The 284,964-nt window shown below is 41.6% G+C and overlaps 7 protein-coding genes and 2 non-coding genes across 12 annotated transcripts in view; 5 read left to right on the top strand and 4 right to left on the bottom strand.

The window, feature by feature from the left end:
- Positions 1 to 24,516: 24,516 nt before the first annotated feature.
- LOC139387287 (rhodopsin kinase grk7a-like) lies at positions 24,517 to 35,875 on the top strand. Its single transcript, XM_071133400.1, has 4 exons — positions 24,517 to 25,270; positions 25,794 to 26,237; positions 33,814 to 34,094; positions 34,493 to 35,875. Exons 1-4 carry the CDS (start codon positions 24,674 to 24,676, stop codon positions 34,830 to 34,832), a joined length of 1,662 nt encoding a protein of 553 aa, XP_070989501.1. The 5' UTR covers positions 24,517 to 24,673; the 3' UTR covers positions 34,833 to 35,875.
- A 1,785-nt stretch (positions 35,876 to 37,660) lies between these two features.
- Positions 37,661 to 46,493, bottom strand: LOC139387420 (sodium/potassium-transporting ATPase subunit beta-3-like). Its single transcript, XM_071133573.1, has 7 exons — positions 46,280 to 46,493; positions 44,044 to 44,172; positions 43,226 to 43,324; positions 42,007 to 42,200; positions 41,368 to 41,418; positions 39,886 to 39,972; positions 37,661 to 39,578 (listed from the first exon to the last, which is right to left on the bottom strand). The coding sequence occupies exons 1-7, from the start codon at positions 46,395 to 46,397 to the stop codon at positions 39,411 to 39,413; spliced, it is 846 nt and encodes a 281-aa protein (XP_070989674.1). The 5' UTR covers positions 46,398 to 46,493; the 3' UTR covers positions 37,661 to 39,410.
- A 28,716-nt stretch (positions 46,494 to 75,209) lies between these two features.
- Positions 75,210 to 121,744, bottom strand: LOC139386923 (ATP-dependent zinc metalloprotease YME1L1-like). Its single transcript, XM_071132810.1, has 18 exons — positions 121,540 to 121,744; positions 104,165 to 104,296; positions 103,722 to 103,902; positions 96,172 to 96,270; positions 93,762 to 93,868; positions 93,417 to 93,567; positions 92,909 to 92,992; positions 91,969 to 92,139; positions 87,499 to 87,651; positions 87,137 to 87,284; positions 86,731 to 86,759; positions 85,963 to 86,088; positions 85,176 to 85,331; positions 81,745 to 81,896; positions 81,331 to 81,457; positions 79,529 to 79,602; positions 77,913 to 77,999; positions 75,210 to 75,483 (listed from the first exon to the last, which is right to left on the bottom strand). The coding sequence occupies exons 1-18, from the start codon at positions 121,570 to 121,572 to the stop codon at positions 75,340 to 75,342; spliced, it is 2,154 nt and encodes a 717-aa protein (XP_070988911.1). The 5' UTR covers positions 121,573 to 121,744; the 3' UTR covers positions 75,210 to 75,339.
- LOC139386981 (neurofilament heavy polypeptide-like) lies at positions 106,257 to 111,165 on the top strand. Its single transcript, XM_071132901.1, has 2 exons — positions 106,257 to 106,385; positions 107,319 to 111,165. The coding sequence occupies exon 2, from the start codon at positions 107,376 to 107,378 to the stop codon at positions 108,216 to 108,218; it is 843 nt and encodes a 280-aa protein (XP_070989002.1). The 5' UTR covers positions 106,257 to 106,385; positions 107,319 to 107,375; the 3' UTR covers positions 108,219 to 111,165.
- Positions 121,745 to 138,384: 16,640 nt separating the features above from the next.
- Positions 138,385 to 190,297, top strand: LOC139386971 (abl interactor 1-like). 4 transcript variants are annotated; one of them, XM_071132885.1, is made up of 11 exons: positions 138,385 to 138,680; positions 154,811 to 154,978; positions 159,857 to 160,033; positions 163,007 to 163,021; positions 163,385 to 163,500; positions 163,685 to 163,825; positions 174,954 to 175,054; positions 175,999 to 176,208; positions 182,513 to 182,599; positions 187,349 to 187,537; positions 187,952 to 190,297. In XM_071132885.1, the coding sequence occupies exons 1-11, from the start codon at positions 138,564 to 138,566 to the stop codon at positions 188,125 to 188,127; spliced, it is 1,497 nt and encodes a 498-aa protein (XP_070988986.1). In that variant the 5' UTR covers positions 138,385 to 138,563; the 3' UTR covers positions 188,128 to 190,297. The 4 variants fall into 4 exon arrangements, with proteins under 4 accessions (XP_070988986.1, XP_070988987.1, XP_070988988.1 ...); XM_071132886.1 differs by lacking the exon at positions 163,007 to 163,021; XM_071132887.1 differs by lacking the exon at positions 182,513 to 182,599.
- A 21,332-nt stretch (positions 190,298 to 211,629) lies between these two features.
- Positions 211,630 to 247,988, bottom strand: LOC139387275 (amyloid beta A4 precursor protein-binding family B member 1-interacting protein-like). The gene is made up of 13 exons (XM_071133390.1): positions 247,845 to 247,988; positions 245,371 to 245,430; positions 239,970 to 240,057; positions 237,334 to 237,578; positions 236,271 to 236,348; positions 235,853 to 236,012; positions 234,495 to 234,616; positions 234,048 to 234,122; positions 233,741 to 233,884; positions 231,127 to 231,237; positions 217,483 to 217,581; positions 215,913 to 216,033; positions 211,630 to 212,675 (listed from the first exon to the last, which is right to left on the bottom strand). Exons 2-13 carry the CDS (start codon positions 245,428 to 245,430, stop codon positions 212,587 to 212,589), a joined length of 1,392 nt encoding a protein of 463 aa, XP_070989491.1. The 5' UTR covers positions 247,845 to 247,988; the 3' UTR covers positions 211,630 to 212,586.
- On the top strand, positions 236,840 to 236,894 carry LOC139387640 (U7 small nuclear RNA). Its single transcript, XR_011629218.1, has one exon. It is a non-coding gene; the product is annotated as a U7 small nuclear RNA (small nuclear RNA).
- On the top strand, positions 240,790 to 240,843 carry LOC139387620 (U7 small nuclear RNA). Its single transcript, XR_011629198.1, has one exon. It is a non-coding gene; the product is annotated as a U7 small nuclear RNA (small nuclear RNA).
- A 6,080-nt stretch (positions 247,989 to 254,068) lies between the features above and the next one.
- Positions 254,069 to 284,964, bottom strand: part of LOC139387445 (metabotropic glycine receptor-like) — a 114,366-nt gene continuing 83,470 nt past the window's right edge. Inside the window, exons 6-11 of the mRNA XM_071133627.1 lie at positions 277,800 to 277,909; positions 276,286 to 276,524; positions 271,367 to 271,505; positions 262,837 to 262,942; positions 262,376 to 262,522; positions 254,069 to 257,672 (exon numbers count right to left, since the gene is read on the bottom strand). Of these exons, the coding sequence (XP_070989728.1) occupies positions 255,855 to 257,672; positions 262,376 to 262,522; positions 262,837 to 262,942; positions 271,367 to 271,505; positions 276,286 to 276,524; positions 277,800 to 277,909 (2,559 nt within the window). The 3' untranslated portion in view covers positions 254,069 to 255,854. The remainder of the gene's footprint in view (positions 257,673 to 262,375; positions 262,523 to 262,836; positions 262,943 to 271,366; positions 271,506 to 276,285; positions 276,525 to 277,799; positions 277,910 to 284,964) is intronic.

Genomic DNA, 284,964 nt, shown 5'->3' with positions numbered 1-284,964 from the left:
AAGCGCCGTCAACAGGGTATGGCATGGCATTGCAAAATGGAGTGATAGCCTAACTTCTTCAAAATACCTTTTACCCTGTACAAATCTCCCACGTTACCACCACCAATGCACACCCAGACCATCACATTGCCTCCGCCATGCTTGACAGATTGGCGTCAAGCACTCTTCCAGCATCTTCATTTTTTCTGCATCTTACGTTCTTCTTTGTGATCCGAACACCTCAAACTTAGATTTGTCTGTCCGTAACACTTTTTTTCCCAATCTTCCTCTGTCCAGTGTCTGTGATCTTTTGCCCATCTTAATCTTTTATTTTTATTGGCCAGGCTGAGATGGCTTTTTCTTTACAACTCTGCCTAGAAGGCGAGCATCCCGGAGTCGCCTCGTCACTGTTGACATTGTGACTGGTGTTTTGCGGGTACTATTTAATGAAGCTGCTAGGCGAGGACTTGTGAGGCGCCTGTTTCTCAAACTAGACTCGAATGTACTTGTCCTCTTGTTCAGTTGTGCACCGGGGCCTCCTACTCCTTTCTATTCTGGTTAGAGACAGTTTGCTCTGTTCTGTGAAGGGAGTAGTACACAGCGAGGTACGAGCTCTTCTTCAGTTTCTTGGAAATTTCTCTTATGGAATAGCCTTCATTTCTCAGAACAAGTTTCAGAAGAAAGTTATTTGTTTTTGGCCATTTTGAGCCTGTAATCGAACCCGCAAATGGTAATGCTCCAGATACACAACTAGTCTGAAGTAGGCCAATTTTATTGCTTCTTTAATTAGAACAACAGTTTTCAGCTCTACTAACATAATTGCAAAAAGGGTTTTCTAATGATCAATTAGCCTTTTAAAATGATAACCTTGGATTAGCTAACATAACGTGCCATTGGAACACAGGAGTGATGGTTGCTGATAATGGGCCTCTGTAGGACTATGTAGATATTCCATAAAAGACCAGCCATTTCCGGCTACAATAGTCATTGACAACATTAACAATGTCTACACTGTATTTCTGATCAATTTGATGTTCTTTTAATGGACCAAAAATATGCTTTTCTTTCAATAACAAGGACATTCCCCAAACATTTCAACGGTAGTGTACATAATGATTACTAGACAGGAATGTTCTTGCAATATTCCAATGAAACGTGTCTAGAACACAAATATTGAATATTCTGAAAATATGGTAACCACTTCTGTGTGACATTTAAGGAATGTGTTTGTTCTTAACTGACTTGCCTAGTTAAATAAAGGTAAAAGAAAAGTGACTCTTCCCTGTAACCAAAATAATAATTTTTAAAAGTGCATAGCAGAGAACATGTCTACTTCTGATTCAGGGGGGTTGGGTTAAATGCAGAAGACACATTTCAGATGAATGCATTCATTCATGAATGCATTCAGTACAACTGACTAGGTTATTCCTGTTTCCCATTTACCCTCACTTCTTGGCCTTAGATATGCAGTTTACAATGAAACGCAGGAATTTTGCTGGCACACGGATGCAGTGGACAAGAGTAGGGATGGAAAGATCTCCTTAATAGTAAAATAATTGTATGAATATATCATCACATTTGCAGGTCTGAGAAAAACTAGCCTTTTTATAAAAATGTCATGCAATTCTTTGTAATTTTTCATATTAACAGAATATTTTTTAATACCACACAAATGACAAATGACAAGCTACTGTTCCTCTTATATCTGCCATGCCAAATCAATGTGCAAACTTTCCCAGTTTGCAAATAATTAAATCTAAGACATCATAAGGAATCGGAGTATGGCGTCAGGCCCACCTTTCCACCCCAGACAGGGTAGGCCTACCCCTAAAAATGTATGCTTTAATTGCTGGCTACTCGTCCTCCATGTCTTAACCCAAAGAGAGAAGATCACAAGTTGTTCCCTTAAAGCTGTCTGGGTTTTAAAATATTCAATTGTACAGAAAGTGAATAGCTTAATCAATTGATTGTGACAGAATTCGATTACTTCCCAAGCAAATTTAATGTTTTCTCTCCTTGGCTAAAGAAGGTTGTAGCTCAGCCTCAATGTCAAAGAAACAAAATAATGATATCCCCATATGCATCGAAGTCACGTCTTTCCCAAGTATTTTCCAACTTCTGTCTAGCATAAAGCATCACGGACCAAAGCGTTGTTATAGATACGTTTATATAATGGAATCTGTTGAATTTTCTTCAAAATCTTATGTTAACATGGGGTAGACCTGTGCTTTTAACAATGTCATGTTTTATAAAAGGTAGGCTTATGGCGTACCCTCTCATACTCCCTCAAATAACTTAACAGCCTGTCACTGACATGGAGGTAGGCTATTTCAAGAGCCGAATTTCATCTGTCATACAGGTAGGCCTACCTCGTCTTAAATAGGAAGAAATTGGCTCCAACACAAAGCCCTCTTGTTAGTTAAGTGTAATGAAAATGAAGACGGTTGAAATGTTGATTTTCCTACTCAAATTTAGTAGGTGCATTTTTCTTTGCCTCTCCTCCTGAACTGCCACTGTAGACATACACACCACAGCCATTGGTACAGCAGCACGTTTTTGATCAGCAAGAGCAGAGCCGGCTGTGGCTCAAGGTTGGAATATCCATTGCAGTGTGTAATGCAGCCTAGTTGTAGTTACACCATCCCAGCAGCTATCTTAGAAATATAACTTTGCTCTGTGATTATCCAAGCATGCTCTTCATAGCCTAGATGCTATAGATTATTTCATTGAGATCCCACTAAATAGAATCAGAGATGAGGGGCTACATTAACCACATTTTGTTACGTTACAGTGATATTACAAAACAGATTAAATCGTTTTTCCCCCTTATCAATCTACACACAATACCCCATAATGAAAAAGCAAAAACAAGTTTTTATTTTTTTTAAATAAAATACTAACAAAAAACAACTGAAATATAACATTTACGTAAGTATTCAGACACTTTACTCAGTACTTTCTTGAAGCACCTTTTAGCAGTGATTACAGCCTCGTGTCTTCTTGGGTATGACGCTACAAGCTTGGCACACCTGTATTTGGGGAGTTTCTGCCATTCTTCTCTGTTTATCCTCTCAAGCGCTGTATTGTTGGATGCCGAGCATTGCTGCACAGCAATTTTCAGGTCTCTCCAGAGATGTTTGTTTGGGTTCAAGTCCGGGATCTGTCTGGGCCACCCAAGGACATTCAGAGACTTGACCCGAAGCCACTCCTGCGTTGTCTTGGTTGTGTGCTTAGGGTCATTGTCCTGTTGGAAGGTGAACCTTCACAACATTCTGAGGTCCTGAGCATTCTCGAGCAAGTTTTCATGAAGGATCTCTCTGTACATTGCTCGGTTCATCTTTCCCTCGATCCTGACTAGTCTCCCAGTCCCTGCCACTGAAAAACATCCCTAAAACATGATGCTGCTATCACCATGCTTCACCGTAAGGATGGTGCCAGGTTTCCTCCAAAGAGTTCATTCTTGGTTTAATCAGACCACGGAATCTTGTTTCTCGTGGTCTGAGGGGATTTTTAGGTGCCTTTTGGCAAATCCTAAGCGGGCTGTCATTGTGCCTTTTACTGAGTGGCTTCCATCTGGCCACTCTACCATAAAGGCCTGATTGGTGGAGTGCTGCAGAGATGGTTGTCCTTCTGAAAGGTTTCCCCATCTCCACAGAAGAACTCTGGAGTTCTGTCAGAATGACAATCGGATTCTTGGTCACCTCCCTGACCAAGGCCCTTCTCCCCTGATGCTTAGGTTGGCCGGGCGACCAGCTTGGTTGTTCCAAACTAATTCATTTAAGAATGATGGAGGCCAATGTGTTCTTGGGGACCTTCAATGCTGCAGACATTTTTTTGGTACCCTTCCCCAGATCTGTGCCTCAACACAATCTTGTCATGGAGCTCTACGGACAATTCCTCCGACCTCGTGGGTTGGTTTTTGCTCTGACATGCACTGTCAACTGTGGGACCTTATATAGACAGGAGTGTGCCTTTCCAAATCATGTCCAATCAATTGAATTTACCACAGGTGGACTCCAATCAAGTTGGATAAACATCTAAGGCTGTTCAAAGGAAACAGGATGTATCTGAAATCAATTTCAAATCTCATAGCAAAGGGTCTGAGTCCAGTTTATTTAATACATTTGCAAAATAATCTAAAAACCTGTTTTCGCTTTGTCATTATGGGGTATTGTGTGTAGATTGAGATTATTTGTTTTTTAAATCCATTTTAGAATAAGGCTGTAACGTAACAAAATGTGAAAAAGGGAAGGGGTCTGAAAACTTTCCAATTTTACTGTATAGTCCAATAAGCAACTAATTATGAAAACACTGAGAAATATTGACTTTTCATCAATTACAAATTACATGACCCTCCCCTGGAATAGGGATGGAAATGTTCTCTAAGGTGTGGGAATGTTTGTTTTTAGCTGGGTCACTGCCCCCCCTGCTCACTACTAGCTAGGCAGATAGTAGTGAAATAAGCCTATGCCCTCGAGTAAAGCGAATTACCATGCTAAAAATAACTGCATTGATTGTAACCCAATCAACCCCTGATTAAATTACTCTATTACGGTCGGCTAAGTCAGGCAGCGCCTGCTTGGTCGGCTAAGTCAGGCAGCGCCTGCTTGGTCGGCTAAGTCAGGCAGCGCCTGCTTGGTCGGCTAAGTCAGGCAGCGCCTGCTTGGTCGGCTAAGTCAGGCAGTGCCGCAGCCATCAGAGAGTTCAGGAAGGAGACGTGTTCTGTCTCCTAGAGATGAATGTACTTTGGTGCGAAAAGTGCAAATCAATCCCAAAACAACAGCAAAGGACCTTGTGAAGATGCTGGAGGAAACGGGTCCATAAGTATCAATATCCACAGTAAAACGAGTCCTATATCGACATAACCTGAAAGGCCGCTCAGCAAGGAAGAAGCCTGCTCCAAAACGGCCATAAAAAAGCCAGACTACGGTTTGCAACTGCCCATGGGGACAAAGATCGTACTTTTTGGAGAAATGTCCTCTGGTCTGATGAAACAAAAATGGAACTGCTTGGCCATAATGACCATTGTTTTGTTTGGAGAGAAAAGGGGGAGGCGTGCAAGCTGAAGAACACCATCCCAACCGTGAAGCACAGGGGTGGCAGCATCATATTGTGTGGGTGCTTTGCTGCAGGAGGGACTGGGGCACTTCACAAAATAGGTGACATCATGAGGCAGGAAGATTGTGGCTATATTGAAGCAACATCTCAAGACATCATTCAGGAAGTTTAAGCTTGATCACAAGTGGGTCTTCCAAATGGACAATGACCCCAAGCATACTTCCAATTAGGCAATTAAGGTCACAGTTATGAAAACGTAGGACACCTTAGTGGCCTTTTTACTGACTCTGAAAAACACCAAAAGAAATATGCCCAGGGTCTTTGCTCATCTGCGTGAACGTGCCTTCGGCATGCTGCAAGGAGGCATGAGGACTGCAGATGTGGCCAGGGAAATAAATTGCATTGTCTGTACTGTGAGACGCCTAAGACAGTGCTACAGGGAGACAGGACGGACAGCTGTCGTTCTCACAGTGGCAGGCCACGTGTAACAACACCTGCACAGGATCGGTACATCCGAACAACACCTGCGGGACAGGTACAGGAGTTACACCAGGAACGCACAATCTCTCCATCAGTGCTCAGACTGTCCGCAATAGGCTGAGAGGCTGGACTGAGGGCTTGTAGGCCTGGTGTAAGGCAGGTCCTCACCAGACATCACCAGCAACAATGTCGCCTATGGGCACAAACCCACCGTCTCTGGACCAGACAAGACTGCCAAAAAGTGCTCTTTACTGACGAGTCGCGGTTTTGTCTCACCAGGGGTGATGGTCGGATTCGCGTTTATCGTCTAAGGAATTGGAGTTACTCTGAGGCCTGTACTCAGGAGCGGGATCGATTTGGAGGTGGAGGGTCCGTCATGGTCTGGGGGGGCGTGTCACAGCATCATCAGACTGAGCTTGTTGTCATTGCAAGCAATCTCAATGCTACGCGTTACAGGGAAGACATCCTCCTCCGTCATGTGGTAGCCTTCCTGCAGGCTCATCCTGACATGACCCTCCAGTATGACAATGCCACCAGCCAAATGTGCGGGAACTTGTAGGTGCCTTGGTGGAAGAGTGCTGTATCATTCCACCAGATACTGACTGTTACACCCCCCCCCCCTCCCCCCCTGTTCAGGGACACATTATTCAATTTCTGTTAGTCACATGTCTGTGGAACTCGTTCAGTCTATGTCTCAGTTGTTGAATCTTGTTATGTTCATACAAATATTTACATGTTAGATTTGCTGAAAATTAAACGCAGTTGACAGTGAGTTTAGCTAGTTAGGATAACCCTTTACTAGTTAGACATTTTACGATTCAGGGTGTGTTCTTAAATCCAATCTGGAGTGCCAGAGTGTGCTTGTAAATTCAGAGCATTGTCAGTGTCCTTTTGTAAATTCAGAGCATTTCCCTCTCATAGCGCACACTGGATGCTCGAGCCGAGGTGTGGTTGATTTGAGCATTCTGACCTTACTTCGGCAGTCAAGCACCCAAGCTAACGTTGCTCGCTACTTCCAGACACAAATGGGAGTGACCATTTTACTCGCCCTATCAGAGTTGGTTAGGCAGTTTTCATGTAATCCCGACCTGTTGCTGGCATCAATTTAACGCTTTTTTTGCCTACGTTAACTGACACCAGACATATTCAACCGGTGTTGAGCGCTCATAAATTCATTATTCTGCGCTCTGGTAGCTCAGACAAGAGTGCTCTGAAATCGGAGTAGATAGCCAGAGCGAATTTACCCGAATGTCCATTGAGAATGTACAACGACTATACCATTTAAGCTAAGATTTACGGGAATTGTCAAGTCAATAAATGTTGGGTAGTTAGTTTATAGTCAATATACTGCCAAGTTTGATGTGTAAGTAGACAACTAACGTTAGCTAGCTAACATACCTGTACATACTGCTGTAATGATATGCTTTGTGATTCATAAGGACAGCTTAGCTAACAAATTGTCAGCCAACATAGCATGTAAGGTTACTTATTTGAAAAGTAATTACTTTATTACATTGCTCAACATTTTGTTAGTTAAAGCAATTCATTTTTATCCGCTATCGTTGGATTTAGGCTGCATATTTTCTTCAAATCTGCAAATGATGTGAAGCCACGCCCATTTTCTGTAGAATTGCATTATGGACCCTAAAGTACGGAAATGGTGTTCTCTGCGTTTATACTTCATTTTTTGGGCGGTTAGAGTGAGTAGTACTACCTGGAGCGTCTGTCAGATTTTGCTTGTGTGGTTTAAACCCCTGATGATTATTTAACTGAATGATTGACCGCAAACCCTTGTCTCTGTCCCTAACCACTGTTCTTTGTGTGTCTGTCAGCTATGTGGTTTGGAGGTGTTCTGGGTGCAAGTGGTGCGGGGCCACTTTGGCTCTGTGTTGGCCAAGCTGCGGACACTGATCAGCCGCAGGAGGCAGAGGAGCCAGCAACAGCAACTCTGTACAGACCCAGAGAGCTACGATGTATAACACCGTGGTGGAGCGCAGAGAGCCCCGCTGCTGATATAGAGTCAGGTTCCGAGCAACGCTGAGGCGGAGCAGTTCTGTAAAGACATGCGGCGCTGTGTGGTGACTGGGTCAGAGTGTGTCACAGGGGGACTCAGGTTATGGAAGAGGGGACTGGAGCTCTGATTCGGGGACCTCATTGAAATTATTTTTTTTGTTTGATATTTTCACTCTATATAGATTCCTTGAGGTTTCCATGCAAAAAGGACTAGAGGTTGGGATTAGTCTCGGATGGAGACTGTACAAGTCATTTTTGACAAATATGATGACTGCTGAATGTTTGATAAATGAATGTTATGTTAACAAACTAGGCTGCTGCTTTTGGATGGAAATTTGATGCTGCTACCCAGCATCCATGTTTGTTTGTGTTTCATCTTTCAATCAGTACAGTGGCTGTGTTGGAAGAGGGTCAGTTGTCTTGCAGCAAAGGATGTTGTGGCAATGATTGGAGATGTTAACATGCATTTTTAGCTGCTGTTGCTATGTTGCACATGTGCGACAGTCTTATGTCCTATACATTATTGCACGAGCAGTACTACCATTTGGTGGAATGATTCAGGGAGTGCATGTTTCTGAAAATAAAAGGATAAAACCCTGTACCTCTCAGCTGTGTCCATAACAACTTTATTCCTCATTTATTTTGTAAATGTATATTTGAAATGTACATGCATGTTTACAATATCACAATATTTTAAACATTCTCATGACCTAGGCCTATATTCCATTGAATATCCTTATCTAGGCTAAACAACTTGAGGACCAAGAGGTCCAATAATTGTAACATCCTCAATATTTATTTATTAATGAACATGTACATGATAGTAGCTAACAATAGGGAAAGTGATTCAGCCTGACTTCCATTCCACTTATGGATATTCACTGTCACTAACCCTCCTGATGCAGGTCGGGTGTCCTCTCTCTCACATACACATAGCACAGGCCTACTTGCTTGACCTACTGTTAAATATGGTAATGTTGCTATGCTGAGAGGCAGGTGTTGACTGAACAATTTGTTCCACAAAGCCAATCGATTTGTAGGCAGTTGATAAAGAATTTATAAATGAATGAAGAGGGTGACACGTGACATAAAAGGTGGAAGAATGATGGAGAAGATAACAGTTACCTGAAGCAAAGGGCTAGCAACCACGGCTCCCATAGATAGACAGCCATAGTTGTTGGCAGTGGCACCATTGCCTGGGTTTGGTGAATTCCCAATTTGTTTTTCACCGCTGTGACCTGACAATCAGACACAAAGCGATGTCCAATGACTCCAACTATGATGTGGATCTGACAGCTGCCTGACTTGCTGGGTCCTCTTTGACTTCCAGGTGTTTCTGGGCCATGGCGTGGGCATCACCCTCATGACCCTCAACATCTACCTGTCCATCCTGCGGCTACTCCACTACCCATCGCTTGTACTTCACATTAAGGCTGACGGCCTAAACCGGCATAAACCCGGACGACAGTGGGCCAATTGTGCGCCGCCCTATGGGACTTCCAATCACAGCCGGTTGTGATACAGTCTGGTTGCATTGACTGAAAAGATGTAGTCGAAACCCGCTGCATGCCTCAAAAATGGATTTATTGCCATTTTTTCTGTGGTCTTTATATTTTTGGAGAGTAGTCACAGTGCAAATTATAGAACGTGTTACCAATTCAATACATTTTTATAATCAATGATTTCCTAATTTTTATGCAATTAAAGGCCCAGTACAAGGTCAAAAAGTTATCTAAATCTGAAATGTCATAGACTACAAATTGCAAGAATAGATCACTCTGGGGTCAGGTGTTAAAATAATGTGTAATTTAGCCTATTAAACACAACTATGCTTCAAGTGATAATTAGGCAGGTCTGGTGCTGAAAAAGAAAGGAAAAGATTGCCGATTTCCCCCATATTTTCTTCTCTTTTTGTAGTTCCAGTAGTTAGCTACACTGCTACATGGCAAAAAGTTCTTAACTACTGAAAACACTAACAAGATTTCAATTTAGTTCAACTACCACCAAGCTACTGCAAAATGTAGTTTAATTACTGGTTAAACTACATGTAGTTCACTTCTCCCCAACACTGATCATTTGCAGATTTGCATATTCATCATGAGTTGAGTCGCCAACAGCTGCAGGTAACACTCAATACACTTGCCTTACAATTTGACAGACTGTCTAACTATAAATCTCAGGCCTTGAGTTTTAAAGATGACCCAATATGACCTGTTTGATGTTCGTGAATATCCCAAAAGCTCTGGATCCAGTTTCAACTAATTTAACTAGCATGTCCCAGATTCTTGGGCTGGACTTTCCAAAGACCCCCAGCCCAAAGCATGTTATTAACGTTCTTCGTCATTAATCTTGTTCTGGATGCAGCTCTGAAGAGTGGTCGCTAGCTGGCACAGCCACAAAGTCATAAAATCTGATTTTAAACCTAACCTTAACCACACTGCTAACACTAATGCCTAACCTTAACCTTTAAATTAAGACCAAAAATAACATTTTTGTTGTCATGAATTTTTACAATATAGACCATTTTTACTTTGCAGCTGGCCTATCTAAGGGAACATTGCTCAGTTCTGCCTCTAGGACAAGACTCATGACAATAAACATCAACCTGCCAGCGCAAACCTCCTTATCCACTCCAATGACCCTCTCCACCCTGGACATCACTATGCATCTTCCACTGTTTGTGTGGGCCAGGTGTCCTGGCTGGACTGACCAGGTGGCCCACTCTGCCATTTTCTTCCAATCTCCATCAGGGAATAACACGATATGTTATGTATAAATAGAGACTGTTACATCTCACATACAGTATCTACTAAAGGTTGTGAGTGGGTGTGTGTCACACATTAAATGAACTACATTACATTTAAACTTGGAAAAGTGTAAAGTAGGCCATAGGAGGCTGTCGAGTAAATATATTAATAACTTTCACAGCAAATTCACATCGACATTTAAGTCAGAAAGTGTTAATAACACTTCACAGAGCACATATGAGAACCACTAATCCAGTTAACACTTTTTCAACACTGTTGAAAAAAATGTCTTTGCAGTGTTCGTGTGAATGGGCCTCATTTCTGGCTTGCATTATTCTCTTGAAGTGATCTTATAGTACCTGTCACGCCCTGATCTGTTTCACCTGTTCCTGTGATTGCCTCCACCCTGTCCAGGTGTCACTTATTTTGCCCGGTGTATTTATCCCTGTTTTCCTGTCTCTCTGTGCCAGTTCGTCTTGTATGTTCTCCTGCTTTTTGCATTTCCTTTTTCCAGTCCTCCTGGTTTTGACCCTTGCCTGTTTCTGGACTTCGTACCTGCCTTCCTTGACCATGAGCCTGTCTGCCACTCTGTACCTACCGGACTCTGATCTGGTTTTGACCTTTTTGCCTGTCCATGACCATTCTCTTGCCTACCCCTTTGGATTAATAAACATTGTAAGACTCCAACCATCTACCATCTGCCTGCATGTGGGTCTCGCCTTGTGCCATGATAGTACCATAAACCTCTGCCAGCTAGCCCAGCCATAAAACAGGTGTCCATCAGATTATCTCCTCACTATTTGATTGTCCTGGATCTGTTTATAAACCTGGTCTTTAATACACCGTATTTCTTGAATTTCCTTTCAGCATTAGATCATCTCTCACTTGTGACATAGGATTATGATTGGTGCTTCAGCTAACTGGACTGCAAATAGGCCACTAGAGGGCATACACTTTCAGCCAAAGACTGGGATCTATTGGATCTATAGCCATGGTTAGTGTACCATGGGGTCAGAATGTATTAGAGCCATAATGGGAGGCACAATACAGTATACTGTAGTAGCATGCTCTGGCAGGAACTGTCGTACACGAGCTGGGTTAGTTGTTAGAGCATTATGAGAGCTGTCTGTCAACACACATATGTCAGATAAAGCAGCGTTGTGATGGTGATGAGGTACTGTTCATAGATTATAAAGTGACTGTGCAGGTGTGTGTGTGTGTGTTCATTTGCTGAAGTGTGTGACCAAATACGTGTGGATCTACTAGTGTTTGAAATAGTGAGAGTGGATTTGTGTGTGTGTGCAAAGTGAGAGACCAGTGTTGTGCTCTTTCAAAACCTTACAGTTCTAAAACTCTGCTGGACTGGAGGCTGCAAACTCACCCTGATGTTTTGGGAGGGGTTGCTGGAGGGCACTCCAGACCATGAAGCAGATGGGGAATTGGTGGTCTGATTCTTAACTCTCCTACCCCCAATGAATTCCCCCCATTCGGCTAACACTGTTAGTCAGCTGAGATGACAGGTTTGCACTAAGCATTTAGTTACAAGTTAGAGGGAGAGCATGAAACGACCAAAGTGAATATCTCTTAGCACGTGTGCATGCTTACAATGTGTTAGTGAGTGTACAGTCGTGGCCAAAAGTTTTGAGAATGACAAAAATATTAATTTTCACAGTCTGCTGCCTCAGTTTGTATGATGGCAATTTGTATATACTCCAGAATGTTATGAAGAGTGATCAGATGAATTGCAATTAATTGCAATGTCCCTCTTTGCCATGCAAATTAACTGAATCCCCCAAAAACATTTCCACTGCATTCCAGCCCTGCCACAAAAGGACCAGCTGACATCATGTCAGTGATTCTCTCGTTAACACAGGTGTGAGTGTTGCCGAGGACAAGGCTGGAGATCACTCTGTCATGCTGATTGAGTTTGAAAAACAGACTGGAAGCTTCTAAAGGAGAGTGGTGCTTGGAATCATTGTTCTTCCTCTGTCAACCATGGTTACCTGGAAGGAAACACGTGCTGTCATCATTGCGAACTTCAAGGAGAGCGGTTCAATTGTTGTGAAGAAGGCTTCAGGGCACCCAAGAAAGTCCAGCAAGCGCCAGGACCATCTCCTAAAGTTGATTCAGCTGCGGGATCGGGGCTCCACCAGTACAGAGCTTGCTCAGGAATGGCAGCAGGCAGGTATGAGTGCATCTGCATGCACAGTGAGGCGAAGACTTTTGGAGGAGGGCCTGGTGTCAAGAAGGGCAGCAAAAAAGCCACTTCTCTCCAGGAAGAACATCAGGGACAGACTGATATTCTGCAAAAGTTACAGGGATTGGACTGCTGAGGACTGGGGTAAAGTCATTTTCTCTGATGAATCCCCTTTCCGATTGTTTGGGGCATCCAGAAAAAAGTTTGTCCGGAGAAGACAAGGTGAGCGCTACCATCAGTCCTGTGTCATACTAACAGTAAAGCATCCCGAGACCATTCATGTGGGGGGTTGCTTCTCAGCCAAGGGAGTGGGCTCACTCACAATTTTACCTAAGAACACAGCCATGAATAAAGAATGGTACCAACACATTCTCCGAGAGCAACTTCTCCCAACCATCCAGGAACAGTTTGGTGATGAACAATGCCTTTTCCAGCATGATGGAGCACCTTGCCATAAGGCAAAAGTGATAACTAAGTGGCTCGAGGAACAAAACATTGATATTTTGGGTCCATGGCCAGGAAACTCCCCAGACCTTAATCCCATTGAGAACTTGTGGTCAATTCTCAAGAGGCAGGTGGAAAAACAAAACCCCACAAATTCTGACAAACTCCAAGCATTGATTATGCAAGAATGGGCTGCCATCAGCCAGGATGTGGCCCAGAAGTTAATTGACAGCATGCCAGGGCGGATTGCAGAGGTCTTGAAAAAGAAGGGTCAACACTGCAAATATTGACTCTTTGCATCAACTTCATGTAAGTGTCAATAAAAGCCTTTGACACTTATGAAATGCTTGTAATTATACTTCAGTATTCCAGAGTAACATCTGACAAAAATATCTAAAGACACTGAAGCAGCAAACTTTGTGGAAATTAATATTTGTGTCATTCTCAAAACTTTTGGCCACGATTGTATGTGCAAGCACTGAAATATGTGCTAATTATAGTTCATTTGTCATGGTTGATATTAATTATACAGTGCCTTCACAAAGTATTCAAACCCACATTCTACATTTTGTTGTGTTACAGCCTGAATTCAAAATGGATTAAACAGATTTCTCTACACACAATATCCCATAATGACAAAGTAAAAACATGTTTTTTAGAAATGTTTGCAAATGTAATACTGAAATATCTAGTTTACATAAGCATTCACACCCCTGAGTCAATAATGTTAGAATCACCTTTGGCAGCGATTTATAGCTGTGAGTCTTTCTGGGTAATTCTCTAAGAGCTTTGCACACCTCGATTGTACAGTATTTGCACATTAATCTTATAAAATTATTCAAGCTCTGTCAAGTTCGTTGTTAATCATTGCTAGACAGCCATTTGTAAGTCTTGGCGTGGATTTTCAAGACGATTTTAGGTCAAACTGTAACTAAGCCACTCACGTGTCTATTTTGCCTTGTGTTTTAGGTTATTGTCCTGCTGAAATGTGAATTCATCTCCCAGTGTCTGGCAGAAAGCAGACTGAACCAGGTTTTCCTCTAGTATTTTGCCTGTGCTTAGCTGCATTAAGTCATTTTTTTTATCCTGAAAACTACCTAGTCTTTGCCGATGACAAGCATATCCGTAACATAATGCAGCCACTGCCATGCTTGAAAATATGAAGAGCTGTACTCAGTGATGTGTTGGATTTGCCCCAAACATAACGCTTTGTATTCAGGCCACATTTTTTCAGTTTTATTTTAGAGCCTTATGCAAACAGGATGCATGATATGGAATATTTTAATTCTGTACAGTCTTCCTTCTTTTCACTCTGTCATGTAAGTTAGTATTGTGGAGTAACTACAATGTTGTTGATTCATCCTCCGTTTTCTCCTTTCACAGCCATTAAACCCTGTAACTGTTTTAAAGTCACCATTGGCCTCATGGTGAGATCCATGAGCGGTTTCCTTCCTCTCCGGCAACTGAGTTAGGAAGGACGGTTGTATCTTTGTAGTGACTGGGTGTATTGATGCACCATCCAAACTGTAATTAATAATTTCATCATGCTCAAAGGGATATTCAATGTCTGCTTTTTAATTTTTTTTACCCATCTACCAATAGGTGCCATTCTTTGAGGCATTGGAAAACCTCCTTGTTCTTTGTGGTTGAATCTGTGTTTGAAATTCACTGCTCGACTGAGGGTCCTTACAGAAAATTGTATGTGTGGGGCACAGGGATGAGGTAGTCATTCATAAACACTATCATTGCACACAGAGTGAATCCATTCAAATGATTATGTGACTTGTTAAGGCCATGCACCACAGGCAAAATAGTTGATTTAGCTTCCATTTGTCCATTTTCAGATTTTGGGATATTTTGCCATACTTTCATAAAATATACAAATAAATCGTAAATAATGTATATACATACTTGATTTATATCATTTTAACCCAACTCCGTCAACTACATCTAGCGTAAATGTAGTTATTGTTAGCATGTTTCATCTAGAACTTCAACTGCAATTTTAAAACTCTGCATGTTGAATCATATATCATTCAAAAGCTTGTTTTCCAAGAGCATATCGTTAGCTAGTCCATACAGGGCTATATCCTTTGTAGATGTAGTGCTTAGTGCTGAAAGGTGAGTAATTTCCTGACATCCGATTGGTTACTGGTATTTAAAAGCCATTTCTGGCAGCACTCCCTTTTTTGTAAATACAGTGCCTTGCGAAAGTATTCGGCCCCCTTGAACTTTGCGACCTTTTGCCACATTTCAGGCTTCAAACATAAAGATATAAAACTGTATTTTTTTGTGAAGAATCAACAACAAGTGGGACACAATCATGAAGTGGAACGACATTTATTGGATATTTCAAACTTTTTTAACAAATCAAAAACTGATAAATTGGGCGTGCAAAATTATTCAGCCCCCTTAAGTTAATACTTTGTAGCGCCACCTTTTGCTGCGATTACAGCTGTAAGTCGCTTGGGGTATGTCTCTATCAGTTTTGCACATCGAGAGACTGACATTTTTTCCCATTCCTCCTTGCAAAACAGCTCGAGCTCAGTGAGGTTGGATGGAGAGCATTTGTGAACAGCAGTTTTCAGTTCTTTCCACAGATTCTCGATTGGATTCAGGTCTGGACTTTGACTTGGCCATTCTAACACCTGGATATGTTTATTTTTGAACCATTCCATTGTAGATTTTGCTTTATGTTTTGAATCATTGTCTTGTTGGAAGACAAATCTCCGTCCCAGTCTCAGGTCTTTTGCAGACTCCATCAGGTTTTCTTCCAGAATGGTCCTGTATTTGGCTCCATCCATCTTCCCATCAATTTTAACCATCTTCCCTGTCCCTGCTGAAGAAAAGCAGGCCCAAACCATGATGCTGCCACCACCATGTTTGACAGTGGGGATGGTGTGTTCAGCTGTGTTGCTTTTACGCCAAACATAACGTTTTGCATTGTTGCCAAAAAGTTCAATTTTGGTTTCATCTGACCAGACCACCTTCTTCCACATGTTTGGTGTGTCTCCCAGGTGGCTTGTGGCAAACTGTAAACTACACTTTTTATGGATATCTTTAAGAAATGGCTTTCTTGCCACTCTTCCATAAAGGCCAGATTTGTGCAATATACAACTGATTGTTGTCCTATGGACAGAGTCTCCCACCTCAGCTGTAGATCTCTGCAGTTCATCCAGAGTGATCATGGGCCTCTTGGCTGCATCTCTGATCAGTCTTCTCCTTGTATGAGCTGAAAGTCCATTTTGTAAATTCAGGCTGTAACAAAAGAAAATGTGGAAAAAGTCAAGAGGTGTGAATACTTTCTGAAGGCACTTTGTTTATTATTTATTATACAGTATTTAGAAAGTCTTCATGCACTTCACAAATGTATTAAAAGCAATGCATATAAGTGTGTTTGTTAATGCGAATGCATAACATTGTTGTCTAGATGTCCCTGTAAGATCATTTGCTTGTTATTAAGGTGTTTCTGTGGGCGAATATGTTTGTTGTCGAGGTGTTTCTGTGGGTGAATATGTTTGCTGTCGAGATGTCCCTGTAGGTAAATTTGTTAGTTGTTGAGGTGTCTGTGGGTTAGTAATATAATATTATAATATATGCCCTTTAGATGTTTTTATCAAAAACAACTTACAGTCTTGCATGCATACATTTTTCATATAGGCGACCACTGTGGGAATCGAACCCACAACATTGGTGTTGCAAGCACAATGCTCTACCAACAATCCATTTGTTGTGAAAGGATGTAAACTGTCCTCTTAGCACCTGTAGTTACATTCATGAGAGCAAAATGTTCAATTTCATTAATAACATACCAATAACATAACATCCATAATATTACATGATATACCACTAAGAAAATATCACAGATTTTCTGCAGAAATTTGTGTCTGTGTATTAAAACTTGAATGATAAATCAACATAAAAGGACATCTGCCCAAGTCTATGCAAACGTCAAAGTTAAAGGCATCCACTGTAGCTTTAATGTCTGTTACAACAGCGTAACCTTTGGCACTGACACAGGCTCTCCCCCACTGCCCCCACTTAAGTGCATCATGGGCAAGTGATTGGCTTGTGTACAACGTGACACTGGAGGGAACTGGGGCCGCAGCTCCTAGCTAAAGCGTACAAGCCATGGAAAAGACGTTTACTCCCTGGTCTTACGCACTGCACTGGGAGCTGGGGACACTTTGGGCGTGGATAAGCTCATATTAACTTAGGTTTATCGGACTGAATTAGCCTATATAGCTCCATAGCCTTAGGTTGAGGTTTCTGCCAACCAATGGGACCAGTAATGATGATGTAATTTGCCCCCGTCACCTGCCTCTGGTCACAGGGGTATACATTAAATCCCCCTGTAGGTGGCATCATTAATGACTAATCAATTGATTAAGTTTGAATTAGAGCATTGGAACATTGGCCCGTTATCCATTGTAACTATGGGGTTGCTGTAAGTCAGCTTTTGTGTGGCCACTGACGGATGTAGTTGCCCCTGTAAGAATACAGACAGAGAGTGAGAAAACAGAGAAACTGAGATGCTGAAAATGAGAGAAAGCTAGTGAATCTTCACACAAACACAACTTGGCCCTGGTGTATTAATTGGCAGTAATGGAGAGAGTGGCAGAGTGACGTTAGAAGTAGGCTGGCAGTGTAAGGTGGCCCCAGGGTAAGCGCATCAGTTTGGGGATTTGGGGCATGTCTGACAAAATAGCCAAATACACGAGGCAAGATGCCATATTCAGAACAGCATGCAAATAGTGCTTGAGTTTTGTTTATGAACTAAATGGCTTATGTGACATACTAAACACACGTATTTCCACTGAGCATTTACCCCAGTGTTTTACCCAAAAAGCTCAGACGTTTCTGTTTCCATCTTCGCCGGGCCGGCACGTGTCTCACTGGACCATGGCTCTGGCAGACCTGCATTGACTTGGCGCATTTTCATAACAATGGCTAACTTTTAACTTTTAACACCTTCTCACAAAGCAAGGGTCTTGAATGATGCAGAGGTTGTTGATTCTGCTTGCCACATGTCTTTAGTGTCACACTCCTGATGGAAACACTAGAGCTGACATTAACATTAAACACTGGTGACACCCTGGTGTGGGGGTAAGTCTATAGGTGGAAAAGCAGCATGAGATGTTTTTTTGGGGGGGGTTTAACACTTTAAAAATTCAAAGGCTGTTAAATGGGAATAACATGGAAACTGAGAGCTTTTGACATTGGACACTGGATGTGAAAAAACATGCCTATATAATTACTTTGCAGCACTAGTGTCAAATGCACTTTAGTTTGCAAGTCATGTAAAAACTGGCACAATGGCATTTTCCAGCCCTAAAGATTCAGTAATTCACCAGTCTTATATGGCCGGGGTGGAAATATTTGAGGTGTGTCCTTAAAAACATGATCCAAAGTGCTAATTTCATGCAGCGCTGATAGGGATATTTAAGACCAACTAAAAGCTGGTTTTAGCAGTAACGCAGTTGGTTATGCCATGAATTTTTACAGTGGAAACACAGCCTATCCAGCCTATCCATCAATATGTGCATGCAACAAGAGCAACCTAAAAATGTAGCTGGCTCAATTCGGTCTTATGTAGCAAAATGTGAAATGTGTTTTTTTTTTACATTGGATAAAAGTAGAGAAAATTGTATATCATACACTACAGTTGAGGGACAATGGAAAAGCAATTCTACTTTGAAAGTTTATAAACGTGTACCTCACTTCTGAGAAAATGGCCCTTAGATGTTTTAGTACACCTACTGGAGAGCTCTTCTTTGTTTACACCCATTCAGCATCGTTCACACCCTCTTAAGCCTTAGCCCCACCCATCTCTGAGGATTCACAAGTGAGGCCATGTACTAAATAACCAAAGACTTCAATACTAATGGCTGGTTTATACTATGGGTATGTTAGTAAATTCAATCTGGAGTGCCAGAGTGCACTCTGGGTGTTCGTAAACTCAGAGCGTTGTCAGATTGTCCGTTCGTAAATTTGGAGCTTTTCACTCAAGGCCAAGGAGTAGGATTGATCCGAGCGTTCTGACCTAACAACAGCAGTCAAGCACCCAGGCTAACTGGCTAATGTTGGCTCGCTTGCTAGCTACTTCCAGACACAAATGAACAGCTCATTCTGACCATTTTACTCGCCCTAGCAGAGCTGGGCTTTTTATGTTATCCAGAATGTTGGTGACTGCGTTTGTTCTGCGAGTAACAATTGAATTACAATTGTTTTCCAACATTCACTGACACCGGCCTTAAATTCGTCATTTATTCTGCACTCTGTCACACTCTGTCACGCCCTGACCTTAGTATTCTTTGCTTTCTTTGTTTTGGTTAGGTCAGGGTGTGACATGGGTGATGTATGTGTTTTTGTATGTCTATGGTTGCCTAGATTGGTTCTCAATTAGAGGCAGCTGTTTATTGTTGTCTCTAATTGGGAACCATATTTAGGCAGCCATCTTCTTTGGGTATTTCGTGGGTTATTGTCTATGTCTAGTTGCCTGTGTCTGCACTAGTATTATAGCTTCACGTTCGGTTTGTTGTTTTATATAGTTACGTGTTCTTCATCATTCATTAAAAAGTATGTATTCTAATCACACTGCGCTTTGGTCTCCTCCATTCAACAAACGTTACACCGATGAGAGTGCTCTGAAATCGGAGTAGATAGCCAGAGTGAATTTACCAGCTACGTCTATCGACAGTTGTCGCAGTGACATCATGAAAATTCTATTGAAATGGTTACTTGCATAGTGGAGTCTTTTGTTTAGACATCTAGCAATCTGAACAATGAACCATAATCCCAACTCATGGGATGCTTTAGTGAATTTCAGAATGTCTGGAATAGAAAAGGCAGAAATAAAACAATTCAATAAACATTCGCAGCCAGTCATCCAAAACATAGCCCTATGCAGTCGTTAAATTCCTATAGAAGGCCAGTCAGTTAACGTTAGCTAACAGTACGCTTTAACTTGAAATGAAAATTACTTTCTGACAAATTAGAAACGTGTAATATATGAAAATGTAGCTAGCTAGACTATCTTACCGTATACATGGATGGATGCTTCGTCCTCTGTCACAGATGCCATGGTTGCCCTTAGTTTGAAGATGTAATCTGGAGACAGGTGTTTTGTCCCACAGCCTTCTGTGTTCTCTTTTCGACTCTCTCTGCATATTTGCAATCAAACGGCAGAATTTTCTCCATCATCTTAGCTATCACTCTAATTCCACTGATTTCAAAACTCAGTCCTCCAGAAAGTGGAGAGTAACACTTTTGCAGTTCTACTAGGAAGAGTCTTGGTTGTTCCAAGCATCTACCATTTAAGAATGATGGAGGTCACTGTGTTCTTAGGGAACTTCAATGTTGCAGAAATATTTTGGTACCCTTCCCCAGATCTGTGCCCCGCCACAATCCTGTCTCGGCGCTGTACTGACCATTTCTTTGACTTCATGGCTTGGTTTTTGCTCTGATATGTTCTTCTTCTTCTTCTTCTATTGTATATTGGTGATCACACAATTTAATGTGCATCCCACCAACCTACTATGCGTGATGGAAACTGTACTCCCCCAAAAAACTGAACTACCAAAACTACAACAACAAAAAATAATATAAATCAAACAACTTTTCTGTCAGAAAAAAATAAATAAAACAGATCTGATCCCTACACAGGCTCAAGGGGAACCTGGGATGTAGGGTCTTCCGGTGCCAGTAACCCTTGCAAGTCTTTCGATGTCAAATCCTTGAATCCTAAAGACTTTTCTGCTGCAGCCACAATAATGTCTAGTTTCTTCAACTTCTTTGAGACTTGTGCTGTACGGTTTATAACTGTGGCAATGAACGCAACAAAATCCACCTTTTTAACACACAGGGTATATTTCGTCCAGCAGAAAACATTTACTACAGGCTGAGGTGTATCCTCTACCATCTCTTCACTTGCATCACTTGTTTTCTCAATTATTTTAATTGCCTCCACATAGGAGATTTGATTGACCACTCTAACTTTTGCCACCACAATTTCTTTCACCCTTACAGGGCACTCCAGGAACTCAGGATCATGATCACCACCACATTTGCAACACCGTCCTCCTTCTACATACCTTTCTTCAGTAGACTCCGTTCGTCTGCACACATTTGAAACATAGCCAAATCCTTTACAATTCTTACACTGCAGTGGTTTGGGGACGAAAGCTCCTATGGCTTATCTTCCATAACCAAGCTTCACATGCGTAGGTATTTGCTCTTTATCAAAAAACAACAGGACCGACAGACTTTCTTCTTTTTCTCCATTCACCAAGCGGGTCAGACGCCGGGAACGAAACAACACCAGAAATTCTCTTCAGGTATTCAACCTGAACATCAGTCGTCACCCCTTTGTGGGTGCTCTATTACGTAAGTTCAAAACACAAAACTTCTGTTGTCCGGATTCTTTTAAGTCCCACTGCAATCTTCCTCTGCTCTTCAGAAATACAATTAATCAAAATAAGACCACTCCTGGTCACTCAGACAGACTCCACTTTTCCAAGCGCATACTTCACAATTTTCGACACCTCAAACCAGCATCCCAACAAGAAGCGATTCATTATTATTTACACACGTATCCTGCACTCCAATTTTAGACTATTTCCTTTTGTTCCAGTTTTCAATATTAATGTTGTCCATTCAGAACATTCGTCTTCACAAAATGTACTTGACGCGCTGCTTAATTCAAACTCAGCATCCACTTCAGCCATCTTCCTGCCTCTGACATGCATGGTCAACTGTGGGACCTTCTATAGACAGGTGTGTGCCTTTTCAAATCATGTCCAATCCATTGAATTTACCACAGGGGGACTCCAATCAAGTTGTAGAAACATCTCAAGGATGATCAATGGAAACAGGATGCACCTGAGCTCAATTTCGAGTCTCATAGCAAAGGGTCTGAATACTTATGTAAATATGGAAAAAGTCAAGCAGTCTGAATACTTTCCCGAATGCACCCTATTTAGCAAAGATGGGATAGGTCTACATTTTGTTATTTTGTTTCTGTAAGCCAGTTAACAAGCTATAATGGACTAACATTGGAATTGGAATTGATTCCAAGGCAATACATAAACGACAATGAATACACAACCTGAAACGACCACATGTAACAGGAAGGAAATAACTTTTCTTGTAGGGTTTTTCTCAGACAAACAGAGCTGTGTCCCTGTTGCCCAAAACATTTAACCTCACCACAGTATTTAGGAGTAGTGGCACCTTTCCAAATAGTATAGGGTGAACATTTAAAAATAACTAACTGTATACAGCCCTTCAGATTATGTGGTTAATATCATGGAGCATCCACCTGCAATACACCTGCAATACACGTGCAGCTAGTAGCCTAACTTGAAGACAGCCAATGAAAACATAGCAATACAACCAAGCAGTCTTACAGCATTTATCTCATATCACAATAACAAACAAACAAAAATAAAGAATGACACACATTACTGTGTTGATGCAGTCTGTATGAGGGGACTAAATAATAGAAGTAGTCTGCAACATTGTCGCAGTAATATTCTTCTCCTTTGAATGGCTAATTAGGCCTAAATGTTCATTATTAACAATGTCCCTTGTCCTTGCACTACTATGTCAAACAACTAAAAAGTACACAACTCATTACACAACAATGTCCTCTTCTTTCAGGACATAAGCAGAAAGTCCAATTGACTTCCACAGGAATCTTTTATAACTGGATCACATCCGGAAGCAACGTCAGCACAAGAACTGCTCGTCAGGAGCTTCATGAAATGGGTTCCATGGCCAACCAGCCGTACACAAGCCTAAGACCACCATGGGCAATGCCATGCGGCTGGAGTGGTGTAAAGCTTGCCGACCATTGGACTCTGGAGCAGTGAAAACGCTTTCTCTGGAGTGATGAATCAGGCTTCAGCATCTGGTAGTCTGATGGACAAATCTGGGTTTGGTGGATGCCAGGAGAACTCTACCTGCCTCAATGCATAGTGTCAACTGTAAAGTTTGGTGGAAGAGGAATAATGGTCTGGGGATGTTTGTCATGGTTTGGGCTAGGCCCCTTAATTCCAGTGAAGGGAAATCTTAAAGCTACAGCATTCAATGACATTCTAGATGATTCTGTGCTTCCAACTTTGTGACAACCGTTTGGGGAAGGCCCTTTCCTATTTCAGCATGATAATTCCCCTGTGGCAAAAGCAAGGTCCATACCGAAATGGTTGGTTGGTGGAAAACTTGACTGGGCTGCACAGAGCCCAGACCTCAACCCCATTGAACACCTTTGGGATGAATTGGAACGCCGACTGTGAAACAGGCCTAATCGCTCAACATCAGTGCCTGACCTCACTAATGCTCTAGTGAATGAATTGAAGCAAGCCCCATCAGCAATGTTCCAGCATCTAGTGGAAAGCCTCCCCAGAAGAGTGGAGGCTGTTATGGCAGCATAGAGGGGACTCCATATCAATGCCCATGATTCTGGAATGAGAGGTTAAACGAGCAGGTGTCTACATTATTTTGGTCATGTAGTGTATTTGATATTTGGTTTGGCAAAATGCCTGTATGAGCAACATCAATATCATGCCCACGTGGTTCACTGTATTTAAGTGACATTGACACAGCAAACAGGAATCATTAGGAGATCAATCTGTACTGGCTCGACAGTAAAAATATCCAATCATTCCCAAACGATATGAATCGTTCTGATCTGTTGCCGATCTGATATCCCCCATTTAGCCTGTCACATGGCTGAGGCCAGAGGAGCCCTGGGAGGTAGAGTGCTCAAGGTTTAACATTTACTTTAACATTTTCAGAAGAGGATAAACTGTCATATTCATTGTAAGGGTATATGTGGGAAATTATAGCTATATTATGAGATAAATAGAACATTTAGAATGTTTTAAACTATGTGAGGACTTTTAAGAAAAAGATGCAAATGATTGTATGTTTCTGTATGTTAGCTCAAATGACGAACAAGTTATCCCCTGCAGTTAACAATGTGTCTCTGTGCTCTGAGTTCAGTGTGTGTCTGTGTGTGTGTGCGTGAGAGAGAGAGAGAGAGAGAGCGGTGGGGAGGAAGGAGAGGCAATCAGATTACGAGTAAGCTCTCTGAAGTGAACTGCTGATACTGGGAGACAGAGAGCGAAAAAGTCAAGAGAGCTACCTTTGTTGACCTGGTTCTTTGCAAGGCCATTGTTTACTCTACTCTACTTACAACTCTTGATCCCTCTCTTGTTTTCAATAAATGTTGGTTTGTTGAAAACAAAAGGGCATGTGGATGAGGGATGTTTGAGTGAGTATGTGTGTTGTTTGTGTGTATGAGTGTGTGCAGACAGATCTTCTTCCTTTCTTCACATCATCTCGCCCTTAGTTTTTAGTCAACAGAACTCAATGGGCCCCGCAAGTCACAGGTCGACAACGGGCCAAATATAGAGAGCCATAAAGCCTCTTAGGAGAGAACCTTCTTACGTTTCCCTTTCCGTGACCAGCATCTACGAATAGACCACACAAATATCCTTAAGTCAAAATCCCTCCCAGGTATTTAATTCTGAATGAGTAATTACTGGGTGTGTCAGTGTGTCTTAGGTCTGCAGGTACTTGTGGTGTAGTCGCTCATTCACACCCTGGCTTTGGAGTGAGTCGCACACTCACACAGACACGCACACTCACACAGACACGCACACTCAGAAACACACTGCACCGAGCAAGGGATCCTAAGGAACCGCTGAAGAACCCAGTCGCGTAGGTGGGACAGATCGACAAAGCCGCCAAGATGTGTGACATGGGGGGATTGGATAACCTTGTGGCCAACACGGCCTACCTGAAAGCCCAGGGTGGCGACGACAAGGAGATGAAAAAGCGTCGTCGAAGTCTGTCACTACCTAAGGCCGAGCTGTGTGTCGCCATCAGGGAAACTGTGGATAAGAACTTTGAGTCGCTCTGCGAGAGGCAGCCGATCGGCAAGAAGTTTTTCCGGCAGTTCCTGGCTGCTACCCCAGAGTACATCAATGCCGCTGAGTTCCTGGATGAGCTGAATGACTGGGATCTGGCGGAAGGCGCTGACAAGGACAAGCAGAGGACAAACATGATAAACAAGTTCTGCAAGGACGCCTCCAAGAACTTCCTGACCTACCTCACTGCGGAGGTAGCCGACAAGTGCAAGGCAGTGACGGACAATGACTTTGATGAAGTGATCAATGTTAAGGTGAAGGAAGCCACACGAGAGTTTCTGAAAGGCAAACCCTTCACGGATTACCAAACTAGCCCCTTCTTTGACAAATTTCTGCAGTGGAAGGAGTACGAGAAGCAGCCCATCAGTGATAAAACCTTCTACGAGTTCAGAACTCTGGGCAAGGGAGGTTTCGGAGAGGTAAGCATGTAGAAACCAATACAGTAGCAGCATGTCTTGGCAACATGTGCAAAATGTGTCAGTAATATGTATCTGCAATATTATCTATTTAATGAATATGTAAAACCTTTGTGACAACAGGAAAATGCACACAAGAACTATGCACAAAATAAATGATTAATCCTATGTAGTCTTTCCCATAGTTTCACTGATGCACAGTGTCTATTAGTACAAAATACACCTCAGTTAGCACCTCAGTTTGTCTTTGCAAAGAACTAATCTCTCTCTCTAAAAGTTGACCCACAGATCTTAATTTTTTTTATCCATTTCATCACACCTTACTCTTCTATGCATACTTTCAAGGTTGTATCATTATCGAGTTGTTCCGAAAGATGAGAATTGTCAATAGAAACCAAATGTCTCCTTGTTAGAGCATAGGGGCAGTATCAAAGCTCAGTGTCATGAGGCGCCATTTATACAACCGTTAGGGAGCTTTGCTGAGGTATTCAGGAGTCCTCTTAACCCATGGCCTCCCTCTGTCCAGGTATGTGCCGTACAGGTGAAAAACACAGGCCAGATGTACGCCTCCAAGAAGCTGTGCAAGAAACGCCTGAAGAAGAAACATGGTGAGAAGATGGCCCTGCTGGAGAAGCAGATCCTGGAAAAGGTCAACAGCCTGTTCCTTGTCAACCTGGCCTACGCCTACGACACCAAGACCCACCTGTGCCTTGTCATGACTCTGATGAACGGCGGTGACCTCAGGTACCACATCTATTACGTCAGTGAGAAGACCAAGGGTATCGAGATGCCACGTATCATCTACTACACAGCACAGATCTGCACAGGCATCCTTCATCTGCATGAAATGGATATCATATACCGTGACATGAAGCCGGAGAACGTGCTGCTGGACAGCTTTGGCCAGTGCCGACTCTCTGATCTGGGTTTGGCCGTGGAGCTGCCCGCCGGAAAGACCATCTCCCAGAAGGTAAGCCTATTGAAGTTGGATTTTTTAAAGAACTTGTAGTTGACTGTGACAATGGGAAACTATCAAAAGTCGGTAGCAGTAGGGATGGTGGAGAATGAAGAGATTATGAGAATGTCATGACAATGAAGGCAATAAGAAAGAGAATTGAAGACGTGAAAGGTTCCTTTATGATTGCGATCTGACAGCAAGCTTGCAGAAAAATGACCTTTTCAACATAGTGTGACAATTTCAATGGTTCACATGTCTGTAGCTTCTAATGTATTTGCAAGGGACTTCTGATGAATGTCAATGCCAGGTGCACCGGTTTGTGTCAAGAACTGCAACACTTCTGGGATTTTCACACTCAACAGTTTCCTGTGTGTATCAAGAATGGTCCACCACCCAAAGGACATCCAGCCAACTTGACACAACTGTGGGAAGCATTGGAGTCAACATGGGCCCGCATCCCTGTGGAACGCTTTCAACACCTTGTAGAATATGTGCCTCAGTAAATTGGAGCTGTTCTGAGGGGAAATGGGGGTGGGGGGGTGCAACTCAATATTAGGAAGATGTCCATAATGTTTTGTACACTCAGTGTATAGGTAGGGATAAAGTGACTAGGCAACAGGATAGATAATAGACAGTAGCAGCAGTGTACGTGAAAAGAGTGCAAGAGTGCAATAAAGGTCTATGCAGATAATCCAGGTAGCTACACTACATGACCAAAAGTATGTGGACACCTGCTCATCAAACATCTCATTCCAAAATCCTGGGCATTAATATGGAGTTGGTCCCCCCTTTGCTGCTATAACAGCCTTCACTCTTCTGGGAAGGCTTTCCGCTAGATGTTGGAACATTGCTGCGGGGACTTGATTCCATTTCAGCCACAAGCCACAAGAGCATTAGTGAGGTCAGGCACTGATGTTGGGTGATTAGGCCTGGCTCGCAGTCAGCGTTCCAATTCATCCCAAAGGTGTTTGATGCGGTTGAGGTCAGGGCTCTGTGAAGGCCTATCAAGTTCTTCCACACCGATCTTGAAAAAAAAATGGATTGTATGCTGTCCGAACCATGAAATGTTTCATCACTCCAGAGAATGCCTTTCCAGAATCCAATGGCGGTGAGCATTTACAGCCCTCCAGCCGACACTTGGCACTGCATATGGTAGTCCTTGACCTGTGTGTGGCTAGTCGGCCATGGAAACCCATTTCATGAAGCTCCCGACGAACAGTTCTTGTGCTGACGTTGCAGTTTGGAACTCGGTAATGAGTGTTGCAACCGAGGACAGACGTTTTTTATGCGCTAGATTCTTCAGCACTCAACGTTCCCGTTCTGTGAGCTTGTGGGGCCTACCACTTCGCGGCCGAGCCGTTGTTGCTCCTAGACATTTCCACTTTACAGTAACAGCACTTACAGTTAACCTTGGCAGAAATTTGACAAACTGACTTGCTGGAAAGGTGCTATCCTATGACGGTGCCATGTTGAAAGTCACTGGGCTCTTCAGTAAGGCCAATCTACTGACAATGTTTGTATATAGAGACTGCATAGCTGTGTGGTCGATTTTTATATACCTGTCAGCAACGGTGTGGATGCCAAATTCACACATTTGAAGGTGTGTCCACATACTTTTGTATATATAGTGTATTTGGTTAACTATTTAGCAGTCTTATGGCTTAGGGGTAGAAGCTGTTCAGGGTCCTTTTAGTTCCAGACTTGGTGCACCAGTACCGCTTGCCATGCAGTAGCAGAGAGAACAGTCTATGACTTGGATGGCTGGAGCTTTTGACAATTTGTATACCTGCCTAGGATGAGCTATTAGATGATGGGGCTAAATATGTTTTCCCTGGAAATGGGGTCCTGCCAGGGTTAGGGTTAGTGACTTTTGACCTAATTTATATTCTATCTGGACCCTCTCTCTGTCTCTAAAGCATTTGCTGTAAATCTGGAGAGGGCTTACTGGATCGTTAAGGATCTGTCCAAGAGGAGACTGCCTTCATTATATAATCCATTTGATCCCTAGTGGTTATTATAGCCCAGCCAATTATAGGATGAACATTTTTGGGGCTGAGTGACTGCGTTGAAAGTCAAGTTGGGGGTTTGGTTGGTTTGGGTAGGGAATATGTCAAGGGGTGTCCTCTTGCAACAAACACTGATCTTAACAGTGAAAAAGAGATTCTGGGATCATTTGTGCTATTTAAAGATAGGCTATACTTATGTAGCCTATTGAGAATGTAGAATGGTCTCTATGGAACATGTCTGTTTTTCCAACAAACCAGGATTCAAAAATCTGACCAATCAAAGACACAGTACAGGAGTTTGCAAGACAAAGAACAAAAAAACAGATTAGTTTAGAAGCATCTCCTCAAATCAAATCAAGTCAAATGTTATTGGTCACATACACGTGTTTAGCAGATGTTATTGAGGTGTAGCAAAATGCTTATTTTTCTAGCTCCTCTTAAATAACGCAGTAATATCTAACAAATAATATATAACAATTTCACAATAATACACACAATACACACAAATAAAGTAAAATAATGGAATTAAGAATATATAAATATTTGGATGAGCAATGTTGGAGCAGCATAGACAAAGATATAGTAGAATAGAATACAGTATATACATATGAGATGAGTAATGCAAAATATGTACACATTATTAAAGTGACTAGTGTTCCGTTATTTAAGTGGCCAGTGATTTCAAGTCTATATAGGGAAGCAGCCTCTAAGGTGCTACTGATGGCTATTTAACAGTCTGATGGCCTGAGAGTCTCTTAGTCCCAGCTTTGATGCACCTGTACTGACCTCACCCTCTGGATAACAGCGGGGTGAACAGGCAGTGGCTCGGGTGGTTGTTGTCCTTGATCATCTTTTTGGCCTTCCTGTGACATAGGGTGCTGTAGGTGTCCTGGAGGGCAGGTAGTTTGCCCCCAGTGATGCGTTGGGCAGACCGCACCACCCTCTGGAGAGCCCTGCGGATGCGGGCGGTGCAGTTGACATACCAGGCAATGATACAGCCCGACAGGTTGCTCTCAATTGTGCGTCTGTAAAAGTTTTTGAAGGTTTTAGGCACCTTCTTCACCACACTGTCTGTGTGGGTGGACCATTTCAGTTTGTCTGTGATGTGTACGCCAAGGAACTTGAAGCTTTCCACCTTCTCCACTGCGGTCCCATCGATGTGGATAGGGTGGTGCTCCCTCTGCTGTTTCATGAAGTCCACAATCAGCTCTTTTGTTTAATTGACATTGAGTGACAGATTATTTTCCTGGGACCACACTCCTAGGGCCCTCACCACCTCCCTGTAGGCTGTCTTGTCATTGTTGGTAATCAGGCCTACTACGGTTGTGTCGCAAACTTGATGATTGAGTTGAGGCGTTCATGGCCATGTAGTCATTGGTGAACAGGGAGTACAGGAGAGGGCACGCACCATTCCCTTGCGTTGAGGATCAGCGAAGTGGAGTTGTTGTTTCCTGCCTTCACCACCTGGGGGCGGCAAGTCAGGAAGTCCAGGGCCAAGTTGCACCGGGTGGGATTTCATCGTCTGTGGATCTATTGGGGCGGTAAGCAAATAGAAGTGGGTTTAGGGTGGCAGTTAAGGTAGAGGTGAATTGATGCTTGACTAGTCTCTCAAAGCACTTCATGATGACAGAAGTGAGTGCTATGGGGCAATAGTCATTTAGTTCAGTTACCTTTGCTTTCTTGGGTACAGGAACAATGGTGGACATCATGAAGCATGCGGGGGCAGCAGACTGGGATAGGGAGAGGTTGAATATGTTGGTAAACACTCCAGCCAGCTGGTCTGTGCATGCTCTGAGGACGCGACTAGGGATGTCAGCAGCCTTGCGAGGGTTAACATTCTTAAATGTCTTACTCACGTCATCCACGGAGAAGGAGAGCCCACAGTCCTTGATAGCGGGCTGCATCGGGGCACTGTGTTATCCTCAAAGCGAGCAAAGAAGGTGTTTAGCTTGTCCGGAAGCAAGACGTCGGTGTCCACGACATGGCTGGTATTCCCTTTGTAGTCCGTGATTGTCTGTAGACACTGCAACGTATGTCTCGTGTCTGAGCCATTGAATTGCGACTCCACTTTGTCTCTATACTGACATTTGCCTGTTTGATTGTCTTGCGGAAGGAATAACTACTCTGTTTGTATTCGGACATATTCCTAGTCACCTTGCCATAGTTAAATGTGGTGGTTTGCGCTTTCAGTTTTGTGCGAATGCTGCCATCTATCCATAGATGTTAGGGTAGGTTTTATTTCTTGTTAGGGTAGGTTTTAATAGTCACAGAGGGTACATCATATTCTATACACTTCCTGATAAACTCAGTCACCATATCAGTGTATTCGTTCATGTTATTCATAGAGGCTAACCGGAACAAATCCCAGTCCGTGTGATCAAAACAATCTTGAAGTTTGGATTCCGATTGGTCAGACCATTGTTGAATAGTCCTTAGCACGGGTACTTCCTGCTTGAGTTTCTGCCTATAGGAAGGGAGGAGCAAAATGTAGCTGTGATCAGATTTGCCAAATGCAGGGCGGGGGAGGGCCTTGCAGGTATCCCGTAAGTTGGAGTAGCAGTGGTCAAGTGTTTTAGCAGCGAGAGTACTACAGTCAATGTGTTGATAGAACTTCAGTAGCGTTTTCTTCAAATTGTCTTTGTTAAAATCTCCAGCTACAATAAACGTGGTCTCAGGATATGTGGTTTCCAGTTTGCATAAAGTCCAGTTAAGTTCTTTAAGGGTCATCGTGGTATCGGCTTGAAGGGGAATATACACAGCTGTGACTATAACCAAAGATTGGGAGGTAATACAGTTGGCATTTGATTGTGAGGTACTCTAGGTTGGGTCAACAAAAGGACTTAAGTTCCTGTATGTTATCACAATCACACCATGAGTAGTTAATCATGAAAAACTCACCCCTGCCCTTCTTCTTCCAGGAGAGATATTTATTCCTGTCTGCGTGATGAACTGAGAACCCAACTGGCTGTACGGACTCAGACAGTATATCCCTAGAGAGCCATGTTTCCATGAAACAGAGTATGTTTACAATCCCTGATGTCTCTCTGGAAGGAAATCCTCGCCCTGAGCTTGTCAAGTTTATTATCCAAAGACTGAAAATTAGTGAGTAATATACTCGGAAGTGGTGGGTGGTGTGTGTGCCTCCTTAGTCGGACTAGAAGTCCACTCCGAATACCTCTTCTCCGCCTGCAGTGTTTTGGATCAGCCTCTGGAATGTTTTAAGTTTTTTATTTTACCTTTATTTAACTAGGCAAGTCAGTTAAGAACAAATTCTTATTTTCAATGACGGGCAGTGAACAGTTGGTTAACTGCCTGGTTCAGGGGCAGAACGACAGATTTGACCTTGTCAGCTCGGGGATTCGATCTTTCAGTTACTAGTCCAACGCTCTAACCACTAGGCTACCTGCCTAATCAGATCAACGGCCCTGGACAAAGTATCCAATTCGGGAAAGTTGTATTCCTGGTCGTAATGTTGGTAATGCTGGTGAGTTACCGCCGCTCTGATATCCAAAAGTTATTCCCAGTTGTATGTAATAACACAAAAACATTCTGGGCTAATAATGTAAAGAATAACACTTAAAAACAAAATACTGCAAAGTTGTCTAGGTGATTCAGAGTAGACAAGGCTAATTGTGTTAATTGTTATAATTGTGTTTGTACCTGGGTGTTTAGCAGAGCCCTAGGACCATGCCCCAGGACTACCTGACATGATGACTCCTTGCTGTCCCCAGTCCACCTGACTGTGCTGCTGCTCCAGTTTCAACTGTTCTGCCTTATTATTATTCGACCATGCTGGTCATTTATGAACATTTGAACATCTTGGCCATGTTCTGTTATAATCTCCACCCGGCACAGCCAGAAGAGGACTGGCCACCCCACATAGCCTGGTTCCTCTCTAGGTTTCTTCCTAGGTTTTGGCCTTTCTAGGGAGTTTTTCCTAGCCACCGTGCTTCTACACCTGCATTGCTTGCTGTTTGGGGTTTTAGGCTGGGTTTCTGTACAGCACTTTGAGATATCAGCTGATGTACGAAGGGCTATATAAATACATTTGATTTGATTTGATTTGAAAAATAAATAAATTTGATTTGATACTTGATGAAAAGTGCATATGTGGAATACTTTTTCCTGTGCTAGTTCCTAAGATGATGTGTGTATGTGTATCAATCATGTGAACCAGACTACCATTAGCTGTCCTGTAAAAATGATTCATTAGAGAGTTTTACAGATTGGGGCATCTCTGCAGGTCAATAGTGGCAAAGAGTAAGTTGCAGGCTCTATAGAAGCCCAGTAAGCTCATTATCCAGTGATCTTCTCTGGTCCTCATTGGCAGACCAGGGAGCTGTGGCTAACCCCCCAAAGGCTTGGCTGGCTTTGGCCTTTTAAGCCTCTTACTTAGCAGGCATTACACAAATCTGTTCCCTGATCAGACTGGTCAAACCAGGTAAACCATACATTAAAGAATGTATGTGTAGTGTTGTTATTTCTTGACTATGTATTAGTGAGCCCAATGAAATAACTTTCCCTGTGGGGTTTCATGTAAAAGCATACATATCCACATTGTTGTGCAGTTTTAAAGTGATTTAGATTTACATTTTACTACAATAAAAGTTGAAAAGGTCATGCAGAATACCCAAGGTACTCAATGGAGTAAGCAAGGAGATCTCTCCCTCGTCCATTGCCCTTGGATCTACAAAAAAAGTCAAGGAATTAGAGGACAACATTTTCCCCAGCTATTTGGCCAATGTCCTCACTGAGTCAAGGCTGGACCAATCAGGTGTTTGGAGGTCTTTTGATTTGACCAATCACAGGGAGTATTCCATAGCTGATGAAATGAAAAATCCAATGCAATCCATGTTTTGGAGAGGTGCTTTCAACGTGCTTAGTGTTTAAGCCCCGGGTCAATAGTCAACTTAAGAATGGGAGTGGCAAGTCCATTCCTCTTAAATAAGTGTACAAGGAGAAACCTGGCAAGCAGGCCTGCTTAAACTCATGCAGGATAACATCTAATAGATATCTGATACCAGTCAGACAAGGGGAGAAGCCCTTGAAATCATGCTAAAGATCTAATTTATAGGGCAAATTTATTTCTAAGCAAAACTAAATAAATAATTTGTATTTTATTTTATGTTCATTGTTGGCCATAAAAGACTGTAAAAACATCAGGAAATTAGCTCCAAGTGATTTTAATTTTGGAAATCTGTTCCCAAGTATTCCCACGCATAATAGAGAGATACATGTGATCATATACAAAGCAAGGTTTGAAATTATTAAGATTTAGTCAAGAAAAAATTGCCCCGCGGCTGAATCTAGTTGATGATCCCTGCTCCACAGTACAAGACCACAGGTTTGATCATTCTCAACAGGATGTATTACTACTCACATGCGTAATGCTAATGATTGTATATGGTTATCCATATAGATGTGTGAGTGTGTGTCTGTCTGTCTGTGTGTATAGAAAATGTGCCAAACTAAAACGTATATTTCAAACATACTGTACAATGATGAGTTGTCCTCTTATTGTCTCCTTCATCTTTCTACCCTACTCCCTGAATCTCTCTCCTACCTCCCCTACCTCGTCCCAGGCTGGAACCGGAGCATACATGGCCCCTGAGATCCTACAGGATGTTCCCTATAGGACGTCCGTGGACTGGTGGGCCCTGGGCTGCAGCATCTACGAGATGGTGGCCGCCTACACCCCTTTCAAGGGTCCCGAATCCGGGAAGCAAAAGGTGGAGAAGGAGGAGGTGCAGCGTCGCATCATCAATGATGAACCCCCATGGGAGCACAAGAACTTTGACGCACCCACCAAGGCCATCATCCAGGAGTTCCTTAAGAAGAAGACTGATGAACGCCTGGGCTGCAAGTAAGAGCATCGGTCCGTCCAGGCTACGACTAATATTTGCAATAATAACAATTCTCTATTTTCTACTGATGTTGTCATTTATGAAGAAACAGCCCTTTCAAGTCAGGTAGCTCACCATTGCTGGGATAATAGCGTTTTGGCTGTCTGGCTAGCTTGATGGCAAGGGTTGGCCATTCCTTTTCAATTCCATTCAATTTCCAGTTCCAATGCTAGCATGCTGATACAACAGATTTTCAACTCGGTTATTAGTCATCTACCTACATTACAATTGATCAAGGCAGAATCAAGACTATCCAATGCACTCTGAAAACAACTAGTCAACTGTGTAGTAAACCTATTTTGCCTTGACCTGCCAGTATGATCCTAATGCGGAGGTGTCAAAATTCTGTCCTCTACAGGGGAGGAGGCGAGGATCCCCGAAAACACGAGTGGTTCAAGGCCATCAACTTCCCTCGTCTGGAGGCTGGTCTGATCGACCCCCCTTGGGTGCCCAAGCCCAACGTGGTGTACGCCAAGGACACTGGCGACATTGCTGAGTTCTCTGAGATCAAGGGCATTGTGTTCGATGCCAACGATGAGAAGTTCTTCAAGGAGATTGGCACGGGAGCCGTGGCCATTCCATGGCAACAGGAGATGATAGAAACGGGACTGTTTGACGAGCTCAATGACCCCAACAGGAAAGAGTCCGCTGGGGGGGGTGACGACGAGGGAAAGTCTGGCACGTGCACACTGCTGTGAGCAACCAAAGTTGGCACATATATATACACAAGTGTGTCACCAACACATCAACTGATTCGCTCATGTTCTGTAAAATTACAACAAAAAATTACACACACAAATTATTTTACAAGGGAGGAGAGCAGCAGGAGAGAGAGAGATGAGGTATCCTTCCCTGGAACGGGTTGGTTGCCATTGATTTTAGTAGCCAAATGTGGCTTTACCAAGATTGGTATTGTCTCTTCAGATTGCAGCTACTCCCAGATGTTTCACATGATGTAGTAGTGCCCCCCTGGTCAACATGGAGTAAGAGTAAAAGAGTAAAACACAACAAATTCATATTGTGGATACAAAAACATTGTATGATTAATGGATAAATACAGTCCTCTGGTTACATACAACCTGCATCCGAAAGATTAGCATATGCAGACAGCAGTGCTAGCCCTCAAACCTAGGCATTGGCCACAATGGAGCACGATATGCTGAATGAATTAGTTCAGGAATATGGTTGGGATCTCGTTCTTGATTGTGGTGCATTAATTTAATTTGATACGGCTACGTTTTTTTTCTCGCTCCCCCCACCCCCTACATTCCTTTTGCCTCTCTAAAGGCAGAGGTGATAACTTTTTTGGGACACTTCACCTTATTACACATTTCACCTGGAAGCAATCAAAAGCAAATAAATTATGATTTCTACCAACAGAAATTATTTCAAATGAAATGTGGTGGAGGTAACATTTATTTACCTACAGTGACTCTTCACCTTTAAACCCAGTGAAGTCAATCACTACATTTCCAAGCAGGTGGACTTCACAGTCCAGCATCTAGTTTTATTTTAAAACGGTGTTGTTTATGAATATAAATATGTATATTTATGCACTGAGAGGGGAGAAATCCACAGATTAGGTGCTTGTCAGAACTGGAAGAATGCTCAACTCTTGTGTTTGGAAAGGTTCTATGCCCTGGTTTGTCAGGAGAGAGGAATGTAGAGAAAAGACAGTTGGACTCTATATTCGAAAGTTGAACATTTAGAGCAGTTGTGTTCTAGTACCAGCCCCCCCCCCCCCCCCAAAATGTGAATTTTTAGGGCTTTCTTCCTCCCTGAGATATGTGTGCGCACCTTTAACTAGAAAATTGCTTCCATTGATGTGATTTGTCTGAAGTTCGAGATATATGTACAAATCTCAAGTTAGAATCTAGTTAGCTAGCTAGCCTTCAAAACCTTTAACAAAAAAAAAATCACATTTCCCTTTTGTCTTGTCTCAAGACTTATTTCATATAACTTTAAATTGACAAACTTTCCAGATCTTGACCAGTATTATGTTTTTACAGTAAATATGTTAATTATACTCTGAATATAAATATACTTGTAAATATAATATGAGAGAAAAACATTACATATGCTACTGTAGGAATGTCAGACATTTATCAGGGACTTGCTTGAATTTTGAATTATTTGAATAAAAAAAAGATATGTCTTTTACAGCTTGTGTTTTTTCTTACTACCTGCGGTGGTCAACCCTAACCCAGACGATGCTGGACAACTTGTGCACTGCCCTATGGTACTCCCAATCAACGCCGGTTGTGATAGAGCTTGGAATCGAACCAGGGTCTGTAGTGACACCTCTAGCACTGAGATGCAGCAGTGCATTAGACCGCTGCACCACTCGGGAGCCCCAAAATAGACGCATTACAAAATGGCATTTAGCTACTGAAAAGGATAGGTGGGGAAAATAGAGCTCAACCCTGGGATTTGTTTAGGCGACCAAATCAATAGACTACTGGAGGGGAGTAAGCACAGGGTGAAAGAGACATGGAAAAGGAACGAAAGAGTGGGAGAGGAAGCAGAGCAAGAGATGTATAAAGAGAAAACTGTGTTTTTTATTCGTTTTGAGTGAAACAGAATGGGTGGAGGGGACATCCCTGACATTTACCCCAGTGCGGCATTTCGCTCCCTTACTGCAGAGACAATATTCCAAGGGCTGGGCTTAAGGACCATTAAGTGAGTGACAAAGGTAGAAGAAGCTACTAGAGCTAAAAGCAGAGAGATTATCTTTTAAGGAGCGGGACTCAGGTATTGACAGCTATTGATGGTGAAGGACAGTGCCTCAAACTGTTGGATCCTAGAGTTCAACATTGTATCGCCATTGCCTGTCGCAGGGATTTTCCTGATTCATTAGAAATTCAAGCTTTTCTGATCATGACATTATCCTCCAAGATTGAAATATACTTATCCCCAAACCAATATCCTATTTTCCTGATGGTCTATGTTGTAGTCACATTCCTGCATCAGCCTTTGAACATAGGCCTACTATACAAGTAGTGTAATACCTTGGCTAAACATGTAGCCAATAAAGCTAGCAAGTGCTGGTTTATGTGTAAGGTTCTGAACATATTAGTTTGCTCCAATATCCTTACAAACAGTGTCACGATGACTGTAATCAATAGCAAGCAAGAAACATTATACTTCTCTCGGCAAGCAAGCCCCTTCAATTAATGTATTCCTCTATATCACAGTTTGTTTAAGGTAAATGACTTATGGTAATCAAAGTAATTATCTAATTGCCAACCAAGCTCATTTAATTGAAGCTGATGCATACGATCTACTACTCATGAAAATGGGTGATTAAACACAATTATTGCCTGAGAGCAAACCATTAGGTTACTACTATGCTAAATATCACCACTGGGCAGCACCATCGCAAGATTCCTTCCAGCAAGCAAGGAAGGAATCTTCAGTCGACCGATTTCTGTCTTAATGCTGCTGCCCTCTTGTGGTAAAAGTAGAATATCACATGTTACTTGCACCTGGACAATCAATAAATAACCACACTTAAGAGGACCACAGGTTTGATTTTTTCCCCCTCCCAAATCACCTTTTAATCCATAATTGTTGCACAGGTCTTAAGGCATCCTGCATATGAAGTTGTTCTTTCAAGATGTAGGTTCCATTTCAGACTGTATAAACATAGCTTTGAATATGATCATATCCTGTAAATATTTCTTTAAATTATTTCTTTACAGTGCTCAGACATTGTGTTCTGTGACAGAAAAAAATACAATGTGAATCCATTAAATATATACATTGAGAAAGACAGACACAGACGGTAGAGAGTAGGAGAGAGAATATATAGACAAACAGACAAGCATTCAGACCCAAAGATAGGTACATATACATACAAGGATATACAGTACATAGATACAATGGATTTCATTTACACAGCGCTTTCTCACAGGTCTCCAAGCGCTTTACATTGTGTGTTGGGGTGGTGTGTGCATGCGTAAGTGATTTGATGTGGTGTGTATGTGTGTGTGTACGTGTGGTAGGATAACTCCCCTCATCCTCCATCAATGTATAGCACCCACCTGGGCGTTGCACAGCAGCCATTTTGCATCCGAACGCTCACCAAACAATGGCTATTACAGTGGCGAGGTATAGGGGTAAAGTAAACAGACACATAGACATGCAGCCGAGACAGACAGACGGCACAAGACTGGGTTGTGTTCAGACCACACCACACATACTTATCTACAGTTCCCTAATTTCAAAATGTGGTCCCAAGAGGAAAAGGGTTCTCAAAGACATTTAATTGTTGAGGTCATCTCAGTTTGACAGTGTTTAACTGTCTTTGACCTTATGATTTAGTTGTCCCTATGTGATTTTGAGGAATAATTGTTGGTGAGAGGGTCAACTGTAAACATGATTGTATTGGCAGTGGATGAATGAAAGTCAAATACAGATTGAGGCTAACTCCTGACTGTTGATCCAACCCATGGCACTAAGCAAGGATCTAGGTTCAGTTTACCACATTTAATCTCCAATCTGAACCATTGGGAATAGAAAATAAGCTCCTAGATCAACACTAGAGCACTGGGTCAGACAACAAAAGCCGACTAATAGAAGGGAATGATGGCCGTTAGGTTGGTAAATCGTGAAAGACAATGAATACCTTTGCGTGAGATAATGAAGGATAGGAAAAAGATGATGCCATATTATAGTAAACATAGAAGCAAACAAGGGAACTAGATGTTCCATTGAATTTGGCAGGATTACCGTTTTTTCCAGGAGATACAGTAGTTAAAAATGGATGACATCACTGCCCTATCCTTCTTTGATCCAATCCCAAACCGATCTCTCACCCCCTACCACTAGGCACTATTCTAGGCCCGTTTTGGGTGTGATGTACTGTAGATCTAAAAGGAATGGTATCCTCTATTATATGATAATTGCTCCATCTAGCACTCTTTCTATGCTTACACATATCCAACACTATCAGAAATACAAGATCGCGTCAACAAGAACCTAAAAACAAGTTATTCAAATCCAGGATTCGGGGTTCACAGCACTGCTGTTTTTTAAGCTTTCCCTATCACACCTAACCAGAGACTGACCTGTAACACCAGATGAGTAGACTATCTGGCCAATCAATGAACTACCAAGGCAGTATGAATAATACCAGATTTGAATGTCCCTCGCCTAGGATATGGAGCAACGGTGGAGGGATTGGTTTGGAATTAGGCCCATTTTTATTCTAATAGGAATCGTCCGGGGAAGGTCAGAACCACATTTCTCCACACTATCCTCCTCCTCGCTACTCCCTACTCTTTGACTGTGATTCGGAAGGTGACACGGCCCAGGAACTTGTCTCGATCGTCGTTGTTGCGCAAGTCAGATCCTTCGATCCGGCATTCGATGGTCAGCTCTGTGTTGTAGTCGTCCTTGTTCAGCAACAGCTTAACCGCAACCAGGGGCTGCACATACCTCTCCTACAGACAGAGAATGGAGTGGGGGGGGGGGGGGGGGGGGGGGGGGAGAGAGAGATAAAGAGAGGTGGAAGGAAGGACCAAAAAGAGGGAGGGTGAGACACACAGTAAGAGTGCCACAGGGTGGTAAAGAAAAGAGGGGCAAAGGAGTGGAAGGGAAAAAAATGATAATTGACCAACAAAGACTGTTGTTGCTCATCCAACAGTCTTCCAAATTCTTGCATCGTTGTATAATAATGCTTTCCGATATAGCACCAACCAGTACGACAAGACAAAAATGGATGAACCTTGACCTTTCACCCAAACTTACATGAAGCTTATTGCCGTAGTAAGGGAAATACATTTTATCGAACCGCCCCTCACTAGGGAAGTACTGCATCTGTATGGGTGTGTCCCTCTGAAGAGGCAAAGGAGGAAGAGAAAGAATAATAGTCAACACAGAAAAATGATAGAAGAGCAAGAGTATGTATATCCTATCCCATGTCTACTGTTGGGACTTCATATAGATCTGAAAGGGTTGGATAGAACAGCTCAATCAACCATAGGTCCATCCAATGATCTTCCAAATTCTTGCATCAGTAGATAAAATGCAGAGGTGAAAGTAGATTTATTTATTCCCGGTATGGGACCTCCTATGTAGCGCACGCACACATTTTTTTAATGAGCCTAATAGTACAGACATGTCATTTAACTGTCAAAATGTATTTACCTTTAAATGGGGCGAGAAGACAACCAGTCATGATGTTTTCATCTGATTGTCAATTTTTATTTTTTTTTAAGTAGGCTACATGTTCGTCCACTTGCCTAAAAAAATCCAGCATCTATTAAAACACTGAAACGGGTAGGCTAATCACGTTCAACAATTGTCATTACATTAGGCACACTTGAAGCCAGAATTGATTGATGCGTCCAACTGCTGTCTGTGCGCATCTCGGTCCTGGCCAGTCATCTCTGCTTTCGCAAAATGTTAGTGTTCATGTCAAACCACAGGACATTTTGGAGTGTGGCTGACAAGTGGTAATGAGAAATTATTGTGTAATAACCTACAGTTTTCATGTCATCTTTGTATTCATTATTGTGATAGGCTCGTATTTAACCAGTACACCGTACCTGCACTATTTAATTTACCGGTACCGGTACTGTACCGGACCTGCTTACTTTCTCCTCCGGTTAATAGCCCTCTGTGTTGTGTGTCAATTTTGCCATATTGCGCACACCTATCAAATCTTTTTCAGATCTACACAAGTTCATATGAGTATGTAAGAATGTTGATATATTCCTAAAGCTGCGTTCACTGTAATGTAAAACCATTCACTTTTACATTAAGCAACGCCTACTCTTTCTGGGCTCCATGAGAGGTCATAGTCAATGGCCAGTTCGCATAATAACACTGGTAGGTTCTAAAAGGTTCCTATTATAATGTTGGTATGCTGCATCAAACAGGACCACAAGAAGCAAAAGCAACTCTAAAATCAAGCAGATAACACAATAGAGCACTTAAAAAGGGAGGAGACAACAAAACAACCCTGTAAGTTGCTAGTACAATGCAAGTTATTTCCACGAGGTAGTAACTTGCATACTGTATAAACATATACACTTCCACATCGCTAAGCTTACCCTAAACCTTCAACTGGAACAATGCAGAAAAACAAAATCAAACCAAATCAGGAAAAAAGAAGACACAAATCAACATAAACAATAAATAACAAAAATGATATAAAGGTAACCAGAGTATATGACTATCTTCAAACACAGACAAAAACACACATACTGAGATCATGATGACATTTACCTTTGCTGTGCAGTTGACATAGGGATCTCCACGCGGCTTCAGCCCAATGATCTGTGAATGGAACACCAATTAACCAATCAACGAATCAGAGAGCCGCAGTCACACAATCGGCTGATTTAAGTCATTACCATCAATGTGGTCGACTCTGAGCAATCCAATTGGATAGAAACATATATAAGGAGAGGGTGAAAAGGACAGCAAAACTTAATAATAGAGAATGGTAACAAAGAGAAGCAAATGGAAATAACTAGATTGAGGAGGAGAGAAATCCACTATTGGCTAATGTCGTCTACTGATACATGCAAGGCTCTTGTGAATGTGTATTTGAATTGGGACTGGTGAACTACACAGCACTGCCCTGGATTTAATTGGGTCTGCACTTATCCAATGTGCACTTCATCAGGAGCCGAGTGTATTCAAGTCAATGACATGCATCTGGTGAGTATTGGCTTCATCCCAATTATCTACCATTTTCCCAAAATGTGCACTTCCCTGTCATGGATTGAAAAGTGGTGGACGCCAATGCTTAAACCAATCCAATGTTTTTAGATGACGGGGAGTGTGCGAGTACACACTTTGGAAAGAAAGAGAATTGGGACACAAATATGTATCCAAAGAGAAGAGGGAAAGGAGGAGTACCCTATTCATTTTGAGGAGGACACAGGGTCTCCCCTCGGTGTAACCGAACGTGGAGTCGGACAGGCCGGAGCAGAGGCTCAGATCGCTCCTCTTGAACTGACAAACCTTCCTCTGCTCGCCCACCTCGCCCTCCTGCTCAAAGTAGCCCCCCGCCGCGCACGCCACATTCCTCTCCTGCTCCGTGTCATTGTAATCTGAGAAAAAAACGATATTGACAGACTTGTATGAATTTTTATTATTGGTCTATTAGTCTCGTGTTGCCATACCTCCAAAATCACATCAATGTCACACCTCCCTTGGAGGTCTGGTGAATTTTGAATGATTTTTATTGGATGTTACATTTCAATAACCTGAAAAAGGGATGTTTCTTTTTTGCTGAGTTTATGAACTCATTTACCGATTGGTGATGTCCACTCCGTTCCGCTAAAACAGTCATTTCAGGCAGTTTTTTCAAACAGATCTTACACAAAAAAAGGGCATTATAGCATCATCAATTTCACAGTATCATTCCAACCTTATAGTGTGGAAATATTCAGTAGCTTGTTGTGCGGGATGGGCAATTGAATGCAAGCGTAACAAAGCAAAGTTCATTGTGAAAACATTTAGAGCCTGTGTCTATCAATGGGCAACAGTAACCAGCTGCTTTTACACAACGGTTTGACTATTTGAATGACTTTTAAATATTTTAAAAGGTATAGTTTCACCATATTAAAATGTGAGGTCAGGTCACGTAACAGGGAAGACCGTAAAATGAGGGAAAGATTGTTGTTTTTGTCCTTGAAATTAATCCCTAATCACATTAAAGAAATAATAATCTTCAGAAATGACTTTGTCAAAGCAACAAAATAATTAAGGCTTTTACAATGATGGTGAAAAGTTGAAGAAATATTGGGGTTAAGTGGGTTAAAATCTTCCTAGAGGATGTCAAAATGCTCTTTATCGTCTTTATTCATATTATTGAGCTGATTAAGTTTATTAAGTTTTTAAAATGTGTGCACAAGTTCTACTTAAAATGTCAAAGGGGCTCAAAAGGCACTCATTTTTTGGAAAGACCCATAACGCAACATTGTATTTCATAGATATGCCAATAAAGCATGATTGAAAAGTACAAAGAGAGAAATAAAGAGAGAAGAGAGAGAGAGAGAGAAAAAAAGAAGGCAAGTTAGAGAGAGAGAAAAGGGCACAGATTTGGCAAGGAGACAACAAAAACCATACTCACGTTGCAGGAAAGACTCTAAGGTCTGGACATACTGGGCAAACTGGAGAGGTTGAGATCTGTTAAACAGCATGTCCAATTGCTTGGGCCGGATGACCAACCCTAAGAAACAGAGAGTAGAGTATGAGATCACGACTACCTTCATCAAAAATACCTGGTAAAACATAATTAAATCTACTGACAAATAAATCAGGGTCACCAATGTTATGTAGTAAACCCAGAAACAAACAGTAACCCTTCATTTAAAGGATACCTACATTAGGGCTTCATAACACATTCAAAACCCATACATGACACATTCATAACCCATACATAACACATTCAAAACCCATACATGACACATTCATAACCCATACATAACACATTCATAACCCATACATAACACATTCATAACCCATAAATAACACTTTCATAACCCATGCATAACACATTCATCCTTATATAGGTACCCTTTAAATAAAGTGTTGCCAAACAGACAGTATATAAAGAGTTTGGCCATTACTATTAATTAGTTCAAACCAGAAATCTCATCATTCAACAGTGGCTGTATAGTGCTGGGCAATATTGACCAATCGTAGTCCACAGGATTCTCAGGATTGAAAAATGCTAACTACCTGTCCTAACTGACAAAGCGTGTGCTCAAAATCAACAAAATACAACAATTCTTGGATATTTCAGTTCCGTTTTTCCTCAGAATGACCTTGTACGCAAATAAAATCCCAATAATAAATCATCTGCCGATCTGACCCAATTGACTGATTGGTTGATTTATTCGGTTGGTTGATTGATTGAATAAATCATCTCCCTGTGGTGCTACTCACCTGGGTGTGGCACCCGGTCGCGGTACTTTGGCACATAGTCGTCCAGTGTCAGCAGCATGACCCAAATGGTGAGGACGAACATCCCAGCCAGGAACGCATAGAACACCAGGTAGAACAGGAGAATGAGGCCTGTAGAGAGAAAGCGAGTGATCAATCGAGAGAGATTGATCGAGAGAGAGATTAGCACGATTCCAGACTATGTTAGCCCTCCGAGCTAAAAGCTAGGTCTACACACCTGATCAGACGAGGGTCGTTTGGTGAACTGCCTCTGCCATAGTAGCATATCAATGTGTATTTAGATCATTCATCCATCTAAATGTAGGCGTTTCAATAAGGACAGCTTTCCATGTAAATAACTGGATAAGTAGGAGAGTAAGGAGAGATGAGGACCAATTTCCAGCCTCAACTTTTTGTTGAGCAAAGGTATGCATTTTGTTTTCTTATGATGATAGGCAGAATGATCAAAGATGACAGAAGAGCCTAGCATTTTGACTGAGAGGTCCATGTCTGAAGCCTCATCAAATGACAGGGCTGCCCATGGGTGCTGGGCATTGGGCAACCCATAAGCTTTAGAAATATACACTGACTATACAAAACATCTTCCCATGACATAGATAGACCAGGTGAATCCAGGGGAAAACTATGATTCCTTATTGATGTCACCTGTTAAATCCACTTCAATCTGTGTAGATGAGGGGGAGGAGACAGGTTAAGGAAGGATTTTTAAGCCTTGAGACAATTGAGACATGGATTGTGTATTGTGTGCCATTCAGAGGGTGATGGGCAAGACAAAAGATGTCGTGCCTTTGAACAGGGTATAGTAGTCCTAATGTTTGGTATACTCAAGTGTATTTCGATCCAGCCCATCCCCAAGAATTGGTACATAATTCAAATCCTGCATAACTGCATGTTAATGCATATTAATGTCTATTGTAGAGACCATATAATGTTACAATGGATGTAAGCAATTCCTATGAGTCCATTGAACGACATGGGCTATAACATAAGAACTGGGACTACCATGCAAACAGACAATCAGGTTGTTCACCACACACTACAGGCCTACAGCCTACACCTCTCATATAGCCAGCAGAGAATGGAGGATTCCAAAATATTTGCCAGCCCTGTCCTACCTCCCCCTCCCTCCACTCTCCTCCAACACATTCCCATCATGCACCTGCATCTTGATCAAGGGGGAAACCCATTTGACCTTGACAAGCATGCTAATGTGGGAAGCCATGCAGCCACAGAGGGAGGAGATGTTGGGGCCGAGTGAGAGAGGAGAGGAGCATCCCACTGCGCAGCACCACACAGGGTCTTAATGCTAGCTGCTAGCTCGCATAGATTTAGCTGAGCTTGCTCACCATCTTCAAAGTAACCATAGATTACTTCCATAAATTGATGATATATATTCCATAAATGTGAATACTTTCATATTATCTGTGTGTGTCAGTGGTATATCTCACTAGTAACACCAGTGAAGGTTTTAACATCAAGGTCTTCACATAATCATGCTAGCTGGTTGTTAGCCATAAATTGGTCTGTTCCAGAGGATTCACATGCACATACACGTGCACACAAGCACACACTGCAGATTTTTTTTTGTTGCATACTACTGATGTAGTACGATACACTACAGGGCAGATATTGATGATTTCTGATCAAATTGTTGTGAAAAGGGCACATTCATTTAATGTATGATCTAATCTGAATGAATATAATTTGCATATAGTTTATAATTCCAATTTGGGGGGGTTACCGAAGAAGGTATATCAACAGCTATATCATAAACCGTGTATTTGAGTTGTAGACTATATGTCTATTTGTGGTCTCAATTGAAATACACTGATTTTGGTTTCTAATTATTATGCTTAAAGGTGGGCTAGTCTCATTCATCTGTCTTGAGCTAATCAGTGCTGAAATGTACAAAGTGTCACACACACGCACCATGCACACACGTATGCGCGCGCACACACACATCATGAGGCTGACAATATGATGCTTCAAAACCAACGAGACAGAAATAGATTCATTGGCACACTATCAGGCCACCACTGCCTCGCAATGATAGAGACTATGAATGAATGGGTGGATATAATATAATATTACTATCCGATATTAGGCTGTGACAATATGCACATCCAAATCGAATAGCCTGCAATTATATGAATACAAATAAAATAAAAATGGTTTTCGACAGTGGGCTATGCCCCAGCCCCGGTCCAGGTTTTCTTACCCCAGCTCTTCGCTGTGCGCCCACAAAACTCTCCGGTCCTTGGGTTGAAGATAGAATCTTTCCAGCTTCCAGCATTCTCATCCTCTTTCGCCGCCGGTTTGTCTTCATTACTTGCCATTGTGGAAATTTGGTGATGCCTTTTTCTTTACAAATACGAGGAACACCGGGCAATGGTATGAGGCGAAATCAGGGATGTAGGCGGTATGTGGTTGGGTCAATTGTTGGAATGGAATGGGCGGCACAGTGAAGCAATGATGCTCTTGTTGATTTTTTTTTGTTGAAAAATCTGTGACGTTTTCTGCCACTAGCGGAAGCCTCGCTCCGCTACTCAAAGCGCTGCGGCTACAGTAAAATAGTAATGATAAAAGAGCGGCTTGGACAGAGTAGCCTAGATAGCCAAGACACTAAACGAAAACGCTATAATAACGCTGGATTTATCCATTTATCATGACCTGAGAACATTTGAGAATATGGGGTACCTAACAAATAAGATGCGAACTGGAAATATCTAGAGATTATGGTGTTGACAATGATAGGCCTATGCTTTCCATTCAGTAATAGGCTATTCATGAATTCCGACTGTGGTAGCCTAGCACACCTAACATGGAGCCTATTCAGTCAGACTACATGGAAAAAATATGTGTGAGTTGTGTTGACAATGAGCATCAACCTGCTCTCTGGTGTGTGTGTGTGTGTCTGGCAACCATAAGGTGTTTGTTTTCTGTACCCCGATATCGCAGTGAGAGACAACACATTATTTCCAGTGTTATTTAATCAAAGTTACCCACTTATTTCAAATTCAGAAAGATTCATGCAATTTGCAATTAAAATAAAATAATACTGAAGTGTGTCACAACCAGTGTTGTTAGGAGGCCCCCCTCCCTCCCCCCGCGCGCGCGCACACACACACACACTGACTATTCATTCAACTTTATTGAATTTACTTGATTGAACTGACACACACACACACATTGAGTATTCATTCAACTTTATTTGCTTTGCGAACCTAGAGTTTTGTACTTACTTGAAAAAAATCATGACATTATTCATTATATTGTGTTGTTGTAGCCTAGGAAGGATACATTCATTGTCCCTAAAAAACGGAATCAATAGGGTAGGTAGCTTTTCGAGTAGTGTGCCCGGGGTCTGGGAGCGCAAACTCGGGAGCTCACAGTAGGCTACCTATGATTTCGTTAGACTATCTGATCACATTTGTTTCTTTCGCTGTGTAAATTGACTGGATATATTCACTGCGGTAATAATCCCAAAATTGAGTTTAGGAATTATAGGGTAATATGCGTACGCTTCTAACTATATCTTGAGTTTGTCCTCGTTGTTCTGTTGCACAATTATGCACCTGGCCTTTCTGCTGCCTCGGCTATTCCTAATCAATCTTGTGTAGTCCCAGGAAAAGCCAAACTACAAAAGCTTGTAGGACACTTATTTCAATTTATTTTCTTTACTAATAGCCTATTAGGTGAGACAGCACGATTGATTTTTTAAATTTAAATGTTACCTTTATTTAACCAGGCAAGTCAGTTAAGAACAAATTCTTATTATTTTTTATTTTCTTATTTTAGTGTCCTAAGTTTTCATAACTTGACCTCAGTCTGTGAGCAGTTGGTGTCTTAACGACTGTTCCACAGGTGCATGTTCATTCATTGTTTATAGTTCATTGAACAAGCATGGGAAACAGTGTTTAAACCCTTTACAATGAAGATCTGTGAAGTTATTTGGATTTTTATGAATGATCTTTGAAAGACAGGGTCCTGAAGAAGGGACATTTCTTTTTTTGCTGAGTTTATTTCGAGTCTTACTTCGGTCTCAACGTCAACAGTGAAGAGGCAACTCTGATCAATTTGATGTTATTTTAATGTACAAAAAATTTGCTTTTCTTTAAAAAACAAGGACATTTCTAAGTGACCCCAAACTTTTGAACGGTAGTGTAGATCTGGATGCCTTGTAAGGATCCGATGTCGAGTGGGTAATCTGCCTTTACCTTCGATACTATTAGCCAATGTACAATCACTGGGAAATAAAATAGATGAACTACGAGCACATATATCCCACCAACGGGACATTAAAAACTGTAATGTCTTATGTTTCACCGAGTCGTGGCTGAATGACGACATGAATAACATACAGCTGGCGGGTTTCATATTTTTTTGGCAGGATAGAACAGGGGCGACGGTCTATGTATATTTGTTAACAACAGCTGGTGCACGTAATCTAAGGAAGTCTCAAGGTTTTGCTTTCCTGAGGTAGAGTACCTCATGATAAGCGTTAGACCAAACTATTTACCAAGAGAGTTTTCATCTATATTCTTCGTAGCTGTCTATTTACCACCACAAACAGATCACACTCAATGAGCTGTTTACGGGCATAAGCAAACAGGAAGACATTCATCCAGAGACGGCGCTCCTAGTGGCCGGGGACTTTAATGCATGGAAACTTAAATCTGTTTTATCTAATTTCTACCAGCATGTTAAATGTGCAACCAGAGGGAAAAAAACTCTAGACCACCTTTACTCCACACACAGAGATGAGTACAAAGCTATTCCTCGCCCTCCATTTGGAAAATCTGACCATAATTCTATCCTGCTGATTCCTGCTTACAAGCAAAAACTAAAGCAGGACGCACCAGTGACTCGTCAATAAAAAAGTGGTCAGATGAAGCAGATGCTAAGCTAAAGGACTGTTTTGCTAGCACAGACTGGAATTAGTTCCGGGATTCTTCTGATGGCATTGAGTAGTACATCACATCAGTCACTGTCTTCATCAGTAAATGCATCTATGACATCATCCCCACAGTGACTGTACGTACATACCCCAACCAGAAGCCATGGATTACAGGCAACATCCGCACTGAGAGCTGCCGCTTTCAAGTAACAGGACTCTAACCTGGAAGCTTCTTAGAAATCCCGCTTTTCCCTCAGACGAACCATCAAACAGGCAAAGTGTCAATGCAGGTCTAAGATTGAATCGTACTACACTGTCTCCGATGCTCGTCGGATGTGGCAAGGCTTGCAAACTATTACAGACTACAAAGGGAAGCACAGCCATGAGCTGCCCAGTGACACGAGCCTACCACACGAGCTAAATTACTTCTAAGCTCGCTTCGAGGCAAGTAACACTGAAACATGAATGAGAACATCAGCTGTTCCAGGTGACTGTGTGATCACGCTTTCCATGGCCGATGTGAGTAAGACCTTTAAACAGGTCAACATTCACAAGGCCGCAGGGCCAGACAGATTACCAGGACGTGTACTCCGAGAATGCGCAGACCAACTGGCAAGTGTCTTCACTGACATTTTCAACCTGTCCCTGAATGAGTCTATAATACCAACATGTTTCAAGCATACCACCATAGTCTCTATGCCCAAGAACATTAGGGTAACCTGCCTAAATGACTACCGACCCGTAGCACTCACATCTGTAGCCATGAAGTGCTTCGAAAGTCTGGTCATGGCTCACATCAACACCATTATCCCAGAAACCCTTGACTCGCTCCAATTTGCATACCGTCCCAACAGATCCACAGATGATGCAATCTCTACTGCACTCCACACTGCCCTTTCCAATCTGGACAAAATTAACACCTATGTGAGAATGCTATTCATTGACTACAGCTCAGCATTCAACACCATAATGCCCTCAAAGCTCATCACTAAGCTAAGGACCCTGGGACTAAACACCTCCCTCTGCAACTGGATCCTGGACTTCCTGATGGGCCGCCCCCATGTGGTAACAACACATCTGCCACACTGATCCTCAACATGGGGGCCCCTCAGGGATGCGTGCTAAGTCCCATGCTGTACTCCCTGTTCATGACTGCATGGCCAGGCATGACTCCAACACCATCATTAAGTTTTACGATGACACAACAGTGGTAGGCCTGATCACCGACAACAATAAGGCAGCCTATAGGGAAGAGGTCAGAGACCTGGCTGTGTGGTGCCAGTACAACAACCTCTCACTCAACGTGATCAAGACAAAGGAGATGATTGTGGACTACATGAATAGGAGGACAGAGGACGCCCGCTTTCTCATCAATGGGGCTGTAGTGGAGCAGGTTGAGAGCTTCAAGTGTCCACATCACCAACAAACTATCATGGTCCAAACACCAAGACTATTGTGAAGAGGGCACGACAAAGCCTATTACCCCCCAGGAGACTGAAAAGATTTGGTTTGGTCCTCAGATCCTCAAAAAGTTCTACAGCTGCAACAACGAGAGCATCCTGACTGGTTGCATCACTGCCTGGTATGGCAACTGCTCGGCCTCCAACCGCAGGGCACAACAGAAGGTAATGCGTATGGCCCAGTACATCACTGGGGCCAAGCTTCCTGCCATCCAGGACGTCTATACCAGGCGGTGTCAGAGGAAGGCCCTAAAAATTGTCAAAAACTCTAGCCACCCTAGTCATAGACTGTTCTCTCTGCTACCGCACGGCAAACAGTACCGGAGCGCCAAGTCTAGGTCCAAAAGACCTCTTAACAGCTTCTACCCCCAAGCCATAAGACTCCTGAACAGCTAATCAAATGGCTACCTATACTATTTGCATTGCCCCCCCTCTTTTATGCTGCTGGTATTCTCTGTTTATTATCTATGCATAGTCACTTTAACTCTACCTACATGTACATATTACCTCAATTACCTTGACTAACTGGTGCCCCCACACATTGACTCTGTACCTGTAACCCCTGTATATAGCCTCGCTATTGTTATTTTACTGCTGCTCTTTAGTTATGTTACTGTTATTTTTTATTTATCTATTTTTTCCTTAACACTTATTTTTTCTTAAAACTGCATTGTTTAAATTGTAAATCAAGTTTATAAATTGCTTGGCTGGGCTGATGAGACAGTGGATTGCACAGTCAGATGGAACAGAGTAAATAGGTATTTTAACATAATATATTTAGGTCGGTGGTAACTTGTGGAATAGACACAGGCTGGAATGCGGATTTAACCAATCAGCATTCAGGATTAGACCCACCCATGATATAATTAGCTCAACAGATATTTGGGGCTTTTAACAATCGTGGTTGCCATGGAGGTACAGCATCACTGAAAGGCAATACCAGCAAACTGAGCAAGAGGGAGAGAAAGATGATAGAAAGAGAGAATACAGAATTTCCTCAAAACATAGGATTTGTGGACCCGAGGGAGAGTGAAGTAAAGCTATAGAAATAATCACCTAAAGCCCCACACACAACACCCACGCATGCATTGATGCACAATGACAGAGCACAGTTTGTGTATGTGTGTGTGTGAGAGAGAGAGAGAAAGAGAGAGAGAGAGAGTTATATAACATCCATTGATTTAGTGTTCTGTGGATAGATAGGACCGTGGGAGGGGCTGGAGAGGAGGTTGAAATCCATTCAGTTCCTGCTGTCAGAATGAATTTGATGCAGTTCCACCAGAACTTGTTCATACTATACAGCATATAGTACACTCTTTGGTGTTCTATGTAGAACATTTCAGTTCATTGGACAATAATGAAATAACCCTTTGCTAAAAAAGGTTCTATATACAGTATGTACCCAGTGAAGGCATAGAACCTTGAGGGTTCTATCCCTAACCCAGAGTGTAATGTAGATTTTAACAATAGCTAATAAAAACAAACCCAGTCACATCAAACTCTGAAATTACAGTTAACTCCGAGGTTGGAGTGGCAAACAGCAAGCTTCATACAAACTTGTGCTGTTGCAAGCTAAATGCTAGCTAGAAGCAAGAGGAAATAATGTGTTTATTAAAATCATACACTTTTAGATAACTTTTTGTATATATAAAACCTTTTGAGCCATTCAAAATTTAACTGCCATTCTGATTAAAAAACCAACTGCCATTCTGATTAAAAAAACAACTGCCATTCTGATTAAAAAAACAACTGCCATTCCAGCATGACGATGCAAGACGATGGTTGAACTTGCAAATAGTGTACCAATAAGCACATACTTTTGCTTACCTTCAATTTATTAAGGTAAGCAAAGTTGATTATTTAATTCAAATATATGAAGCCAATGTCTGATCAACTATAGCTAGGCTAGATAAGGTTTAATTAGAATTTGAGCACCGTTTGTGAGCTAGCTAGCCTACTTAATGAGACACTTTACAAGCTAGCTAGCTAACTCTTAGAAATAAATGTTGGTTTTTATTATGAAATATGCCAAATAGAGCTAAAGACCCATCGTGACATTGGCAATTAGCTAATTATTACTTTTATTTCAGTATCTCAGTATGTAGTCAGATTTATATAAATTTGTAAACATTTGTAAACAAGTCAAGCGGTTTGAATACTTTCCAAATGTGATGTGTCTGCAGGGCATTTTGTCTTCATTTTGGCAGATTAACTCATGCATACTTCTGGAGATCATCTTCTTCTCAGGAACAAGCCAGGCAACAACCCATACTCAGACAGACAGAATAGGTACAAAGATTGACGTGAGTCATCAAATCATAAGTTATTTGTCACATGAGCTGAATACAACAGGTGTAGACTTCATAAATGGCACCATACAGGGTTCTATATGGAACCAATTTTGGTTCAGTGAAGAATAAACCTTGGAGTTCTGATAGTCCAAGTCGGTATTAGATAGAAAGCTAGCTGCCTGTGGGAAAAACAACCTTTGGTTACCTAGGTTACCCCATAGTCAATTACAAAACTGCATTTAAGAAAAGTACAAAATGTCTAAAGATTACTTTTCAACATTGCCTGCTTCCGAGCGTTCTCACTACCTAGAAAAACGTCATACTCATGCCCCTTTTCATGACGGTACTAGCAACCACATGAGCGAGTGAGTGCTAGTACCGACCGGAACATTAAGCCAGCCAAGACAAACACAAACAAACAGACTATACAGTTACAAGTAGTGAGTGAAGTTACGACTTTACTAAACAAGTTATATGTCATACCTGTGATGAAATATTTTCCATACAGTAGCTATTTGGACACCAGGTCCCCTCATTTCCCACTCTCCCACACCGAATAGCCTGCCACAGGGCTCTACTCACAGGCTCTTTTTTCCTACGTGGGAGCATTGAGAACCATAGGGTTTTGGACTTGGTTACATGTACATTGAACAACACTGTAGCTTTTCAGGCATTGTTTTGTTATTTCTGTACAACTAAAAATCGACAACGAAGTTGGCTCTTTTACAATAGGTTCAATGGGAAAGAATGTTTATTTTCCCAAATTTGTGGTCATGGTCAAGGGTAATTCCTTCTTATGATGTGAATATTGACTGAGTTTTAAAGAACTCTATAAAAGGGTTCTATATATATACAGTGCCTTGCGAAAGTATTCGGCGTCCCTTGAACTTTGCGACCTTTTGCCACATTTCAGGCTTCAAACATAAAGATATAAAACTGTATTTTTTTGTGAAGAATCAACAACAAGTGGGACACAATCATGAAGTGGAACGACATTTATTGGATATTTCAAACTTTTTTAACAAATCAAAAACTGAAAAATTGGGCGTGCAAAATTATTCAGCCCCTTTACTTTCAGTGCAGCAAACTCTCTCCAGAAGTTCAGTGAGGATCTCTGAATGATCCAATGTTGACCTAAATGACTAATGATGATAAATACAATCCACCTGTGTGTAATCAAGTCTCCGTATAAATGCACCTGCACTGTGATAGTCTCAGAGGTCCGTTAAAAGCGCAGAGAGCATCATGAAGAACAAGGAACACACCAGGCAGGTCCGAGATACTGTTGTGAAGAAGTTTAAAGCTGGATTTGGATACAAAAAGATTTCCCAAGCTTTAAACATCCCAAGGAGCACTGTGCAAGCGATAATATTGAAATGGAAGGAGTATCAGACCACTGCAAATCTACCAAGACCTGGCCGTCCCTCTAAACTTTCAGCTCATACAAGGAGAAGACTGATCAGAGATGCAGCCAATAGGCCCATGATCACTATGGATGAACTGCAGAGATCTACAGCTGAGGTGGGAGACTCTGTCCATAGGACAACAATCAGTCGTATATTGCACAAATCTGGCCTTTATGGAAGAGTGGCAAGAAGAAAGCCATTTCTTAAAGATATCCATAAGTGTTGTTTAAAGTTTGCCACAAGCCACCTGGGAGACACACCAAACATGTGGAAGAAGGTGCTCTGGTCAGATGAAACCAAAATTGAACTTTTTGGCAACAATGCAAAACGTTATGTTTGGCGTAAAAGCAACACAGCTGAACACACCATCCCCACTGTCAAACATGGTGGTGGCAGCATCATGGTTTGAGCCTGCTTTTCTTCAGCAGGGACAGGGAAGATGGTTAAAATTGATGGGAAGATGGATGGAGCCAAATACAGGACCATTCTGGAAGAAAACCTGATGGAGTCTGCAAAAGACCTGAGACTGGGACGGAAATTTGTCTTCCAACAAGACAATGATCCAAAACATAAAGCAAAATCTACAATGGAATGGTTCAAAAATAAACATATCCAGGTGTTAGAATGGCCAAGTCAAAGTCCAGACCTGAATCCAATCGAGAATCTGTGGAAAGAACTGAAAACTGCTGTTCACAAATGCTCTCCATCCAACCTCACTGAGCTCGAGCTGTTTTGCAAGGAGGAATGGGAAAAAATTTCAGTCTCTCGATGTGCAAAACTGATAGAGACATACCCCAAGCGACTTACAGCTGTAATCGCAGCAAAAGGTGGCGCTACAAAGTATTAACTTAAGGGGGCTGAATAATTTTGCACGCCCTATTTTTCAGGTTTTGATTTGTTAAAAAAGTTTGAAATATCCAATGAATGTCGTTCCACTTCATGATTGTGTCCCACTTGTTGATTCTTCACAAAAAAATACAGTTTTATATCTTTATGTTTGAAGCCTGAAATGTGGCAAAAGGTCACAAAGTTCAAGGGGGCCGAACACTTTCGCAAGGCACTGTAACTTTTTGGGGTTCCATACATGAAGCAAGTGATATAGAACCCTTTTTGATTCTATAAGTAATGTTTTTTTTTCTAAGAGTCTGTACAATACAACACACATACCCACACAATCACAAACATACACACACATACACACCCACACATTTTTTCTATCAAAATGACAGACACACTAGGTCTGTTAGAAGTACACGCACTACACACCACACACTTAAGCAAATGCATTCTCCAGCACACACAATAAATATGTTTTGCCATAGTCTGATTGGTGTGAGCACAAAGTGTGTTGATTCATAGGCCAGGCCCGTCTCTATCTCATTCGAACATATTTCCCTTGTGAAATCAGCCCACTGCCAAGCCCACAGGCAAACAGGACCTCTCTCTCTCTCTCTTTCTCTCTCTCTCTCTGTGAGTGTGCATGTGTGTGAGAGAGAAAGGATAGAGGTAGAGAAATGAGAAACTGTGAATAAGTGTTAGAATAGGTGGTGTGTGTGTGTGTGTGTGTGTGTGTGTGTGTGTGCGTGTGTGAGAAAGACTGGGAGATGGCAAGTGGGTGCTTCTGTGTAGGGGGAGATTATGCAAGAAGATAGTGTGAGAACTGTGTGTATTGATGCAAGAAATTAGTACAGAGAGCAGTACAGTGTATGAGTATTCCACATCACACACAATCCTTTCGTAGTCTGCAGAGCCCTTCTCTTTGTGCCCAATTAGTTTCCCCTCTCTCTCATACCAGCAAAATGAGAGCAAGAATACAGTTCATTTGTTCACAATTCATCTGTCCATTGCAATGGCAATCCACGGGCTGCCAAAAGACCTACGGGAACGTGATGTGATTGAGATGCTTAATATCAAACATGTTTACAGTCACGCCACCCCCTTAGTGTACCCACATGACCTGTCACTATTAAAGGTGGTGTGGCATGACATACGATCCATTACTTCACTCAAACTCCAAGGAGGTGGTGGAACGAGATGAAAGCTTGGCGACCCGTTACTCTACTCAGAGAACCAAGGTTACATCCGCAACCCAATGTTCTCTTTCCTTTTCGTAAAGGGTCACCAAACGACCTATGGGAGAGGCTGTACCAAAGAGTCCAAAGAGTTGGATAACTCATCATTTAACTTAGTTCAGATGAGTCCCTGGGACATCTTTGTATCCACCACAGGATGCAACAGAATATAATTACCCAACAGTGTAACACAGAATTTCAACTGTGGTATACAACTGTATACACAAGCAAGCTGAAAGCTAGAATTTACAACATAAGGCTTCAATTAGGTGCAACAGCACCAAGAATGGAAGGCCTCTGTATAGAACATCCATCTCACTGATGGTTGATAAGTACAGTAAAAGTATTCATCCCCCTTGGTGTTTTTCCTATTTTGTTGCATTACAACCTGTAATTTAAATGGACTTTTATTTGGATTTCATGTAATGGACATACACAAAATAGTCCAAATTGGTGAAGTGAAATGAAAAAAATAACTTGTTAAAAAAAATAAAAAATCAAAAAAATCAAAACAGAAAAGTGCATATGTATTCACCCCCTTTGCTATGAAACCCCCAAATAAGATCTGGTGCAACCAATTCGCTTCAGTCACATAATTAGTTAGATTGCACACAGATTGACTTTATTTAAGTGTCACATGATCTGTCACATGATCTCAGTATATATACACCTATTCAGAAAGGCCCCAGAGTCTGCAACACGAATAAGCAAAGGGCACCACCAAGCAAGCGGCACCATGAAGACCAAGGAGCTCTCCAAACAGGTTAGGAACAAAGGTGTGGAAAAGTACAGATCAGGGTTGGGTTATAAAAAAATATCAGAAACTTCGAACATCCCACGGAGCACCATTAAATCCAATATAAAAAATAGAAAGAATATGGCACCACAACAAACCTGCCAAGAGAGGGCTGCCCACCAAAACTCACGGACCAGGCAAGGAGGGAATTAATCAGAGAGGCAACAAAGAGACCAAAGATAACCCTGAAGGAGCTGCAAAGCTCCACAGTGGAGATTGGAGTATCTGTCCATAGGACCACTTTAAGCCGTACACTCCACAGAGCTGGGCTTTATGGAAGAGTGTCCAGAAAAAAAGCCATTGCTTAAAGAAAAAAATAAGCAAACACGTTTGGTGTTCGCCGAAAGACATGTGGGAGACTCCCCAAACATATGGAAAAGGGTACTCTGGCCAGATGTGACTGAAATTGAGAGTTTTGGCCAGCAAGGAAAACACTATGTTAAACACTATGCAAACTCAACACCTCCCATCACCCCGAGAACACCATCCCCCCAGTGAAGCATGGTGGTGGCAGCATCATGTTGTGGGGATGTTTTTCATCGGCAGGGACTGGGACACTGGTCAGAATTGAAGGAATGATGGATGGAGCTAAATACAGGGACATTCTTGAGGAAAACCTGTTTCAGTCTTCTAGAGATTTGAGACTGGGATGGGGGTTCACCTTCCAGCAGGACAATGACCCTAAGCATACTGCTAAAGCAACACTTGAGTGGTTTAAGGGGAAACATTTAAATGTCTTGGAATGGCCTAGTCAAAGCCCAGACCTAAATCCAACTGTGAATCTGTGGTATGATTTAAAGATTGCTGTACACCAGTGGAACCCATCCAACTTGAAAGAGCTGGAGCAGTTTTGCCTTGAAGAATGGGGAAAAATCCCAGTGGCTAGATGTGCCAAGCTTATAGCGACATAACCCAAGAGACTTGCAACTGTAATCGCTGCAAAAGGTGGCTCTACAAAGTATTGACTTTTGGGGGTGGGGGGGGTGAATATTTATGCACGCTCAAGTTATCTTATTTTTTGTTTGTTTCACAATAAAACATATTTTGCATCTTCAAAGTGGTAGGTACGTTGTGTAGATCAAATGATACAAACGCCCCCCCCCAAAAAAAATCGATTTTAATTCCAGGTTGTAAGGCAACAAAATAGAAAAAATGACAAGGGAGTGAATACTTTTGAAACTGTACCACCTAATCCTCCCCAGCTTCCAATGGCTCATTCACCCCCATCCTCCTCTCCGTTGTAACTATTCCCAGGTTGCTGCTGTGTTCTCAGTCAACTTACCTGGTAAAATAAGGGTTAAAAAAAATATTTTAAAAATGCCTAAACTTAAACTGAAAGCTGACTGTTGTAGAGCCCCACAGTGGACACGTCATAACACCCATAAAACCCAAATAAATGGCATGGAATTGACGCAATCTAATAGCTAACTTTGATTTTGGGGTGAACTGACACTTTAAGGATTCTATCAACCAGTGATCAATGCAGAAAATATAAGTGTTCATTGAAACACATACTTTGCTTAACAACAACAGCTAAGATAATATCACAGTGTGTCTTTATCAGTTAAATATTTACCTTGAGTCCATAAACCAATGTCCAAATGCCCACGTTGTAACAAACATATCAATTGCTAGTATACTGCTTCCAAATATCACCTCCTATCCACATTCATCTTAAGTATCAGTCAGTTATTGCATGTTTATATTACCTGTGTGTATATATATATATAGTGGTCTCTCTAGCTCCCTACTCTATTACGATCCTATGTTATTTATTCTGCCGAAATGTTCACATGCTATATGAAAAAGCAATCATTTCTTGTATTTTTCTGTCCGCTTTTGCATATAATCTAGATCATACATTCGATTGTACTAGGTACTGATTTATAGATTTTCTGATGTATTTTCTTGCTTGACAAATCTAATTGTTCTTGAAATAGAAGCCAGGTGTGTGTGCTGACCATTTACACTGAGGATGGCCTGAGACCTTTGATTTATGCACTTTCTTGCACTATGATTTTTTGGGCCCCATGATGTCCAAATAAGCATCTTTATTTTGCATTCAAGCCTCAGTTATAGATGTATTCTTTTTTTTCCTCTCCATCTTCGCCTGTATATACAGTATAAACACGCAATAAATGGCTTATGCTTAGAATTAAGCAGTTTTACACCCAAAGGGTAATACACACACAAAGATATACACACAAAATAACCTGAAGCTCCACTGACCTAGCATGGCTGATTACACAGACAAAACAAAGCTACCTTAATCCCATAAAGATAACAGACTCATTCCAAGATGTGGAGATGATGATGTATTGATGAGATACTCACAACAGACATAATAGGGATCAATTCTCCAAAGATAGAGGGATCTGTCAAGCCAAAGTGGTGACTGGTGAAGCAGAAGGGTGAAGAGGAGATCATGAATAAATAGGTATTACATGACACTATAATAATAAACATCTAATAATTTAGCGCTGTAACTAGATATAAGGGAGAGGAGGGGAGAACAAATAGACCATATGTGATAGAATCCAAAAAGAAGAAGAAGAAGTTTCAAACTGCCATTGTGTGGCTTTTTCTACACTGATTTCTCACTTATGACTGACTGCATTCTTGACAGGGGCATCATGTGAGTCATGTGACCAGTATCATGTGACTCACCAGTGTTCAGTACTTTGGGGAGGATGGAGAAAGGCAGAAAGCAGAGGAATTCACTCCAGCACACACACAGTAAGTAAACAAACATTCATTGCTTCTCTATTAGAAAAAAATGTGAATTGTAATTTCAGTTTACTTCCTTGATTGACCTAATTGAAATGCAATGACCTTACCCTGATACACAGTAATTAAACTGGCATTAGAGTAGTCCATGGCATGGACTAAATCTGGAATTGTATAGAGAAGAGGTACAAATGTATTTGACAGGGACTCCAATGGTAGAGCATGGAGCTTGCTGCGCCAGGATAGTGGGTTTGATTCCCGGGACCACCCATACTTAATGTATGCATGCATGACTTTAAGTTGCTTTGGATAAAAACATCTGCTAAATTGCATATATTATATTTTACAGTATATTACTATATATTTTAACATACATGGCACCAGATGTTAACTAAAAAGGTTGTTTTCATCTGCAACATTGTCCAATAACGTTCTCTTTCATAATTTGCTCATATTCCCTCTTTACTGTTTTGCAGTGTGCCTGAGGAATTTCAGAAGAAACAATGATGAATCAATAGGATTGACAAAACTGTGTGTGTAGTAGACTAAGATTAAGCTAAACCTTGTGAAAATGAATAATTAACATGGTAACACACACTGACATGTTGACAATCTTAACACATAGCCGCACTATTGTTTTAAAGATACGGATTTGAGTGCTTGACAATAGCGAAATTGCTGGGATCTGGCTTCTGTTTGGTTAAGATTTAGACTTAAAAATAAATAAAAGACAGAAAATATGTGAATTTCCCTGGAGTGTGTGCCACCGTCCTGATCATAAATAAAGCTTAAAGATACACACACAATTCATACTTTACGAGATATACCGTGCCTTGTGTAAGTATTTAGAGCCCTTGCATTTCTTCTTTAATGTGTTACAAAGTAGGATTAAAATTGATTTAATTTCAATCTTAATTAAAATAGGCTTGCCACATGGAAGCACTTATTTCTGGACATGAAGTACAAACAACAAATACAAATCAATGTTTTAACGTAATGTTATTTGCTTTGGTAGTTACAACATTTTTTGGGGGCTTAGCACATTTCGTTTGGGATAGGAAAATCAAAGAAAGTCTATTTATTGTTATCATTACTAATAATCAAAGTCCAAAGATAGAGGCCACTCAACTGTATTATCATAATTAGAGCTAGGGTCTGCTAAACTACTGTATGACCCCAGTGACCCCAGACCGACCCATCATGGTGCAGTTGTTCCAGGACCTCATCAGTTCTGCTGCGCTCAGCTCCTGCCAGCTGATGAAGTTGTGAAAGGGAACTCCCCTTTTCGTGTGTGTGTGTGTGTGTGTGTGTGTGTGTGTGTGTGTGTGTGTGTGTGTGTGTGTGTGTGTGTGTGTGTGTGTGTGTGTGTGTGTGTGTAAGAGAGAGGTGTGGGGTGGGATATCAACAGGTACACGCATACTGTAATTATTCAGTCCTGGTGATCAACAAGGGCATGTGTGAGTGCAGGCTTTTTTTTCCAGCCAAGCAGTAGCACACTTGATTCTACTACTCAACTAACCGTAGTCTGGGTATTGCCTGTGCTGGAACACTACTAAATACTGCAATCATAAACCAGCCCTTGCAGGGTGAGACTGCCCCCACTGCTGTACAGTACATGCAAAGTGTACATCCACTGTACTCCCTACATTGTACATTATTCTCAGCCTACCTGTCCCATGTGGTGAAGGTGCATCTCTAGGTGCATCTCCACGACTGCGTGGCCATGCACACCTCCAGCTCAATCATCAAGTTTGCGGACGACACTACAGTGGTAGGCTTGATTACCAACAACAACGAGACGGCCTACAGGGAGGAGGTGAGGGCCCTCGGAGTGTGGTGTCAGGAAAATAACCTCACACTCAACGTCAACAAAACTAAGGAGATGATTGTGGACTTCAGGAAACAGCAGAGGGAGCACCCCTCTATCCACATCAATGGGACAGTAGTGGAGAGGGTAGTAAGTTAAGTTCCTCGGCGTACACCACAGACAAACTGAATAGGTCCACCCACACAGACCCACACAGCAGCGCCTCTTCAACCTCAGGAGGCTGAAGAAATTTGGCTTGTCACCAAAAGCACTCACAAACTTCTACAGATGCACAATTGAGAGCATCCTGTCGGGCTGTATCACCGCCTGGTACGGCAACTGCTCCGCCCACAACCGTAAGGCTCTCCAGAGGGTAGTAAGGTCTGCACAACGCATCACCGGGGGCAAACTACCTGCCCTCCAGGACACCTGCACCACCCGATGTCACAGGAAGGCCATAAAGATCATCAAGGACAAGAACCACCCGAGCCACTGCCTGTTGACCCCGCTATCATCCAGAAGGCGAGGTCCGTACAGGTGCATCAAAGCAGGGACCGAGAGACTGAAAAACAGCTTCTATCTCGAGGCCATCAGACTGTTAAACAGCCACCACTAACATTGAGTGGCTGCTGCCAACACACTGACACTGACTCAACTCCAGCCACTTTAATAATGGGAATTGATGGAAATTGATGGAAAATATATCTCTAGCCACTTTAAACAATGCTACCTAATATAATGTTTACATAGCCTACATTACTCATCTCATATGTATATGTATATACTGTACTCTATATCATCTACTGCATCTTTATGTAATACATGCATCACTAGCCACTTTAAACTATGCCACTTTGTTTACATACCCTACATTACTCATCTCATATGTATATACTTTACTCGATACCATCTACTGCATCTTGCCTATGCAGTTCTGTACCATCACGCATTCATATATCTTTACGTACATATTATTTATCCCTTTACACTTGTGTGTATGAGGTAGTAGTTGTGGAATTGTTAGGTTAGATTACTCGTTGGTTATTACTGCATTGTCGGAACTAGAAGCACAAGCATTTTGCTACACTCGCATTAACATCTGCTAACCATGTGTATGTGACAAATAAATTTGATTTGATTTGAAGGTGCATCTCTAGGTGGAGATGCACAGGGCCTCCATCTGACACATATGTAAACCTGAATCAACAACAACAACCAGGGAGAGACAGAGAGAGAGAACATACACATTATTTACATAAGTAAGTGTGCATTTGTTTGTTTATGGCAGAAGTGACACAGAGAAATAGGGATTCCCAGCCCAAAATCAACCCCTGGCCCACCAACCTCAACAAAAATCTGTACACCCTGCAACTCTCCAGAGCCCGAATTGGCTACCCTGCCCTAGCCCAACCTCCACAGACACACACACATAAACACCCCAAGGGTTTGGAAGCCACGGTCAACCACATTGCGGTGCCCCTGGAGCAATTTTAGGGGCCTAGCTCAAGGGTAAACATGAGTACAACGTCTAGAATCCCACCAGATTTTTTTCTGTCAGAATTGATGAACTGGTTTCTTTTATATCCAATGCAGTGACCCTGCCTATAGGCATACCTATCTGGTTCCTTGTCACCACCGAAAAGGGTATGGAACCTAGGGTTATTTTAGGACCAGGGCCAGGCCATAAATAGGATTAGGAAAATCGTCCCATCAGCAGTGCTTGACTTCACACCGGAACTGAGTTCCGAAACCTCACATTTTCTACTTCTTGAGTTCCTAAATATAAAACGGTACCAGCACCCAATATGAGAACTGGCACCTATTTCAGTCCACTGCCTATCAGCAGTGTGTGTGAGAGACTGAAACACTAACTGACATTTGTATGTCTAAATGGTCAGTATTGAAGAGAAAAGATTAGGCCTAGTTCTCTTTTACGGGCCCTTTATCACAGTTGCACAACTCTAATCCATGTTTCTTCCTCACTCTTATACCGGACTTACACTGTAAAGCCTACCCAAACCAAACTGTCCTGGCTCAGATGTTTTCTTTTTTACGTTGTTGTTTCTAGTACGGTTCCAGCAACTATGGTGGATCTGTAACCTGGCCAGCCCAGTAGAGCTCGACTTGTCTCCGTTTGGCCCAGTAGTGTAAAAAGGGTGTAGTTGATCATTTAATGTCAATGATTGGCTAGGGAGATCTCAAACACCTCTATAACTCAGTCTCTGATTCGCCTATTAGCCAAGAACAAAAAACAGAGACAGTGCAACCCTAGAGGACTGGAACTATATCAGTCAGTGCATTCAGAAAGTATTCAGACCCCTTGACTTTTTCCACATTTTGTTACATTACAGCCTTATTCTAAAATTTATTAAATTGGATTAATACCCACAATACCCCATATTTTGGTTGTCCTTCTGGAACGTTTTCCCATTCCCACAGAGGAACTCTGGAGCTCTGTCAGAGTGACTATCGGGTTCTTGGTCACCTCCCTGACCAAGGCCCTTCTCCCTCGATTGCTCAGTTTGGCCCGGGCGGCCAGCTCTAGGAAGAGTCTTTGTGGTTCAAAACTTCTTAAATTTAAGAATGATGGAGGCCACTGTGTTCTTGAGGACCTTCAATGCTGCAGACATTTTTTGGGAGCCTAGCTCATTAGTACACCCTTGTGGTTGAATATCTTATGATACAACAATTAATAATGTTGAACAAATACCATCAAGGGATATGTCACAATTTACAATAACGAACACCTTATGAAACATCTGTGAAAACCAATCCAGAAATATTTTTGATTTAAATACATACAAAATATATATTGTTGGTACATGTGTGTCCATTTACTTTCTGATTTTCTTGTACACTCACATGGCAATCAAAGACTGAAATACTGAATTCTGGTGTGTGGAATAGAGAGGAGGTTGGTGCTGTGCAGATGGGAGGTTGTCACTTGGGTGCTGCGCGGATGGGAGCCTGTCACTTGTTTTCAACATGTAGTCAGTCTTGGAAGGTGGACTCGAAGAGGGAAACTGCAAAGTCCAGGCGCTGCTGCCCTCTTTGTTCTGAGGGTTTACAGTGCTAGTGTTTTTAGCTAATCTGTGCAGCTCACATTATGTGGCCAGTATGATATTCGTCTTGCTCTTTCTTAGCCGATATTGACAACATGACAGTAACAGTAGCTGACGTAATGAAAAGTTGGAGGGTGGTTGGTAATGGAGGACATCAGGTGGATCCAGGTCTGGGTGTTAGGCAGAGCTCTTAGGTCCTGGAGAACAGGAGCAGAGTAAAGGGAACCGGATAGGAGACAGACGTAAACAAGCAAACACACAGGTTAAAGGATTATCAGGTATGTAAAAATACAGTTATTGAATGATTCAATTTAAATGTTTGATTAGACATGAAATCATGTTAATGGAAGACAGGAAAGAAAGGATACCCGTCAAATTGTTTATGTCAGTGGGGTTGGTGAGGGATGGTCCTTACCAATCCAGGGTGGTGTCATGACGACTGGAGTCCTACACCTTAACAGTACCTACCTGGAAGTGGCGGTTACTTAATGTGACCCAGTGGTTAGCCTTGAGATTGACTATTTGGAGAAACCACTGGGCCACTGTTGGTACTGCTGACAGCATGGTGATGCCACCCACCATGAGGCAGCAAATACAAATAGTAATCATCTGAGATTTTATATTCACCTTAACGGATGGTGACCCCAGCGAGGAGCAAAAGAGCATCAAGCTTTCCCAGGTATCGTCTTCCTTTCTTCCAAGCCAAGTAATTCGCCTGGATGTCAAAGCACTTGGTCCCCTTGATTCTCCTCGGGTGGCTCTCCTTTATCTCAAGAGTCTCACCTTGATTGATAAAAAAAAAGCAATTTTATTTCATGTTATTACAAATACATATCTTACATATCTCTTGGAAGGCCAGAAAATAAGTAAACAGCAGACAATAATTTTGACCTGGTCAAAAACCTCCACATCCTTCTCAGTCCGTGCCTGAAGGTAGTCCTCGAAGGCGTTCTGATCTGGTTCGACAACTTCCACCACACCAGGTGGAGTATCAGTGATCTCAAAGTACGTTATACAAAAATAGCAATGTAAAAACACTAAGTCAATCACACATTTTTTTATACTACAGTATAGGCAATCATTTTATATATAATTGCATTGTTGACCTCAGTAAACAGCTGCGGCTCCCGTCCGTACAGCAGGCGATAGAGTGAGTACTCTGGAGGCCTGGATGATGCTGTTGTGTACAAAGATAATTACCTTCAGGTTGTCCTCCCACCATTCCTATAACCCGTCAAGAGACTTGCCCTAGGCAGTCTTGAGGGTGTGGTTGGTCCTTTCATCCAAACCTGGAGGAGGGGGTAGGAAAGGGATATCTATTGACAATGGAACATATTGAAAAAAAAAAAAAACTCCAACAAACTATTGGTGACAGAATATAACCTATTACAGCCGTACCTTGTTCCAGAGTTCACAACCTCGGTCACTCAAGATGACCTCAGGAGGTGGCGGGCCGGGCGCAGTGCGCGCTAACCAAGGTTGCCAGGTGCACGGTGTTTCCTCCGACACATTGGTGCGGCTGGCTTCCGGGTTGGATGGCGCTGTGTTAAGAAGCAGTGTGGCTTGGTTGGGTTGTGTATCGGAGGACGCATGACATTCAGCCTTCGTCTCTCCCGAGCCCGTACGGGAGTTGTAGCGATGAGACAAGATAGTAGCTACTAAAACAATTGGATACCACGAAATTGGGGAGAAAAAGGGGTCAAATTCAAAAAATGTATACAAATAAAAAGATGACCTCAGGAGAACCATGGGTGTTGAAGATGTCCATCATCGCCTTGGAGGTAGCCTCGCCAGTCTGGTCAATGATGGGTATCATACAAAAGAAAATACATTTTTGGTTCCAAGCACCCTTTTCATATGGGTTACAGAAGGGAATTTAGAGTTAAGCACGTTATCTTCCTTTACAGACCTTAATGGGTATTGCCTCCACCCACTTGGTAAAGTAATCGGTCGCCATCAGGCTAGACAGGTATTCACCTTCAAGCACAATGTGACAAATTGAAACATTGCTTTCTCTCTGATATGACATTCATTGAAATCATAATCATTTCAGATATAATAGAATGTGATCGATAAACAAACTGTTATTTCACTTGCCCAGCTGTCCATATCCTTGACAATCCCATGCCAAAAGAAGTTTATGTTGATTTTGGCAATCATGTGCTTCACTCTGAAATGGCCAACATGCATCTCGGCATGGTCAGCATGGTCTCCTTCTCCTCAGTGAAAATCACCCTCCTGTGTGGCTGACAATCCTTCCCCCGTAGGTACATGTGATTGCCTGACAAGTTTGAAGACAAGAGTTGTTGAAATACTCAAGTCTAAGTAATTTTGCACTAATGACTTTCTATGTTTCTCTCCTCCATGTCTCTCGGTCTTTCACGCTTTTCCCACCTCTCTCTTTCACTCTCACCCTTTATTTCTCCCTCTTCCCCCCTCTCTCTTTGTCTGTGTGTCTGTCTAGCAAAGATACCTAGTTAAGGGCAGTTGGAATGACCATAATTGCTTAGACCTATCCATTTGATTGATCAGAGTTAACTTATAGCTAGATACCTCAAAATGACAGACATATAACTAAATGTATAACTAGCAACTTCTAGATGACCAACTACCTAGATGGAAAACTGTTGTTGAAAGATTGTCCATGCGGTGCCTTCATAGTACTTCACCTGGTTGGAAAGATAAGATAACATCTCCTCAAGGCATGCCATTGAAGTGCAGCTAACGTTACATACAAACTGAAAGCTAAAAAAACAATTAGCTAGCTAGCTAATGTTAGCTAAACAAAACTTTATGGTTTGTTAGCTGATTTAAGCAAACAAGTAACGTTAAGTAGCAATTTAAATCCCAAACCATCTTTGGATAGTATTCTTTGCAATGTTTCGGCAGTCCTGGGAACCCCCAAAAACTTTTTTAGCATGGGGACACTATTTGACATGACAGGCTCTTTGATTTTTCATTTGTTTTCCATGAGTGACGGCTGTAGTGTAAGAATGAGAGAAGGTGGCTGGCTGGCATGCAAAGCCCAGTATGATGACTGAATGACAATTTATTACATTGTCTGGATGGCAGACAATCTGTGGGCTATCACAAGGTTCCAACATACCATATCTGTGGCAATCTCTAAGAAGAGATGTTCTCATGGAAGTCCTTAAGTCACTGACGCCAGGGGAGGTGTGAAGACAGATGAAAACGTGAATAAACAAAAGGAATGTTACTGTGTGAATTAAATTGTCATATTTTAATTTTTCAAGAGTTCACAAAGAGCTATGAATTTGTATATATTTTATTGTGCTGTAAGTGCTATGGATTTATTGTTACACAGAATGTTATTTTGTTAATCGGGCAGCCGATAGTTCAAAGAGGGAGAGACACAAGGATGCGCTCCTATCATTTACAGTTGAAGTCGGAAGTTTACATACACTTAGGTTAGAGACATTAAAACTCCTTTTTCAACCACTCCACAAATTTCTTGTTAACAAACTATAGCTTTGGCAAGTCGGTTAGGACATCTACCTTGTGCATGACACAAGTCATGTTTCCAATAATTGTTTACAGACAGATTATTTCACTTATAATTCACTGTGGGTCCGAAGTTTACATACACTAAATTGACTGTACCTTTAAACAGCTTTGGCGACATGTGTAGACAATCAAAAGACACATTGTGATCTGAATGCATTAGATACAGTACCCATTAGACACAGTGCAGTAAGCATTAGATACAGTAACCATTAGACAGAGTGCAGTAAGCATTAGATACAGTAACCATTAGATACAGTACATTACACTTACATGCAGTCTGTGAGGAAATATTCCTCTCCTACCTGGGAATGTGATGCCAGTTCACAGATCAGCCCAACATGAAAGTGGCTCTCAAACATGTACTATTTAGATAACAGCTCCCATCGGGTGGTAGTTGGTCGGACACAGATTGTCTATCCTGTCAGACAGAGGACTGATTTTCCTTTACAAGACACTCAAGCCTATCCAAAAGCAAATATAATTGCATCTGTCAGTGTCATGACCAGGTTCAACAACGATGTATGGTTAATAATGAAGTACCACAATTACAACTGGTTAATAAGGGAGATCCCCTTGTGATCTGATTTAAGTAGTTTATATATCCTCATTGTTATTGTCTTGATAACTCCTAACTCCTCTGGGAAGTTATTGTAAGTCTAGCATGCACGTTCTGCATGTGTAGTCTACATTATACAAATACCTTGCATTAACTACAGTTGATGTCGGAAGTTTACATACACTTAGGTTAGAATCATTAAAACTCGTTTTTCAACCACTCCACAAATGTATTGTTAGCAAACTATAGTTTTGGCAAGTCAGTTAGGACATCTACTTTGTGCATGACACAAGTAATTTTTCCAACAATTGTTTACATACAGTTTATTTCACTTATAACTCACTGTATCACAATTCCAGTGGGTCAGAAGTTTACATACACTAAATTGACTGTGCCGTTAAACAGCTTGGAAAATTCCAGAAATGATGTCATGGCTTTAAAAGCTTCTGAAAGGCTAACTGACATAATTTGAGTCAATTGGAGGTGTACCTGTGGGTGTATTTCAAGGCCTATCTTCAAATTCAGTGCCTCTTTGCTTGACATCATGGGAAAATCAAAAGAAATCAGCCAAAACCTCAGAAAAACAATTGTAGACCTCCACAAGTCTAGTTCATCCTTGGGAGCAATTTCCAAATGCCTGAAGGTACCACGTTCATCTGTACAAACAATAGTACGCAAGTATAAACACCATGGGACCACGCAGCCGTCATACCGCTCAGGAAGGAGATGCGTTCTGTCTCCTAGAGATTAACGTACTTTGGTGAGAAAAGTGCAAATCAATCCCAGAACAACAGCAAAGGACCTTGTGAAGATGCAGGAGGAAACAGGTACAAAGGTATCTATATCCACAGTAGAACGAGTCATATATCGACATAACCTGAAAGGCCGCTCAGCAAGGAAGAAGCCACTATTCCAAAACCGCCAGAAAAAAGCCAGACTACAGTTTGCAACTGCACATGGGGACAAAGATTGTACTTTTTGGAGAAATGTCCTCTGGTCTGATGAAACAAAAACAGATCTGTTTGGCCATAATGATCATCGTTATGTTTGGAGGAAAAAGAGGGAGTCTTGCAAGCCGAAGAACACCATCCCAACCGTGAAGCACGGGGGTGGCAGCATCATGTTGTCGGGGTGCTTTGCTGCAGGAGGGACTGGTGCGGGACTGGTGCACTTTACAAAATAGATGGCATCATGAGGCAGGACATTTATGTGGATATATTGAAGCAACATCTCAAGACATCAGGCAGGAAGTTAAAGCTTGGTTGCAAATGAGTCTTCCAAATGAACAATGACCCCAAACATACTTCCAAAGTTGTGCCATAATGGCTTCAGGACCTCAAAGTCAAGCTATTGGAGTGGCCATCACAAACCCCTGACCTCAATCCTATAGAACATTTGTGGGCCGAAATGAAAAAGCATGTGCGAGCAAGGAGGCCTAAAAACCTGACTCATTTACACCAGCTCTGTCAGGAGGAATGGGCCAAAATTCACCTAACTTATTGTGGGAAGGTTGTGGAAGGCTACCCGAAACGTTTGACCCAAGTTAAACAATGTAAAGGCAATGCTCCCAAATACTAATTGAGTGTATGTACATTTCTGACCCAATGGGAATATGATGAAAGAAATAGCTGAAATAAATAAATACAGTGCCTTGCGAAAGTATTCGGCCCCCTTGAACTTTGCGACCTTTTGCCACATTTCAGGCTTCAAACATAAAGATATAAAACTGTATTTTTTTGTGAAGAATCAACAACAAGTGGGACACAATCATGAAGTGGAACGACATTTATTGGATATTTCAAACTTTTTTAACAAATCAAAAACTGAAAAATTGGGCGTGCAAAATTATTCAGTTTAATGTATTTGGCTAAGGTGTATGTAAAGTTCCGACTTCACATGTATATATCTCCAAAATAAGTTGGCGGTAGTAACTCCAACTAAGTGGAAAAATAACAAGATTCTCTTTAAAAAGTTTTTTGTTTAGGAAACAAACACCACTTAACTGCCATTTAAATATATCAACATTAAAAAGAGTAGAGGGGTATATTATTGTCCCCTAGGGGCAATTAATTTTGCAGCAATATATAAAAACATGAACACATGACAACAACAAAAAACAGTTTTTACAGCTATATGTAGACAGCACACATTGCTACTACAGGTTATTGACAGAGATGGTAGCATCTGTAGTGAAGGACAGTATAGACCTGTCCATTTTAAACTTGGGGGGTGTGTATCTGTGCTCTGAGGGAAGTATGATAAATTCAATAAACAAGGCTGCTGGGAGTCTCTCAGAATTGATTACACCTTGTGTATAAATCGTGTTGTTATTATCCAATATAAATTAAAGGTAAATAATGAACTGTGTCATTTGAGTCAAAGGTGATATTCTGTACTGTCACCTAATATAAAAAATGTGATTCCAAATCCATAATGCTGGAGTATACTGTAGAGCCAAATTAAATGTTTTTGCTTCACTATCCAAATAAACATTAAACAAAAAATAATGGGCATACTGTATTAAAAATACAGAGATTACGTTACCTAAAATTCTGATTCTATCAGTTTATTTACACCGGAGCAAATATTTGCACTGGCTGGTACATTGGGACATTTAGTTAAAGTTATGCTCATTTTCAGAATTTTTATTTTAATATAAAGTTTTTAAAAAAATCTAGTTTAGCTGATTTCCGACTTACCTTGGGTGCTGTCGTTTTTACTCAAACCGTTAGCTGGTTATGTATCAACGTTCAGAATCTCCTGGCAAGCATTTTTTGAGCATGTAGCAACTACACTGAAGTTGAACATGCATAATTCCAGTGTCAGGAAAGGTGTGTAAATCAAACAGATAACCAACCACAAACCACAGTTAATATTATAGTCGGGTTTTGTTTATTACATTTCTGTTCATTTATTTATTTGATCTGCACAAAAAAATCCTCCAACGTCTGTCATATCATTGAGAGCTCGAAATTTGTTACTTTGGCAAGAAAAACTAAAAATGTACGTATTGGCCTACACATAATGATACTGGTTATACACTTGGGAATGGGGTACACAGTAGGTACAGTGCCTTGCAAAAGTTAAGACCCCTCGGATTTCTTCACATTTTTTTGGGGGGGGGGGGGGTGTAAAATAAATTGGAATTTCTGCTCAACAATCTACTCTGTAATGTCAAAGTGGAAGATTTTATATATATATATATAAATAAATAATGTCTTTTTTTTTAAAGATAAATAAAAATTAGAACAAAAATATATTCATTGCATCAGTATTCAGCCCCTTTGTTTTGGCAAGCCTAAATTAGTTCTGGAGTAAGATGTGGCTTAACAAATCACATAATAAAGTTACATGGACTCACTGTGTGAAATAATAGGAGTTGACCAGATTTTTGGATGACTAACCCTTCCGCTGTACCCGATACATACAACATCTGTAAGGTCCCTAAGTCAAGTATTGAATTTCAAGCAACAGATTCAACTTCAAAGACCAGGGAGCTTTTTGAAAGCCTCATAAAGAAGGGCAGCGATTGGAAGATGGGTAACAATAACAAATCAGACATTGAATATCTCTGTCCTTTGCCTGCCTCCTGTGGTTTAATAAACTACTCTGTATTGTACCTTCCGTCTCCTTTGTCTGCATCTGGGTCATATCCTGAGCCGAGATAATTGGTGATTTTAAAACAGTTACAGAGTTCAATGGCTATGATGGGAGAAAACTGAGGATGGATCAGCAACATTGTAATGACGACATATTGACTTAAACGACAGAGTCAAAAGAAGAATACAAATATACAGAATAAAGTATGACTGAAAAGAAGAAAAAAAACAGCAAAGGAACACACTTTTTGGCCTAAATGCAAAGCCTTATGTTCGGGGCAAATCCAACACATCACTGAGTTAACTGCCTTCTTATTTTCCAGCATGGTGGTGACTGCATCATGGTATGGGTAAGCTTAACGTCGGCAAATCGTTTTTTCAGGATAAAAAGAAATGGGATGGTGCTAAGCACAGGTCAAATCCTAGAGGAAAACCTGCTTCAGTCTGCTTTACAGCGGTCACTGGGAGAAGAAGTCACCATTAAGCAGGAAAATAACCTACAACACAAATCTACACTGGAGTTCCCTACCAAGAAGACAGGGAATGTACCTGAGTGGCCAAGTTACAGTTTTGAATTAAATCTGATTGAAAATCTATGGCAAGACTAACATTTTTGTCTAGCCATGAATCCCAACATCTTGACAGAGCTTAAAGAATTATAAAAATAATAAATTGGCTAATATTGCACAATCCAGATGTGTAAAGCTCTTAGAACCTTACCCAAGAAGGCTCACAGCTGTAGTCACTGTCAAATGTGTTTCTAACATACACCGAGGGTCCAAATTATTAAGGACACCTTCCTAATATTTAGTTGTCCCACCCCCTGTACGAATTGAACAATGTCAATTCGTCGGGGCATGGACTCTACAAGGTGTCGAAAGCGTTCCACAGGGATGCTGGCCAATGTTGGCTCAAATGCTTCCAACAGTTGTGTCAAGTTAGCTGGATGTCCTTTGGGTGGTGGACCATTCTTGGTACGCACGGGAAACTGTTGAGTGTGAAAACCCAGCAGTGGTGCAGTTCTTGACACAAACCAGTGTACCTGGCACCTACTACCATACACCGTTCAACGGAAATTAAATATTTTGTCTTGACCATTCACCCTCTGAATAGCACACATGCTTAAAAATCCTTCTTTAACCGGTCTCCTCCACTTCATCTACACTGACTGAGGTGGATTTAACAACTGACATCAATAAGAATCATATCTTTCACCTGGATTCACCTGGTCAGGCTGTCATGGAAAGAGCCGGTGTCCTTAATGTTTTGTATACTCAATGTATATATTGACTGAATACATTTTCAATGAATATATTTTAGTTATTTCATTTCTATCAATCTTAAAAAATATATATATTCTTCCACTTGACATTTTACTATTTAGTGTAGATTGTTGACAAAAAAATGACAATTAAAAACATTTTAATCCCACTTTGTCACACAAAATGTGAAGAAAACCAAGGAGTATGAATACTTTTGCAAGACATTGTAATAAACTTTGCCTCTAAAATAACATTATTACGTCCTAAAAGGTATGGCTTTCAACCTCCATTGTATCACACTCTTAACGCTTCCAACTCAACATTATTTCAAAAGGAGTTCAATATTCTTGCCTAAAGCATTCTGTAAAAACGGTTAATTCTCACCAAAGATGGAGATAATCGCTTCAACAATGCAGTGAGTCGATTGTCTACAGATGCATTGGACCGTTTTCCTTCTAGGCCTACACGTCAGCAAATTAGTATGACGGTCCTTGCTTACACTGAGATTCTGAGCTACTGTGCTTAAAACCATTCAAAGTGAGGAAATGTAAAAAAACAGATTCACAGATCTACTCAAGTAATGCTAGAGAGACAGCTGTGATCAGATGTGAATAGAGAGTACACAACAGTAGTGGGGAGTGAACCAGGATATGAGGAGTTGTAGGGTCTCTTAGGTTTAACTGTTACAATTGTTTAGACCTAGAAACCAGATAACTTTAAGTTATTTCATAGTAAATAGATGGACTAATCTGATCCAAAAACAGAGGATCCAATGGCCTGTCGCAGCTTAATTTGCCAACGTTGAGTATGAAGTGAATAAAAGCATAATTTCAAAGCACAGCAGCACTCCCTTCCATCTATATATACACACACAGCATTGACATATTTGATAACATAAATACATAGAGTAAGTGTTCAGACTGACCAAAGTGCTAAGACACATTTGAATTGTGGCTCAAGTCCAAAAGAGTCCCTACTCCGGGTACATGTACATTCCCAAAAGGCCACCTTTGAAACGGCAACTAGCACACACGGCTCAGACAAACCTGGGAATATTGGTAAACCTGGGAAAAGTTGTTTGACTATTTAGGGGGAATCAGATTCCTTATTACAAATACATGATTGACAGTCTCAGGTAGAGACAATTCTGAGGAGCCAGGGCATGGACTCACTGGACTTGGACTTACTAGCCATAAAACATTCAACACATACACATGTGCACACACACACACACACACGACAGGGTACATTGAAAAAGAGGTCATATGACAATGGGATACATTCAAACTAAAAACTAAATGTGTAAATCTGGCAATTTTTAGGCTTTACAGTGTTTGTTTACATTTAGTTTGTTTACAAACATTGGCTTAATACAAGCTTATATTTTGGGTTCTGATGGGGTACGACAGTTGAACTAAACACGAGGCATTTATAAGTTATATTCTTCAAGAATCAAATAGGAACATATTATTAATTTATAAATCCAAAAATGGATGCAGCAACTGCTGACTGCCCCTACCAATTTGAAGGGAAATCCCACAATCCTCCTTTTTTAGCGACAATAAGGATCCTAACAACTATCCAGACATTAACAGGAAGATAAGACTGTGTGTAGTTTGTGTACATATTTGACATAAAAAAATGATCCTATCTTGAAACCTTGATTTTCATATATTTATGTTCCAACACCTTCCAAAAAGCCAGTCCCAACAGTTCCTACGCTTCCCTACCCTAAATCCACAGCCATATTTTGTCTCCACTCCCCACCCCATCCCGATCTCCCCAAATAAACAGAGTGACGCCTCCACCCTTGAGGTCTCATCTGATCTCTAGGGCCTTGCCCTCCAGTACCATCTTGATCTCTTTGGCATCCAGCGTCTCGTACTGCAGCAGGGCGGTGGCCAGGTTCTTGTGCTCCTTGGCGTGAGACTTGAGGAGCGCCCTGGCCCGCTCGTACGAATCCTGGAGGATCACACAAACCACCAGAAAAGTCAGGAAATTATTTTGACACAGCTAGGGGCATTGTCTCACACCAGCTGTCTGCACTGATCTGTCTGATAGTTCGCAAACACTCATGGGACAGCTAAAAATACATATGACCACAATATGCTGCCCTAACATTCGAAAATGTTACCAAGGTGACATCGTCCACTGAACCCCCTTTCATCCTCAAATGAGTCAGAGTAAAAATATATATATATAAACCTGTATCTAATATTTAAGCGCTAAGGCATAAGAGGCCGTGCTATGTGATTAATACAGTCACAGGTAAATGGCGCCCGACACGAAACGAAGAGCCAGTCAACCCATTTACCTGTGACTGTATTCATCTGTGACTGTATGCACGCGATCTTGCATGCCTTGTAGGTTTTATAAAACAGTTAACATATTAAACTAACAACGAATTACATATTTTAATTGATTTTGATTCTTCCACCAATATCATTCTACCACCAGTCTGGTCAAATATCGGTTTGTTGTTTTGGGCATGTTGCCACAGATGCAACCAGTCGTTAATTCTGTTGTTATGCAAAAGGTCTGTTCGTCCGTTCTAACAAAAATGTTTGCTATGCAGGCTGACTAACGTTCTTGTCACTTGCTAGCTAGCCAACTTCAGCTAACAGTCACGTCAAACATAGCACATGGAATAACAGTAAACTAGCCACATTTTAGTTTGCTTTCTATTGGCATTTACTTGGATATACAAATGATAATGACACTGATGAGTGATTTTGCCTGGCTCAGAAAGTGAATTTCTCATCTGGACACCGTCCATTCTATAGGGTACAGGAGAGATGGCATTCCAAAAGTAAAAAAAAAATGAATCTGATGTCAGACAGGCATATTAACCCCTGCTGTTAAAGCCAACCAGTCAGCAAGTTCTGTCAGGAGGAATGGGCCAAAATTCACCCAACTTATTGTGGGAAGCTTGTGGAAGGCTACCCAAAACGTGTGACCCAAGTTCAACAATTTAAAGGCAATGCTACCAAATACTAATCGAGTGCATGTAAACTTCTGACCCACTGGGAATGTGATGAAAGAAATAAAAGCTGAAATAAAATCACTCTACTATTATTCTGACATTTCACATTCTTAAAATAAAGTGGTGATCCTAAATGACCTAAGAAAGGGAATTTTTTTTAGGATTAAATGTCAGGAATTGTGAAAAACTGAGTTTAAATGTATTTGGCTAAGGTGTATGTAAACTTACGACTTCAAATGTATGTTATGTTAGCTGTGATTAGGGCGCCGAGTTCTTCAGCACAGCTGACTGCTCTAGCTGCAACGTTATTGCGCTGGCCAAATGTTACAAAGTACTAGCGAGGCACAGTGCCAGCTGTCATAGTCCAATACATACTGATTTATGAGAAAAGACCCATAACTTTATCAACAACCTGTCAAACTGGCTACCGTAAAGGCCATTCAAACAAGCTAGCACTAGGATGCTAGCTGGAGCACGTTTGCTCATCTGATCGAGCATGGTTTGCTGTAATAGCCAGTGCGTCATAGCTTCGGAGAGCAGAATGATTTTCAGAATTAGGAACTAGTGTTAAGCGGGTAAGCAACATCTCAATTTTTAGAGATGAGTTCCACTATAGATGGTTCATGGCAATTGCGTGTCCTGTTAGAATGATGCCATCTGACAGAAGATAATGGACAAGGGGTTGAATTAATTTCTGTAAATCAAATGTTATTTGTCACTTGCGCCAAATACAACAAGTGCAAATACAACAACCTTACCGTGAAATGATTACTTACAAGCCCTTTACCCTCAATGCAGTTTTAAGAAAAATATGAGTTAAGAAAATATTTGCTAAATAAACTACAGTAAAATAAAAAAAGAGTTACACTATAAAATAACTATAATGAGGCTATATACTTGGGGTACAAGTACCGTCAATATGCGGGGTACAGGTTAGTCGAGGTAATTGAGGTATGTACATGTAGGTAGGGGTAAAGTGACTATGCATAGATAATAAACAGAGAGTAGCAGCATCGTAAAAAGAGGGGGGGGGGGGGGGTTGCCAATGAAAATAGTCCGGGTAGCCATTTGATTAACTGTTCAGCAGTCTTATGGCTTGGTGATAGAAGCTGTTAAGGACCTAGACTTGACGCTCCAGTAGCACTTGCTGTGGGGTAGCAGAGAAAACAGTCTATGACTACAGTGGCTGGAGTCTGACAATTTTTAGGGCCTTCCTCTGACACCGCCTGGTATAGAGGTCCTGGACAGTAGGAAGCTTGGCCCCAGTGATGTACTGGGCCGTACGCACTACCCTCTGTAGCGCCTTGCGGTCAGATGCCGAGCAGTTGCCATACCAGGCGGTGATGCAACCACAAGCCAAAGAGCACCAAATCAGGGCCTTGGAAGGACGATGTATGTGGAAACTTACCTTTAAAAGTATCCTGACTTCATGTTCGATGGCAGCCTGTGTCTCCGGGCTCTGTTTCGTTTGGTCGGCATAGGTCATGACACCCAGCTACAACACAGGTGAGAGAGAGTGTGAGTGAGTGAGTGAGTGAGAAAGATATGCTGGCCTCCTGGGTGCTAGCTGTGCCACCAGAGACTCTGGGTTCGCGCCCAGGCTCTGTCGCAGCCGGCCGCGACTGGGAGGTCCGTGGGGCGACGCACATTTGGCCTAGCATCATCCGGGTTAGGGAGGGTTTGGCCGGTAGGGATATCCTTGTCTCATCGCACACCAGCGACTCCTGTGGCGGGCCGTGCGCAGTGCGCGCTAACCAAGGTAGCCAGGTGCACGGTGTTTCCTCCGACACATTGGTGTGGCTGGCTTCCGGATTGGAGGCGCTGTGTTAAGAAGCAGTGCGGCTTGGTTGGGTTGTGTTTCGGAGGACGCATGGCTTTCTCCCGAGCCCGTTCGGGAGTTGTAGCGATGAGACAAGATAGTAATTACTAACAATTGGATACCATGAAATTGGGGAGAAAAGGGGGTAAAAAAATAAATAAAAAAATTTAAAAAGAGAAAGATATACTGTCACAATATATACAGTGCATTCGGAAAGTATTCAGACCTTGACTTTTTCCACATTAATCAAATTGTCCCACCCCCCCTCCCCCATCAACCTACACCCCATAACGACAAAGCAAGAACAGGTTTAGACATTTTTGCAAATGTATACATTTAAAATGAAAAAACAGAAATATCACATACATAAGTATTCAGACCCTTTACTCAGTACTTTGTTGAAGCACCTTTTGCAGCGATTACAGCCTCAAATCTTCTTGGGTATGGTGCAACAAGCTTGGCACATCTGTATTGTCTCTCCCCCTATTGCTCAGTTTGGCCAGGAGGCCAGCTCTAGGAACCGTCTTGGTGGTTCTAAACGTATTCCATTTAAGAATGATGGAGGCCACTGTGTTCTTGGGCACCTTCAATGCTGCAGACATGTTTTATGTACCCTTCCCCAGATCTGTGCCTAGACACAATTCTGTCTCGGGAGCTACGGATAATTCCGTCGACCTCGTGGCTTGGTTTTTGATCTGACATGAACTGTCAACTGGGGGACCTTATACAGACTGGTGTGTGCCTTTCCAAATCATGTCCAATCAATTGAATTTACCACAGGTGGACTCCAATGAAGTTGTAAAAACATCTCAAGGATGATTAATGGAAACCGGATGCACCTGATCTCAATTTTGAGTCTCATAGCAAAGGGTCTGAATACTTATGTAAATAAGGTATTTTTAAATTTTTATTTTTTTCTAAAAACGTGTTTTCACTTTGTCATTATTGGTTATTGTGTGTAGATTGATAAGGACATTCCATAACATGTGGAAAAGGGGAAGGGGTCTGAATACTTTCCGAATGCACTGTATGTAGTGCTGCAACATAGGGTGGTTACCATTTATGCCAATGAAGCTCATTGAATTGAGAAACAGAGATAGATCTTTATGAAGGTTCCACACTAGGTAGTAAGTATTACCGGGCATACAACACAAACAGCAGACCTTTGCTCATGCAGTATAAGATATTAATTAATTTCCTCTTACCCTCTCACACATTCCAAATCTGGTCACCATCATTCTTGCAATTTTGGTGGCAGCATCAAAGTCACTTGATGCCCCTAAAAAAAAAACAAGATGAACATGTATTTCATATATTTTGTTTAGTCTTGGACTCTTGGAAGATTATTAACGGAATAAAAGATACCAACGGCTCAGTGAGTCAGAGCATGGTGCTGGCAACAGTAAGGACCTGGGTTCGATTCCTGCATGGGTCACATATACTGAAAACATATGTGTCACTGTCAATGTTCCACAATTCTGTAAGTCACTTTGGATAAAAGTGTAAAATAAATAACATTGGATATATAACATTGATGACCACATCATCAATCACTAAAACTTGAATGTTATTTATTTTACATTTGGATGCCAGGATTACCCCTACCCTACTGAGGTTACATTTGCAAAACCCTTGGATAACAGAGATTCTGGGAACATCCGTAGGTAATCCGAACAATTGAACATATGCGGTGGTACTTAATGAATATGATGTCAGTTCGGTTGTCATCTGAGACATTCTCATCAATGATAAGATGACAAACTCTACAGTGGAAATTCTACACATCAGAGTTCTGATTCACATGGAATTGTTGTTCAATTTAAATGTTTGAATATTACATTATTTGTGATGGGATGAAATGTGATTTTAGCTTCTAAAATGGGAGATGTGGGTTTTCATAAGATAGGGCTGCTCACTCAGTGGCCCACCCACGTGAAGAGACAGAGGTTGTAACTATGAAACACCCCTGTTCTCCCTTCCTATATAAAGCCTTGACGACAATAGAACTTCCTGTTCCGGGGATGTAGGACGGTCCTATGTCAGAATGGTTCAGATAATAACTACAGAACGAAGCCAACATCAGCGTGAGTTTTGGTTGCGAATGGTATGAACTTTGAACTCTTATTCACTACAGAAGTGATACCTCCTAGCCGTTGAGTTAGCAACCGCAGCTGCAAACACAGGTTAGAAAGGAACAGACAACGACGTTACTACAACGTATCCAATTGACAACCAGAGACATTCTTCAAAGGACTCGGCTTGGCAACACGGCTTTCCATCTACCACCAACCTACCGAAGCGCAGCTCAGAATAAATATTTATTGCATTTTCCTTTTCCAAATGGGCGGTAATTTAGAATGCATAAGATACTGTATTTACGATAGCACAGCTTCTTCCCTGTGTTCCTCAGTCTTCCCGCTCCTTCACTCAACCCAGCCCCTTTTCTTTTGTGTAACAAGCTGTCATATCTGTTCCGCCCGCTAGGGACGTTTTCCTTTATGACGTAATTTGTAATCAAGCTATGATTTAATTATGTGTATGTGTAATTCTGTGTGATTAGTTAGGTATTTAGTAAATAAATAATTAAACCCAATTTTGTATTGCTGATTCAAATTGTTAGCCAGGGTTTGTGCAGATAACTAAGAATTTACAACTTTCAGATGAGACTGAATTAAGGTGACAATTAATATTGACTGCTATTGATGTAAACTATTACTAGGTCTTTAAGAGTTTATACGGAAGATAACCTCTATAAATATTATTTTGTGGTGCCCGACTCTCTAGGTAATTACATTTACATGATTAGCTCAATCAGGTGATACTAATTACGGAGAAATTCTTTTATAGAATAGCATGTCATATCACTTAACCCGGCATATCACGACCCCGGAATGCACCATCCCGTTTTCTGGAAAATTCTTATTGTTCTACAGTACTGTGCTAGGTGTATACTGTAACTGTGTTCTCTAATTGCCCTCCTACTCCAACTCTACATCCCCCTGCATACCAGTGGTAATGAACTCATTGCCAAATATGATTTCCTCTGCCACGCGGCCTCCCATGCTGACATCCATCTGGGCCAGCAGCTGAGCACGCGTCTCGCTCCAGCGGTCATCCTCCGGGAGCATAGACACCTAGGATGGACAGTGGGGGAAGAGGAGTGAGGCCTGGCAGCGAACGGAACCAACCACTTCAATTTGACGATTCTAAAAACATAAAAAACAATGATTTCATTTGCAAGACATAAACCCAGGGGGAATTAAGCATTATTATATTGGCATGCCCAGCAGAACAGATTCCCGAAAAAAACGTGGTTTATTTTGGTGTAAGAAACCAGTAAAAAATGAGTCTAACCATGTTGTGTTCCCTACCCATCTTGTTTCCTATACATTTCAATTTCCCTATTTCCAGTCCTACTTACATGACCCAGGGAAGGACCTCTGGGCATGATGGTGGCCTTATTGATGGGCATGGCGTCCTTGGTGTAGTACGCCACGATAGCGTGGCCAGACTCATGGTACGCTGTGATCTCCTTGTTCTTCTTGTCAATTTCCACACTCCTCCTCTCTGGGCCTGTGGGAGGGAAGAGATGGATAGAGATAAATCACTTGATTTCCTGCTCGAAGCCATTCGGTCCCTGAATGCCAAATAAACCCATAGGAAGGTCCGAGAGGATTGTATAGGTGTATGTAGTCCCATCTCGTTCACTCAACTATTGGAAGTCTGGGCACAATTCAGGTTTGGATTTATATTTTGAATGGGAGTGGTCAGAGTCAGTGGCATCCAGCGCCCACATTTGATTGGCTCTAAGTAGAAACGCTGTTTCCAATTAGGAGCGGCATTTCCTTCTGTTTACTTGTAGTTTTTTTTCTTCTTTGGTCCGTGTCTCGCTTTTAATAGGCAATGCGGAATTCATTTTGTATCTTACATGGTTGTTTCTACATAGAAAAGTATTTGACGGGCCGCCTAAGTGTTTTTTCGGGGGCCTATGTCCAAACAGTAAAAAAATATAATAATAGTAACAATAAATGGGATGGAAAAAATGTTTTCAGTGTAAACTTAGGACGAATAAAAGAGATATAAAGTATGTCGATTTTGGACACATGGAGTGCATTCGGAAAGTATTCAGACCCCTTGACTTCTTCCACATTTTGTTACGTTGCAGCCGTATTCTAAAATACTAAGTACTTTGTTGAAGCACCTTTGGCAGCGGTAACAGCCGAGTCTTCTTGGGTATAATGCTACAAGCTCGGCACACCTGTACTTGGGGAGTTTCTACCATTCTTCTCTGCAGATCCTCACAAGGTTTGCCAGGTTGGATGGGTAGCGTCGCTGCACAGCTATTTTCAGGTCTCTCCAGAGATGTTTGATCAGGTTCAAGTCCGGGCCCTAGCTGGGCCACTCAAGGATATTCAGAGACTTGTCCCGAAGCCACTCCTGCGTCATCTTGGCTGTGTGCTTAGGTTCGTTGTCCTGTTGGAAGGTGAACCTTTGCCCCAGTCTGAGGTCCTGAGCGCTCTGATGCAGGTTTTCATCAAGGATCTCTCTGTATTTTGCTCCGTTCATCTTTCCCTTGATCCTGACATGTCTCCCAGTCCCTGCTGCTGAAAAACATCCCCACAGCATGATGCTGCCACACCCACGCTTTACCGTAGGAATGGTGCCAGGTTTCCTCCAGACGTGACGCTTGGCATTCAGGCCAAAGAGTTCAAGCTTGGTTTCATCAGACCATGTTTTTCATGGTTACTGAGGAGTGGCTTCCGTCTGGCCACTCCACCATAAAGGCATGATTGGTGGAGTGCTGCAGAGATTGTTGTCCTTCTGGAAGATTCTCCCTCCTCCACAGAGGAACTCTGGTGCTCTGTCAGAGTGACCATCGGGTTCTTGGTCACCTCCCTGACCAAGGCCCTTCTCCCTCAATTTCTCAGTTTGGCTGGGCGGCCAGCTTTAGGAAGAGTCTTGGTGGTTCCAAACTTCTTTCATTTAAGAATGATGGAGGCCACTGTGTTCTTGGATCTTCAATGCTGCAGACATGTTTTATGTACCCTTCCCCAGATCTGTGCCTCGACACAATTCTGTCTCGGGGGGGCTACGGATAATTCCTTCGATCTCATGGCTTGGTTTTTGTTCTGACATGCACTGTCAACTGTGGCACCTTATATAGACAGGTGTGTGCCTTTCCAAATCAAGTGGTAGAAACATCAAGGATGAGCAATGGAAACAGGATGCACCTGAGCTCAATTTCGAGTCTGATAGCAAAGGGTCTGAATACTTATGTAAATAAGATATTTCTGATGATGTGGCAAAATGGCTTAAGGACAACAAAGTCAAGGTATTGGAGTGGCCATCACAAAGCCCCAACCTCAATCCTATAGAAAATGTGTGGACAGAACTGAAAAAGTGTGTGCGAGCAAGGAGGCCTCAAACCTGACTCAGTTACACCAGCTCTGTTAGGAGGAATGGGACAAAATTCACCCAACTTATTGTGGAAGGCTACTCGAAACGTTTGACCCAAGTTAAAGAATTTAAAGGCAATGCTACCAAATACTAATTGAGTGCATGTAAACTTGTTACCCACTGGGAATGTGATGAAAGAAATAATAGCTGAAATAAATTATTCTGACATGTCACCTTCTTAAAATAAAGTGGTGATCCTAACTGACCTAAAAAAACAAGGACTTTTTACTTGGATTAAATGTCAGGAATTGTAAAAAACTGAATTTAAATGTATTTGGCTAAGGTGTATGTAAACTTCCAACTTCAACTGTATAGTCTTGTGACTGTGCATAGAGTCTGTGCAAGATAGGGTCAACGAAAATAGTCAGTGTAACCATTTAATTAACTATTTAGCAGTCTTATGGCTATTTAGCAGTCTTTTGGCATGGAGTTAGATGCCGCTTCAGAGCCTGCTGGTCCGAGAACCGATGATCCGGTACCATTTGCTGGACAGCAGTGAGTCTATGGCAAGGTGGTTGAAGACTTTTGAAAACAATTTCAGACCTTCCTCTGAGAAGCTTGGGTTTCCGAGGCCAACAGGCTGACTACACCGCTCGTGTCACGTGCGCAAGCTTTGCAAAATAAATGTAGAAATCTATGTTATTCAATTATTGCACCCACACTGCTCGAGTGCGCCAACGAGCGTCTGCGTTGCCAAGGGAAAAAATAGAAGTCAGTTCTATTTCTGACGCGGATCGCGCTACAAGTCCTGCCTCTCCCATCTCCTCATTGGTTATACCAAGGTGGGTGACTGAAAGACGAACGAGGTCGGTGGCGGAAATGCACCTCATTTATGAAATTTGCCAATCGCAATATAAAGTCAAGAGAAGAAAAAGCCTAGGAGGAGAGATGTCTAGAAATGATTTGGTTGACTGTTTTATGTGTGGATTAATTATCAGAGTAGAGGACCTTGTGCATTTAGGTAAAATAACAACTCAATGTTTATATCCCAGAACAAATTAGCAAGCAACAGCAAGCTAGCTAAAGAGGACAAATTAGCTAGCAAGTGCAAGGTAGCTAAATTGCCATAAGGTTTAATGCTTTTTGACCTGTCCCCAAATTAATGTAATTGGTTCAGAGTTTGTTTTGATATTTTAACCTGCGTGTCGTGATCGCGTTTGGTGTGGGTGGACAAAATACATTTATGCACGATGGCGCTTGCGCGCAGCCGGTTTTGGTTCCATGTAAGGTGTAGGCAATACGGTGCCAATTCCACTTGGCCTAAGACGGGCTACCACCATATAGATTACACTTATCTAATCCTCTCAGATCTAAACAAGTGCCTAGGGGTAAGGGCAGATTTGTGATTAAGGGGGTATATTTCTATTTTCTCCCTATTCCTACAGCAGTGCTCACCCATGAGGATCTTGTCCTTGGCAAACTCCAGCTCTCTGAGGGTCACCATGTTTTTGCCATCCACCGCCGCTTTCAGAGCTGCCTGGTTCACCAGGTTCTCCAGGTCGGCCCCAGAGAAGCCCACTGTGCCCCTGGCGATGATCCCAGCCTCGATGTCTGCATGAGGAAGCCAGGTCAACTACAGTGTGACTTACTAGCATGTTACCACTGCAGATTCTCATATAGCAATCTATTAGCATGTAGCCATAGTCTATTTAGCATGTTGCCAGTGCAGATTATTTTATAACCATTGTCTTTTAGTTGGTAGCCTTTAGCTTGTAGCCATATTCTATTAGCATGTATCCAAATGGCATGTCACCGTAGTCTATTTAAAAATGTAGCCATTTGCAAGTAGCCATAGTCTATTTTTAGTTTTTTAATTGAACCTTTATTTAACTAGGCAAGCCAGTTAAGAATAAATTCTTATTTACAATGACGACCTACCCTGGCCAAACCCTAACGACGCTGGGCCAATTGTGCGCCGCCCTATGGGACTCCCAATCACGGCCGGTTGTGATACAGCCTGGAATTAAACCTGGGTCTGTAGTGACGCCTCTAGCACTGAGATGCAGTGCCTTAGACCGCTGCGCCACTCGGGAGCACAAAACAACAATATAATCTATTAGCATGTTACCACTACAGATTCTCATATAGCCGGTGTAGGCCGTCATTGTAAATAAGAATTTGCCTACTTAAATAAAGGTTCAATAAATAAAAAATAAATAAAAAATGGATGTTGCTCACGTACCAGGGTCTACTTTGATCTTCCTTAAATACCAGTTGAGGATTTCTGTGCGTCCTTTCACGTCTGGTTTGGAGACAGTGACCTGCATGTCAAAACGTCCCGGCCTAATCAGAGCGCTTTGGTTTGAACCTGCGGGCGACAAACTTGACAAGGTTAAGGGAAGTCAGGTTTCTCCCCACAGAAAGTAACAGCGGTGCTACACCACGGTAGTGTTCAGTATGGCACAACAGTGCAATACATTTTGCAACAAATAATCTGTGTTCTTATTGGACAAATTCAGGTAGAAAATCTCTATTTCACTCAGTTTTAAAGATATACACACACAACATTTTGGGGTCCCTTATTAATTTCATTGTTTTTAAAAGAAAAGCTATTTTTTTGTCCATTAAAATAACATCAAATTGATCAGAAATACAGTGTAGACATTGACTATTGTAGCTGAAAACAGCAGATTTTTTATGGAATTTGTGGGTACTAGTTAATGAAGCTGCCAGGTGAGGACGTGTGAGGCGTCTGTTTCTCCAACTAGACCGTCTAATGTACTTGTCCTCTTGCTCAGTTGTGCACCGGGGCCTCCCACCCCTCTTTCTATTCTGGTTAGAGCCAGTTTGCGCTGTTCTGTAAAGGGAGTAGTACACAGCGTTGTACGAGATCTTCAGTTTCTTCGCAATTTCTCGCATGGAATAGCCTTCATTTCGCATAACAAGAATAGACTTACGAGTTACAGAAGAAAGGTCTTTGTTTCTGGCGATTTGTAGCCTGTAATCGAACCCACAAATAGTGACGCTCCAGATACTGAACTAGTGTAACGAAGGCGAGTGTTATTGCTTCTTTAAATCAGGACAAGGGTTTAAATGATCAATTAGTCTTTTAAAATGATAAACTTGGATTAGCTAACACAACGTGCCATTGGAACACAAGAGTGATGGTTGCTGATAATGGGCCTCTTCACGCATATGTAGATATTCCATAAAAATATATTTTTTTAAAAATCTGCCGTTTCCAGCTACAATAGTCAGTTACAACATTAACATGTCTACACTGTATTTCTGATCAATTTGATGTTATTTTAATGGACCAAAAAAAAGTGTTTTTCTTTCAAAAACAAGGACATTTCTAAGTGACCCCAAACTTTGAATGGTAGTGTATACTGTCATTGAACAGAACCCAGAAGAACACATTAAAAACATACCCGTCCATCTCAGCCAGTAGCTGGTTGATGGTCTGTCTGGAGTAAGGGTGCATGGGAGACTCGATTCTCTTCCCTCCGACGCTGTCCAACTCGTCAATGAAAATCACGCATGGGGCGTTGGCTTTAGCTTCCCCTGCAGACAAGTAATGTATAGAGAGATTGGGTTGTCTAGGGCAGGGTTTCAAACATATGGTTGATCAATTATGACACAATATCATCTAGCTTGTAAACATTTTCGCAACCAGGTTTGGGTAAAAAACTTTTTTTTAAACTGAGAAAAGTACATTATTAGGTTCAGGGTTGGAAGCCAGGAATAGGGTGAGACTTGAAGATGAGATGGGACTCACTGAAGAGGTTCCTGATGCGACTGGCTCCAACCCCCACAAACATCTCATCAAATTCCGAACCGGTGGCGTAATAGAAGGGGACGTCGGCCTCTCCAGCTACGGCTCTGGCCAACAGAGTCTTCCCAGTGCCAGGGGGGCCAACCAGCAAGATCCCTACAGAGAGAGAGTGCACAAGCTATAAACAACTATAAATTATTAATATTGTATTACTGTATAAAAGACTGAAATCCAATGTGGAAGTAAACAATAAGATATGTAACTAGCTGTGAGATAAAGTGACTAGCCATCAGAATGGATAAGAGTAAGAATAAATAACAGAGTAGCAGCAGCATATGATGAGAGTGTGTGTGTGTATGTATGTATGTATGTAAGTACAGTGGGGAGAACATATATTTGGTACACTGCCGATTTTGCAGGTTTTCCTACTTACAAAGCATGTAGAGGTCTGTCATTTTTATCATAGGTACACATCAACTGTGAAAGGCAGAATCTAAAACAAAATCCAGAAAATCACATTGTATGATTTCTAAGTAATTCATTTGCATGTTATTGCATGACATAAGTATTTGATACATCAGAAAAGCAGAACTTAATATTTGGTACAGAAACCTTTGTTTGCAATTACAGAGATCATACGTTTCCTGAAGTTCTTGACCAGGTTTGCACACACTGCAGCAGGGATTTTGGCCCACTCCTCCATACAGACCTTCTCCAGACCCTTCAGGTTTCGAGGCTGTCGCTGGGCAATACGGACTTTCAGCTCCCTCCAAAGATTTTCTATTGGGTTCAGGTCTGGAGACTGGCTAGGCCACTCCAGGACCTTGAGATGCTTCTTACGGAGCTACTCCTTAGTTGCCCTGGCTGTGTGTTTCGGGTCGTTGTCATGCTGGAAGACCCAGCCACGACCCATCTTCAATGCTCTTACTGAGGGAAGGAGGTTGTTGGCCAAGATATTGCGAAACTTGGCCCCATCCAACCTCCCCTCAATACGGTGCAGTCGTCCTGTCCCCTTTGCAGAAAAGCATCCCAAAGAATGATGTTTCAACCTGTTTCAAGCTCTATTTTTGTCTCATCAGACCACATGACCTTCTCCCATTCCTTCTCTGGATCATCCAGATGGTCATTGGCAAACTTCAGACGGGCCTGGACATGCGCTGGCTTGAGCAGGGGGACCTTGCGTGCGCTGCATGATTTTAATCCATGACGGCGTAGTGTGTTACTAATGGTGTTCTTTGAGACTGTGGTCCCAGCTCTCTTCAGGTCATTGACCAGGTCCTGCTGTGTAGTTCTGGGCTGATCCCTCACTTTCCTCATGATCATTGATGCCCCACGAGGTAAGATCTTGCATGGAGCCCCAGACCGAGGGTGATTGACTGTCATCTTGAACTTCTTCCATTTTCTAATAATTGCACCAACAGTTGTTGCCTTCTCACCAAGCTGCTTGCCTATTGTCCTGTAGCCCATCCCAGCCTTGTGCAGGTCTGCAATTTTATCCCTGATGTCCTTACACAGCTCTTTGGTCTTGGCCATTGTGGAGAGGTTGGAGTCTGTTCGATTGAGTGTGTGGACAGGTGTCTTTTATACAGGTAACGAGTTCAAACAGGTGCAGTTAATACAGGTAATGAGTGGAGAACAGGAAGGCTTCTTAAAGAAAGAAAAACTAACAGGTCTGTGAGAGCCGTAATTCTTACTGGTTGGTAGGTGATCAAATACTTATGTCATGCAATAAAATGCTAATTAATTACTTAAAAATCATACAATGTGATTTTCTGGATTTTTGTTTTAGATTCCGCCTCTCACAGTTGAAGTGTACCTATGATAAAAAATACAGAGCTATACATGCATTGTAAGTAGGAAAACCTGCAAAATCGTCAGTGTATGAAATACTTGTTCTCCCCACTGTATGTATGTATGTATGTATGTATGTATGTATGTATGTATGTATGTATGTACGTACGCACGCATGTATGTACAGTACCAGTCAAACGTTTGGACACAACTACTCATTCAAGAGTTGTTCTTTATTTTTACTATTTTCTACATTGTAGAATAATAGTGAAGACATCAGAGCTATGAAATAACACATATGCCATCATGTAGTAACCAAAAAGATCAAAATATATTTTAGATTCTTCAAAGTAGCCACCCTTGCCTTGATGACAGCTTTGCACACTCTTGGCATTCTCTCAACCAGCTTCACCTGGAATGCTTTTCCAACTATCTTGAAGGAGTTCCCACATATGCTCAGCACTTGTTGGCTGCTTTTCCTTCACTCTGCAGTCCAACTCATCCCAATTGGTTTGAGGTTGGGAGAATGACGGTCAGGTCATCTGATGCAGCACTCCATCACTCTCCTTCTTGGTCAAATAGCCCTTACACAGCCTGGAGGTGTGGTGGGTCATTGTCCTGTTTAAAAACAAATTATAGTCCCACTAAGCACAATCCAGATGGGATGGCGTATCGCTGGAGAATGTTGTGGTAGCCATGCTGGTTAAGTGTGACTTGAATTCTAAATAAATCATTGAGTGTCACCAGCAAAGCACCCACACACCATCACACCTCCTCCTCCATGCTTCATGGTGGGAACCACATATGCAGAGATCATCCGTTCACCTACTCTGCATCCCAAAGACACAGCGGTTGGAACCAAAAATCTCAAATTTGGACGGAGACCAAAGGACAAATTTCCACCATCTAACGTCCATTGCTCATGTTTCTTGGCCCAAGCAAGTCTCTTCTTATTGGTGTCCTTTAGTAGTGGTTTCTTTGCAGCAATTCAACCATGAAGGCCTGATTCAAGCAGTCTCCTCTGAACAGTTGATTAAATGTGTCTGTTACTTGAACTCTGTGAAGCATTTATTTGGGCTGGTAACTCTAACGAACTTATCCTCTGCAGCAGAGGTAAATCTGTGTCTTCCTTTCCTGTGGCGGTCCTCATGAGAGCCAGTTTCATCATAGCGCTTCATGGTTTTTGCGACTGCACTTAAAGAAACTTTAAAAGTTCTTGAAATTTTCCCGGATTGACTGGCCTTCATGTCTTAAACTAATGATGGACTGTCGTTTCTCTTTGCTTATTTGAGCTGTTCTTGCCACAATATGGACTTGGTCTTTTACCAAATAGGGCTATCTTCTGTATACCACCCCTACCTTGTCAAAACTAAACTGATTGGCTCAAATGGGGACTCACTGAAGGAAATTCCATAAATTAACTTTTAACAAGGCACACGTGTTAATTGACATTTATTCCAGGTGACTACCTGGTTAAACTGGTTGAGAATGCAAAGAGTGTGCAAAGTAGTCATCAAGGCAAAGGATGGCTACTTTGACGAATCTCACATATGAAATATATTTTGATTTGTTTAACAATGTCGTGGTTACTACATGATTCCATATGTGTTATTTCATAGTTTGATGGTCTAAATTCTGGGTGCTCATTCTCAGACAAGATCACTTTCTCAGGCTAGACAAGATGACGCCTTATCCCTAGCAAGAAATGTATGTGCTTCTGTCTAACTATTATTAATAATAGTTAAAATAGTTGACTTTAATCTAATATCTTGAAACATGTACACATTTAAGAGGAGGGGTTGAAAATGTGTAATGATAAACAAGAGAAGTGCATTGCGTTCTGTTGGCTACTCTTTAATGTCAGCACGGATGACAGAAATGATAAGGGGTCTTTTTGGTTTTCCAAAGTCCTTTTCACCTGTCCCCTATCACTGTGGTGTTTGCTACTGGCTGGCCTTTGTTCGCTCATTGGCTGGTTCAGATTTACCTACAACAAAAGAGGAGGTGAGTGTCCTATTCTGTAGTATGTCATCCGTGCCCTGTGAATCAGTCATATATAAATATATAGAAAATCTAACTCTGTATATAACTCAGCACGTTCAATGCTTTCAATGGGGATCCTCCATTAAACATGCTTTTTAGTCCAGGTTACTACATGATTCCATATGTGTTATTTCATAGTTTTGATGTCTTCACTATTATTCTACAATGTAGAAAATAGTCAAAAATAAAGAAAACCCATGAATGAGTAGGCGTGTCAAAGCTTTTGACTGGTACTGTATGTGTCGTATGCATGTGGTTTATGTGTTAGCCCCTGAAACCCTACCTCTTCATTTTCATCTTCCATCAGAGGAAGATAGTGTGCCTGGCTGCCTGCCTAAGCAACTTCTTGAATTCAGCATTGTTCAGTCAGTCTAAACCTGGGTCTTGTTCATTAGGACACAGAACAATTTTTTTTCGAAATGTTTTGCAACGGAAAACAAATGTGAGCCTTTCTTATTGAACAAATCCAGGTAGTCCTTTCTGTAAATGTTTTTCTTGTTTGGTGCCTAAAGAACACAATCCTGATCAACTAAAGACCATAACATGTATGCAAGGATGACTAACTAAGTTGCTTTCGATAAAAGAGTCTGCTAAATGGAATATATTCTTATTATAAAACAGCTCAGTGGTCTGCTGCACCTTTCGGCAGTCTCCCTCCGAGGACAGTGAACTTCTCTGGGCTCCGGAGGAACTCCACCACCTCCTGCAGCTCGTTCTTGGCCTCCTCTACCCCCTTGACGTGCTCAAATGTCACGTTCTTCATCTGGACAGGGTCCACCGAGTCCAGGCCTGATGTGGTTCGGAATCGCACTGTCCAGAATGGTTAGATTAAGGTTCGAAATCACACTGCTCGGATGCAAACACATTCTTAGCTATGGTTAGTTTGTTTTTTTTGCCAACAAAATCACTGTTTTTTAAGAAGCATTCAGTAAAGTAAATTGATGGAAACACTTAGCATCACATCAAGTTCTCGATTACTCATCATCCGAATTGACACACAAAAAGAATGCTCAGCAAATTTGAATGCATCAGCAAAAAGTTAAGGCTCAATCTGGGAGGTTGTTCAATTGCCATTTAAATACATTATATAGGCTGCCCATTTATTTATGAAGAATGGAACTTTAAACAGACAATATACTGCTTCATAAACCATCATGTCACTCTCATGGACTGCATATGAAGTTGACAGTGGTTACACTTCTCCAGGCCCATCCCTCTGCAGTGAGGAGTGCAGTTGGGCTGAAACGCAAACTCCAGATTGTGGCTTTAAAGTAAAATGCCACCCCAAAACCTTTGGTATTTGTTTCATTCATCCATTGTTGACATAGGCCCAAAATGTTTTGCTTGTCTGCAATCAAGTTTCAAGATATGTAACTTTAAAAATAAATCATCCCTGTATGATGCATTTTGCATAATTTGATGCATTTTGCATCATATGGGGTTATTTCTGTATACCAATAGTTTTTGGGTGGAGTTTTCCTTTAAAAAGTACACACCAAGCTGCATGCCAGAGTACACACCAAGCTGCATGCCAGAGTGAAGGTCTTTGAGCTTGATAAAATGAAAAAGGAGCCTTTACCCGATAGGAAGGGGGTCTTGGAGAGGCCGTAGAGTCCCACCAGCAGCAGGACCAGCAGTATAAACCTCGTCCTCCTCAGAGAATCTGCAGAGAAGGGGAGAGAATGTGTGTTTCAATCCGCTTTCAAGAAAAATGTAAGTTGACAACACTTATCTCTTGCTGCAGTGAGCGTTTAATTATCAATGCAGGCCTTCGAGGCCTGTGGGCTGAAATGTTGGTAATTTAATGCTCACTGCAAGGAGAGTAGACTTTCATTTTCTGAATCCGCTAACAGCCAACATTATGGGAGGCAACGCAGACCTAGTTCATATTTAGAAGGAAAGAAACAAGAGACAATGTTGTGAAACGAAGGAGATACTACCTGAGCTTGTCCACTGAGAACTGCGTTTTGGTATTCCATCTTAAAATGTTTAGCCATGTTGTGTCTCAGTGTGCATGGCATGGCCCTGGTCTTATTGTGTAGTGTGGTGTTCTGTAGCGTTGTGTGTGTGTGTGTGTATACACTTGCCTTGTTTGCGCTGTGTCAGCGCCTGGGATTTTAGGAATCCCTCGGCAAACCCTGTCTTAAAAGAATCTTGCTGCCCATCTGGAATGTTCTTGCTCTTCAGGAGCTTGTCCAAGGTTTCCACCTCCATCCCCTTATCACGCGTCAGGAGGCCCTCCATGAGACAACAGAGTCATAGATGTTTACAATGCATGGAAGGTACGATCCTTCCTTGTCTAATGAGGAAATGCTTGTTTTTGTTTTCTGTTGTAAAACATTTTAACACATTTTGGTATGATGTGACATAATGAACATGACCCAAGTACTCTTTCCATAGAGTGACAGAGTACAGACAAACCGGGGTCTCACCTTCATAAAAGATGGGGTAAAGCCATCTGGTTCCATGGGACGCTCAAAGCCTGCCTGCAGTCGCTTGTGTTTCCTTAGAGTTTTAAAGCCTCGGCTTTGGACCCACACTGGAAACAAGGGCACACGTATGTTTAACATATAGAAAATCAAACTATACATTTATAAGATGTTTGGTAAATTTGAATGCACTTCATGCGTTCACTCATATGGGAGAGTGATTGTAAAACAATATAACAAACATCCTGCTATGAACTTTGGCTTTCACCTGGAATTGTTTATTTATGTTTGAGGAAAAAAACTACTTTTCAAACCATATGATCTAGTACATAATAAAAGTATAAATCAATCAAATACAAATATGACAACCTGGTCTCAGAGCGATTTGTATGGTATGTATTAATTTGTGGATGTCCATCACCCATTATGTATTTTTTATTTTACCTTTATTTAACTAGGCAAGTCAGTTAAGAACAAATTCTTATTTTCAATAACGGCCTAGGAACAGTGGGTTAACTGACTTGTTCAGGGGCAGAACGACATATTTTTAGCTTGTCAGCTCGGGGATTTGATTTTGCAACCTTTCGGTTACAAGTCCAACGCTCTGACAACTAGGCTACCTGCCCCCCAAAAAATAATTCATAAGATATGATATAGTATGAGATGTTACGAATTACAATTCGTATTACACAGTATGTTATGAATTTGCAAAACATATGATATCTTATGAATTCTAGTTAGCTGGCTAACGTTAGCTAGACTAGGGGTTAGGGTTAAGGTTAAGCTTAGGAGTTAGGTTAAAGGGGTTGCAGATAGGGGTAGGGTTAGCTAAAAGGGTTAAGGTTAGGGGAAGGGTTAGCTAACATGCTAAGTCGTTTCAAAGTAGCTAAGTAGCTGCAAAGTAGAAAAAAGTAGTAAGTAGTTGAAAAGTTTCTAATTAGCCAAAATGCTAAAGTTGTCCATCCATTATATGTCCACCCACCAACCCCGATCAACCAAACTACTTTGCATTAAGTAACCATCTGTCTTATCATTATGTTTTTATTTATTTAACTAGGAAAGTCAGTTAAGAACAAATTCTTATTTACAATGACAGCCTACCCTGGCCAAACCCTAACCCGGACGATGCTGGGCCAATTGTGCGCTGCCCTATGGGACTCCCAATCACATGCGGATGTGATACAGCCTGGAATCGAACCAGGGTCTGTAGTGATGCCTCTAACACTGAGGTGCAGTGGCTTAGACCGCTGTGCCACTCGGGAGCCCACCAAAGTAACCATAACATATCGTACTAATTTCAGTGTCCCGGATTTACATGTACTATGTTACATCTAATCTATGAGACCAGGCTGAATATTATGATATCATAGTGAATTCATGACATGTGAATTAACAAGCCTTCCCCAACTAACTGGCAGATATCTCTCTAAAATTATTATTATTATTTTGCTCAGAAAACATTTTTTAATTGAAATAATTTGTAAACAAAAATTGCCCTGCGAGTGATTTTATTTGGCCCCCAAAGTTTTCTGAGAAAAACAAATGGAACTGTTTTATTATTATTATTTGGATTGTTGGACATAAGACAGTAAAAACACCAGCAAATCAGCTCCAAGTGATTTCAATTTTGGAAATCTGTCCTAAAGTATTCCCACATCTAATAGAGAGATATACAGTATGTGATGATACACAAAATGTATGAAAGATTTGAAATGATTATGCTTAGTCAAATGTTGTATCTGTTTGGGCTTCTTGGAGTCTACAAATTATTCATAATTAAGTTCCCCCCCTGACCATCCTCTCAATAAAAACATTTAAAAATCGGTCCACTAGTTGATGAACCCTGCTTTATATGTCTAGTTTTAGGAACATCTAGCCAAAATATCATGACATAAGTGAGTCAAAATGTGTGAAATTTGTGAAAGTCTAAATCAACATTTTGGCCATTTAAAACAGTGTGTGTCCACCTTATCGACAAGGGGAGATGCACTCTGAACATTTTACTTTTTTCTTGGTTCTACTGATGTGCTTGTCTGTCTCCGACATAAAATATATATATATATACTTTTTGACTTCCACACAAAATTACTTATTTATTTTTCAGTTTGAGTGAATCGGGAGGTTTGGACCGGAAGAGCAGCTTTTCTAAGGACCTAAGGACCGCCCCCTTGACGTGAGGTGGCAAAGAGGAGACAAGAATGTGATGTAATGACGCAGATGACCAGTGGATGAAGCCAGAGACATGTTTATTAAACAGAAGCCTAGAATGGCTAGTCTTTTGTGCTCTGACTTACAAAACGTTGGGAAATTAATAAAATAAGTAATTTAAGCATATTATCAGTCAGCAAGTCAAGTAACTGCATCGAGCACTTTAAGCTTAAATAGATTATAGAATAGAATGAATTTCTGTTACCTGGCCAGTAGTGGAGCTCTGTGAAAATGGATTGAAGAGGTGAGGGGATCTGTCTGCAGAAAACAGGGGAGTCAATGCCAATTTTGCCACCAAAGAACCCTAGAAAGACAGTATAAGGAGAGTTGGATGTACATATTCAACCCAAATGGTCTTCTTCACTTCAGACAATCCTCTTAGGATTTAGTTACATTTATAACCACATATTCGTGATTCTCTGTCTTAAAATAAATGTGTTCATATAAACGATACACAATTAATTCCATAAAATACAGCAAATCGGTGCTATGCAAAAACATGCATTTTTGGTATTTTATATTTTATTAGGATCCCCAATTACGGGGGGCCCAAACAGTAAACAAAACACACACAAAAAAATATATATATATACACAAAACACTACATAATACAACACAATGCAAATTTTATTAGAATTTATATATACACACATATACTGAACAAAAATATAAACTCAGCATGCAACAATGTCAAAGATTTTACTGAGTTACAGTTCATATAAGAAAATCAATAAATTGAAATAAACTCATTAGGCCCTAATCTATGGATTTCACATGACTGGGAACACAGATATGCAGCTGTTGGTCACAGATACCTTAAAAAACGTAGGGGTGTGGATCCGAAAACTAGTCCGTATCTGGTGTGGCCGCTATTTGCCTCATACAGTGTGACATCTCCTAAGCATAGAGTTGATCTGGCTATTGATTGTGGCCTGCAGAATGTTGTCCCACTCCTCTTCAATGGCTGTGTGAATTTGCTGGATATTGGTGGCAACTGGAACACACTGTCGTACACATCAATCCAGAGCATCCCAAACATGCTCAATGGATGACATGTCTGGTTAGTATGCAGGCCATGGAAGAACTGGGACATTTTTGCTTGATTACCAACAACGACGAGACGGCCGACAAGGAGGAGGTGAGGGCCCTCGAAGAGTGGTGTCTGGGAAATAACCTCACACGCAACGTCAACAAAACAAAGGAGATGATCTTGGATTTCAGGAAACAGCAGAGGGAGCACCCCCTTATCCACTTCGAGGGGAGAGTATTGGAGAAGGTGGAAAGTATTAAGTTCCTCGGCGTACACATCACAGACATACTGAAATGGTCCACCCACACAGACAGCGCCTTCCTGAGCGGTATGGCAGCTGCGTGTTCCCATGGTGTTTATACCTGCGTAGTATTGTTTGTACAGGCGTTTGGAAATTGCTCCCAAGGATGAACCAGACTTGTGGAGGTCTACAACTTTTTTTCTGAAGTCTTGGCTGATTTTTATTGATTTTCCCATGATGTCTAGCAAAGAGGCACTGAGTTTGAAGGTAGGCCTTGAAATATATCCACAGGTACACCTCCAGTTGACTCAAATTATATTAAAATAGCCTATCAGAAGCTTCTAAAGCCATGACATAATTTTCTGGAATTTTCCAAGCTGTTTAAAGGCACAATCAACTTAGTGTATGTAAACTTCTGACCCACTGGAATTGTGATACAGTGAATTATAAGTGAAATAATCTGTCTTTAAACAATTGTTGGAAACATTACTTGTGTCATGCACAAAGTAGATGCCTAACCGACTTGCCAAAACTATACTTTGTTAACAAGAAGTTTGTGGAGTGGTTGAAAAACTAGTTTTAATGACTCCAACCTAAGTGTATGTAAACTTCTCACTTCAGCTGTACATATTCTTATTTATTCCTTTACACTTGTGTGTATAAGGTAGTTGTTGTGAAATTGTTAGATTACTTGTTAGATATTACTGCAAGGTCAGAACTAGAGGCACAAGCATTTCACTACACTCGCATTAACATTTGCTAACCATATGTATATAACCAATAAAGTTTGATTTGATTTGAATGGTGGCAGATGAATGGCACGACAATGAGCCTCAGGATCTTGTCACGGTATCGCTGTGCATTCAAATTGCCATAGATAAAATGCAATTGTGTTCGTTGTCCGTAGATTACGCCTGCCCATACAATAACCCCCCCGCCACCATGGGGCACTCTGTTCACAACGTTGACATCAGCAAATCACTCACCCGCGCAACGCCGTTTGGCCGTTAATGTTGACACCGGGATTCATTTATGAAGAGCACACTTCTCCAGCGTCCCTGAAACAGTTTCTGGCAGTTTGGGCAGAAATTCTTCGGTTGTGCAAACCCACAGTTTCATCAGCTGTCCGGATGGCCATTCTCAGACCATTCCGCAGGTGAAAAAGCTGGATGTGGAGATCCTGGACTGGCGTGGATACACATGGTCTGCGGTTGTGAGGCTGGGTGGACGTATTGGAGACAGCTTATGGTATAGAAATTAACATTAAATTATCTGGCAACAGCTCTGGTCAGCATGCCAATTGCACGCTCCCACAAAACATGCGACATCTGTGGCATTGTGTTTTGCGACAAAACTGTACATTTTAGAGTGGCCTTTTATTGTCCCCAGCACAAGGTGCACATGTGTAATGATCATGCTGTTTAATCAGCTTCTTGATATGCCAAATGTGTCAGGTGGATTGATTATCTTGGCAAAGGAGAAATGCTCACTAACAGGGATGTAAACAAATGTGACCGACCGGCTCGATTAGATCTTATGTAGCAAAAAAAAATTTGTAACACTGGATAAAAGTATAGACTTTGAGCTACAAAATGGTATATCATATACACTACAATTGAGGAACTTGTAACCTTACTTGAGAAAATGGCCATTGAATGTTTTGGTAAACCTACTGGAGAGCTCTTCTTTGTCTACACCCATTCAGCATCATTCACACCCTCTTAAGTTAGCCCCACCCATCTCTGAGGATTCACATGTGAGGCCATGTACTAAACAACCAAAGAATTCAAGACTAAAGGCTGGTTTATACTATATCTAATCGACAGTTGTCGCAGTGACATCCTAAACATTATATTGTCGTCCGACATCAAACTTGTCGTTGTCGTTATGAAAAGGTACAACACAAAAACTACAGGCTGCATGACATCAGCTTTCTGGTGGTCCAAAATAGCATAACACCAATAAACCCACCCATTTAAAAATGAAAAGCAACTTGTTTTGGTTCACTTTTAGCTTATTGGCTAGCTAATGTTAAGTTAGCTAGTTAGCCAGTTCAAATAATGACCATATACTTTAACTGACAATGTCAGGGGCACAACTTTCACTGGGGGGACATGTCCACCCCACATTCTTAAATTGCATTTTTGCTCCCACCAGTTTTATAATTGGAATGTGATACAAAACGAGGCAATGATGTGCTTTAGGACCATGCAAACACCTCAGAGCGGCTGGGTAGGCTGTTTGGAGTGTTTATCCGACAGGATAAAATATTTCAATAGTTATAATAATTATGTCCCCCCACTTCTAAAACCAAAGTTGCGCCCCTGCCTACACATACTGACCAGCTCATGTTACAGACAGAAGCGTGCTACATGGCAGACCAATCCGAACTCATCTCTCGGCATGTCCAGCCCAGCCATTACCTCAGCCAATCATGACTAGTGGGAAGGTTCCTGTCTTATTCCGTGGCTAAACCAACTAGGCTAGTAATTTAACAATTTTATTTGTATTTACAGATGGCATACAAGTTTGTTACTAAGGCACATGAAAGTTTACATGTTCCAGAAGACATTTCTGCCACAAAAAAAAACGCAATAATACAATTTTAAAAAGTTTACGTTCAAATGGCTGTCCTGTGAGGTAGTGACGCGTGACATACGCCTAGTTTCCTGAAACCAGTCACAAATTTGTGCACAAAATTTGAGAGAAACAAGCGTTTTGTGCATATGAATAAATTCTGGGATCTTTTTCAATTTATGAAACAATTTATGAAACATAGGGCCAACACATTTGCGTTTATATTTTTGTTCAGAATAAAAATGTGCCCATTCACAGTCCCCAAGGTGTTCTTTTATCCATTTCTTTAACAGTTTTTTTTTGCTAGCTTGAGTTACCTTGGGTGGCAGAGAGTTACATGTAGTCATGGGCATGGCTCTATTTAATACTGTGTGTTTCCCAGCCTCTGTTTTTGCATGTCTTGTGCAGAACTGATGAGTGTCCGAACTGTGTGCCAAATGCTTGAACAGGCAGTTTGCTACATTTAACACATCAACACCACGCACAATGACCAATAGTGTCAGGATAGTGAGCCAGGAGAGATTGACATGCATATCACTGACATTCAACCTCCGTGTACATCTAAGTGCAATACGTGCTGCTCTGTTCTGGACCAACTGCAATTTTCCTGTCCTTCTTTGCCGCACATGACCACACAACTGGGCAGTAGTCCAGGTGCAACAAAACTATGGCCTGTAGGACTTGCTTGGTTGATATAGATGTCAAGAAAGCAGAGCAATGCCTTATCATGGACAGACCTATTCCAATTTTAGCACAACCATTGAGTCTATATGTTTTGACCATGACAGCTTGCTATCTAGGGTTACACCCAGCAGTTTAGTCTCCTCAACTTACTCAATCACCACATTATTCAGTAATAGATCAAGATGAGGTTCAGGGTTGAATGAGTTTTTGTCCCAAAAATGACGTATTTAGTTTTTGACATTATTTAGTGCCAGCCTATTGCTAGTTACCCATTCTAAAATTGACTGGATCTCTATGTTAAGGGTGTCAGTTATTTATTTTACTGTCGTAGCTGACGTGTATACAGTTGAGTCGTCAGCGTATATAGACACACAGGCTTTATTCAAGGTCAGTGGATGGTCATTAGTAAAAACAGAAAACAATAATGGCTCAAGCTGGCTGCCCTGCGGTACACCACACTAAACTGAATTTGCATGAGAGAGGCCTCCATGAAAGAAAACCCTCTGTTCTATTAGATAAAACTCTCAATCCATGATAAGGCAGAGTGTAAATCCATAATGTAAATCCATAACCCCTATGTTTTTTCTGCAATAAGTTATGATCAATGATATCAAAAGCTGCATTAAAATCTAACAAACCAGCTCCCAAAACCTTCTTATTATCAATTGCTTTCAGCCAATCATCAGTCATTTGTGTCAGTGATGAGCATGTGGAGTGCCCTTCCTTATAAGCATGCTGAAAGTCAGTTAATTTGTTTTCTGTAAAATAACATTGTATTTGGTCAAACTTTTTCCAAAAGTTTTCTAAGCATTGGTAACAGGCTGATTGATCGGCTGTTGGAACCATTAAAAAGGGTGCTTTGCTATTTTTGGGCAGCGGAATGACCTTTGCCTCCCTCCAGGCCTGAGGGCACACACTGTCTTCTAGGCTTAAATTGAAGATGTGGCAACCAGGAGTCACAATGTATTCTGCTACCAACTTCAGCAATTTACCATCCAGATTGTCGGTACCAGGTAGATTGTAATTATGTATTGATAGCAACAACTTTTTCACCTCTTCCACACCAATTTTGCCTCATCATCACAAGATGTATTCTATGCTCCAATCACAAGCAGGCAACGACACACACACCCTTTGATATGGGCCCCAACAACACAAGAGGCTATTTAAACTCAGCTAAATCGGGTTATAGTAGATATACTACAGTGCCTTGCAAAATTATTCATCCCCCTTGGCATTTTTCCTATTTTGTTGCATTACAACCTGTAATTTAAATGGATTTTTATGTGGATTTCATGTAATGGACATACACAAAATAGTCCAAATTGGTGAAGTGAAATGAAAAAAATTACTTGTTTAATTCTTATGGCTTGAATCCCGCTAACGGGATCGATGTGACAACAGCCAGTGAAAGTGCAGGGCGCCAAATTCAAACCAACAGAAATCTCATAATTAAAATTCCTCAAACATACAAGTATTTTACACCATTTTAAAGATAAACTTGTTGTTAATCCCACCACAGTGTCTGATTCAAAAAGGCTTTACGACGACCCAGCCACGTTTCATCTTCAATGCCCTTGCTGATGGAAGGAGGTTTTCACTCAAAATCTCACGATACATGGCCCCATTCATTCTTTCCTTTACACGGATTAGTCAACCTGGTCCCTTTGCAGAAAAACAGCCCCAAAGCATGATGTTTCCACCCCCATGCTTCACAGTAGGTATGGTGTTCTTTGGATGCAACTCAGCATTCTTTGTCCTCCAAACACGACGAGTTGAGTTTTTACCCAAAACTTATATTTTGGTTTCATCTGACCATATGACATTCTCCCAATCTTCTTATGGATCATCCAAATGCTCTCTATCAAACTTCAGACCAGCCTGGACATGTACTGGCTTAAGCAGGGGGACATGTCTGGCACTGCAGGATTTGAGTCCCTGGCGGTGTAGTGTGTTACTGATGGTAGACTTTGTTACTTTTGTCCCAGCTCTCTGCAGGTCATTCACTAGGTCCCCCCGTGTGGTTCTGGGATTTTTGCTCACCGTTCTTATGATAATTTTGACCCCACGGGGTGAGATCTTGCATGGAGCCCCAGATCGAGGGAGATTATCAGTGGTCTGTAAGTATGTCTTCCATTTCCTAATAATTGCTCCCACAGTTGATTTCTTCAAACCAAGCTGCTTACCTATTGCAGATTCAGTCTTCCCAGCCTGGTGCAGGTCTACAATTTTGTTTCTGGTGTCCTTTGACAGCTCTTTGGTCTTGGCCATAGTGGAGTTTGGAGTGTGACTGTTTGAGGTTGTGGACAGGTGTCTTTTATAATGATAACAAGTTCAAACAGGTGCCATTAATACAGGTGGAGGACAGAGGAGAAGAAGTTACAGGTCTGTGAGAGCCAGAAATCTTGCTTGTTTGCAGGTGACCAAATACTTATTATCCACCATAATTTGCAAATAAATTCATTAAAAATCCTACAATGTGATTTTCTGGATTTGTTTTCTAATTTTGTCTGTCATAGTTGAAGTGTACCTATGATGAAATTACAGGCCTCTCTCATATTTTTAAGTGGGAGAACTTGCACAATTGGTGGCTGACTAAATACTTTTTTGCCCCACTGTATATTCATGTCATAGCTAATTTGTCAACGATAAATATTGATACATTACTAGCTGAAACACTTAAATCTCCAAAAATAAGTGGGTGATGGGGATTTCAGAACCAAACAGGCTACATTGTCCCCCATAATCTGATAGTGGTAGTGGGGTGGTAGATGCCTAATCTCCCTTATGGCTCAGCTCAGGTGCCAACATATTACATACCCCGTAGACATACGGTACATAATTTACACACACACACACACACACACACACACACCCAGCTCAGAGGCCCAGCTCATGGGCTCAATCAGCCGCAGATTTTAATTTAGAATGGAAAATGAATGTGTTTATGCAACAAATGTTAGTTCATCCTATCAAACTGAAAATGCATCGATTCGTTCTCTAAAACGCATCATTCCTGTATCGTATTTGAGCCCATGCATCTAGATACCTATTGAATCATCTTGAAAGGAAAATATGCACATCCCTACGGGTAACATTAATGTCAGCATTCATCTAAGATTATTTTAGTGCTAAACATAACCTTTATGTTTTTGTAATAATCACCAACCAGCAGTAAAGTTCCAATAGTCTTCATTATCAATAGGCATGTCCTTAGCCTCACCATGCTTGTTGTGAAAGAATGACTGCGAGGACAGGTGGGAGGTCCTCCAGGCCTTTTGGCTGGGGCTGGATGAGGACGGCACACCCTGTTGACTCAGACGTGGTAACACACCGCTCACTATCTCGTCCAGCTGCCGCACACCCAGGTCAGACAGGCCCAGGTCCCTCAGGCTCCACATGGGCTACGCATACGAGCACAAACAGGGATGGACACACACACACACACACACACTTTAAATGCTTTATTTGAATCCACAAATCATATTACATATCAAAAAGATTCAAACATTTCAAAGGTTACAGATACATGGACACTTCTAGATACAGAAAGCACCTTCACCATATATACTAAGCTGCCCATGACCGCTGACACAGAGCAGTATTTGCAAGCTGCTTTGCCTTGGTTCTTGGCAGGCCTATAATCTGTAGGTCACGTGTGTTTACCTCGTTACTATGCAAGTCCTGTTCTGAGGCATGCTGTTTCTGCGGAGGTTTAGCAGTGGCACTGCTGCTGCTTCCCACTGAGCTCTTCAGGGAGTGGAGGGCGTTGATCAGGTGACTCAGGGGGACAGTGACCTGCCAGGAAACACAGACATCAGTTCAAAGACACTAATTCCTGTTGAGTATAAAACTACAAAATGGACAAGACCAATTTAAACCTTTGTCCACACAACACGAACGCTGTCATGAACAAAGTGAGGCTGTTCCAAAAGTATTGTATCTTACTATATAAAAAGGAAGTAAAGAAACAAGGAAGGATGGAAGTAAACAAGGAAGGAGAAGCAGAAAGCATTTATGAGTGAAGATACATTCTGGGTGTTTTTTGTTATTATTATGGAATAAAATTATATAAATGAACAATGGCCAGTATATGCTATACTATAGTAAATACTATGAGCAGAAAAAATTATGCCAACCGCCATCATAGCCCACAGAAGAAAAATAAGAACAAAGTAGAATTTTGCAAAAGCAGAACCCTTAGTTAAATGAACCTTGGTTGACCGGAAGCAGTTGCACATTTAAATACAGCTGCAAAGATTTGATTAACTTATTGGCAGCAACAATAAGACTTTCGGTTTTGCCTTCAAAATAAAAGTCTTCGTTAAAACGCTATGTGTATGATACGATATCGATATTTGTTTGCTGCTTTGCATAGTCATGGTGCATAATGTTCAAATTGTTACAAAATGATAACTACTAAACTAAAGAGAATGACTACTTTATAGAAGATAAATAATATAAAAAGTGGAGCACAATGAGAAATGGCTGTTTTTAATATGTAATTTTATGATATGTGTATGACTGGTGCTATGCTTAAAAGTGTGTCTTGGTTCTTACAGATCCTATCACGGTTATAATTTATTTCCAGTTTGCTTGAGTTGTATTCCTGGATGATAATATGGCCTAGTCACTAGTGTCTTATTAAAGCCTCATGCGTTTTATCCTAGCTCTGTGAAACCATAACACTATGTGCTGTGCCCAGGAGTTGTCTTGCCATCTCTTGCTAAAAAATACAAATCATTTGGTCATTCAGAGTTTGTGATTATTTACCCATGCAACAGGACATAGCCGCCAATGCAGTTCACTGTATAAGGAATACATATTGAACTGTAGAGGAAAACGTTTACTACACCTCTCAGCTAAAGTGAGGTGCAAGACTCAATAGGGTCTCCACCAACCAAATATGTTTAGGGGATGGTGTCGTACGGACTGTTGCTGGATTTTTACTCCACCGCCTCCATAGTCCCCAATGCAATACAGTGTATTGGACTCCACTACCGGTCTCAGCTAAAGTGGGGTGAAAAAGGCTCAGTAGGGTGAGTTTGAACAAAAAGCGAAGTCATAGGAACGCTGGTCTTTTACTGTGGTCAAACAGCTTAAAATGGGGTGACAGGTCCCTATACGGTTCAAGTATAGCACTGTGTCATAGGACACATATATTGTCATACCAAAATACTTTAGAATTTAAAAAGACATATCTTAGAATCTTCCATCTGGTGGACACACAATATTTTTATTCAAAAAGTCAAGAGATGCAAGTAAAGTTGGTCCAAGAAAGCACATTTTATTGATAACAAATATCACAATGAAGTTAATTAATCAAACTGATCATCAACAGTTACACAGAAGTTTCAAATTAGGTTTCAAGTGTTATTGTCACATGCACAAGTACAATGGGTGGACTAAAAGGCCAGCAACATGGTATTATTCAATGCACTATGAAATGACACCTTATATACATTCTACAGATCCCACTGAGTATTCCCTACAACATTTTTACTGCTGCACATAGAATAACATTTGCTCTATTCACCAATATGTATTTCATACAGTGATTTCCATTGGGGGCATTTATTTGACCTTGGAACATGTTTTAAAACCCCACATTTATGCAAATGTAACTTAAATATTAACACATGAATCATTGTTAATGTTTAGACAATTATTATTAATATATCATGAACAAATACAGGTTATTGACACTAGTGTACTATTACGTGGGGGACCTTTATTTAGAAAATTTTCGAAATTCTGTGACCGGAAATGTTTTATTATTGTTGCTGACGAGACGCTGATAAAGATTTGTTACTTATTATTCTCAGACGGGGTAGCTACGAACAACGACATAGAAACCATCGTGGTGAAAATAAGGTTTCCCCCCAAGGTAATGCATGAATACCGTGTATTTTTATTCAACTAGCAATAAGGCTAACAGCATGCGTCTCTAGCTAGAATAATTTATTACCCAACCCAGTTTGCGTCATTGCCGTGTATGCTTTTCTTTGTTTAGCCTAAAATGTTGTCGGCACTGTTGTGGCTAGTTAGTAACGTTATGAACGAGCTTGCTGTGTAATGTGGGTTAAAATGTAGTTATTAGACTAACTTCTTGGTAGCTAGCTAATATCAGTAGCGCTAGATAACGTTAGCTAACTGAAGATAAACGTGCGTTAGAACCTGTTTTCTGCCATAATCCTTTTCTCATGCTTGTGGAAAAAGTGTCCTTGTGTGGGGTGGGGTTACACAAAGTGGACAAATACCAACACGTGTGCCATGCAAACGCATTTGAAGCCATTTAAAAACTTACATTGTCATAACTAATATATACATTGTTTGTATTAGCGTCACTGCAGTCCTAGCCCATTTCATATGACTGGTGTCTTTTACATTGATCTCGACAATTTATTTTCGTTCGGTGGTTGCAATAAGTAGGCTTTTCTTTTCGCTGACGGTTTTTATTGAAGTCAATTAGGCCCATGTCGCATCAGGGTAACGTGGTTCTGGGCTGGAAACGTTATATTACAATAAATTGCCATTGCATGCCACTAAATTCAGCATTACGTTTAAATGCCTGACTAGCTCCCCTCGATAAAACTGAGTAATTATGTCCGGCGGTGGAACAGGAATTTCAACTGACACAATATAGGCCTAAACAAAATCACACATTTAGGGTAAAATTTCTGCTCACTTTATCGATTCTTGACCATTTTGTTTCTCTTAATTATACAACCTGTTGACTTTAGGTTTTCAAAGCAATGGAGGGAGCCATGAAGAATATTTGTTTTAAGTAACCATGTGAATGTATTTTGCGCCCCTGAAGATCACAGGTCCATCTGAAAAGAGCCAGGTTGAGAGAATAGAAGGAAAGGAGATTTAAATGGAGGTGGAAGAGGCAACCAAGTCTGAAGAAGTGCAGGTGGATGCGGCTGGCAGCGAAGAGAAGTCAGATGAAGCTTTGTCTAATGGTAGCCACACAACCCCTAAGAGAAGCAGGGGTAGGCCCCCCAAAAACCGACCCGTCTCTGAATCAGATCAAGCCTTATCCAACGGTAGCTCCACAACACCTAAGAGGGAACGGGGTAGGCCCAAAAGATCAGTCACCGAGAAGGGAAGAGGTAGGCCAAGTGGAGCCTTGTCTAATAGTAGCACCACAACACCTGAAAAAGGTCAGCCAAAAGGTGCTAGCCACATAACACCTAAGAGAAGTGTCAAAGGATCAGTGTTCACAAAACCCAAGATGCTGATGGTTATAGGCAAGCCGTCGCAAGGCCAACCCAGTAAAGTGGTTGACCCCTCCCCTAAGAAGTGTGGCCGGCCCTTTAAAGTTAAATCAAAAAGGGGTAGGCCAAAGAAGATCCTAACACCCAAGGAAGAAGAGGAGAGAAAGAAACTGGAAAGTCAGCCAAGAGTGTTGAAGCCACTTGGAAGGCCACGCATCTATCCCCGCAATGACCCACCAGTCACTGAGCCTAGAGGAAGAGGCCGCCCATGCAAGTCTGAGGACAAAAGGGGTGCTCACTTGCGGAATCCCCCCATCTATGATGGTCCCCCACGGAAACGGGGCCGTCCCCCTAGTGCAGCAAACAAAGATAAGATCGAGGCAGAACAAGATGAGGCCAACAGTGAACCTCCAGTCAAACAATCCTGCAACTCCAACGAAAAAAGCGAGGAAGGATTTCCTCCAGTCGAAGAGGACAGTGAAACGGGAAAGGTGAACTGAGGAAAGTGAAACCAGAAAGGGGAATGGAGAAAAGCGGATGAATATACAGAAGACACCAAGAAGCCAGTTACCCCCAGTGACTGCAGTAGCTTTCTTGGGGCCATAAGCAGGATGTTTGGCGACAGCCCGACCAGAGCAAGTACTCCCCACTTCATAGGTGCCCTGTTTTTCCAGTATAATTGCTGATATGAGATCATCTGATAATTCAGTTTTATATTGGGGTGATCTCAGTTATGAATATAGATAATGCACTTTCGCTTGTCTGATTGCATTCTTCACCTTCATGGGGTTAAAATGGTTAGCCTTATTGTTGACCTGGACCATGCAACTTCCAATTCTTTCTCTGCATTGTTGGGAAGGGCCCACAAGTAAGCATGTCACTGTTAGTCTATGCCTGTTTATGAAGCGTGTGACAAATGCATTTGATTTGAACCCAACGTCTCTCAAATTTCTACATTTAAAATGTACAGTTTCACAACTTGAGGGGTTTGTTCACCAATTGAATCCTTGTAGTTTGCTTATCAATGTTACTCCTCAGATCATTTTATGATTTAGACTTAAGTAGTTTTTTTTTTTTGTTGACTGTCAGTCCTGATCACTAGGCCTACTTTGACATAACCAGTGGAGTAACATTTTAAAACAGGACAGCTTGTGAGATTTTTTAGATTTGAGTCTTTTCAATAATTTTCTTTTGACATTTTAATGTGTTCATTGTCATTAAAATCTGGTTGATTACAAAAATGTTATAGTTGTGGATGACTTGGTTTCACAGACGCTGGACAAATGTTATACACGTTTATGTAGGCTACATGTATTGGGCTATATCATGAACTCTTGACCATTTGAAATTCGAGTATAAATGCATTCCTTTATGTATCCACCTGTCAATTTAAACTCTGCCACTGACCGACTGCATTATACAGTGGCAAAGTATGTGAACCCTTTGGAATTACCTGGATTTCTGCATAAATTGGTCATAAAATGTGATCTGATCTTCATCCAACAATAGACTGCTTAAAACACAATTTCTCATGACTTTATTTTCACACACCATGTAAACATTCACAGTGCAGGGTGGGAAAGTATGTGAACCCTTGGATTTAATAACTGGTTGACTCCTTTGGCAGCAATAACCTCGACCAAACGGTTTCTGTAGTTGTGGATCAGACCTGCACAACGGTTAGGAGAAATTATGGATCATTCCTCTTTTAAAAAAACTGTTTCAGTTCAGCAATATTCTTGGGTGTGAACCGCTCTTGAGATCATGGCACAGCATCTCAACCGGGTTGAGGTCAGGGTGTATTTTTTTCTGTTTAAACAATTCTGTTGCTTTACCTGTTTTGGGTCGTTGTCCTTTTGCATTACCCAACTTCTGTTGGCGGACAGATAGCCTTACATTCTCTGTCAAAATGTCCAACTTGGGAATACATTTTTCCATCAATGATCGCAAGCTGTCCAGGCCCTGAGGCAGGAAAGCAGCCCCAAACCATGATGCTCCCTCCACCATACTTTACAGGATGAGGTTTGATGTTGGTGTTGTGCCTTTTTTCTCCACATAGTGTTATGTTCCGTCCAAACAACTCAACTTTAGTTTAATCTGTTCACCGAATATTTAGCCAGTAGCGCTGTGGAACATCCAAGTGCTCTTTTGTTAACTTCAGACATGTTGCAATGTTTTTTTTTTTTTTTGGACAGCAGTGGCTTCTTCCATGGTATCCACCCATTAACACCATTTTAGTTTAGTGTTTCACGGATTGTAGACTCGGCAGAGTTGTTAGCATGTCCCAGGGATTTCTGTAAGTATTTAGCTGACACACTAGTATTCTTCTTAACCTCATTTAGTATTCTGCACTGTGCTCTTGCAGTCATCTTTGCAGGACTGTCACTCCTAGGGAGAGTAGTAAGTGCTGAACTTTCTCCATTTATAGACAATGTCTTACCTTGGATTGATGATCAAGGCTCTGAGATACTTTTGTAACCCATTCCAGCTTTATGCAAGTCAACGATTCTTAATCTTTTGAGCGCTCTATTGTTCAAGCTATGGTTAACATCAGTCAATTCTTGTGAATAGCAAAACTCCAATTGTGAGGTACATTTTTAATAGGGCAGCTCTAACCAACATCTCCAATCTCGTCTCATTGATTGGACTCCAGTTTAGCCGACGCCTGACTCCAATTAGCTTTTGAAGTCTTTAGCCTAGGGGTTCACATACTTTTTCCAACCTACACTGAATGTTTAAATGTATTTTTCTTGTCTCTATTGAATACAATATTTTGTGTTAGTTTAAGCACCGTGTTTGTCTTGACTTAAGTGAATAGATAAAATTTATGCAGAAATCCAGGTAATTCCAAAGGGTTCACATACTTTCGCTTGCCACTGTATAGCCTAGAGGATATCTATTGAGATACTGTATCTTCCCATATTGTACATCAATCCACTGTACATTTCACATTTGTTTATTCATCCTTTTTACTATGTTTTTGCTTATAGCTGTATTAATTTACTTTAGTTTGCTCCTCAATTCATGCACCTTGGTTGGAGTGAGTTCCCTTCATATTGCAATAATACTGTACCAAAAGTGATATTTGGGTAGTGCAATCTGCCATGTTCTGAATCGGGCTAATTCTTGTCACTGAGTTTTAATCAAGTAGGCCTAATTTTAGTAGAGCAATGCATTTGTTTTTAATTTGGTCTTTTCTCATACAGCTTTGTAGCTTGAGCCCATCTTTCAAATCCTAAATGACCCATGTCAGCAGTTCTGGTAGGTCCGTGATTGTCTAGGTTGAGGGGAATTTCTGATTAATCCAGAACAAGGTCTGTGAAACCACTGAAGGTAACATGAATGAGTTGTTTTCAGAGTGTGTAAATTGTAAGTTTACTGCAATAAAATGTCAAACTTTATTACAGGTGGTTTTTAAATGTCAATAAAGCTTAGTCTTATTTAGTATCTCTGGCGTTTGAGTGTATCGAATTACATGTTAAATTGTGAGCCAAGTCAGCGTCCCTGGAGCTGTTTAATTTGGCCTTTTTAACTAGGCAAGTCAGTTAAGAACAAATTCTTATTTACAATGCCGGCCAAACCTGGACGACGCTGGGACAATTATGCGCCGCCCTATGTAGGGGTAAATGCATACCGGCAGGAGACGTACCTGTTTCACATCAGCAGCCCCCTGTGCATGGGTTCACTTCATGCTGCTCACAGCGTGGTAGCCACGGGACCAAAACAGTGGAAAAGTTGAGCCTCCCGCTTTAACGCTCTTCGTTGTGGAAATTAACCCACTTTCTGCATCTACGTCCTATCGCCGAGTCTACCTTTTATTTAAACTTACTGTGCCGGTGGGCAGGACGGTTAGTCTCAAATTACCCCTGTTAACAATACCTTTTAGATGGTCATTAAAATACTTCCCAACCAGGTGTTGTAGACCCACTTACTCTGCTAACCTTGTCAAAATAAAAGTCCCCCACAAGTTATTCCTTTTGTCCACATATGGTGCGTGACGTGCTGGACTTTTACGTGTAAGCAGAGGAAGTGGGTCGGAAACACATACATTCCTTCAGATACGGTCTCAAATTCACCATTTTAAAATGACCCACCGGCACAGTAACTTTCAATTAAATTTGATTTCACTTCTGGCTTCCCACAGGCTTTTTGTGCAGCCAAATACCATCAGTCCCCGTGTACCGGTTCGTACATAAAACATTCTCCATTCAGACTGCAAAGGCGACGATTTCCTCAACCCGATTAAATGTCGAGACGGTGAAAATTAAAACGGGGGGGGTATGCATACATTCTTTATGAAACCACCATGCTAGAGAGTGGCTAATACCTAGGAATGCTAGTTTACCCGTCAATGCGGAGCGCAACATTAGGATTAGCCATTAGTGTGATGGTGGGAAAAAAAAAGGGGTTTCAAAGAAAGTATGTGTTTTTCGCCCCCGCCTTCTCACCATTAAATCAAGCTGAAGAAATGGATGCCTTTGGAGCCTTTATGTACGACCGGGTCCACGGGGGATACGAGTGTATAGCAGCTGGCTGCCAGGGTTTCCGTTATAAAAATGTGCCGGACATTTGACCAGTTGCATTTTAAATTTACCGGACCCATATGCATTGGGTGTGTAACCTGATTAGGACATTGTTCGATTCTGAAAATATGAAATGATAGTTATTCATGCCACTGATGGAGTGATAAGGTTGGGGGTCTACAACAGAAGTTAAGGGTTATAGGAGGAAGGTATATAATGGGTGCAACTAAGCTTGGAATGTGTTGAGTGCAGGGAAGCGATTACATGTGGAAGGCATTGATAAGGAGAGAGGGTAATGTATAACGTTTACATTATGTCAGGATATGTTAATTGTTAGCCATCAGGGAGGAGAAGAGACGCAGTCTGGTATCAATAACCATGACAGCCTTGAGTTGGGGTAGAGGTCAGGTCAGATGAAGTGAGGAAGAACCGATATCACTAATGAGTGATCGAGACTGGAGGAGGAGACTCAGCCTAGGAGAAAGGGTTAAATATCAGTGCTTGTGTGAAATCGTCTAAATTACAGCTGTAACGACCCTTTGGGAAGAATTAAACTAGTGTCCGAGAGTTATTAACTCTGAAAAATAAGAACATAACGTCCACCCACGGTGCTCATAATGACAAATCACATTTAGATTATGGTAATTAATCTTAACCGAACATGCAAGTCAACAATGCTTTAATGCGTGTCCTTACTGCGCACTGTGAAGATGTCAGAACAAGGCCTTGTCTAGACTTGACAGTTCATGCAGCTTTAATATTCTGATCATGGAATTCCGAAGGCGTCATGCGTCTACACCTACATTTAAATGTGTCTACCGTGTTAACACTGTGTCTGGATTGGCTTTTCCCGTGCTATATTCAAATGCCAGTATGCATTCTACAGTGGAATATATAACATATTATAAACATAACTGATGGCAGTAGCTTACTGCTTTGATGTTAGCTAGATACAGTAATGTCAAAAAGGGCTTGCAAAAGGTTCCACCTCCTGAAGTGCTCAGCCAGATCTGAACACAATCAGACCATAAAGTGACTTTCGTGCGTCTAGACCGGTCTTCAATGCAATCTTTGATTCTGGTAGCAGAAGTCGCATGTAAGTATCAAGTGTAGACACAACCTAACTGTCCACATTTACTTTTCCTAAGCCAACAAGACGAGTAACGAACAGCAAAATCACTAGTCTATGCATAGGTGGCGGTGCATGAGTTAAGTTGGGGAAGCAAATTTTCACCATAAAAATTCACTTTTATAATGAAGCATTCCATGCATCATTGCATTTGCAGACTTATGCAAAATAGCTTACTATTTGTAATGTGATGAGTAGATTGCCTAAAATATGACGGTCCAATGCTTAAATTGTAAATCAGGAGATACTGAAACAAAAAGTAGGCCTAGAGGCACTTAGAGAAGTTGCACACATTGGGGATTATTTTATTATTGGGTCCGGGAAGACTTTTGCATGAAATGTGTTCATAGTCATTTTATGACTGGAGACTTTCTTAATACCTCACAATGGCACTGAGAATCTGAAGTCAATACAAACGGCCACCAGCCTAGGTGTGTGGAGACATACAATATTGTGCTAGAAAAGCTTTCACTCAAACAATGATGTGCAGCTTGTTTTACTTGTATACATTTTTTTTCTCCACCCAATAGGCTTATTTGGAAGTTGATCAAATATTTCGGTAGCCTACAGTCAGATTTGAGTATTCTTTCAAGAAGGAGCCAATTGCTTTCCAAACTGTGTTTTCCCGCAATTGTATTTGAAATATTGCAAAAAGCTTGTTCTGGCTGCATACTGTTCACTGACAGATTTGCCGAGCTTTCCCGGGCTCTATGCCTTGTGATTGGGCTACAATCCCAATCCACAGTGGGGCATTTTTTTTTGTACTTTTACCCCCTTTTTCCACCCCCTTTTCAGGATATCCAATTAGTAGTTACAATCTTGTCCCATCGCTGCAACTCCCCTACAGACTCGGGAGAGGGGAAGGTCGAGAGCCATGCGTCCCCCAAAATATGACCCTACCAGCTGCACTGCTTCTTGACACTGCTTGCTTAACCCGAAATTCAGCTGCACCAAGGACAAGGAAATCCCATCCGGCCAAACCCTCCCCTAACCCAGACAATGCTGGGCCAATTGTGCACTTCGTTTCATGGGTCTCCCGGTCACGGTCAGGTGTGACACACACACACCCCCCCCGGGATTGAACCTGGGTCTGTAGTGAAGCCTCAAGCACTGCACCACTCGGGAGGCCTGCTAGGCTTTTTTTTTTTTTTTTTAAAGATGCCATTGGTCCTCTGGATAAATTATAGGCATACTCCTGGTGGACTATTCTGAATTATTTCATTTATTTCTGAACAGAGTAGTAATTCTATAACTTTGGAAAATGTATTTCAATTAAATCCGCTCCTCCAGCGCCCTTCCCGCAGCTATGATTATATAAAGAAATAAGTGAAGTACAACGCTGGAGAGATGAGTTGCAGGCTCAACGCTAGCAGAGATCATAGAAAATAAATGTCATACTAGTTCTGCGCGCTTCTCCCTCTCACCACAGCAACGGCCATGCATTGGTCTCAAACAGGCTATATGTATCAGACGCGGGCTGAAAATCTAGGTTCACATTACGTTTTTTTCAGGGGGCAGGAAAATTAATGAGAAGGCAACTCGAATGAGCTCTGGTTGCTTTTATTATAATTTTTTACATTGAAAACAATTACTTTTTTTTCTCTCAAGTAGAGGTACCAGATCCGGCCAAATAGTTTCCGGAACGAAACTGTCCTGTTCCGGCAGGATCTGGCTCAAATTAACCACTGCATTTAGCCAGGCTAACAATAGAACTCATTCACTGTTTGCAAAAAAAGTCTGTTCAATGAATGACTGAGCGCGTATAGCCCTGGGCTATAACATACGTTTCTTCTTTCTTCGCACAGGAAAAATACATTTCAAGCAATTCTACTACACTTTATAGGACTGGTAGACATGAGCAGAATCTTTTTTTAATATGACAATTTACAGGGTAGCCTAATCTGCTGACACTGACAAACAGATCATATAATAGGCCTACGAGAAATGGAGGAGGAAAATATTGTCTAAAAACAAACTTAACTGGCACTGACCTAACAATGATAGAATGAACATGCGCAGTGCGCACTCACCGGGGGCTATGGCTGATGCTCTTCGCTGGTGCCAATAAGATAGGCCTACTGTTCACTCAATTAAGTTGAGTTAGCTTCGTATTTTAGTTTTTAGCTTCGTATTTTAAAATGGTCTTAACTTTACAGCAATAACATTGTTTGAAAAGCAAATGGCTTTCCCACATTTTTGTATTTTTTTATTATATTGCGATATGCCTGGCTGGCTGGGCCTCTACTTTTCACGGAGAGTCGCAAGTCAACAATTATCTATTAAGTATTTGCTGCGCGCGCTGCCTTTCCTTCCGGACTGTAGGCCATGTGATTTAAAACAATCCACAGTTTATTTTTGTTTAAGGCTAGGGGAAGTGAATGATCCCCTGTGCCCAAATCATGCTTTAGTAGCCTATTTTATTTATTTATGTATAGACAGGAGTACTGTAGGCTAAATTAGGCTATATCAGTTTGGCAATTTACTTAGGGAAAGCTTCCCCTAGCCTTATGGACGCGGCGCCTATGTCAATCGGTCAGCTTGTCATGAAAGAGACAGCCCAAACAGACTCTGGGGACAGCTGTGAGACGATAGATCCCAAATTCATACAACCAGTAGGCCAAGGTACATCATTTTTATTTATTTTTTAAGCAAAGAATCTGACGTAACAGCTCAACGTTTAAGCTTAAAATGTTGATAAACTATTTGTTATTATTATTGCAGCAAAGCACACAAGGCAGTATGGAACATGCAAGTGTGCATTTGGCTACAGGACAATTAACGTTGAAAACTAATAGAACATGAGAGAAATAGCCTAGTGGTTTCAATGGCATATGGGAATCTTTATAAAATAATTGCATTCCCTGATATGGTCGAACTTTGCCTAGGCTACTTTGAAAGCAAGGTAAAACATGCCTCATAATATGTAGTAAAACATTCAGGTTTCAATTTTTAAGTAACTATATGTTTTCAAAATGCATACTGCCTCCAGCTCATTGCAAAGTGGTGTGTCGTGCTAATGAAGCCGGTCTTCTTAATAAAAAGCTATTTTTAATCATGGCCAAAACTTTTTAAAACACAATTGCATTTACACTTTACAAAAATGAATGCAACAATTTCAAAGATTTTACTGAGTTACAGTTCATATAAGGAAATCAGTCAATTTAAATAAATTCATTAGGCCCCAATCTATGGATTTCACATGACTGGGAATACAGATATGCAGCTGTTGGTCACAGATACCTTTAAAAAAAAAAATTATGTATGGGTCTGGACAAGAAAACCAGTCAGTCTCTGGTGTGACCATTTGCCTCGCATAGAGTTGATCAAGCTGTTGATTGTGGAATGTTGTCCCACTCTTCAATTGCTGTGCGAAGATGCTGGATATTGGCGGGAACTGGAACACGTTGTTGTACATGTCGATCCAGAGCATCCCACACTTGCTTAATGGGTGACATGTCTTGTGAGTATGCAGGTCATGGAAGAACTGGGACATTTTCAGCTTCCAGGAATTGTGTACAGATCCTTGCGACATGGGGCCATGCATTATCATGCTGAAACATGAGGTGATGGCAGCAGATGGCACGACAATGGGCCTCAGGATCTCGTAACGGTATCTCTGTGCCTTCAAATTCCCATTGATAAAATGCAAGTGTGTTCATTGTCTGTAGTTTATGCCATAACCCCACCATAGGGCATCATGGTGACATCAGAAAACCGCTAGCCCACACGTCTGCCCGTTATGGTTGAAACCGGGATTCATCCATGAAGAGCACACTTCTCCAGTGTGCCAGTGGCCATCGAAGGTGAGAATTTGCCCAATGAAGTCAGTTATGACACCAAACTGCAGTCAGGTCAAGACCCTGGTGAGGATGACGAGCATGTATTTGTGCTTCCCTGAGATTGGGTTCAAGTCTGAGCTGTGCCACAAACACTATCAGAGACTTGTCCCGAAGCCACTACTGCTTTGTCGTTGTACTGGCTGTGTGCTTAGGGTCGTTGTCCTGTTGGAAGGTGAACAATCACCCCAGCCTGAGGTCCTGAGTGCTCTGGAGCAGGTTCTCATCAAGGATCTCTCTGTACTTTGCTCCATTCATCTTTCTCTCAATCCTGACTAGTCTCCCAGTCCCTGTCGCTGAAAAACAGCCCCACAGCATGATGCTGTCACCACCATGCCTCACCGTAGAGATGGTGTCATGTTTACTCCAGATGTGATGCTTGGCATTCAGGCCAAAGAGTTAATTCTTGGTATGATCAGACAAGAGCATTTTATTTCTCATGGTCAATACTTTAAGTGCTTTTTTGGCAAAACCAAGCAGGCTATCATGTGCCTTTTACTGAGGAGTGGCTTCGGTCTGGCCACTCTACCATAAAGGACTGATTGGTGGAGTGCTGCAAAGATGATTGTCCTACTAGAAGATTCTCCCATCTCCACAGAGGATTCTGGAGCTCTGTCAGAGTGACCATTGGGTTCTTGGGTCACCTCCCTGACCAAGGCCCTTCTTCCCCGATTGCCCAGTTTGGCCAGGGGGCCCAGCTCTTCCATTTAAGAATAATGGAGGCCACTGTTCAATGCTGCAGACAATTTTTGGTATCTTTCACCAGACCTGTGCCTCGACACAATCCTGTCTCGGAGCTCTACAGACAATTCCTTCGACCTCATGGCTTGGTTTTTGCTCTGACATGCACTGTCAACTGTGAGACCTTATATAGACAGGTGTGTGCCTTTCCAAATCATGTTCAATCAATCTAATTTACCACAGGTCGACTCGAATCAAGTTGCAGAAACATCTCAAGGATGATCAATGGCAACAGGATGCACCTGAGCTCAATTTCAAGTCTCGTAGCAAAGGCTCTGAATAATTAAATATATTTTTATACAATTTGTAAAGCTTTCTAAACCTGTTTCACTTTGTCATTATGGGGTATTTATGAGGATTTATGTTTTTAAACCCATGTTAGAATAAGGCTGTAATGTGGAAAAAGTAATGGGGTCTGAATACTTTCCAAATGCACTGTAACTGGGGGATGTCTCCTTTCATATATAGAAAAGGACAAATTAGTAAAGGAGAAACTGATGCTGCAGCATTGCTCATCTTCGTAGATTAATCCAGTCAACATGGGTGTCTTGATAGAGGTCAGCTGGTGAACCTACAGTAAAACAAATAAAAAGCATACCTGATGTTAGACTATCACTTCTTTTTGAGAATGTTTTGAGAATGAAACAAATATTAATTCAAAGTCTGCTACCTCAGTTTGTATTTGCCATGCAAATGAACTGAATCCCCCCAAAACATTTCCACTGCATTTCAGCCCTGCCACAAAAGGACCAGCTAACATCATGTCAGTGATTCTCTCGTTAACACAGGTGTGAGTGATGACGAGGACAAGGCTGGAGATCACTCTGTCATGCTGATTGAGTTCGAATAACAGACTGAGCTTCAAAAGGAGCGTGGTGCTTGGAATCATTGTTCTTCCTCTGTCAACCATGGTTACCTGGAAGGAAACACGTGCCGTCATCATTGCGTACTTCAAGGAGAGCGGTTCAATTGTTGTGAAGAAGGCTTCAGGGCGCCCAAGAAAGTCCAGCAAGCGCCAGGACCATCTCCTAAAGTTGATTCAGCTGCGGGATCCGGGCACCACCAATACAGAGCTTGCTCAGGAATGGCAGCAGGCAGGTGTGAGTGCATCTGCACGCAGTGAGGCGAAGACTTTTGGAGGATGGTCTGGTGTCAAGAAGGGCAGCAAAGAAGCCACTTCTCTCCAGGAAAAACATCAGGGACAGATTGATATTCTGCAAAAGGTACAAAAGGATTGGACTGCTGAGGACTGGGGTAAAGTAATTTTCTCTGAATCCCCTTTCCGATTGTTTGGGGCATCCGGAAAAAAAGCTTGTCCGGAGAAGACAAGGTGAGCGCTACCATCAGTCCTGTATCATTCCAACAGTAAAGCATCCTGAGACCATTTATGTGTGGGGTTGCTTCTCAGCCAAGGGAGTGGACTCACTTACAATTTTGCCATGAATAAAGAATGGTAACACATCCTCTGAGTTTGGTGATGAACAATTCCTTTTCCAGCATGATGGAGCACCTTGCCATAAGGCAAACGTGATAACTAAGAGGCTCTGGGAACAAAACATCACTATTTTGGGTCAATGGCCAGGAAACTCCCCAGACCTTAATCCCATTGAGAACTTGTGGTCAATCCTCAAGAGGAGGGTGGACAAACAAAAACCCACAAATTCTGACAAACTCCAAGCATGGATTATGTAAGAATGGGCTGCCACCAATGTGGCCCAGAAGTTAATTGACAGCATGCCAGGGCGGATTGCAGAGGTCTTGAAAAGAAGGGTCAACACTGCAAACATTGACTTTTTGCATCAACTTCATGTAATTGTCAATACAAGCCTTTGACACTTATGAAATGCTTGTAATTATACCTCAGTATTCCATAGTAACATCTGACAAAAATATCTAAAGACACTGAAGCAGCAAACTTTGTGGAAATTAATATTTTTGTCATTCTCAAAACGTTTGGCCACGACTCTATATGGTAGTCATATTGTACAATTTGTGTCTCCCCTTTTTCATGGTCATGGCCAGAAGGGATCCAGTTTTTGTAAAATGAATGTCAAACTTAACTTTTCATAGTAGGTTAAGGTTAGGAAAAGGGTACCGGTAAGCTAAAATGCCATAAAAATATATATGTTTTGAAGTTAATTTGCTGGATTCCCTTCTAGCCATGACCCCTTTTCAAAGGCCAAGATTACATGGTTGCATTCAAGACAAGGTCGTTTTTATTTATCTGTTTACAGCGCCAGGCTAATCTGATTCTGCTAATGTTTCCAGTCAGTGTAGTGGAATTGCATGAAAAGTTTAACAAAGTACAAAGTTTAAAAAAAGTTTTTCAATGGAAAGAAACTCCTCTGATATAGCCTATAGGCCAACGCGCTCATTAATAGCCTAAATTATGTCTATCCAATCTACTCATCACATTAGGAATAGTAGGTTTACATCAGACTGCAAATGCAATGATAAATGCATGCAATCAATCCTTTGTTACAAAGGTGAATTTTTATGGGGGGGGTTCCCAAAAACTTGAAACTCACGCGCTGCCTATGCAAGAGAGACTACAAGCTATCTAGCTAGCTAATGTTGGCTGACTTAATGGTCTTGTTGTGAACACCTTGTTAGCAGCGGAACTCGAAATCGGACTTACCAGTTGGTTCAGGTCTTGACGGGCAAAAAGGTTTCTTCGCTTTTCTGACAGTTCTTGAGTCTTATCTCGTTGTATTTTCCCGTTGTCTTTTCTACCTTGTTAGAGCAACCAAATACAGCACAGAAATGGACTGTGGTGATGAATCAACTAGTTTTAGGAACCGTTAGCACGCAGCTTGGGGTAGCCTCTCAGATGTGGTCGAAATAATTGATTGTGTGGTTTTACAACGTGGCCGCAAGGAGGCGTCATATGTCAACTCCCTGGCCACACTAAAGCAATTTTGGCCTGAAGAATCTGTCTCGTCTGCACAGGGGCTTGGAAACCACCGCACTAGTTTAAGCACCACCTTTGTCAAATCCTGTTTCGTCCAAATAATGGAAGAAAACCACAAACTACTACTGCTCATAATTATACGTCGTGAGCGTTGACAGATTCTCGCCGTTTCATCTGTCCACCAGAGATTAATAGCAGCACCAAAATAAGAACTCGTGATACTGTTCTGCAGACCACTGACCTCAATGTAACAAGCTATCCACCTGGTATTACAATAATAGCATAAACTAGCTACAATTGAAGAGTTGCTTCTGTTTCTGGGTCTGCAGAAGTATTCAACTCTTGGCTTGTATATACAACTTTGACTTCTAGCTGTGCTAGCTAGATTGTTGCTATTACCCAGGAAGAGTTTCTAGCATTTCTGCATTGCTGCAGCGGCAGACACATTAGCCTAGGTTAGCTAACGTTTGCCGGTGAAAGTATATTTTAAAACCCTGGTGAAATTGACAACATATCCCTTACAAACTGCTCAATAACTATCTCATGAGAAGAAACGACTGACAGAGATAAGGTTAGCTTTGCACAACTATGGCTAGCTAACGTTACCTGGTAAACATTCAACACTCAATGTCAATGGCTAGCTAGTTACTCTATTACATTAACGCTAGCTACTTTTCTTACCTGTGGTTGGACTGTTGTTGACAAGGAAAACATTTCCAATGTCGCTCTTAGACAGGCCAACAAATATGTTTCAACGTTCCTTTCCGAATTATCCTTGTTTCTCTGTCTGTGTTCCTTTAGCTAATGTTACTGAAACTCCTGTTCAATGTGCGATCCACCCATTTAGCTTGTGAAGTTCGCAAGAGGAAAGCTGCTCATTTTAAAGGTCAACCGGATATTTTTCTTTTTGACAACCGGAGTAAATTCGCTGGCTAAAGGTTTAAAGAAACAACCCAAATTCACCCAAATTAAGGCATTTTATCATAAAGTGTGGGTCATGACCAATGACGTATACCAGACTGTAAAAACATATAAACCCTGGATTGCTGATGCTATGTATTGGCCATTGAGAGGCAGTCCTCCATACGAATGAATGAAATTCTAAAGTATTTCAATTAAACACAACATTATATAGTATTTCCTCCTTGTCAAGAAAAGCACATGAGCTTATAATACACAAAGTAAGCAAAACAATCAAGTCATTCCAACATAGCCTAAAATTATGAATAAGATACTAATGAGATAGACCTATATAAGCAATAGGCCTATAAAAATGTAGAAGTATAAACTATGGCATAAGGGAATGATGAGCGGATAAGAGGCAATCCGTAATTTCTATTAAGACATTAATGAGCGAGCAAAGATGGACGTAGTCAATATAACTATTTGTTCAGCACTTTTGAAATGTACAGCGACAGAATTCTGAACATGGGTCGTTTTTACAGTAATCTCCCTGTACACCAAGTCAGAACCGTAGGATAAATAAAGGGGGTATATAAGCAGACAAAGAAAGCTCTTGCAATATTAAATGACATTACTCTAAAACAGGCTATAGGCTACATGTGCACCACAAAGTCAGAAGAGTAGACTAAATTCTGAGGGGGAAAGGGACCAAATTATTAGGGTAAGGCACATGGGATACTAAAAGCTTACTACACGACATACACTTAGTATTACTTTCTTAGCTACAGTATACAGTACCAGTCAAAAATTTGGACACGGATACTGTACTCATTCAAGGGTTTTTCTTTATTTTTTACTATTTTCTACATTGTAGAATAATAGTGAAGACATCAAACTATGAAATCATGTAGTAACCAAAAAAAGTGTTAAACAAATCAAAATATATATTATATTACAGATTCTTCCAAGTAGCCACCCTTTGCCTTGATGACAGCTTTGTACACTCTTGGCATTCTCTCAACCAGCTTCACCTGGAATGCTTTTCCAACAGTCTTGAGGAGTTCCAGCATATGCTGAGCACTTGTTGACTGCTTTTCCTTCGCTCTACGGTCCAACTCATCCTAAACCATCTCAATTGGGTAGAGGTAGGGTGATTGTGGAGGCCAGGTCATCTGATGCAGCACTCCATCACTCTCCTTCTTAGCGGAAACCAGATGGGATGGCGTATCGCTTGCCGAATGCTGTGGTAGCCATGCTGGTTAAGTGTGCCTTGAATTCTAAATAAATCACTGACAGTGTCACGAGAAAAGCACCATCACACCTCCTCCTCCACGCTTCACAGTGGGAACCACACATGCAGAGATCATCCATTCACCTACTCTGCGACTCACAAAGACACGGCGGTTGGAACCAAAAATCTCAAATTTGGATTCATCAGACCAAAGGACAGATTTCCACCGGTCTACACAATCTCCTCAGTTGATGTTGAGATGTGTCTGTTGAACTCAGTGAAGCATTTATTTGGGCTGCAATTTCTGAGGCTGGTAACTCTAATGAACTTATCCTCTGCAGCAGAGGTAACTCTGGGTCTTCCTTTCCTGTGGCGGACCTCATGAGAGCCAGTTTCATCATAGCGCTTAATGGTTTTTGCGACTGCGCTTGAAGAAACTTTTAAAGTTCTTGACATTTTCCAGATTGACTGACCTTCATGTCTTAAAGTAATGATGGACTGTTGTTTGTTTTTGCTTATTTGAACTGTTCTTGCCATAATGTGTACTTGGTCTTTTACCAAATAGGGCTATCTTCTGTATACCACCCCTACCCCTACCCCTACACAAGCACATACATTTCTTGCTAGGGCGTCCCCTTGTCTAGCCTGAGAAGACGATCTAGTCGTAAAATTACCACAAAATGTAGACCATGGTGGTCTCACTTGGTCTAATTGGGGGCATGACACTAGCCCTGATAAAAAGGTTGCAATTTGGCATTTATTGGAATGACACATGTACTGGAGGCTCTGCAGAATAGTCACTAGCTGGCACAGCCAAAAAGTTATAAAATCTGATTTTAAACCTGACACTAACCTTAACCGCACTGCTAACCCTAACCTTGAATTAAGACCAAAAACCACATTTTTGTTTTCATAAATTTTTACAATATATTGCGTATCTTGCTTTTGCAGCAGGCCCATCTAGTGGAAATCGCTCAGCTCGGTCTTCAGGACAAGATTCATACCAATAAACGCCTGACCCTGAATCTGCTCTAAAACTTTTCTAATCTATTTTTATCTCACTGAAAGACAAACACGCCCCCTTCAAATGCCTTAGAGCAGGCATAGTCGTGGTAATTTTTTACTTGTACAGACTACCAAATACAGCACAATCCCAAATAGTTTCCGAGGTTTAAAATTCTACAAACACAAATGGCACTATTTCGCTCGACCAATAGATGGCAGTATAAGATAGATGTTGACCTGCTGCATCTACATGTGCAGTTGTGTAAACCGTTACTTCACTCTCAACGAGGCTAGCTATGGAGGCGAGAGGCACCATAGCACCAAGCAACAGTTTGGCCCAGAATTTACGGTGTGCGTTTTGGGCCGCACCAAAGTCAGTATTTATCACCATCTTTGGCCGAATCGAACTCCTTGCAATTAACATTTTAAAAAATCATTGGCTCTCCATAGAACTTTTAGATCTCATTATGATGAGAAATCAGGCCTGAAGCTAGACAATCTGACTGTAGCTGATTGGCAGCTTTTCAGGCAATTGGGAAATAGATGCAATTCCTATATGAAGAAAGATAAATCAAGCTACTTTCTAAAGCACAGTTCAGACACATAAGATGAGTCTTAAGGCGTTTTAGAACAAAGTTGGTTTGATATTTGAGAGAATGCCAAGAGTGTGCAAAGCTGTCATCAAGGCAAATGTTATGCTAGATTGAAGAATATCAGATATAAAATATATTTTGATTTGTTGAAAGGTTTTTGGTTACTACATGATTACATATGTGTTATTTCATAGTTTTAATGTCCTCACTATTATTCTACAGTGTAGAAAATATTTATTTATAGGCAATATAGTTATCTACAACCTACTCTTATTTAAGAAGTTATTTTCCTTGGAAATATAACTGCTCTGTGCTTCTCCGGCCTACACACAGGCTATAGCCTACTCTATTGAAATGAGACCACAGATATACTGTAGGGGCACTTGATGTCATACGCCCAACTCAAGAGAGCTACAGATGTTGAATCTTAATCTGATCACTCTTTTGTCACTGAGAGTTTTCCTGCTGCACCAGGAAAATCAAATGAGCCTTGTGAGTCCCTTAAAAAGAGCAGTTCTCTTTCTCTCCACGTGGGGGCAGTCGAGTCATTGGGATCAGGGCATGCTAACAAAATAATTTCCTCTCTCGCTCGCTTAAACCTAGACCTAGATCTTATTACTGCAACATTCAAAAATGCAACCATCATTTTATATAGCTTAATAACACAAGATAGATATTGGACTCCACTAGTCTACGACATAGTGTATCTTAATTTAAAAATATATATATATTGTAACCTGGGGTGGTCTAGCGGTTAGGGCTGCTGCCTTCAGATTGCACATATAGGCCTACCATATCGGTGTCGGTTTGATTCTGGCCTGCGCCCTTCTGGCACAAATAACTAAATCCTCCAGATTGACTTGATTTAGTTACACCTTTCAAATATGGACAGTCCATTTATATTTACACCCGATCTTGATAAGAGATGACCATACCAGACACTTTTGGATAACCTCAATAGGAAACAAATAAAGTAATAACAGTCAGCAGCCTACACCAACATTAGTTCCCATTCATACAAAGTGTCAGGTAAGTCACCACGGTAGATTTGCCGTGGTAAACAATGAAATGCTCTATTTCTATTGTTCCGGAATGCTTCTCAAATAAATAAATCACCCTTAGACTTTAAAAAAAAAGACTAACTTGTTCCGATTACAATACCAACCAGAGGGTGAACATACAGTGCCTTGCGAAAGTATTCGGCCCCCTTGAACTTTGCGACCTTTTGCCACATTTCAGGCTTCAAACATAAAGATATAAAACTGTATTTTTTGTGAAGAATCAACAACAAGTGGGACACAATCATGAAGTGGAACGACATTTATTGGATATTTCAAACTTTTTTAACAAATCAAAAACTGAAAAATTGGGCGTGCAAAATTATTCAGCCCCTTTACTTTCAGTGCAGCAAACTCTCTCCAGAAGTTCAGTGAGGATCTCTGAATGATCCAATGTTGACCTAAATGACTAATGATGATAAATACAATCCACCTGTGTGTAATCAAGTCTCCGTATAAATGCACCTGCACTGTGATAGTCTCAGAGGTCCGTTAAAAGCGCAGAGAGCATCATGAAGAACAAGGAACACACCAGGCAGGTCCGAGATACTGTTGTGAAGAAGTTTAAAGCCGGATTTGGATACAAAAAGATTTCCCAAGCTTTAAACATCCCAAGGAGCACTGTGCAAGCGATAATATTGAAATGGAAGGAGTATCAGACCACTGCAAATCTACCAAGACCTGGCCGTCCCTCTAAACTTTCAGCTCATACAAGGAGAAGACTGATCAGAGATGCAGCCAAGAGGCCCATGATCACTCTGGATGAACTGCAGAGATCTACAGCTGAGGTGGGAGACTCTGTCCATAGGACAACAATCAGTCGTATATTGCACAAATCTGGCCTTTATGGAAGAGTGGCAAGAAGAAAGCCATTTCTTAAAGATATCCATAAAAAGTGTTGTTTAAAGTTTGCCACAAGCCACCTGGGAGACACACCAAACATGTGGAAGAAGGTGCTCTGGTCAGATGAAACCAAAATTGAACTTTTTGGCAACAATGCAAAACGTTATGTTTGGCGTAAAAGCAACACAGCTCATCACCCTGAACACACCATCCCCACTGTCAAACATGGTGGTGGCAGCATCATGGTTTGGGCCTGCTTTTCTTCAGCAGGGACAGGGAAGATGGTTAAAATTGATGGGAAGATGGATGGAGCCAAATACAGGACCATTCTGGAAGAGAACCTGATGGAGTCTGCAAAAGACCTGAGACTGGGACGGAGATTTGTCTTCCAACAAGGCAATGATCCAAAACATAAAGAAAAATCTACAATGGAATGGTTCAAAAATAAACATATCCAGGTGTTAGAATGGCCAAGTCAAAGTCCAGACCTGAATCCAATCGAGAATCTGTGGAAAGAACTGAAAACTGCTGTTCACAAATGCTCTCCATCCAACCTCACTGAGCTCGAGCTGTTTTGCAAGGAGGAATGGGAAAAAATGTCAGTCTCTCGATGTGCAAAACTGATAGAGACATACCCCAAGCGACTTACAGCTGTAATCGCAGCAAAAGGTGGCGCTACAAAGTATTAACTTAGGGGGCGGAATAATTTTGCACGCCCAATTTTTCAGTTTTTGATTTGTTAAAAAAGTTAGAAATATCAAATAAATGTCATTCCACTTCATGATTGTGTCCCACTTGTTGTTGATTCTTCACAAAAAAATACAGTTTTATATCTTTATGTTTGAAGCCTGAAATGTGGCAAAAGGTCGCAAAGTTCAAGGGGGCCGAATACTTTCGCAAGGCACTGTATCTTGAAAGCAAGTCTAAGGATAACACCGACATCTTTTAGGGAGGAGTAATGAGGTGACCAATAATGGTTGCGATTGAGATCAGCTGTGCGGGTGAATTTAACTTGTATTGATGGTTTAATGACATCAGCAGTGGCGTGGATTCATGGGTACTGTTGGTCAATTTCTTCAACAAATGATCAGGTCTATATAATTATCAAACATACTTTAGTAATGGAAAGGAAACACAGACTCTTTGTTTAAGTATTAAAAAATACAAATTTAGTAATATAATTTGTAGGCAGAAATTGGTACAGAGTACAATATAACAGTATATGAAAGACATTTTGCAGAACTTGGGGAGAAACTAAGACATCCTGTAACTCATATAGCCTCCCCAATCCCCCTTATGTAACTTTCCCTGGCAACAACATTTTAATAAATCTAACCTCACCCTGACAGCAGCAACCATCTTATCAGCAAGTAAAAACTCAGAAGTGGGTTTGACCGAAACTTGACCTTTCATCACAAGTATAGGGTCATAACAAGGTGAACGAGTGTAAGCATCTTCTGACGGGGCTGGTTTCATCAGGTCTGTGGCAGCCTTGTGTTCTCAGAAAACCAGATAACCACGGTGGGATCCAGATAGGAGGAGTCTGAATGTAGATGCCTTCTGATAGTATCTGAAGGTCACAACACTCAAAACAGGTTTTAACACACACACCGAGGTCCCCTGAAGAGGAGACCTTATCATAACATAATTTATTAACCCTTTAAAAGGTATAAGGCCTTGGTATAAGGTATTTAATACCAAAGGGAAGCCAGGCTTCCCCAAAAAAATGTAACAAGAAAAAAAACATTAAATAATTTTCCTTCAATTCGCAAGCGGCTGAATGTTTCGCACCAAAGAAAGCGTCCAAGCGAGCAAAACAGCGCCCCTCTGTCTCAGTATGTGTTGCCCATCTATCTGATGCTGTCTGGTCAAACAGAGTATAACGTTGTTGCCGCCTGTAGCATTGAATGTAAGGGAAGCCAGCGAGCATGTGGCCTCCCTTGATAAAAAATACAATAAAATAACACCAATCTGAGCTAAACTGAGTGAGCTCAACTGTGAATGGTCCTGGTACACCAAAAAAAAGTATGTCTGGATTTGGCTTCACACCAGTTATGTCAAAAGCTAAATGTCAGAACAAACAAACAGAACAAAATTCTTGTGTCGTTGTCCTCCGGTGGCTAGCTAGCTAAAAAAAGTTTTACAAATAAAAATATCAAAATGTCCCAGGGCAGTGATTGTGGACATTTCCCTGTGTAGGGTATCCTGACACTCTGTGGTCCATAAAGATGTTGCATAAAGATCTCATGACATGTATCATAAGAGTAGGGTGTTAACCCTGGTGTCCTGACTAAATTCCCAATCTGGCCCTCATACCATCATGGCCAACGAAATCATCCCCAGTTTCCAATAAGCTTATTCATTCTCCCTCCTCTCCCCTGTAACTATTCCCCGGGTCGTTGCTGTAAATTAGAATGTGTTCCCAGTCAAATTACCTTGCAAAATAAGGAAAAAATAAAAATGCTAGCTAAAATCGTCCCTTCTAAATTAGCCATGGATGGAGATAGGGATTTAACCTTGTGGTTTTACTTAATTCTCCGTACTGGCCAATGATTATAACGGTGATTCTGATACAACCATAAATTAATACATTGTGCCCCTGGCCTGAGAGGATTGAAGTTCAATATGTACAGTTGAAGTCAGAAGTTTACATAAACCTTAGCCAAATACATTTAAACTCAAATTTTCACAATTCCTGACATTTAATCCTAGTAAAAATTCCCTGTTTTAGGTCAGTTAGGATCACCACTTTATTTTCAGAATGTGAAATGTCAGAATAATAGTACAGAGAATTATTTATTGCAGCTTTTATTTCTTTCATCATATTCTCAGTGGGTCAGAAGTTTACTTACACTCAATTAGTATTTGGTAGTATTGCCTTTAAATTGTTTAACTTGTGTCAAACTTTTGGGATAGCCTTCCACAAGCTTCCCACAATAAGTTGGGTGAATTTTGTTCCATTCCTCCTGACAGAGCTGGTGTAACTGAGTCAAGTCTGTAGGCTTCCTTGCTCGCACACACTTTTTCAATTCTGCCCACAGATTTTCTATAGGATTGAGGTCAGGGCTTTGTGATGGCCACTCCAATACCTTGACTTTGTTGTCCTTAAGCCATTTTGCCACATCTTTGGCAGTATGCTTGGGGTCCATTTGGAAGACCCATTTGCGACCAAGCTTTAACTTCCTGACGTCTTGAGATGTTGCTTCAATATATCCACATAATTTTCTTCCCTCATGATGCCATCTATTTTGTGAAGTGCACCAGCCCCTCCTGCAGCAAAGCACCCCGACAACATGATGCTGCCACCCCCGTGCTTCACGGTTGGGATGGTGTTCTTCAGCATGAAAGCCTCCCCCCTTATCCACCAAAAATAAAGATGGTCCTTATGGCCAAACAGTTCTATTTTTGTTTCATCAGACTAGAGGACATTTCTCCAAAAAGTACGATCTTTGTCCCCATGTGCAGCTGCAAACCATAGTCTGGCTTTTTTATGGCGGTTCTGGAGCAGTGGTTTCTTCCTTGCTGAGCGGCCTGTCAGGTTATGTCGATATAGGACTCGTTTCACTGTGGATATAGACACTTTTGTACCTGTTTCCTCCAGCATCTTCACAAGGTCCCCTGCTGTTGTTCTGGGATTGATTTGCACTTTTCGCACCAAACTACGTTAATCTCTAGGAGACAGAACGCGTCTCCTTCCTGAGCGGTATGACGGCTGCGTGGTCCCATGGTGTTTATACTTGCGTACTATTGGTTGTACAGATGAACGTGGTACCTTAAGGCGTTTGGAAATTGCTCCCAAGGATGAACCAGACTTGTGGAGGTCTACAATTTTTTTCTGAGGTTTTGGCTGATTTCTTTTGATTTTCCCATGCGGTTAAGCAAAGAGGCACTGAATTTGAAGGTAGACCTTGAAATACATCCACAGGTACACCTCCAATTGACTCAAATGATGTCAATTAGCCTATCAGAAGCTTCTAAAGCCATGACATAATTTTCTGGAATTTTCAAGCTGTTTAATGGCACAGTCAACTCATCGTTATCCATTAAAGAAAGTTAGGCTAGCGAGCAAGCGTTTTAGCCAGGTAGCCTATGACATCAAAAACAAAAAGCATGTACTGTATGACAGAGTCATAGACCGTTTCCCATTAGGTTCAGGATCAAATGGATATGTACAATATTTAGCCATGGTTTTTGTTATCGCTATTCACACTTGCTTTGTTGACCTTCTTAAATGGATTGTTCAAGACTCAAAGTCAACTGTTCAAGTGCTCAAAATCACTGTCACTGTCCAATGTTAACGTTGTCTACTTGCGCGCACACACACACACACACACACACACACACACACAAATCAGTACCATGGACAGCTACATAATATAGAGTTTAGGTTGATTGGACTAAATTGTTTTCGGTATCTTTTAGTTATCACTGTATTAGACTAAGCATAGGTGATTTGATGATGTTGAAATGTTGAAGTTGAAATGGTAGTTCTAAATTAATAGTTGTTGAGTAATCCGAAAATGTCGGAAACATTAATTAGCTTGACCATGCTATAGATAATGTAACTGTTTGTTACATACAATATGCTTTGTGGATTTCACCTGACAGATGTTGCTCTCTGGTTTCGTGATGAAACAAAGGTGTGGTTAAATGTATTCTGCCACTTTGTCTTCTTATTGTCTTGGCCTTAGGCCTATATATGATAGTGGCAGATTATGGAGCAAACAGCGCAATTATCACAACACATAGGTTAATATCGAAAGCCTGTATTGTGTGGCTTCAATATTTCATTTTGTAATGCTGTCAAGATGTTTATGCATTTGAGCCTATCCAAAGACTATTTAGTTGAGTGGACACACTTTTCTTTGATGTGTAAATTATCAGACTGTTCATTTTACTTCTTGAAAACATTGAAATAAATGCAACTAATTTTGGGGCGTAATGTAGGCTCAGGCTGCTCACTATATCGCCCAGCAATGGGGCACGAGCCGGGGCGCACTGCCTACACCACTGCGGTGTGCATTGTATACAAACACCGCTTCCAGCTGCCCCCCTGGAGAATCTAAATATTTCTTCAAATCCTCCTGCTACAGGATTATTTTTCTCCTGAGACAAAAGGGGTCAAATTAAAATCCAACATCTGTAGTCTACTGAACTTGAAGCAGCGGAATGCTGATAGTGTGTGAATAATGCGACAAAGAGGTGACTTTCATACAATAGGTAGGCTAACGCATACGAAGCAGAAAGACGACCATTTCCAAATAATCTGCGAGACAAAAACACATTTTCATCCCAAAGTTGTCTGTCTGACCACCCATTCCAGCCCGCAGCACAATAAATGCTGACTGCACCGCTATGATCTCTGTCAGGTCCAGCAGGAATGCAGCCCACTACCTTGAGGCAAAAACTCAACCAATGTTTTTACTTTTCATTTGTCTTTGCCTCGCTATGCCATTCTTCTGCTGTTTAATCACATTTTCAAGCGGTTGCTTTGCCAAGCAGTACTTTCATAAGTGCTCTTGCTGTAGGCTGGCATATCTCCTGACTCAGTAGTCAAATACGTATGAGTCAACAACGTTCGCAATTACTTGTTTTTCTTTTATATGTTAAAACATGCAATATTTATTTCTAACATGGGCCAAATTGACTGTCAGCTGATTTGATAACCTATTGCTGCAACAACATCATTCAACAGGGTCATGTTCAGTAGCCACAGAACCGAAGAGGTCCAAAGCGGAGTGAAAGTGGGAGGTTCTACTCTATCTGAACATGTCCAATGAGAAACACAAATGTTTGTTTTCTGTTGCAAAATGCTTTGCTACGGTGAGTGCTAATGAACAGACCCAGTCCAGAAACATAATTTACCATTTGGCTTTGCCTGCAGTGTCCCAGTATCCTGTGGGTCTTGGAATGTTACAAGGCCCTAACATAGCCTGCTTGTAGTAAATATAAAACATGAGCATCATGTCATCTGCCGGCTGATATGGACCTATAGGAGAGCAAATAAGGATAGGAGGGAAAAAAGAGGATGAGTAAGGAAGTTTGATGATTGACATGATACGTAGAACTATTGTTACATTGTAGCCGATAGTCCCTCAACTTGCAGCGATTACCATAGGCTCGCTGCAACTGACATTAAAAATGTATGTCATCAGAAGATATAAATAGACTTACCTTTTAAATGCAATGCTTTAATGTGTTAATCTGCCCATCTTCAGCTCTAAAGACACAACCTGTCATTTCTATAGCCTGCCTACAGAGCTATACAAGGACTGGCTGTTCATGAGATTGACATGATAGTTTTAAACATATTTTGAATCACTGTTTATAAAGACTCATATGACGACAAAAACATAAACAATGGAGAAGCCTAATACAACTGTAACTGTATTTGGGGTTAAGACAGGGTAAAACAGTTGTAATAATTGATAAGGTTCTTCAAGAACAGCATAACATCCAACTGAGTGTGACATAAGAGCCAACCAACACAGAGGAACTCTGGATATCTGTCAGAATGACCATCAGGTTTTTGGTCACCTCCTTGACCAAGGCCCTTCTCCCCTGATTGCTCCCCGGATTGCTCAGTTTGGTGGTTCCAAACTTCTTCCATTTAAGAATGATGGAGGCCACTGTGTTCTTGGGGAACCTTCAATGCTGCAGGACATTTTTGGTAACCTTCCCCAGATCTGTGCCTCGAAACAATCCTGTCTCAGAGCTCTACGGACAATTCCTTCGACCTCATGGCTTGGTTTTTGCTCAGACGCACTGTCAACTGTGTGTCCTTATATAGACAGGTGTGTGCGTTTCAACATCATGTCCAATCAATTGAATGTACCACAGGTGGACTCCAATCAAGTTGTAGAAACATCAAGGATGATCAATGAAAACAGGATGCACCTGAGCTCAATTTTGAGTCTCATAGCAAAGGGTCTGAATACTTGTGTAAATTTGCTAAAATTTCGAAACCTGTTTTTGCTTTGTCATTCTAGGGTATTGTGCGTAGCTTGATAAAGGCTGTAATGTTAAAAACAAAAATGTGGAAAAAGTGAAGGGGTCTGAATACACTGTAACCTACCAATTGTACTTGTAGAATCACAATAGAGTGGTGAGGAGGAGGAGCTCTGCGGACCCTTAGTGTCCGGAAGTAATTTAGCCATTTCATTCTAGTCATTGCGATCGATAGTTTCTATTTTCTAAATTTTCTTGTGGTGTCAATTAACTCGTGACATTCCTGGATTACTCATTAATAAAGTAAATGTAATCAACTAATACAATAGGTTAAGGGTACAACTGTGTACATATCTGTCTGTTTTGGCAAAATCACTACATATCATTACTACTTAACGGCGAGCCAAGCAGGGAGAGGCTGCCCATTGTCACAGTTCCAAGACCAGTCAGACCAACAAAACAATATATAATTTTAAAGTTTCTTTCCAACAAATTGTTAAGTTGAATGATTGTATAACTAGCAAAGGAGTGTTGAAGTTGAGGGAGCAATATTTATGAAGTTTGGCAATGAGGACAATAACTAGCATAGTTCAGCTAGCCAGCTAGTTTAGCGAGGGAAAATGAGATCGGGCCTAGCATACTAGGCTATTTCAGGAGACATATTGTAGTTTTTATGCCCTGATATCAGGAGCTGGTGGCAATTTTTTTAATTAAAACAATTCAGAAACAAATAAATCAGACTTATATTTAAAGGAATACTTATTTAAAGGACAAGATGGCATTTTCACCTTAAATCCACGGATGAGATAGTCACGCTTCATATGCAATGTAGGCTATATATTTTTTTATTTCACCTTTATTTAACCAGGTAGACAAGTTGAGAACAAGTTCTCATTTATCTTGGCCAGGTTGCAATTGTAAATGAGAACTTGTTCACAACTTGCCTACCTGGTTAAATAAAGGTGAAATAAAAAAAATAAAAAATATTGGATGATAGATAGCAAGTGCACAAACAATACTAAATACTCCCTCCAAGCTAGCTAACCACTAGCTAGTATTCACAATAGAATTAAATCACAATTAGATGCCCATTAATTAAACAGCTGCCTGTGTTCGTGCTCTGTCCTTCGCTAGCTAGCCATGTTGTGCTAGATAGCGAATATGCTAACATTAGCTAGATAGCTAAACATTTGGCTATGGGCTGGCATGGCAGTATGGGATTATGAGTTAAATAGTTTCTTCATCATCTTGATAGGTAGTTATCTAGCTGTGGCCATGTGATTACTATCAACAAGGGCTTTCTATAAAATAGCAATATTATCGCAGATAGCAAAGAATTGTATAACTAGATAGACCAGAGCCTGTCGTTCCCAATGGGAGCATTTGAATCATAGTGGACGGAGGTGGGCAGAGCCAAGCAAGAGCTAGTGAGAACCTATTGGTGCATTCTAGCATTTATTAGCATATTTCATTAGGGGACACTTACTTAGTGAGGTGCGTGTGTGCAATACAAATATGGGTAGCTGCAGCCCACTATGGCAACTGGGGTATGGGCGAGTGGGTGTGTCGAAAGGTCAGACTGTCCGCAATACTCTGAGAGAGGGTGGACTGAGGGCTTGTAGGCTGTTGTAAGGCAGGGCCTCACCAGACATCACCGGGAACAACATCGCCTATGGGCACAAACCCTCCGTCGCTGGACCAGACAGAAATACTTTTTTTGCAAAAAGTGCTCTTCACTGATGAGTCGCGGTTTTGTCTCACCAGGGATGGTCAGATTTGCGTTTATAATTGAAGGAATGAGGGTTACACCGAGGCCTGTACTCTGGAGAGGAATAGATTTGGAGGTGGAGAGTCCGTTATGGTCTGGGGCGGTGTGTCACAGCATCATCGGACTGAGCTTGTTGTCATTGCAGGCAATCTCAATGCTGTGCGTTACAGGGAAGACATCCTCCTCCCTCATGTGGTACCCTTCCTGCAGGCTCATCCTGACATGACCCTCCAGCCTGACAATGCCACCAGCCATACTGCTCGTTCTTTTTTTGCTGAGTTTATAAGGTCCCACAGCAAAAACCAAGCGACAAGGTTGAAGGAATTTGTACATCTCTGAGACAGGATTGTGTGGAGTCACAGATCTGGGGAAGGGTACCAAAAAATGTCATTCTTAAATAGAAGAAGTTTGGAACCACCAAGACTCTGCCTAGATCTGGCCTTCCGGCCAAACTGAGCAATCGGGGGAGAAGGGCCTTGGTCAGGGAAGTGACCAAGAACCCGATGGTCACTCTGATAGACTTCCCTCTGTGGAGATGGGAGAACTTTCCAGAAGGACAATCATCTCTGCAGCACTCCACCAATCAGGCCTTTATGGTAGAGTGGCCAGACAGAAGCCACTCCTCAGTAAAAGGCGCACGACAGCTCACTTGGAGTTACACCTAAAGACTCTCAAACCTTGAGAAACACGATTCTCTGATCTGATGAAACCAACATTTCAGGCTTGTTTTGGCCTGAATGTCAAGTGTGTGCATTGTGTCCCGCCACCCACCATCCGCCAACCCCCTCTTTTACGCTACTGCTACTCTCTGTTCATCATATATGCACTTACCACTTTAACCATATCTACAGTACATGTACATACTACCTCAATCAGCCCGACTAACCGGTGCCTGTATGTAGCCTTGCTACTTTTATAGCCTCACTACTGTTATTTTTCACTGTCTTTTTACTGTTGTTTTTATTTCTTTACTTACCTATTGTTCCCCTAATACCTTTTTTGCACTATTGGTTAGAGCCTGTAAGGAAGCATTTCACTGTAAGGTTTACACCTGTTGTATTCGGCGCACGTGACAAATAAACTTTGATTTGATTTGCTTTGAAGCATGGTCAAATCAAATCAAATGTTATGCTTGCTTACAAGCCATTAACTAACAATGCAGTTAAAGAAATAGAATTAAGAAAATATTTACAAAATAAACTAAAGTAAAAAAATACAAGAAAATCTAAAAGTAACACAAGAAAATTACATAACAATAACTAGGCTATATACAGGGGGTACCGGTACCGAGTCAATGTGTGGGGGTACAGGTTAGTCGAGGTAATTTGTAAAGTGACTATATATAGATAATAAACAGCGAGTAGCAGCAGTGTAAAAACAAAGGGGGGGGGGTGGGTCAATGTAAATAGTCTGGGTGGCCATTTGATTAATTGTTCAGCCGTCTTATGGCTTGGGGGTAGACGCTGTTAAAAACAACTTAGTGATAGGGGGCAGTATTCGGAAGTTCGGATGACTGACGTGCCCAAAGTAAACTGCCTGTTACTCGGGCCCAAAAGCTAGGATATGCATATAATTGGTAGTGTTGGATAGAAAACACGCTGAAGTTTCTAAAACTGTTACAATAATGTCTGTGAGTATAACAGAACTGATATGGCAGGCAAAAACCCGAATCCATCCTGAATTATTTTGGGTTGAGGTGACCACCCATTGAAATGCTTGTCTATGGGAAATTCAAAGGGAATCCTCCCAGATTGCAGTTCTGGCTTCCACTAGATGTCAACAGTCTTTAGAAAGGGTTTCAGGCTTGTTTTTTGAAAAATGAGCTAGAATTAGTAGTTTTTCAAGGTGGCTCTCATTTGGACTGTAGTCTTGTGGCGCACGTGGACGAAGGTGTGCACTTTGTATTTATCTCCGGTATTGAACACACTATTCTCCTTCTTAAATGTAATAATTTATTTACATATTAGGGTACCTAAGGATTGATTAGAAATGTTGTTTGACTTGTTTGGATGAAGTTTTGGGATTTCTTTGTATGCATTTTGAAAGAGTGGAACAGGTGGATTACTAAATCAAGTGCATCAACTAAAGTGACTTTTTTGGGATATAAAGAAGGACTTTATCGAACAAAACAACCATTTGTCGTGTAGCTGGGACCCTTGGGATTGCAAACAGAGGTACGGGATTTATTTTATCGCTATTTCTCACTTTTCTGACGCCTCTGCTGGTTTGGAAAAAATTCTCAACATTAAATGTTAATTATATGAGTGAATGTAAAAACAGAACCAAGTCGATAGAAGGTGAATTGACCCTATGCATGTTTGGATGGATTAAGTCCTCTGCTGTCTGCATATAGCCCTATACCGACAGTCCGATACCGACCTCTCAAATTCGGTCAAACAAAACATATAATCCCCAACACTGCTAGGGAGTTGTAGGCCTAGTGTCTTTTCTACAAGGCCCATAATGATCTTCATGGGGGATTTAATATGTGAGTTGTTGTGCTGACTCAGAAAGAGGTGAAAGGGATAACTGGGCCCAAAATCTGTATTCTCCAGCAGGTGGCTTTTTGTCGTTGTTTTTTTTTCGCTCACCAAGCGATGAGTTTTGTATGGAGGTCAATGAGAGTCTATTTGGTCAACAAAATATTTAATGTATTATTTGATCGTATAGAAGTGTCGTAATGCTTAGGTTGTTACGAATGTACTTATATAGGACACGTGACATCCCGGCAACTTTGAGAAAAAAACACTTAATATCTGAGTTGGGCCTGTTGTTCACACGCGTATCTGCCCTCTCATTGGCTAGAATGGTCCCACCTGCTCTTGCCTCCTTCCGACTGCCCTCCATTTTTAAAGAAGCGTATATTCATTGTTAGAGCTGCCACTTGAGTATCTCTGTTCAATATAACGGATAATCTGTGGCTGACTGGAACATCTCAGTTGTGCTTACCTTAAAAAATATATATATATTTTTGATACACACGCACAAGGACAAAATGTTACATTGTAGCATATAGAATGCAACAAAAGCTGCGTGCCATCGATGGAACACTGGATAGGCTACTTTGTATCACTAGACCGCATTGTACATCACCCTTCATCACTTTTGGGTTTAGGTTCACGAGCGAATATCGCACTGAAATTCAATTGGTCAACAACTAATCGATGCAGCATTTGAACCAATCACATTTAACAACGAGCCCCAGAGCGCGTATAATTTTTGGGACAGTTATAAAATCGAGGCCAGAAATCTCACAATACCAGGCGGAGAGCCCCTTTCTCTCTCACCACACGGAAAGCCACAACGCTTGGCCTCATTGAAAAGAAAGAAAGAAAGGAAATGCAGAGGGATATAAGATGGCAGAGCTACAAATGTTGCTAGAGGAAGAAATTCCAGCCGGTAAACGAGCACTCGTGGAAAGCTACCAAAATCTGTCGAGGGTTGCAGAATACTGTGAAAACAATTATGTACAGGTAAGGATAAACATTTGAATTATATGCGGAATTCGTCGTATTAGTAATGTTATAAAACTGTGTGAAACCGGAGACAGGAAATGTGTCTCTGAGACCAATGACCGCTAAACATGGATATTTAACTCTTATTTAAACAGGCTTTGGCAATGTAAAAAAAAAAGAAAAGCCTACCTCATCATTATATGCTGAAACTGTGGTTATAGTCGCGGACTCTATTCTCCTATAACAGCCGTGTTCGGATGGTTGTCTACTCTTACGACCATTCTAAACCAGCTATTTGATATGCATTTACAAAGCTGCTGAAGACTATTCAGAGGGTGTGTCGTTCTCTTTGATAGGTAGGCTAGAACTGTAGCCTAGGCAATGCTATTACAATTGTAGCCAGGGCAAAAAAAAAATGTATCGCTTTCCAAACCTAGGATATCGAATAGGTCAAATGGTTTGAATCGTTTCTTCATTATAGGCTTAATGTCTATTGGCATCGTTCGTCGCCGAATGGTGTTACTAGGGCAATAATGGTCGCTCTACTGCAGTTTCCACCAATGTACTATATGCCTTTGAGAGCAGCACAGTAGAGCCTGCAAAGCAGTTCCCATCATTCTGTATCATGCATGTAATAAATGCGTGACTGGTCTTTGTTTTTTAGTTTTTTACCGACAGTGTGCCTAGCTTAACATTAGTTAGAAATTGGTAGGTATAGCAGTTTTTTGCCCCTGGATAGGTTTCTGTGCAAGCGACGTATGTGTGTATAAACTACCATTTATCAAATCTATTGCCCGACTTGGTTGAGGCTGCCTGAATTGTAATTACCCGAAAGAAGGGACTGCATCGTGGTACCAGTCATTCCAGATTGATGGATAAAGCGTAGTCCTATACACTTGTTTCATCCTCCGTCTTTCAGATAATTTGAATAGTTGAATTGCGCCCTAGTAGTGGTCTACTGAAACGGTGGGAGCTGTTGTCACTGTACAAATATGATTACAAAAATATGAAATATTATATGTATTTCCTATTCAACAAAACTGTATGAATAAGGCATGAAATTACTTGTGTGCTTTCTAAATATAGTAGAATCAAATTATAAAATGACTAACTATATGATTTAATCTTCCTTCTAACTGTAAAATACCAATTTGTATGTTTAGTGTAAGAGAAAATGTGCATGTTTTCTAAAGGCCTCTATTGATCAAAACGTCTGTCCCATCGACTTGAACGTCTCACAGAGCTCTAGCTCGGCTTTCTGAATTCGTTAGGAAATCGCATTTCATATCCTATTAATCGTGTCTGTCTAGGACACAGAAAGTGTTTTTTGTTTAAAATCTATGAATTATTTTAGATTAGTGGCTATAAATCGACCTCTGTATGGAGTACCGTGATGAAACAGTGCAGCAGAAGAGCATTATGATATAAAGATTACATGCATGTGCGATGTCAGTGGCTAGGATGTAGGGTTCAGCCAGGAGTGGATGGACAGTCGGAAGAGCAAATTAAATGCGAGAAGGGACATCCCAGCTTCAAGTGGTTTCAGATTTCACATCCTACATTACACTGGCTCAGGGCTCAGGAAATATATTGTTTCCACCTGACCTAGGGGTATAGCTCAAGGCAAGCTATTTTTAATCGACTGCGTCCACAGATCAATTTATAAGCGAAAATGTCAGTCGGAACAGATACCAGAACCATGCAGGTCTTTACATCTAAGAGGATTTACTAATAGCCAGGCAACGGCTCCACATTTCTATCCCTCCAATCATCTCTAACTCCTCTTCCTCCCTGCCTTTTTCTGCTGAGCCCTGACTCTCCACATCACTTCCATTGACTTAGATTAACAGAGTGAGAGGAGCAACAAATATGATACAATTGTGGTCAGGAACTTAATCTTTCTCTCTCCCTGTCTCTCTTCCTTCCTCTCTCTTTTTCTCAACCATACACATTCACTCTTGCTAATAAAGGGTTTCCATAATAAATTGTGTGATACAGTTACACACACACACACACACACACACACACACACACACACACACACACACACACACACACACACACACACACACACACACACACACACACACACACACACACTCTTATCTCTCTCCTCCAATCAACTTTCTTGCCTGACAGACTAACTACAGAGTTAGCCAATGCTAGCTGATTAGTTACGAAGCAGGGACAGTTTTCAAATGAAATGCATCGGTAGAAACAGGACAAAACACGCAACTTGCTAGCTGGCAATGTAAACAAATATTGAACTCATCATATGAGCTCCACTGCACAGGCATCTACTACCCTAACAGGACAGCTAAGCTGTCTAATAACAGGAATACTAGGCAATGTACAGTGCTTTTGGAAAGTATTCAGACCCCTTGACATTTTACACATTTTGTTATGTAACAGCCTTATTCTAAAATTGATCAAATTGTTCCACCCCCCTCATTAATCTACACACAATACCCCGTACTGACTAAGCAAAAACAGGTTTTTAGACATTTTTTGCAAATGTATATAAAAAAAAAAACTGAAATATCACTTTTACATAAGTATTCAGATCCTTTACTCAGTACTTTGTTGAAGCACCTTTGGCAGCGATTACAGCCTCGGGTCTTATTGGGTATGACGCAACAAGCATGGCACACCTGTATTTAGGGAGTTTCTCCCATTCTTCTCTGCAGATTCTCTCAAGCTCTGTCAGGCTGGATGGGGAGCGTCGCTGCACAGCTATTTTCAGGTCTTTCCAGAGATGTTCGATTGGGTTCAAGTCCGGGCTCTGGCTGGGCCACTCAAGGACATTCAGAGACTTGTCCCAAAGCCACTCACGTGTTTCTTGGCTGTGTGTTTAGGGTTGTTGTCCTGTTGAAAGGTGAACCTTCGCCCCAGTCTGAGGTACTGAGCGCTCTGGAGCTTGTATTTTACAAGGATCTCTCTGTACTTTGCACCGTTCATCTTTCCCTCGATCTTGACTAGTCTCCCAGTCACTGCTGCTGAAAAACATCCCCACAGCATGATGCTGCCACCGACATGTTTCCTCCAGACATGACTTTTGGCATTCTGGCTGAAGAGTTGTTTTCATACTGAGGAGTGCCTTCTGTCTGGTCACTTTATCATAAAAGCCTGATTGGTGGAGTGCTGCAGAGATGGTTGTCCTTCTGGAAGGTTCTCTCATCTCCATAGAGGAACTCTGGAGCTCTGTCGGAGTGGCCATCGGGTTCTTGGTCACCTCTCTGATCAAGGCACTTCTCCCCCGATTGCTCAGTTTGGCCGGGCATGCAGCTCTAGGAAGAGTCTTGGTGATTCCAAACTTCTTCCATTTAAGAATGATGGAGGCCACTGTTTTCTTGGGGACCTTCAATGCTGCAGAAATGTTTTCGTACCCTTCCCCAAGATCTGTGTCTCGACACAATCCTGTCTCGGAGCTTTTGCCTTGACATGCACTGTTAACTGTAGGATATTTTATAGAGGTGTGTGCCTTTCCAAATCATGCCCAATCAATTGAACTTAGCTGAGCTCAATTTTGAGTCTCATAGCAAAGTGTCTGAGTACTTATGTAAATAAGGTATTTCATTTTAAAAATCATTTTTGCTTTGTTATTATGTGGTATTGATGAGATTTTAATTTTTTTTAATCAATTTTAGAACAAGGCTGTAATGTAACAAAATGTGGAAAAAGTCTGAATACTTTCCAAATGCACTGTATATCCTACGAATATCTGCACCTAGCAAACATAACAAACCATAACCTAAGCCCAACAGAAATCACAAATTACTCTAGCCTTAATTTCGGAGGCTATTTAACTGGTTGTCTGTATGGCTAGCTGGTGAAAGTGACAGTTGAGGTTGACGCTTCAGCGCAGCCCAAATTTACCGCTACACACAACTTTTCTTGCCTGACAGACTAACTAGTTAGCTAGCTAGTTATAGCATGCCATTTATCTGTGAATTACATTGGTACAAACAAGACAAAACAACCAACTAGTTATCTGACTATATACAGCAAAACACGGCAACTATTTCCAAGATACGGAGAGCAATTATTCGAGCTCCACCGCTGATGTGCTTGCCTGTACCAACCAAGTTATCATGACATGACAGGACTTGTTAATCTGAGAGCTATTCCCCAACTTTCACAGCATCAAACATAGACAACACCAAACATATATCTGCTGTTTACTTATTTCACTCACCTCGACATCATTGCTTTTCAAAATACAAAGACGTGTCCTAATCCATATCACCGACCAATATAGATACAGCCTCTTTCACAGTGAAATGTTGTGTCCGCTTCGGCGGCGTCATTTTGAGTAATGAAGTAAAAAAACTTTGAAATGTCAAATGACAGCAGCCACGCGAATACGACAACAGGTTGTTAGCAAGTTCATTTTGCGATATTGACACAGATATTATTGTTAGAAAAATATGGCCATTCGCCGGCCGCTGTAGTAATTTAAAGAAAGTCCGTAGACAGCCGCTATGGGTCCTAAAGAGTTAATTAAAGTATAATTTTGTTAAAAGTTCTAATGTTACTGTCCCCACCACAACAAAAAAATACTTAATGAGAAATTTCACTGCTATTCTATTTCACAATATATGTCCGTTAATATGTTATTAACATATCATATGTGTCATAAAAATTTTACATTTCCTCACTACACGTAAATATGAGCGCACCAGTAGAAATGGGCCTGCTACATTTCTTGGTTGTAAGCAAAGCACATTATCCAGAATTCATAGAGATTTTAGGACATAGTACTGCCCGGTAGAGGTGTATCCAGTTATGGGAGAAATATCAAAGTGTTTGTAGCCAGCACTTTCAGACAGAGGATTTTGAAAAGGAACTGAATTCTCAACTGCAACTGATGGGGTTGCCATGTCGTCGAACATTGAAAGGTGATGCTGTTCCAACGATTTTCTCTTTCACTTCGAAGAGGAAGGCATCCGATCAGCCAACATCAGAGCAGCAGAAAAGAAGTCAAGCTGAGGTAACGTAGCTAACGTTACCTAGCTAACTAGCTAGTGAACTACATTTGTTTTCAGTGCCTTCAGAAAGTATTCACACCCCTTGGTTTTGTTATGTTACAGCCTAAATTATATATTTGTTTCACTGGCCTACACACAGTACTCTATAATGTCAAAGTAGATTCATGTTTTTTTAAGCATTTTTACAAAATAATAAGAAATTAAAAGCTGAAATGTCGTAAATGTCGGCTTCCCATCATTACGCACACCTGTCACCATATCAGTGCAATATAGACTCACCTGGACTCCTTCACTTTGTTGATTGCCCCTTCTATATCTGTCTGTTCCTCAGTTTGTTCCCCGTGTCAGCATATTGTCGTTATGTTTCCCCTGTTCAGAAGCTGTCCCTTTTTGTTTTTTATCAAGTTATTTATTAAATGTTCACTCCCTGTACTTGCTTCTCGTCTCCCAGCATCTGTCCTTACAAATGGTGAGTTTAAAATGGGTACAGAGTTTAATGGCTGTGATAGGATAACTGAGGTTGGATCAACAACATTGTAGTTACTCCACAGTACTGACCTAATTGACAGAGTTAAAAGAAGGAAGCCTGTTCAGAATACAAACATTCTAAAACATCCATCCTGTTTGCAACAAGGCATGTGGCAAAACAATTAACTTTTTGTCCTGAATACAAAGTGTTATGTTTGGGGCAAATCCTATACAGCACATTACGGAGTACCACTTTTCAAGCATAGTGGTGGCTGCATCATGTTATGGGTAAAGACTAATAGACATATTTTGCACAATCCAGGTGTGGAAAACTGTTCAAGAACTTACCCAGAAAGACTCAGCTGTAATTGCTGCCAAGGTGATTCTAACATGTATTGACTCAGGGGGTGTGAATACTTATGTAATCAAAATATATTAGTATTTTATTTTTGATTCTACATTTTTTTACACATTAGACTTTTTCTTCCGCTTTGACATTGCAGAGTATTTTGTGTAGATTGTTGACAAAAAATGACAATTAATTCCACTTTGTAACACAACATTATAAATACTTTCTGAAGGCACTGTATCTCAACCAAAATCTAGCTTTCATAATACGCTGACTAGACATTCCAAAGCATATCAATTTAATTAGCCAGCTGCTATCTGGCAATGTGATTTGTAACGTTGCAAGCTGACATTAGCTTCATTAGGTTACGGTAACCTAACTAACTACCGCAGAGGCTAATGTGACTTTGTTCTATTTAGAGTCCGATCCCATCAACATCTGCATAGGCATCAAGCTCAGCACCAGGAAATAGTGTAAGTCACCTTGAAAAATCTTACTAAAATCTACTAAATCTTTCAATGACTCTATGCATTAGCAAATATATTGGAGCTAGGGATTAACATGGTCTGTATGTTGTTGTCATAGTTGGTGTGTTTACAAGTAGGCTACAACTTCTACTGTAGTTTTCTCTGTATTGTGGAGTCTTAGTTGATTACTCATGCAAGGCTTGAAGTCTAAATTGGAGTAAATTATGCATTAGTAAGGAGGGGATGGTGTGGTTGACTGACTGGGGTGGGTATTGTATGTGAAGGTTAGTATGCATGAACTATTGGCATGAGGGGGTTGGGTGGATATAGTACCTTGTTTGAGCATGTGTTGATGGGGGGAAAAGTAGTAAAATGTTGGCTTATCACTCACTACTGTGTGTCCTACAGACTAATCCTGCTGATGATGACCTTAACACCAGCTTTAGTAGTACAGCGCCTGTAGACCCATTGGATGAAAGCTCTCAGCCTGGAATAAGCTTAAGCTCAACATCATCTTACTTAGAAACAAGCCAGGACAGCCAAAGGTATTTATGAAAGTACACTACCCTCTTGAGAAAACAAAATCACCGATACAATTAACTGTCTACAAGACGAGAGCTCCTCAAACCTTTCACACCCTTGTAGTCAATTCTTTGGCATGGGGGAGAGGGGCTGTTAGTATACCTTTCTAGCCTATTCACTCGATTGTTGGCAGTGCTTGTCTGCTTAACAGCACCACTAGAGGTTGAAGCAGTGGGTGGTGAAGAAAGTGTATGAGAGGCTTGTACACCTGGCTGTGGAGTGCAGAAAGGACCAGACAGTTGTCAACAAGGAGCCTGATTCACAGCTTCCCAAACCCAACATCCCTGCCAACATCGCCACAGCGCCAAAGCCTGCTCAACCAGCTGCCATTACCCAACACAAGAAGAGGCTCATCAGCTGAAGAACATTCTGGAACCTGCTTGGAACATTCAACCAACACAACATCCATATTCAGTTTGACTGATATAGTAGTATAATATAAAATGCCTATTATGCTCAAAACTGCAATGTGGTATAGATGTTGCTAGCTTTTGTACATATAGTGTTTTTATATATATTCATATATATTTATATATATATTTTATATATATTTTTTTACATTTATTTTTTACAAGTGACTAAATGAAATCAATAAAGTGTTGACTTCAACTTCTGGCTCAATACATTGTGATATTCGTGAAATATATTTGGATAAACTAGCTTCAGTCTTACTGCTAAAAACAAATTATGTAGGGAGTTGGTGTATCATTCAAACTGAAATTTGTTGGCAAGTGAACATGCTTCAATAGATGAGTCTGTCAAAATAGCAAATAAGTAGACATGGCTTGTATTCAAGACAAGGCTTATTTACTCTGGAGACCGAGGTGAGTTTACAAAGCAGTATGCAGGGGCAGTTATGACAATGTATGACATAGTATATTTTTTATTTTACTGTATCCACTAATGCTCATAATAAATACTACAGTTCTACATAGGAAATACTTGCATATTGTGTGTTAGGTGGTGCAATGAGGTGTTCAAAGTCACTTTGATACTGGGGAGATTGTTGTTATGGAACCTTTCACAGCTCATCTTGAGAGTCACAAACTTCTTTGTATCCAAGCGGTTTTGTCTGAGAGGAAACACAAAAATGCTAGTACACATTCATGGGCAATCATTGAATACGGTATGTATTCCTACTGTAGCAGCATGGTGTAGAATATGAGACATCTCGTAGACACACGTTAGCTACAGCACAAAGAACATGAACAAAAACAACCGTCGTCCAGCTCTTTTTGGAAAGAGGAATTATTTAGCAATCCTGGATAGACGGCCCTTACGAAATAAGATTGCAGTCAGAGTGCAGTGTAACTGCAGTACACAACAGTAGAATTGCAGTTAGGGTGCAGTATAACTGCAGTATGCTGCAAATACTGCGTACAAAATAACACCGTTTTTTTACTGAAGTAATTTAACAGGATAACAGCAGTTAGAGTGCAGTATAATCCAAAACACCACAATCGACTGCAGTTTGTCACAAACCGGCTCAAAGCCCGTAACAAAAGGGAGACAACGGAGATAAGGCATAACAAAATATATATTTATTAACTAAAGCAACTAAGGAAAATATACAATGGTGTGTGTAATCAGTAATCAGTAGTGTAAGTGAGTGTTTTGCATGCATGAATGTGATAATGCAGGGTGTTGAAAGGTGCCAAAGCAAACAAACAAAAGGCCACCAAGAACCACAACACAATCTACAAAGGAGTCTGCATGGAGAGAGTCTCCTCCATGAATGTGGAAGAGGTCTATTTATCCTGGGAGACACCGGGCCCAGGTGTTTCCCATGAAGCTGACGACCCTCCCAACTCCGCCCACCGGCATCCTAATAAGGAAACAAGAGCAAAGACAGAATACGGCAGACAGAGTGGGAGGGTCGTCACAAGTTACTGCAATATTACTGCAGTTTCAAAACTGCAATCTTTTTTTGAGAGGGAGTGCATGGTAACATAGCTTCTGTGAACCTGTAAACTAGGATAATGAGTCAACCTAGATATCCTGCAATGTCCTGGGAGATAGGAACATTGAGACAAGTCCAACGGTTCAATTGAACAAGGAGAACCATATCTACTCGCTGCTAGCGTGATCGTGCAATCTGCGAAACACAAAGCCCACAATAATTGTTACAAAACATGATTCCATTCATTTTTAGATCAGACAGCAGGCTCAATCTACCAATGACATCATTTGTCATTCCTACCATCTGGTGCCTTTTTGGTCCGCAGGAAATATCGGCTCATATTTAGTGAAAATGTGGATTGCAAAAGACTTTAAATATAAAGTTTACCATAAACACACAAATCAAATTTTAGTGGTTGCATACACATATTTAGCAGATGTTATTGCAGGTGTAGCAAAATGCTTGCGTTCCTAGCCCCAGCAGTACAGTAATATCTAAAAATTTACAACAATACACCCAGATCTAAAAGTAAAATAATTGTATAAATATTAGGACGTATCTCAAAGAACATTTTATGCTTTTTGTTTTTGGTGGTTGCAGATGTTTTTGCCATGTCCCCGGGTGCTATTCATCAACTTCTATGAGAAATATAAGCCATTAAATAACAAAATATAAAACATCTTTCTTCATTATTTTATAATCCTACTTAAAATCTTTCATCAAAAACGTTTTTTTTTATGATGATTGTATTTATTGTTATTGTATTTAATATTTTCTGTGTCCTTGATTTCACTTTCTACCCTGTTAGTTTGTAGTACCCCTTTTAAACACAGCCCCTTCCCACAATGACATCACATTCAGGAAGTGTCAACATTTTTTTGGGTGTGAAAACAACAGCGCAAAGCTACATAAATATAAACACACAGTTTTGCCTAGATGTATCTCCCCAGAGACCACCAAAGAAAAATCCTGATTGGATCTCTTTTTCTCCTCAGTTTTCTCAGACATTGATATTTAAAAAATACAACAATTATTAGAAGGCTTTGTTGGTTCCCCGCTGATATACAGCCCAGTCCAAAATGAGTGGCACCATTGACAAAGATAATAAAAAAACTGTAGAAAGTTAATAATACAAATACAGAGCTACAGGAAACTGACAAAACAATGGAAACACCAACATAAAGTGTCTTAATAGGGTGTTGGTCCACCACTAGCCAGAACAGTGGCTGAAACTATATTGGAGGGATGCAACATCATTCTTCCGCAATAAATTATATCATTTGTTGTCTTGTTGATGGTGGTGGAAAAGGCTATCTCAAGCACCACTCCAGAATATCCCATTATTGTTCAATTGAGTTGAGACCTGGTGACTGACATGCTGACCACACACATTCATGTTATTCAATCATTGCATCCACACTGCCTGCGCGCTTCAATGAGCTTAAAACTTGGTTCTATTTGTGATGCTTGACACGCTGCAAGTCCTGCCTCTCCCATCTCCTCATTGGTTTTTAGGAGCATATACCCACATGGGTGATTGATTGAAGAACTGAGGTTCACACTCCAGTCCAGTTGGTGGTGGTAATGCGCCTTAAAGTTGGTGTCCAACCGCCATATAAAGTCCAAAGAAGAAGAAGCCTGAAGGAGGAGAGATTACTAGAATCAAACTCTGTTTAACTTTTATCTGTATATTAATTGTCGGAGTAGAGGACCTTGTTCATTTCAGGTAAAATAACAACCCAATGTTTATATCCCAGGACAAATTAGCTAGCAACAGCAAGCTACTGTAGCTAGCTAAATTGCCATGAATGTTTAATGCTTTTCGACCTGTCCCCAAATTAATTTAGTTGGTTCATTTTGTTTTGATATTTCAACCTATGTGTCTTGATCGCATCTGGTGTGAATGGACAAAATCAACATGCGAGCGATGGCGCACGTAGACGCACCCACACGCATGTGCACACGCCCGGTGTAGTCAGCATGTGAGACGGCCATGGCATATGACATCGTTTTCATGCTCATCAAACTATTCAGTGATCACTCGTACCCTGTGGGGTCATAGCCATGGTAGCCAAAATAATGGCCTGCCCAGCTAATACTTGACCTAAGCATGATGGGTTATTAATTGCTAAATTAAGTCAGGAACCACACCTGCTGTGTGGAGCACCTGCTTTCAATATACTTTGTATCCCTAATTTACTCAAGTGTTTCCATTATATTGGCAGTTACCTGTATATTGTATGCTCAACATTTTTAGAAGATAACGTTATTTTATACTAATACAATTGCTCAGAGAAAGATTCTTGTTTAATAAGAAAATAAAAAATCTCAAAAAGATAGGGGGCAAAATTTGTTTATCGGGTTCACGTCCAGAGACTGAGATGGACATTGCAAAATGTTGATTTTGTGGTCAATTAACCATTTCTTTGTGGATTTTGATGTGTTCATGGGATTATTGTCTTGCTGGAAGATCCACTTGCATCCAAGTTCCAGCCTCCTGGCAGAGGCAGCCAGGTTTTGATCTAAAATGTCCTGGTACTGGGTCAAGTTCATAATGCCGTTGACCTTAACAAGAGCCCCAGGATCAGTGGAAGTGTATCATATTAATGAACAAACAAAAAAGTATTGGCCAGATTATGCACTCAGGGAGTGCCATTTTGTTGAGGCTATGACAACGACGCTAACGGAATAGCAATTTGTAGATCTAATGGTCACCCATTGTGGGCACCAGATATGCCATATTGTAGAATCCAGATAAATCCAACTGTGCAGATGGATAGCTCGTCATCAGTGACATCATTGAGGAGCACTACAGGTCATGTTGCCTGCTATAACACCTTTATAACCATATCATAAAAGAACACAATGCCAATTGATAAATGCCATAATCCGTAATGACAGGCAAACTAGCATAATAGCTATCCCCATAGACTTCCAGTTGTTGCGCTAATGCTTGTTGGCAACTTCTGTCAAACTGCACGCAGAGACAAAGAAAATCATTGCCAAAATCACAAACTATCCCATTAAGGAAGGAAACACACAAGCAACAGTATTTGTCACAGCTGAGCCCCCACTTTAAATCCCCCTTCACATGATATCCTACTGACTGGATGTTTCTCTCATGAGTCATTCGTTTTTGGACTTAATGTTTTAAGGCCCTTCAAGTCTTTTTCACAGTAGTAGCAGCAGGCCTGTCTGACAAGTATCGTTAGATGATGGGGTACTAGTTCAAACGTACCAGGTTAGTACCATGTGGGTCTCCCATCATAAGGTAGGCTACCAAATACCAAGAAAATAGACGGGTTAGTCTTGGTAAAGGAGTTGAAAATGAAGAGATATAGGGGTTGGAGATTAGAAGAGTTGTATCAGGTTAGTATCATGTGTGTCTTCCATCAAAAGGTACCACCTACCATTAGTGACGGGGGAAAAAAATCGCAATATTATTGTGGCCGATATTATACTGATTCCTTAACTCCAAGTATCGATTTGTGTATATATATATTTTGTGTTTTTGCTAGCTAGCGTTAGTTTCTGAACAGGTCGCCTGCTAACACATGAAATTAGTGGAACATTTGATGAGAAATGAACACCACAGAACAGTGAGTATTGTACACACCATTGGGTGATTAAACTGTCAATCAACTATGCATAGAATCCCTGATACAACTATTAGTTTACACGGGATATGAAGAGGAGGGGAAAGGGGTCAAAGAGATGTTGAGTGAGATGTTTTTGTCCTGTCAATTTCCCCTGTGCTATGGATTCAGACCAAGAAGTGTTGTGCTTCAATCTACTATCACTTAGTGATTTCTATCATTAAATTAATTCAGTTGCTAAACGACTTCAAACAATCATGTCCCCTGGAGAAGATTTTTATATTAGAATTACTATTAACTTCAGTAGGGACTCTAGGGAGTGTTTTGTTGTGGTTTTACCTTCTTGTTTACAATTACCTACCATGATGGTTGTGGCCCTACTGTACATGCCATGGGCTGCTCCACGCGTATCCAATGTTATAGAGAATGTCCTCTTTGACCCTTGGGTTACTAGGCCATCTCCAATAGCAGTTTGCAATAACTCCCTTCTGGCTCAGCAGCAACAGGGGTTCCAAACTGCTCTCCATTTGGGCGAGCAGTACTCCACCATAAAAACTGTTGTACTGCAGGTTGAGTAAGATCAGTGTTCAATTTGTACTGCTCTACCTATATTGTGCCCTGATGTGTTGGTTAATGGAAATATCTAACATATAAAAAATCTTGGATCTACCAAATCCAGTTTGAGAATTTAGGTAATCCCACCATGGCCACCAAATGTACATATAATGACTGAGTGCTTCTGTTATGTTGTATATGGTTTCTAAACACTCAAGCTTTATTTAAATAGTATTTATACACTCGAAATGCATTCAACAGCCTAAATACAACTTGATCCCAAATGTTGCAAAAATAAAATTGGGACTGTGTAGCTTTTTTTTAGGATGTTGGTCAATGTTTAAAAGGTGTTAACACAACCTAATCCTTCTCTCTCCACCACTAAGATGTTCCACTTGTCCTCAATCACCCTGAATTAAAGGTGTGCCCCCTTGCTTTGTAGACAAATATAGACACCAATGCAGATGAGACAGACATTCTCCCAAATTCATTCACTCAACCCATTAATTGCGCCGACCAAGTTGCTTACAATGATAACAAGGCTTTAGCCATGGTTTGATTTCTATGTGCATAATGTAAGAGTACTTTAAGTCACAAATTCATACTGTACTTTTATTCAGACGAATGGAAGAATGGGGACATACAGTATATGGAGATGTCGATCACTGATACAAGGTGCTTTCTAGATGTGTGCGTGTGTGTGTGTGCCTGAGGACATGCATGCGTGTGTATGTGTGTGTGCGTGTGTGTTGCCGTTGTGTATGTACAATTTGGTGCCAAGTTTGTGCTGCGATTACATTGTAAGACATAGGCCTTTTAAATGTCTGTGTTTGTGCGGGTATGTGTTGTCAGAATCTCTTTGTCTGCACTGTGTGGACTTGCTTTGATGCATTGCGTACACTCAGGGAATTTTCTATTTACACAAATCCACTGTAACAGGGTCTGTTGTATCGAACCCAATCTTTCAAATACCTTGAGCATTTGCTCTAGTCTGCCTGGAGTGCCAGATTAGAGGGGTATGAAGTTTAGGGACTATTTTATTGGTACATTAAGCCAGACAAACTTAATCAAGCACCGATAAAGTATTTGAAATTAATTAAAATAGTATTTGAACCCAGGTCTGCTGTGTGTGTGGTGTAGTCTTCATGCACTTCATAGGCCTATACTTACAACGGAACTGTGTGTAGAGCAATGGCTGTAGGCTCAGACAGATGGCTCTTGCAGCAGGGAGGGACTCGCTTCTTAACCGATGTCCCAGCATTCCCGGAGGCTAACGTCCCAATGTGCACCTGTCTATTCGGAAGTGGCGGTGTGAATTCCACTCTACCCAGCCTGCATTGCTTTGCACCTTATCAGAAATGTCAAGTAACATATGGAGAAAAACCCTGTCCTCGTTTAGGCAGAGGTATTTTTAGAGCACCACCTAAGTGCTTTTATCATTGTTTTCCTATGTTGTCCCCTGGGTGAATTCGTGTTCTGTATTTGTTTTTCACAAGTTTATTTGACTCGGCCTGTGTCCCCTACATTGTATGTCTTCTATTTCTCCTCCTTTTGTATATCTCTGTCCTTCCACCTTTCCCGTTATATATATTTTTTTCGTTATTTAAAAAGTAACCTTTATTTAACTAGGCAAGTCAGTTAAGAAAAAAATATTTAAAATGACGGCCTACACTGGCAAAACCCAGACAACGCTGGGCCAAAACACAGCCGGTTGTGATACAGCCTGGATTCAAACCAGGGTGTCTGAAGTGATTTCAAATTTTAACAAACCATACAACTCGATGCACATGGACTACTCGTAACTATTTACACTAAACATTTTTCAAAAACACTTTTACTGGAAGATCTGTGCAAATGCAAAGTTTTCAAACAGAATTTCGGTAAACTCGCCCTTTGTTTTTTTGCGACCATGTTTCCCAAAATCTTTGCTTAATATCTGCTCTCAATTAAAGATTCAAAGATGTCTGCAGAAGGAATGGGGTGGCAGCTTAGACGACGCCTTGCCTTTGAAAAAAAATATTTTGGTTATTGAACTACTGAAAGTGACGTGGATTTACACCCGGTAACATAATTGCGGTAACGGAATTTCATCATGGGTCCCTGATCTGTACTACAGAAATGCATAATTATGGATATGAATGTCATTCTCTTCATGGTGATGTATCCTAAATAGGTACACAAAGGTAGAAATATGCAATATCCTCCTTTGAATATTTGGGTATTATTCTACACACTGGCTATTGTTTTTATGACCTCCACCACCAAACAAGACCAGATTTGGTGGGTCTGGACCAAGCAAATCTGAACCAATCATATTTGTTTAAGTTTCACAAGTTTTAACTACTTATCAACGTCCATGGACGTCCGGTGTTTGTCAGTGCTCAGTGGGTGAGGATGCTAGTTACAGTAAATGGAAAGAGCGGGCTCATGGGTAGGTGTCAGTAAGAGCCGAGAGAGGTGACATTAATTAGACATTAATTTCAATTCCAAAAATTCTGTTTGAAATTTTTCTGAAATTTCGTTACCAATTTGGTAACAGAATTCTGAGTTTGAATCACTTAATAATTCATAAACAAAATTGATATCAGTAAAAACACTATAAATAATTGATAGGTCTACCTTTACTTGTTACTTCTATGCACTTTCACTATCCTTCCTTGTCATGAGGGAGAGACATTAGAAAATATCTTAAAGATATGTGGGTTTTTGTTAACGGAATTTCAAGGTATAATACAATGTTTCTTAAAATTACAGAAGGCAGAATAAATTATCCTTAACTAAATGTGTTGATATTAGTTGGCAGGGATCTTTACTTTAACAGTATTATGTTTTGATGTACTTATAATACCTTTGAAGACTTTTCTGGTTGATGTTTTCTAAGACCCCTTTTCCATCTGTTTAACAAGAAATCAACCATTGCTTATTCATCATTTTTACGATGGAAAATGGTTGGAAAATGGTTGAAAAATGTATAGCTTAGCTTTCATTTGACACCCAATTTGACATGCTCCTATGAACTTTACATGTTGGTGCTCATGGGTCCTTTTACATGGAAATGACCATATACATTAATTGAATCTACAAAATGTACAGTGTAATGTTAAATGTATACAATGGTCTTTCCCCCTGCTCCAACCTCCAACCTATGTATGTGTATGTGTCTTTCGGGGGGGTTTGGGATAAAGTGGAAGTCAAATTTCCATTGGATCTTGTGTAGTCATCTTCATCTTCCTCATCTTCTAGGCCCAGGACAAGAGGAAAGCTCTGGAGGAGACTAAAGCCTACACCACCCAGTCTCTGGCGAGCGTTGCCTACCAGATCAATGCCTTAGCCAACAATGTGCTGCAGCTGCTGGACATCCAGGCCTCGCAGCTGCGCCGGATGGAGTCCTCCATCAACCACATCTCTCAGGTCAGGAGAGATAAACATTAGAGCTGGGTGTTATGGAAATAAATCCATATCGCAACACATTTTCTGAATTTATGCTTAAAGGGAACAACTCAAAACCTACGTACATCTACGTATGGGTTGTTTAAGTTGCATCTCTTTATATTCCCAGTATTACTTCATCAAATCTCTAGTTATCGATTATACACACATACAATTCATCATATTTTCATATCTTCACAGAATCCATATAGAACGTTAGAAATTCTTAGGTACTCACTTCAACTAAATCCATTGGCTCAGCAATCTCCGATAAATAGAACAATGTTTATACCATTAATATGCACCACAGTTTTTTATTATTATCCTTTACTAGTTTGATTGTTGTAGCCATCAATTGTCCCATTAATAATCACCCATATTAGCAAACGCATTTAATTTCAAACTTCACATTTCTCTAGTATAGGCTACTTATCGAAATGAACGATATCAGCAAAATGCCTGCAATAAGTGATTGATATGGTCAGTGTCGATAATTTCCGATTTATCGTCCCAGCTTTCGTACACATACACACATACAGTGGGGCAAAAAAAGTATTTAGTCAGCCACCAATTGTGCAAGTTCTCCCACTTAAAAAGATGAGAGAGGCCTGTAATTTTCATCATAGGTACACTTCAACTATGGCAGACAAAATGAGAAGAAAAAAAATCCAGAAAATCACATTGTAGGATTTTTTATGAATTTATTTGCAAATTATGGTGGAAAATAAGTATGCGCTGATGACTAAACACGTTTGCGCAGGCAAATGCTTGCCGCACTGGTCTCATGTCCTAATTTTGATAGCTAGCTAACATGAGCTACTTAGCTCATCATGACTGCAGGCACATTACCTGAATTATAGATCTGCGCTATAACTCTTGTTTTTTGCAGATTGCATATTTCAGAAAACTAACCAAATAACCCCACTATCTAACATAATTGGCCCAAACAGTAACAGTTTTCCTTTTGTATCAAGGACGAGTGTTCACTTTAGTGCCAGTCCAGTGTTAGCATATAAGTGGTACAGTTTGCTAGCTAGCTAGCTAAGCTAACAATCTTGCTCTCTAGAAAGCTGAGCTAACGACCTTGCTGGCTAGGTAGCCAGCTAATGTTAACTAAGTGAGATGTGATGAGGACAAGGCTGCTTGCTTGGTGAAGTGTACTTTTGATTATATACTTATTCAAATATGTTGGCTGAGGCAAGCTACTACTCTCTCTCACGTTGTGACCTAGGGCTGATGTTCAATGAGTAGCTGGTAGAGCTCCAAAATATAAATAAATGACATCAAATGAGCAGACATTCTTTGTTTCTCCTACGTATGCAGTGCATTCGGAAAGTATTCAGACCCCTTGACTTTTTCCACATTTTGTTACATCTAAAATGTGTATATATATATTTTTTTAAACAGAAATACCTTATTTACATTAGTATTCAGACCTTTTGCTATGAAACTAGATATTGAGCTCATGTGCACCCTGTTTCATTGTATCCTCTTTGAGATGTATTTACAACTTGATTAGAGTCCACCTGTGGTAAATTCAATTGATTGGACATGATTTGGAAAGACACACACCTGTCTATATAAGGTCCCACAGTTGACTGTGTATGTCAGAGCAAAGAGATACTTTTGCTGCTTTTTTGGGTTTTCCATGCGAAAGTCTTTTAAGGGATTATGCAAGCATACTTGTTCGGATCGGCTAGTCGACTTCGGGTTGGCGCCAGCTGAACTGAAGCATGCTGATGCCTTTAGAGCAGGAGGTGAGATGAGTTGACAATCCAGGTGTTTTACAGTCTAGTTGGGACTATTAGAGCATACTAACCAATGAGGCTTTCCAGGGATTGGGTTTTCCAACCCTAGCTTTGAGGGGGTTAGGGTGCAAAACATCATAAGACACTTGGTGAGAGATTAATTCCTATAGCAAAAATTCCTATGAACAGTTTATAGCAAAATCCCCCCAGAGTCTTGACCAAGTGGACCAGTCTTGACCAACTAAACGGTCTGCGTTGGGGCAGCGTTGCCCATCTCTCAACTGTCATTGCAGGAATCCTTCTATTAACAGTTGAGCATCAGATGACATGAGACTGGTTTTTACTCATGAACATATGAAAAGTTAATATCTAACTATTCTTAACTGAATTATGTAATGTACAATGACAATTCATTTAAATACTGTCTACATTAGGGCTATTATATAAAAAAACATTTGTTTTTTTGGTTGTTTTTTTGTCATGCATATAGTTAGGCAACCTGCTTAAACAACAGTACATAATCATGAATGACAATGTTTTCAATCCAAATGAGAAATTATTATTATTATCTCTTGAAATGAACCTTTTTCTCTTGGAGAAAGAAATATCTTGAAAAAATTGTCAATGCTGATGTACATTTAAAAGACTTTCCAAGTTTCACATGCTATTGTTGGGTAAAAAAAAAGATTTTCTCTACTGTTGGGGAAATGTACTGTCAGGATTACATGAGACTTGCACATAAAGATAGAAGGAGTTGTGGCGTTAACCACTGATGAAGATTTCAATGACCACCCGTACGTAAAAGGTATGCACGCATGACCGTTAGTCGCTTTGTATAAAAGTGTCTGCTAAATGGTATATGTTATACTATTAGTATTATTATTATTATTGATTCAGCAGATCTTATCTGTTTGTGGTAGGCAATCATATGAAGATCCAATCTACAGAGAATGTAGTGCACCTCTTTGATGTCGACCTGAACAGTAACAGAGGAACCAACGCATTTCTAACCACATAGCAAAACCTTTGATTCTCTCTTTCTTCTTTTCTTTCCTGCCCTCTCATTCTCATTTTGTTTGGGATTTTTTGTTGTTGCTGTCTTTCTGTATGAGCTGTTTGTGAGCCCCCTATCTCTGATTCAGACAGGAAATGGGCATGAAGGGTTTGGTGCTGGTTCCAAGCTGAAACTGGGCGTGACCATGTTGTTTCCTCTCCAAAAATAAGTTACAACCTTGTTTTCTATTTTTATCACACGGCACATAAAATGTGTAGCATTGAATGCAGAGAGGTTTGTGTGGCTGCAGCTCAGGGACTTCTTTAAGGTCGTTCCAGAGGGTCAAATGAACTACCTGTCTATTAAATATTCCCTTTATCTCTCACTTGTTGTAACGGATCACTTCGTCGTCTGACGACAAGTATGAAATATCGGACCAATGCGCTGCGTGGTAAGTGTCCATGTTAATTTATTAACTGAACACACAAAACAAAATAACGAAGTGAATGGAAGAAACAAAACAGTTCTGCAAGGTGACATACACTAAACAGAAAACAACCACCCACAAATAAGAGTGGGAAAACAGGCTACCTAAGTATGGTTCTCAATCAGAGACAACGATTGGGAACCATACCAGGCCAAACACATAGAAATACCAAACATAGAACAAAAACATTGAATTCCCACCCCAACTGACGCCCTGACCAACCTAAAATAGAAACATTCAAAAGGAACTAAGTGTCACGTTCTGACCTTAGTTATTTTGTTATGTCTTTGTTTTAGTATGGTCAGGGCGTGAGTTGGGTGGGTAGTCTATGTTCTTTTTTCTATGTTGTGGTTTTGTGTTTGGCCTGGTATGGTTCTCAATCAGAGGCAGGTGTCGTTCATTGTCTCTGATTGAGAATCATACTTAGGTAGCCATTTCCCACCTGTGTGGTGTGGGTGATTGTTTTCTGTTACAGTATGTGTATGTCTCTTTACAGAACTGTTTCATTTCGCTCTCCTTTGTTATTTTCTTTAGTGTTCTCTGTTTAATAAATATAATGATGAACACTTACCACGCTGCGCTTTGGTCCTCACCTCATTCCAACGACGAGCGTGACACTAAGGTCAGGATGTGACACTTGTTCTCCATCTCTAGCTCCTGCAGCAATGGAATCCCTAAAGAGTAGTTAACCCAGTTGGATGAATAGTGACTGAAGTGTGACCTCATTGCCTAGGGTCACACACACACACACACACACACACACACACACACACACACACACACACACACACACACACACACACAGTCTTGTACAGCTAACCTTGTGGCGACACACAATTCAGTCCCATTCAAAATCCTATTTTCCCTAAACCTAACACTAATTCTAGCCTTAACCCTAAACCCCCTAGAAATAGCATTTGACCTTGTAACAAAATGTCTGGTCCTCACAAGAGTAGTTAAATACCTCCACACACACACACACGCACCATCTAATCCCCCCCCCCTCTCACACTCACATCATCATCTCTCTCTTACTGACTGAAGTGTGACCTAAATGCCCAGAGACATACACATCCACCCACCCTCATTCCTTCATCTATCGTTCATAAGAATCAACCCTCTGAGGCTCTAACAGGAGACAGGCAACCTGCTGTGAGATCATATCATTTATGACTGTAATTTAAAAGGATATGGGAAGCACTCACAGCTTCAACTGACCCAGATGGGAGTCGTCTTTGGAATGGTCTCCAAGTTAAAGACAGTGTTCTTTGGTCGTGTTCATTAGGGCACACAGTAGGAAAACCTTTTGCAACAAAAAAGGACACGTCCAGTGGAGTTATTGGTCCCTCCCTGTTTCAACCCCTAAGGGCCACTAAATGTGAAATACTGTTGTTGTAGTCCATCAGTATGAATAGTTTATACGCTTTCTTAATGCTGCCATAAAAATGACTTAATGGAGGTGTTAAACAATCATGGTAAAATGTAATGATCTAAGACTGTAGTAAAAATCTATGACAGACACACCAAACATATGACAGTGTAAAGTCACTGTAATTACATTTAGCAGAGCACTCCTTCCTCTTCCTTGCTTCTAATCCTCTCTCTCTCTCTCTCCCCATCCCTCCATTCAGACAGTGGACATCCACAAGGAGAAGGTGGCACGGCGAGAGATCGGCATCCTGACCACCAACAAGAACACGTCGCGCACGCACAAGATCATCGCCCCAGGCAACATGGAGCGGCCAGTCCGGTACATCAGGAAGCCCATCGACTACACGCTGCTGGACGACGTGGGCCACGGTGTCAAAGTAAGAGCCCCCCCCCCCCCTTTCTCAAAGTAAAAGCAACAGACTGGAGTCACATCATCCTCAGCCCTAGTGCCTCATACTGACTTTTTCAGAAAAAAACACTACTCTATATGTAATACTGCATTGACGTCTCCAGTAATCATGCTGGTTTCGGCTTACACAGTTAGTCATCATTCCCTTAGGTGTGTACTAGTCCTTGTATAAATCCATTTTCCTGAGAGGCAAACACACAATTAGCACCAGATTCACGCCTGGAACAGTCATGTAAGTGGTCTGTCTAGCCATTTTATTGCCATTTGATTACTTCCACTTAATTAAATCATGCTAATCAATAAACTGCCCTTTTTAGTTAATGAAGTGCAGTAGGGCGTGTGAAGATTTAACATAACACTGTAGCTGTCAGTGTAGTAGGCAAAGCCATCAGTGGTTACAAGCTTGGCTCCTCTAACCTCTGTCTGTGTCCAAGAACTCTAGGAGGTTACTGGCTGGGAAGTCTGACGCCATCATATCCCCCGTGAATTGTGGGAAAATAATCTTTCAGATATCTTCCGGTTCCATCTTCATTTTTTATTTTCCCTCCCTTGGATCTCTCTCTCTCTCTCTTGCTCTCTCTCTCTCTCTCTCTCTATCTCTCTCTCTCTCTCTCTCTCTCTCTCTCTATCTCTCTCTCTCTCTCTCTCTCTCTCTCTCTCTCTCTCCCTCCCTCCCTCCCTCCCTCTCTCTTTCTCTCACTTTGAGCTTGTTGTGTGTATTGGTTGCTGCCTGTCATTGATAGTCCTTTATTTGCCATGGTGTGCTATGCATGAATGAATCACTATATTACTCTTGCTGTGACTGTGTCTTATGTTAGATAATGAGTTTGTTTGTTGATATTCTTCTAACATCCGCTGCAAAGCAATTCTAACCAAGAGAGGCCCTATTAACATATTTGTCTTAGTCTCATGATACAAATGGATTTGAGAATTTGCAGCCATACAGAATTAGTGAATGGATACATGCATATAGTATATAATATGTCTGTCCACTATATTGGGGTTTCCTATAGTGACCAAATTTACAATATGACTTCTCGGTCTACACTTTGGTACTGTACTGTTAACGTATTCCAGCTACTCAAGAACACAAAGAGATCAACATAATTTCAGTCATGACCCCCGATGACATCATACGGGGTATTTTTCTTCTGACCTTTTCTTCCCATCTTTTTGACTACAAAACACACAAAAGTTTCACAATGTTCACATATGTAGAAACTAGTATGACGCCGAAGATAATGGATATGATGTTAAAAAGGGGTGAAGTGCACCTTTTAAGATAAGTTTCTTGTGTCTGGTACAGAAAGCTGTCAGATTCATGCTTCTCAGGACTCGGTAGTGCAATGTACTGAATCTGATGCACCTCCATTTTGATTCCTCGGGTTTCACTGTGTCTGCTTCATGGTTGACAGACAGTCAGACAGAGAGGGAGCCCTCTCAGATTTCCCCTCTCTCCACCGAAACATTTGTGTGTTATAATAATTCAGAGCCATTGAAATCAGCCCAGTGCCACAACAGCCACTGTGTGTGTGTGTGTGTGTGTGTGTGTGTGTGTGTGTGTGTGTGTGTGTGTGTGTGTGTGTGTGTGTGTGTGTGTGTGTGTGTGTGTGTGTGTGTGTGTGTGTGTGTGTGTGTGTGTGTGTGTGTGTGTGGATATACATACATATATACATACATACATTAAATATACATACATTAAACATACACATTTTAATGCCGATGAGGTCCAAGTGGTTGGATGTGTGTGTGTTTTTGGATGTATGTTTAAGCAGACTTGTGTAGTATGAGCGCCATGCGTTTTTGTGTGTGTGTGTTATGTATGGGATTGGGGTTTGTGTGGTGTGTGTGTGGGGCTCATGTACTGTATGTATACGTGTGCATGCGCGTGTGAATAGCTCATTAGCCCAACTCATTCTCACAGCCTATTTCCCCTTCGTTGGGACAGGAGAAGTCCCCGGGGGCTCGCCTTGGACAATGAATACCAAATCACTCTCCTCGCCTCCCGGTTACCGTGGTATCCTCCCAATAGTCATTACTGACAGACAGTTGCCCCTGGAGATGGAGGCGTGTGTCTTCCCCCTACAGACACATCCATAGTGACAGCCCAGGGAGCTTTGCAACAATTACGAATCAGGAGACATTTTAGAGAGACAGGGTAGTCGACTCACCAGTCACTGTAAACGCAAGCCATGTGTTAGACCACACTGACTGACTGACTGATTACAACAGCTAGCTTCCAGTAGAATCCAAATCAGGCATTTGACAGACTGAACTGTGAGCTATCTCAATTAGGGTGCAGGTTTTAGTGGGAGCTAGCTGTCATTGATAAGGTTCAATATTAGGTGTTGGATAAATAGAGTAGGAAATTCAGAGGTTACAGTTCACTATTCAGGCTAATTCAGGAACTTAATCATTGAGAACTCAAGTATTTTATCCCTGCTACCTCTATCTCTTTTTAAATTATATTTTCACTGTATTCCTAACTAGAATAGTTACAAAATAATACTCTCTAATCCAGTGGTTCCGAAATGTTGTTTGCACACAACTTAAAATTGACAGTAGAAAATGCAGGGGACACCACTTGGGAAAATGATATATTCCCTAGTCAACGCTGTGTGTTTATATTCATTCTATTTTATGTCCCGCAGGCTGTCAACACATGATAATGACATGAAACAAGTGTTAGTCATCTTTCTTGTCTTAACCAATAAGTACAAGAGTTCTTACTATGTCTCCTCCATTGAGCCCAAGAGTTACTCCTTAGGTCTTACTCCCCTGCTACTCTTAACCAATGAGCACAGCTGTAGTTCTCACTCTGTCTCTTCTCTTAACCAATAAGCACACGTGTTAATCCCTTTGTTCTTACTCACCTGCTACTCTTAACCAATGAGCATGTTTTTTTTTTGTCTCTCTTCTCTTTTTTACTGCCTGCACTCAGTGGCTTAAAGCCAAGGTAAGAGCTGTGTTTCTCCCCCTACCCATGATGCTTTGGCCCTAAGCCCCCATTACTCTGAGTCGCCTCATTTCGTAACATCAGTATATGTTGTATGTATATTAAAACTTCATGAGAGAATGTAGTCCTAATATAAGGTCCTTGTTATGTCTCCAAATGATCTAAATTACCTCTCAATTAAACAATATAGATACCAATTACAATACCATCACAAAACACTAAAAGTGAAAGCAAAATGTTAACTATAAACTGCACCGTACTGTCATAGGATACTTGCACAATGTAACATACAGTAATTGCCTTTGTAAAAGTTTGAACAGTAGGCCACCTATGACTGAGTATCCATGTTTTTCTTTTTAATAGCAACATGGCAACAACCAGCCAGCGAGGGGAGGAGGTGGAGGGGGGACATTATCGAGGACCAATCCACCGACACAGAAACCCCCGAGCCCACCCATGGCTGGTCGTGGAACTCTTGGGTATGGTATCCCAAAAATGTGTGTATGAGTGGGTCTGTCCCTGTGTGAGCTTGTGTTGTGCTGATGCGCACTTAAGTTATTGGTGTGTTTGTGCACATGTGTGTTTTCTTAACGTGCAAAAATATTTTTGGTGTGTGTTGTGTTGACATACGCTTAATGTTCTAAATGTGTGTGTCCTCTCCAGGCGAAACACCCCATATAAGACCCTGGAGCCAGTCAAGCCTCCAACGGTGCCTAACGACTATATGACCAGCCCAGCACGACTAGGCAGCCAGCACAGCCCTGCACGCACTGCCTCCCTCAACCAGAGACCCAGAACACACAGGTAAAACACACTGCACACCCCTAATTTGCAGTGGGCCACTGGAGCGTGTGTGTGTTAGTGTGTTTTACACCTTTCAAACCAAGACGTGGTGAAGCCAACGTTTTGCAGACTTTTCTTTATATCTGAAAGGTATTGCCAGCAACAAAGCCTGCATGGTTGACCAATGAGCCCAGTTCATCTTGTCATCCAATCAAACAATGTTTTAATGACCACATTTGTGCTGACAACAAAGGGGACCGCTAGTCTCTACACACGGTAGCCGGATTTACTCGCAGTTCAATAGCCGTTTACCGCAGCTCGTCTGTAAGAGCCTTCATGTGATTAAAAACCAAGCGTTCCACTTAATGAAGGCTGAATTTCTTTTGTCCCTCAGAAGTGTTCCTTTTTTTGTTCGTCAAGTAGCCAAGCTGATCAATAAAGGGTTGTGAGATTACTTTGAAATAAATCTTATTCAACAAAGCTTTATTAAAATATCAAGTTTGTGATCAGCAAAACAGTGAGCGGACATCCCCTTTTTATCTGTAGGCCTACATTATTTTATCTAGCTCCCATTTTTTTCTTTTAACTATTGCTTGCTTTTTATTTCATATGATTAAAAACCAAGCCTTCCTCAGGCTACCCTTACACTAGGCCAGGAATTGGCCGCTGGTGGCCCCTGGACCCAATTTTTATTTTGGGGGGGTTGACTAAACTTCGGGGTCTCAACTTACTGTTAGATTAATAGAATACACAAGGTGCAATTTCAAAATTTGGTTGTGCATCAGCAGTCACTTAATTAGTCCATGTCAGCATTTTTTTTTAGATTGGTAAATTAGTCCATTATGTTTATGTCACGCCTGTTCCCGCTCTCGCTCTCATTACGCACACCTGTGCTCATTGGACTCACCTGGACTCCTTCACAGTGTTGATTGATCGTCTGTTCCTCAGTTTTGTTTCCCGTGTCAGTATTATTATCATAATGTCATTTTGTTTCCCCTGTCCATACGCTGTCCTTCCTCTGTTTGATGTCCATTTTCCATTAAATGTTCACTCCCTGTACTTGCTTTTCGTCTCCAGCGTCGGTCCTTACAGAATACTGACACCCCTATTTGAAGCATCAGGGAGATCTTGTTTTTTGTTTTTGGTGGTGACGTTGGGTCTGGGTGCCGCCGATGGTACCGGGGGTGCCTCAGCGGGCTCGGCTGGCTTCCACGCCTTAGCTGGCTCGAGAGGTTTCCTTGCCTCGGTTGGCTCGGCAGGCTCCCATGCCACGTCATGCCTCGGCCGGCTCGTCGGGCTCCTATGCCTCAGCCGATCATCAGGCTCCCATCCCACATCATGCCTCAGCCGGCCCGCCAGGCTCCCAAGCTTCAGCCGGCTCGTCATGTTCCCTTGCCTCAGCGGGATCGTCAGGCTTTCACACCTCAGCCGGACCATCGGGCTCCCACGCGTTAGCCGGCTCGTCGGGCTTCTACTCCTCAACCGGCTAGTCCAGCGCCCATGCCTCGGCCGGCCCGTCAGGCTCGCCCAAGTGGGACGCCAGGTGGGACGCCAGGTTGGGACTCGGCATTCAACACCATAGTACCCTCCAAGCTCGTCATCAAGCTCGAGACCCTGGGTCTCGACCCCGCCCTGTGCAACTGGGTACTGGACTTCCTGACGGGTCGCCCCCAGGTGGTGAGGGTAGGCAACAACATCTCCACCCCGCTGATCCTCAACACTGGGGCCCCACAAGGGTGCGTTCTGAGCCCTCTCCTGTACTCCCTGTTCACCCACGACTGCGTGGCCACGCACGCCTCCAACTCAATCATCAAGTTTGCGGACGACACAACAGTGGTAGGCTTGATTACCAACAACGACGAGACAGCCTACAGTGAGGAGGTGAGGGCCCTCGGAGTGTGGTGTCAGGAAAATAACCTCACACTCAACGTCAACAAAACTAAGGAGATGATTGTGGACTTCAGGAAACAGCAGAGGGAACACCCCCCTATCCACATCGATGGAACAGTAGTGGAGAGGGTAGTACGTTTTAAGTTCCTCGGCATACACATCACAGACAAACTGAAATGGTCCACTCACACAGACAGCATTGTGAAGAAGGCGCAGCTGCGCCTCTTCAACCTCAGGAGGCTGAAGAAATTTGGCTTGTCACCAAAAGCTCACAAACTTCTACAGATGCACAATCGAGAGCATCCTGGCGGGCTGTATGACCGCCTGGTACGGCAACTGCTCCGCCCACAACTGTAAGGCTCTCCAGAGGGTAGTGAGGTCTGCACAACGCATCACCGGGGGCAAACTACCTGCCCTCCAGGACACCTACACCACCCGATGTTATAGGAAGGCCATAAAGATCATCAAGGACAACAACCACCCGAGCCACTGCCTGTTCACCCCGCTATCATCCAGAAGGCGAGGTCAGTACAGGTGCATCAAAGCTGGGACCGAGAGACTGAAAAACAGCTTCTATCTCAAGGCCATCAGACTGTTAAACAGCCACCACTAACATTGAGTGGCTGCTGCCAACACACTGACTCAACTCCAGCCACTTTAATAATGGGAATTGATGGGAAATTAAGTAAAATATATCACTAGCCACTTTAAACAATGCTACCTAATATAATGTTTACATACCCTACATTATTCATCTCATATGTATACGTATATACTGTACTCTATATCATCTACTGCATCCTTATGTAATACATGTATCACTAGCCACTTTAACTATGCCACTTTGTTTACATACTCATCTCATATGTACAGTGCCTTGCGAAAGTATTCGGCCCCCTTGAACTTTGCGACCTTTTACCACATTTCAGGCTTCAAACATAAAGATATAAAACTGTATTTTTTTGTGAAGAATCAACAACAAGTGGGACACAATCATGAAGTGGAACGACATTTATTGGATATTTCAAACTTTTTTAACAAATCACAAACTGAAAAATTGGGCGTGCAAAATTATTCAGCCCCCTTAAGTTAATACTTTGTAGCGCCACCTTTTTCTGCGATTACAGCTGTAAGTCGCTTGGGGTATGTCTCTATCAGTTTTGCACATCGAGAGACTGAATTTTTTTCCCATTCCTCCTTGCAAAACAGCTCGAGCTCAGTGAGGTTGGATGGAGAGCATTTGTGAACAGCATTTTTTAGTTCTTTCCACAGATTCTCGATTGGATTCAGGTCTGGACTTTGACTTGGCCATTCTAACACCTGGATATGTTTATTTTTGAACCATTCCATTGTAGATTTTGCTTTATGTTTTGGATCATTGTCTTGTTGGAAGACAAATCTCCGTCCCAGTCTCAGGTCTTTTGCAGACTCCATCAGGTTTTCTTCCAGAATGGTCCTGTATTTGGCTCCATCCATCTTCCCATCAATTTTAACCATCTTCCCTGTCCCTGCTGAAGAAAAGCAGGCCCAAACCATGATGCTGCCACCACCATGTTTGACAGTGGGCATGGTGTGTTCAGGGTGATGAGCTGTGTTGCTTTTACGCCAAACATAACGTTTTGCATTGTTGCCAAAAAGTTCAATTTTGGTTTCATCTGACCAGAGCACCTTCTTCCACATGTTTGGTGTGTCTCCCAGGTGGCTTGTGGCAAACTTTAAACAACACTTTTTATGGATATCTTTAAGAAATGGCTTTCTTCTTGCCACTCTTCCATAAATATACGACTGATTGTTGTCCTATGGACAGAGTCTCCCACCTCAGCTGTAGATCTCTGCAGTTCATCCAGAGTGATCATGGGCCTCTTGGCTGCATCTCTGATCAGTCTTCTCCTTGTATGAGCTGAAAGTTTAGAGGGACGGCCAGGTCTTGGTAGATTTGCAGTGGTCTGATACTCCTTCCATTTCAATATTATCGCTTGCACAGTGCTCCTTGGGATGTTTAAAGCTTGGGAAATCTTTTTGTATCCAAATCCGGCTTTAAACTTCTTCACAACAGTATCTCGGACCTGCCTGGTGTGTTCCTTGTTCTTCATGATGCTCTCTGCGCTTTTAACGGACCTCTGAGACTATCACAGTGCAGGTGCATTTATACAGAGACTTGATTACACACAGGTGGATTGTATTTATCATCATTAGTCATTTAGGTCAACATTGGATCATTCAGAGATCCTCACTGAACTTCTGGAGAGAGTTTGCTGCACTGAAAGTAAAGGGGCTGAATAATTTTGCACGCCCAATTTTTCGATTTGTTAAAAAAGTTTGAAATATCCAATAAATGTCGTTCCACTTCATGATTGTGTCCCACTTGTTGTTGTTTCTTCACCAAAAAATACAGTTTTATATCTTTATGTTTGAAGCCTGAAATGTGGCAAAAGGTCGCAAAGTTCAAGGGGGCCGAATACTTTCGCAAGGCACTGTATATACTGTACTCGATACCATCTACTGTATCTTGCCTATGCTGCTCTGTACCATCACTCATCCATATATCTTTATGTACATATTCTTTATCCCCTTACACTGTGTATAAGACAGTAGTTTTGGAATTGTTAGTTAGTTTACTTGTTGGTTATTACTGCATTGTCGGAACTAAAAGCACAAGCATTTCGCTACACTCGCATTAACATCTGCTAACCATGTGTATGTGACAAATAAAATTTGATTTGATTTGATTTGAAAAAGGTGCCCATAGGGGGAGGCGGTACTGTCACCCCTGCTCCCTCTCTCCCTCGGCTGCCCTTTATTACGCACACCTGTCACCATTACTATGCGCATCTGCTCTCATTGGACTCGCCTGGACTCCTTAATGTTGTTGATTGCCCCCTCTATATCTGTCTGTTCCTCAGTTTTGTTCCCAGTGTCAGCATTATTGTCGTAATGTCATTTTGTTTGATGTCCGTTTATTCACTCCCTGTACTTGCTTCTCATCTCCAGCGTCGGTCCTTACAGTTTATAAAACATTACATTTGGGAGCTGTATAAAGTTGAGTGGACATTTCCCCTTTCTCTTGATATCGGATATTTATCCAGCTTCTGTGAAAACTTTGAATGTGCGTAAAACCCTCCAGTCGTTATTGCCTTAATATTATATGCCCACGGTAGGGGAATTACGGAGCCTGCAACTGTATTGAAACAGCCTATTTAAAACAAGTTGTTGTTTTGTTTTTATTAGAATTTGATTGGAATTATTCACTGTCTTTTTAGGCCTTATCAAAGTAAATGTAATCTTGCCTATTGACAACATTTGGGATACCCACTGTAATCCCTGGGTCGAATCCAGGCAGTATTGCTACTCAGGCCCAGAAGCTAAGATATGCATAGTATTAGTAGATGTGTGTAGAAAACACTCTGAAGTTTCTAAAACGGTTTCAATGATGTCTCTGAGTATAACAGAACTCCTATGGCAGGCAAAAACCTGAGAAAAAACCCAACCAGGAAGTGGGAAATCTGAGGTTTGTATGTTTTCAAGTCTTTGTCTATCCAAGATAGTGTGAATTTGGTCCGATTGCATTTCCTAAGGCTTCCACTAGATGTCAACAGTCTTTAGATACTTGTTTCAGGCTTCTACTGTGAAGGGGGAGCGAATAAGAGCTGTTTGACTAAGAGATCTGGCAGAATGCCATGAGCTAAGTCATGTGCGCGGCCGTGAGAGTGAACTGCGTTCCTTTTCATTTCTAGAGACAAAGGAATTGTCCGGTTGAAACATTATTGAAGATTTATGATAAAAACATCCTAAAGATTGATTCTATACATTGTTTGACATGTTTCTATGAAATGTAAGGGAACTTTTTGACTTTTCGCCTGGACTAAGTGCCTGCGCCTCGTGAATTTGGATTTGTGAACTAAACGTGCAAACAAAAAGGAGGAATTTGGACATAAATGATGGACTTTATTGAACAAAACAAACATTTATTGTGGAACTGGGATTACTGGGAGTGCATTCCGATGAAGATCATCAAAGGTAAGTGACTATTTATAATGCTATTTCTGACTTCTGTTGACTCCACAACATGGCGGGTATCTGTATGGCTTGTTTTGGTGCCTGAGCGCTGTACTCAGATTATTGCATGGTGTGCTTTTTCCATAAAGCTTTTTTGAAATCTGACACAGCGGTTGCATCAAGGAGAAGTATATCTTTAATTCCATGCATACCACTTGTATTTTCATCAACATTTATGATGAGTGTTTCTGTAAATTGATGTGGCTCTCTGCAAAATCACCGGATGTTTTGGAAGCAAAACATTACTGAACATAACCCGCCAATGTAAACTAAGATTTTTGGATATAAATATGAACTTTATCAAACAAAACATACATGTATTGTGTAACAAGAAGTCCTACGAGTGCCATCTGATGAAGATCATCAAAGGTTAGTGATTAATTTGATCTCTATTTCTGCTTTTTGTGACTCCTCTCTTTGGCTGTTATTCTGTGACTAGGCGCTGACCTAAGATAATGCATGGTATGCTTTCGTCGTAAAGCCTTTTTGAAATCGGACACTGTGGTGGGATTAACAACAAGTTTATCTTTAAAATTGTGTATAATACTTGTATGTTTGAGGAATTTTAATTATGACATTTCTGTTGTTTTGAATTTGGCGCCCTGCACTGTCTGTTGTCAAATCGATCCCGTTAGCGGAATTTCAGCCGTAAGAAGTTAACTGACTTGCCTAGTTAAATAAAGGTTAAATATAAAAAATAAAGCCCCAATATCAGTGTGGATGCTATGTATACAGTTGAAGTCGGAAGTTTACATACACTTAGGTTGGAGTCATTAAAACTCGTTTTTCAACCACTCCACAAATGTCTTGTTAACAAACTATAGTTTTGGCAAGTCTGCTAGGACATCTACTTTGTGCATGACACAAGTAATTTTTCCAACAATTGTTTACAGACAGATTATTTCACTTATAATTCACTGTATCACAATTCCAGTGGGTCAGAAATGTACATTCACTAAGTTGACTGTGCCTTTAAACAGCTTAGAAAATTCCAGAAAATTATGTCATGGCTTTAGAAGCGTCTGATAGGCTAATTGACATAATTTGAGTCAATTGGAGGTGTACCTGTGGATTTATTTCAAAGCCTACCTTCAAACTCAGTGCCTCTTTGCTTGACATCATGGGAAAATCAAAAGAAATCAGCCAAGACCTCAGACAAAAGATTGTAGACCTCCACAAGTCTGGTTCATCCTTGGGAGCAATTTCCAAATGCCTGAAGGTATCACGTTCATCTGTACAAACAATTGTACGCAAGTATAAACACCACGGAACCACACAGCCGTCATACTGCTCAGAAAGGAGACACGTTCTGTCTCCTAGAAAGGAAGTACTTTGGTGCGAAAAGTGCAAATCAATCCCAGAACAGCGAAGGATCTTGTGAAGACGCTGGAGGAAACCGGAACAAAAGTATCTATGTCCACAGTAAAAACGAGTCCTATATCGACATAACCTGAAAGGCCGCTGTCACACCCTGACCATAGTTTGCTTTGTATGTTTCTATGTTTTGTTTGGTCAGGGTGTGATCTAAGTGGGCATTCTATGTTGTGTGTCTAGTTTGTCTATTTCTATGTTTGGCCTGATATGGTTCTCAATCAGAGGCAGGTGTTAGTCATTGTCTCTGATTGGGAACCATATTTAGGTAGCCTGTTTTGTGTTGGGTTTTGTGGGTGGTTGTTTCCTGTCTTTGTGTTTGTTGCACCAGATAGGGCTGTTTCGGTTTTTCCACGTTTATTGTTTTGTATTATGTTCATATTTAGTTTTCTTATTAAAAAACATGAACTTCAACCACGTTGCATTTTGGTCCGCCTCTCCTTCCCAGGTTGAATCCCGTTACAGCCGCTCAGCAAGGAAGAAGCCGCTACGGTTTGCAACTGCACATGGGGACAAAGATCATACTTTTTGAGAAATGTCCTCTGGTCTGATGAAACAAAAATAGAACTGTTTGGCCATAATGACCATTGTTATGTTTGGAGGAAAAGGGGGAGGCTTGCAAGCTGAAGAACACCATCCCAACCGTGAAGCATGGGGGTGGCAGCATCATGTTGTGGGGGTGCTTTGCTGCAGGAGGGACTGGTGCACTTCACAAAATACCCGAAACATTTGACCCAAGTTAAACAATTTAAAGAAAATGCTACCAAATACTAATTGAGTGAATGTAAACTTCTGACCCACTGGGAATGTGATGAAATAAATAAAAGCTGAAATAAATCATTCTCTCCTATCATTCTGACATTTCACATTCTTAACCTCTAGCGACGAGCAATCCCGTATCCGGGAGCGTAATCATAGCCTCAAGCTCATTACCATAACGCAACGTTAACCTCTTGGAACTCCCCATACCGGATCCGGTATCAGGAATACAGACTCAAGCTCATTAACATAACGCAACGTTAACTATTCATGAAAATCGCAAATGAAATGAAATAAATATGCTAGCTCTCAAGCTTAGCCTTTTGTAAACAACACTGTCATCTCAGATTTTCAAAATATGCTTCTCAACCATAGGAAAACAATAATTTGTGTAAAAGTAGCTAGCTAGCGTAGCATTTAGCGTTAGCATTAGCGTTAGCATCCAGCACGCAACATTTCAACAAAAACATAAAAGCCTTCAAATAAAATAATTTACCTTTGAAGAACTTCGGATGTTTTCAATGAGGAGACTCTCAGTTAGATAGCAGATGCTCAGTTTTTCCCAAAAAGATTCTTTGTGTATTAGAAATAGCTCCGTTTTGCACATCACATTTGGCTACCAAAAAAAAAACGAAAATTCAGTCCTCAAAACGCGAAGTTTTTTCCAAATTAACTCCATAATATCGACTGAAAACATGGCAAACGTTGTTTAGAATCAATCCTCAAGGTGTTTTTCACATATCTCTTCATTGATATATCGTTCTTGGACATACGGTTTCTCCCCTGAATCAAATGGAAAAGTACAAGCAGCTGGCAATTGCGCACCGAATTCCACGCAGGACACCAGGCGGACACTTGGAAAATGTAGTCTCTTATGGTCAATCTTCCAATGATATGCCTACAAATACGTCACAATGCTGCTAAGACCTTGGGGGAACGGCAGAGAGTGTAGGCTCATTCCTTGCGCAATCACAGCCATATAAGGAGACAATGGAAAACAGAGCTTCAGAAATTCTGCTAGTTTCCTGGTTGACACATCATCTTGGTTTCGCCTGTAGAATGAGTTCTGGGGCACTTACAGACAAAATCTTTGCAGATTCTGAAACTTCAGAGTGTTTTCTTTCAAAAACTGTCAAGAATATGCATAGTCGAGCATCTTTTCGTGACAAAATATCGCGCTTAAAACGGGAACGTTTTTTATCCAAAAATGAAATAGCGCCCCTAGAGATCCAAGAGGTTAACTATTCATGAAAATCGCAAATGAAATTAAATAAATGTATTGGCTCACAAACTTAGCCTTTTGTTAACAACACTGTCATCTCAGATTTTCAAAATATGCTTTTCAACCATAGCTACACAAGCATTTGTGTAAGAGTATTGATAGCTAGCATAGCATTAAGCCTAGCATTCAGCAGGCAACATTTTCACAAAAACAAGAAAAGCATTCAAATAAAATCATTTACCTTTGAAGAACTTCGGATGTTTTCAATGAGGAGACTCTCAGTTAGATAGCAAATGTTCAGTTTTTCCAAAAAGATTATTTGTGTAGGAGAAATCGCTCCGTTTTGTTCATCACGTTTGGCTAAGAAAAAAACCCGAAAATTCAGTCATTACAACGCCGAACTTTTTTCCAAATTAACTCCATAATATTGACAGAAACATGGCAAACGTTTAGAATCAATCCAAGGTGTTTTTCACATATCTATTTGATGATAAGTCATTCCTGGCAGTTGGGTTTCTCCTCTGAAACAAATGGAAAAATACACGCAGGTGGAGATTACGCAATAATTGCAACGGAGGACACCAAGCGAGCACCTGGTAAATGTAGTCTCTTATGGTCAATCTTCCAATGATATGCCTACAAATACGTCACAATGCTGCAGACACCTTGGGGAAACGACAGAAAATGTAAGCTCATTCCTGGCGCATTCACAGATATATAAGGAGACATTGGAACACAGCGCATTCCAAATCTGGGGCATTTCCGGTTTGAAATTTCATCTTGGTTTCGCCTATAGCATCAGTTCTGTGGCACTCACAGATAATATCTTTGCAGATTTGGAAACGTCAGTGTTTTCTTTCCAAAGCTGTCAATTATATGCACAGTCGAGCATCTTTTCATGACAAAATATCTTGTTTAAAACGGGAACGTTTTTTTATCCAAAAATTAAAAGAGCGCCCCATATATCAAAGAAGTTAAAATAAAGTGGTGCTCCTAACTGACCTAAGACAGGTGATTTTTTTTACGAAAATCTGAGTTTAAATGTATTTGGCGAAGGTATATGTAAACTTCCAACTTCAACTGTATATTTACATATTCAAGCCATGAAATAACTTAGAATAATGTGTAGTGTTAACATTTTCAACATATTTAGCAAAGATAGGATAGCCCCAAATGTTGTTATTTTGTTTTTGTTGGGTATTTATCAGACTAGGTTATAACGGACTAACATTAGAATTGGAGTTGATGACAACGCAATACATTAAAAAAAAATTAATACACAACTTGAAGAAGCCACATATTTAGGGACAGAGCATGTTCTGATTGGCCAGTGCAGAGTCAAGCCTCGACACACCTACAACAAATGTGTTCATCATAACCCAGCCTATTCGCACCTCCGTTAGCTTTTGCGCTCATAAGTCCTGCAGGGAAAATAGCTAAACAAATTCTGAGACACCCCCGGACCTATGGAGCTACCACCAGTCTAAGACATTGTGTTAAGTTTGTTAAAATAGAGCCCATTATGCTCTACAGCTGAATTGTGATAGGAGCTCATGCTGACAATATAATTACAGATTGTCTGACACTCTCTTTTGTCATCCTTCTCTTTTATTCTCTCTCTCTATGACTCTCTCTTTACCTCTTCCCCATCCCAATTTCTTCCCCACCATCCCCTCTCTCTCTCTCTCTCTCTCTCTCTCTCTCTCTCTCTCTCTCTCTCTCTCTCTCTCCCTCTCTCTCTCTCTCTCTCTCTCTCTCTCGCTGTCTCCGTCTCCGTCTCCGTCTCCGTCTCTGTCTCTGTCTCTCTCTCTCTCTCTCTCTCTCTCTCTCTCTCTCTCTCTCTCTGTGCAGTGGCAGCAGTGGGGGTAGTGGCGGGCGAGAGAACAGCGGCGGCAGCAGCATAAGTGTTCCTCTGGCTGTGCCCACTCCCTCCCCTCCCAGCCTGGGACCAGGTGAGCCCAGCGATACATCGCATTTAGATTAGCTTTGCATTTAACTAGCCATTCTATTATTGTAGATTCTTTGCTAGCTTAGTATTTAGGTGTCCATTCCATTGAATTAGCTTCTCTTTTAGCCTAGTTTAGCATTCAGCCTTCCATTCTGTTTGCTTCTTTGTTAGCATTGTTTAGTTCAGCAATTAGCTGTCAGTTCTGTCAAATTAGCTTCTCTGTTAACCTATTGGTAGTGTAGCATTTTAGCCTTTTTATTCTGTTAGCTTAGCATTAGCCTTTCTGTCTAGCTTTTCTGTTAGCTTAGCATTCAGCCTTCCATTCTGTATAGGATCTCTGATACCTTAGCTTAGAATTTAGACTTCCATTTTGGTACCTTTTCTTCTCTGTTAGCTTAGCATTTAGCTTTCCATTCTGTTATCTTAGCTTCTTATTTTGTTTAGCATAGCATTTAGCTGTCCTTTCTGTTTGACCAGTCTTATTCTTTTAGTATAGCAGTATCACCTATTTCTATCAGGCCTTTTCCTGTCTTCAACTTAGCATGTGTCTGGTTATTGTGTCAGCTAATCTTTTCATATTCATACGCTTAGCTGCCTATTTGTTCTGTCAATTGGGCATCTCTTTTGACAAACAATGGTGCTTGTCTGTTTGTTTTAGCCTCATATTATGCATCAGTTTTCCATACAATTCAGCTGTCCATTTAGATCTAGATTCATATGCATATTTTGATGATATTTTGGCAGCACAGTATATCTTCTCATGGAACTCTTTTTTTCTGTCTGGTTGGTTGTTGTACACCAGCCACAGCTGAGTCACTTCCATCCAACCACACATTAAATAAGTGCAGTTAAGACCGGGCCAACTTCAGTGAATTCACTAACTCTCTCACTCTCCTTTCCCTACCTTCTTTCTCCGTACCTCTCTCCCCACCTCAACAACGACCGCAGCAGTACCCCAGGGCCCAGGCCTGGGTCCCATCCCCATGTCCCAGTTTGGCACCATCTCGAGGCAGGTCTCCCGCCACAACTCCACCGCCACCTCAGCCTCCATGGTGTCGGCCACAGGTACCTACCGCCGGGCGCCCTCCGGCAGCTCCCATTTCTCCATGTCCCAGCAGCCCCACCTCAACGGGGGACCCGCATACCCCCAGAACTTAGGTAAGACCACGGGAATAATTTTTGTTGGATTATGGTTGAAGTAATGTTATGTTCAACCAAAGAAGAAAGAATAGACCGTAGTTGGATTATGGTTGAATGTTTGTAACCGACGAAAGAGCAACATCAATAGACCGTCGACTCAGTGTGTCCTGGATAGGAGTCAGTTTGAGGTAGCTCACTTTAATTAGCCTACAGATTGTCAACAGTGTAACTAGGTTGAACATAAAATATCCTCTGAAATCCTCTTTGATTGATTTGATCTTAACCAATACTCTCCATCATTTTAATGCTTCTGGTATTTTTGCAAATGACATAAGTGATCACTGTGCTATTGCCTGTGTGAGAGATGGTAACATTCCTAAGAAATCTCCACGTGTTATTACGAAAAGAAACTGGAAGCGGTTTGATATTCAAGGTTTTTTACATGATATATCTAGCATTGAATGGAATAGAATGGAATGAATCCCTGGTGTTGAACTAGCCTTTTCTTACTTCCACAACGCATTCTAGGATGTATGCAATAGGCATGCCCCTTTTAAAAGATTCAGGATTAAGGGCAAAGAGAACGCTTGGTTTACTAAGGAATTTACAAAAATCATAAGGGAACGAAATGCTATGTGGGCTAAAGCAACTGGTTTGCCAGATGATTGGAAGGCTTTTAAACATCTTCTAAATATGGGTGTAGCTATGATCCATAAATTGAAAGCAGACCACTACCTGAAATCTACTTCACAAAATGTAAATAATCCATCCACATTTTGGCAAGTAGTGAAGGGTTTGGAGTGCAAAAAAGATACACAGCTTCCCAAACAATTGTTGGTCGATACACAGATTGTAACTGAGATAACCTCCATTCTGAAAGCCTTGAATACACATTTTTTTAGATGCAGGCAGTTTATTTGAAAAGGTCAATGGTATAATTGAGCCCCCTATGAATTTACATGACATCCCTGTGCACTCCTTCACCAGGTTCTCCTTTTCATCCTTCTCTGTTTCAGAAGTGTGTAAAGCCCTGAAAGAAATTGATTTTGAAAAAATCCTGGCCCTGATGAACTAGACCCCCGCCTCTTTTTAATGTTAAGGGAATCCCCAAGTTATGGAAATCTGCTTTTGTACTGCCTTTCCTGAAAGGTGGAGATCCTTCGCTACTTGACAACTATCGACCCATATCAAAATTGTCTGTACTGTCAACGGTACTGGAGTCCTTAGTTAGTAGGCAGCTAAAGGTCTACTTCCAAGAAAACAACATCTTAAATGGAATGCAATCATGTTTTAGGTCTGGCCACAGCACTGTTTCAGCAACATTGAAGGTTTTAAATGACATCCACTGTGCTCTTGATAAGAAGTTACATTGTGTGTCTGCTTTTACTGATTTGTCGAAGGCGTTTGACACCGTGGACCATGCTGTGTTAGTGCAAAGGTTAAGATGTTGTGGAATTACTGGTCATACTCTAGATGAGTTTATAAATTACCTATCAAATCACAATGTGTAATGACGGATGGTTGTAAATCTGTGTCCATAGAGGTGTGCTCAGGTGTTCCGCAAGGTTCTATTTTGGGCCCACTGTTGTTCATTTTGTATATCAACAACATTGGGGATCTTATTGAAACAGCGGATGTTCATTTTTATGCAGATGATACTGTTCTTTATTCAAGTGGTAGTAGTTTATCTTTACCTTTGAAAATGCCCAAAGAGCATTTAACATCATACAACAGAATCTGTATGATTTAAAGCTGATTCTAAATTTGGGTAAAACAAAATGCATGGTATTTTCAAATGTCAACCATGTTACAAATCATGTCATTGCTACATTGGCTGGACATACTATAGAGCAAGTTAAAGTGTACAAATATGTGGGTGTGTGGGTTGACGATAAGCTGAGCTTCACTGTGCATGTGGAGAACTTGATAAGGAAGCTCAAGCTGAAAATAGGATTTTATTACCGGCATAAGGCTTGTTTTTCTTTTGAGGCCAGGAAGGAGCTGGTACGATGTACATTACTGTTACATTTTAGATTTTAGTGATGTTATATACACTGCTCAAAAAAAATAAAGGGAACACTAAAAAAACACATCCTAGAGCTGAATGAATGAAATATTCTTATTAAATACTTTTTTCTTTACATAGTTGAATGTGCTGACAACAAAATCACACAAAAATTATCAATGGAAATCAAATTTATCAACCCATGGAGGTCTGGATTTGGAGTCACACTCAAAATTAAAGTGGAAAACCACACTACAGGCTGATCCAACTTTGATGTCATGTCCTTAAAACAAGTCAAAATGAGGCTCAGTAGTGTGTGTGGCCTCCACGTGCCTGTATGACCTCCCTACAACGCCTGGGCATGCTCCTGATGAGGTGGCAGATGGTCTCCTGAGGGATCTCCTCCCAGACCTTGACTAAAGCATCCGCCAACTCCTGGACAGTCTGTGGTGCAACGTGGCGTTGGTGGATGGAGCGAGACATGATGTCCCAGATGTGCTCAATTGGATTCAGGTATGGGGAACGGGCGGGCCAGTCCATAGCAGCAATGCCTTCCTCTTGCAGGAACTGCTGACACACTCCAGCCACATGAGGTCTAGCATTGTCTTGCATTAGGAGGAACCCAGGGCCAACCGCACCAGCATATGGTCTCACAAGGGGTCTGAGGATCTCATCTCGTTACCTAATGGCAGTCAGGCTACCTCTGGCGAGCACATGGAGAGCTGTGCGGCCCCCCAAAGAAATGCCACCCCACACCATAACTGACCCTCCGCCAAACCGGTCATGCTGGAGGATGTTGCAGGCAGCAGAACGTTCTCCACGGCGTCTCCAGACTGTCACGTCTGTCACATGTGCTCAGTGTGAACCTGCTTTCATCTGTGAAGAGCACAGGGCGCCAGTGGCGAATTTGCCAATCTTGGTGTTCTCTGGCAAATGAAAAACGTCCTGCACGGTGTTGGGCTGTAAGCACAACCCCCACCTGTGGACGTCGGGCCCTCATACCACCCTCATGGAGTCTGTTTCTGACCGTTTGAGCAGACACATGCACATTTGTGGCCTGCTGGAGGTAATTTTGCAGTGCTCTGGCAGTGCTCCTCCTGCTACTCCTTGCACAAAGGCGGAGGTAGCGGTCCTGCTGCTGGGTTGTTGCCCTCCTACGGCCTCCTCCACGTCTCCTGATGTACTGGCCTGTCTCCTGGTAGCGCCTCCATGCTCTGGACACTACGTTGACAGACACAGCAAACCTTCTTGCCACAGCTCGCATTGATGTTCCATCCTGGATGAGCTGCACTACCTGAGCCACTTGTGTGGGTTGTAGACTCCGTCTCATGCTACCACTAGAGTGAAAGCACCGCCAGCATTCAAAAGTGACCAAAACATCAGCCAGGAAGCATAGGAACTGAGAAGTGGTCTGTGGTCCCCACCTGCAGAACCACTCCTTTATTGGGGGTGTCTTGCTAATTGCCTATGATTTCCACCTGTTGTCTATTCCATTTGCACAACAGCATGTGAAATGTATTGTCAATCAGTGTTGCTTCCTAAGTGGACAGTTTGATTTCACAGAAGTGGGATTGACTTGGAGTTACATTGTGTTGTTTAAGTGTTCCCTTTATTTTTTTGAGCAGTGTATATATGCAGGCCTCAGCCACTACCCCGAGAGCATTTTATTCAGTGTATCATGCAGCCCTCAGGTTAATTTCAAATCAGAAACATCTAACATCTATCTCTACAGAGCTATTGGCTGGTCGTCATTGACCTTGCCTAGCTTAAACACTGGTATACACTGATTTATAAGGCAATATTGGGTAAAATGCCATTTTATCTCTGTTCTTTTTTAGTCAGGTCAATAAATAAATATCAATTACGGTCCCATTCTGATTTACTTCTAACAGTACCAAAAATTAGAACAGGACATGGTAGAAATAGTTTTAGTTACTTAGCTCCATGGTCTTGGAATTCTGTCATGAACATTTTAAAATGTGATGATCTAGTTTCGTTGGAAGAAGAAGAGTGTAATTGTTTTTAAGCCAGCTGTTTTTAGTCAAGATGTTTGTGTTTTTAATGTAATATGTAATTGTTGTACTGTATGTGTGTTTATAGTTTTGTTTAATGTTGTGTTTGTGTATGTAAGTTGTTTTGTCTGAAACGTTGTTCCCTCTGCTGCTATTGGACCAGGTCTCTCTTGGAAAAGAGATGTTATCTCAATTAGAAAAAAACCTGTACACATAAAGGTAAAATAAAAATAACGAAATTGCAGGTACAAGAGAAAGAGGAAATAAATCCACACACACTCACATTAGCAGTCAGACAAAGGGAAATCCAGGACACACATATACACACGCCGACATTAGCTGTCAGACGAGGAGATTTAGGACGAACGTCGCAAACATAAAACCAAGGCATACAGTTTCGCTGTTAGCTCTCACACATAACATTGACCCATAAGAGGTAGACTAGTCTGGAGAGGGGAGACAGTGACTGATCTATGTATCTGAAGGCAGCTCTATGGCGGCGAAAATAAATCAGACGTGACTAGTTGAGAGACAACCATTTCATTACTGCTGATTTATGCCCCGGGAGTCAGAGAGGAAAATCACCCTCATGATGATGTGTCACCCTCTGACAGTGGTTTTCAACCAGTGTGCCGCAAAACTTTTCCAATTCTTGATAACACTCGCTTATAAATGTTACCTGTGGAATGAACGTGGGATTTTGACTTGGGGGCACCAGTGCCGGTAGAAAGAAAATCAATCAGATAATCCATTGATTGAATGGCACACATGGTTACAAATCTGTATCGTTGTTTCAAGCCCGGTGCGCTGCAGCTGTTTTTACATTTGGATCATTTGAGGGGTGCGTATCATGAGCAAAGAAATTAGTATCATTTTACTTTGCCTGTGAGAACCATTAACACAGGCAAGTCTGAGGCTTAGCAGTACCACAGCCTCTTCCATAGAAACAAACGGAGCTTGGCTTTGTGCCTGTGGATGCACCTTTACAATGCAGGAAACCGCTCGTTTCTAGACCTTTCCGTTCAAAGTAAGACCTATTTTACCAGAGCTACATGTTTTCCTTTCTATCTGAGATTTGCGGGATGCTCTTAAAGGGGTACACACAAATGAACCATCATGAGTGGGCCAAAGGAACTATGAAAATAGTTGAAATACACCCAATTTAATCTATGAAAAAATGGTTGTCACAGAAAATGAATTATTTGCAGTATGGATCAGATGAGATGAAGGTCATTAACACTTAATACATGATTAGAAAACATTTTGGTGTGCCACATCATTTTTTATCCCATCAAGGTGTGTCACTGATCAAAATTTTTTGGGAACCACTGCTTTATGACATCATGCCTTTGGGTGGGAACAATCATTACAACACTGTACAGGGGTTAGGGTGACGGTCATTCAATGAAGGGCATAATCATTGTCTTACGTAAGATATGAGTTATGCAACCTGTCGGAAGACAAAGGAGTGTCATAAAAAATGTGTATTTTTCAACTGAAGAACAGAAATGCACAGCGTAGCTGTTTAACTTTTATTGCACAGTAAACTAGAAGTTGGTATTATTACACAATACAAAATAAATTTTGACACTTATTTAAAATAATTCCTATAACATTGGGGACTACTCTGTATGAAATGGTACCTCATGGTGTTCATTTCAATTAATCCCAAAGAAACCGAGGACATTTGGTAATAATAATTGGTGAAACTAAATTGTTACAACACAAATAAACACTGTACAGTAAGTATACTGTGAAATATCATGCTGCCAATGCTGAATGTTGTTTGTTTATATAGCCAGTAGGCAAAACTGGTTCAAATAACATCAAAATAACCTAATTTCAACCAGTTTGTTGTAATAACATCATTTCAACCAGTTTGTGGTTGTAATAACATCATTTCAACCAGTTTGTGGTTGTAAAAACGTAATTTCAACCAGCTTTGCCTGAAGGGTAGGTTTTGGTGTCTATGAGAGCTAATGGAGTCACAGCGTCCCACACTGCCTTTCTATTCGCTTAGCTTTCTTATTGTCTTGTTACAGAACCGCACTTTGTATATCAGTAAATTGCAAGCCACTATCATAGATAAAAGCTTTGGCTATCCTTTAGATAGATCACAAGGTCCAGTGGTTGAATTGAGATAATAAAATACTCTTACTCTTAAGTGGGTATGCACTCTTACTGCCTTGTTTTGCTCTCTGACAAGGATATTTTTCCTGTGTTTCTCCTTCCATCTCCCTATCTCGCTTTCTTTCCCTCTCTCTGGTATGTCCATCTGTCTGCCTGTCTGTGTTGCTGTATTTAGTGTCTGTGGCTCCTCCTCCCCCTCCTATGGTCCAGCTGACTCCTCAGATTCCTCTGACGGGCTTTGTGGCCAGAGTACAGGAGACCAGTAAGTAACACACACGCACACAATCAAACACACACACACACACACACACACACACACACACACACGTTATGTTCTTCTATCCCCGTTGGGACCTACAATTTATTTCCATTTAAAATCCGATTTTCCCTAAACCTAACCCTTACCATACCCCTAACCAAACCCGAAAACTAAACCTAACCTTTACCACACCCCTAACCAAACCCGAAAACTAAACCTAACCTTTACCACACCCCTAACCAAACCCGAAAACTAAACCTAACCTTTACCACACCCCTAACCAAACCCGAAAACTAAACCTAACCTTTACCACACCCCTAACCAAACCCGAAAACTAAACCTAACCTTTACCACACCCCTAACCAAACCCGAAAACTAAACCTAACCTTTACCACACCCCTAACCAAACCCGAAAACTAAACCTAACCTTTACCACACCCCTAACCAAACCCGAAAACTAAACCTAACCTTTACCACACCCCTAACCAAACCCGAAAACTAAACCTAACCTTTACCACACCCCTAACCAAACCCGAAAACTAAACCTAACCGTCATTTTAACCCCTAACCCCTGAGCTTAAAATAGCCTTTGTCCTCATGGGGACGTGAGAAATGTCTCCACGAGAGAGAATTTTCCTTGTTTTTCTATCCTTGTGGGGACATTTGGCGATTTTTAGTTCCCCAAAAGGATAGAAGAACCAACGCACACACAGGTAACAGCACCTCTCCCTCAGCCTTACATTTCACACTGTCACCTATTTAGTGCTCTTTTATGCTGTGTCTGTCATGCCTTTCTCGTACGCTGGCTACTGCCTTTAGACACACCCCTCCAATGTTTTGTCTGTTGCCATGGTCACTGAGAGACAGTGGTGAGAGTTATATGGTTCTACCTTTGTCCACTGAAAACACGTGACTTAACGTTTGGAAAACCGCATAGTGTCAGCCAAGTCAAACACGGTTTTAATCAGACAGGGCACGTCTCAGGGATCCTCCAACATCCCTACTGTACACAGCAGCTGTTTCCTTGTCCAGGTGACTTTAGTCGTTAATCCAGCTTTCAAATGATTTTTGATCCTTACTTTCCTTATTTTGCATTTGCATTTCACCTCAAGAAACCCTACTAGCCATATCTGAACTACTGTGTCTGTTTTATGCATACAGTGGATTCGGAAAGTATTCAGAACCGTTTACTTTTTCCACATTTGGTTACGTGACAGCCTTATTCTAAAATGGATTAAATAACCATTCTCATCAATCTACACACAATACCCCATAATGACGAATACAGGTTTTTAGACATTTTTGCAAATGTATTAAAAATAAAAAACAGACATACCCTCTTTGCATAAGTATTCAGACCCTTTACTATGAGACTCGAAATTGAGCTCAGGTACATCCTGTTTCCATTGATCAGCCTTGAGATGTTTCTACAACTTGATTGAAGTCCACCTGTGGTAAATTCATGATTGGACATGACTTGGAAAGACACACACCTGTCTATAAGGTCCTGCAGTTGACAGTACACGTCAGAGCAACAACTAAGCCTTGAGGTTGAAGTAATTGTCCGTAGAGCTCAGATACAGGATTGTATCCACAGATCTGGGGAAGGGTACCAAAACATGTCTGCTGAATTGAAGGTCCCCAAGAACACAGTGGCCCCATCATTCTTAAATGGAGAAAGTTTGGAACCACCAAGACTCTTCCTAGTGCTGGCCGCCTGGCCAAACTGAGCAATTGGGAGAGAAGGGCCTTGGTCAGGGAGGTGACCAAGAACTCGATGGTCACTCTGACAGAGCTCTAGAGTTCCTCTGTGAAGATTTGAGAACCTTCCAGAAGGACAACCATTTCTGCAGCCCTCCACCAATCAGGCCTTTCAGTAAAAGGCACATGACAGCCCGCTTGGAGTTTGCCAAAATGCACCTAAAGAACTCTCAGACCATGAGAAACAAGATTCTCTGGTCTGATGAAACTAAGATTGAACTCTTTGGCCTGAGTGCCAAGCATCACGTCTGGAGGAAACCTGGCACGATCCCTACGGTGAAGCATAGTGGGGCCAGCATCATGTTGTGGGTATGTTTTTCAGCGGCGGGAACTGGGAGACTAGTTAGGATTAAGGGAAAGATGAACAGAGCAAAGTACAGAGAGATCCTTGATGAAAATGCGCAGGACCTCAGACTGGGGCGAAGGTTCACCTTCCAACAAGACAACGACACTAAGCACATAGCCAAGACAATGCTGGAGTGGCTTCAGGACAAGTCTCTGAATGTCCTCCTCCAGCCAGAGCCCGGACTTGAACCCGATTGAACATCTCTGGAGAGACCTGAAAATAGCTGTGCAGCAACGCTCCCCATCCAGCCTGACAGAGCTTGAGAGGATCTGCAGAGAAGAATGGGAGAAACTCCCCAAATACAGGTGTGCCGAGCTTGTAGCATCATACCCAAGAAGAATTGAGGCTGTAATTGCTGCCAAAGGTGCTTCAACAAAGTACTGAGTAAAGGGTCTGAATACTTATGTAAATGTGATATTTCATTTTTTTATTTGTAATACATTTGCAAATATTTGTTTTTCCTTTGTCATTATGGGGCATTGTGTGTATATTGATGAGGGGGAAAAATTATTTCATCAATTTCAGAATAAGGCTGTAACGTAACAATATGTGGAAAAAGTCAAGAGATCTGAATACTTTCCGAATGCATGGTATAATAAGAGAAGACACTGTTCTGTCATGCTATCTGCTGGCCAGTATAGGTCATCACACGTCTGAAAGATCAGGCTCATGCATGGCATAGAATGTAATTGAATAGAATAGACAGGAATATTGGTAGAATAGAATACAATTGTGGTAGAATAGAATACAGGTAGAATATAATATAATGGAATGGAATAGAATACTGGTAGAATAGAATGTAATATAGACTGAGTGTACAAAACATTAGGAATACCTTCCTAATATTGAGTTGCACCCACTTTTGCCCTCAGAATAGTCTCAATTCGTCGGGTCATGGACTCTACAAGGTGTCGAAAGCGTTCCACAGGAATGCTGGCCCATGTTGACTCCAGTGCTGGTGGTGGACCATTCTTGATACACTGGAAACTGTTGAGAGTAAAAAACCCAGCAGTGTTGCAGTTCTTGACTGTGCCTGGCACCTGCTACCATACCCCGTTCAAAGGCACTTAAATATTTTCTTAATTGTCTCAAGGCTTAAAAGTCATTCTTTAACCTGTCTCCTCTCCTTCATCTACACTGATTTAAGTGGTATTTAACAGTTGGCATCAATAAGGGATCATAGCTTTCACCTGGATTCACTTGGTCAGTCTGTCATGGAAAGAACAGCTGTTCCTAATGTTTTTTACACTCCCTGTATATTAATTCATGTTTTGTTTGTATGATGTTACGGAGCAACACACTGGTAGGGGCAGATTTAAGTTATTTGTTCAGTTTGGAGTGGCGGAGCTAAGACCATTTCAGAAATGTTATAATTAGCTTTTATTGTTTAAAGAAACCATGAAAGAGATTGGTGTGTTTTTTCACTATTTCATCATGGCATGGGGTTGTGACAGACATTTGTTTCAAATCTATCACTTGATGGTTTCATTTCAGAGAGACAAATTAGCTTGTTTTTTTGCTAAATGCTATATATCTGCCTCACTGTCAGAGAAATAAGTAGTACTGCTAGCTTTTACACAGTCAAATGTAGCAAATAACTTCATTTTTAATAAAGAAATCTACAAATGATATATTTGTGACATCAACATAATTATTTGTAAAGAATTATAATTCAATACAGCAATATGAGATCTGTATGTAAAACATTGACATTTGACATTTTAGTTATTAGGCAGATGCTCTTATCCAGTGACTTACAGTAAGTGTGTTCATCTTAAAATAGCTAGGTGAGACAACCACATATCACAGTAAAATGTACAGGATACAAACATTGCATTCCAGCTGAAACAATGGATATGTAGCGTTTAGCAAAATAACATTGAAACTTAATTAATTAAAAATCAGAGAACAGTCATATTTTACACATACATTAAGGTACCCATAAGAAATCATTTCTGACGAAAAAACACAAATATGACAAATGTGTGGATATAGCATTTTGGAAATAAACTTAAACAGTTGTTCCTGTTTATGCTACAGTATATATATTTAGGAGTTTTTCCTGGTCAGGTCACATGGTCAGGTGAAATCCCAGGCCATAGTATAGAGAAATTATAATGGCATCTTTTTGTAGGGACTAACTCCGCCATGATTCGTTGGACAAAGCCTATGGGGAAATGAGTGGTGTTTTTGATAGGGTTTTTGGATATATGCCGAAAATAAGGTATGTGTGATAAACACAGGCTTAGGAGATCTCATACGTTTTGTTCTATGAGATCATCTTCATCAGCTAACGTCACTTTTTTGTGAATTTGTAAGCATTTATGTAGTTAAACAAAGCACAAAGCATAAAGGTAATGTTAACTGACTGGTATTATCTCATAGAACAAAACGTATAAGATCTGCCAAGGCTGTGTTAAGTTCAGACCTTATTTTCAACGTTTATCCCAAAACCCTATTCTTTCCCCATAGGAATGGCTGAACGAATCAGAGGTCACTCATTTCTGTTTTTTTTAGCACTACAAGCTAGTGAGCGCTATTGATATCACACAAATAAATATAATTACTATTACAGACATATAACAGTCACTATGAAATTGTGCTTCCATAATGTCAAATGTATTTTCCTCTCCCCTCCTGTTCAGTAACAGACAGCCCGGACCCCCTTCCACCGCCCCCTCCCGAGGACGTTGTCATGTTTGAGGAGCCCTCGCCCCCTCCCCCGCCCCCACCTGTGGACTACCAGGGGGATGAGGAGGCGGCCGTGGTGCACTACAATGACCCTTATGCTGACGAAGACCCCCACTGGGCCCCCAAGTCCTACGTAGAGAAGGGTGAGTTTGACTGGTACCCCCGGAACTTTAGTGACGTCATACACTGATAGCAGTTTGAGCATGATTTACATGCTGTTATAAGCTTGTTTTAAACGGTGCAAAACAAATGTCTGTGGAGACAAAGTATCATACTTATCCAAATCCAAAGGACCAATTAAGTAGTATAGGACAGTTACAGTACAGATACTACTAAGAGACACCCACAAATTGTCACTCTTGGGTGTAGGCCTACTATATTATACTATACTATATTATAGTGCTGTATCTCTTTAAGTAATTATTTCACGTACAGCCCTATTCCCATCAGCTGTTCCCCCTCACTCTGTTCTGTCTATGGTCAGGTCGTTATTGTAAAAGAGAATCTGTTCTCAATAATTTACCCGGTTAAATAAATCATTCAAATGTTTTTTACAGTGGTGGCCATTTATGACTACTCCAAGGACAAGGAGGACGAACTGTCCTTCATGGAGGGCTCCATCATCTACATCATCAAGAAGAACGACGACGGCTGGTACGAGGGCGTCTGCAACGGCGTCACTGGCCTCTTCCCCGGCAACTACGTAGAGTCCATCATGCACTATGCAGACTAAGGGCGGACATTTTGACAGTGCAAAAACGGCAAGATGTTACAAAGAAACGTGCTGAGTTTAGTATTTGAAACGATAAGGTAGCTTTTAGTAAGATTTTGGCATTTGTTTTGCACGGTCAAATTGTCCTGAAAGCCCCCCATCTCTTATCCACACAGAAAAACGTCAATCTTACTTTTACAGAAAAAAAAGAAAGAATAAACAAACAAACAAACAAACGTAATGAAGTGCATTGCGACATGAGTGACCGAATGTTTGTTTTTGTCCGTGTCCAAATTGCAATGTTACAAAACAAGCTAAATATTCAATTTACTATGCTACATGTTGGAGGGAGGGGTGGGTTGGGGAGGTGGGCCAAGGGATAGGGAATAGGAGTTTTGAATGCAAAAAGATATGAACATTAATTTGCTTATTTCTGGTGAATTTATTTAGTTTTGTTTACAGTACCAGTCAAAAGTTTGGACACACCTACTCATTCAAGGGTTTTACTATTTTCTACATTGTAGAATAATAGTGAAGACATCAAAACTATGAAATAACACATATTGAATCATGCAGTAACCAAAAATAAAAGTTCCAGGTGAAGCTGGTTGAGAGAATGCCAAGCGTGTGCAAAGCTGTCATCAAGGCAAAGGGTGGCTACTTTGAAGAATCTCAAATATAAAATATGTTTGATTTGTTCAACACTTTTTTGGTTGCTACATGATTCCATAAGTGTTATTTCATAGTTTTGATGTCTTCGCTATTATTCTACAATGTAGAAAATAGTAAAATAAAGAAAAAACCTTGAATGAGTAGGTGTGTCCAAATTTTTTACTTGTACTGTATATATACAGTGCATTCGGAAAGTATTTAGACCCCTTGACTTTTTCCACATTTTGTTAGGTTATAGCCATTTTCTAAAATTGATTAATAGATTTGTTCCTCATCAATCTACACACAATACTCCATAATGACAAAGCAAAAACAGGTTTTTATACATTTTTGCTCATTTAGAAAAAAACAACAACTTAAATATCACATTTACATAAGTATTCAGACCCATTACTCAAGACTTTATTAATGTACCTTTGGCAGCGATTGCAGCCTCGAGTCTTCTTGGGTATGACGCTACAAGCTTGGCACAGCTGTATTTGGGGAGTTCTCCCATTCTTCTCTGCAGATCCTCTCAAGAGGTGTCACTACAGAACCGAGTTCGATCCCGGGCCGTGTCTTTATAAAATGGCGCCGGAGCAGAAGGCAGACATTTTACCTGCCCACAACCAATTGTGCTTTTTGTTTGTTTATCTGCGTTGTTTGTGATAAAGTTTTTAAAACTATTTTTGTACATAATGTTGCCGCTACCGTTTCTTATAACCGAAAATAACTTCTAGACATCAGGACTGCGATTACTCACCACGGACTAGCAGACTCCTTTTTCTTCTTTCACGACTCTGACAAGCCCGAGGCAGAGGATATACGGCTCCCTCGGAAACAGGCCCCGACCCCAGTGATCTGCGTGATGCGGAGGCTGAGAAAGGGAAGCCGGAGGGCGGGCTGCTTTCTGAGGAGTAGGAGACGATTGAATAAACCCCCACTCCCCTCAATTCTGCTTGCAAACATGCTATCTTTGGACAGTAAAATTGACGAGTTATTGGGAAGATTAAACTGCCAACCAGACTTTAAAAACTGTAACATCTTATGCTTCAAGGAGTCGTGGCTGAACGACGACAATATCAACATACAGGATAAAACAGAGGCGTGTGGTAAGATAAGGGGCGGCGGTCTATGTATTTTACAGCTGGTGCACAAAATCTAAGGAAGTCTCAAGCTATTGCTCGCCTGAGGTAGAGTTTCTCATGATAAGCTGCAGACCACATTACCTACCGAGAGAGTTTTCATCTATATGCTTTGTAGCTGTTACATACCACCACAGTCAGAGACTGACACCAAGATAGCATTGAATGAGCTGTATTCCGCCAAAAGCAAACAAGAAATCGCTCACCCAGAGGCGGCACTCCTAGTAGCCGGGGACTTTAATGCAGGGAAACTTAAATCGGTTTTTCCTCATTTCTATCAACATGTTAAATGTGCAACCAGAGGGAAAATAACTTTGGACCACCTATACTCCACACACAGAGACGCATACAAAGATCTCCCTCACCCTCCATTTGGCAAATTTGACCATAATTCTATCCTCCTGATTCCTCCTTTCAAGCAAAAATGTAAGCAGGAAGCACCAGTGACTTGATCAATAAAAAAAAGTGGTCAGATGAAGCAGATGCTAAGCTACAGGACTGTTTTGCTTGCACAGACTGGAATATGTTCCAGGATTCCTCCAATGGCATTGAGGAGTACACCACATCTGTCATTGGCTTCATCAATAAGTGCATCGATGACGTCGTCCCCACAGTGACCATACATACATACCCCAACCAGAAACCATGGATTACAGGCTGCATCTGCACTGAGCTAAAGGCTAGAGCTGCCGCTTTCAAGGCGCGGGACTCTAACCCGGAAGCTTATAAGAAATCCCGCTATACTCTCCAACGAACCATCAAACAGGCAAGCATCAATACAGGACTAAGACCGAGTCATACTACACCGGCTCTGACGCTTGTCGGATGTGACAGGGCGTGCAAACCATTAGACTACAAAGGGAAGCACATCCGAGAGCTGCTCAGAGACAAGAGCCTACTGGACGAGCTTAACTACTTCTATACTCACATGCATGAGAGCACCAGCTGTACTGGAAGACTATGTAATCACACTCTGCAGCCGATGTGAGTAAGACCTTTAGACAGGTCAACATTCACAAGGCTGCAGGGCCAGACGGATTACCAGGACGTGTACTGCGAGCATGCACTGACCAACTAGCAAGTGTCTTCGCTGATATTTTCAACCTCTCCCGGTCCAAGTCTGTAATACCAACATGTTTTAAGCAGACCAACATAGTGCCTGTGCCCCAAAACACTAAGGTAACCTGCCTAAATGACTACCGACCCATCACTCACGTCTGTAGCCATGAAGTGCTTTGAAAGGCTGGTCATGGCTCACATCAACACCATCATCCCAGAAGCCCTAGACCCACGGCAATTTGTATATCACCCAAACAGATCCACAGATGATGCATTCCACACTGGAATGGGCATTCCACACTGCCCATTCCCACATGGACAAAAGGAACACCTATGTAAGAATGCTATTCATTGACTACAGCTCAGCATTCAACACCATAGTGCCCTCAAAGCTCATCACTAAGCTAAGGACCCTGGGACTAAACGCCTCCCTCTGCAACTGGATCCTGGACTTCCTGACAGACCGCCCCCAGGTGGTAAGGGTATGTAACAACACATCCACCACGCTGATCCTCAGCACAGGGGCCCCTCAGGGGTGCGTGCTCAGCCCCCTTGTGTACTCCCTGTTCACTCATGACTGCATGGCCAGGCATGACTCCAACACCATCATTAAATTTGCAGATGACATAACAGTGGTAAGCCTGATCAACGACAACAATGAGACAGCCTATAGGGATGAGATCAGAGACCTGGCCGTGTGGTGCCAGGACAACAGCCTCTCTCTCAACGTGATCAAGACAAATGAGATGATTGTGGACCACTAGAAAAAGAGGACTGAGCATGCCCCCATTCTCATCGACGGGGCTGCAGTGGAGCAGGTTGAGAGCTCCAAGTTCCTTGGTGTCCACGTCACCAACAAACTAACATAGTCCAAGCACACCATGAGAGTTGTGAAGCGGGCACGACAAAACCTATTCCCCCTCAGGAGACTGAAAAGATTTGGCATGGGTCCTCAGATCCTCAAAAAGTTCTACAGCTGCACCATCGAGAGCATCCTGATTGGTTGCATTACTGCCTGGTATGGCAACTGTTTGGCCTCTGACCGCAAGGCACTACAGAGAGTAGTGTGATAGGCCCAGTACATCACTGGGGCCAAGCTTCCTGCCATCCAGGACCTCTATACCAGGCGGTGTCAGAGTAAGGCCCTGAAATTTGTCAAAGACTCCAGCCACCCTAGTCATAGACTGTTCTCTCTGCTACCACACGGCAAGCGGTACCGGAGCGCCAAGTCTAGGCCAAAGCGGCTTCTAAACAGCTTCTGCCCTCAAGCCATAAGACTCCTGAACATCTAGTCAAATGGCTACCCAGACTATTCACATTGCCCCCCTCCCCTCTCCACACCACTAACACACTCTCTGTTGTCATCTATGCATAGTCACTTTAATTAACTCTACCTACACGTACATACTACCTCAACCGGTGCCCCGCACATTGACTCTGTACCGGCACCCACCTGTTTATATTGTTATTTTCTACTGCTCCTCTTTAATCACTTCACTTTTATCTCTTACCCTTATTCATATTTTTTGAAACTGCACTGTCGGTTAGGGGCTCGTAAGTAAGCATTTCATTGTAAGGTTGTATTCAATACCAGTTGTATTCGGCGCATGTGACTAATAACATTTTATTTGACCTAGAGTTCCATGAGGCGGCGCACAATTAGCCCAACATCATATGGGTTAGGGGAGGGTTTAGCCATCCGGGTTGTCCTTGTCCCATCGCGCTCTAGCAACTCCTGTGGCGGGCCAGGCACATGCACGCTGACATGGTTGCCAGTTGGACAGTGTTTCCTCCGACTCAGTGGTGCGGCTGGCTTCCGGATTAAGCGAGAAGTGTTTTAAGAAGCAGTGTGGCTTGGCAGGGTCGTGTTTCGGAGGACGCATGGCTCTCGTCCTTCGCCTCTCCGGAGTCCGTACAGGACCTCCCTGACCAAGGCCCCTTCTCCCCCGATTGCTCAGTTTGGCTGGGCGGCCAGCTCTAGGAAGAGTCTTGGTGGTTCCAAACTTCTTCCATTTAAGAATGATGGAGGCCACTGTGTTCTTGGGGACCTTCAATGCTGCAGAAATGTTTTGGTACCCTTCACCAGATCTGTGCCTCGACACAGTCATGTATCTGAGCTCTACGGACAATTCCTCATGGCCATGCACTGTCAACTGTGGGATCTTTATCTAGACAGGTGTGTGCCTTTCCAAATCATGTACAATCAATTGAAGTTAACACAGGTGGACTCCAATCAAGTTGTGCAAACATCTCAAGGATGATCATTGGGAACAGGATGCACCTGAGCTCAATTTCAAGTCTCATAGCAAAGGGTCTGAATACTTATGTAAATAAGGTATTTCTGTTTTTTATTTGTAATACATTTGCAAAAAAAATGACTGTTTTCAGTTTGTCATTATGCGGTATTGTGTGTAGATTGATCAGATGATAATTTAAAAAAAATCAATTTTAGAATAAGGCTGTATCCTAACAAAATATGGCAAAAGTCAAAGGGTCTGAATACTTTCCAAATGCACTGTATATGTATATATATACTGTAATGTGAGAAGCTGCCAGTTTGTGTGTCAGTAGTGTTTTACCTGTGATTTGCCATCTGTCTTTTGAGGGGTCAATGGCATGCAAAGTTGTGCCAGGCAGGGATGATGTTACTCGCTCTTATTTAGTCATTGGTGGGGTTTTCTTTGATTTTTCACTTTTAGTGCCATTTCTACCCTCAGTTTAGCCAATTGTCACTTGATATTACGTTTTTTTAATGTAGTTTTTTTCATGTAATTTTTTAAAATGATATCTTCTTATTTTATGCTGTCAGGCTACTGTAGCAAAACGTGAAGAAACTGATTATTGTACGTTCTACTCCATCATGGTTCCATTGTGTTGGAATGTCTGCACTGATTAGTTCTCAATGGCTTTTTATATGACATCAATCACATGGCTTTGATTGCAACACACGTTTGATTGCGTTCTGGCTATCCAAACGTTGCATTATCGTTGTTAGTTATATCAACCTGGCTTTGACAGTGGGCTCTGGTTAGGTGCTTATCTTTGGTACTTGATAACCATCATCAACACAACCTCAAAACAAGGACGCAAGACTGTCAAAAAAAATGGTGTAGGCTACTAGCCTACTTATTGAGCAGAACAGAGTGATTTGTAACAGTGGTAAACATTCAATCTTGAGTGTAACCTTGCTCTATCATTTCTATCACAATGAATGTAGGCAATTCAGCAGTGCATTGTGGACTCAAATGTACTACATTGATTGTATTTAAAAGATGCAGACACATTTGTGCCACACAGTTATGATGAACTAATATTCCACACACATTTTCAGTGCATAGTAATGCCTACACAACTTTATTGTAAACATGACATAATGACATTATAACTAAATACTTCCATGCAAATATGTAGGTTGCTTGTAGTTGGATGGCCTTACATCCTGTCATTTGAGGTTTATTTTTCATGAGCCATCAGTGATGTTACGGTTATGACAATAGGTTGTGACCACATGGAGTAGGCGTTATGACGCACAGACAAAGTTAAGTTAAAGCTGGCCACGTGAGGCCTCCCGAGTGGCGCAGTGGTCTAAGGCACTGCATTGCAGTGCTAGCTGTGCCACTAGAGATTCTGGGTTTGAGTCCAGGGTCTGTCACAGACGGCCACGACAGGGAGACCCATGGGGTGGCGCACTATTGGCCCAGAGTCGTCCAGGTTAGGGGAGAGTTTGGCCGGCAGGGATGTCCTTGTCCCATCGCGCACTTGCAACTCCTGTTGGGGGCCGGGCGCAGTACACGGTCGCCAGGTGCAGTGTTTCCTCTGACACATTGGCGTGGCTGGCTTCCGGGTTAAGTGGACATTGTGTCAAGAAGCAGTGCGGCTTGGTCTGGTTTTTTCAGAGGACGCACAGCTCTCGACCTAGAGAAAGAGAATGGGAGGGAAAGGGATAAAGAGAGAGAGAAAGAGAGGGAAAGTGTGTGTGAGAGAGAAAGAATGAAAAATAACTAGAGTGAGAGACAGTGGAGGAGAGAGAGAGAGCGAGAGAGAGAGAATGAAAGTAAGAGAGAAAGAGAAAGCAGAGAGAGAGAGACCTGTCATCCCCTGGTTCCAAATATAGTATACTCTGTTATTGTGGCTTTTTTTTATTAATTAAAGACTCAGACATGACAAAATCCGTTTTTGTTCGGAGCATTGCTTTGTACAGACGTTTGTTTGGCTTTTTGGCTCAATGAGACAAGACTGTAATTACCAATTGGATACCATGAAATTGGGGAGAAAATCTTCAACACAAACAGTATTCAACGTCAATGTATGCATACATTTTTTACTGAGAATAATAATTTGCCACTACATCCAGTTATTGACTGTACTTTTAACTCTTCCATCATTTTTGGTCATTTTTGTGAGAGAAAAAACTACTTTCCCTACCTAAGCATTTTTAGCATTCCATTTTGTTGTTTTGAAATACTTTGTCTGAGACTGCTGTACATGGTTAAGTAGCGGTGTGTGTTTTTATTTATTTATATTTTCCTAGAAATATATGAGACAACCACTCACATGCAGCAGAACATTGCATGTATGTTTACCACTAAAAACCTAAAACATTTCAGGGCACCAGGGCTCAAGGCATCTTGATTTTATGTATCTTTTCTTATATGAAATGTGGAAAAAGTGATGATCTGTAACTTAAATGTTCATGGGAACATAATCTGATTTTTTTTCTTTCCTCTTGGTTTGTATATATAATGTGTTAATTGAAATGTATGTACAGTCCTTTTGTAATAAACAGCTTGCCGAAACAACAAATGAAGCTGGTCTTTGGTGGGGGATTTCTCCTTGGGACAGTTAAAGAACAGCATTGGAAATCCAATGGCTTTCTATGGCTTTTTGCCAAACAAATTAACACCAGATAATACTTCCCTTAAAGCCACACACACACACACACACAGTGGAGGCTTTTCAGAGGAGGACGGGGAGAACCATGCTCAGTGAATTTCATAAAAATAGTAAAACATTAAAAAAGTTATCCTTTTTAGATAAAAAATATACAATATTCACATCACCAAACAATTGATTAAAACACACAATGTTTTGCAATGAAGGTCTACAGTAGCCTCAACAGCACTATGTAGGGTAGCACCATGTTGTAGCCGGAGGACAGCTAGCTTCTGTCCTCTGGATACATTGACTTCAATACAAAACCTAGGAGGCTCATGGTTCTCACCCCCTTCCATAGATTTACACCAGGGCTGCCCAACCCTCTTCCTGGAGATCTACCATCCTGTGGGATTTTAGTCCAACCCTAATTTAACACACCTGATTCTACTTATTAGCTGCTCAACAAGACTATAGCTAGCTGAATCAGATATGCTAAATTAGGGTTGGACTGAAAACCTACAGGACAGTAGATCTCCGGGAAGAGGGTTGGGCAGCCCTGCCTTACACAGTAATTATTACAACTTCCGGAGGACGTCTGTTACGGGCGTTGTAAGAAGTGGACCAATGTGCAGCGTGGTGAGTGTACATATTCCTTTTTATTATAGAAAATGTCGCCAACAAACGAAAAACAACCGTGAAGCTTACAGGGCTATAGTGCCACTAACAAAGATAACTACCCACACTAAAATGAGGGAAAAAGGGCTACCTAAGTATGATTCCCAATCAGAGACAACGATAGACAGCTGTCCCTGATTGAGAACCATACCCGGCCAACACATAGAAACACAAATCATAGAAATAAAGGACATAGAATGCCCACCCAAATCACACCCTGACCAAACCAAAAAGAGACATAAAAAAGCTCTCTAAGGTCAGGGAGTGACAACGTCCTCCAAACTATCAGAGCTCTTGCGAAATGAACTGACATGTTGTCCATCCAATCAAGGATCGTAGAATGAATCTACTACTGAAATCATAAGCTCCAGCTAGCTAGCACTGCAGTGCATAAAGCGTGGTGAGTAGTTGATTCAAAGGGAGAGAGAAATTGTTGAACGGTTTTGAACAAATTAATTTCTTCCAAAATTAAGGAGGAGCGAGAGAGAGCGCCAGCTAGCTATATTTGGTTGTATTTTTCTTAAAATGTTGCTTTCACTTAGCTAGCAAATGCAGCTAGCTAGTTGAACATACTCAAACACCTGGCTCAAACAGAGAGGGATGCTATGTTAGCTAGCTGGCTATGGGCATCTGACACTGGAACTCTTCCAAGTCAAGGTAAGCTTTTGGTTTTATTAATTTATTGCCTCCGGTGCCTGCCGGTGTAACTGCTAAAGTGCTTCTGGGCTGTACACTGTACTGCATGATTGTAGCGGGTTTACTAAAGCCTTAGTTCTAGTAGTTCTAATTGACTATGATGTGACAATGATGTAGGCTATGTGTAGCAGTTAGCAGTCATGATAGGAAGGTTTGGCATGGAAAGTTTTGTTTTGCCTAGTCACAGACAGCTGATATGATGTGCACTGAAGTCTACAAGTGAAGGGAAAAGGTGACAGGACGAGAGCGCGTAGATGGTTGCGAGAAAGAATCATATATACAATGAGCAAAGTGATCATGATCATGTGACTACTATGAAAGTGAACTGATTGCGTGTGATCCAGGGGTGTATTCATTCCACCGAGCAAACGGAAGAAACGGGGATAAACATACCTGGATTTGTCCAATAGAAACTCTCGTTTGCAACTGTTGGACTGATGATTATACCCTAGATCAGCTAGATGCAACCAAGATGCAGCCAGGTCTCTCGACCTGTGCACCTACATTTTAAACTTTCATTCATAGGCTAGGTTGTAGCAACCTCATGGGTACAGGGACAATTTGAGTATCATGTAGTAGTAAAAACCTATCAATGTTACATTGAGCTAGGTGAATGGAATATGAATGACAGTCATCAGTCATCCAATATGCTATAATAGAAATAAGGCCATGCTTATAATTCTTAAACGGCACCGACCGCCACTGACACACACACAAACAGACACACACACACAACATAACCACTTTATTGCAAATACTAACCATAGCAACTCTACATCAGTTTTTAATTTAAGTAAGATCAATGACGAACAATAAGGTTAATTGTAAACTATCAGATAGTAACAGGAGTTTTAGCGATATACATACTGTATATTAAGCACTATGCCAAAGGCATGTTTATCTGCCATTCAACATGTAATAATACTATAGGGATTGATCTATCTTAGCCCAGTTTATCTCCATTTTTAAAAAGGGAGTGGCTACATGACCTATAAAAGCTTAATACCAACATAATGCACATTTTTGTTTGGCTACAAAGATTGCCTTTCCAGTGGCATAGCGGTTGTTTAGACAGTTTTGGAGGTGGAACTGTACGGAAATCCAGAGAGATCACAACTTAGTTATTTGATGATCACTACAATACAAAAGTTGTTTTCAAATCAAATCAAAGTAGCGAGGCTACATACAGACACTGGTTAGTCAGGCTGATTGAGGTAGTATGTACATGTAGATATGGTAAAGTGACTATGCATATATGATGAACAGAGAGTAGCAGTTGCATAAAGAGGGGTTGCGGGTGGTGGGTGGTGGGACACAATGCAGACAGCCTGGTTAGCCATTTGATTACCTGTTCAGGAGTCTTATGGCTTGGGGGTAAAAACTGTTGAGAAGCCTTTTTGTCCTAGACTTAGCACTCCGGTACCACTTGCCATGTGGTAGTAGAGAGAACAGTTTAGGACTGGGGTGGCTGGGGTCTTTGACAATCTTTAGGGCCTTCCTCTGACACCACCTGGTGTAGAGGTCCTGGATGGCAGGCAGCTTAGCCCCAGTGATGTACTGGGCCGATCACACTACTCTCTGTAGTGGACCATTCTAGTTTGTGGGTGATGTGGACACCAAGGAACTTGAAGCTCTCAACCTGCTCCACTACAGCCCGTCGATGAGAATGGAGGCGTGCTCGGTCCTCCTTTTCCTGTAGTCCACAATCATCTCCTTAGTCTTGGTTACGTTGAGGGATAGGTTGTTATTCTGGCACCACCCGGCCAAGTCTCTGATCTCCTCCCAATAGGCTGTTGTGTAGTCTGCAAACTTAATGATGGTGTAGGAGTCGTGCCTGGCCTTGCAGTCGTGGGTGAACAGGGAGTACAGGAGGGGACTGAGCACGAAGTGTTCAGGATCAGAGTGGCAGATGTGTTGCTACCTACCCTCACCACCCGGAGGTGTTTAGTCCCAGGATCCTTAGCTTAGTGATGAGCTTTGAGGGTAGTATGGTGTTGAACGCTGAGCTGTCGTCAATGAATTGCATTCTCACATAAGTGTTCCTTTTGTCCATGTGGGAAAGGGCAGTGTGGAGTGCAATAGAGATTGCATCATCTGTGGATCTGTTGTGGCGGTATGCAAATTGGAGTGGGTCTACGGTTTCTGGGATGATGGTGTTGATGTGAGCCATGACCAGCCTTTCAAAGCACTTCATGGCTACAGTGAAGATACCTGCCAGTTGGTCAGCACATGCCCGCGGCACACGTCCTGGTAATCCGTCTGGCCCCGCAGCCTTGTGTGTATTGACCTGTTTAAAGGTCTTACTCACGGCGGCTACGGAGAGCGTGATCACACAGTCGTCCGGAACAGCTTATGCTCTCATGCATGCCTCAGTGTTGTTTGCCTCGAAGCGAGCATAGAAGTGGTTTAGCTCGTCCAGTAGGCTTGTGTCACTGGGCAGCTCGCGGCTTTGCTTCCCTTTGTAGTCTGTAATAGTTTGCAAGCCCTGCCACGTAAAACGAGCGTCTAGCGTGAGTAGTATGATTCAATCTTAGCCATGTATTGACGCTGTGCAAGTTTGATGGTTTGTCGCAGGGCATAGCAGGATTTCTTGTAAGCTTCCGGGTTAGAGTCCTGCACCTTGAAAGCGGCAGCTCTACCCTTTAGCTCAGTGTGAATGTTGCGTGTAATCCATGGCCTCTGGTTGGGGTATGTACGTACAGTCACTGTGGGGACGGCGTCCTCGATGCACTTATTGATAAAGCCATTGACTGATGTGGTGTCTCCTCAATGCCATCAGAGGAATCCCGGAACATGTTCCAGTCTGTGATAGCAAAACAGTCCTGTAGTTTAGCATCTGCTTCATCTGACCACTTTTTATAGACAGAGTCACTGGTGCTTCCTGCTTTAATTTGTGCTTGTAAGCAGGAATCAGGAGGATAGAGTAGTGGTCGGATTTAACAAATGGAGGGCGAGGGAGAGCTTTGTACTCGTCTCTGTGTGTGGAGTAGAGGTGATAGGAGTGGATGTATTGATGATAGATTGACAGTATGGCTGAGATGGCAGAGCCCATGGTGGATTAATGTATTTTTTGATTGCTGCACTAAGGGATGGTACATTTCATGCTAACATCATGCTTTCATTTGTGTGGAGCTCATTATCAGTTTATAAGTTAGAATGTTAGCAAGCTCTTACCTTGAGCTAAGAGCTCATGGGACAGCTAAGCCTTTGTGGGGCATTTAAACCCTGAACCATTCCTGACAGGCAACCCTGTCTCCCAGTCTGCGTCACCCCCATGACCATAGCCACTCGCATGTAAGCAACAACACAGCTAATGTGGCTAGTGTTGTGAGCGAGCAAGCTAGTTAGCTAGGTAGTATTGTTAGCTATCTAGCTAGCTAGGTTGTTTTCTATTCTGAAACTGAATCTGATCAGCCTGTCAAGAATGGAGCTCACCCACTGTAAATTGTAATATTATCCACAAAACATGAAGTGTCCCTTATAAATTATACACATATCAGGTAAGCAAGCTAACAACCAGCACAGATAACAAGCTAGTTTGCTAGTTAGATAACAAGACTACCTAGCTAACTAGCCATGTTACAAGAATAGCCAAGTTAGCTGCGTTGTTCCTTGCATGCAATTGGCTGTGGTCTTGGGGGCGACACGCAGCCTGGTAGACATAGTTGCCTATCAGGTATCGTTCAGGGCTTAAACGCCCCACGAGCACATCACAATCAATGCAGCCACAGGACTCCTTGATGAGGTGGTTATTGTGCATCTGAACAAATGAATGGATAATGCAAGTATGGAAAACCGTTATAACATATATTTAACACACATACATATTTTAACTTACAAGCATTTCGCTACATTATTTCACTTATAATTCACTTAATCACAATTCCAGTGGGTCAGAAGTTTACATTCACTACATTTACATTGTGATAGGCTAATTGACATAATTTGATTCAATTGGAGGTGTTCCTGTGGATGTATTTCAAGGCTTACCTTCAAACTCAGTGCCTCTTTGCTTGACCGCATGGGAAAATCAAAAGAAATCAGCCAAGACCTCAGAAAAAAATTGTAGACGTTCACAAGTCTGGTCATCCTTGGTAGCAATTTCCAAACACTTGAAGGTAGCACGTTCATCTGTACAAACAATGGTACGCAAGCATAAACACCATGGTACTACGCAGCTGTCATACCGCTCAGGAAGGAGACGTGTACTGTCTCATAGAGATGAATGTACTTTGGTGCAAAAAGTGCAAATCAATCCCGGAACAACAGCAAAGGACCTTGTGAAGATGCTGGAGGAAACCGGTACAAAATGTCCACAGTAAAACGAGTCCTATATCGTCATAACCTGAAAGGCCGCTCAGCAAGGAAGAAGCCACTGCTCCAAAACCGCCATAAAAAAAGCCAGACTATGGTTTGCAACCGCACATGGGTACAAAAATCGTACTTTTTTGAGAAATGTCCTCTGGTCTGATGAAACAAAAATCTAACTGTTTGGTCATAATGACCATCGTTATGTTTGGAGGAAAAAGGGGGTGTCACGCCCTGACCATAGAGTGCTGCTTATTCTCTATGTTGGTTGGGGTGTGACAGTGACTAGGGTGTGTCATCTAGGTGTTTAATGATCTATGTTGGCCTGGTGTGGCACCCAATCAGAGGCAGCTGTTTATCGTTGTCTCTGATTGGGGATCATATTTAGGCAGCCATTTCCCCATTGTGCTTTGTAGGATTTTGACTTTGTATAGTTGCATGTGAGCACTATGTTAGCTTCACATTTCGTTGGAGTTTATTGTTTTGTTTTTGCTGTGTGTTTCACTTAGAAATAAAAAGAGGTGGAACGCAGATCAACGTAACAGAAGATCCCACCAACAATGGACCAAGCAGCGTGCCCAGGAGATAATAGCATCCTGATCTTTGGACAAGATTAGGGAGAGAGCATCCTGGACATGGGACGACATAGTGGCAGGAGAGAAGAGCCTGCCATGGAAGCAGGCGGAAGCAGCGAAGGAGGGACAGCGACGAAGTCGGTGAGGAAGGCCACAGAAACCCCCCACAGAAACCCCCCCCCCCCCCCAATTTTTTTTTGGGGGGGGGGCACATGGAGCGGATCCGAGAAGTGAACCAGAACCAGTCTGGGAGAAGAAGGAGAATTTGGAGGAGAGAGAAATGGGAGAGTTGTTGAGTTGGTGGAGGATTCACGAATATGGTGCCACCTGAGTCAGCTCCCCGTACTCATCCTGAGAAGGGTGTTAAAGTTCCGGAACAATTGATGCCGGCTATACACACCAGGTCTCCAGTACGTCTCCACAGCCCGGTACGTCCTGTGCCTGCTACTCGCACTCTCCCTCAAGTGCGCTTTCCCAGTCAGGTCCGTCCTGTTCCTGCTCCTCACACTCACCCTGAGATGCTTGTCACCAGCCTGGTGCCACCTGTACTGGTTCCACGCATCAGGCCTCCAGAGCGCCTCCACAGTCCAGTATGTCCAGTGCCTCCTCCCCGTACACTCGCTCTGAGGTGCATGTCCCCAGCCCGGTACCACCAGTGCCGGCACCACGCATCAGGCCTCCAGTGTGCCTCCACAGTCCAGTACGTCCTGTGTCTCCTTACCGCACTCGCCCTGAGGTGGGTGTCATCAGCCCGGTACCACCAGTGCGGCCCCATGCACCAAGCTTCCGGCGACAGTTTCCAGTCCAGAGCTTCCGGCGACACAGTCCGGAACCTCCTGAGACGGTCCACAGTCTGGAACCTCCTGAGACGGTCCGCAGTCCGGAACCTCCTGAGACGGTCCGCGTTCCGGAACCTCCTGAGACGGTCCGCGTTCCGGAACCTCCTGAGACGGTCCGTGTTCCGGAACCTCCTGAGACGGTCCGCGGTCCGGAACCACTAGCGACGGTCCGCGGTCCAGCGCCTCCAGTGACGGTCTGCGGTCCAGAACCTCCAGCAACGGTCTGCGGTCCAGAGCCTCCAGCGACGGTCTGCGGTCCAGAGCCTCCGAGGGTTCCTAGTCCCTAGCCTACTGCGAGGGTTCCCAGTTCGGAGCCTTCGGCGACGACCTACTGTTTGGACTAACTGGCGACGATCCGCGGTCCGGTGCCTCCGGCGACGATCCACGGTCCGGAGCTTCCGGCGACGATCCCCGCACCAGAGCCACCATGGAAGATGATGCGTCTGCGAGCGGAGTGGGTACTTCGCCCTGCACCGGAGCCGCCCCCGAAGGTAGATGCCCATCCGGGCCTTCCCCTATTGAGTCGGGTTTTGCGGTCCGCACCTTTGGAGGGGGGTACTGTCACGCCCTGCCCATAGAGAGATGCTTATTCTCTATGTTGGTTGGGGCGTGACAGTGACTGGGGTAGGTCATCTAGGTGTTTAATGATCTATGTTGGCCTGGTATGGTTCCCAATCAGAGGCAGCTGTTTATCGATGTCTCTGATTGGGGATCATATTTAGGCAGCCATTTCCACATTGTGCTTTATGGGATCTTGACTTTGTATAGTTGCCTGTGTGCACTATGTTAGCATCACGTTTCGCTTGAGTTTATTGTTTTGCTGTGTGTTTCACTTAGAAATAAAAATATGTGGAACCCAGATCACGCTGCGCTTTGGTCCACTCCTTATGACGAAAGTGACAGGGGGAGCCTTGCAAGCCGAAGAACACCATCCCAACCCAACCGTGAAGCACGGGGGTGCAGCATCATGTTGTGGGGGTGCTTTGCTGCAAGAGGTACTGGTGCACTTCACAAAATAGATCAGCATCATGAGGTGGGAAATTATGTATATATGTGGATATGGACAATGACCCCAAGCATACTTCCAAAGTTGTGGCAAAATGGCTTAAGGATAACAAAGTCAAGCTATTGGAGTGGCCATCACAAAGCCCTGACCTCAATCCTATAGAAAATGTGTGGGCAGAACTGAAACTTTGTGCAAGGAGGCCTACAAACCTGACTCAGTTACACCAGCTCTGTCAGGAGTAACGGGCCAAAATTCACCCAACTTATTGTGGGAAACTTGTGGAAGGCTACCCAAAACGTTTGACCCAGGTTAAACATTTTAAAGGCAATGCTACCAAATATTAATTGAGTAAATGTAAACATCTGACCCACTGGCAATGCGATGAAAGAAGTAAAAGCTGAAATAAATAATTCTCTCTACTTTTATTCTGACATTTCACAGTCTTAAAATGAATTGGTGATCCTAACTGACCTAAGACAGGGAATTTTTACGATGATTAAATGTCAGGATATGTGAAAAACTGAGTTTAATTGTATTTGGATAAGGTGTATGTACACTTCTGAATTAAATTGTATGTGTATGTGACCAATACAATTTGATTTGATTCATGACATTATTTATATGGAAAATATTTTATTTTTAAAATCAATCATTTAATTTCTAACATCATTTTTTTAATCGATGTACTTAAAAAATATATATATCCATAATTCCCCATAGGCTTCAAAGGAGGAACCAATTTTTTATATGGATAATTCAATGTTTTATATAATATATCTACACTACCAGTCAAAAGTTTTAGAACACCTACTCATTCAAGGGTTTTTCTTTATTTTTAAAATTTTGTCAAACACTTATTTGGTTACTACGTGATTCCATATGTGTCATTTCATAGTTTTGATGTCTTCACTATTATTCTGCAATGTAGAAAATAGTAAAAATACATAACAACCCCTCTAATGAGTATATGTTCAAAAACCTTTGAACTGTAGTATATATATCGATAATTACATTTTTGGAATTAAAAGTTACGTCAATAAATAATGATTTTATATACAAACTTCAAATTATTGATAATGAATTCTGCATATATTAGCATATATTTAGCATTATTAAGACAAACCAGCTTCTGGTGCTTTGCATGTCAATGATGAGGGTGGCGAGAGAGCGCAAAGAAACTTCACATTTTGTTGCCTTAAAATAAAATGTAAAAAATGTATGATATATATTTGTTCATGTGTACAAGCTACCCCACATTTCTAAATGAGACAACATTTTCCTAAGTAATAATTTGTATTTTGTTCTGTATGTCTTCACAACCCATAGTTAATATGATTTGATACTTTATTGTCCCAGAGGGGAAATACAATAGAGACAATAGAGAGGGCTGCTGCTTCCATATAAATACATGGAATCGATTGAGAATAATACCCCATTGTCACTCCCTGGCCATAGAGAGGTTTTTATTCTCTATTTTGGTTAGGCCAGGGTGTGACTAGGGTGGGCATTCTAGTTTCTTTATTTATATGTTGGTGTGGTTCCCAATCAGAGGCAGGTGTCTGATCATATATAAGTTGTCAATTTTTCGTTTGGGTTTTGTGGGTAGTTGTTTTCTGTTTAGTGTCTGCACATGACAGGACTATTTTGGTTTTCACTATTTGTTATTTTGTTCGAGTGTTTGGAATGATACATTTATCATGAACACTTACCACGCTGGACTTCAGTCTCTTTCTTCATCCGACGAAAGCCCATCTCATACCCCACTCCAACACAAAAGGTGAATAAATTAATGTCAGGCAGCAGGTAGCCTAGCAGTTAAGAGTGTTGGGCCAGTAAGCGCAAAGTCGCTGGTTTGAATCTCGGAGCTGACTAGGTGAAAAATCTGTCAATGTACCCTTGCACAAGGCACTTAACCCTAATTCCTCCTGTAAGTAACTGGATAAAAGTGTCTACAGTCGTGGCCAAAAGTTTTGAGATTGACACAAATATTAATTTCCACAAAGTTTGCTGCTTCAGTGTCTTTAGATATTTTTGTCAGATGTTACTATGGAATACTGAAGTATAATTACAAGCATTTCATAATTGTCAAAGGCTTTTATTGACAATGACAAGAAGTTGATGCAAAGAGTCCATATTTGCAGTGCTGACCCTCCTTTTTCAAGACCTCTGCAATCCGCCCTGGCATGCTGTCAATTAACTTCTGGGAAACATCCTGACTGATAGCAGCCCATTCTTGCATTATCAATGCTTGGAGTTTGTCAGAATTGGTGGGTTTTTGTTTGTCCATCCGTCTCTTGAGGATTGACCACAAGTTCTCAATGGGATTAAGGTCTGGGGAGTTTCCTGGCCATGGACCCAAAATATCAATGTTTTGTTCCTCGAGCCACTTAGTTATCACTTTTGCCTTATGGCAAGGTGCTCCATCATGCCTGAAAAGGCATCGTTCATCACCAAACTGTTCCTGGATGGTTGGGAGAAGTTGCTCTCGGAGGATGTGTTGGTACCATTCTTTATTCATGGCTGTGTTCTTAGTCAAAATTGTGAGTGAACACACTCCCTTGGCTGAGAAGCAACCCCACACATGAATGGTCTCAGGATGCTTTACTGTTGGCATGACACAGGACTGATGGTAGCACTCACCTTGTCTTCTCCGGACAAGCTTTTCTCCGGATGCCCCAAACAATCGGAAAGGGGATTCATCAGACAAAATGACTTTACCCCAGTCCTCAGCAGTCCAATCGCTGTAACTTTTGCAGAATATCAGTCTGTCCCTGATGTTTTTCCTGGAGAGAAGTGACTTCTTTGCTGCCTTTCTTGACACCAGGCCATCCTCCAAAAGTCTTCGCCTCACTGTGCATGCAGATGCACTCACACCTGCCTGCTGCCACTCCTGAGCAAGCTCTGTACTAGTGGTGCCCAGATCCCGCAGCTGAATCAACTTTAGGAGACGGTCCTGGCGCTTGCTGGACTTTCTTGGGCGCCCTGAAGCCTTCTTCACAACAATTGAACCGCTCTCCTTGATGATCTGATAAATTATTGATTTAGGTGGAATCTTACTGGCAGCAATATCCTTGCCTGTGAAGCCCTTTTTGTGCAAAGCAATGATGATGGCACGTGTTTCCTTCCAGGTAACCATGGTTGACAGAGGAAGAACAATGATTCCAAGCACCACCCTCCCTTTGAAGCTTCCAGTCTGTTATTTGAACTCAATCAGCATGACAGAGTGATCTCCAGCCTTGTCCTTGTCAACACTCACACCTGTGTTAACGAGAGAATCACTGACATGATGTCAGCTGGCCCTTTTGTGGCAGGGCTGAAATGCAGTTGAAATGTTTTTGGGGATTCAGTTCATTTGCATGGCAAAGAGGTACTTTGCAATTCATCTGATCATTCTTCATAACATTCTGGAGTATATGCAAATTGCCATCATACAAACTGAGGCACTGAGTTTCAGTTGATGCCATCTAGGAGGCGTGACAGGGTGCCAATAAAGCCCCACAGTGGAGGTGTCATAATACCCATAAATCCTATCGGTCAAACAGGAAAATGGTTCCAATAGTTTTTCCACCATTCATTTTTCCCATAGGGGATTTTAAAAACACTGAACATAAGGGCTGTGTTTTGTGTAGGCCTGGTGGGATGTTTTGATAACCATGTAAATCTCTCAGACAACGTGACTTTTATCAATATATCCAGCTCTATTTACTCTCAGATTCGAAAATGCTAATTAGCATCAAAGTAAACATCATGCAAAAATACAAATCCCTGCAAGCTCCTGCGTGTTATCTGTAGCTGAAACCTTTGCTAATAGGTATTGTGTCAATTTAAAACATGCACAAGACAGTTCACAGAATTGTCAATTTAAAGAACTTTTGCCAATTTATTTATTACTAAATTTAGCTAACATGAAATAGTTCATCCAAAGATTCTTATCTTTGCCTTGATTTGGCAGTTTTGTCCAAATCATCATGGTGTTTGTAGTTCTTTACGATAGTCACATTTTCAGCTAATTAGCATTTCATTTTTGGGGGGTAAGTGCAGGCAAATATATTGGTATAAGTCACCTTGTCCTAGAAAGAGTTACAGTTATCAAAACGTCACACCAGGATAAGCCTACTGTCGTGGAATTATTGTAATCAAATGGAGAGATTTTTACATTTCTTCAAAACTTTATTATTTAATTACTGAAATAATGGAGCTTGTCAAAGAGCCCCCCGTAGGTGATTCGTTGAGAGCCCAACGAGTGGATTTGAGCCACAGAATTTTATAGCAAAGTCCATCCTCCTGGATGTTCCTCCTCTGGCTACATTGACTTCAATACAAAACCTAGGATGCTCGTAGGCCTCATCCCCTTCCATAGACATACATTGTAATTCTGACTACTTCTGGAGGATGTCCTCCATCCAATCAAAGCTTTTGAGGTATGAACTGACATGTTGTCCATCCAGTCATAGAATTAGGATCAAAGAACGAAACCATGATTTGTATCGGGATTGTGCCACAGAGCATTATGGGGGTTCTATGTGTTGAGAAGCTTGGGGACATTGTTGGATAGAGATTAAGAGTGAAAAGTGATAGTTGAGCATTTTTTGGAAATTATTCAATTAAAATGAGTTTTTTCAAATTCCAGGAGACATAGGTGAAATATTATCAATTGTTTTCTTAACTTTATTTTTGCGTCCAGTTTGTGCAATTTATTTACATTTGCCTCGCTAACTTCAGTAATTTAGCTAACCTTAGCTATAGCTAGCTACCAGAGCGAGTGTGCCGTTTTCTGTGCCATAATGGTAACGTTAGAATGGCCAACGCTGCCGAAAATGTTGTGGACTTTTTGTTGACCCCTTCCATTCTCTGGGGTACACGGAAAAGCTGCGAATTAAAAGCGAGGGTCGACCTCTGCCTGAGATCAGTTTCATGAAGAAGGGTGAAAAGGTGAGGGTGTTCAATGGCATCTGGTATCAAAAGTCTAGCTGGTAAACAGGGAGCCTTTCATCAAGCCGCCTCTATTGCTGGCCTTGCAAGATTTTGAGATGGAAAGTTCCACCGACAAGGGGAACTACAAGGAGCTTGCAGAGGTAATTGCACGTTACGATGCTTCACTCTCATATCGAACATATCGAACTTTCGACTGTCTTTTCTGGCATGTCGAAAACAATTCCGAATTCCGAAAGCTTCCATCTCATCATCCATTAAAATATTAAAGAGAGAGTTTGACGCAGCGCATTTTTTCGCGTGCGCTCAAGTAGGCTTTCCACTTGCATCCAGTATACATTTAGCAAAGATGATAACGCATAATCACTCCAGACAGACACAAGAAACAACTCATGATATAAATGTTGCAGCAGCCTAGGCTACACCTGAACATTAGAAATCGGACATGCTGTATGGAATGAAAACGAGACTATTTTTCAGTCTGATCAACTGTAGGCTACTAATAAGAGCAGCTGCATACAGCCTATGCGCCCTGTCCATCTGGTCAGGATAAAGTAATGGTAACCTTATCTATTTATAGTCCATTTGTGTGCTAGGAGAAAATGTGAATGGGATGAAATTGAGTGTATATTTAGAATTGGGCTGGCTAGGCTGCCTATACGTGTTTAATCCATAATGATTAACTGGAATTAACGAATCAACATAATAGTGATGACGGATGTGAGTAAATGTTTTGTAAGGCCTACAGTTGCATAGACCTGCATGATGCAAACATGCCTAAAGCAAGCTCAGCCCTTTGAGTTGTATTGCCATATCAATTGTTGTCTGTGTCTGGGTAGAGGAAATCCCCCTCCTAATCTAGTCTGAATATAATTTATATGAACAAATATAAGATAGCTGCAATTTGTAGTCAGGAGTTAAAAAAATAAAAAAAAGTGACCTGATTGTGAAAAACTGGTCCTGTCATAGCCCATATAAAACCTTTTTACAACTGATTAATCACTGTCATAACTTATAGGGTCCAGAGTATTCCTAGTTAGATTAACATATAAGGAAAAACTCCAGGCCCCAGGAGGTAAAAATTGCCCCACAGCTCTGGGACCTATGGTGGCATCAGTCTGCTTGCAGTAGTCCCTTATCGTCAGGTATGTGGATGATCAGGGCTATATTCAGGAACATTTCTTGGGATCCTTTGTGTCATGTGGGCAAAATGTGCAGTCTGTGTTTGACTTTATATATTTTGAGATGTTTAAGTTCATAAAGAAACTCGTTGTCCAAACCTACGATGGCGTGGCTGTAATGGAATGTATCTGTTATTTGTATTTACAGCTAAGTCCCCTCCTGTTCCCTGATTAAGAGGAGATGACTACTCCACTCCTCTACCTTTGTCAACATTCTCCTGACATGATCTGGCACATTGAATGTTTCCTCCATTGAATGTTTCCTCGCCAAGGAGTACCCCTATACATTTTCTCTCATTCCTGTCAATCATTAGAGTCAACTCATTAGAGTCAATCACGTACACAATTCACATTATTAGACATCTATGATTTTACTCCTTGCTTGGACTAACTCATTTTTAGCCCTTTTGTCTATCTATGTAGTGTGTTGTGTTATTGTTTTTTGTCTTCCCAGTCAAATCCTGTCCTGCACTGGTCAAGCCTCTGAACACCTCAACTCATGCCTCATACCCTCATTCAATCACTTCTGTGATCCCGCTCAGCCCTCTCATTCCCCATAATATTGTACTATAAATGTCTTTATAAAATGTTTTAGGTTAAAGTAATTAGTCTTTGCCGATTTTTGAAACACACTTTGTCGTCTCCGTGCGTTACGCGCCTATACCGTGGGTCTCCCATCCTCCTCAAAATGTTTGTCACCAGCCTCCATAGACCCTAAAATCAACGCAGAAAGTGCAAACGCTATTGGATGCGTGAGCACACGCTCTCCACATGGGTGTGCCAGCAAAGCCCACAGTCAATGTGGACCCCCAGGTACTTGTATGAGTTTACCTGCTTAACCAGTTGCATCTCTAGGGGCGCTATTTCATTTTTGTATAAAAAACGTTCCCGTTTTAAGCGCGATATTTTGTCACGAAAAGATGCTCAACTATGCATATTAAAACACTCTGAAGTTTCAGAATCTGCAAAGATATTGTCTGTAAGTGCCCCAGAACTCATTCTACAGGCGAAACCAAGATGATACGTCAAACAGGAAATGAGCAGAATTTCTGAAGCTCTGTTTTCTAATGTCTCCTTATATGGCTGTGAATGCGACAGGAATAAGCTTAGACCTTCTGCCGTTTCCCCAAGATGTCGGCAGCATTGTGACGTATTTGTAGGCATATCATTGGAAGATTGACCATAAGAGACTACATTTTCCAAGTGTCCGCCTGGTGTCCTGCGTCGAAACTGGTGCGCAAAGCCATGTGCAAGTATTTTTCCATTTGATTGAGGGGAGAAACCATGCTTCCACGAACGATATATCATTGAAGAGATATGTGAAAAACACCTTGAGGATTGATTCTAAACAACGTTTGCCATGTTTTCAGTCGATATTATGGAGTTAATTTGGAAAAAAGTTTGCGTTTTGAGGACTGAATTTTCTGGTTTTTTTGGTAGCCAAATGTGATGTATAAAACGGAGCTATTTCTAATACACAAAGAATCTTTTTGGAAAAACTGAGCATCTGCTATCTAACTGAGAGTATCCTCATTGAAAACATCAGAAGTTCTTCAAAGGTAAATGATTTTATTTGAAGGCTTTTATGTTTTTGTTGAAATGTTGCGTGCTGGATGCTAACGCTAATGCTAACGCTAAATGCTACGCTAGCTAGCTACTTTTACACAAATGATTGTTTTCCTATGGTTGAGAAGCATATTTTGAAAATCTGAGATGACAGTGTTGTTTACAAAAGGCTAAGCTTGAGAGATGGCATATTTATTTCATTTCATTTGCGATTTTCATGAATAGTTAACGTTGCGTTATGGTAATGAGCTTGAGTCTGTATTCCTGATACCGGATCCGGGATGGGGAGATCAGAGAGGTTAATGTTCTTTCCGTGTACCACCATGGGGATGTAGTCTCCAAAGGACTTAGAGTCGAGGATCATCTCCTCAGTTTTTTTTCACTTTCAGTTGTAGGTGATGTTCATCACACCATCTGACGAATCCTTCAATCGCCGCCCTGTAGCCGTTGGTGTCAGAGCCTTTGTTTAAGAGTCCGAGGACAGCGGTTTTGTCCGAGAACTGAACTACGTAGTTGTTGCGGTGCTTGCAGAGCAGATGCAGAGGTTTGTGTACAATGTGAAGAGGATAGGCGACCTTGAGGATAAGGTGCCTCTTCTTGAACTGCACTGTTGGTTAACGGCTTGTAAGTAAGCATTTCACGGTAAGGTCTACACTTGTTGTATTCAGCGAATCATTTTGAATAAGATTAGTATTGTGGTGGCAGAATCATGTTATGGGTATGCTTGTTGCTGGAAGGGGCTGGGGAGTTTGTTAGGATCAAAATAAATATGAAAAGAGCAAAGGACAGGTAAAAAGTTAGATACACCAGAATGGCTTTCTAAGAGGTGTTGAGTGTTCCTAAATAGTCTAGTAGTCTCAGTTCTGACCTAAATCTGATTGAAAATATTATTGTCCATCTGCCTGTCTTTAGGTAGGTTGAGAATGTCCTATGGTAGTCATGGTTGTGCATTGAGGGGGTAGAGCTCCTTCCCTAGACCCCAGAGCCCCAACCAGGAGGGGGTGGGGGAATAAAGTCTGGGGGAGGTTCAGGGAGGTCCTCCTGAGGGGTGTGTCCATTTGCTGAGGGAAAGAAAACAGTATTATTTAGATTATGTTTTGGGGTTGACCATATTATATTCCATTTGTGTGTGGGTTTTGCTTAACTATCCTTGTGGGTACCAGAAATCCTCAGGATAAAGGATAGTAAAAACAAGGAAAATTCAGACAGGAGGAAAATTGCTATTTTAGGTTTAGGGATTAGAATTAGGGTTAGGGGTTATGGTAAGGTTTAGGGAAAATAGGATTTTGAAAGGGAATACATTTTTAGTCCCCATAAGGATGTGCGTACAGTTGATGTCAGAAGTTTACGTACACTTATGTTGGAGTCATTAAAACTCATTTTTCAACCACTTCACAAATGTCTTGTTAACAAACTATAGTTTTTAGCAAGTCAGTTAGGACATCCAGTGGGTCAGAAGTTTAAATACACTAAATTGACTGTGCCTTTTAAACAGCTTGGAAAATTGCAGAAAAGTATGTCATGGCTTTAGAAGCTTCTGATAGGCTAATTAACACCATTTGAGTCAATTGGAGGTGTACCTGTGGATGTATTTCAAGGCCTACCTTCAAACTCAGTGCCTCTTTGCTTGACATCATGGGAAAAAGAAATCAGCCAAGACCTCAGAAAAAAATTGTAGACCTCCACAAGTCTGGTTCATCCTTGGGAGCAATTTCCAAACGCCTGAAGGTACCATGTTCATCTGTACAAACAATAGTACAGATGAATAGCAGGTGTATACACCATGGGACCACACAGCTGTCATACTGCTCAAGAAGGAGACGTGTTCTGTCTCATAGAGATGAACGTACTTTAGTGCGAAAAGTGCAAACCAATCCCAGAACAACAGCAAAGGACCTTGTGAAGATGCTGGAGGAAATGGGTACAAAAGTATCTATATCCACAGTAAAACAAGTCCTAAATCGACAACCTGAAAGGCCGCTCATCAAGGAAGAAGCCACTGCTCCAAAACCGCCATAAAAAAGCCAGACTACAGTTTGCAACTGCACATGGTTACAAAGATCGTACTTTTTGGAGAAATGTCCTCTGGTCAAAATGACCATCGTTATGTTTGGAGGAAAAAGGGGGAGGTTTGCAAGCTGAAGAACACCATCCCAACCGGGAAGCATGGGGGGTGGCAGCATAATGTTGTGGGGATGCTTTGCTGCAGGAGATGCTGGTGCACTTCACAAAATAGATGGAATCATGAGGAAAGAAAATGATGCGGATATATTGAAGCAACATCTGAAGCAACATCAGTCAGGAAGTTAAAGCTTGGTTGCAAAAGGAATGGGCCAAAATTCACCCAACTTACAGTGCCTTGCGAAAGTATTCGGCCCCCTTGAACTTTGCGACCTTTTGCCACATTTCAGGCTTCAAACATAAAGATATAAAACTGTATTTTTTTGTGAAGAATCAACAACAAGTGAGACACAATCATGAAGTGGAACGACATTTATTTGATATTTCAAACTTTTTTAACAAATCAAAAACTGAAAAATTGGGTGTGCAAAATTATTCAGCCCCCCTCAAGTTAATACTTTGTAGCGCCACCTTTTGCTGCGATTACAGCTGTAAGTCGCTTGGGGTATGTCTCTATCAGTTTTGCACATCGAGAGACTGACATTTTTTCACATTCCTTCTTGCAAAACAGCTCGAGCTCAGTGAGGTTGGATGGAGAGCATTTGTGAACAGCAGTTTTCAGTTCTTTCCACAGATTCTCGATTGGATTCAGGTCTGGACTTTGACTTGGCCATTCTAACACCTGGATATGTTTATTTTTGAACCATTCCATTGTAGATTTTGCTTTATGTTTTGGATCATTGTCTTGTTGGAAGACATCTCTGTCCCAGTGTCAGGTCTTTTGCAGACTCCATCAGGTTTTCTTCCAGAATGGTCCTGTATTTGGCTCCATCCATCTTCCCATCAATTTTAGCCATCTTCCCTGTCCCTGCTGAAGAAAAGCAGGCCCAAACCATGATGCTGCCACCACCATGTTTGACAGTGGGGATGGTGTGTTCAGCTGTGTTGCTTTTACGCCAAACATAACGTTTTGCATTGTTGCCAAAAAGTTCAATTTTGGTTTCATCTGACCAGAGCACCTTCTTCCACATGTTTGGTGTGTCTCCCAGGTGGCTTGTGGCAAACTTTAAACAACACTTTTTATGGATATCTTTAAGAAATGGCTTTCTTCTTGCCACTCTTCCATAATGGCCAGATTTGTGCAATATACGACTGATTGTTGTCCTATGGACAGAGTCTCCCACCTCAGCTGTAGATCTCTGCAGTTCATCCAGAGTGATCATGGGCCTCTTGGCTGCATCTCTGATCAGTCTTCTCCTTGTATGAGCTGAAAGTTTAGAGGGACGGCCAGGTCTTGGTAGATTTGCAGTGGTCTGATACTCCTTCCATTTCAATATTATCGCTTGCACAGTGCTCCTTGGGATGTTTAAAGCTTGGGAAATCTTTTTGTATCCAAATCCGGCTTTAAACTTCTTCACAACAGTATCTCGGACCTGCCTGGTGTGTTCCTTGTTCTTCATGATGCTCTCTGCGCTTTTAACGGACCTCTGAGACTATCACAGTGCAGGTGCATTTATACGGAGACTTGATTACACACAGGTGGATTGTATGTATCATCATTAGTCATTTAGGTCAACATTGGATCATTCAGAGATCCTCACTGAACTTCTGGAGAGAGTTTGCTGCACTGAAAGTAAAGGGGCTGAATAATTTTGCACGCCCAATTTTTCAGTTTTTGATATGTTAAAAAAGTTTGAAATATCCAATAAATGTCGTTCCACTTCATGATTGTGTCCCACTTGTTGTTGATTCTTCACAAAAAAAATACAGTTTTATATCTTTATGTTTGAAGCCTGAAATGTGGCAAAAGGTCGCAAAGTTCAAGGGGGCCGAATACTTTCGCAAGGCACTGTATGTGGGAAGCTTGTGGAAGGCCACCCAAAACGTTTGACCCAAGTTAAACAATTTAAAGGCAGTGCTACCTAACACTCAATTGGTATATGTTAACTTCTGACCCACTGGGAATGCGAAAGAAGTAAAAGCTGAAGTAAATGTTTCTCTCTACTATTATTCTGACATTTCACATTCTTAAAATAAAGTGGTGAACCTAACTAACCTCAGACATATCATTTGTACTAGGATTAAATGTCAGGAATTGTGAAAAATTGAGTTTAAATGTATTTGGCTAAGGTGTACGTAAACGTCCGACTTCAACTGTGTGTGTGTAATTGTGTCACCTCTGTGCACAGTAGGTGTGGAAGGGCTGGAGGCAGGCAGACTAGTCAGGTGCAGAGTGGAGCTGATGGTTGATGCTCTCCTCACTGCCATCTGGTAGTTCTTGTACAGGGTGGCCCCATACTAAACAAAGATAGATACAATAGGTACACACAACATGCAGTGGGAAAGTATTTGCCACCTTTTGAATTTTCTCTACTTTTGCATATTTTTGATACTGAATGTTATCAGATATTCAACCAAAACATAATATTAGATAAATGGAACCAGATGAAACCAAAAATTTAACTTTTTGGCAACAATGCAAAACGTTATGTTTGGCGTAAAAGCAACACAGCTCATCACCCTGAACACACCATCCCTACTGTCAAACATGGTGGTGGCAGCATCATGGTTTGGGCCTGCTTTTCTTCAGCAGGGACAGGGAAGATGGTTAAAATTGATGGGAAGATGGATGGAGCCAAATACAGGACCATTCTGGAAGAAAACCTGATGGAGTCTACAAAAGACCTGAGACTGGGACGGAGATTTGTCTTCCAACAAGACAATGATCCAAAACATAAAGCAAACTCTACAATGGAATGGTTCAAAAATAAACATGGCCATTCTAACACCTGGATAAGTCAAAGTCCAGACCTGAATCCAATTGAGAATCTGTGGAAAGAACTGAAAACTGCTGTTCACAAATGCTCTCCATCCAACCTCACTGAGCTCGAGCTGTTTTGCAAGGAGGAATGGGAAAAAATGTCAGTCTCTCGATGTGCAAAACTGATAGAGACATACCCCAAGCGACTTACAGCTGTAATCGCAGCAAATGGTGGCGCTACAAAGTACTAACTTAAGGGGGCTGAATAATTTTGCACGCCCAATTTTTCAGTTTTTGATTTGTTAAAAAAGTTTGAAATATCCAATAAATGTCGTTCCACTTCATGATTGTGTCCCACTTGTTGTTGATTCTTCACAAAAAAATGGACACAGCACCGACTAACCTCAACTGCCACCTCCATCCAGCAACTGCCAGCCCAGATCCCACCCCTTCCCCAACACAAAGAAGCAGACACATTGTGGACTGACTGACCAACGGACTGATTCTCTCTATTTTTTAAATGAATGATTATTGAATTTTAACTTGTGACATTTTACCTGTAAAGAAATTTACAAAAAATGTAATACAAAAATGACCCAGTCCTACCTACCTACAGATTGTGGAAATCTGCTCTTTTAGCATGTCAAATATGATAAAACAAAAACACTATAGTAAATACTACAGCATTCTCCGCAAAAACACAACAGTAAATACTTCAGTATACTACAATCTGCAAAAATACTACATGAATTACTATAGTATTATACTACCGTTTTCTTTTAAATGAGTATTTATGCTATAGTTTACTGTAAATACTACAGTATATAGTATTTATACCATAGTATACTATAGTATTTTTTTCATGTGGGAGTTGCTAGGACCATGCTGGAAAGAATAATGTTAAAGGAATATAACTAATAACTGAGACAGCACAGTACAGCTCAGGTTGGCAAGATAGTGGGAAAAGACTATTAATAAAGCCTGACCTTGGCTACTCTGATGGAGTTGACCCAGAGGGAGAGAGTGTGCTCATCATCACAACACAGGAATCTGATGTATTGGGACTCCTTCTGGATCTGAGGATGCTGAAGGGAAAAGAACAGAACAAATGGTATTGATGGTATTCTCTGCTCTTAGAGCAACATCTCCTGTGCATGCAATGTCTGTCACAAAATACTGTATTGATGCTTGATTCACTTCTCCGTCTTTGTTCAAGTGGTCCAGTATTTTTGTTGTAGTTCATCAAAGAGACAACAGGGGGCAGCCAATGCTCACTTGAGTCAAGCCATTAGAGGAGCACTTTTTGTATTGCACTACCATGTTTCATGTTTGATTAGTCGTACGTACAGGATACACATGGTATACACTGTCCAACGAAATGTTTACATCCATGTGGGTTGCACTACCATGTTCTCAAACCCTCTCGCATTAAGAACCTTTTTCATTAATGTTAAGAATGCCTGAACATTCTCATACACATAATAAATGGTGAGTAAAAAATAAAGGCCCTAATTATGAACCATAACTTTGTTGCCTGTTTGAAATCAAATTTGAAGATTACTGTTTTTTTACTAACTTTTTGGCTTTACACTTAGAAACAAAGGAGCTATCTAGAACCTAGAAGGGTTCTTTGGCTGTCCCCATAGGAGAACCCTTTGGATAATATTTTCTGGTTCCCGGTAGAACCCTTTAGGCTTCCATGTAGGCCCCTTTCCACAGAGAGTTCTACGTGGAACCAAAAAGGGTTCTTTCTATGGGGACAGCTGAAGAATCCTTTTGGAGTTTAGGGACACTGGTGAGGAATATTTTTTTTTCTCCAAAATGGACAGAAAAACAATTCTGGTCATATGTTGTTGTTACGAACCATACAGTTATAATATACGCTAAATATACGCTAAGTTAACTTCTTTAATGTACCTTTAAAAACAGATCATTGTCAGACATGGTTCTGCAAGTAACTGACATAAATATTAAGCAACCAATATTGAAAAGCCACAAAAGTACCTGTCAAACATGGGAAATCCACACTGTCCATATACTTAAGAATTAACATAAATATAAAATATTTCAAACGTGGTCTAAGGGCAATTCGTATTATTCTGTACATAAATCTGTGGCACTCATTTTAGTATGATATATTAAGTCACTTTAGGTTACATAATGAATGTAATAGCGGTCGTACAATATCAAATGAATTATAGGACGTATAGTATCATGTCTCACCCGGCAATACAATTACGTAATTACTTGTTACTTTAATTTATTATCCGTATATTTTTAAACTGCATTGTTGGTTAGGGGCTCGTAAATAAGCATTTCATTTTAAGGTCTACACCTGTTTTATTCGGCACTAATTGTGACTAATACAATTTGATTTGATTTGAATAGCATACGAATTGGATAATGTAACTTATCATACATACATCTTGAATCAGCAGGTATAGTATTATACCTCTTTCTCTGAGACCAGGTTGCTTGTTGCACTGTAACAACAGAGGAGAAATATGGGGAGCATTTACATTGGCGGTTAGAGGAACTAACGATAAAGGTTAGGTTAATTTATGGAAAAAGGTTAGGGGAACTAAAACGACAAAGCTTAGGTGAATTTACGTAGCAGGTTCGGCAAAGGAGACTGGTAAGGGGAGGACGGCTCAGAATAATGGTTGGCATGGTGAATGGAATGGTACCAAACACAAGGAAACTGTGTTTTATACTATTCCATTAATTCCGTTCGAGCCATTACTATAAGCCGTCCCCTGATTTAAAGTGCCACCAGCCACCACTGGTGAATGGGGTTAAGTTTAGAATAAGACCAAGTGGGGATTTTTTGTATGGATGTCTATGAGAGAGTGTCATATTTGGTCCACAACATTTATTATAAATGAAGCTTATTTGATCCAATAGAACTTTCGTAATGTTTAGGTTTTTACAAATGGAAAGATAAGTTGACGCTTGTGACAACTTTGAGAAAAATATTTTATATCGGAGTTGTGTCTGTTGCTCACACACGTATCTGCCCTCTCATTAGCTAGAATGTTCCCACCTGACCTCACCTCCTCCCGCCAGCCTTTCTCCTTTGTGGACATTCATCTCCTAGCAACCAATTCCATGAGCAGCAGCACTTAAGAAAAAAGGTCCTCCTTAAATTGCTATTTTTTTTTCATCTAGAAGAATTGGAAGATACTTTTCTTTTGTGGAAATAGCTTGGAGCGATTTTGAGAGATTTATCAACTTGGTTTTTGCTGGACTCCCCTGCTGAATCATCAGGCAACACAAGGAAGGAATCGGATAGGAGGACCATTAACCCAACAAGGACAACAACAAGAATTAGGACATAGATAAGCAAACAAAACCAACAGAGGGAGAAAGGATTTCTGAGTTATTTCTGAAGGATAGTTCAGGCCTTGATAGTGAAACAAGCATTCAGACGAACAAACAAGCAAAATAGCACGTTGAAAGGAGGTAGAAACATTCCAAACATTGAGAGAGTATCTTCATTTATGTGTAATGTGTTGTTTCATTGAAAAACACATTCAATATCTTTATTTGTACTATTAATAAAACGTGCATTGTTTTAAAAGTGCATTTATCATTAGGTGCATTTTTTAAATAAGCACTTTCATCAAGTAAGCACTTCACAACATTCTAGAGCAGAGTGGATTGTTAAAACAGGTCACCATGGAGATGAATATGGATGCATTCTCTAAGCATTGTTTCAGAGACCTTGCCATCACGTATCCTGAAAATGTTACAAGTGAGTCAGGAAAAAAGACATTCAAAAAGAAATTGCTAAGAGAAGAGAATCCCCAGAGACTCTGAGGGCAGACTTCATCCTAAATGTGAACACGGATGATCCTAATGCCTGCACACAGCTCTCCATAAGGCCTTAAAATGTCAGAAAACAGAACAATGAGGCAACTGTACATTGATTCCACCCCCAAATGTAACATTCATATTCATAATAACGGCACTGTGATGGATCAAGGTTCGGAGGCCAGTCTGGATCAATTTCTTTAGTTCAGTGTGCAATGAAAAATGTTGAGGAGGACAACCAGGCTCTCAGGATGGAAGTGCGCAGTCTTAGAGAGGAACTGTCCAGCACAGACAACACCAGCCACACGCACGACCTCCAGAAGGAGTTACAGTACATGACCTAAGGCAGGAATTTCTCAGCCACCACCATCCATCTACAAAGAGTCACACAACTACGCAGGACCAGGCCAACAGCTGAATCAGAACCCACCTACCAACCCAGCTGACCCTCTCCATGCCCATCTCACGCCCTGTAATTACTCCCATCACTCCTGCCATCCTCCATAGACTTGACGAAAAACCAGACATTATATTAATGATGGACTCAAATGGAAAGTTTATACAGAGAATCAACTTTTCCCAAATAAAAAGGTGTCAAAGTTATGGTGCCCCACAACAGAGAGAGATACTGGGGGAAAAACAACCGTGTGCCATCACAGCAGAAAGATTTGTGACCTGTTGCCACCAGAAAAGGGCAACCAGTGAAGAACAAACACCATTGTGTTGTTCTTGTTGTTGTACTTTTTTTTGTATATATACAGCCTTGTACCATTTGAACATCGTTACAACGCTGTATATATACATATACGACATTTGTAATGTCTTTATTCTTTTGGAACTTCTGTGAGTGTAATGTTTACTGTTCCTTTTTATTGTTTATTTCACTTTGTATATGATCTACTTCATTTGCTTTGGCAATGTTAACGTATGTTTCCCATGCCAATAAAGTCCCTTGAATTGAAATTGAGTTGAATTGAGAGCTATGGAGCTCATGACTCTGGCCCAGCTTGCTCACCAAGCCATATCATCATTCACACCTGGGGACCAATGACCTGCGTGCCCAACAGGAGAGGGTGGCCACATAACTAAGGGGACGGATAGACAGGGCCTCCACCATCTTTCCCCTTGCAAAGATAGTAATATTTACCCTGCTCCAGAGGAGAGACTTCCAATAATGCCACCATCCAGGGGGTAGATGCCAGTCTCTCTCGGGACTGTGTGCAATGGCCCACTATTCCACCCTCAGCCTGCACTGTCTTCATGACAATGTACAGCTGTACAAAGAGACAGTCTTAAAGGATGTTGCTCTGCGTGGCCAGTCCACCTTACCCACCAACTCCCTGAGACAAACAAGACACTCCTTTAGACCTGAATCCGGTGGCGCCTTATAGAGACAGAAGAACAGCCAGCAACACTGCCCCCCACACCACCATACACCACTTCTCTCCTAAGAACTGCATGCAGATAGACTGAGCTATGCCCAAGCCGCAAACAGTCAGAGGCCCCATGCACAGTTCGGAGCATCGGTGGTCACACTGCCCACCCTCTTCAATTCCCACTACAACATCCTTCTCATACTACCAGACCAGGTCCGCCTCAGCACAGCTCAACCAGACCCGGCCAATCACAGCACAGATCCACCAGACCCGGCCCATCACAGCAAAGGTCTACCAGACCCGGCCCATCACAGCACAGGTCTACTAGACTCGGCCCATCACAGCACAGATCCACCAGACCCGGCCCATCACTGCACAGCTCTACCAGACCCGGCCAATCACAGCACAGATCCACCAGACCCGGCCCATCACAGCACCGGTCTACCAGACCCGGCCCATCACAGCACAGGTCTACCAGACCCGGCCCATCACAGCACAGGTCTACCAGACTCGGCCAATCACAGCACAGATCCACCAGACCCGGCCCATCACAGCACCGGTCTACCAGACCCGGCCCATCACAGCACAGGTCTACCAGACTCGGCCAATCACAGCACAGATCCACCAGACCCGGCCCATCACAACACAGCTCTTCCAGACCCGGCCAATCACAGCACAGCTCTACCATACTCGGCCAATCACAGCACAGATCCACCAGACCCGGCCCATCACAGCACAGGTCTACCAGACCCAGCCAATCACAGCACCGATCCACCAGACCCGGCCCATCACAGCACAGGTCTACCAAACCCGGCCCATCACATCACAGGTCTACCAGACCCGGCCCATCACAGCACAGGTCTACCAGACCCGGCCCATCACAGCACAGATCCGCCAGACCCGGCCAATCACAGCACAGATCCACCGGACCCGGCCAATCACAGCACAGCTCTACCAGACCCGGCCCATCACACAACAGCACAGCTCTACTAGACCAAGCCCAACCTCAACTGCCCAGCTCTACACAGCACCAACCACTACCCTAGGATGTGGCAAAACACTGTTGAGGGTAGTGCACAGATGGTGATACAGTCCACACCATGTATCATTCACATCATCAGCCCTCATGTGCTGATAGTTTTGAGCTTTGCCAGTCACACTGCCCTCCACACCACCCTCAATTTCCCCTACAACCTCCCTCCCAGGCTAGTTTTGGTTACCCTCCCTACTCCCATCCCCAGGGCAGGCCTGGGACAACTTCTTCCCCCCATGGCAACCCCAACCCTGCAACAGGAGCCACACCAAAGCCTCCTGTGCACACCCATAATGGAGCATTGGTGGGAGCTTCATCAGGGTGGACTGAGCTCTGCGAACACTGCTCTCCCAGTTCTCACTCCAGCCCCTGCATCCAGTGACTTGAGGGATGTCTGTCAAATGCTCAGTCTACTCTGCTCTCATGTGGTTGGCCAGGGACCTTGGCAAAGTCTCAGCTCACTCAACAAATAGCTGCAGATGACCCTATGCCTGTCAGCTCTTATGGAAATGAGCTGAATACCCCCCAGACTTTAAATCTAGTAGGGGGCTTGGGCTAATGCACCTAAATGTGCGAAGTAGGATGAAAAAATGGACACAGTTGATATTTGGGAACAGGACTCTTGTCCGTCCTGACATTCTGGTTCTCTCGGAAACATGGTTAAATGGCTCTGTATCTGATGAAGACATTGAAGTAAATTATTATAATGTATTTAGGTGTGACAGATTACAGAAAGGGGAGGAGTGGCCATATATGTCAAATCTAATTTCATGGAGTGCCAATCTTTAGATATTTCTGTTCCCAAGAAAATTGAGCTCCTGGTTGTAGATGTGTCCATAAACTAGAATACACATTTGTTTGTTAATGGGATTTATCGCCTCCCCCTGCTGCCATGGCGGACGTTATTGGTGGTATAGCTGAGTGTTTAACACTTATTTTTTTTGTCCTCGGAGTTGGTCATTTGAGGGGATTTGAGTCTGGGTTGCTATCCCCGGCCACAGATCAATTTAAGAGTATATGCATTGATTTCAATCGGACAAATGCACACGACTAAATGCGAGAAACCCTGTTAACTCCTTGATTGATTTAATTCTCACTAATAACCCCCACAAATATTTGTCTCGTGGAGTATTTGCATATGATCTCAGTGATCATTGTCCCACATAGTATAGTACAGAAAAATACTAATCCTTGTTTAATTGAGATTACCAAGTTTAAAAAGTTCTCAAGTGTTTTTACGTTACACGTTCTATTTGTTCTATGTTTGATTTAGCCACTCTCCTGTATTACTGACCCTGAGTTGGCTCTAGAACATTTCTTCCCTGCCTAAGCAAGTTCTGTCTGACTCTGGCATCATAACTGAGAGGAATGGAAGTTCTCATTTACAATTGAGACCTGACCAAGATGAAGTAAAGCAGTTTGACACATACAACAAAACAGAGTTACACATGGAATAAACAAACATACAGTCAATAATACAGTAGAAAAATAAGTATATATACAATGTGAGCAAATGAGGTGAGATAAGGGAGGTAAAGGCAAAAAAAAGGCCATGGTTGCGAAGTAAATACAAAATAGCAAGTAAAACACTGGAATGGTAGATTTGTAGTGGAAGAATGTGCAAAGTAGAAATATAAATAATGGGGTGCAATGGAGCAAAATAAATAAATAAATCCAGTAGGGGAAGAGGTACTTCTTTGGGCTAAATTATAGATGGGCTATGTACAGGTGCAGTAATCTGTGAGCTGCTCTGACAGCTGGTGCTTAAAGCTAGTGAGGGAGATAAGTGTTTCCAGTTTCAGAGATTTTTGTAGTTCGTTCCAGTCAGTGGCAGCAGAAAACTGGAAGGAGAGGCGGCCAAAGGAGGAATTGGCTTTGGGGGTGACCAGAGAGATATCAACTGACCTGAGCCCTAGGACCATGCCCCAGGACTACCTGACATGATGACTCCTTGCTGTCCCCAGTCCACCTGACCGTGCTGCTGCTCCAGTTTCAACTGTTCTGCCTTATTATTATTCGACCATGCTGGTCATTTATGAACATTTGAACATCTTGGCCATGTTCTGTTATAATCTCCACCCGGCACAGCCAGAAGAGGACTGGCCACCCCACATAGCCTGGTTCCTCTCTAGGTTTCTTCCTAGGTTTTGGCCTTTCTAGGGAGTTTTTCCTAGCCACCGTGCTTCTACACTTGCATTGCTTGCTGTTTGGGGTTTTAGGCTGGGTTTCTGTACAGCACTTTGAGATATCAGCTGATGTACGAAGGGCTATATAAATACATTTGATGTGATTTGATATACCTGCTGGAGCGCGTGCTACAGGCGGGTGTTGCTATGGTGACCAGTGAGCTGAGATAAGGGGGACTTTACCTAGCAGGGTCTTGTATATGACCTGGAGCCAGTGGATTTGGCGACGAGTATGAAGCGAGGGCCAGCCAAAGAGAGCGTACAGGTCGCAGTGGTGGGTAGTATATGGGGCTTTGGTGACAAAACGGATGGCACTGTGATAGACTGCATCCAATTTATTGAGTAAGGTATTGGAGGCTATTTTGTAGATGACATCGCCGAAGTTGAGGATCGGTAGGATGGTCAGTTTTACGAGGGTATGTTTGGCAGCATGAGTGAAGGATGCTTTGTTGCGAAATAGGAAGCCAATTCTAGATTTAACTTTGGATTGGAGATGTTTGATGTGAGTCTGGAAGGAGAGTTTACAGTCTAACCAGACACCTAGGTATTTGTAGTTGTCCACATATTCTAAGTCAGAACCGTCCAGAGTAGTGATGTTGGACGGGCGGGCAGGTGCAGGCAGCGATCGGTTGAAGAGCATGCATTTAGTTTTACTTGTATTTAAGAGCAATTGGAGGCCACGGAAGGAGAGTTGTATGGCTATGAAGCTCGTCTGGAGGGTTGTTAACACAGTGTCCAAAGAAGGGCCAGAAGTATACAGAATGGTGTCGTCTGCGTAGAGGTGGATCAGAGACTCACCAGCAGCGAGAGCGACATCATTGATGTATACAGAGAAGAGAGTCGGCCCAAGAATTGAACCCTGAGGCACCCCCATAGAGACTGCCAGAGGCCCGGACAACAGGCCCTCCGAATTGACACACTGAACTCTATCAGAGAAGTAGTTGGTGAACCAGACGAGGCAATCAGTTGAGAAACCAAGGCTATCGAGTCTGCCGATGAGGATGTGGTGATTGACAGAGTCGAAAGCCTTGGCCAGGTCAATGAATACGGCTGCACAGTATTGTTTCTTATCGATGGCGGTTAAGATATCGTTTAGGACCTTGAGCGTGGCTGAGGTGCACCCATGACCAGCTCTGAAACCAGATTGCATAGCGGAGAAGGTACGGTGGGATTCGAAATGGTCGGTAATCTGTTTGTTGACTTGGCTTTCGAAGACCTTAGAAAGGCAGGGTAGGATAGATATAGGTCTGTAGCAGTTTGGGTCAAGAGTGTCCCCCCCTTTGAAGAGGGGGATAACCGCAGCTGCTTTCCAATCTCTGGGAATCTGAGACGACACGAAAGAGAGGTTGAACAGGCTAGTAATAGGGGTTGCAACAATTTCGGCAGATAATTTTAGAAAGAAAGGGTCCAGGTTGTCTAGCTCAGCTGATTTGTAGGGGTCCAGATTTTGCAGCTCTTTCAGAACATCAGCTGACTAGATTTTGGGTGAAGGAGAAATGGGGAAGGCTTGGGCGAGTTGCTGTGGTGGGTGCAGTGCTGTTTACCGGGGTAGGGGTAGCAAGGTGGAAAGAATGGCCAGCCGTAGAAAAATGCTTATTGAAATTCTCAATTATAGTGGATTTATCGGTGGTGACAGAGTTTCCTATCCTCAGTGCAGTGGGCAGCTGGGAGGAGGTTTTCTTATTCTCCATGGACTTTACAGTGTCCCAGAACTTTTTTGAGTTTGTGTTGCAGGAAGCAAATTTCTGCTTGAAAAAGCTAGCCTTGGCTTTTCTAACTGCCTGTGTATATTGGTTTCTAACTTCCCTGAAAAGTTACATATCACGGGGGCTGTTCGATGCTAATGCAGAACGCCATAGGATGTTTTTGTGTTAGTTAAGGGCAGTCAGGTCTGGAGATAACCAAGGGCTATATCTGTTCCTGGTTCTAAATTTCTTGAATGGGGCATGCTTATTTAAGATGGTGAGGAAGGCATTTTAAAAAATAGCAGCACGAGCTTTGAAGATAAATGGGGGGCAATCAGTTCACATATGGTGTCCAGAGCACAGCTGGGGGCAGAGGGTGGTCTATAGCAGGCGGCAACGGTGAGAGACTTGTTTTTAGAGAGGTGGATTTTTAAAAGAAGAAGTTTGTTGTTTGGGTACAGACCTGGATAGTAGGACAGAACTCTGCAGGCTATCTCTGCAGTAGATTGCAACACCGCCCCCTTTGGCCGTTCTATCTTGTCTGAAAATGTAGTAGTTAGGGATGGAGATTTCAGAGTTTTTGGTGGTCTTCCTAAGCCAGGATTCAGACACGGCTAGGAGATCCGGGTTGGCAGAGTGTGCTAAAGCAGTGAATAAAACAAACTTAGGGAGGAAGCTTCTAATGTTAACATGCATGAAACCAAGGCTGTTACGGTTAGAGAAGTCATCAAAAGAGAGCGCCTGGTGAATAGGAGTGGAGCTAGGCACTGCAGGGTCTGGATTCACCTCTACATCACCAGAGGAACAGAGGAGGAGTAGGATAGGGGTACGGCTAAAAGCTATGAGAATTGGTCGTCTAGGACGTCCGGAACAGAGAGTAAAAGTCTGGGGGCGATAAAATAGCTTCAAGGTATAATGTACAGACAAAGGTATGGTAGGATGTGAATAGAGTGGAGGTAAACCTAGGCATTGAGTGATTATGAGAGAGATATTGTATCTAGAAACATCATTGAAACCAGGTGATGTCATCGCATGTGTGGGTGGTGGAACTGAAAGGTTGGATAAGGTATAATGAGCAGGGTTAGAGGCTCTACAGTGAGATAAGCCAATAAACACTAACCAGAACAGCAATGGACAAGGCATATTGACATTAAGGAGAGGCATGCTTAGCCGAGTGATCATAAGGGTCCAGTGAGTAGTGAGGTTGGATGGGGTCACGACGATTCAGACAGCTAGCAAGCATGGGTAGCAAGCTGGCAGAGGATGGAGGTCTGTTTTTAGCCACCTCGTGCGTTTCTGTCTGTAGATTAGTGAGGTTCCGTGTGGTAGAGGGAACCAATCCAATTGTCAAAATAGATATAGCTATAGTGGCCCAAGAAAATTGTCCGATAGACCTATTCAGATAGCAGCCAATAAGACAGCTAACGATTAGCGGGCCGCAGATGGGCGTTCAGGTTACGTTGCGACGGAGGGGCCAGTTGGATAACTCCCTCGGGCAGATAACGTCGGTAGTCCAGTCGTGAAGGCCTGGTGGGGTTCCGCATCGGCAGTAAAACGGGTCCGGATAGGTGATTGTAGCCCAGGAGTGGCTGATGGAACTCTTCAGCTGGCTAGCCCCGGAATAATTAATGTTTGCTCCCGGACCGACGTTAGCCAATAGTCACTCGGTTAGCAGCTAGCTAGCTGCAAGATCCAGGTGTAAATGTCCAGAGCTTGCGGTAGACATCCGGGGATATGGAGAGAAAATAGGTCCAGTATACTCTGGTCTGAGTTGCGTTGTACAAAGCCACCCTTTGCCTTGATGTCACCTGTGCACACTCTTGGCATTCTCTCAACCAGCTTCATGAGGTAGTCACCTGGAATGCATTTCAATTAACAGGTGTGCCTTGTTAAAAGTTAATTTGTGGAATTTCTTTCCTTCTTAATGCGTTTGTGCCAATCAGTTGTTGTGACAAGGTAAGGGTGGTATACAAAAGATTTGGTAGTTGGTAATGACCAAGTCCATATTATGGCAAGAACAGCTCAAATAAGCAAAGAGAAATGACAGTCCATCATTACTTTAAGACATGAAAGACAGTCAATCCGGAAAATGTCAAGAACTTTGAACGTTTCTTCAAGCGCTTCAAGTCGCAAAAACCATCAAGCGCCATGATGAAACTGGCTCTCATGAGGATGAGGACCGCCACAGGAAAGCAAGACCCAGAGTTACCTCTGCTGCAGAGGATAAGTTCATTAGAGTTATCTGCACTGCAGATTGCAGCCCAAACAAATGCTTTACAGAGTTCAAGTAACAGACACATCTCAACATCAACTGTTCAGAAGAGACTACGTGAATCAGGCCTTCATGGTCGAATTGCTGCAAGGAAACCACTACTAAAGGACACTAATAAAAATAAGAGACTTGTTTGGACCAAGAAATCTGTCCTTTGGTCTGATGACTCCAAATGTTTGATTTTTGTTTCCAACCGCAGTGTCTTTGTGAGACGCAGAGTAGGTGAATGGATGATCTCCGCATGTGTGGTTCTCACCGTGAAGCATTGAGGAGGTGGTGTGATGGTGTGGTAGTGCTTTGCTGATGACACTGTCAGTGATTTATTTAGAATTCAAGGCACACTTAACCAGCACAGCTACCGCAGCATTCTGCAACAATACGCCATCCCATCTGGTTTGCGCTTAGTGAGACTATCATTTGTTTTTCAACAGGACAATGACCCAACACACCTCCAGACTGTGTAAGGGCAATTTGACCAAGTAGGAGAGTGATGGAGTGCTGCATCAGATGACCTGGCTTCCACAATCACCTGACCTCAACCCAATTGAGATGGTTTGGGATGAGTTGGACCGCAGTGTGAAGGAAAAGCAGCCAACAAGTACTCAGCATATGTGGGAACTCCTTCAAGACTGTTGGAAAAGCATTCCAGGTGAAGTTGGTAGAGAGAATGCCAAGAATGTGCAAAGCTATCATCAAGGCAAAAGGTGGCTACTGAAGAATCTAAAATATATTTTGATTTGTTTAACTTCTTTGTGATAGGGGGCAATATTTTCACGACCGGATGAAAAGCGTGCCCAGAGTAAACTGCCTGCTACTCAGGCCCAGAAGCTAGGATATGCATATAATTAATTAGTAGATTTGGATAGAAAACACTGAAGTTTCGAAAACTGTTTGAATGATGTCTGTGAGAATAACAGAACTCATATGGCAAGTGAAATCCTGAGAAAAATCCAACCAGGAAGTGGGAAATCTGAGGTCTGTAGTTTTTCAAGTGATTGCCTATCCAATATCCAGTGTAAATGGGCTCAGATTGCACTACTAAAGGCTTCCACTACTAAAATGAATTTTTGCGAACTTCATGAACCTACATTTATTTCCTTGCTGGTGTGACCTTACCATGAGAACCACCACTATCATAAACTTAACTAATTTCTTGAAAATGTTAGGTGTAACTGTAGAGAGAACATGGGGGCAGATCTGGGTTCACAAACTATGTCAAATTTTTCCAAATATTTTAGCTGGGGTTGATTAAGCTTGCCTGGCACCAAGGAACCAATAGAATAATAGCAAAAAGGGAAATCCTGCTCTTCTGGCACTCCAAGCAGGCTAAAGCAAACACTCAAAGTATTAGAAAGATTTCAAATAGCATTTGAATCGAGTTCTGGAGAGCACATAGGGGCTGAGCGGTAAATTGTAGTTGTTGTAGTAAAGACCAACATACACAGCTTAACCAAGTTGCAAGGTTCTAAATACCCGACACCAAACATTATTTTGAAGGGAAACCACAACCCAGCATGTCAGAGCTGCTTTACACTTCAACCAACTAACACCTCACTTCCCCCTGCTTTCGTTCTGTCTGAGCAAGTCCTATTCTGGGTATGGAAAATATTCCTTATAAAAATGCCTCCTCCTTGAAGACTGACATTAGGTCGTTTAAGTTGACCCCTGTCTGTCTCTCTGTCTGTCTTGTATCCTCAGTCTCTCTCGTTCCACATAACAGCTGGTTTTGTGTGATCCTTTAGAGATCACCGTGGGAAACATGTGGGTCTGTCTGTGTGTGGTGGTGCATTGCCAATATGTTAAAGTAGTTGCAGTGCACAACTTCCTGTCGAACACATCTAGCCTATATTTAAACATGCAAATATTCAGAATTAAGTTATCAGCTTATTTTCTTCCTTGCTGGCCCTCAAAACTTTGCATTTGTAAATGTTGCAAATGTACAGTATTGAGGTGGAAATAGATTTTTCCCATAACATCTGACTATCAGTCTTCAAATAGTTTTCAACAAATCGATTTGCCAAATGGGCCAAACATGGACACTAACTTTCCACCCAGTTAGTCTAAACCCTGAACCTAATTTAAACCCCCAAAAGTGCCAAAGGACCATTGCACTGTGAATTTTTTCAGCCTGTCATAGGATGTGTGTGTGTGTGTGTTACCCGGTCTGTTACCTCAGCGAGTCGATTGGAGAAGAGCAGAAGACAAATGTCCACTGTGACAAACTGATAACATCTGTTAATCTTTCCTCCAAGATGGATGGCCTACCTTGAGGATGAAGCAGAAATCAGATGGTGCTTTGTATTTCTGTTTGTAATCAGTGGTGGTGTAGATATTGACTTTGTCAAGCTGAATGAAGCACGCCAGGTCCCTGGATGTCTGTTAAAGAAGAAAAATATAAGAACACCTGAATAAGTAGACTTTAGGTTATATCGTCTCTGTCTGATGAAAACACCTTATCTCTAAAATTCAGACTTTTCAGGAAATTGTGAAAATTACCATATTTTCCCATTAACGAACATACAATTATGAAATTCAGAAACTATTTTGAATACATTTTCTTGGTCCTAAAGTCATTAAATATTCAGAGTACATTGAGGGTTGTTACTGCTTTCAAGAAAAAAAAAAGAAAAAAAATGGTAACAAATGGAGTTCCTAGGTTTTCATCAGACAGCGACGATATGGATCATATCGTTGGAGATCCAGTGAGTAAGGATTTCACAGAGTAGTGTTTTAGTCTCATTCAAGTCCCAACTTGAATGAATGTGTGCACTGTGGACTTCCTGAGCCAATAGTTTTTAAGCGTTTTGCAGACACAACATATACAGTGCATTCGGAAACTATTCAGACCCCTTGAATGTTTCCACATTTTAAAATGGATTACATCGTTTTCCCCCCATGATCAATCTACACACAATGACAAAACAAAAACTGTTTATACATTTTTGAAAATATATATATAAAAAAAAACATTTACATAAGTATTCAGACCCTTTACTCAGTACTTTGCTGAAGCACCTTTTGCAGCGATTACAGTCTCGAGTCTTCTTGGGTGTGATACTACAAGCTTGGCACACCTGTATTTGGGTAGTTTCTCCCATTCTTCTCTGCAGATTCTCTCAAGCTCTGTCAGGTTGGATGGGGAGTATTGCTGCACAGCTATTTTCAGGTCTCTCCAGAGAAGTTCGATCGGGTTCAAGTCCGGGCTCTGGCTGTGCCACTCAAGGACATTCAGAGACTTGTCTCGAAGCCAGTCCTGTGTTGTCTTGGCTATGTGCTTAGGGTTGTTGTCCTGTTGGAAGGCAAACCTTCGTCCCAAGTCTGAGGTCTTGAGCAGGTTTTCATCAAGGATCTCTCTGTACTTCAAATCAAATGTTATTGGTCACATACACATGGTTAGCAGATGTTAGTGCGAGTGTAGCAAAATGCTTGTGCTTCTAGTTCCGAAAGTACAGCAATATCTAACAAATCCACAACCCTTACCTAATACACACAAATCTAAGTAAACGAATGGAATAAGAATATATACATATAAATATGTGGATGAGCAATGACAGAGCGGCATGGTCAAGATGCAATAGATGGTATAAAATACAGTATATACATTTGAGATGAGTAATGCAAGATATGTAACATTATTAAAGTGGCATTATTAAAGTGACTAGGGATCCATTTATTAAAGTGGCCAATGATTTTAACAGTCTGATGGCCTTGTGACAGAAGCTGTTTTTCAGTCTCTCTGTCCGAGCTTTGATGCACCTGTACTGACCTCGCCTTCTGGATGGTAGCGGGGTGAACAGGCAGTGGCTCGGATGGTTGTTGTCCTTGATGATCTTTTTGGGGGTGGCAGGTAGCCTAGTGGTTAGAGCGTTGGACCAGTAACCGAAAGGTTGCAAGATCAAATCCCCGAGCTGACAAGGTAAAAATATGTCATTCTGTTCCTGGACAAGGCAGTTAACCCACTGTTCCTAGGCTGTCATTGTAAATAAGAATTTGTTCTTAACTGACTTGCCTACTTAAACAAGGGTATAATATATATATATTTTTGGCCTTCCTGTGATATTGGGTGCTGTAGGAATCCTGGAGGGCAGGTAGTTTACCCCCAGTGATGCATTGTGCAGACCGCACCACCCTCTGGAGACCCATATGGTTGTGGGCGGTGCAGTTGCCGTACCAGGTGGTGATACAGCTCGACAGGATGCTCTCAATTGTGCATCTGTAAATGTTTGTGAGGGTTTAGGTGACAAGATATATTTCTTCAGCCTCCTGAGGTTGAAGAGGCGGTGTTGCGCCTTCTTCACCACACTGTCTGTGTGGGTGGACCATTTCAGTTTGTCCTTGATGTGTATGCCAAGGAACTTGAAGCTTTCCACCTTCTCCACTGCTGTCCCAACGTTGTGGATAGGGGGTGCTCCCTCTGTTGTTTCCTGAAGTCCATGATCATCTCCTTCTTTTTGATGATGTTAAGTGAGAGGTTTTTTTCCGGACACCACACTCTGAAAAGGGTCTGAATACTTATGTAAATAAGGTATTTCTGTTTTTTATTTTTAATATATTTGTAGACGTTTTTGCCATTTTGTGTGTACATTTATGAGGATAAAAAAAAAAATCAATTTAAATGTAACAAAATGTGGAAAGAGTAAAGGGGTCTGAATACTATACGTTTTTATATTAAACTCAGTTCATAAACTGCCTATACAATATACTGTATGTGCAAGACTACGTATTGAGAAAATGTTTACTCAACTTGCTGTGACGAAGGACATGCAGCCGAAACGCACCTGGGTTCATAATCTTTGTTTCCATTGAACATGCCATACAAATAAAGGCATTTTAATAAATTATATTTAGAGTGCCTTGGTACTCCTTTCACTTCCTGTACCTTTGTCTTTCCTTTAGGCACATAATATATCCCAGACGCCCTGAGCAGGAAGTAGCGACGTTTCCACGATTTCTTCCCGTCCTCTCTCAGATACAGCAGCCCCTCCAGGTCTGGGACGATGAGAGAAGGCCCATCAAAATTTTCCTGGACACAAAAAAAAAAAAAAAAAGTTTGTGGAAATGTTTGAGGGTTTATATAACACTGATTTTCTCAAGAGGTAGGAGAACACCAACAAAATATTGGTACAGCAAATGTGTGTACTGTATAGGCTATAGAGAAGACTACAGGTGTGTTTGTGATATCTCACCTTTAGCAGAAGTTCCTTATGCCTTTCTTTTATCTCATTAATAGATTTTTGGTCTTTCTTCCATAGGTAGAATATCTTGAAGTTGACGTGAAAAAAAAGCGAAAAGACAATGTCAGCACAAGGATATAAATAATGGAACTAAAACAAAGAGCTTGGTTGCTAGTTTGTCTCTACTTAAACCACTTTTTTGTTTGGTAAAACGTTGGCAGAAGTAGAGACATATCATTGGCTTAAATTAGAAAGCACAGTTAACTGCACTATTTTGTGTGAACTCTGGGTCATGTTCATATGGGCACGAAAAGGAAAACGTTTTAAAGAGCTTGCAACAGAAAACAAAACATATTTTATGGGGGGGGGGGGGGGAGTCCAGGTAACTTCTCCCTGTTTCAGTCTATTTTCTTCCGTTTGGTGCTTAATGTTTGGTGCCCAGTTCTCTACTGTACTCACCTGGGGGTCCTTGAAGAAGAGATATTTGTTGGGTCTCAGAAGGAAAATGATTTGGTTTTTACTGTCTCGTGTCCATGCAGAAAGAGGCTCCACTAGATATTCATGGTCTTCAAACCCCCTTTCTGCATTGAGAACAAAAGAGGAGCCTCATTTCTTTATGAAAATGATATACATCAATCATACAATGTCATATCTTAAATCATACCTAAAGTACACTAAATTACCAAAAGTATGTGGACACCTGGTCTTTCGTCCACACCGATATCGACAAACCATTTCTGTATGGGCCTCCCTTTTTTCACAGGGGTATTGCTATGCTAAAACAGGAAAGGGAATGCAGATGTAGAAGCACAGTGGTTAGGAAACACTCCCTAGAAAGGCAGGAACCTAGGAAGAAACCTAGAGAGGAACCAGTCTCTGAGGGGTAGCCAGTCCTCTTCGCCTAGAATTTCATTGCATGCTGTATCATTAAGATTTCCCTTCACTGGAACTAAAGGGCCTAGCCCGAACCATAAAAACACCCCCAGACCATTATTCCTCATCCACCAAACTTTACAGTTTCCACTATGCATTTCGACAAGTAGCGTTCTCCTCTCATCCGCCAAACCCAGATTCGCCCGTCAGACTGCCAGATGGTGAAGCGTGATTCATCATTCCAGAGAACGTGTTTCCACTGCTCCAGAGTCCAGTGGTGGCAAGCTTTATACCACTCCAGCCGACGCTTGGCATTGCGCATGGTGATCTTAGGCTTGTGTGTGGCTGCCCGGCCATGGAAACCCATTTCATGAAGCTGCTGACGAATAGTTATTGTGCTGACGTTGCTTCCAGAGGCAGTTTGTTGCAACCGAGGACAGATGATTTTTACGCGCTACGCACTTCAGCACTCGGCAGTCCCATTTTGTGAGACGTTGTTTCGCCTAGATATTTTCACTTCATGATAACATCACCTCTAGCAGGACAGATATTTGACAAACTGACTTGTTGGAAAGGCGGCATCCTATGACGGTGCCACGTTGAAAGTCACTGAGCTCTTCAGTAAGGCCATTCTACTGCCAATGATTGTCTATGGAAATTGCATGGCTATGTACTCGATTTATACAACTGTCAGCAATGGGTGTGGCTGAAATAGCTGATTCCACTCATTTGAAGGGTGTCCACATACTCTTGTATATATAGTGTACCTTGACTGCACTTGATTGAGCTTGCTTGGTGCAATGGAACCAATGGAAGAGCCCAAAAAGTGCAAACCTGACCCAACTGGCACTTCAGCCGGGCTTCAGCCAGACAGAAGTGCCCAGCTTCAGCCGGATAGAAAACAAATACCACCTGAACCAAGGTCTGGTGTGTATGATTCTCACCCGTCTGCAGCTCGGGGTTGGTCTCACACAGGCTCCAGTCCATGCTGAAGTCACAGTGGGTCTTCTCAAACAGATTATCCAGCACGTCCCTGACCGTCTGTCTCTCGTCCACCATCAGTGTCTTGGAGCTGCCATCACTCATCATCACCTTCACTACTAACTACCAGGAGGTACATACAAATAGCCATTGAAATATAAGTACTTATTGAGTACACTCAATATGACTGCTGGCCCACCCATCACAGAATGTTGACTTAAATGGGGATTGCCATTCTAGTAATAAACAATGATTACTAGAAACATTTGCATATATTTGCATTTTTATCCAACTCAAAGTTCTTTGCATGATATAGGGGTAGCTCAAATCCTCACAATGTGAAGCTGTTATAGCCGGTTTAGTGAAATTAACCCACTATACCTTCTTAACTTTGGCTTCTTTTAGCTTCTCCAGAGCCAGCTTGATTTTGTCAGTTTTGGCTTGTGCTTCGGCCTCTCCCTGGAAAATTTTTAGTATACTGTTTGATTAAAAGAGCAGGAATGTGAAAAAGTGCCACACCCACATGAAAAAATACTAGTTTACTATAGAAAACTACAGTACTTACAGTAGAATTCTATAGTAAACTGTAGTATACTGTAGAATACCATACTACTACACACTGTAGTATCCCTCGATCATGTGTAGTACTTACCATAGAATGCTATAGTATACTGTAAAATACTATAGTAAATACTACAGTATTAACCAAAATAAATACTACAGTAATGTCAGCAAAAACACTAGTTTTTACTATAGTAAATATTACTGTATCTTATTTGCATATACTCCGCTCATTCACAATTCGTGCCACCCATAACTGAGAAACCTACATGCAGAGTATAGAACATACATTGTGTTCCGTACAGTTTATAGAAAAGAGCAGAGGCTCTGAACTATCCGTTCATAGAACTATCCTTTCAGACCTCAGTCATACCTAGCTATAGGTTATGGAGAATTTGCTCTTTTAGCATTTCTCCAGTAGGTTTCCTGAAGGAGAAAGCCTCCACTCCTATGTCAAAGATAATAAAACAAATACACCATAGTAAATACTACACTGATGTCTGCAATAACACTACAGTAAATATACAGTTTAATACAATCTGCAAAAACCCTACATTCATTACTTTAGTATATACTACTATTTTACAGTATTTTAAGACACCTTAGTAAGTATTCACTTTTGTAGTGTTTTTGTACAAAAAATCTACAGTGAATACTATAGTCATTATACCATAATATTTTTTATGTGGCAGTTTACTGTATATTGGCAGTAATTAGCTACAAAAACAGAAAGGTAAGATGCAAATCAATAGAACTGCAGAACTCAGAACTCTATTGTGCACCCCTGCATTTAAAACAGAAATAGTTATGTAATCTTGGTTGAGACCTGAAGACTTGCATTAGCTGCCCTGGCTAACGCCTAGGGATACACAGTCATAGTTACCGGTGGAAGTGGTTTGAGGGGTTCAGGAGGTAGAGAGGATGAGGAGGACACCAGCAATGACATTTGGGACAAGGAGATAGGTGCTTGGACATTTTGTTGTTGGGTGGAATAGCCAGACTTGTGCTGCTGTGTGTGGACATGTCCCGTCTTGGTTGCGTTCAGTTTCTCCTCTGTCTCTGACAAATCTGACCCCAGATCAGCCATCAGAGCGTCCAGGTCATGATCCTCTAGCTCATTTAGAGATTCTGCCAGAGGAAGATGGGAAATGAGGGGTTTATCTTAGACGTGATAACGCAACCACTTCCCTTCTTATGAATACTTTTACCATTCTAACTCATGTACTAGTGAAATGTGCTTAATAAGGTTGCTATTGGCAAGCAGGACTTCAAATATTTGTCATATGCATCAACTCTAATTGTAAACCAGGTAGTTTGGGTCCAGTATTTCAGCCATATGTATATGTAAGGGATACATGCAGACGTTCAGTACATTACACTCTTAGAAAAAAGGGTTCCAAAAGGGTTCTTCGGCAGTCCCCATAGGAGAACCCTTTTGGGTTCCAGTTAGAAACCTCTGTGGAAAGGAGTCTACATGGAACCAAAACGGGTTCTTCAAAGTGTTCTCCCATGGAGACAGCTGAAGAACGCTTTTTGGTGCTAGATAGCACCTTTTTTTCTAAGATTGTACCTTGGAAATAATGGACGACGAAGCATGATGAGGCGGAGCTGAGTCCCTTTGTGTAGTTCCTTTTTCCAAGGTAATGTACAGAACGAAGGCGTTCATCCGCTAATACCACAGTTTCCAAAGAAAACAATACTAAAGTACACATTTACTGGTAGAAATGAAACAATTTCATTGATATTAAATATTAAACAACAGCAAAGTAGCTGCATTTCCATTTTTTTAAGCTGTTTTCTATTGACATTCATGTGGATACATCCATAAGGAGCTGATGATGCCAGTTTTTTGCCTGGCATAGCTAGAAAAGTGGTTTGAGCCGACATACATTTTTACTGCTCTAATTACATTTGGAAACAATTTACAATAGCAGTAAGGCACCTCGGGAACTTGTGGTGCATGGCCAATATACCACTGCTAATGGCTGAATGCTGATTGGCTTCCGTCGTGCCTAAGAACAGCCCTTAGCCGTGAAATATTAGCCATGTACCACACTCCCTCAGGCCTTATTGCTTAAATACAGTTGAAATCGGAAGTTTACATACACCTTAGCCAAATACATTTAAACTCAGTTTTTCACAAATCCTGTCATTTAATCCTGGTAAAAATCCCTGTTTTAGGTCAGTTAGGATCACTATATTTTAGGAATGTGAAATGTCAGAATAATAGTAGAGAGAAGGATTTATTTCAGCTTTTATTTCTTTCATCACATTCCCAGTGGGACAGAAGTTTACATACACTCAATTGGTATTAGGTAGCATTGCCTTTAAATTGTTTAACTTGGGTCTAACGTTTCGGGTAGCCTTCCACAAGCTTCCCACAATAAGTTGGGTGAATTTTGGCCCATTCCTCCTGACAGAGCTGGTGTAACTGAGTCAGGTTTGTAGGCCTCCTTGCTCGTACACGCTTTTCAGTTCTGCCCACAAATTTTCTATGGGATTGAGGTCAGGGCTTTGTGATGGCCACTCCAATACCTTGATTTTGTTGTCCTTAAGCCATTTTGCCACAACTTTGGAAGTATACTTGATGTCATTGTCCATTTGGAAGACCCATTTGCGATCAAGCTTTAATGTCTTGAGATGTTGCTTCAATATATCCACATCATTTTCTTGCCTCATGATGCCATCTATTTTGTGAAATGCACCAGTTCCTCCTGCAGCAAAGCACACCCACAACATGATGCTGCCACCCCTGTGCTTCCCGGTTGGGATTGGGTTTATTCGGGCTTGCAAGCCTCCCCCTTTTTCCTCCAATCATAACATTGGTCATTATGGCCAAACAGGTTTATTTTTGTTTCATCAGGCATTTGGAAATTGCTCCCAAGGATGAACCAGACTTGTGAAGGTCAAAAAAAAATTCAGAGGTCTTGGCTGATTTCTTTTGTTTTTCCCATAACGTCAAGCAAAAATGCACTGAGTTTGAAGGTGCCCTTGAAATACATCCACAGGTACACCTCCAATTGACGTCAATTAACCTATCAGAAGCTTCTAAAGCCATGACATAATTTTCTGGAATTTTCCAAGCTGTTTAAAGGCACAGTCAACTTAGTGTATGTAAACTTCTGACCCACTGGAATTGTGATACAGTGAATTATAAGGGAAATAATCTGTCTGTAAACAATTGTTGGAAAAGTGACTTGTGTCATGCACAAAGTATATGTCTTAATCGACTTGCCAAAACTATAGTTTGTTAACAATACATTTGTGAAGTGGTTGAAAAACTAGTTTTAATGACTCCAACCTAATGTATGTAAACTTATGTCTTCAACTGTATACCACCTGTATACCACCAAAAAGACTTGTTTAATGTGCTATTTATGTTGGTAACCAGTTTATAATAGCAATAAGGAAACTCTGGGTTTGTGTTATATGGCCAATATACTACACCCCCTTGGGTCTTATTGCGTCAAGATACAATTTCCACTGTTTGCTGATGTACTGTTGCATTATGTTTCTCACCGTTCAAATCTGTGAACCCAATAGAGAAGTTGTTTTCTCTCTGCGAGCTGGATGACATTTCTGAGGGCTCCATTTCATACCCAAGACTCTGTCAAAAAAAATGGTTTCAGATGAAATGTTGGCATAGTACAGAACTCGAAAGAAATTGTATGTTTTACATAACACTAATACAGATAGAGAACACTACAACAATATTTGCAACATTTTTACATTAATTCTAAGAAAACCCTCTTCAAGGACCATCTCTGAAGCCACATTTATAAGCTGTGCAGAACACAGTCAAAATTCAAACCTTATACTTCGAATGCAAAACAAACAAAAAAAAAGCACTATGGTGAGGATGTGATATCATAGGAAAGTGATTATTTCATCTGATATGTCATTTTTTCATAAATGTCCCCAGCAGGCAATTCCAGCAAATCACACACAGTGGATTTGGAAAGTATTCAGACCTCTTCACTTTTTCCACATTTTGCGACGTTACAGCCTTATTCTAAAATTGATTACAAACCATTTTTCCTCATCACTCTACACACAATACCCCATAATGACAAAGCAAAAACAGTTTGTAATTTGTGTGCAAATGTATGAACAAAAACAACTGAAATATTATATTAACATAAGTTTTCAGACCCTTTTCTCAGTACGTGTTGAAGCACCTTTTGCAGCGATTACAGCCTCGAGTCGTCTTGGGTATGATGCTACAAGCTTGGCACACCTGTATTTGGGGAGTTTCTCCCATTTCTTCTCTGCAGATCCTCTCAAACTCTGTCAGGTTGGAGGGGGAGAGTTGCTGCACAGCTATTTTCAGGTCTCTCCATAAATTTGCTCTTTTAGCATTTCTCCAGTAGGTTTCCTGAAGGAGAAAGCCTTCACTTATATGTCAAAGATAATAAAACAAATACACCATAGTAAATACTACACTGATGTCCTCAATAACACTACAGTAAATATACAGTATAATACAATTTGTAAAAAAAAAAATTCAAGAGTTTTTTTAATACACCTTAGTATAAAAATACAGTAAAACTGTAGTATATACTAAAGTAATGAATGTAGGGTTTTTGCAGATTGTATTATACTGTATATTTACTGTAGTGTTTTTAGGGACTGTAGTACACTACTAAAAATATGTTTTTGTGCAAAAAATCTACAGTGAATACTATAGTTATTATACCATAGTATTATTTTATTTGGCAATTTACTGTATATTGGCAGTAATTAGCAACAAAAACAAAAAGGTAAGATGCATTGAAATCAATAGAACTGTAGAACTCAAGGGCCTGATATTGTGCACCCCTGCATTTGAAACAGAAATAGTTATGTAATCTTGGTTGAGACCTGAAGACTTGCATTAGCTCCCCTGGTGTTCGATTGGGTTCAAGTCCGGGCTCTGGCTGGGCCACTCAAGGACATTCAGAGACTTGTCCTGAAGCCACTCCTGCGTTGTCTTGGCTGTGTGCTCAGGGTTGTGGTCCTGTTGGAAGTTGATCCTTCACCCCAGTCTGAGGCCCTGAGAACTTAGGAGCAGGTTTTCATCAAGGATCTCTCTGTACTTTGCTCCATTTATCTTAGCCTCAATCCTGACTAGTCTCCCAGTCCCTGCCACTGAAAAACATCCCCACAGCATGATGCTGACGTCACAATGCTTCCCCGTAGGGATGGTGCCAGGTTTCCTCCATACGTGATGCTTGGCATCGTCCAATCTTGGTTTCATCAGACCAGAGAATCTTGTTTCTCATGGCCTAAAAGTCCTTTAGGTGCCTTTTGGCGAACTCCAGGCGTGCTGTCATGTGCCTTTTACTGAGGAGTGGCTTCCGTCTGGCCACTCTACCATAAATGCCTGATTAGGGGAGTGCTGCAGAGATGGTTGTCCTTCTGGAAGGTTCGCCCATCACAAAAGAGGAACTCTCAGAGGAACTCAGAGGAGCTCTGTCAAAGTGACCATCGGGTTCTTGGTCACCTCCCTGACCAAGGCCCTTGTCCCCCGATTGCTCAGTTTGGCCAGGTGGCCAGCTCTAGGAAGTGTCTTGGTAGTTCCAAACTTCTTCCATTTAAGAGTGATCGATGCCACTGTGGTCTTGGGGACCTTCAATGCTGCAGAAATGTTTTGGTAGCCTTCTCCAGATCTGTGCCTCAACACAATCCTGTCTCTGAGGTCAACGGACAATTCCTTTGACCTCATGGCTTGGTTTTTGCTCTGACATGCACTGTCAACTATGGGACCTTATATAGACAGATGTGTGCCTTTCCAAATCATGTCCAGTCAATTTAATTTACCAGAAGTTGACTCCAATCAAATTGTAGAAATATCTCAAGAATAATCAATGGAAACAGGATGCACCTGAGCTCAATTTTGAGTCTCACAACAAAGTGTTTGAATACTTATGTAAATAAGGTATTTCTGTTCTTTTTTAAATACATTTGGGAAAAAAAGAAAAAAAAACTGTTCTCACTTTGTCATTATGGGGTATTGTGTGTAGATTGATGAGGAAAATGTTGTATTTAATACATTTTAGAATAAGTCTGTAACGTAACAAATGTGGTAAAAGTCAAGGGGTCTGAAGACTTTCCGAATGCACTCTATCGTAAACAGTCTATAGAACTGGGTGACCTACATATGATCTCCCCTGGCACATACAGTGCCTTGCGAAAGTATTCAGCCCCTTTGCGACCTTTTGCCACATTTCAGGCTTCAAACATAAAGATATAAAACTGTATTTTTTGTGAAGAATCAACAACAAGTGGGACACAATCATGAAGTGGAACGACATTTATTGGATATTTCAAACTTTTTTAACAACTCAAAAACTGAAAAATTGGGCGTGCAAAATTATTCAGCCCCTTTACTTTCAGTGCAGCAAACTCTCTCCAGAAGTTCAGTGAGGATCTCTGAATGATCCAATGTTGACCTAAATGACTAATGATGATAAATACAATCCACCTGTCTGTAATCAAGTCTCCGTATAAATGCACCTGCACTGTGATAGTTTCAGAGGTCCGTTAAAAGCGCAGAGAGCATCATGAAGAACAAGGAACACACCAGACAGGTCCGAGATACTGTTGTGAAGAAGTTTAAAGCCGGATTTGGATACAAAAAGATTTCCCAAGGAGCACTGTGCAAGCGATAATATTGAAATGGAAGGAGTATCAGACCACTGCAAATCTACCAAGACCTGGCCGTCCCTCTAAACTTTCAGCTCATACAAGGAGAAGACTGATCAGAGATGCAGCCAAGAGGCCCATGATCACTCTGGATGAACTGCAGAGATCTACAGCTGAGGTGGGAGACTCTGTCCATAGGACAACAATCAAATTGCACAAATCTGGCCTTTATGGAAGAGTGGCAAGAAGAAAGCCATTTCTTAAAGATATCCATAAAAAGTGTCGTTTAAAGTTTGCCACAAGCCACCTGGGAGACACACCAAACATGTGGAAAAAGGTGCTCTGGTCAGATGAAACCAAAATTGAACTTTTTGGAAACAATGCAAAACGTTATGTTTGGCGTAAAAGCAACACAGTTGAACACACCATCCCCACTGTCAAACATGGTGGTGGCAGCATCATGGTTTGGGCCTGCTTTTCTTCAGCAGGGACAGGGAAGATGGTTAAAATTGATGGGAAGATGGATGGAGCCAAATACAGGACCATTCTGGAAGAAAACCTGATGGAGTCTGCAAAAGACCTGACACTGGGACGGAGATTTGTCTTCCAACAAGACAATGATCCAAAACATAAAGCAAAATCTACAATGGAATGGTTCAAAAATAAACATATCCAGGTGTTTGAATGGCCAAGTCAAAGTCCAGACTTGAATCCAATCGAGAATCTGTGGAAAGAACTGAAAACTGCTGTTCACAAATGCTCTCCATCCAACCTCACTGAGCTTGAGCTGTTTTGCAAGGAGGAATGGGAAAAAATGTCAGTCTCTCGATGTGCAAAACTGATAGAGACATACCCCAAGCGACTTACAGCTGTAATCGCAGCAAAAGGTGGCGCTACAAAGTATTAACTTAAGGGGGCTGAATAATTTTGCACGCCCAATTTTTCAGTTTTTGATTTGCTAAAAAAGTTTGAAATATCCAATAAATGTCGTTCCACTTCATGATTGTGTCCCACTTGTTGTTGATTCTTCACAAAAAAATACAGTTTTATATCTTTATGTTTGAAGCCTGAAATGTGGCAAGGGTCGCAAAGTTCATGGGGGCCGAATACTTTCGCAAGGCACTGTAACTGAACCCTGATTAATATAGAGAGAAAAATATGGATGGATTCTGAGGTCTGTTGATCTCCATGCTCCCAGAAAGTAATCCAAATTATGTATCAATCCAATCATGGTCAAATTTGAAAAAATTTGATCCTCTTAAGTTCAGGATGAATGATTATTCTAATCAAATGGTTATCTTCCTAATTTGCATAAGACTGTAGACAGTGACACAATATTTGTGGCTCTCCAAAAGGATGGCTGCCAATATGAGGTTGAATTGGCATAAATAACCATTCCGTAGATTTCGATTTAAATGTAATGCCATTTGGTCTAATTACTACCCCTGTTCTTAGAGCTACATTCATTAAAGGGGATGTTCTGTATTTTATGGTTCCTCACCCTGAAAGAAGTCTATGGGCCAGGAGAAACTGTAATCCATCGTTCGGTTTTCTTTACATCCACTACAAACTACAGCTAACATTATCTACTGCTAGCAGCTAAAAATCTATGAAAGTGATATTGGCAGCATCAAACCAGATATTGAGTTGTTTGATTTGCTCGGTTGCCCCTATCACTTCCATTGATTATTTGCTAGCAGTGTCTCAAGTTAGCTGTAGTTTTTAGTGGCTGTTTAATGAAAATACAGCCATCGATTACAGTTTGTCTGGTCCCATAGACTGCGTACAGGGTGAGAAACCATCTAAGATGAAGTTGTAAAATACTGAACTTCCCCTTTAAGAGGAGTTTACTGCTGAATACAATGTACCATGCACATAGGTATTAGCCAGGATTCTATTAATGGCGTCTAATGTTTCATCTGGCAGGCCACATACTGTACATACTAGTGTCATGGAGGGCCAAAGTGCTTGAGGACACCTTGGTGCCATGACCTTAATATCAGTGGCTTGTGTCCATTACTCAACCCAGATAATGTTTATCGTCATTCATTTTACTTTATTTTCTTTATTTGACAGAGATAATGCACAATAATCAACACCCTCTGTAAATGTTCCTGATTTAGCCCAAAGGTTAATTTCCAACTGTAGGCTCTGGGTTACACCTCTACATTGTTGAGTCTCAACAAAAACTACTTTTACACAGCTGACGTATGTCTGGTTTGTCCATTTCTGGTAAAACACTTCTGATGAATCAGAGGAAGTGTAGTTTATAAGAGTGGTCCCAGTGAGAACTCACCTGTGTTAGGAGGTCCATCTCTCCCAGCAGGTCAGTAAACATGGAGTCTATATCATCCATCTGTTACAGATAACAAGCAGACATATTTTAGACAAACGTCTACACACTAGAAGGCCATCAATGAGCCCTATATACCTAAACATGACATCATTGATGTTGACATAAACACTAAGGACCATTATTGTGGCAGACAGAGAATAGGTCTACACAACCAATAAACTTGTAAAATCATGATTAAAGGGATAGTTCAGCCAAATTATAAATGTCCATATTTCTTTCATAACTTTGAAAGCAGTAGATGGACAAAGAGAGGCAGTAATCCAGCTGTGGCTTTTGCCAGCAGCATACCACCCTGCATACCACTGCTGGCTTGCTTCTGAAGCTAAGCAGGGTTGGTCCAGGTCAGTTCCTGGATGGGAGACAAGATGCTGCTGGAAGTGGTGTTGGAGGGCCAGTAGGAGGCACTCTTTCCTCTGGTCTAAAAAAAATTCCCAATTCCTCAGGGCAGTGATTGGGAACACTGCCCTGTGTAGGGTGCCATCTTTCGGATGGGACGTTAAACGGGTGTCCTGACTCTCTGATGTCATTAAAGATCCCATGGCACTTATCGTAAGAGTAGGGGTGTTAACCCCAGTGTCCTGGCTAAATTCCTAATCTGGCCCTCAAATCATCACGGTCACCTCATAATCCCCAGTTTACAATTGGCTCATTCGTTCCTCTCCCCTGTAACTATTCCCCAGGTTGTTGCTGCAAATGAGAACGTGTTCTCAGTCAACTTACCTGGATAAATAAAAAATCTAATAATACTAGCCAATGCCAACAACTGTTAATTTGAGCTATTTCTAACCAAAAACCAATGTGCTCCAGTTAGCATGTTTTAAATGTCATGCCCATAGTACCACGGGGAGTCTGCAATGTGACAGACAATGTGTTATGTGACCACTAAAATTGCTTCCATGTTGCTTGGACTGTGAGAGACAAACACGTTTTCATTAGAGGCCATCAAAGTAGAGCTGCATTGACACAGAGGGTGACACTGAACAATAAACGATCCCATAAGCAAAGTCTGCTGCTCTTTGAGCGAGGCCTGTTCAGGTTAGCGAATGATTTAGTCAACGTGAAGGGAAAAAAGCACCAGTACGTGTGTAGTAGGCAGCTCTGGCCAAATGGATCATCTCTCCAAGTATGCAGTTTAGATACGAGCGCCGTCTCACGATATTTGAGAGGCCTTCTACTAACCACTACTCATTTTTTTTGTATTTTATTTTTTGCACTGGCTCTATGCACACTCTATTGACTCTACCCACACACACACACACACATACAGTACTACGCTGACACTCTAACACACACACACACACACACACACACGCTCACACAAACATGCATATTGACACCACTCACTCACACACACACACGCACGCACGCACGCACCCACGCTTGCACGCGCACACACACACACACACACACACACACACAAACACAAACACAAACACAAACAAACACACACACACATACATACTGGTACTCCTTGTATATAGCCTCATTATTGTCATTTTATTGTGTTACAATTTAGTTTTTTATTTAGCAAATATTTGTCTTCCTTTTTAACTTGGAATGGGCTGGTAAGTCAGCATTTCACAGTCAATTCTACACCTGTTGTATTCGGCGCATGTGGCCAAACAAAAAAGTATTTGATTTTTAAAATAGCATAAGGATGCCACATGTGGTCTGTGGGCATGCTACTTCTGCACTGACACAGAAAGTGACTCACTAAAGTTCAGACAGAGAGAGTGACCAATGCCTAATCATCAACAATGACTTAGTGTGCATAGAAAGAGATACTGGCTACATATGTTGAGTGTTCAAATGGTCCCTCTATTTCATACTTGTTTTATAACTGTTTTATAATTGTTTTATAACTGTTTTATAATTGTTTTATAACTGTTTTATAATTGAGTACATAAACAATTGCTGGCTGCTACTGTAGAAAGATATGTTCACTTTAAAGGGGCAATCTTATTCATTTAAATGTCCAGAGTGGATGTACCAATTCCAGATTGCCCCTTTAACCAACGATGGCTGTTGAAGTATTTCCTAACTGGCCAATGGGCTGTATTTGTGAGTATTGTACAATACTGTATAACTTTTTTATCACATTGCATCAGAACATGAAAGTAATACAATGCCCAATATGAGAAAGTTGAATGTAACAATCACATAATTGTCTTTGGTAGTACTATGAAGAAGCATTAAAGCTCAAATCTAGACTGTAAGGCAATCTAGACTGTAAGGTAATCTAGACTGTAAGGTAATCTAGACTGTAAAGTAATTTAGACTGTAAGGTACAATGACTCTACAAGTAATGCTAAGCATCTATTCACAGACATATTAAGGAAGCAATGTAATAAAAGTCAAAAGACACAAATGTCAAAGATAAACAGCATCCTGTCAAAAATCACCAGAGAGTTTACCTTTTCTAGTTTAATGATCTCCTGGATTACTCTTCGGTAATAGATTAGATATAAAATATTGTATCGTTAAATACATGTGCACCTTGCACATGTGGGGTTGAATTGGAAATGGTATGACTACTGAGACTGAATGATAGGGGCTCTATTTCCTGTTCTATGCGAAAGTTGACCTTCTTACTGTCACATGACTCAGGAAGAGGCTTGGTTTGTGTCTAACAATGAGGTGGCTTCCTCTTCTTGTCTCCTTAATCTGCACTGGCCTGAAGACTCAGGATAGGTGCCAACAAAATGGTTGACACTTACTGTGAATTTGCTTGCGCCTGTCCAGATTTGATGGAGGATTTAATATTCAGTCTGAAAATCAAAGGTGTTGTTTAATTTTACTATAGGTTGTCTTAAAGTGGAAATCAGCAGTTCAAACAATAACAGAGCAACACCACACCACTGTGGATGGGATGGGCTGGAGAAATGTAACCACTCTCAAATTCATGGACATAGAGCTATGAATGCAAGGACTGACCATCCATGATATCAAAATTAGAGTTTTACCCACGTTTTGAGGCTATACAAGTTTTGTTTATATTTAATTTGTTTACAATTATGGTTTAAAACAATGTTATATTTGGGGTTCTGATGGGGTTGGAAGGTTGAATTAAGCTCGTGAGGCATTTTTTAGTTACATTCTTCAAGAATGTATCATTAACTGAAGTAAAACATTTGATGTACAGTGAGGTATTCAGAAGTTATTCAGACCCCTTGACTTATTCCACATGTTGTTAAGTTACAGCCTGAATTCAGGATAGATTTAATTGATTTGTTTTCTCAACCATCTATATACTCCATAATAACAAAGTGAAAACAGTTTTTTTAAAATATTAGCAAATTTATTGAAAATGAAATGAAATACAGAAATATAATTTACATACAGTGCATTCAGAAAGTATTCACACCCCTTGACTTGTTCCACATTTATTGTACAATCCAGGTGTGCGAAGCTCTTAGAGACTTACCCAGAAATACTCACTGCTGTAATCGCTGCCAAAAGCGATTCTAACAGGGGTGTGAACACTTAACTTAAATACAGAAATATCTAATTTACTTTTTAGACATTTGCACCTATGCACCTATGTAGATAGGTGAGAGAGAAATATATTTGATCCATTTTTAATTCAGGCTGTAACACAACAAAATGTGGAATAAGTCAATGGGTATGAGGGACTTTCTGAATGCACTGCATGTGTTTACATCTGTGGGTGGGGAGGAGCTAAGGCTTAAGAAGGTGTGAACGATGTTGAATAGGCGTAAACAAAGAGCTCTCTAGGAAGTGTGAAAATCTCATCAAAATATTTCAAAGGGCATTTTCCCCTACTTTCCCATGTTTCCTCCAGTTACAGTGTATGAAAGTCTGTACTTTCATAAAATGTCAAATTGGCAAGTAACTTACATTTGATAAAACCCTCAATAGAAAAATCCGGACACAAATGAAATATTTGATTTCAAATCTAAAATGCTGGAGTATAGAAATCAAATAAAAATAGCACACAAAAAACAATAACGAGTTAGAATATACAAGAAGTACCGGTACCGAATCAATGTGCAGGTGTACGAGGTAGTTGTGTACGAGGCAATATGTAAATCTAGGCAGGGGTAAAAATTACTAGGCAATCAGGATAGATAATAAACAGAGTAGCAGCAGCGTATGTGAAAGTGTGTCTATGTGTGAGTGTGTGTGTGTGTGTGTGACGCTAATATGCATATATATGTGTATGTGAGCGTACAGTGGGGCAAAAAAGTATTTAGTCAGCCACCAATTGTGCAAGTTCTCCCACTTAAAAAGATGAGAGAGGCCTGTAATTGTCATCATAGGTACAATTCAACTATGACAGACAAAATTCGAAAAAAAAATCCAGAAAATCACATTGTAGGATTTTTAATGAATTTATTCATACCCTTTGACTTAATCCATATTTGCTGTGTTACAGTCTGAATTCAAAATGGATTCAAATATATTTTTTCTCACCCGTCTACAAACAATGCATCATTATGACAAAGGGAAAACATGTTTTTAGAAATTTCTGCACATTTTATGAAAAGGAAATACAGAAATATCTAATTTATGTAAGTATTCACAACCCTAAGTCAATACATTTTAGAATCACCTTTGGCATCGATTAGAATTGTGAGTGTTCTAAGTCTCTAAGAGCTTTGCACACCTGGATTGTACAATATTTTCACATTATTATTATTATTATTATTATTATTATTATTATTTAAGATGTTAAAGGTGCACTATGCAGAAATCGCTCTGACATTTCCTGGTTGCAAAAATTCACTTAGTTATACTAAACTGAAATTATGTGATAAAACAAACAGTCTCTTGTGTAGAGAATCATTGTACCATGTAAACCACAGTGAAATATGTTTTCTATAATCAACATTTTTTATATTCAGATGTTTGAAGCTGGTGTACAAAACCAAATGTAAAAGACGCAAAAACGAAACTTCAGCCCACATAGAACAGATCTACCGCCTCTTAGACTTTCTTTCAATGGAAATGAAAGATCTATAACTCTCCCAAAAAGTGACATATTGTAGCTTTAGGCTCTGTCAAGTTGGTTGTTGATCATTGGTAGACAGCCATTTTCAAGTCTTTCCATTGATTTCCAAGCCAATTTAAGTCAAATCTCATCTTGGTAAGCAATTACAGTGTAGATTTGGCCTTGTGTTTTAGGTTATTGTCCTGCAGAAAGGTACATTTGTCTCCCAGTATCTGTTGGAAGCAGACTGAACCAGGTTTTCCTCTAGGAATTTGCCTGTGCTTTGCTCCATTCCGTTTATTTTTATCCCAGATAACTCCCTAGTCCTTGCTGAATACAAGCATAACTGACAAGCATAACATGATGCAGCCTCAACCAGGCTTGAAAATACGAAAAGTGGTACACAGTGATGTGTTGGATTTGCCCTAAACATTACGCTTTGTATTCGGTACAAAAAGTTCTGGACAAAAAGTTCAGGACATAAAGTACATTTCTTTGCCACATCATTTTTTTGTATACAGGATGCATGTTTTGGAATTCTGTACAGGCTTCCTTTTCACTCTATCATTTAGGTTAGTATTGTGGAGTAACTACAATGTTGTTGATCCATACTAAGTTCTCATATCACAACCATTAAACTATGTAACTGTTTTAAACTGTCTTTGGGGTAGCAGGTAGCCTAGTGGTTAGAGTGTTGGGCCAGTAACCAAAAGGTAAAAATCTGTTGTTCTGCCCCTGAACAAGGCAGTTAGCCCACTGTTCCCGATATCCGTCATTGTAAATAAGAATTTGTTCTTAACTGACTTGCCTAGTTAAATAAAGGTAAAAAAAATGGTTTTAATCACAATTGGCCTCATGGTAAAACCCCTGAGCAGTTTCCTTCCTCTCCGGCAACTTAGCCAGGAAGGATGCCTGTATCTTTGTAGTCACTGGGTGTAATAGTTACACCATCCAAAGCCTAAATAATAACTTCACCATGCTCAAAGGAATATTCAGCGTATACTTTTTTATTTTCACCAATCGGTGCCCTTCTTCTTTGTGAGGCATCGAAAAACCTCCCTGGTCTTTGTGGCTGAATATGTACTTGAGGGACCTTACAGGTAATTGTGTGCGTAGGGTACAGAGATGGTGTAGTCCTTCAAAAATCATGTTAACCACTATTATTGAACACGGAATGAGTCCATGCAACTTATGAGATTTGTTAAGCACATTTGTAACTTCTGGACTTATTTAGGTTTGCCATAACAAAGGGGTTGAATACTTATTTTAAATTCAGGCTGTAACACAACAAAATGTGGGAAAGTAAAGGGGTGTGAAGGCCGTTTCTGAAGGCACTGTATGTTTCATGTTAGCCACCATATTCTAATGTGAGTATCCTCTGCATGCCTTATATAATGGCTGCTTTGTGTGATGTATTGTTGTCTCTACCTTCTTGCCCTTTGTGCTGTTGTCTGGGCCCAATAATGTTTGTACCATGTTTTGTGCTGCAACCATTTTGTGCTGCTGCCACGTTGTGTTACTACCATGTTGTTGTCATGTTGTGTTGCTGCCATGCTATGTTGTTGTCTTTAGGTCTCTCTTTATGCAGTGTTATGGTGTCTCTCTTGTAGTGATGTGTGCTTTTATCATAAATTTTTCTTTTTAATCCCAGCCCCAGTCCCCGCAGGAGGCCTTTTGCCTTCTGGTAGGCCGTCATTGCAAATAACAATTTGTTCTTATTAACTGATTTGCCTAGTTAAATTACGGTTCAATACAAAAAAAACATGTATACTGTACATATAATGACAATTTCCAGGAGACCCTAGGCTACCAGACTAGGGTTGTACACTGTTGTGTTAGACATCCACAAACAATCATATTATTTTAACATGGACACAGTATGTAAGTAATATAAACATATTGTTTACCCCAAATGAGCTGTAATAAAATGTATGTATATATATTTTTTTATCGTGATTCCAATAAAATGCATTTGTAATACCAGATGTGCCATGCTGCTGCTGTAGTGTCTCTTCGCATTAGCACACGTTTAGCATGACATTTAGAGACGTGTGTGGCTAAGTCCAGTAGATAGTAGGCTTACTATGACCACTAATTAGAGTTCTAAGAATAGCAATTATGCCACCAGCCAAAGTGCCAGTCTTTGCTGCCGTAATACACACATTTGTAAACATTGTGACACCAAACCTCATGCTTATCAAGGTCATTAAACTCTGCTTTAACAAGACTGTAGGCTACATATTTTAATTATGGTTGGAAAGTTTGTTATATATTTAAGCAACAATGTTCCTGGGTACAGCCCTTAGCCGTGGTATTTTGGCCATACACCAGAAACCCCAGAGGTGCCTTATTGCTATTATAAACTGGTTACCAACATAAATAGAACAGTAAACACGTGTTTTTCCATCACACCTGTGGTATGTTGTCTGATATACACACTCTGAACTGATTCCACCAATCAGGATCCAGGACCCAAACTATACGGTTTATAATTAAGCAATAAGGCACGAGGGGGTGTGGTATATGGCCAATATACCACGGCTAAGAGCTACTTTTAATAAATTAGCAAAAATGTTTTTGCTTTGTCATTATTAGGTATTGTGTGTATATTGATGAGGGGAAAGACAACAACATTTGAATCCATTATATAACAAGGCTGTAACGTAACACAATGTGGAAAAAGTGAAGGGGTCGAATACTTTCAGAATGCACTGTATGTTTTCAATAAACATTGGAGACGAAATATAGTTTATATGTTGTCACCAATCTAAGCCAACCAATCAGTTTTGCCCCATAGTTGTGCACGAGTTGGTTTTGTTGCTAAACGACAAACCCATCTATAGAGAATAGTTCTTTTGGGAGCCCAGATAATCTATTTATAAATCCCATCATTGGATGGTTTGGTAGTTTCCCAAGGGACTCCATACACACTTACAAGACAAGACAAAGCCTCTCATACAAGACAAAGCCTCTCTTGTTCATTGTCAGAACACAAAATAACTACAGCCCACAGTCCCTCTGTGTATTCAGCTTGACCCAGCACTGACCAAAAGCTTCTCCTTCTCTGATCTGCAATATCAATACATATTCAGTATATTTTCATTATATTCAATATTCAATCACTTATTTTACTTAATGCTTTGGTTAAGTGTCTAAAAACTTAAGGGTCATTACAAATGAGCAATCGGTTTGGTTCAACCATAAATTATGTTGCTGGGACTTCATTAGTCTGATATTAGGCTCCTGGTGAAATTCTAGTCTGTAAAAACAATTCAAGGATGAGGAAGTAACATTTTAAGACTTGTCATAAGCATGTATGAGCCCCTTAAATGGATAGACCAGCCAAATTGCTTTTTTTTGCTTATTGAAAGCAGTCTATGGACAAGGAGAAAACTGCAATCCACCCTTTGGTTTTGCTTACCTTGTCACTGCCAATGATATTTGTATTTTCTAACCAAAATCAATGTTCTCCAAAATTCAAACAAATTAATTAAGTAGCGACACAATCCCTTCCAGAAACTTTGAAATGATTTGGTAAGGCAGAAAATATTATGTCTACAGTTATGTATGCTTATCTCCACCAGGGGTTAGTGTTGTTCTATGTGATGAAGTAGTAGGTATTCTCTCCAGACCATGGTTAGTCAGCACTGTTCGACAACACCCATCAAATAACAACAGAAAATAAGATTGAGTTTTATATGAATATTTATTGCAAGCATACAATAGTGGTACAAGTTCACTTAACAAACAAGTCATAACAGTCTGATGGAGCAGGGTTTGCGAAGAGCAGTGAGACGCTGGGCCAATATGTTTAGTGTCATGCAGAAGCCACTGTAGCATTCATACAGCATCATCGTGTTCCTGATTACCTAGATCTTATTCACTAGGATACCAAATGGAGGAAAACAGACAAACAGGGAGGAAATAAACCAAGCTTGTCCAATAAGAAATGTTTCTTTCCATTGCGAAAGTTTTCCATTTTAATAATGAACATGACCCTTATGTCTTTGACAACATTCAACAACAAGAGTTACTAGTTACTAGTGGAGTAGATCAAATCACCACCACTAAACTGTTACAAAGGCCATATAAATAAAGGAAGAGGGAATCGGTAATAATGCTAAAGTGGCAAACGTTTTTTCATGCAATGCTATGATGCAGACACACACACGCTGTACACCCACACACAAATGCAATAATGCACACACGCTGTACACACCCACGCACACATGCAATAATGCACACACACACACCTACCCGTGTGGAATCTATGGTGACACTATTTTGACAATCAATGTCATAGCATTTGATTTTAGGTGAACAACTATAAGGTGTTATCAAGCAATTGCATGGATTTTGGAAAGCAAGCAAAAGTCAAATATGCTGTATAATCCATCTGACTTTTCTTTGCTTTTGGTCCATAAGATTTACATAAACCTTAAAATAAAAATGTTTGGGAAAAGTACAAGACAAAACCTGTTAATGATTCACCTAAAATGAACATATGTAAATTAATGTCAACATTGTATAAGAGGGGGGAACCTTTGGGATTAAAATACTGCTTCAATATTTTTTCCATATCATATTTTCAGATGAATGCACATAGAAACATTCTTGAAAGCTTTATGTTTTAAGTTGTATTTTAACTTTGAACTTGAACATTGAATTATAGTAGGCAACATCAAGTATTACATCGTCATTACCAAATGTTTTGGATGTAAGTTGACAAATGGACATAAATACACTTTTGGAAGTGCTTTGCCACATGCTACAGCAGTTTTTTTGAGAAATGAATACATCAAAGATAAACTTCTGCTTTTTTTTACAGACATAAAGCATGTTTGACTAAATGGAGACCAGGTGAGATACTTTGCCTTCACGGCATGTATCATCATGTTGCTACCTATGTACTAAATGTTAACTATGTACGGTTCACCTATGTACCTATTTCTCCTGCTCAACACTCAAAATGCATATCCTTTGTATAATCTATAAGGCCCAAAATTAAGGCATGTGCACTGTGCTTAATATAGAAATTACATGATGTACTTCCCATTGACCAACATTCTGAACTCATACTCCAACCATTACTTGACAAAAATGGCACAGATGCAGGATACAGGCCAAAGAGAACTCTTAGGACACAATTTAATGTATTGAAGAATGTGAAAAAACGTGCACAAATGCAAACTGAGAAAATCTACCAGCAAATAGTACCGACAACACATTCCTCTACATTTCAGAAAAGTGACTTTAAGTTGCATAATTGCACAACTAACAAAACAACAAATACTTTGTTTGGAATGCTTTAAGAGACGGTAGTGTCATGTTTTTCTTCACAATATGATTTTGACATAACCACAAGGCAAATTGTGCATTGTTTTTTTCCCCACACTTCCCCTATCTTTAAAACCCAGTTTTCAGGGCTTTTGTGCAGTGATTACAAAACATATAAAGTCCATTATGTCAAATATCATGCACTTTTCTCTGACCCATTGTCTTCAAAATCCCACGGACAAACGTCAACCTTTTTGGCAGTGCTCATGGGTTGTTTATAATTAGAACTCAAAGAGTTTTCTTTCGCTGGAGAAGTTTTTGTCTGTGCCATGTTGGTTGGCGCGTTCTCTACCTCCCACGGGCATGCCTCCACTCTCTTGTTCTCCGACACCTCCGGGTCTCTTGTCGAGCTTTTCCGTCTCCCAGACGCGGGCACGGTGACCGAACCGCCCTCCGAGGATTGGCTGACACGTCGTCTTTCCGGGGGCTTGCTGGAGGAGCTCCTCCTCTCCTTGCTCTTTGACCTGTGCTGCTTCTCTTCCTCCCTGTCCCTCCCTCCTTTCTCTCTCTCACCCCTCTCTTTGTAGGAGCATGAGCCTTTTCGTTTCCGCTTCGAGTGAGGCGTGGGGCTGGAGCAGTTCTTCTCCTGGCTGGGGGAGGGCGGGGCAGGGGATTCATTGTATTCCCAGGGACAGATGTCCACCATCAAGGTGGGTGGCTGCAGCAGACTCCCCGTGGATTTGGAGTAGTCTGAGTGGAGGATCTTGGGCTTCCCATCGGTGGGTGTAACACTCTTCTTACTTCTGATCCTCTCTGGGGAGATGGAGTCTGAATCACCTCCCAACACCGGCTGCTCCTCAAAGGCCCAGGGGCACACCTCTGGTTTGAGGGGGAGCGGAGATCTGGGAGACCTGGGCTTCCTTGTTTCTCTGGCCTCGTCTGGTTCACTCCCCTTACCTTTGGAGCGACGTCGGCCTGCAGGTGATTGCCCTGCGGCTCCCTGTTGCTTCTGTTGGGAGCGAATGCCCTTGGTGCTAACTGCGCCACCACCACCCCCCCTGTGGACCGTAGTGGTCTCTCCCAGAGCAATGGACACATGCTTCTGTGACCTTCCTTCCGAGGGGGTTGGGGGGTCCTCTACATCCCAAGGGCACACCTCGGAAAGGTCATACAGGTTTCTCCCTGGCTCTGTATTGATGGACGGCTGGCTGCCACTCACCTGCTGCTTCATGATGCCCATCTTGCCCATGGGCGTCTTGGAGTACTCCACCGACTGGCTGATTATCATCTTGGGATAACACTCCTTCTCTTCCGCCTCGTCCACCTCAGACAGCATCCTCCCATCGCAGCCCTTGAGTCCCTTCTTGCTTGCTTCCTCCACGCAATGTGTCTTGCTGGTGAGCCCGGGCATCTTCTCTTTGGCACTGGTTATGACACTCAGTGACTTCTGCATGATGGACGTCCTCAGGTGGATGGGCTTTTTATCCACTGTAAAGTTGTGCGCGCTGGCTGACTTGCAGACCAAGGGCACTGACTCAGTGGACTCAGAAGGTTCAACCCTTGGGGCATGCTCTGGTGACTTCTTCACCTGTCTCCTCATGAGGGATCCAAGCAAGGAACCCTCAGCGGCAGCCATTTTGTCCCCACACGAGCTCTCTCCGCCAGTAGTTTCCTCCCCTTGGTCACAGACGTGGTCGTAGCTGCGCGATTTCTTCAGGCCTAGGACCTTGTTTTTCAGAGAGTCTTCCCTGGACTTGTGACCAGAGTGGGATGGGTCAAAGGGGTTCCGACGAAGGGTGCTCCGGTTGCTCCCATGCTCACTACAGTCACGATCCTCACGACTGCCATGGCTGCCGTGCCGGTGCATAGTCTCTGGGATCTCAGTGATGCGCCTCATGAGGGAGCGGCCCAGGCCCTTCTTGGAGCTGCGCTTCTTCTGGAGATGGGGGTTGTTGGCCAACATCTTCTTGCGCTTGTAGACCTCCAGTTGGACGTAGAGCTTCTTTAGCTCATCCTAAAACAGCAACACAGAGAGAGGTGTTGAGAGAGAGAAAAGTGGATGAGAAAGAGGAAAATTATTTCTCTAAGTGTTTGTGCTACAGACATTTTCTGACATCACAGACACAAACTAACCATGGTCCATTTCCTTGACAGACCAGAACTTTGCCACAAGGTAGTGACTTCCCACAGGGGTCAGTGTTGGGGTCAATACCATTTTTAATCTACATGCTCTCTCCAAACCAAATACCTAAGTATACATAAAAACAAAAGGGACACAACATCTCTACCTTATCAAACTTTGGCATCTGCTCTAATGAACTGCGCTATACAAATTAAACTTGATAATTAATTACTAAAATGTGGTGCTGTGAGTGATACGCCTTCATTGATTGGGCATGTTCCCAAACAAAACATATTTTCCTTTGTTAAGACACAGCAAATGGGTACTTAATCTAACCAATCTCTTCTCTGTAAAATAAGCTGAATGGCGCCAGAGGAGATGGCTGCCATTTCACAGGCTCCTAACCAATTTTGCTATTGTGTGTGTTTTTTCGTATTATTTGTAACTTATTTTGTACCTAACGTTTCTGCCACCGTCTCTTATGACGGAAAATAGCTTCTGGATATCAGAACAGCAATTACGCACATCATACTGGACAAATATTTTTTCTTTAACGAATCGGACGTGAAGGATTTACTTCAGACCCAAATCCTTGTCATACGCATGAAGAAGAGACTGAGATATCGGGGACGTAGATCGAGGTGCCTTGTAAGATTCCGACGGCGAGTGGATAATCCGCCTCTACCATCAGTCCTATTTGCCAAAGTGCAATCATTGGATAAGAAAATGGATGAGCTCTGATCAAGAGTATCCTACCAAGAGACATTAAAAACCATAATATGTTATGTTTCACAGAGTCGTGGCTGAAAAACGACATGGATAGCATACAGCTGGCTGGGTTTTCCATGCATCGACAAGATAGAACAGCTGCCTCCGGTAAGACAAGGGGTGGCGGTCTGTGTCTATTTGTAAATAACAGCTGGTGTACAAAGTCTAATATAAATGAAGTCTCTAGTTATGCACGGCTGAGAGCTGTAGAACACACAATTTACCAAGAGAGTTTTCATCTATATTTTTTGTAGCTCTCTATTTACCACCACAAACCGATGCTGGCACTAAGACCACACTCAACGAGCTGAATAAGGCCATAAGCAAACAAGAATATTCTCATCCAGAGGCGACACTCCTAGTGACCGGGGACTTTAGGGAAACTTAAATCCATTTTATCTCATTTCTACCAGCATGTTACATGTGCAACAAGAGGGAAAAAACTCTAGACCACCTTTACTCCGCGCACAGAGACACGTACAACGCTCTCCCTCGAGCCTCCATTTGGCAAATCTGCCCATAACTTTATCCTCCTGATTCCTGCTGACAAGTAAAAACTAAAGCAGGTAGTACCAGTGACTTACTCAATACGGAAGTGGTCAGATGACGCAGATGCTAAGCTACAGGACTGTTTTGCTAGCACAGACAGGAATATGTTCCGGGATTCTTCCAATGGCATTGAGGAGTACACCAGATCCGTCACTGGTTTCATCAATAAGTGCATCGATGACGTCGTTCCCACAGTGATCGTACGTACATACCTCAACCAGAAGTCATGGATTACAGGCAACCTCCGCACTGAGCAAATGTGTAGAGCTACCGCTTTCAAGGTGCGGGACTCTAACCCGTACGCTTATAAGAAATCCCGCTATGACCTCCGACGAACCATCAAACAGGCAAAGCGTCAATACAGGACTAAGATTGAATCGTACTGGACCGGCTCTGACACACGTTGGATGTGGCAGGGCTTGAAAACAATTACGGACTACAAAGGGAATCACAGCCACGAGCTGCCCAGTGACACAATCTTATCAGATGAGCTAAATTACTTCTATGCTCGCTTCAAGGCATTAGAACACTGTTCCGGACAACTGTGTGAACACGCTCTTCGTAGCCGATGTGAGTAAGACCTTTAAACAGGTCAACATCCACAAGGCCGCAGGGCCAGATGGATTACCAGGACGTGTACTCCGAGCATGCACGGACCAACGAGCAAGTGTCTTCACTGACATTTTCAACCTGTCGCTGACCGAGTCTGTAACACCACCATGTTTCAAGCAGACCACCATAGTCCCTGTGCCCAAGCACACCAAGGTAACATGACCCGTAGCACTCACGTCTGTAGCCATGAAGTGCTTTGAAAGGCTGGTCATGGTTCACATCAACACCATTATCCCAGAAACCCTAGACCCACTCCAATTTGCATACCGCCTCAACAGATCCACAGATGACGCAATCTCTATTGCAATCCACACTGCCCTTTCCCACCTGGACAAAAGGAACACCTATGTGAGAATGCTATTCATTGACTACAGCTCAGCGTTCAACACCATAATGCCCTCAAAGCTCATCACTAAGCTAAGGACCCTGGGACAAAACACCTCCCTCTGCAACTGGATCCTGGACTTCCGCACGGGCCACCCCCAGGTGGTAAGGGTAGGTAACAACACATCTGCCACGCTGATCCTCAACATGGGGGCTCCTCAGGGGTGCATGCTCAGTCCCCTTCTGTACTCCCTGTTCACCCATGACTGTATGGCCAAGCCCGATGCCAACACCATCATTAACCTGTTGGATCTCTAGGGGCGCTATTTCATTTTTGGATAAAAAACGTTCCCGTTTTAAGCGCGATATTTTGTCATGAAAAGATGCTCGACAATGCATATTCTTGACAGTTTTTGAAAGAAAACACTCTGAAGTTTCAGAATCTGCAAAGATATTGTCTGTAAGTGCCCCAGAACTCATTCTACAGGCGAAACCAAGATGATGCGTCAAGCAGGAAATGAGCAGAATCTCTGAAGCTCTGTTTTCCATTGTCTCCTTATATGGCTGTGATTGTGCAAGGAATGAGCCTACACTTTCTGTCGTTTCCCCAAGGTGTTTACAGCATTGTGACGTATTTGTAGGCATATCATTGGAAGATTGACCATAAGAGACTACATTTTCCAAGTGTCCGCCTGGTGTCCTGCGTGGAATTCGGTGCGCAAACGCCAGCTGCTTGTACTTTTCCATTTGATTGAGGGGAGAAACCATGCTTCCACAAACGATATATCATTGAAGAGATATGTGAAAAACACCTTGAGGATTGATTCTAAACAACGTTTGCCATGTTTTCAGTCGATATTATGGAGTTAATTTGGAAAAAAGTACGCGTTTTGAGGACTGAATTTTCGTTTTTTTTTTGGTAGCCAAATGTGATGTACAAAACGGAGCTATTTCTAATACACAAAGAATCTTTTTTGGAAAAACTGAGCATCTGCTATCTAACTGAGAGTCTCCTCATTGAAAACATCTGAAGTTCTTCAAAGGTAAATGATTTTATTTGAAGGCTTTTATGTTTTTGTTGAAATCTTGCGTGCTTGATGCTAACGCTAATGCTAACGCTAAATGCTACGCTAGCTAGCCACTTTTACACAAATGATTGTTTTCCTATGGTTGAGAAGCATATTTTGAAAATCTGAGATGACAGTGTTGTTTACAAAAGGCTAAGCTTGAGAGATGGCATATTTATTTCATTTCATTTGCGATTTTCATGAATAGTTCATGTTGCGTTATGGTAATGAGCTTAGGTCTGTAAATAGAATCCCGGATCCGGGTTTGGTCGACGCAACAGGTTAAGTTTGCCAAAGACACAACAGTGGTAAGCCTGATCACCGACAACGATGAAACAGCCTATTGGGAGGAGGACAGAAACCTGACAGTGTGGTACAAGGATAACAACCTCTCCCTCAACGTGATCAAGACAAAGGAGATGATCGTGGACTAAAGTAAAAGGAGGAATGAGCACGCCCCCATTCTCCTTGAATGTCTGTAGTGGAGCGGGTTGAGAGCTTCAAGTGTCCACATCACCAATGAGCTATCATGGTCCAAACACACCAAGACAGTCATGAAGAGGGAACGACAATGCCTATTCCCCCTCAGGAGACTGAAAAGATTTGGCATGGGTCCTTAGATCTTCAAAAATGTCCACAGCTGCACCATCGAGAGCATCCTGAATGGTTGCATCCTGCCACCCAGGACCTTTATACCAGGCAGTGTCAGAGGAAGGCCCTATAAATTGCCAAAGACTCCAGCCACCCTAGTCATATACTGTTCTCTCTGCTACCGATTGGCAGGTGGTAATGGAGCGCCAAGTCTAGGTCCAAAAGGCTTCTTAACAGCTTCTAACCCTTAGCCGTAAGACTCCTGAACAGCTAATCAAATGGCTACCAGGGCTACATTCATTTACACTGCTGCAACTCTCTGTTTATTATCTATGCATAGTCACTTTACCTCTACCTACATGTACATATTACCTCAATTACCTCGACTAACCTGTGCCCCCGCACATTGACTCTGTACCAGCCCCCCTTGTATACAGCCTCCCTACTGTTATTTTATTGTTGCTCTTTAATTATTTATTTTTCTATTTTCTTATTTTTCACTTCAGTTTATTTGAGTAAATACGTTCTTAGCACTTTTTTGTCATAACACTGCATTGTTGGTTAGGGCTTGTAAGTAAGCATTTTACTGTAATACCTGTTGTGTAGACCTTACAGTGCACGTGACAAATAACTTTTGTTTTGATTTGTTTACAGAACAAAAAAAGACAGAGGGACCCTGCTCACACGTATGTCCTCAGGGTCCAGGCTGTGCTCACTCCAGGCTGAGGTGATGCTGCTGTTGAGGTAGGACCCAGACCGGCCCATGTCCAGCTCCTCCTCATAGGCTTCAGTGGCAATGTCATCCCTTGCCTGAGTCCCTGTGGACAGAAACTAACGAGAGGGGAAAAAACCTACTTAGGGTGACATTATTTAAAATGTTATAGTGCATTTGTTCACGGCGTGCTTGTATTTTCAGGAGGAAAGATTGACATCATCCCACTGTTCCTAATTGTCATCTAATTAAATCTTGAGAAATTAACGGTTTATTCCCCACTCATCGAGTGTTTAAATGTTCTCAAATAAGACTTAAAAATACCCAGATGTGCACTTAAATTACAATACGATAATTATTATAGCAGTAAGAAGCTGTTAAATGTAATGCTCATGTATTCAGGGGAAAGGGAGAGGAGAGAGAGCAGGGTTACCTTTGGAACAAGCAGAAGCCCCAAAGTCACAGTCACGGTGAGGTGTGTGTGAGCGAAGACCAGCATGAGCATCCAGTCTGGGTGCCACAGAGGGGCCAGTGTGAACCTGCAAATAGATAGCAACAGATAGGACACTTTTATTGAAGTGTAACAGAGTGCATTCCATTCTGCCCTGAGCAGGGTTGGAACTCACAACCCTAGTCAAAGAACCTATATGATTTGTGATTTTTCCCCAATAGAATCCTATAGGATTCTCACAATCCTATTTTGTGTCACTTCTATCCGAATCCTATCCAGAGTCCTATTGGCCTACTCTTTTCCTTTTGTAAATCAAAAGTAATCCTAATGGATCCTATAGGATTCTCACAATCCTATAAAATGTTATGTCATTGTCAGAAATCTATTGGAATCTTATTGGACTATTGTAAATCAATCCTATAGGTTTTTGATAAATCATGTAGGATTTTGCCACCCCAATCTGAATCCTATAATTTATCTTAACTGAAATGCTAAATAGCACACCTTTTTGACACAAATGTAAACATAATTGCGGACAATCTAAGAAGGTTTCACAGCAATTGTTGTCACAGTTGGCACCATAACTTTAATGTTTGACGATGATGCACCAGATGCAAATGTTTACTCACGTTGTGTCCCTGGGACCTTGGGGGATGGGGTTACGTGAGATACACTGAGATACACTACATGACCAAGGTATGTGGGCACCTCCTTGTCGAACATCCCATTCTAAAAAATGGTCCCCCCTTTGCTGCTTTAACAGCTTCCACTCTTCTGAGAAGGCTTTCCACTAGATGTTGCTGCGGGGACTTGCTTCCATTCAGCCACAAGAGCATTAGTCAGGTCGGGCACAGATGTTGGGCAATTAGGCCTGGCTCGCAGTCGGCATTCCAATTCATCCCAAAGGTGTTTGATGGGGTTGAGGTCAGGGCTCTGTGCAGGCCAGTCAAGTTCTTCCACACCGATCTCGGCAAACCATTTCTGTATGGACCAGGCTTTGTGCTAAAGGGCATTGTTATGCTGAAACAGGAAAGGACCTTCCCCAAACTGTTGTCACAAAGTTGGAAGCACAGAATCGTCTAGAATGTCATTGTATGCTGTAGCGTTAAGATTTCCCTTCACTGGAACTAACGGGCCTAGCCATATCCATGAAAACCATTATTTATCCTCCACCAAACTTTACAGTTGGCTCTATGCATTGGGGCAGGTAGCATTCTCCTAGCATCTGCCAAACCCAGATCTGTCCATCGAACTGCCAGATGGTGAAGCGTAATTAATCACTCCAGAAAACGCGTTTCCACTGCTCCAGAGTCCAATGGTGGCAGGCTTTACACCATTCCAGCCGACGCTTGGCATTGCGCAAGGTGATCTTAGGCTTGTGTGCTGCTGCTCGACCATGGAAACCCATTTCATGAAGCTCCCGATTAACAGTTATTGTGCTGACGTTCTTGTGCTGATGCGCTTCAGAACTCGGCGGTCCCGTTCTGCTTGTTTTCTAACACTGTCATGTCCTGACCTTAGTATTCTTTGTTTTCTATATTATTTTGGTTAGGTCAGGGTGTGACATGGGTGATATATGTGTTTTTGTACTGTCTAGGGGTTTTGTATGTTTATGGGGTTGTTTACTATCTAGGTGTTTTGTATGTCTATGGTTGCCTGGATTGGTTCTCAATCAGAAGCAGCTGTTTATCGTTGTCTCTGACTGGGAACCATATTTAGGCAGCCATATTCTTTGGGTAATTTGTGGGTTATTGTCTATGTCTAGTTGCCTGTGTCTGCACATTTTATATTATAGCATCACGTTCGTTTTGTTATTTTGTATAGTTTGTTTAGTGTCAGTCTTTATTAAAAGTAACATGTATTCATATCACGCTGCGCCTTGGTCTCCTCCATTCAACGAACCTGACAACCACTTCGCGGCTGGAAAGGTGGCATCCTATGACGGTGCCACGTTGAAAGTCACTGAGCTCTCCGGTAAGGCTATTCTACTGCCAATGTTTGTCTATGGAGATTGCATGGCAATGTGCTCAATTTATACACCTGCCAGCAACGGGTGTGGCTAAAATAGCCAAATCCACCAATTTGAAGGGGTGTCCACAAACTTTTGTTTATATAAGGTTAGACTGGTTAGAGGGGACATTGCCAGTGGTTTCCCACTATAGGGTCACCATCTCAAGTGACAAGGGTGCAGTGGAGGCTGCTGAGGGGAGGGTGGCTCATAATGATTGCTGGAATGGAGTCAATGGAGTGGTATCAACCACATGGAAACAACGTGTTTCCATGCCCCCTCCTCGACGGGGGTTCGAGCCCCTGCTCGGCCGACTGTCTTCCCTAAACCACTTTCTGTACCCTTCTCTATATCTGTCTCCCTATCTGAACTTACATCTGTCCCTAAAAAATAAAAAATAATATATCCAATCTCCTAATAAAGAACACATTTTTACCCTAGTCAAAAAAATCCTTCAGCATTTCAATAAAAAAATTGTATTAGAATCTAAAATAATAAAACAAACCCTATTGGATAGGTTCCAAAATCGGATAGAATCCTAAATAAAAATGTAACATGATTTTTTATGTATTGGAATCCTATAAGATTTTTTGCAAAAGCAGTAGCTAATGGGGTCCTAATTAATACCAAATACCAGGAAAAACAAAAATTAGCATGATTTGCATGGAGCAAAAAAAACAGTGGGAAAACAAAAGTACCAGGATGCACGCAAACTCAACTTTGCTCCACCACTACTTATGCAAACGAATCCTCTACCACTACCTATGCAGTGGAGTCTCTCTGCTCTTTAATGTGAGTTGTGTTATTAGGAAGTACCCCAATAGTAAACGTGGCGTTAAAACGAGTGGCCACTCAGTCATCACAGTTTGGTGAATATGAAGCTTCTTATGCCAATAATCGGAAATGGAAACCCAGTATATTCCTGGATATGCAGCTTCACTAAGAAGGACACCAACCTCTGGTGGAGAGATGACCTGCTGGATGTGTACAGAGTGACTGCTGTTTTTCTCACCAACAGAGGATACCACAATCCTGAGAAGCTCGACGGCGCTGAGATCCTCATCGGTAACTCACTGGAACAGTGGCAACAACCCCAGATGTGCTGTCATCTTCCACACCTCAGCAGGAGAGACCCACACCTTCCAGTGTAAAGAGTTACCTTCTCTTTTCTTTACCACTCTTCTTCAACTTAACCTTTGCATTAAACATTTCTTGACATTTGATGTGTTCTTTCAGATCTGATAGACAGTGCACAAGGCTGTTGGATTCTCTGTTTTCAGCACTATGGAACCCCTGGCTCAGATGTATGCTTAGCCTAGCGGTTAAGAACGTTGGGTCAGTAACTTTTGGTTGTTGGTTTGAATCCCTGAGCCGGAAAAGTGGGAAAATCTGCCGTTCTGCCCTTGAGCAAGACAGTTAACCCCTAACAACAAGTTTTCCCTTCATGAAGAGTATCACTTTCTGAACGAAAACAAGCTGTGGACTAAAGCACAGTGTTACTGCAGAGACAAGTACATTGACTTGGCCACCATAGACAACACGGAGGACATGGACAGACTGACTAAAACTGTGGACAGTGGCTATACTGAAGCAGGCTGGAGAAGGGCACAGTGTTAAGAAAGTGATAGTGGTCAGATAACACTTACAGTGAAGGATATTAAAAATAGGGAAGGAGGAATGTGTGTTTATGAGAAAGTATTTGTTGGAAAGATCACTGATGCTAAGGTCTACATATTTGGTTTATCTGCTACAACGGTAAGCAATCTCAGTCACACAATCCATCATAAAATATTCTACAAATCTCTGTTGATATAGTAGTATATGTCATAGCCTTGTGGCCGGTTCAAAATCAAAGTACTGACAGGATGAAAAATCAGGAGGGAGTGAGCTGGCAACTAGAGAGTTGCTGGCACCTACAGTATCAGTCAAAAGTTTGGACACACCTGCTCATTCAAGGGTTTTCCTTTATTTTTTACTATTTTCTACATTGTAGATTAATAGTGAAGACATTAAAACTATGAAATAATACAACCAAAAAAGTGTGAAACAAATCAAAATATATTTGAGATTATTCAAAGTATCCACCCTTTGCCTCGATGACAGCTTTGCACATTCTTGGCATTCTCCCAACTCTTGAAAGAGTTCCCACATATGCTCAGCACCTGTTGGCTGCTTTTCCTTCACTCTGTGGTCCAACTCATCCTAAACCATCACAATCTGATGCAGCACTCCATTCTTCTTGGTCAAATAGCCCTTACACAGCCTGGAGGTGTGTTTTGGGTCATTGTCCTGTTGAAAGACAAATGGTAGTCCCATTAAGCACAAACCAGATGGGATGGGGTTTCACTGCTGAATGCTGTGGTAGCCATGCTGATTAAGTGTGCCTTGAATTCTTAATAAATCACTGACAGTGTCACCAGCAAAGCACCCCCACACCATCACACCTCCTCCTCCATGCTTCACGGTGGGAACCACACATGCAGATATCGTCCGTTCACCTACTCTGCGTCTCACAAAGACACGGCGGTTGGAACCAAAAATCTCAAATTTGGACTCATCAGACCAAACGATAGATTTCTACCGGTCTAAGGTCCATAGCTCGTGTTTCTTGGCCCAAGCAAGTCTCTTCTTATTATCTGTGTCCATTAATAGTTGTTTCTTTGCAGAAATTTGACCATGAAGGCTTGATTCACGCAGTCTCCTCTGAATAGTTGATGTTGAGAAGTGTCTGTTACTTGAACTCTGTGAAGCATTTATTTGGGCTGCAATTTCTGAGGCGGGTAACTCTAATGAACTTTTCCTCTGCAGCAGAGGTAACTCTGGGTCTTCCTTTCCTGTGACGGTCCTCAGGAGAGCCAATTTCATCATAGCGCTTGATGGTTTTTGCGACTGCATTTGAAGAAACTTTCTAGGTTCTTAAAATGTTCTGGATGGACTGACCTTCATGTGTTAAAGTAATGATGGACTGTCATTTATCTTATCTTATTTGAGCTGTTCTTGCCATAATATGGACTTTTACCAAATAGGGCTGTCTTCTGTATACCAACCCTACCTTGTCACAACACAACTGATTGGTTCCATTGCATTAAGAAGGAAAGAAATTCCACAAATTAACTTTTAATGAGGCACACCTGTTAATTGAAATGCATTCCAGGTGACTACATTATGAAGCTGGTTGAGAGAATGCCAAGAGTGTGCAAAGCTGTCATCAAGGCTGTCACGTCCTGACCTTAGTTCCTTTGTTATGTCTCTATTTTGGTTTGGTCAGGGCGTGAGATGGGGTGGGCATTCTATATATTTCATTCTATGTTTTGTTCTGTGTGTTTTATTTCTATGTATTTGGCCTGGTATGGTTCCCAATCAGAGGCAGCTGTCAATCGTTGTCTCTGATTGAGAACCATACTTAGGTAGCCTGTTCCCACCTGTGTTCGTGGGTAGTTGTTTTCTGTTTTGTGTATTGCACCTTGCAGAACTGTTCGTTTGTTGTTTTTGTTCAAGTGTTCGTATTTATTAACCGTATTATGAATACTTACCACGCTGCACCTTGGTCCTCTTCTCCTTCTCCCGACGACATTCATTACAAAGGCAAAGGGTGGCTACTTTGAAGAATCTCAAATTTAAAATATATTTGGATTTGTTTCACACTTTTTGGTTACTATATGATTCCATACGTGTTATTTCATAGTTTTGATGTCTTCATTATTATTCTACAAAGTAGAAAATAGTAAAAATAAATAAAAACCCTTGAATGAGTAGGTGTGTCTTTTGACTGGTACTGTATATTTCAGGTGCCACCTATTGTCAATATTCCCTTGAGCAAGGAACTTAACTACATGCTCACTGGGCTCTGCACTCTAGCTGCAGTGGTTCAGGGTCAGTGAAGAGCCCACCAGCTACCACAACTGGGCTCCAGGAAACGGGACTGCCATGGAGGACTGTGGGAGAACCGGAGCGGTGAGAACCGGGGCAGGAAAAAGAGATGGATGTCACCAGTGGGTTAGTCTGCCTGAGACCCAGGAGCTCAACTTTATCTGCAGCACCTCTGACAAGTAGTAGAATCTGGACCCTGCTCTAGCACAGTGGCATTCCCAGACACAGATTAAGCCTAGTCCTGAACAAAAAAAATCAGAAAAGAGAAAAGTGTTAAAGAATCCCCCTGCCGAGGGCACTGTGGGACTAATTTACAGCATGTGTGTTGTTGTATATGTCTGGCTGGCACTGCATAGTCTAGCCTCACACGAAATATCGATTACCTCCAGCTTGTGGCTTCAGCCAATCAGACTGTCCCAATCAGTGTTGCCTAATTTTCAGGGTAAGTTGCTAGAGGCAGGTTGATTTGTTGCTAAAAGTTGCTAAATGACGTTGTGATGTCATTGCGTGATAACGTAAAACTGCGTCATTATGTAGAATACACAATAACGTTCCTCAAATTAACTGGCCATCTCGGAGAAAAATATGACTTGACATTTGTTCAGGTACAGACTCCCACTCTTTTCTATACTATACTTCTGACATGTTGATTGATGTTGTAAGTTCTGTTCAAGATCAAACATTCGTGACCAACTATATTAATTGGGTTTGGCTCGTCAAATGATTTGCAATTTATTGAAATTGCTGCTGAGCGCCTGCTGCTGACATCAATCACAATGCACTTTTGCAGCCAGGCACCTGTGTTGTGACTGAGTGTGTGACAGAGAATCATTTTTGTGTCATTTAGAGGGAAAATGCGTGCATTTTAGCGTTTGAGTCACTTTCAAAAGTTACTAAAAGTTCAAAATACATTTTTAAAAGTAGCTAAATTTGATGCTAGGTGCTGTTTGAAAAAAAAGTTGCCAGGAGTGACGAATCACACTTCACCATCTGGCAGTCCGATGGACGAATCTGGGTTTGGTGGATGCCAGGAGAATGCTACCTGCCCCAATGCATAGTGCCAACTGTAAAGTTTGGTGGAAAATGAATAATGGTCTGCGGCTGTCCTTTCATGGTTCGGGCTAGGCCCCTTAGTTCCATTGAAGGGAAATCTTAACGCTACAGCATAAAATTCTAGACGATTCTGTGGATTAAGGTTAGTCAGGGCTAAGGTAAGGATTAAGTTTAAGGTTAGGATAAGGGCTAAGCGTCAAACTTTAAATGAGGCAAGTGAATTTACAAGAATTTGGGCTCTTTCATATCCTTGACTAATTCAACGGGGATCATGGCGCTGAGGGGCGGCGGTCAAGGTGCCACAAAAGTCTCTGTTCTTCCGTCCCTCCATCCCTCTATCAACTGCTCCTCCGATAATAAGATTCAACCTCATTAATCATGTTAGTCAAATCAAATCGTATTTGTCATGTGCGCCGAATACAACAGGTGTAGCCCTTAACGTAAAATGCTTACTTACAAGCCCTTAACCAACAATGCAGTTCAAGAAATAGAGTTCAGCAGTCTTAGTCATCCCAAAGGGTGTTTTTGGCATTGGTTGAAAAGCAACATCACGACTCCCTCCATCCCTCCTCCTCTCCTCCCTCCCTCCATCCCCTCCTCGTCTCCTCCATCCCTCCTCCTCTCCTCTCTCCATCCCCTCCTCCTCTCCTCCCCCCATCCCTTCCTCCTCTCCTCCTTCCAGCCCCTCCTCCTCTCCTCCCTTAGTCTGCCAGCCCTTATCTCTGGGCTCCAGCAACCTGGCTGCTCTCTCCGATCCCTCAGAGATGATGCGATGAGTTTCTTTTTGGTGTTCGGTTCATCTGAGACATTCATGAGGGTGCTGTTTAGAATTTTACATTTAGGGGACAGATTTACAGTAATCGATTCCCCCCCTCCCGTCACTGTTGTAATATTCAATGTAGGCATATTCAATCACAGCTGGTTTGTTATTGGGTAAGGCATGCCAACATGTTATGAAACCTCTTCAGATACAACCCGGGGTTAAATTGATGGGTATGCCATAACCTTGCTGGTTTGTTCCGCATGACAATAGACTTGTTTATGCTCATACTGTACGTACGCCAATCCCTTTCATTGGGATTTGTAAAAGGTATTAATTGGACCCAGCTGTTCGTGAGCAGCACACACACGACCCCTCCTCTCACACACACACACAACCCTCTTTCCCCCTACCCCCCTTCCCCACACACACTTGTAGTTCTCCTGGTGGTCAAATGAGGAGGTGGCTCATCAAGCCAGTGCCACCGACCAGTGTCAGCTCCACCAGCAGATTCAAGTAGAGGAACAGTTACAGGGCATAAGGAGTTTATTTTAAGCCTTGGCAGATTTATGCACTGTCTGCCTGGTGCAGGCATATTTTATTCACCTCTGTTCAAGTGGCCTATCCAAGCTGTCCTGCTGACTATTCATTTGCTTGATGGGAGGGAGCGCTCTATTCTGCCTTTTAACTGGGGATGTTCTGCTCCTGTTATTCTCCTGCTTAGAGGCCTATATCACTTCTTGATTATGATTATAAACTATAGGGTCACACATTTGTAAGGGCATACACAGTATGGACACTCTCTCTCTCTTATTACTTACTTAATGGTGTGGAATATTGCCGATATGAGGAGTTCATTGTATATGGCAACAGTCATGTAGCGTGGTTCATGGAAGGCTGACGGTACGGTCCGGACAGCATAGCAGAGGTACACTCCCCACAGAAGAAACAGGAACTCAGCTAGATAAGGAGAGGTCAACAATAGATTGTCCTTAACTCTAACACACAAATAGCAGAGATGCACAACATACAATGACTGGAAATGTAAAATTATATTCTGTAAGATCTGCATTATTTACGACAACCATTGTTTGCTTTGGTTTGCACAAAATGGCATACATGTAACTTGTTATTTAGCAATACAATTCAAGGGTCTCCACATGTAGGGCTGGCACAATTATCATATGATTCTGTAAAAAAAAAAGAATTGTCATAATACATACATTTTAGGAGATGGAGGCATTCAACTTTATATTCAAGTAGATATAGTTTACTCAATAGCAGTTTTTCATTTTGACATGAAGTGGGTAAAAGTTGTGACCGTGCCATTTTGCTCATAAAATGATTACAAGGAGAAACCCACTTGTTTTTGAGACAGGGGTGTCATCAAAGCTGTGGTGTATTCATTAGGTATGTCTTAACAAATGTTCAAATATGCATTATGATACATTACAAGCTGAAAAAAGTTATACAAAAATGACAATTATGACCATAACCGTGGCCATTTGCATGACAATCAATCGTTATCCAAAATTAATCGTCACAGCCTTATCCTCATGTCCCGTCCGTTTTGAAAAGGCCACAATTCAGCAGGAAAGATTTGGCAAAATTCAAGGACCTCAGCCTGTCAAGTGTTGATGGCTGCACATCATGTAGTCACTAGCCACTGACAGTTACTAATTTTGCTGTGCCCGTGAGAGTTCCCCTTTCTGCCAACAGTGATTTCCCACTGCTTGACTGCCAGCCCACTGCCTCATTGACAGATCTCCTGCTGGATAGAGATCCTTTCTATTGTCCAAAGGTCGCTGGTAGTTAGCAAACAGAAAGGAAGTCTGAGTCTCTCATCTTGGTTTATTCTACATTCTAAGAACTGTACTTAGAACTGGCATTATCCTAAGTTCTCTGAACTGGTGTCAGAACTGTAAGACAGTCCAAGTCTCTCGTCTCTCCTTTATTCTATGTTTTTAGAACTATTCTCAGAACTGCTCAAAACTGTTTAAAACATTTTCCGTTGCATGCCCAAATGAATACGACCCACTTTTCAGAACTGTTTCAGGACTGATTCACTGTTATTCGGGAGCCCATAACGGTGATGCTAATTTATATTCCATTTCCAAGAACTGTTATCAGAACTGTAAAGCAGTCCGAGTCTCTCATCTTTCCTTTGTTCTACATTCTCAGAATTGCTCTCTATTGTCTGCCCATAAAAACAGCCCTAATTTACATTCATTCAATAATTAACACCAAAGACAACAGGGATCATGTCGGATTGCGGATTGTCATCTGTAAATAGTGATTAGAGTGTATTATTATTCATATTTTCTGAATCATGATGACTAATTATAAGCTATTTAATATGTCATCAGTATGCATGGTGAGCTGTTTGTAAATGCTGGTGGGAGGAATAAGTAACTTCTTATTAGATCAACACTTTTTTTTCATTAACTGATAAATAATTTTTAGCATTATTGTAGAACCACAAAACAATACAAATAATAATTGTATGTTCTCTTTTTTAAATTATTTTCCTGTACAGCACCTTAGAAGGGTGGATATCGCCCACACGTTTCCAGAAGCTGTCAGAACAATCAGCGGGGCGGCTGACCCCCTACCCCCGACCGCAGACCGATCTCTCCTCTTCACCATTTCTATTTACAGGCACTCTAGCTGTCTCTGCCTCCCCTGCGAAGCTGCACAATGTTCTTACGCCTTATCTCAAACCCGTTGGTGAAAACACTCTCCTCTGACAGAGCAGAGCACATCGCTTCTCAGGGATCCATCCTCTTTAAAAAGGATTGGATGATAGGTCCTGTGTCTCAGCTGCCTGTCACATTCCCCTCTAGAAGGGGCTTGGCAATTCTCCAATTCTTCTCTTGTTATTCGGAGACTGGAGGAGTCCATTTGTGTTCCCACCTACAGTTTGGCTTTTGGGAATGATGAAACAAACAACAACAGCCCCAGTGGCGATGATAATAGGAGTAGGGCCTAGTATCAAATAAAATACAATTTTACTGGTCAAGTACACATACTTTGAAGATGTTATTGCGGGTGTAACGAAATGCTTATGTTCCTAGCTCCAACAGTGTAGTAATACCTAACAATACAATTTTTTTTGGGGGGGGGTGTATTTTTTTTTTGAAATATAGAAATATTAGAACGAGCAATACCAGAGTCCGGAATATAAATGTACAGTGCCTTGCGAAAGTATTCAGCCCCCTTGAACTTTGCGACCTTTTGCCACATTTCAGGCTTCAAATATAAAGATATAAAACTGTATTTTTTTGTGAAGAATCAACAACAAGTGGGAGACAATCATGAAGTGGAACGACATTTATTGGATATTTCAAACTTTTTTAACAAATCAAAAACTGAAAAGATGGGCGTGCAAAATTATTATTATTACTTTCAGTGCAATAAACTCTCTCCAGAAGTTCAGTGAGGATCTCTGAATGATCCAATGTTGACCTAAATGACTAATGATGATAAATACAATCCACCTGTGTGTAATCAAGTCTCCGTATAAATGCACCTGCACTGTGATAGTCTCAGAGGTCCGTTAAAAGCGCAGAGAGCATCATGAAGAACAAGGAACACACCAGGCAGGTCCGAGATACTGTTGTTTAAAGTTTAAAGCCGGATTTGGATACAAAAAGATTTCCCAAGCTTTAAACATCCCAAGGAGCACTGTGCAAGCGATAATATTGAAATGGAAGGAGTATCAGACCACTGCAAATCTACCAAGACCTGGCCGTCCCTCTAAACTTTCAGCTCATACAAGGAGAAGACTGATCAGAGATGCAGCCAAGAGGCCCATGATCACTCTGGATGAACTGCAGAGATCTACAGCTGAGGTGGGAGACTCTGTCCATAGGACAACAATCGTATATTGCACAAATCTGGCCTTTATGGAAGAGTGGCAAGAAGAAAGCCATTTCTTAAAGATATCCATAAAAAGTGTCGTTTAAAGTTTGCCACAAGCCACCTGGGAGACACACCAAACATGTGGAAGAATGTGCTCTGGTCAGATGAAACCAAAATTGAACTTTTTGGCAACAATGCAAAACGTTATGTTTGGCGTAAAAGCAACACAGCTCATCACCCTGAACACACCATCCCCACTGTCAAACATGGTGGTGGCAGCATTATGGTTTGGGCCTGCTTTTCTTCAGCAGGGACAGGGAAGATGGTTAAAATTGATGGGAAGATGGATGAGCCAAATACAGGACCATTCTGGAAGAAAACCTGATGTAGTCAAAAGACCTGAGACTGGGACGGAGATTTGTCTTCCAACAAGACAATGATCCAAAACATAAAGCAAAATCTACAATGGAATGGTTCAAAAATAAACATATCCAGGTGTTAGAATGGCCAAGTCAAAGTCCAGACCTGAATCCAATCGAGAATCTGTGGAAAGAACTGAAAACTGCTGTTCACAAATGCTCTCCATCCAACCTCACTGAGCTTGAGCTGTTTTGCAAGGAGGAATGGGAAAAAATTTCAGTCTCTCGATGTGCAAAACTGATAGAGACATACCCCAAGCGACTTACAGCTGTAATCGCAGCAAAAAGTGGCGCTACAAAGTATTAACTTAAGGGGGCTGAATAATTTTGCACGCCCAATTTTTCAGGTTTTGATTTGTTAAAAAAGTTTGAAATATCCAATAAATGTCGTTCCACTTCATGATTGTGTCCCACTTGTTGTTGATTCTTCACAAAAAAATACAGTTTTATATCTTTATGTTTGAAGCCTGAAATGTGGCAAAAGGTCGCAAAGTTCAAGGGGGCCGAATACTTTCGCAAGGCACTGTAAACAAACTTGTTGGCAACATTTGAGAGAAATTAGCCTTTTGTGCGTATTGAAAATGTTGTAGATTTTATATTTCAGCTCATGAAACATGGAACCAACACTTTACATGTTGCATTTATAATTTTGTTCAGTGTATGTACAGTGCCATTCTTAAATGGAAGAAGTTTGGAACCACCAAGACTCTTCCTAGAGCTGGTCGCCTGGCCAAACTGAGCATTCATGGGAGAAGGGCCTTGGTCAGGGATGTGACCAAGAACCCGATGGTCACTCTGACAGAGCTCTAGAGTTCCTCTGTGGAGATGGGAGAACCTTTCAGAAGGTCAATCATCACTGCAGCTCTCCACCAATCAGGCCTTTATGGTAGAATGGCCAGACGGAAGCCACTCCTCGGTAAAAGGCACATGACAACCAACTTGGAGTTTGCCAAAAGGAACCTAAAGACTCTCAGACCATGAGAAACAAGATTCTCTGGTCTGATGAAACCAAGATTGAACTATTTGGCCTGAATGAGAAGCATCACGTCTGGAGGATACCTGGCACCATCCCTATGGTGAAGCATGGTGGTGGCAGCATCATGCTGTGGGGATGTTTTCAGGGACTGGAAGACTAGTCAGGATCGAGGCAAAGATGAATGGAGCAAAGCACAGAAAGATCCTTGATAACAACTTGCTCCAAAGCACTCAGGACCTGAGACTGGGGGGAAGGTGAAGGGTAGAGTACGGGGTGGTAGCCGTCTAGTAACAGTGACTAACGTACAGGGCAGGGTACTGGGTACTGTTATAAAACCAAGATAATGAAAACGACAATTGGCGTAACCCTCTACAAACATAAAACGGAACGTCACAATGACATAATTTCAACCAGTTTTTAGCTTTAATGATGTCATTTACCCACTGGGTATTGACTAGGGGTCCACACTTCCGTCACGACTCACCGACTGCCATCATGTAGTCCCAGCGGTCGAGCAGGCACATGCTGAACTGCAGCCCATCGGGGGTGAGGCCCATGTTGATAAGAGCCAACGTCAGGTCAGGTGTCTGACACACGGCCGAGGTCCAGGCCACCAGGAACCACAGCACCACTAGCAAGATGACCCCCAGCAGACGCAGCACCCGCCAGCTGGTCATGTATGGGGTCCTTTGGGCTGTACGGGACAGGAACACCTTCAGCACCCTGGAGGAGGGAAGAGAGAGAAGGTTTTTGTTGTTCCCAAATCCCAACAGGCAAAATTTGGCATCTAATGGCATCATTTTCTGGTTTTATGATTCTCATTGAGAAAAACATATAACTAGATTATAACCAACAGGTCTCTGTTATAAACAGGTAAAGATATCCTTTTCATTATTGCTTTATCCTTATGTATTTTACAAATTATGGAACTTGACACAACTAACACTACTTTAACTGCAACTACTGTACTACCACCACTACCATCCCAACATTACTCCTTCAACCACTGCACTTTCTATTGTTTTGGTTATTACTTGTTCTATACTACCTGTACTGCTGCAAGCCCGTGCAAGCACTAGTATCTCACTGAGACGTGTGGGCTAGATTAGCATAGATATATAATGAGGAGATATTTTGACCTTTGGGTTCTCTGAGGGAACAACCATGATTGATCCTGTCTCCGATCTGTGTGTGGGATTCCCCTAGAGGGTACTGACACTGAGGTCATGGTTCGAGCTTTCTACACCAGGAGGAATTTAATTGGTAATTTTGTCAGGTGAAGTAGCAGGCTGCCCTTTGGCCCCTCTTTTCTGCACTGCTCTCAAAACTATACTGACTGAACTGTTTGACCCCCTCCCGCCAAACACACAGGAGCAAACACACACACAGGCGCAAATACACACACACACACACACACACACACACACACACACACCTATTTCTTACACACACATGGTCAGATTGAGTTGTTTCTCTACTGTCTCAGTGAAATGTAAAAAGGCCAACATGAGGGCCAACTCATTTCCAGAAGAGGAGAGTGGAGAAAACTCTATGCTACGGTAAGTAGTTCTGTGTGATTGAAAATGTAAAGTGCTACCTTTGCCTCTAAGTCCTCTCGCTTCGACTACTAAGAAGCAAAATAGAATGACTGCAAACCAGGACCAATTCTTAGAAGAACCTGGATATGAGAGAGCGCTCCACAGGGCAAACTCATCAAGGAGCATCATTGGGAAAATTGGGGGGAGAAAGGACTCAATGTTCTGGGCTGAATACTGCAGAAGTTATCCAATTTGGCCATATGTCATTGGTTTCTCTGCGTGATACATCTGGGGTGTATTCACTAGGATAGGTCGTAACGGAGAGGGACCTACCTGATTATGCAGTTGCAAAACGTTTTCTACGGTGCAAAACATATTGTTGTTGTGTGTACTTATGAATACACCCCTGTGATTTAGGTTCCTTTGGCAAACTCCAAAAATAGAATGAATTACAACATACCTATAAAGCTTCAGGATCACTGTTCCATAGGCTGTGGCAAAGCCCAGGAGACGCACCCATCTCAGGAGGATACAGCGGAACATGCTGGGGTTGAAGTACAGTATCATCACCTAAAGACAAGTGGAGATGCACATTACTTTGACTATATTTTAATTTATGTTAAAAAAAAGAGTGGGGCAGTCCCACTCCTTTAGTATTTTCCCTAGTGAAAAAGTAAGGAGAGTGTGCTAGAGCGGATTGGATTCAAACCCATACCTACTGCGCTACATACAGTTGAAGTCAGAAGTTTACATATACTTAGGTTGGAGTCATTAAAACTGTTTTTTTAACCGCTCCACAAATGTTTTGTTAGCAAACTATAGATTTGGCAAGTCGGTTAGGACATCTACTTTGTGCATGACACAAGTCATTTTTCCAACAATTGTTAACAGACAGATTATTTCACTTATAAATCACTGTATCATAATTCCAGCAGGTCAGAAGTTTACATACACTAAGTTGACTGTGCCTTTAAACAGCTTGGAATATTCCAGAAAATGTCATGGCTTTAGAAGCTTCTGATAGGCTAATTGACATAATTTGAGTCAATTGGAAATCAGCCAAGACCTCAGAAATAAATTGTAGACCTCCACAAGTCTGGTTCATCCTTGAGAGCAATTTCCAAACGCCTAAAGGTACCACGTTCATCTGTACAAACAATCGTATGCAAGTATAAGCACCATGTGACCACGCAGCCATTATACTGCTCAAGAAGGAGACGTGTTCTGTCTCATAGAGATTAACGTACTTTGGTGCAAAAAGTGCAAATCAATCCCAGAACAACAGCAAAGGACCTTGTGAAGATGCTGGAGGAAACCGGTACAAAAGTATCTATATCCACAGTAAAACGAGTCCTATATCGACATAACCTGAAAGGCCGCTCAGCAAGGAAGAAGCCACTGCTCCAGAACCGCCATAAAAACGCCAGACTACGGTTTGCAACTGCACATGGGGACAAAGATTGTACTTTTTGGAGAAATACCCTCTGGTTTGATGGAACAAAAATATAACTGTTTGGCCATAATAACCATCGTCATGTTTGGAGGAAAAGGGGGAGCCTTGCAAGCCGAAGAACACCATCCCAACCGTGAAGTACGGGGTGGTAGCATCATGTTGTGGGGGTGCTTTGCTGCAGGAGGGACTGGTGCACTTCACAAAATAGATGGCATCATGAGGAAAGAAAATGTATGTGGATATATTGAAGCAACATCTCAAGACATCAGTGGACAATGGACAATGACCCCAAACATACTTCCAAAGTTGTGGCAAAATGGCTTAAGGATAACAAAGTCAAGGTATTGGAGTGGCCATCACAAAACCCTGATCTCAATCCTATAGAAAATTTGTGGGCAGACCTGAAAAAGCGTGTGCGAGCAAGGAGGCCTACAAACCTGACTCAGTTACACCAGCTCTGTCAGGAGGAATGGACCAAAATACACCAAACTTATTATGGAAAGCTTGTGGAAGGTTACCCGAAACGTTTGTCCCAAGTTAAATAATTTAGAGGCAATGCTACCAAATACTAATTGAGTGTATGTAAACTTCTGAACCACTGGAAATGTGATGAAAGAAATGCAAGCTGAAATAAATCATTCTCTCTACTATTATTCTGACATTTCACATTCTTAAAATAAACTGGTGATCCTAACTGACCTAAGACAGGGAATTTTTTACCAGGATTAAATGTCAGGAATTGTGAAAACTGAGTTTAAATGTATTTGGCTAAGGTGTATGTAAACTTCTGACTTCAACTGTAGCAGCGGCATAGACATGCTGGACCAACTCAGGCCACAACTCAAATTTAATTTATAACTGTAGGTTAATTTGACAGGGAAATGCACATTAATCAGCTTTTTTGTAAAGATGACAGATTTTGTGCCAGCCAGCTATTTTTCAACTTTAGTCCCTAGGCAGGTAAAACGACTACACATCAATGAGGAAACAGGCACTCCCATTTCTCTTTCTGCATTGCTGACAACTTCAGCCTTTGTTCATAGTCAAACACACAGATGCCGGAAAACATTGGGAACATATCTGATCTAAGTACAGCATTATTACCTAAAGGGATGAAGATCCACATTAACATAGGCTACACATCGAGCCACTACATTTCTCTTTCTGCATTGCTGACACAACTTCACCTTTTGTTAATAGTCAAACCCAGTAGCAGGAGAGCATCGGATACATGTCTGACCGCGGGGCCAGGCTGGCTGCCTCCAACCTTCACATTGTTGTCTCATTTTCTGGATGTCGTCTAAAAGGTGAGTCACAGGCATCTGCTTGGAAAATATTGTCCTGCCGTTAGCTCCTTGTGAAATTCATTCTAGTTCAAGTTCATTCTAGCTGATTATTGAAAGAGGCAAGGACTGGGGATGGAGGCACGAGGTCATGCATTGTCAACTGAACAAAGGGCAATGCTTGTTTGCGAGGTTTCTGTATGGTAACTCACTTATTTCATTCTATATTCCAGCAGATGCAGAATCGCAAATGTCACATCTCAAGCGACTAAAATGGAGTTGAGTTATAAAACCTATACTGAATACACAATTTACAGTTTAAGTCGGAAGTTTACATACACTTAGGTTGGAGTCATTAAAACTCGTTTTTCAACCACTCCACACATTTCTTGTTAACAAACTATAGTTTTGGCAAGTCGGTTAAGACATCTACTTTGTGCATGACACAAGTCCTTTTTCCAACAATTGTTTACAGACAGATTATTTCACTTATAATTCACCTTATCACAATTCCAGCAGGTCAGAAGTTTACATAGACTAAGTTGACTGTGCCTTTAAACAGCTTGGAAAATTACAGAAAATTATGTCATGGCATAATTTGAGTCAATTGGAGGTGCACCTGTGGATGTATTTCAAGGCCTACCTTCAAACTCAGTGCCTCTTTGCTTGACATCATGGGAAAATTCAAAAGAAATCATCCAAGCCCTCAGAAAAAGAATTGTAGACCTCCACAAGTCTGGTTCATCTTTGGGAGCAATTTCCAAATGCCTGAAGATACCACGTTCATCTGTACAAACAATAGTATTCGAGTATAAACACCATGGGACCACGCAGCTGACATACCGCTCAGGAAGGAGACGTGTTCTGTCTCAAAGAGATGAACGCACTTTGGTGCGAAAAGTACAAATCAATCCCAGAACAACAGCAATGGACCTTGTGAAGATGCTGGAGGAAACAGGTACAAATGTATCTATATCCACAGTAAAACAAGTCCTATATCGAGATAATCTGAAAGGCCGCTCAGCAAGGAAGAAGCCACTGCTCCAAAAGCGCCATAAAAAAGCCAGACTACGGTTTGCAACTGCACATGGGGACAAAGATTATACGTTTTGGAGAAATGTCCTCTGGTCTGATGAAACAAATCGAACTGTTTGGCTTGCAAGCCGAAGAACACCATCCCAACCGTGAAGCACGGGGGTGGCAGCATCATGTTGTGGGGGTGCTTTGCTGCAGGAGATACTGGTGCACTTCACAAAATAGATGGCATCATGAGGCAGGAAAATTATGTGGATGTATTGAAGCAACATCTCAAGATATTAGTCAGGAAGTTAAAGCTTGGTCACAAATGGGTCTTCCAAATGGACAATGACCATTCTCTCTACTATTATTCTGACATTTCACATTCTTAAAATAAAGTGGTGATCCTAACTGACCTAAAACAGGGAATTTTTACTAGGATTAAATGTCAGGAATTGTAAAAAACTGAGTTTAAATGTATTTGGCTAAGGTGCACGTAAACTTCTGACTTCAACTGTAACTATTATGTCAACCACACAACCAGTATGTCAGCCAAATTAGTAACGTCCTTCTCACAAGCTAGTCTACATATTTGAGAATGTTCAAGTTGAGCTGTTGTCCCTGCTCCACAGACTGAACTGCGGAGGTTTGCAGGTTTTAGACGCTTCCACGATACTCACAACCTATCCCTGCAAATAAGTGTGATAGCCACCCCAATCCCATTTCCTTCCTTGTTAACATATTGCATGTACTCTACAAATCAGACCTGCGTTCAAATAGTATTATTTTTTTATTTTAATTCTAAAGGTGCGCTCGATTGAACTTGCATGACACAATGGAACCAATGGAATAGTCCCAAAAAGTGAAAACCCCAGCCATCTGGCCCTCCAGTTCGGCTAAATCAAAACACTCAAAGCATTTGAGAGGCAACAAATATCATTTCTAATCCAGGTTTAGTACAACCTTCACATTTCCACAGCTATACACTATAGCTCCCAGAGATACAGTTTTATCTCGTCTCTATGGTATATTCCACAACTCGAAGTATGCAGTGTGGCTGTTTGAGAGATGGCAGGTATTCTCTATAATTAAGCAGAGCGACAGCACCTGTCCCCTGCGGCGAGATGGCAGAACATCGGCAACCAGCTTGCTTAACTCGCAAACAGGGGAAATGTTCTCGTGGATATGGGATGAAACAATGGCACAGTGCCACACACAACCCGCAAAGCACATATCACACTTCCATGATATGAGAGGAGGCCCCATTTAGCTGCAGAATTCACTGGAAGAAAATGTTGGTCAAACTTGACCTGAAAGGTACCTAGGTAAGGACTTCATAACACATTCATAACCCATACATACCACATTCATAAGCCATACATACCACATTCAATACATAAGGACACCTTCATGATGATATGACAAGCTTTAGCTGCACTTTTCTTGAAGGGTACCTGCATAAGGACTTCATAACACATTATTAACCATCCATAGGCCATTCATAAGCAGTACATCTAGGCACTTCAGAGATGCTTATGTAAACAAGTTGCCTGCATTATTAATCCTTTACCCAAAGTTTTGCCTATATCAAGCACTGTCAACAGAACATTTGTACAAAGTTTTGATTTACGTACGCATCTCTCATCTCTGTGATAGGGAAATAGGTACACCTACAGTCTATGGATTTAAATACATGTGCGTAATATAGGAAAGATCCACAATTACTAGTAGTACACCCTTATTGCATCCACTTGTCATGGCCAGAAGCAATGAAAGCAACACAAGACTGGCAGCACTGGAGATCTTTAAGTTAATGTTCTTCCAGGAATAAAAAAGCAAGTAAGTGAGTATACCCTAATTGTCCAAGATGCATTTAAATCCTATACATTAAGAAGAAATACTATCAAAATCTTTTCAGCACGGGCTCTCGCTCATCATGCATCATGACTGTAAATGTGATCGAGGGCATCAAGGAATTGCTGCAGTCAGCCGACATGTATCCCTGGCTGTAAGCTGGCTTTTAAAGTTCCAAAGCTTTCCATTTGCATGCGAGTCATGAAAAGTGTATATAAAGCCACATCCATATGTGGAGGGCTTAGAGTGATGACGCTATTGGTAAAGTAAATGACTGCAGTCACTTATGAGACACATTAACTGGTTGGTACACAGGCAAGAGACAGACTCCTGTATATCATACATGTATTGCCAAGTTGGTTTCCTTCAAAGTGACTTATATTTTCCTAATTTACAGTAGTATCTGAGGCTAGAAACGGGAATGTTATGAGTTTGATTGAGGAGCGCAATGTAACAGTGTACAGAGCACGCACACACACACATACAGCACGACCAACAGCAACATCACAACAACACTCAAATGACAACAATGGGATTCATATTGTATACCCCTCCCAAACATAGCCACCAGTTACATACTCATTAACTGCATTTGATCATGTTCTTCATAAACTCACTGTACTGATAACCTCCGGCTAGTATTAGTTGTATCCAGGCTTCTGTAGTAACCAAGCCCTGTCCATGTAGAACAGCAAGTCCCACATTCCTCCATGACAAGTCAAAATACATCACGTCCCAAACAAGACGTACAACTAGGCCAAATATACGCAAGCACACACGTGCAATAGCACACACACGCAATACCCAGCAGAGTATAACTTGCATGGGACACTCAAACGAGCGAAAGAGAAGGGAGCTACATGTTTGTTTCCAGCATCAACCTGCTAAGGTGGCTTCCTCTTCTTTCCCCTCTCCATACCCCCAACTCCTCCCAATAAATTAACCAGCAGATGTATTTTTAATACAAGTTGCGCTAGAACTTGACGGACTCTTTAAAAATTGAGCGCCGCGGCAGAGCAGCTGCACTAAGCTGCGGCTGTGGCAACAGCAGCAGCAGGAGGAGAGCACATCACTGTGGAAGAGAGAGAGAGAGGGGGTGAGAGAGAGTGAGAGAAAGAATAGAGAGAGATAACCAGGGTTGCATGAGCACATTGGAGTGAGGAGTTCCTGGGTCCTGTGGCAGAAGAGATGAAAAGGGGAAAGTATATTTTGGTGGCATGGAGTCACTTCACTTTGACCTGAGGTTCAGAAACTTTGAGGACTGGAGTGGTGCACCCCTGGTTTAAATGTATATCACAACGATAATGATGACAACCAAACCATAGTAGTATTGTTGATAAGCTTAGGTTTATCTCCCCATTTGTGTGTAATGCACCAAAAATAATGTTCAGTAAAAAAAAACATGGTGAGGTGAGGTCTCCCAGTGCATAACGCGGTTACTACGTAACATTGTTACAATATAACGTTGTTACCATGTTGTCACTATGTTACAATGTTCCTACGTTACGTTGTTACTACATCACATTATAATAAAGTTAAGTTATTACTAAGTTGCATTATCCCTAGGTTACGTTATTACTAAGTTACGTTATTACTAAGTTATGTAAATACTACATTGCTACAGAGACATTGCTATAACTCTAGCCTGAGAGGAAAAGCCCAATCTCTAAAGCTTACTTTAGCCAACAACACCGAACCTCATCCTTGTCAACAAACTTTTAATAGTCCCTCCTGTGTGGTTTACTTCTCTGGCTTTGTTTTCCCTTTTTCTTTTATAATTTTCCAAATGTGTTCTCTAGACAGCTGTGTTTTGCTGTTGGCAGCCATTGAAGGTATTTGAAGTGAGTGAATTTGAAATCCCTGTAGCTCCATAAAAACGCCATGCAACGTTGGCTGTAAGCTCCCCGTCTGTTAAAACTCTGTGTGGCGCTCCAGGTTGGACTGTACGACACACTTTAAAGCATTACTCACACACACCAGCTGTGTTGTCATCCAGGATGTCTGTGGCTTGTTTTTTT

This window comes from Oncorhynchus clarkii, chromosome 28 (genome assembly GCF_045791955.1).
Source record: "Oncorhynchus clarkii lewisi isolate Uvic-CL-2024 chromosome 28, UVic_Ocla_1.0, whole genome shotgun sequence".
In the NCBI taxonomy this organism is placed as follows: domain Eukaryota; kingdom Metazoa; phylum Chordata; class Actinopteri; order Salmoniformes; family Salmonidae; genus Oncorhynchus; species Oncorhynchus clarkii.
This window is presented reverse-complemented; position numbering and strand designations above follow the sequence as displayed.

Excerpts from the sequence above, each read along its gene's own strand:
- LOC139387287 (XM_071133400.1), top strand. The coding sequence starts at position 24,674 with ATGTGTGACATGGGGGGATTGGATAACCTTGTGGCCAACACGGCCTAC. Across the intron at positions 25,271-25,793 it reads GCAAGGGAGGTTTCGGAGAG|GTATGTGCCGTACAGGTGAA; the intron begins GTAAGCATGTAG and ends CCCTCTGTCCAG. Across the intron at positions 34,095-34,492 it reads GATGAACGCCTGGGCTGCAA|GGGAGGAGGCGAGGATCCCC; the intron begins GTAAGAGCATCG and ends TGTCCTCTACAG.
- LOC139387420 (XM_071133573.1), bottom strand. The coding sequence starts at position 46,397 with ATGGCAAGTAATGAAGACAAACCGGCGGCGAAAGAGGATGAGAATGCT. Across the intron at positions 44,173-46,279 it reads GCGCACAGCGAAGAGCTGGG|GCCTCATTCTCCTGTTCTAC; the intron begins GTAAGAAAACCT and ends TTCTCTCTACAG. Across the intron at positions 41,419-42,006 it reads TCCTCCTCAAAATGAATAGG|ATCATTGGGCTGAAGCCGCG; the intron begins GTACTCCTCCTT and ends TTCCATTCACAG.
- LOC139386981 (XM_071132901.1), top strand. The coding sequence starts at position 107,376 with ATGGAGGTGGAAGAGGCAACCAAGTCTGAAGAAGTGCAGGTGGATGCG.
- LOC139386923 (XM_071132810.1), bottom strand. The coding sequence starts at position 121,572 with ATGTTTTCCTTGTCAACAACAGTCCAACCACAG. Across the intron at positions 86,760-87,136 it reads GACGGGTATGTTTTTAATGT|TTCAGTATCTGGAGCGTCAC; the intron begins GTTCTTCTGGGT and ends TCGTTACACTAG. Across the intron at positions 81,897-85,175 it reads CAAGGACAAGATCCTCATGG|GCCCAGAGAGGAGGAGTGTG; the intron begins GTGAGCACTGCT and ends TCCCTCCCACAG.
- LOC139386971 (XM_071132885.1), top strand. The coding sequence starts at position 138,564 with ATGGCAGAGCTACAAATGTTGCTAGAGGAAGAAATTCCAGCCGGTAAA. Across the intron at positions 163,826-174,953 it reads CAGAGACCCAGAACACACAG|TGGCAGCAGTGGGGGTAGTG; the intron begins GTAAAACACACT and ends CTCTCTGTGCAG. Across the intron at positions 176,209-182,512 it reads CGCATACCCCCAGAACTTAG|TGTCTGTGGCTCCTCCTCCC; the intron begins GTAAGACCACGG and ends TGCTGTATTTAG.
- LOC139387275 (XM_071133390.1), bottom strand. The coding sequence starts at position 245,430 with ATGGATGATATAGACTCCATGTTTACTGACCTGCTGGGAGAGATGGAC. Across the intron at positions 240,058-245,370 it reads AGATGGACCTCCTAACACAG|AGTCTTGGGTATGAAATGGA; the intron begins GTGAGTTCTCAC and ends TTTTTTTGACAG. Across the intron at positions 236,013-236,270 it reads AAGAAGCCAAAGTTAAGAAG|TTAGTAGTGAAGGTGATGAT; the intron begins GTATAGTGGGTT and ends ACCTCCTGGTAG.